The sequence below is a fragment of the Canis aureus genome, chromosome 1 (genome assembly GCF_053574225.1).
Source record: "Canis aureus isolate CA01 chromosome 1, VMU_Caureus_v.1.0, whole genome shotgun sequence".
Lineage (NCBI taxonomy): Eukaryota > Metazoa > Chordata > Mammalia > Carnivora > Canidae > Canis > Canis aureus.
This window is the reverse complement of record NC_135611.1, coordinates 47,856,496-48,110,121: the sequence shown is the minus strand read 5'-3', so window position 1 is coordinate 48,110,121 and position 253,626 is coordinate 47,856,496. Positions and strand designations below refer to the sequence as shown.

At 45.2% G+C, this 253,626-nt stretch overlaps 2 protein-coding genes, 4 long non-coding RNA genes and 1 pseudogene across 16 annotated transcripts; 3 read left to right on the top strand and 4 right to left on the bottom strand.

Moving 5' to 3' along the window:
• Positions 1-9,796: 9,796 nt before the first annotated feature.
• SYNJ2 (synaptojanin 2) lies at positions 9,797-108,295 on the bottom strand. 3 transcript variants are annotated; one of them, XM_077898377.1, is made up of 27 exons: positions 108,138-108,295; positions 83,716-83,802; positions 73,819-74,089; positions 69,355-69,580; positions 62,140-62,223; positions 55,543-55,604; positions 50,787-50,883; positions 48,102-48,274; positions 46,517-46,598; positions 45,649-45,798; positions 45,408-45,573; positions 37,765-37,956; positions 35,952-36,033; positions 35,085-35,225; positions 33,298-33,490; positions 30,992-31,150; positions 28,936-29,092; positions 27,837-27,954; positions 24,001-24,219; positions 23,803-23,881; positions 23,047-23,215; positions 22,148-22,315; positions 19,416-19,550; positions 17,921-18,033; positions 16,502-16,610; positions 14,884-15,035; positions 9,797-13,349 (listed from the first exon to the last, which is right to left on the bottom strand). In XM_077898377.1, exons 1-27 carry the CDS (start codon positions 108,262-108,264, stop codon positions 12,612-12,614), a joined length of 4,449 nt encoding a protein of 1,482 aa, XP_077754503.1. In that variant the 5' UTR covers positions 108,265-108,295; the 3' UTR covers positions 9,797-12,611. The 3 variants fall into 3 exon arrangements, with proteins under 3 accessions (XP_077754503.1, XP_077754504.1, XP_077754505.1); XM_077898379.1 differs by lacking the exon at positions 9,797-13,349 and adding an exon at positions 13,367-14,432; XM_077898378.1 differs by lacking the exon at positions 19,416-19,550.
• On the top strand, positions 19,194-32,512 carry LOC144314358 (uncharacterized). 2 transcript variants are annotated; one of them, XR_013380197.1, is made up of 3 exons: positions 19,194-19,569; positions 29,710-29,832; positions 31,611-32,512. It is a non-coding gene; the product is annotated as an uncharacterized LOC144314358 (long non-coding RNA). The 2 variants fall into 2 exon arrangements; XR_013380191.1 differs by lacking the exon at positions 19,194-19,569 and adding an exon at positions 19,901-20,822.
• Positions 107,481-110,566, top strand: LOC144314351 (uncharacterized). The gene is made up of 3 exons (XR_013380187.1): positions 107,481-107,737; positions 109,493-109,717; positions 110,392-110,566. It is a non-coding gene; the product is annotated as an uncharacterized LOC144314351 (long non-coding RNA).
• A 22,832-nt stretch (positions 110,567-133,398) lies between these two features.
• SNX9 (sorting nexin 9) lies at positions 133,399-248,005 on the bottom strand. Of its 8 annotated transcripts, none has more exons than XM_077898317.1 (19): positions 247,877-248,005; positions 197,217-197,303; positions 194,058-194,132; positions 192,710-192,835; positions 175,926-176,085; positions 173,430-173,595; positions 171,765-171,915; positions 168,346-168,430; positions 166,138-166,263; positions 165,900-166,017; positions 157,035-157,165; positions 152,866-152,969; positions 151,154-151,257; positions 147,289-147,366; positions 142,087-142,163; positions 140,839-140,928; positions 138,866-138,980; positions 136,794-136,885; positions 133,399-135,019 (listed from the first exon to the last, which is right to left on the bottom strand). In XM_077898317.1, the coding sequence occupies exons 2-19, from the start codon at positions 197,246-197,248 to the stop codon at positions 134,972-134,974; spliced, it is 1,878 nt and encodes a 625-aa protein (XP_077754443.1). In that variant the 5' UTR covers positions 197,249-197,303; positions 247,877-248,005; the 3' UTR covers positions 133,399-134,971. The 8 variants fall into 8 exon arrangements, with proteins under 8 accessions (XP_077754443.1, XP_077754460.1, XP_077754414.1 ...); XM_077898334.1 differs by lacking the exons at positions 175,926-176,085; positions 247,877-248,005 and adding exons at positions 181,078-181,164; positions 246,606-246,740; XM_077898288.1 differs by lacking the exon at positions 247,877-248,005 and adding an exon at positions 246,606-246,740.
• LOC144314328 (uncharacterized) lies at positions 142,556-145,040 on the top strand. The gene is made up of 3 exons (XR_013380130.1): positions 142,556-142,662; positions 144,350-144,543; positions 144,873-145,040. It is a non-coding gene; the product is annotated as an uncharacterized LOC144314328 (long non-coding RNA).
• Positions 154,003-157,026, bottom strand: LOC144314335 (uncharacterized). Its single transcript, XR_013380135.1, has 2 exons — positions 156,782-157,026; positions 154,003-154,776 (listed from the first exon to the last, which is right to left on the bottom strand). It is a non-coding gene; the product is annotated as an uncharacterized LOC144314335 (long non-coding RNA).
• On the bottom strand, positions 211,624-211,742 carry LOC144289051 (5S ribosomal RNA; annotated as a pseudogene).
• Positions 248,006-253,626: the final 5,621 nt, after the last annotated feature.

Here is a 253,626-nt window from a genome sequence, read left to right as displayed (position 1 = left end):
AGAACTAGAAAAAAATTCTAAAATTACCATAAAAGATCCTGACTCGCCAAAGCAATCCCAAAATGAAAAGGCAACTTACTGAATAGGAGATGATAATTGCAGCCATACATCTGATAGGGGTCAATATCCAAAATAACCATACAACTCAACAACAAAACAAACCAATTTTAAAATGGGCAAAGGATCTGAACATTTTTCTAAAGAAGACATACAAATGGACCATAGGCACATGAAAAAATGTTCCAACATAACTAATTATTAGGGAAATGCAAATCAAAATCACAATTAGATTATCACCTCATATCTATAAGAGTGGCTATTATCAAAAAGATGGGGTGCCTGGCTGGCTCAGTCAGAAGAGCATGCAACTCTTGATCTTGGGTTGTGAGTTCAAGCCTTGTGTTGGGTGTAGAGATCACTTTAATAAAGTTAAAAAAAAAAAAAGACAAATAACAGGTGTTGGAGAGGATATGGAAGGAAAGGAACACTTGTACATTGCTGGTAGGATTGTAAATTGGTGCAGCCAGTATGGTAAACAGTATGGAGATTCCTTAAAAACTTAAGAATTGAACTAATGTATGATCCAGCTACTCCACTACTGGGTATTTATCTGAAGAATGAGATAACACTAATTCAAAAAGATATGCGTACCTTTATGTTCACTGCAACCTTACTTACAATAGCCAATATATGGAAACAACCAATATCCAGTGACAGATGAATGGATAGAGAAGATGTGTACACACAAACACATATATATACACACTGGAATACTTCTTGGCCATAAAAAAGAATGAAATCTTGCCATTGTGAAAACATGAATAGACCTAGTGGGTATTAGACTAAGTGAAATGAGTGAGGAGAAGAAAGACAAATACTTTGTGATTTCATTTGTATGTGAAATATAAAAAAAACAAAATGAAAACAAACTCACATACAGAAAACATTTGGTAGTTTCCAGAGGGGGTTTCTAGAGGGGTGAGTGGATGAAAGGGGTAAATTGTAGGGTGGTTGGATGGTAACTAGACTTTTGGGTGTACCACTTTTTGGTGATTTTATATAAAATAGCTTTATTAGCCATATTTTAGAGATAGGAAAACAAAGCATTAAAGTAATCATAAATCTGGTGCCAAGTCTCAAAACCATTGAGGGCGAAGGTTAAATATGGTTTTGATTTTAAAATCTATGCATATTTGTTGCAATATCTTCATAAAATATTTCACACATCATTAACTTTAAAACTGACAGTCTAGGACTAATAGTCTAGGACTTTCAAGCTGATTTTAGAATTTCTCTTCCTCAATACCTAACTGAAGGGAGAAAATAAGACAGAAAAAAGGGGAAGTAGGAAAAAATACTTCAGCAAACAAAAAAATGAAAGAACTGAAAACCAGTGATTAAGAAAAATAAGTGATACTAAGGAAGAAGGTTAATCAATACAATCTTGAGAATTTTGATGATATTTCTGTATTTTGTGGAAAAAGAGAGGGAACAAGGTGCTAAAGCAAAGTTAAAAAGCCTTGAGCTTGGAAACCTCATCTATCATTGAAGATGTTAAAATACTCAAAAACCAAAATAGGCTATTTTCTGAAGCCCTCATGGAAATAAGGTATAATCACTCTAAATGAAGTAGACCCTAGTATAGTAACAAACCCTCAAAAGAAGGACAAGAGGTGAGATCTTCTAACAAAGATAGTATAGGACTCACCCCAGCTGTGTTGTTAGGGCAACACTTGCCCCTTCTCACCTTCAAATAAAGGAGAGAATGAGTGGTAATGTCAAACATGGATGGCCAAGATAAGGAGGGAGGGTTTTTCAGAAGAGTTCACCCTCCATTTATTAGATCAAATGTATCTAGATGAAGTTTATTATGCCTAAGATGAAAAGAAATTACATGACACTTAAACATAATGAAGCAATACAAGCAAGTATATAAAGATAGCTGAAGGTTCAATTCTAAAAGGAAACATAATCCCTGAACAACAGCAAAAAGTGACATCCAGGGAAAAAAGGTATAGATATGGAAATAAAATGAAAACCAAATCAATGCAATTACAGAAGAGAGACCATGTTATCTTTAACATGGATGAAAGAGAAATGGATGAAAATCCTCTTAATAGAGTGATGGCTTGATGGATGCAGAACCACAATAGATACGGAAGGAAAATAAGACAATTAGAATAGCTAAAAAGGCATTATCCTAACTATAAAAGCAAATTTACATGCCCTACAAGCTTATGATTTACATTGCCAACATAAACTCAGGCAATAGGGACAATAAACACTCAGGCAATAAATAGGGATTTATCTTCTGATAAATCTGCGTATTGTTTAAATTCAGGATTATGAAGAAAAAATGGATGAAAATACTGCACGTTAAACTGCAAACAAATATCCTAAAGACAAAAAAGAAAAAACCCTCATGTTAGAAAACAGCAAGGTTGGAAAGAATTGTGTACTCAAGGACTAAATTGCCCTTGAAATGGTTATAGAGGTAATGGAGCAACATGCTCAAGCCTAAGGAACTCAGGAAATATTGTTAATAAGCTCTTGTAGTTTGATCCTCTTAGTTTAATTTCAAGTAAATTAAGTTTATTACTTACTATACAATGACATATAGTGTGATGTTAAAATATTAATCTGATTGGGATGCCTGGGTGGCTCAGTGGTTGAGCGTCTGCCCTCAGCTCAGGGTGTGATCCCGGAGTGCCAGGATCGAATCCCGCATTGGGCTTCCTGCGTGGAGCCTGTTTCTCCCTTGGTCTCTGTCTGTGCCTCTCTCTGTCTCATGAATAAATAAATAAAATATTTTTAAAAATTAATCTGATATTACTGTACATAGAAAATTTTCTAGAATAATAAATAATGATAATTATTTCTGGATAGATTTTGGGAGAATTTTTAGCTTTTTATATTTTTCTGTAATGCTTAATTTTTATGAGTATTTATTATTTTGATACACAATTCTGAACAAGAGGCTTTATAGAAGTCAAAATTCAAATCATAGCCACTATTATTCAAGTTATTGCAGCATACATAAGCTAGAGTATATCTTAGAAGAACAAAGCTAAATTAAAATATCAGTGAAAAAGTAATCTTAAAAATTAACTATTAACTTCTTCTTTCAGTAATAGGCTAGATAATTTGGAACCAGCTCCCAGTGAGGACAACCAATAAATCTCTATGAAATGTTTTTAACTGATCAAAGTGCTAACAAAAAAATTATTGACAAAAATGTAGGAAAAGGCAAGAAACCAGAGAGGAAACAAGCAGTTGAAACTACTTTTGGTTGAGGCAAGGATGCCACTGGCATATCTGGCAGCCCCTCTGCCCAGGTAATTACAAAAAAGGTTCCTTGTGGCCAGATAATTTTTAAAAGACACCTCTTCCTCCAGCACTTGGCTTGTGACATAGAGCAGGGATTGTATTTCTGATCCCTTTTGCTCTCCTTAACTGGGCATCTTGGTTAAGGAGACCACTCTGTGGTCATTTGTAGAGCCCAAACGAACAACAGAGATTGAGCTGTGGTTTTGACAAATCTGCAAGGCAAAGGTGATAGAAGTCAAAGATTAGGAGTCTGATAATCCAACACATTCATTAAACTGGAACTGCAAAGGGCTATTATATGCAATAAGGGTGACCTGGAAGTAAACATCCTGTGTTCATGAATCTTGAGTGGTCCAGGGAATTGCAAACCTACAATTTGAATCAAGAAATTGGACTGGTATTGTCTGGGAGAAAGGAGAAAGACACATTCACACCAGCCCTTAAATTACTCCTACAAATACTTTTCCAAATGGCATAATCAGTAAGCAAAGATCACTGACATACAAGGAAATAAGATACCACAAATGGGAACAAATAGAAAAATACTCTCTCCAAAAACTTTTGAAATATTGGAATTATCAGCTAGAGCTAATAAAGTAACTATCTTTGGGGCAGCGCGGGTGGCTCAGCGGTTTAGCACTGCCCTTCAGCCCAGGGCCTGATTCTGGAGGCCTGGGATCGAATCCCATGTTGGGCTCTCTGCATGGAGCCTGCTTCTCCCTCTGCCTGTGTCTCTGCCTCTCTCTCTCTCTCATGAATAAGTAAAATCTTAAAAAAATAACTATCCTTGATATTTTTCTTATGAATACAAGGTTGAAATTTTTCTAGAAATAGGAAACTATATAATGTCTTAAATTTTAGAAAGTACCAAAGACAGCCTCTAAAAAGGAAAGCTAAAATTACATTAGATACAACAAAAGAAAATTAGTGAACTGGAAGAGAGGTCAGAAAAATTATCCAGAACTCAGCAGGAACAAAAGATGGAAAATACAGAGAAGCTAAGGATATAGGCAAATTAAAAGATAACAAATTCCATCATAGTTTTGTTAGAGTCCCAGAAAGAAAGGAGAAAAAGAATGTCCCAGAGGCAGTATTTGAAGAGAGAATGGTTGAAAAGTTTCCAGAACTGATGAAGGACCCAACCCAGATTCCAGAAGTTTAACAAATCCAAAGTAGAGCAAATAAAAATAGTCTCATCTATAAACAGCACAAAGAACTGCAGAAAGTCCACGACAAGAGGAAAAAAGTTTAGAGGAATAACATTTAAGATTGCTAAGTCATTAGTCAGTGGAAGCCAGAAAACATTGCAATGGTATTGTCAGTGTGCTGAAAGAAAACCACTCCCACTCTAGAATTATACATTCAGTAAAAGTGATAAGACATTGAACATATTAAGATGAAATGGATATTTCATATATATTAAAACAGTTTACCACCAACAGACTTTCAGTAATGGAAATTTAAAGGATGTACTTCAGATAGAAAAATGATTCAGGCAGACGTGCTAAGATTCAAGAAGAGATGCAGGGTGAGAAAAGAGGCAACTATTTGAGTAAACTAAATAAAAATTGATTGTATAAAACAATAATAATGACCTGAGTGGGTATTAAAGGAGGTAAAATTAAAATACACAGCAACTATATTTGCAATGTTATATATGGAGTTAATGTGTTCCAAAAGTTACTGCCTTATTCAAGAGGAAGGTAAAGTAATAGTTAACATTAGACTTGGAGATTTTAATGGCCCATGTTGTAGTTTTTTAAGATAATTTTTAAAAAAATATTTTATTTATTTATTCATGATAGACATACAGAGAGAGAGGCAGAGACACAGGCAAAGGGAGAAGCAGGCTCCATGCAGGGAGCCCAACGCAGGACTTGATCCCAGGACTCCAGAATCGTGCCCTGGGCCAAAGGCAGGTGCGCTAAACAGCTAAGCCACCCAGGGATCCCCTCATGTTGTAGTTTTTAAGATAACCAATAAAAATAGGATACAATCACATAAATTAGAAGAAAAAAAGGCATGATAAAAATCCAAACAAAGGCATAGAAGGAGAGGAAAAGAAACAAAGAACAGATAGTACACAGAAAAAGTATAGACAACATGGTAAAATTTAAACCCAAATGTAGCAATTATTATGTTAAATGTAAATGGACAGAATATTACAGTTAAAAGATAAATATGTCAGGCTAGCTAAGAAAACAACATTCTATTGTATGCTATTTATAATAGGCCCATCTGAAGCATGAGGGCACAGAGAGGTTCAAAATTTAAAAGATGGAAAAAAGCATGTCATGCAAATACCAAAAGGAAGATGATGTAACTATATCAGGTAAAACATACTTTAGGACGAAAGTTATTAGAGGAAAAAAAGGGCCATTTCATAGTTTAAAAAGATTAAATTCACCAGGAAAATAGTGAATTTTAATTGTATATAAATGTATTTGACCTAAAATTATATAATGCAAAAATGGAGAAAACTACAAGAATAGACACTATGGGAGATATTAACATGGTTCTTAGTACTGATGGAATAAACCAAAAAGCAAGGGGGAGAATATAAGATTTGAACTACATGCTTTCTAGACTTGACCTACGGAAATGTTTAGAGCACAGTCCCTAAGGGATGGAGAATATGAATTCTTTTCAAATTTGACCAAATGGTTGAATGAGCTAGATCTCAAGAAATTAGAAAAATGAACAGCAAAATAAAATTTAAAAAATAGAAGGAATTTAAAAAGACAAATCAGTTAAATAGAAAACAAATAGAGTCTCAAAAAAACTAGGTGATTCATTGAAAAGGCTAATAAATTGACAAATCTCTAGTGAAACCAGTTAAGAGAAAAAGGCACAATTTACCAGTATTAAAATCAAAAGGAGTTATCACTATAATGTAAACACTAAGAGAGGATATTGTGAATACTTTTAGGTCAATATTATTAAATTTTAGATGAAATAAAAAATTCCAAGAAAAATATAACTTACCCAACTTATCCATGATGTAGAGAACTTGTCTGTGAAGTAAGAACTAGTCCTATGACTATTACAGAAACAGAATCAGTGATTTTTTAAAAATCTTCTCATGAAAAAATTATAGACCCAGTTGACTTTACTGGTGAACTCTACCAAAAATTTAAGGAGAAAGTAATTTCAATATTTAATTCTTCCAGTTAATAGATCATAGTCCCCAACTTAAAGGTTAGTGTAACTGATAACAAGAACAACTTAAAGGTTAGTGTAACTGATAACAAGGACAGTACAAAAAAGAGAATCTCAATTACAAACATAGTTGCAAAAGTCCTAGACAAAAATATTGACAATCTAAATTCAGTAATAGTTTAAAAGACAACATGATCTGTCCAAGTTGGATTTCTACCAAGAATGCAAGGTTGTCTGGTATTGGAAAATTGATCAATAAAATTACCATATTAATGAACTAAAAGGGGAAAATCATAATAATTTCTATACATGTTAAACATGTCTGATAAAATTCACCTATTCATGAAAAAGATAAATTTAGTGATCCAAGAAGAGAATTTCCTTAGCCTAATAAAGGTGTCTAAAGAACAAAAAACAATAGACATTATACTTAATGGCAAAAATATTAATTTGAGGAAAATGCCTGTCACCAACTTTTTTTTAACATTGTACTAAATTAAATGTTCTAGTCAACTCCATAAGGCAAGAAAAATGTATACAAGGCAAAGGCATGGAAAAGCGATAAACATAACTTGTTTGCAGAGGATACACTTTTCTACATAGAAAATGCAAAAGAATATACAGAGATCTTATTTTATCAGTTTTAAGACACATTAAAATTATTTTAACATCGCTGTAATTGGACTGCATCTTTCAATAAATGAAGAATCATAATTAAGTTGGAAGCCTGTCTTAGTCTGGGCTGCTGTACCAAAACACCACAGACTGGGGTGGCTTATGAACAATAAACACCTATTTCTCACAGTTCTGGAAGCTGTATGTCCATGATCGTGGTACCAACGTGGGCACATTCTGGTGGAAGTCCTTTTCCCAGCTCATAACTGGCATCTTCATGCTGTGTCCTCACATGTGGAGAGGGCAAGAGGTCTCGGTGAGGTCTCTTTTATAAGAAGTCTGATCATAAATGCAAAGGCTCCTCCCTCATGACCTGAGCCCCTTCCAAAGGCCTCACTTCCTAACACCATCCTAATACTCACCTTCCTAATACCATCTCTGGGGGTTAAGATTGCAACATATGAATTTGGAGGCAGCACAAATATTCAAGCCATAGCACCTTCTTAATAGCATACATATGGCATATCTTATAATGGTATGATACAGTATGGTATATGGATGGTGTAGTAGGCATACCAAAATACAGTAAATAGTTAGAATTTAGAGTTTAACAAGATTTATGCAGTCCATACACAAAAAACTCATATTTAAGTGTACCAACAAAAAATAGCAAATGAATTTAAAGAATTGTAGATATAGTATTAAGGTTATAAAAATGTTATTTAGAGGGGTGCCTGGGTGGCTCAATTAAGTGTCTGTCGGGTCATGATCTCAGGGTCCTGGGATTAAGCCCCGCATTGGGCTACCTGCTTAGCAGGGAGTCTGCTTCTCCCTTTCCTTCTACCTCTCCCCCCTGCTTGTGTGCTCTCTCTCTCTCAGATAAATCTTTTTAAAAAGTGTTATTTAGAGATATATATTGGAAGTATTTACAATAGGAATCAAATGTCACCAAAGCAGAATTCCTCCTTTAAAGTATTTTAAAGGAAAAATATAAAGCAAATACAGTAAAATATTAATTACTATTAAATCTTGGTGATGGACATATGAGGGCTCAAACTATTCTCTTTGATTTCATATATATTTAGAAATAATGTTTAAAACTTTGTGAAATGACAAAATCCTTAAATGAAGAAATATATTATGCTCTTAGATTAAAAAGTCAATATTGTAAAGAGGTCTATTCTATTCCATGCATTCCCATTAAACAATTCCAATAGGGTTTTTTTTTTAATGGAATTGATGAACTGCTTCCAAAATTTACATGCAATTTCAAAGAATCAAGAATAGCCAATATTCTCTTAAGAAAAATAATGAGGTATGAGGACTGTTTTACCAGATACCAAAGTTAAATAGAATGAAGACTTAAGAAAAATTAGTAAGTACTGGCAATGTAGTACTGGCACAGAGACTAACAAGTAATCCAGTGGCACAGAATAGACTGCTCAGGGATAGCAGCTCTGGAACGGCAGGATGAGGACAGGGGTATCTCTCAGAGAGGCATCTATTCAACTAGTCAAAATCAGTAAAGGCAATTATTCAACATGTATAGAGATTGACCAAAAGACTTAAACAAACTGAGAAGCATTAATTCACCAAAACCTGATGAATTTTGGTAAGAATAATGGAAGGTGGGAGGCCGTTGCACTGGAGAACTATGTACCTTATACCCCCTTCCCTAAATCTGCCTTATTAGAAAGACCTGTTCCATTTGGGGTATAGGCAGAATTGATATATCAAATCTCACTCTTGCGCTCTCTCACACACAGTTTTGTACCCTACGACTAAAAAAATTTTTTTATTCTATATTGAACACACTTTAAAAATCAATCCTAAAAAAAAAAAAAAAAAAAAAAAAATCAATCCTGCATTTGACCAACAGAGCAAACCTTAATTTTTAAAAGTAGGTTTATTTTTTTTAAAAAAAGGTTTATCTAGTCCATATTCTCAGGTATAATCCAAAAAATACGATAGTAGTAAACGATTTTTAAATGCCAAATAAACCCTTAACTATTAGAAAATTGGTCTCCCTTGGATGAAGGAGAAAATAAAAGCAAATTAATCTTGAAAGTAATGAGAAAGAGAATATTTTATGCCAAAATACACGGGGCACAGTTAAGGCTATAATCAGGAGAAAATAATGGAATCTAGCACTTTTAATTAAGAAATTAAGAAAAGGGGGAATCCCTGGGTGGCTCAGCGGTTTAGCGCGTGCCTTCGGCTCAGGGTGTGATCCTGGAGTCTCACGTTGGGCTCCCTGCATGGAGCCTGCTTCTCCCTCTGCCTGTGTCTCTGCCTCTCTCTGTGTGTCTCATGAATAAATAAAATCTTAAAAAAAAAAAAAAGGAATTAAAACAAAATTAAAAAGGCGTAAGGTTTAAGTTAATGACAAATATTTTTTAAATCAACAGGAAAAAAAAAATAGGAAGGCTATATAAATCTCATTGTAATTTGAAAGTGCCAATAAAATTGAAATACCCCTTGAGAAAAACTAATTAAAGGAAGCAAGAGCAATGGTTTGTTATTTAACGTTATGTAACTATCCCTCGGCAAGATGATGTTGGCCCTCACTTTTGCCATTTATAAAAAACCCAAAACCCAAACTCAGAGGAATAACTAATAACCACGTTTTATCCAGAATAGAAAGCATGATAGAGAAGGTATTCCAATATTCTTTCATATCCAGAAAGAAACCAAATTAAAAAAAAAGACAAAATATTTAATAGGCATTTTTTTACAATTGCAGTACAAATTATCACTTCAAATAAACATCACAGGGTTTTAATTGCTAGTCAGCCAATAAATAATTTTTGTAGCTTTCTGATAAAATTATTATAAAGCAAACATTTTTAATGCATTACTTTGCTTGTACTTCTACATCTGGAGAATTCCATCGTGTCTTGAAATTCAACAACTTTTAACTTTTACAGGAATTGCTTGAGCAGATGTCCTAATTTCAGTCATTTATTGGAACAAATTTTTTAAAATAGGCAAGAAGTCGGAGATTTTGTTGTTAAAGGGAATATAATTGGGGTCCTAGAGACAACGTTGAATTGTAAAGCTGTGTGCCTCAAATTCTCCACAGTGAACTGTATGTCCTGTCTTACAGAATGGTAATGAAAGAAATTGCAAGGCCTATAGGGTGGGGGTCTGGGGAGGGGGGGCACACAGAAAAACCAAAAATAAAAAACCCACAGAATGGAATCCCCAGTATGGCAGCTGCTCATTGTCCAGAATATTTAACCAACTCTGCTGCTAACCTAGGAAACTTGCCAACTCAGTAAAGCTCTGATCAAGAAATTAAATAAGGCAATTTCAATCGGCTTTTTAAAGAGTATATTGGTGTGTGAAACTTACATATGATCCTCTCAAAATCCAGTCTAGGAGTTTACTAAATATGAACATCCCCACTCAAATATTTGTTCGATTCTTTATCTTAAACTACTTTGAATTCTTATTGTGATCTGCCCTCCGAGGTCAACACAATTCTGTATTAATACTTAATGTCAAAAAAAAATACTTAATGTCAGATTCTTAAGAGCTACCTGTGTGATGAGCACCTTTCTTAATTAAACTTCCATTCACTATCCCATTTGTTGGCTATTTGCATCTAGAACAAAGAAGAAACCTGAAAATTAGGCCTATTTCCAGCTTTGCAAGCAACTGTTGTGTTATACATATCTACTTTCAAATTCACTTCCTTTTTGGTGGGAAAAAGAAGTGACAGAGGAAAGAACATTTGAATTATGAAATCTCTGATTCCATTCCCAATTGAACCCTCAATAGCAATGTGAATCCTGGCAAATTATTTAACTTCTCCAAGCCGTTTACCCATCTTGCATTCTTTCTTCTGCTAACTCTTCAAGAATGATGTTGTTTACTCATGTTTGTTAGAGAGGTAAACAGGATATAAAGTCCTTACTTACAGAAAGGATCCTCATCAGCTAAGGCCATCAACTCCATCTTTTTAAGACTGGTTGACTACATATGTTCATCCCTGTGGGTCACTAATATCTTTTTATCAGTTTTCAAATGAAATGTGATACATGTTGTGGTTTTTTTTGAGTGCCAGATTTTAATAATCTGCAGTATATCTTGACAGTGGCAAGGAGAAATAATTCTGAAATCCCAGAGGTAAAAAGAGAGTGGTATCCTGCCCAGGCAGGATGATGACTGTCACCCTAACCATTAGCATTTAGTGCAGGAATTCTCTGGTCACATTATGGATAATACAGAGTTGCTGCTATATGATTCTATGACACTAAAAACTAAATATGGTATGTGGCAAACTAAGATTTCACCAGTGGATTTCTTGTTGGCAAAAATATAGTATCTGCTTCAAATGGATTCTAGGCCTTACAACATTATTCTTAAAATGTAAAATCACATGGTGACGTCTTTCTAAAGGACCAACGAGGCAAGAAGTGGTGTTGCAAATGTATAGAAAAATGTATAGACAAAAAAATGAACCTAGTAAACAGATAAACAAACTCAAAACTGCTGCCTTGGAATTTCCTATATACAGAGGCAGGTGATACTTTCCATCCTGAGCCAGGCAGACCAGGCTAAATTAAATATTCTTCATAATGTAACAATAAGGACAGTATTACGTGCCAGTAAGAATTTTCACGGTTTGTGCTTATACTCAGTAGGGAATGTAAGGGGAGAAAGAAGCCATGAGGTTTCCTTTAATAGGAAAGAGCCAGTATATAAAAACTGGTTTAACTAGTACACCATGGTTCAAGGCTGCAGCATTTTATGGGGCATGCAGTAGCTAAGATGTGGTGTAGGTAGGAGTCTCTAGCCAGCTTAAGCTCCGGTTAAGCTAAGAGTATATGCTTCAGAACCAAAACAGTGTATGACACCATCTCCCACGTAACCAAGGTTACTATACATGTACATAAATACAAGGGCTCACGGGAATGTACAGTCAAGTCATTTGGTTGATCTGTTTGCTGTTTTCAACTCTGGCTTTGTTTTTTAACCTGGTGTCACAGTAGGCCAGGTACAGCTCTTAATGGTCCCAACCATCTTTCAAGTTTACACATCAACCTTCAGGTGGATCACCAAAAAGTGATACCAAATCTGCAAAATACAAACAAAATTCTAAAAAGAACACCGCATACACACATAAATTGAAAAACCATTTAAAAATCCAACGAGAGAGAGAGAATTTCGTGGACATTATCAGCCAGATTCCCTTTCCCCAAATCCATACCTCGAATCTAAGCAGAGGCTTCTCATGCCCCTGCAAGGAAATGGAAATGCACGAGCCTGGAATAAAACATATCGTGGTGACTGAATGATCATCTATTGACTAAGAGACACCATGTCTGTAAACTACACAAGAGTGACAGAAGTACAGATTTTTTTTCAGTGTGCCTTTAAACAGAGGTCTCTTTCCATGGAGAGGGAGCGGGGTGAGGCTTGGGGCTTCTCCCCAAGAAGGTTGAGAGATGCCTGAGGGCAGAAGGCACACGTTCTGCACGAGAGTGGCTTTCCAAGCATCCCCCTCATGTTTTTGCCAGTGGGTCAAACACCTGCAGCACGGTCCTCTTGTCCTTGTCACTGACTGCCATCCAGCCAGTGAAATCTTTCTGTCCGTGCTCCAGGGGCAGCTCCGAGGCCGGCGAGGCAGCAACTTGCAGTGGGTGCAGTGGGGCCGTGTGTGCTCTTTCCAGGCCCTGAGCCCCCGAGTCCAGTGGGTCAGAGCTCTTGGAAAGCCAGGTATTCTTCAAAAGGCTAGGGTGATGGAGAAGGCTCCAGAAGGGATCCTGATAGTCACCCAGAAGGGAGGCTGCCTCTGCCTGGGTCTCCCTGGGGCCCTCAGTTTCGGGGCTTGTGGCAGAGGAAGCACTGAGGCTGGCAAGTGGCGGCACAAGTGCACCCTGGTCGGGCAGGTGTGCAGGGGGCCAGTCGCTGCTTGGGGTGCTGCAGGTGAGGGCCTGGAGGAGCTGGCTGTTGCTCTGCAGCACCTGCAGGTGGAAGGCTGCGGGTGCCGATTTCTTCCTCCTCCTCGGGGGGGCCTGGGGTGCGGGAGGTGGCACCTCCAGGGGGGGCGGCAGGGCGGCTCCTGCCATGGGAGGGGCCTCTTCTGGTGCGGGCTTCCTCTCGGCACCCTTCCCAGGCTGAAGTGTCCTCGGTTTGGGAACAGGAGGGGTTGCTAGAGGAGGGGCGTCAAGGCTGGTCTCTGGGGGCCCGATCGTGAAATGGACCGTCTGCTGCCCAAACTGTCCTTCTGGTGACTCCGGCTAGGGAAAGGCAGGACAGAGAGCCTAAGTCAATCAGAAGCTGGCACTGGGGTGGGGGAGCGGGAGTCAGCACCCAGACAGTGTCAGCAGGGTAGCAGAGATGGGTCAAAGCTGACATCCAGCAAATTCGAGAGTTGAGAATATCTGGGGTGCGAGAGGGTGAGCAGGAAGGAGAGGGCACAGGAGGGACACCCGTCTATCAAGTACCAGTAGGTCCAATGAAATAGGAGCAGAAACTTTAAAATCAGGGCCACACAGCGAATTTTCTGAAACAAGTCTTTTCTTTGTTACCTTAGGAAATGCAGTTATGCTCTCCCTTTATTAAAAGTGAACCTCTGAAAACCATCTTCTCGGAGGCCACAGCTTGGAAAATACAGTGTGTACCATGCCGGGAGGGGGGAACTTATGTTGTTGGGGCATGAAGCTAATTGAATCCCTGATGGATCAGCGTGCTCCTTAAATCGTTGATATTTGAAATTATTAGACGGCAAATTTCACCCAGGAATGTCACCTCCTTGGTTCCGACCCAACACTATCAACAAAACCACCACGCGGTGCAAAAGGGAGCTTTTGTACTGAGGGAACCATTAGTATCTTAAAGCATCAGCATCTCAGCATTTCCTCGGGTTCTTTGGAAAACAAACTGCAGAAACCATCCCTTCTCCACCAGCCTTTCACCGAAACTCTTGTGCGGTGGCTGGGAAAATAAATCAATTTCTGCCCAGCTTTTAGAAGAAAAGATGGAGCAGGCACAGGGAAAAGGAGGAGGAAAGGGGTCTGCTTTGCAAGGAGGCGTGGCAGACGGACAGACGCGAGTCTGCCCCCCAAGTGGGGCAGGGGATGCAGAAAACACAGAGCAAGCGCCAAAGCCACACCGCACACTTCCTACGGCTGGGAAACGGCAGTCACTGCAGGGCCAGCCAAGCCATTACCGATGGTCCCATTACGAGAACACCGAGATCAAACGGAAGATCCAGATGTCTCTATAGGTGCCAGTCTTTGGGCTGCTACTGTCCTGACAAACTCATGTCTTTGAAGCAGCAAGCAAGGCTGAGAAGCTTGAGAGGGAGAGCAAAAAACAATCTGCAAGAAAAGTGGCAAGAGAAGCTGTCGAAACCCCAGCATCGGAGGAGGCCGCACCAGAGCTTGTCCACACCACGGTGCATCTACACGGCTAATCTGGGAACTGGTGGTTGTTTTTCCAGCGCACGTGAAATTCTGCACGCGGGCAAACGTGCACATGACACGGAGTTTCGCAGATGGGGAATTCCGGAGCACTTGGAGGAGAGCCTCCCACAGTGACTCCTCTTGGGGGCTCGGATAGAACATTTAGGAAGCGTGATACCTCCAAAGCTGTTTCATCGCAAGGAGAAACCCCCGTTTTTTCTGCTCAGCTAGAGCCAAAGACGCGGCGGGGATGTGGAGGAGGAAGCGGTGGCCAAGCAGCTTCCTCCAGGATGGGGCCGGGTCTGCGCCTCCTCTAGCCAGACACGGGAGCACCTCGGGAGGAAGAGGTTCTGCTGCAGCTTCTTACCTTGCCCGTCCTCCGCAAGGTTGGCTTCTTGATGGCAGGAACTCTGGGTGCAGGCCGACGGGGCAGCAGCGGGGCCGCCCCCGCAGGGGGCTCTGGTTTGGAAGGCCCTTGGTCCCTCAGGGCCGGGGCGTTTAGGGCTTCGCCTGGGGTGCCTGAAACACACAGCGGTACGGCTGAAGCGGGCAGGACAGGGCAATCCGCTGCATGAACTCATCTTTACACAGTCTACACGCTAAGGAGTAACGTGCTAAGGCAATGGATTTCCTTTTTTTCTAAAAAAAAAAACCCCAACCTTCTGAGTGCTGTCAAGACCAACCAGCTAGGTTTAGCCCCCAGCATCTCATGTTCACTTTCTCAACAGGGATGTTCTTCATGGGGGATTGGTGAGGCCCAGACATCATATGCAAAGTTTTATGTCTGTGCATTTCTCTGGCGAGGTTATCTGAAATTTCTCAAAATCTCAGCTAAGGGGGCGCTCAAGGGTTGAGTGTCCGCCTTTGGCTCAGGGTGTGATCCCAGAGTTCTGGGTTCGAGTTCCACACTAGGCTCCTCGCGGGGAGCCTGCTTCTCCCTCTATGTCTCTGCCTCTCTTTATCTCTCATGAATAAATAAAATCGTATAAAAAAAGATTCTCTCCCACCCTCTCCCCCACCACTCTCTCTATAAATAATAAATAAATAAGTGGAATTATATAATATATAACCTTTTGTGTTTATCTTCTTTTACTCAGCATATTATCAAAGTTCACTTGTGATAAAGCATATATAGGAGTAGTTCTTTTTTATGGCTGAATAATATTCTGTTTTATGATTACACTACATTGTATCCTTCTATCAGCTGGTGGTCACGTGGGTGGTTTCAGCCACACAATTTTATTTTTTTAAATAAAAACAGAAACCACTCACGATAGTGTTATCCTACAACAGTGTTTCCTGACCTCTTAATTCATGCCCTCCTTCAAAGTTACTTGGGATTCCAAGTAAGTTATATATCTTGCCTAAAAGCAAATAGACAGCAAGTGATTGGCTACGGTGTTTCAGAGGGCATGATCTCTTCTCTCCAAAAGAGATACTTGTACAAAATCAATACAAAAAAATCCCCTCAAAAATATTAGCACCAGCAATTTTGAATGTGATTATGATTAATATGATTAACATGGGTAAAGTGAAATAACAGCACCAAAAAATTAACAGGTAGTATGGTGAGGAAGACGTCCCTGCCTGACAGTAAAGAATTTATACTTGCTGCTGATTTCAAAAGTAGCTTTTGTGCCTAAAATAGGGAGGTGTCCCAAATTACCTCTTTTTATGGAGCTGGCAAAATGAGTTAGTGCCTGGAGCATTATTATCCTTTTCTAAAATTCATTTTTGTTTATTTCCATCTCTCCCTTAAAGCACTTCTTGGTAATCTTGGGGCTACTTCTATATACTTACTGAATTTTAAATATGTAATTTCAAATGGACAATAACATATTAGTGGAAGTTTATAAAGTGTTGCTAAAGGGTGTTTCCACTTTAATACTGCCTGCAGGGGAGAAAAAGTTACTTTCATTGGAGGCCCCTTCTAGTAGGAAGATGCATAGAAAAGACCAGAAGGGAAGTCCCAGCAGAACGCTCACCTCCTCTGGCTTCTAGGAGACATCGGATGGCTGCTTCTGCCTCCTGGGCATTGGTAGTTTTGATCTGCTTGACATTATAGGGTTTACTTATCCCCATCCTGGCTTTGGGCTTCAGCACAGAATCAAGAAGAAAGGCATTATTAACACAGGCAGGAAAACAGGCTCACCTGGTGCGCTCCCTGCCTACTGATCAGCTTGCAAGCCTGAGGTGCACGGCGCTCCTTCAGACGGCAGTTAAACACAAACTCCAACACAGAGCGCATCCCTCAAGCATCCTTTCCCCAGAAGCACGCTCATAGCAAGAAGACGAATGCAATAATTCAGAGCTGACAAGCCTCCTCTCCCAAACTGGGTGGTTACAGGTCTTTGTAAAGTGGATAAATCACTATCTATTTCATTAATCAGGCAAAAGCAGAAAGCCTCATCAGAAGCCACTTTTCCCACAGCTCAACAGTTACTAAAACACCTTCCACTTTTTTCTCAAATGTGCTTTTTCTACCTCTTCATCTTTCTACCTCTGAACCCAAACCTTGGGGTTGCCGATGACCTGCCATCAACCACTGAGGCCTGGTCATCCCTTCTCCTGCTGTCACGCATGACATCTGCCCTAGCCTCCTGGGATGGTTTGCCTCCACCCAGCACCCCGGCTTCACCTCCCTCACCTCCATTCCACCAAGCACCACCTCCCGTCTTCCTCAGCGGCTCATTGCCATCCTCTGGAACTTTCTACTTCTACAAGCCTCCCTGACTGTGGTTATTACTACTGTTCCACAACCGTGCTAAATTATTTAGGGCCTGTTACCCCTCTTCTTTTTAGCCTCTTCTTTCAAGACGACTGATCTGAATTTTTCCTACTTTGCCTTTTATTGAGCACTGCTCTGCACACCAAGGTCAAAGGTGCGCATCAGAAAGAAGCAGATGAGTCTGGAAACCAGCAGTCCCACCCTGCAGGGACACATGGGATTTTTCACCAAATAGGATTTTCTAACACTCTGTACAACTATGTAGAAACTCTCTAAGACCTGCTCCTGAGTTCTGGGTTTGAGACAGAGCTGGCAGGTAGGCAGGCAGAGGGTAAAGAGATGTAAGTCTATGTGTTTGCTGAGAAGAGGCAATCCCAGGGATCCCTGGGTGGCTCAGCGGTTTGGTGCCTGTCTTGGGCCCAGGGCGTGATCCTGGAGATCCTGGAGTCCCAGGATCGAGTCCCGTGTTGGGCTCCCTGCATGGAGCCTGCTTCTCCCTCTGCCTGTGTCTCTGCCTCTCTCTCTCTCTCTCATGAATAAATAAATAAAATCTTTAAAAAAAAAAAAAGTGGCAATCCCACACAATCTTAGGGGCTGAAGATGAACCATGGGGCAGATCCTTTGGGTTTGAAATGCCGGCCCATTTTGCTTTGAGGCCGAACTCAGAAGAACTCACTGCTTCCTGAGGTGCTCCTGGCAGAAGCTTTGCCGTCTGCAAAATCGAGTACTGCCCATGGGTGCCGGAGGAGATGGACACGTCCGAAGCCGACTTTTTCACCATTAAACCAGCTGGGAAAACCAACAAGGGCAGAGTCTCAATCTCAGCGAAGTCACCGGCTGCTTTGAGGCCAATTCCCAGCCAGCCAAGAGCCAGGCCAACCACAGATGCATTTAGGGGCTCAGCCCGTGCATGGCAGGTGGGCATTCACAGGGTTGATATTAAATTTCTCTTTTGATTCTCAAACAGTTTGTGCCTATTCTCTGGGAAGGATTATTTGCATGCAAACTTTAATCTAACAGCCTGGGGGGGTTTAAATCTGATACAAAAATCAATTTATTTTTAAGTGGTTTAAAATACACTACTGTTATTAGGAGCCAATTTTAAAAGTGGTTTGTAGGCAAAATCTAAAAAATCCCAAAGCAGGGAAATAAGTGATATTAAATTATACTTATAGTCATTAAGAAATCATATTTTAGAACATTTAGGGCACTTGGGCAGCGCAGTTGGTTAACTGTTTGACTCTTGGTTTCAGCTCAGATCGTGATCTCAGGGTCATGAGATCGAGCCCCACATTGGCTTTGCGTTCAATGAGGAGTCTGCTTGGGACTTTCTCTCCCTGCCCCTTCCCCCACTTGCATGTATTCTCTTTCTCTCTCAAAATAAATAAACTTAGGGCAGCCCGGTTGCTCAGCTGTTTAGCGCCGCCTTCAGCCCAGGGCATGATTCTGGAGACCTGGGATCGAGTCCCATTGTTGGGCTCCTGCATGGAGCCTGCTTCTCCCTCTGCCTGTGTCTCTGCCTCTTTCTCTGTGTTTGTCATGAATAAATAAATAAAATCTTTTAAAAAAAATCTAAAAAATAAAGGAATATTTAATGACACAGACATTAGATGAAAGACAAATGACCAAAGAATCTGGATACCAGTTTTGTAAAAACTAAATAGCCATGTGTAGCTACAGATGTATGCAATTAGAAAAAGGCTAGAAGTCTCGTGGTTAACAATTGTTATTTGTAGACAGTCAAGTGAATTTAAACATCTCATTTTCTATATTTATCTGTTTTTGCAAATTTCCACAATATGACGTAAAATTTACTTTTTATTTACTTATCATTTTGTTCTCTGGGTGTTAACTCAGAAAAGCAAAGAATATGCTTAAAAAGTCACGTGCTTCCAGCCTGCCAACAATTGCTCTTGGGACGTAAGCCAAGAGGAGCCCAACTGGGAAGTAAAGCCTGAGGGAAAGATCTCTGTGTCTGACTGCACTTTTAGGGTGGAGGGAGGAGTGAACAGAAGAGGTAAAACAGAAAGTACTAGACTCTCTATGAGATCAACACAAAAAGGAGCCTGAGGAGGGGAAGGCGGGGGACCCAGAGGCGGGTGTCGAGTGGCAGGAAATGGGTGGTTATTCCCAGCAGGCACGGTGGCAAGCCCAAAGCAGCAAAGTCTTACTTGGAGGGGGGGGTCTCTGCGGTGGGTGAGGTGGCCGAGGCCTAGTGGGAACCGACAAAGACCTGCTTGGAGAACGGTGCCGGAAATCCCCAACTGCTTCCAGCTCCTGCTTTAGCTCCACCAGGTCAGCGTCATCTGGAGGACATGGTGGAAGGTGAGTGACGTGGGAGGCGGGCCTCAGATTCGGGTCTGCGCGGAGCTGACCATGCAGGGGGGCTCCCCGCGGGGCAGGGCCCCCCTCTCTGCGGGCATGGGAGGGTGGGCGGGCGGGGGCACCCAATGCCTGCTTGGAACATGAGATGAACTGTGGACCAGCCTTCTGGTCCTGACATGAGAGAGAGAGAAATTTTTCCAAGTGTAGGGGTACTTCCTTCTGAAATAATGAAGGAGACTCACACAGAGGAGTAGAGGAGACAGCTGAAGACCAGAGTACCCCAGTTTTAATTCCTCACTCTACAACAAGACAGCTGGGGTGCCTGGGTGACTCAGTAGTTGAGTGTCTGCCTTTGGCTCATGATCCTGGGGTCAAGACCCGCATCGAGCTCTCCACAGGGAGCCTGCCTTCCTCTGCCTACATCTCTGCCTCTCTCTGTGTGTCTCTCATGAATAAATAAGTAAAATCTTATAAAACAAACAAACAAACAAACAAACAGGACAGATGTTTTGGAAGCTTAGGATATTCTCTGCCTCTGCCAGCAGGGTTGCCTGCCATCCAGTGGCAAGCTCCTAGTATGGAGCGTCCTTGCTCATCCATCAAGCCCCAAGTACCAAAACCCACTGCCTCTTGACTTGTCCTGCAAATACCTTCTAAGGCTAAGAGGGGGCGTGAGGAGGTGACTGCTTTGATTTATTACCTAAGTTCAGGAAAATTTCAGATCTTCTCTCTCCCACTGCAACACAGCCTGACTCATTTTATTTTGGCTCAGACACTCCACCCCTCACATTTCCAACAGCTCAAGCCCATGTATTTTGGAGCTAGGAAGAGGCAGGCTTCTCCTTCTAATGGGAATGCCTGAACCCCCATAGCATCATGGACATGACTTCTTGACATTCACCATCAAGCACCCTCATGCTGCTCTACTAGTTTTTCATTCAGAGAGGCCTTTGAGCACATGTGTGCACTCTGCTTGGGAGGATTCCTGAATGATGGCCATTCCTGCAGAAAAGGACTGCCTGCTGTCTGAAAAGCGTGTCCCTTCAGCCACTCCTACTCCAGGGCAGGAGCCCTTTGGATGTGCAGGGCACAGAACCACCTGGATGCATGGATGAAGACTGCTGCTTCCCGGTAGCAGTCCCCAAACTCAGCCATGCATCTCAGTCCTCCAAGGAGCTTCGTGACCTGCCAGTTTCCAGGATCCCAGTCCACCCCTGCCAAATCCACATCTCTATGATGGGGCTCAGCAACCTGTAAGTTTAAAAGCTCCCGCTGGCTCAATGTAGTCAGCCTACTAACCACCTTTGGGACCACTGTACAGTCAAAGGGGCTTAGAGGTGCCTGCACCTCTCCCAGTATATTACCTTCCCTGGGAAGCATCTCAATTCACTTTCACCATGTTCTGTGTTCTCAGCCACAGCTCAAAGGGTCCTGACATACTCTAAGCTCCTGAACCTGCTGAGCACAGCTTTCTTCCAGTGGGGGAGGGGGGACACAGTGGCCAGCAGCTGGAAGGCACTTGTGGCTGGAGCAGTCTGAGGCTAGAGCAGGCACTACCCTACTTTCCAGCCTATGAAATGCCAGCAGGTTTTAAAACTTATTCAGAAGGGCCATTATACCATATAACCTATGACTTTGGAGTTCAATCTGCAAGCCTTTCAGTCCCTCTTTGCTCAATCTCAAATGATAGAATGATGCTAATGTATGTTAATGTACAATAATGTGTTATATGAATGTAACCATACACCAGCACTCAAGACCTGATGGATACTTAGATACCTGATAGACTTAGAGGGTGCACTAAGTGAAATAAATCAGACATAGAAAGACAAGTATGATTTCATTTACATGTGGAATCTAAAAACAAAACAAACAATAGCCAAAAAAAACCCCAAAACAAACAAACAAACAAACCATTAAACCCAGAAACACATACAGAGAACTGGTGGTTGACTGGGAAGTGGGAGTGGAGGAAATAGGTGAAGGAGATTAAGAGATACAAACTTCCAGTTATAAAACAAAACAGTCACAGGGAAGAAAAAGATAGCATAGAGAATACAGCAATATTTTTTTCAACATTATAAGGTGACAGATGATAACCACACGTACTGCGTAATATATAGAATTATTGGTTTGCTAAGTTGTATACCTGAAACCAATATAACATTGTATGCTAACTATACTTCAAAAAAAAATAATTATGTCTCTCATGGGATTGAAAGAGAAACATTTTGGAGAGGAAAAACAGAATTAGAACTGTAAAACCAGTTCAGAGCGGTGGCCATTTAAACATACAGAGGAAATAGGAATTACTATAGATCTTGTGTGCTATAGGGGTACCAGTGGTTAAAAAAAAAAGAAAAAGAAAGAGAAAAAGAAAAAGAAAAAAGCACTACAGAAAATTGGTGTGGTGGTAGCTGGATCCAGGCCCAAAACCCAGTTTCCACCCACTTGCTATGACTTGTTGTTTTAGCTCTAGGGTGGGCACTTGATTCGTGGTATCACGTAATGTCCTGATGTTGAGAGAAAGAATCAACTCGATGCCAGAGGCTTTTTAGAAAAGGAAGGGCCAAGCTACCTTTGTACGTCGGGTGCTGCTTCTTTTTAGTGAGTGCAGGTGACTTGCTGGCAGACACCGCAGCCGTGGAGGCTTCAGAAAGGTTGTCCGCCCCCATCTCACCATCTGAGACCACAGACTGATTTAGCTCATCCACCAAATAGTCTTCGTCATCTTCGAGAATATCCCCTAGGGGAAGGAAATGTCATAGCACATCATCAGGATACATAGCAGAGCCTTTCAGCAGTGGGTCTGTTTCTTTCTTTCTTTCTTCTTCTTTTTTTTTTTTCCTTAAGATTTTATTTATTTATTTATGAGGGGGCAGGGCAGAGACACAGGCAGAGGGAGAAGCAGGCTCCCCTCAGGGAACCCGATGTGGGACTCAATCCCAGGTCTCCAGGATCACGCCCCGGGCTGAAGGCAGCTCTAAACCGCTGAGCCTCCTGGGCTGCCCAGTGGGTCTGTTTCAACATCTGGGCTTGCGGCTCAGCATCAGGATGTCTGCGGCACAGCTTTCTGCAGCCCAGAGGCGCCCACGTGTCAACAGATACAGGATCCCAATTCCACTCACACCTGAGACACGGGACTGTGCCCACAGCCCAGACATCCTCAAAAACCCTGTTCTCACTATCATGTCAGATGGCTCCAGGTCTTATTTACCCCTTCATGCCTTTGGCTCAGGGCATGATCCCAGGATCCTGGGATCAAGTCCCATATTGGCTTCCTAGAGGGAGCCTGTTTCTCCCTCTGCATGTCTCTGCCTCTCTGTCTGTGTCTCTCACAAACAAACAAATAAATAAAATCTTAAAAAAAGAAAAAAGAAAGAAAGAAAAAAAAGAAAATTTCATGCTGGTTGTCAGAACGTCTTGCCTGCTGACCTCGCCACAATGACCAAGAAGTCCTGGAGAAGAACTACTCACCCTCTGACTCATAGTCCAAAGTTGTGAAGTCAAAGTTTTCCTCCAGCAAACAGGAATTGGCAGTGGGAGACATGGAAGCCATGCTATCCCGCTTTCGGATGATCTCCTCTTGCAAACCTTTTAGCCAGTCCTTGGTCTTTGGTCTGATCTTCACTGCTCTGCCTTTTACCTGTGAGGAAGAGTGGCCATCTGAGGATGAATGCAGACATCAGAACCGCTCCCTTCGCTTTCAAAGGGCATCTTGCTCAAACTCATGCATGAGAAGCAGGCCAATCTTCATGTTTTGCTAAGAAAAGTTGAGAATCTAGACCTCAGGCAAGATCATGATAGCTCACCATTCAGTCAAAATAAAAGTTGAATTATCACTTCCAGCTTTTCATCCCATGTGAGTGTAAAACCAGGATATTATCAAAATGGGAAATATCTGTATCCATATTTCAAAATAAACCGTCTAAAGAAAATGATTGCAGTGCTCTCCCACCTGCAGATGTGAGCCAAGATGGACCCAGTGACTCAGTGGGATCTGCCCTCTAAAACTTGCTCTTCCTCCTAAATTCTGCAAGTGGCCAGGGAGACATTAGATATACTAATATCCTCAATGAGGACACCAGAAATAGACACCAGAAGGAAGAGTGCTAGCGCCTGCCCTCCTGTGGAGTCCACACTTTAAGGGACAGGTGAAGAGATGCCTTGACCATGTAAAAGCCCAAGGAAACAAGCAGCCCCCCACTCCATGAGTGACCAAGCATGACTCACCTTCATACCGTCCACGTCCAGGACGCTGAGAGCCGAGTGACTGTCTGCAAAAGTCACCAGCATTTGCCCTTGGTTGATCCTGGAATAAATGAGATATGCCAAGTCAACATCAAGAGCAGCCCGGTGGCTCTCACAGGTCCTGGCCAGAATACACACGACATGCTCCCAGAACCCTATGCCAGCCGGGGCACTAGTTACCTGACAAGAACAATGGTCCCATAATTGCCCAAGGTCTGCATGAGTTCTGTGCGTACATCCTCAGGAAACTCATTTTTCTCTTCTAAAGTTGGCGACTGGAGGTTGACTACAACAGTGGCATCGAGGGGGCCCTGGAAAGAGGACACTTCCTGGAACACCCTCTCTCGAGCACCCACATCGACTTCTTGAACTTCCACCTCCACGATCGCCAGCACGGGTCTGCATTAGACATGAAGGGAAGATGGGTGATGGTTAACTGGCTGAGTAGGTCCTGACCCCCAGAGTCCACTGGCAAGAGTGAACAACAATGACCCATGGTGTGGCCCTGGCCCAGCACCTGCAGCCCGGCTGTCCTGTCCTAGGATTTCCGACTCTGTCTTTGCCCAGCCTTAGCACTGTCTTGGCATTCTTACCTAAAGGATGATTTAGAGAAAACAGTGCCCTGTTAGCGGAGATTTTTTCTTATGTGGTACTTGCCAAGATTGCTGAGGATGGAGAGAAGTGTGAATTCTCCCTCTGCTAGGGGAACAAGCTTTTTGGACGGCTATTTGGCAACTGGTGTTAAGAATCTCAAGATGGGGACGCCTAGGTGGCTCAGTGGTTGAGTGTCTGCCTTTGGCTGAGGGTGTGATCCTGGGGTCCTGGAATCAAGTCCCTCTAGCTGGGCTCTTCCCAGGGAGCCTGCTTCTCCCTCTGCCTGTGTCTCTGCCTCTCACTCTGTGTCTTTCAAAAAAAAAAAAAAGAATCTCAAAGATGTCCATCTCCTTTGACCTACTAATTTCAATTCCAGGTCTTTGTTCTAAGAAAATGATGAGAGATTCAGACAAAGATTTATACACAAGGATGATTATTACAGCACTGTTGCTGAAAGGGGAAAGGGGAAACAATCTATCTGCCCCATACATGAGAGGTTACGGTGTAGCCATATTATCATATATTATACAACTAATAAGAACAATGTTGGAGAACTCTAGTTGACATACCCAGGAAAACAGGCCAGCAGGAAATAATGCAATCGTTATTGCAAGTGTGATATAGAGATGGGTTTACTTTCTTTACAAAAATTTAGGAAATCCTCTATTATGAAGATTCTGTAATCTCATCAAAGACATTTATAAGACAGTATTAAGTGGAAACAGAACAGAACACAAAACAGTAGGTCATAGGATGGTGACCTTTAAAAACAGGGAACACTGTGAAAATGGGGAGATGTGAGTGATAACCGATATTATCCTACCACAAATTTGTATCGCCATTGTTAGATTTTTGGTTTTTTGCGTTTAGAAGGAAAAAGAAGACTGAGGGAAATCTGACACAGGGATGTGCACCAAGTGAGTAGTTGTAAAAGCTGGTAGGAAACCTTTTGGGAGAAGCCGCACGTGCTATACAGGAAGCATCGCTGAGGAAAGCAGGTGCACACGGGCAGCACCCCCAGTGATGATGCAAACAGGCTACTGATACTCAGAACAACTGCATGGATCTGTAGAGAATGAGGCTGGCAGGAAAAACCCAGTCCCCGAGTTCTGATGCCATTTATGTAACATGCTTGGAATGACGAAATGATGGGAAGGGAGAAAAAGCAGCGGCAGACAGGTTAGGGACCAGGGGAAATGAGCAGGGCTATGAAAGGCGCCAGGAGGCATCCCTGTGGTGAAGGAGATGTTCTGTATCTTGACAGTGACATTGTCGCTATCCTGGTCATGGCCCTGTGCTACAGAAGGACAGGATCTCCTCACTGCGGGGCCTGGGAAAAGGGACCTGGGCTCTCTGTATTATTCCTTATAATCAGATGTCAATCTCTGATTACCTCCACATAAAAAGTTTAATTTAAAGATATGAATGTAGTAAGTAAAAAGGCAATGTAAGTCTGCATAGTATAATCCTAATGTTTTTATACGCATTTATATATAATGCATAGCTGCACATGAAGGTTACCATTTTGGTATAAGATCTTTTAACGTGCATGGAAAATACAGAAGACATGTAACAGACCATTGCAGCCACTGTCTCAGAAGGTGAACTATGGAGGGTTTGTTTGCATACATAGGTTTTCCCTGTCAATGACTGAGGTGCTTTGTTTTTTAATCAGAAAAATCCATTAATGTCTAAGATGCACCTCAAACCAGTGTGTCCAGATCCGTACCTCCCAGCAATCCAGTTGAGTGAAGGCTACTCTGTCCTTCTGGTTGCTCAGGCCAAACTCTGGGGTCTTCCTGAAATCCTCCCCGCCCCATCCTCCTAAAATCCATTCTCTCTCTCTCTCTCTCTCTCTCTCTCTCTCACACACACACACACACACACACACATACATACACCATCCAATCCCTCAGACAATTCTGTAGGCTCCACTTGCAAAATCTATCCAGAACCCACCACAGGGACACATGACCACCTGGTCCAAGGCTGGCACTGATTCTTCCCTTGCTTACCACACCAGCTTCTTCCCTGGCCCAGTGGGATAGACTCTCTTTGGCTGATTCTGTCAACACCTCATCAGATAATGCCACTCCTCAGCCCTAGTAAAACCCAATGTGTTCTTGTGGCCTGCAGGGTTCTTCCAGATGGTCTGTACTTCTTGCCCATTTCCTATGACTTCCTCTACTCTTTCTACTCCACTTCTGTTCTCTCAATTCCTGAATGTTCACTGCCTCCCTCCTCACCCTGGAATGCTCTCCCCCTGATGCCCCTCTGGCTCAACTCACTTCTTTCAGGTCATCATATCGTAAAGGCTTTCCTTGAACACTGGGTATTAAAAGAGCACCAACCCCTTGTCTGACTCTTATTACTATTTTTTTTCACATTTGTTTATTGTCTGTCTGTCCTTACTAGACAATTCCATGAGAATGTGGTCTTGTCTGTTTTGTTCACTGTTAATCTTCAGTGAACAGTATACAAGAACAGGGCTAGTATACAACACCCTTCAGTGTATATTTGTTAAGTGAACTGCTTCTTAAAGACACTCACTGAATTAGCAAACCTGAAAATCCTATAACTGGAGATTTCCCAAGGTTGGTTTCTAGGTATGTGTTTGCAACACAGCTTTCTCAAGAATTTAGGATATCTAAAGATTTAGACCTACTGGCTGACCAGCTATTCATCAACTCTCTCTCCTAATTTCTTTCCTTGTAGAAGTCGAAACTGACAGGCTAGTTTTAGGAGCAGCCATGGGAAGATCAAACCCTTCCTATTTCCATCCGAAAATGCCATTTTCTCTGTCTCTTTAAAGTTGTTCTAGAAGACCAATCTCTCTGTGGCTGGTGCCAGTGCACATTGAGCTGACCAACGCTTTTGCTGTGTTCTGTTGTTAACGCAAGATATGCAAGGCCAAACTAATAGCTCAGAGCATTTAAGAACTCAGAATCCAACACCCGAAAACCCTATGGCATTTGTAATAATAAAATATTAGGAAAAAATGTCACCAGTAGGTGAATGGGTAAATTCCATGGATATATTTAGTGTAATACTGGACAGCAATTACAAGAGAACGAGCCAGGTCTGTAATATCGACATGACTGTGTTTCAAAGATATTAAATAACAAAAAAGCAAGTTGCCCAATGACATCATTTATAGGAATTTAAATGACAAAATAGTATAGGGTGCATCTTTGAAGTTTTCATGAATGATGTCATTTTTTTTTAGTACAAAATACTAACACTGATTCATTCTTGGTGGTGGGGACACAGCTATTGGTCATGCTATTCTTGGTTCTTTACTATATTTCACACGTGTGCACACATGCATTCCGAGGGGGACAACACATCTGTTCTCTGTGGGGAGCAGCAGACGCTGCTCACCCCGGCACAGGAGAATGTGCCTGACGCAGTGAAGACCATACCTGTGATCAGATGCTTGTAGTTCTGCTCGGCCGTAATATTTGAGCACACCAGGAGACCAGCAATGTCTGACTGTGTTGTCAGCATCTACATCGTTGTCTAGAAGGTTGAGTTCTTCAGCTACTCACAGGGATTCCGATCAAGAGACCCACATACAACACAAACTGGTATCAACATATGGGAATGCGGACCGAGGAAGCTGTACAACAGGGATCTCGGACACAGACCACCACCTGTCTCACCCTCGTCTGCTCTAACCTGCTGGGCCGGAAACCATGTGGAGTTGGCCTGGGGTAGATAATCTATGTAGATTATCCAGTGATGCCTGTGGCCTTCCCAGTGGACAAACCAAGTGGGAAAGCAGACATCGTGGCTGTGGGGTTCCCATCCCAGGGGTACAGGGACACAGGAAGTCTGTACCTTTTATGTAGGCAAAGCCGAGGCTGAGGCCATCACTGTATCCTGGCCTCTCGGTGCCCCAGGGATGCCCACAGATGTCCAAAGACTGATCTGAATGACGTGATTCCCTGGCTTTGAAATCTCTGCAGCCATCTTGCCAGGAAAGCAGAGCTGCTTTATGTCTAGGTGTTCTGACTCAACTGTCCTTCCTAATTGGCCATCACAAATAATTCAAAATGTACTTGACCACTAACTGAGGAAAAAGCTCTTCTTTCCTGTGTTTGGCTCCTGTTCAATTCCGAATTGGGAGCCTGGAGCAGGTAAGAGTTTGGTGGAAGCAAACAGGAGGGATAAAGTGCCATGTGTGGGCAAGGGGAGACATACTGGACCAGAAGAGCCGTGGCCTCTCTCCTTGTTGTCCACCCAGAACAGAAGGCAGATGGGGTGGTGTTGCGGGGGGTGGCGTTGCGGGGGGTGGCAGCCGTGATGCAGGGGCGGGGAGAGCCAGAGGGGAGCTCCCCAAAGCACAACTTCCAAACCATAGGGGCCAACAGATGGAATGACTTTTCTATCGTTTGGGGTCATCAAGAAAGTTGTTATTTATACCACAAAGAGTGCTGTGCTGAATGAATGTGCAGACTTCCCCTCTACGCTATCGATCACGCCCTCCACCAGCTCTGAATGTGCACACATCTCACGCACCTGTTCTGTCAAAAGAGTGCCTCTTCCTCCACCACAGGACCCGGTCTGTCCAGGCGGGGGTGCGACATTTGTCACTTGTGTCGTAGGCAGCAGAGCCAACGTCATACTTGTAGGTAGGTCCAAAATTAATAGCGCCTTCGTGAAAGTCTTTAAAAATCTATTAGGAGAAAAGACCAAGACCAACTTGGTTCTAGATTCTGTACATAGTATGCAAAACAACAAAAAATAAGGAAGCACATTCCCAAGTGCCCCATTCCTAAAGACACAAAATCGACATTATAGTTGCAAATATGTCTCAAAGTGAACATGTGTATGCTATTTAATTAGCAAGAGAGGGATGATTATTGATTCCACTGACTGACGCACCACCCTGGGAACTCCCACCCACCTTGGGGACCCGATGCCCAACTGTCCCCTTGTCAGTGCCCCAGAGACAGTGGAAGGCACAAGGCAAGTATCACAGGGGCCCCTCCACTCAGCCCCAGACCTAGTACATGCCTGGGTAAGCCTAAAAGGCCCTTGTTGGTATTTGCTAACTAAATGAATTGAGTAAATAGAAGCGCAGGGGGACGCCTGGGTGGCTCAGCAGTTTAGTGTCTGCCTCTGGCTCAGGGCGTGATCCTGGAGTCCTGGGATCGAGTCCCAAATCAGGCTCACTGCATGGAGCCTGCTTCTCCCTCTGCCTATGTCTCTGCCTTTCTCTGGGTCTCTCAGGAATAAATAAAATCTTTAAAAATAGAAGCGCAGGACCGAAATGGAACTGTTTCTGGTTAGCTCTAGATCCAGCCCTGGTGCTGTGAGAAGACCCTGGAACAGACACCTAATTCTCTCCATGCATCTGTGGAAGGATGTAGACAACACTGGTTGGAGGAAGAAAGAAAAACCTATTCTAGCAAGGTATGCTGTGGTTACTTTTCCATCCGGCCACCCCTCAGCGATGTCGTGGCAGGGCTGAGTGGGAGGTGAACAGAACATCTCAAAGAATGTGTGAATCTGGCTGTAGGAGAGACCTTAACTCTCCTAGCTCCACGCACTGAACCAGCCACATTTTCAAAAGGTAAATGGAGTGCAGGTGCTATGAAGCTAACAGGCACTGAAAAGCGCAAACAGTATTAGGTGGAGAACATAAGCTTCGGGTCATCTGGAAGCTGACCAGTGTGACTGTGAAGAACTGAGGGCAGACCCCATCCTGAATCTTTCCTATTATGTCATGGTCTAAGGAGTCACTAAAAAACTGCACATGGTGGGATGCCAGGCAGGCTCAGTCAGTTGAGCGTCCAACTCATGGTCTCAGCTCAGGTGATGATCTCAGGGTAGTGAGATCAATCTGGCATCGGGCTCCACACTTAGTGGGGATCTGCTTGAGATTTTCTCCCTCTCCCTCTGCCCCTGCCCCCACTCATTCTCTATCTTAAAAAAAAAAAAAAAAGAATCTTAAAAAAAATTGCACATGGGTCATGTAGTGGATAAAATATGAGCTCTATAGTTTGACAGTCTTGGATGGCATGATGGCTCTGTGTACTCACTGTGTGACCTTGGACTCATCTGACCTGGGCCTAAGTTCTTTTGTTTATTGAATGGGTGTAATACCTAATTTGTAGGATGGTCTTGAGGATTATCCACCCAAATTGGTACATAAAGTATATTCAGTATTGTTATAATTTGTTAGTGTGCTTACCAATGAGAAACCGAGATCTCACCAAAATAGAGTACTTTGAGTGTCACTCGGTGGTTGACATTGTGAAGTCCGAAGGAGGAAGAGACAGCAAACCCACCCTCCAACTGCAGAGCACAGATTCTGGTGTTGGCAGGGAGTCTTCTGCTGCCATCACCTCCTACGCTGGCTTTTGTGCTCACCAGCTTTCCACAGAGTGACTGACAACCATTCCCACCAGGAGCACACCTGCCCTGAATGCAGCCCGTTGGAGGGGGACCAGGATGTGTGTGTGAACACACGCTCACGTTTCTCTGACTTCAATGCCTGAGTCTACTGAATGTTTCGATGTTATTCCAGAGTGGAAAAGCTGTTGAGACCTATCATAAGAGCACAACTTACTTTTCCACTTGATTTCTGTAGCTGTAGCTGATCAAACTCCAGAAGTTTCTTCCAGTCTTGGCGTTTGACAAAATAGAAGACTTCTTCATAAGTGAGATCAATGCGGTAGTTGAAATCGCCACACCAAAACACGTAATCATGAGAAAAAATGTTTCTTCCCTGTTAAAGAAAATCACAGTCGTTCCAGCTCATCTTGCAAAGAAGGTGGGCAAGGGGAGGAAAACTCACCCTGCAGATGATACATTTCTTAGAATGTTATTTAAAAAATGACTTCCAGTAGAGCACCTCATCTCTCAATCCCATATACCCAGTGCGGGGCTTTTATGTGGCTTACTTCATTTTAAATGATGGTATTTTTTAGTGGTTTGGAGAAAGCTCATATCTAACTGGGAAGCATGACCCCCTTCTTCACTGCGGCCCAGCTCTGTGATCGGGCTGTGCTCCTGCTTTTATCAGGTCTACATCCAAAGAAGAGTTGCCCAAACATTCTGTGTTATGAGGATCAGGCTTAAGAAAATAAGTTAAAATGCTCAGAATGTGCAACTTTGCAAAATGTCATGGATTTTATCCATTTTCATCGTGTGACCTGTCCTATTCTTCCCTCCTCTGCCCTGTCTAGCCCACCCTGAGCCAGCAGTCCCCCAGCACAGCCCTGGAGAGCGTGGGATCCTTGCCCGCCCTTCCCTGCCGTGAATCACAAGGACAATGACAGCAGCCACAGCATATCACCCCTATCATCCACCTACGTGTGCTGGGCTCTGTTCTGGGGGCACACTGCCCTCACAGCAGTCCTGCGAAGCATGCACTATTGGCTCTCCTTTGGATTAAAAAAGTTCAAAAAAACTTGCTAAAGTTATCACTAGCGCATAATAAGTGCAACATTTGAACTCAGGTCAACCTAAGTCCGAAATCTGTTTCTTTTTCCTTGTGTGGCATTTCCACTCTCTGTAACCCATAACAGTAATCTAGACAGAATATTAAAATGATCACAAGCAAATAAATGAGTGTGCAGAGCACTGTTGGCCAGTAGAACTTTCTGCAGTGATAGAAATGTCCTCCATCCGCACTGTCCAGAACAGGAGCCGCCAGCCAGAAGCAGCCACATGCAGCCACTGAGTGACCATCAAAAAACATGGCCAGTGTAACCAAGGAACTCTTTGTTTTATTTCATTTTAATTAATTAAAATTTAAGTACCTGCTTGTGGCTAGCGGCTAGTCTACCAAAGAGCACAGGTGTAGAGTATTAACCTATAGGTATCCTTGATATTTCTGTTGGGGGGAAAAAAAACTATGTTAAAAGCTCTTTGAATATTTTGAATGTGTCCAAAGTTGTTTACTATTTCAAGATAGCACTTTAAGTGAGAAGGGCTGGACTTTTTTTTTTTTTTAAACTAAATAGACACACAAAGAAAATAAGCATAATGTCCCATGAAGTCTAGAAGACTTCACGTTGTAAATTTCCCAACTCTACTTGTTTCTTCTTTAATTCAAGAAATAAAAACTAGAGCAAAGATTACAGCACTTCTTATTGAGAATGAAAGAGTTTTTGCCTTGAGTACTGGTGCAGCCCAGAAAACAGGAGGTCAGTTTTACGGGATCTATCTGGCCTCACACGGAGGACATGACCCAGCCAACTGTTACAGACAATGTGGCAAAAAGAGTTGGCCGCCCCTAACTGCAGGGAGACAGGTGGTTCGCAGCAGGCTGACGGTGTGCAGGTGACATCTCTGCACAGGAATGAATGACAACATCTGAATCTGAATCTGGAAAGACGCCCCGCTGGCTTTGGGATGGAAACCCCCGCCGCCAGTAGAGGGCAGCCTGGCGCGCGTTGTCGGCAATCTGGAGCCCAGGTGGGAGGATCCAGGGCTCCTTGGTCCTGAAGACACAGGTTTCAAAATCCAGCTTCCTTATCTGAGCTGCAACAGAAGGTATGTATGAAGATCATGAATCTTAGGAAAAGCGAGTCTAGTATCGTGTGGGCTCAGAGGTTCTTCACCAGCATGGATGTACCATGAACAGTGAATGAGAAAATCAGAAAATGCACAAAAAAGCAAAGAAACTGTAGGATGCAGAGGGACATTCAGGAAATGTGCAGACGTGGGGCACTGGACCCTCCAGGGCTGGACCCCCTGGGCTCACCTCTACTGTTCCATCCCACGGTGCTTCCCCTGCCCCGGAGCCGAGCCCCCAGGACAGGAACCCTCCCGCAGCCGCACCCCCCGATGTTGGCCTGAGCTGGGAGCTAGCACCCGTATCCCCGTCATGCTCCAGGCCACCGGCCACCAACGCCACACTGCTCTCACCATCGGGAAACTCAGCTTCTGGGTGATCTCCCGGTAGTCTTCATTCCTCTCCTTCACCTGCGACTGGCCGGCCGTCAGGTGGCTGCACACGAAGCAGAAGCTGGAACTGTGGAACTGAAAGCGGATGCCCACGGCGCCCTTGTTGCCCGCCTTTCCTCCCATGCCTGTCTTCACTGTGTCGATGGCCACGTCCCTGGAACACACAGCGAGCATGTGCGGTGGCTGCTCTGTGGCTCGGAAGGAAAAGCAAGAACCGGCTCTGCTGCAGACGAGAGCTGGGCAGCAGCGCCAGGCTTGCAGCTTGGAATCCGTTCAATCACATCGGTGGCCGGGCCACACGGCGACCACATGGCCGTCACTCCAGACCTCTGTCTTCTCGCTGTTGGCAGCTGCCTTGCGGTGGGCCTGGAGGACCCTCTCCGCAGTCCCCACCCTCAAGAGCCCTGCACTCACAAAGGCACCCAGGAAGCTCTCACCTCCACCCTGGGTCCTTTCCATGTCCATGTCCTTGGGGCCCCTGACCCAGCTCGGACTTCACCATCCCCTGTCCTACCCTCTTGCGGCTTTCCTGCTAAGCACACATGGTGCCATCAGGTAATCAATATGTGTTAAGAACAGGAAACACCCCGGATGAGTGCTAGGCTGTGTAGGCAGTTTCCGAACACACTCCTGCTCAAATGGGAATGCCCACTTACACTGCACACAGGTGAGCGTGCAGGTCCCTGGACCACAGACTGAGGCACTCAGACCCACACCTGCTCCCTGGGCCTGTCAGTCGGCAGACAAGGTGATGGGGTAACTGGTTGAGAGGCTAAGGCTGGGGGAGAGGCTGGGGACCTTGGGTGGCATCTGGGAAATCTGGAGTTCCCCAGCATCACTCCCTCTCTCATGGTTCATCTCTAACCTTTGCCCTGACCTTACCTTTCCTGACTTTGACCCACTCACTTTGGACACTGCCCAAGGGCCAGAATAAACACTCAGGGGGACACGGACTTAGAGATTTTCTGAAAGTCCTAGAAGAGGACAGTCATGCTGTCCAAGTGCTGCCATGGGCACGCCTCTCATCCTCTACATATTCAGAGGCGTTCAACCCGGAGCGGGGAAAGGCTCAGCCTGGCATGGGCAGTGAGCTCAGCCTGACGTGGGAGGAAATTCTACGGATTTGAGTGAAACCAGGTAGCAGCAGGAGGTTATGAGTCATTAAGGGAAAAGGTTAAGTTCTTCCCAAACCTTAAAACACACACATGCACACACGTGTGCACACATGCATGTGCCTGCACACACACGTGCATACACTTTACCAAGAGGACGCCCATTTGCTGAGTGTTCCCTTTCTGACAGTCACAAAGCTGTCACTTTAAGACATTACAACGGGGTGACAGTGGTAGAGACTTTCTGCCCACACATCTTATTTAGAACTCTTTTAAAAAGAGACAAAAGAACTGGCATTTCCCGATGAGTTAACTCAGCTCTTGGTCAGAGGTTTCCTGTCTAAAACTTCAACCAGGAATCCCTTTCCTTGCACAAAACTGAGCTTGGGAGGACAACAATCACTCCCTCTGAAAGGGTTCGGCTTCCTGGCCTGCAAGGTTCCCACTGTGGCTTTTTAACTACCAGACAATATTCTATTCAGCCTGTTTTTTCCTCAGGGGGTTGCTACATTTATCTCGAATAATGGCAAGTCCCGATTCCTGTTGCAGGAGGGGAGGAGGAGGAGGAAGTCTGAACAAAACACCAAGACGAAAGACCCCGTGTCCCCCAGATGTTCATAAACTAAATGTTCTTACCTGATGAATGGGACATGGTATGGACGTACAAAGATATACAGACAGACGCCCACCAGCTGTGCCGAAGTCAAGAGAATGTACCTATGGGAGCGTGAGATGGCCTTCTGGAGCTGCTCACCCCACATCTTCCTGTTGGTGGTACTGGAAGAGAAGAGAAAGAAATGATGCCTTCCAGTCTGCTGGACATGGGCTCTCCCACCAACAGACTCCTTCAGCCTTTATTCTTTTTGTAGAGCTAGTATCCCACTGTCCCCACTCCCATGTTACTGCCATGCCTTAACTTCTGCAGTGGACTATCTGTGTATTTCTGGTTGTGTCACACACATCACAGCACATACCTCACTCCCCCGTCACCTAAAACCCAACACAGCACCTTGCTCATCAAGAGCTGCATAGATCAGGTTTTATTATTTGTTCAGAAGGTTCCTTGAAATTAAACTAGGAAAGAAGTCCAGTTGACCCTATACAAAATGTTAATGCAGCAGTTTTCTTTTCCTTTGGATCTGGTGGAGAGAAGAGAAGCCCATTCCCCAGGAAACAGTGAATCAGCACCCCTCCAGCCTGGCCCTCAGCACACACCCTCCAGGTGTGCACACGCCAGCTCACAGCCTCCTCCCTACATGGCCAAGGACACACCTGCCCTTCCCTCTGTTTCCTTAATTTGCAAAGAGGAAGTGGAGGTGTATGTCGGGGGGGGGGGGGGGTGCTGGAGAGCAATCTGCAGTGCCTACACATCGAGGGTCATAGGGTAGTGCATGCAGAAGCAGGACGGACCCAGAGTCCTGCTCCTAGTGAGGCACCTGGCTTGGAAAAACTTTGGGCGAATTTCAGGGTGTGGTCCTGCACCCCTCATGCCCAGACACTCACCTGGCATTGACGATATTCCCTGCGCTCAGTTCCACCATCTCTTCAAACCCCACGGCAAATATGTCAGCTGGGCTGTCCTCATCTAGGACAAGGCAGGAGTTGAAGGACATCAGATCCCACAAGGCCTGTGTTAGTGGACGCGTGGGGCGCCTCGTGTGCCTCTCTGAGCCCAGGTGCACTCGTCCCGATGACTGAGTGAAGCTCCCTACAGATCCCCACCTCCCCTCACCTCCCACTGTGCATGGCCCTGCCCTGTCTCCATCCCGGGGCACCTTACCGACCTCTCCCCAAATCTCTGTTCCTTTGTCTGCAGATGGGACAGTAACCGTCATCTCACAAGGATGTTGTAAAGCACCCATCAGGTGACATGTGTGAAGTGCCCGCCCCACCCGGCAGGTAGTTAGGGCACTGCCCTGTGGGTCCCTCTGGGTGACCCACAGGTGCATCAGACCCAGCCTTAACCCGTTAATGACTGCCTGAGGTGTCCTGTCCCAGGGGACTGCTGTCCTGGACGGTGGCTGGAGGTGAGAACACCCTGCCCGGCTCAAGGTGGTTATTGCTGTTCCCCGGTGGCTGCTGAGGCCTGCTGCAGAAACGTGTTTTATGGGAAGCACAGCAAGCTGAGGGGCTGCCCGTCCCCTCTCTGTGTCCCCTCTAACAGGGAATCAGAGGGGTTAATAGGATCCCTACAGCCACTGGCTGCCTCTCTCCAGTGGCCCCCGTCCTGCCACTCAGCCCTTGAGCTGTGGAAAGGGAGACCCTGCCCTCCCTGAGGCTGTGGGGAAAGGCCTGGCGTCTACTTCCTTTCCTGCTGGCCTCACAGGGCAGCCTGGCACTTCGAGCTTAAATGGCTTCAAGTCTCTCTTCTTTGTTTCAAGAAAAAAAATACCTGTTCCTCCAAACTGCTGGCAAGAGTCGCCACAATCCCTCCTTCCCTCTGAACCTGGCAAGTTCCCCGTGGGGCTGCAGGGCCGCCATCCCAATAAAATCCCCAGCAAAGTGGCAGCCAGCTTGCTGTCACCACCCACCCATCCCTGCAGGCACAGGAAGATGGGGGGGCCCTCAGCGCGTCCAGGGCCTTTCCCCGGTGGGCATTCTGGTCACCACCCACACAAGAATCCCAGGAACCCCACACTGTGGACCCGAGCCACCCTGTACCTCAAGGCAACGGCGGGGGGTGCGGGTGCCCGTGACAGTACGGGGCACAGACCCGAGCGTGGCTCCCTTGCACGATCCCAGGTCGCTGGAGGAAGCCAGCCCGCCCACAAATGCCAACTGAAGAGAAGCCTTTATTCCTCAAACCCTGCATCCTGAGGCCAGTATCACCTCACGTGACAGAAGACAGTGAAGTGCCAAGTTTGGAATCACTTGGTTCTTAAGGGGCACGCAAATTCTTTTGTGACTATGTGACGCAGATGAGCAGACGGAGGCGTCTGGGGAGAAGGCTGGGACAGGGAAGGCTGGACAGGTGTCCTCGGCCCGGCCCCACTTCCCACAGTAACGCAGCCCTGAGCACATCCTCCTCCTCAATGACAGAGCCCTTCTGAAGAGCCAAACCCAAACTGCAAAATCTCTCTCTGTGGCAAGAGAGACCTCCCCGCTCCGGTGACCCTTCCAAACATCTGGAAAAGAGAAGGCGCCAAGTAATTTGCCAGGTGTGTTCTGGAAACAGAGACCACAGCCCTTTCCAAACTTTCTGAGGGCTGAGGGCACCACATGCCGCATCTCAAGGAGTCGTGGGCTGCGGGAAAGGTCAGCCCGGGGCAGGGGGGTCTCGGTGGAATCTGTTTCAGGGTCAAGCCGCAGCGCTCACCCTGGGATCCCGGGAGGCCCGAGCGCGTGGGGGAGTCGAGGAGCCAGTCGGCCAGCTCGGCCGTCCCCAGGAGGTTGCTCCGGAACTGCTTGCCTCCGTTCACGTTCCACGTCCCCGTGGCAATTCGGATCCGCCTGAAATTTGTGAATTCCGACTGGCGCTCAGCCATGGCCCTCAGGATCCTGGGAGTCACTGTGTAGAGGCAGGAGAGGGCATGCTTGTCTACACCGCACAACCACACGCATCCTCCCCAGACTCGGAAGGGGCTCCCTGTCGGGGAGAGGGCTGCAGCCCCTACGGGCAGGGGCTGGGTTTGCTCCCCGCGAGGGTGGGGAGAGGCCAGAGCCCCAGAACCAGTAGACTTCCCTGGGGCATTTGTGCCACGAAGCCCCGAAAACACAGGACCACACGTTCACTCTCGACGTCCTTTACCCAGACACCACAGGGAGTCTCTGCTTGGCACGACCTCCACCACCCAGTGGGGCTGTCAGCAAGGGGACGCCACAACCCACCCCACTCTGAACACTGGTACCTAAAACTTGAAATGTTTTAGGGTAAGTGGCTCAGTTAGTTAAGTATCTGCCTTCAGCTCAGGTCATGATCCCAGGGTCCTGAGATCGAGCTCCATGTCGGGATCCCTGCCTGGCAGAGAGTCTGCTTCTCCCTCTGCCTCCCCCTGCTCGTGTTCTTGCGCGCTCTCTCTCTCTCTCTCTCTCTCAAATAAATAAAATCTTAAAAAAAAAAAAAACACTTTTAAATGTCTTACACCATCTTGGCCTTTTTCACCCTCCATCCCTCATGAGATACTTTGTTTGCATTACCCTGGACTCAAGCCTTTAAAAAAAAAAAAATCATTGCTCTGAATCATGTCCATCCTCTGGATATCCGAAATACATTCCATTTTTTTAAATGAGTGACTTACCTCAAATCTATGTCATGCCTACCTATCTACTTAATAAGATCCTGTGCTACTCAGATCCTCTCTTCAGCTTTGACCAAGCTGGCCTGATTTCCAGGTCGACGCAAATAATCACCTTGGTGAAGTGAAGCCAAGCGAAAGTCTTTATGGAGGAATGAAAACAGCAAAGGGGCTGTGAAACCATTTTAAGCATGGGCAAGTTAATTTTTCAAAAAGTTCTAAAACTTATACGGTCTTATAAGGAAAAATGCTGGGTTCCCCCTTCTTCTCTACTAGCTCTATAACATTTATAGAGTCTAGGGGATAAGAAGCCATTAAAATTCCCTCAAAGAAACCTGTAGCTCATTTACAGGTAGAAGTTAAAAAACAAAAAACAAAACAAGAAACCAAAAAGAAAAAACCCACCAAAAAACCACCCTCCCCCCAAATTCTAAAAACCATGAACTCCTAGATATAGAGAAGGTGTTGAGGGGGTTGGGGGAGAGAAAGATGAAGGGAGTCAAAAGGTATAGTTATAAAGTCAGGAAGTCCTGGGGATGTAATGTACAGCAGAACCACCATAGTTGATAATACTGGGTCACCCATTCCAAAGCTGCTAAGAGAGTAGATCTTAAAGGATCTCATCATATGAAAAAAATCTTTTGTAACTATGTGTGGTGATGGATATTAACGAGACTTACTGTGATCATTTCACAACGTACACAAGTATCGAATCATGATGTTGAACACATGAAAGTAATACAATGCCACACGTCAACTATATATCAACTAACAACCCCAAACCTCTAGCTATTGACAGAAGCATGGCAATCTTGCCCCGAGAGCAGGAGGTGTCCTGATCCCCGGAGACAATCATTTCTTCTCCTTCTTCCAGTTCAGTAGGGTCCTGGGACCATAACAAACAGGGGGCCACTCTCACGGGAGACTCCCTGGGACAAATGATACCTGGCGATGGGACCAAGAGCCCACTGGGGCTGAGACTGTACACGGATGCCTGCAGTGCCTTCTTGACTTTCTCCCTCCCCTTGGAAATATGTAAGAGTGGGCTCCCATTCAAGGCCAGAAAGCACGGGCCCCCAAGAAACAGTGATGGCTAGTACTGTATACTTATTTTGTATATTCTTTTGCCTCAATCATGCCAGGATCAGGTTATCATTCAACTAGACTCCGTGCCTATAACCCAAAGCCCTACCAGAATTACTCAAACCAGCCAATTCTAAGCTGTTTACCCTGTCCTGCCTTTCCGGAGGAAACCCCACTGAAGAAAATCCCAATAAACTCCTGTGTGGCATGCCCTCCATGTCTAGGAGCTGCAAGTCTAATAAAGAAATTGTTAAACTAAGGTAAAATTGGTAGATAACGTTTTATGTCTCCGGTGTAAAACATTACAATTCTACATCCGTACACCTACAAAATGATCACCACCCAAAGTCTGGTTACCATCTATCACCACATATTCGACAGCCTTCACCCACACCAACCTGCTCTGGTAAACACGGATCTGTTTTCATCTGGAAGTTTGCTTTTGTTTTGTTTTAGATTCCAAGAGCTAAGTCACGTGGTATCTGTCTTTCTCCACTTGACTCATTTCACTTGGCATAATACTTTCAAGGTCCATCCACGTGGTTGCAAATGGCAGGACTTCATTCCTTTTTGTGGTCAAGTAGTATTCCTCTGTGCGAGTATGTGTGTGTGCATGTGTGTGTGTACATGTCACATCACATCTTCTTTATCCACCTACTGATGGGCACTTGGCTTATTCCATATCTTGGTTTTGCAAATAATGCTGCAATTGGGGCACCTGGGTGGCTCAGTCAGTTGGGCAGCTGCCTTTGGTTCAGGTCATAATCCCAGGGTGGTGGGATCGAGCCCCATGTCGGGCCCCCTGCTTTCGGGGAAGCTGCTTCTCCCTCTCCCACTCGTCCTGCTTGTGCTGTCAAATAAATAAAATCTTAGAAAAAAAATAATGCTGCAATAAACATAAGGGTATGTATAATTTTTTGAATCAATGTTTTTACATTCTCCAGATAAATCCCCCAAAGTGGAAGAGTGGTATCATATGGTAGTTCTATTCTTAATTCTCTGAGAATCTCCATACTGCTTTCCATAGTGGCTGTGCCAATTCATATTCCTAGGAACAGCACATGACGACTCGCTTATCTTCATAACTCTCTCCAATGCTCGTTGCCTTTTTGGCCAGTGTGAGGTTATATCTTATTTTGGTTTTGATTTGCATTCCCTAGTAATTAATGATGTTGAACATCTTCTCATGTGCCCATTGACCATATGTCTTCTTTGAGATCTGCCCATTCAGATCCTCTGGCCACCTTTTATCAGGTTGCTTGATTTTTTTGTTGTTACTGGTGAGTTGTAGGAGTTCTTTACATATTTTGGATATTACCTCTTATCCAATATAGGATTCAGAAAAATCCGTTCTCATTTAGTAGGCTGCTTTTTATTTTTATTTTTCTGGTGGGGGGGGCGGTGAGGCAGGGAGAGAGGCAGAGGGAGAGAGAGAGAATCTAAAGCAGACTCCTGATCTTGATGCAGAGCTTGATCTCACAACCCCAAGATCATGACATGAGCCAAAACCAAGAGTTGGATGCTTAACTGACTGACCCATCCAGGTACCCCCTGCCTTTTGAGTTTTTTTTCTTTTTTTTTAAGAGTTTATTTATTTGAGAGAGAGAGAGAGAGAGAGCATGTGTGCACAGGCAGGGGGAGCAGCAGAGGCAGAAGGAGGAGCAGGCTCCTCACTAGCAGAGAGCCCAATGCAGGGCTTGATCCCAGGACGGGGATCTTGACCTGAGCCGAAGGCAGTCACCCAATCGACTGAGCCACCACCAGGCACCACTGCCTTCTTGTTTTGATGATGATTCCTTTTGCTGTCCAGAAGTTACTCAGTTTGATGTAATCCAATCTATTTGTGCTTCAGTTTCCTTTGCCTTTGGAGTCAGATTCAAAAAAATATTGCTAACACCAATGTTGGGGGAGCTTACTACTTGGGTTTTCTTCTAGGAACTGTATGGTTTCAGGTCTTACATTCGAGTCTTTCATCCATTTTGAGTTGACTTTTGTGCATCGTGTAAGACAGTGGTCTAGTTTCACTCTTTTGCATGTAGCTGTTCAGTTTTCCCAACATCATTTATTGAAGGGACTGTCCGTTTGCCATTGTATGTTCTTAGCATCTTTGTCATAAATTTGCAGTCCATATATGCATGGGTTTAAATCTGGGCTCTCAATTCTGTTCATTGTTCTGTGTGACTGTTTTTATACCAATACAATACTGTTTTACTATAATTTTACAGTTTAGTTTGAAATCAGAGAGCTGGATACCTCCACCTTTGTTCTTTTTTCTCAAGATTGCCTTGGCTAGGGCAGCCCGGGTGGCTCAGCGGTTTAGTGCTGCCTTCAGCCCAGGGTGTGATCCTGGAAACCCGGGATCGAGTCCCATGTCAGGCTCCCTGCATGGAGCCTGCTTCTCCCTCTGCTTGTGTCTCTGACTCTCTGTGTCTCTCATGAATAAATAAATAAAATCTTTAATAAAAAAAATTGCCTTGGCTATTTGGGATCTTTCGTGATTTCACACAAATTTTAGAATTCTTTGTTCTAATTCTGTGAAAAATGCCAGTGGAATTTTGATAGGGATTGTACTGAATCTGTACATTGCTTCGGATAGTATGCACATTTTAACTATATTAATACTTCCAATCCATGAGCACAGAATATCTATTTATTTGCCTGTTTTTCAGTTTTGTTCATCACTGTCTTACAGTTTTCAGAATATAAGTCTTTCATCTCCTTGGTTAAATTTATTCCTGGATATTTTATTCTTCTTGATGCAACTGTAAATGGAATTGTTTTCTTAATTTTCAGTCTGATAATTTGTTACTAATGTATAGAGACATCAGATTCCTATATGTTGATTTTGTATCCTGTTACTTTACTAAATTCATTTATTAGTTCTAACGGTTTTTGGGTGGTCCTTTGGGTTTTCTATATATAGTATGCCATTTGCAAACAGTGGCAGTTTTATTCTTCCTAACTTGGGTGACTTTTTTCTTGCCTAATTGCTGTGGGTTGGACTTCTAATATATGTTGAATGAAAGGGGCAAGACTAGGCATCCTTGTCTTATTCCTGATCTTAGATGAAAAGCTGAAAGCCTTTCACCATTGAGTATGATGTTACCTGTGGGGTTGTCGTCTATAACCTTCATTATGTTTAGGTAAATTTCCTCCATATCCACTTTGTTGAGAGTTTTTATCAGGAATGGATGTTGAATTTTGTCAAATGCTTTTTCTTTATATATTCTTTTTTAAAAAGGATTTTTATTTATTTGAGAGTGCGTGTGAGAGCATGAGTCGGGGAAGGGAGTGGCAAAGTGAGGAAGAGAAGCAGACTCCCTGTCAAGCAGGGAGCCCAACTCAGGGCTCGATCCCAGGACCCTGAGATCATAACCTGAGCCAAAGGCAGATGTTTAACTGACTGAGCCACCCAGGTGCCCAGATCAACAGGATTCTTATCCTTCATTTTGTTAATGTGGTGTATCAGCTGATTGATTTGTGGATGTTGAACCATTCTTGCATCACTGGAATAAATCCTTCCTGATCATGGTAAAAACAATCCTTTTGATGTGTTGTTGAATTTGGTTTGCATATTTTATTGTAGATTTGTGTGTCAGTGTTCATCAGTGATCCTGGCCTACAATTTTGTTGTGGGTTCATGACATCCTAGTCTGGTTTTGGTATCAGGATAATGATGGCCTCATAAAATGAGTTTGGAAGTATTCCCTCCTTTTCAATTTTTTTAAAGAGCTGAGAAGGTCAGGTATTAAAACTTTTTTGCATGTTTGGTAGAATTCACCAGTGATGCTTTCAGGTCAAGGGACTTATGTGTATTAGGAGGGTTTTTGTTGTTTGTTTTGGTTTTAATTTTCAGCTATTCCATTTTATTTTTCAAAATATCTCTGCCCAACAGGGGACTTGAACTCACAACCCCAAGATCAAGAGTTGCACGTTCAACCAACTGAGACAGTCAGGTGCCCCTTGGGAGGTTTTTTATTTTTAATACAACCTCATTACTAACAATCGGTCTATCTAGATTTTGTATTTCTTCATGATTCTGTCTTGGAAGAATGGCATTTATCCATCTCTTCTAGGTTGTCCAATTTGTTGGCATAGAATTATGTGTGAAGTCTCCTGTGATCCTTTGTATTTCTGTGGTGTCAGCTATGAATCTCCTCTTTCATTTCTGATTAGTCACTTCTTTTTCTTGGTTAGTCTAGCTATAGTTTAATCAATTTTATCTTTTCAAAGAACCAATTCTTGTAGATCTTTTCTACTGTTTTTAAATCTCTATTTCATTTATTTCCCCTCTGGTCTTTATTACTTCCTTCCTTCTAGTGACTTTGGGCTTCATTTTTTTTTTTTTTCTAGTTCCTTTAGTTGTAAAGTTAGATTACTTGAGATTTCTCTTGCTTCCTTGAGGTAGGCCTGTATTGCTGTGCTCTTTCCTCATAGAAGTGCTTTTGCTGCATCCCAAAGATTCTGGTATATTGTATTTCTGTTGTTTGACTCTAGGTATTTTTTAAATTTCTCCCTTGCTTCTCTGATCACCCATCACCGGTTGTTCAGTAGCATGTTGTTTAATCTCTACATTTTTGTGGGGTTTTTTTCCAGTTTTCTTGTAATTGATTTCTAGTTTCATACCATTGTGGTCAGAGAAGATGCTTGACAGGATTTCAATCTTCTTGAAATTATTAAGATTTGTCTTGTGGCCTAACATATGACCCATCCTAGAGAATGTTCCATGTGTACTTGAGAGGAATGTGTATTCTGTTGGCTGGGGGGTGGAATGTTCTGCTTATGTCTGTTAAATCCATCTGGTCTAATATGTTGTTTAAGGCCAATGTCTCCTTACTCATTTTCTGTCTGGATGATTTATCCATCAATATAAGTGGGATCTTAAAGGCCCCTACTATTGTTGTATTGCTGTAAATCTCTCCCTTTAGACGTTAACATTTAAATATCATAGTGCTCATATGTTGGGTGTGTATATATATATTTACACTTTATGTCACCTTGTTTAATGGACCCCTTTATCATTATGTAATGCCCTTCTTTGTCTCTTAATAGTCTTTGTTTTAGAGTCTCTTTTTGTCTGTTAGGAATATAGCTACAAACATCTTTTTCCAACCTTTCACTTTTGGTCTGTATTTTTTTTTTTTTTTTTTTTTTTGAGAAAGAGAGAGAGAGAGAGCAGGGGTGGGAGAGGAAGAGAAAGAATCTTAAGCAGGCTCCATACGGAGTTTGGAGCCTGATGCCCAATGCAGGGCTCTATCTCATGACCCTGAGGTCATGACCTGAGTCAAAGTCAAGAGACAGACACTTAACTGAGCCACCCAGATGCCTCTGTATGTTCTTACTTCTGAAGAACAAACTTTGTTTTTTCCTGAGCTTCCTCTTGTGGCTGCAAATGACTGACCATTTCATAAAAGAATACAAATCACAGCTGTAGGCTGCTTCTCAAGTGGTCAAGCTCAAGACACAGGCCAGAAGTGCAGGGCATGGAAGCTCAGCTCAGGGGAGTGTCTGCTACCTGCCTTTTGGGACTACCTGAGGAGGAGCAGGAAGGGCTATCTAGCACACCCACCACTCCCACCCACTCCTTCTGGGGGCAGGGCAGCTGGACACCTCCATGCAAGTGGAGTGGGAGCCCCCTTACCCAGCAGGGCTGTGTTGTCCAGAAGCATCCTTCCTTTGTCTGCAGACTCCTCAGTGTAGACATCCCCAACCAGCAGCAGCTTGATGGCCTCTTGCTTCACTCCATCAAAGAAGTTGGACTGGATAGTGCGAGACACGGACCGGGCCCCATCCTTCAGCTTACCCACCTGCCACAAGCCAGACCATAGGTGGTATGAGGGATTCATGCAGGCCCTCCCTCTCTCCCTGTGGCCTGCCCCTACCTTGGCCTTCCCTTCTAGGGCCCGGCTGCCTGTGAACATCTTGCTCAGGCTGTGTCCATTCAGAGACCACATGGCTTTAAAGGATTCCACAAAGCGGTCAGCGATGGGCTTTGAATTCAGGCCGAGGCTCTCGAGCTGTAGATGAAGGACCTGGATAAGAAATATGGGACAGATGTCACTGTCTTCTCACATGGAAGCTCCCATCACCCATAGCTGGTTCGGGGGGAATGTCACCAGGCATCATTCTGGTGGGTTCCTTATTTGGCAGGCTGTGGCTCATTCTGTGCCTCTCCAAGAATCCTTATAGCAAAGAATGGGGCTTCCTACCACAACTCACCCAACCTGATCATTCTATCAGCCCTCCTCTGCCCCCCTTACTCCTAACCTCCTCTATCCCCCACCCCTGAGCACCAGAGGGATGGAGAGCAATCAGGGATACCCAGCAGGCAGTGGTGACTCCATGCCTTCCCCCCAGTGGTGAGCAGGAGAGGTGAACCAGGTACTGGGCCAGCAGGCCACTAGACAGACTGAGATCTCCCTCCCAGGCTTCAGATTCAGCCTCATCTCAGCCAGCTTCACACTGCCCTTGCCCAACTGGATATCCACAGCAATCATTACACAGAACCACTGTTATTCAAGGTGGCACCTGGCAGCTTTGGGCCACCACGTCTGGGATGCATTCCTCAAAGAGTGCCTAAAAATGGGGCAAAGGCCAGCCAGGAAAACCTCGCTCTTAGCTTCCCAGCACATCTCTGCCCCACATTCCCACTGTTAGAAAGTTAGCCCAGTGAGGTCACCCTCATCTTGCCAATGGAGGCATGGGATATAACCCAGGTGGCCCAAGGGGCCTCACACAACAGGGACAGACCTCGAGTGCTATGAAGCTCTGCACTGTGTTGGTTCGGTCCAGGCAATCAAGACAGTTCATCCGCAAAGTGCCTTTCTGAAAACTTTGAAAAACAAGAAATGCAAATGGTTACAAATTGTAGTTGAAGGACCAAGGGCCATAGCACAATGGCCTACATATGACTGGAGGCCTCCAAGAAAACTGGTGCCCACACTCACCTATTCTGGTAGCCCACCAGAAGCCCCAGAACACACCCCAAGGGACCCCAGCACTGCTGGCGTGGCACATACACTCTTGGCCACCTGCACGCCTAGGTTGTTATAACAGATGCCAATTCTCACTATTTGCTACAGTTATATCCTAAAAAGTTACCATGAACAATCAATGAATTGAGAGGCACCTGGATGGCTCAGTTGGTTAAGCATCGACTCTTGATTTTAGCTCAGGTCATGATCTCAGGGTTATGAGATTGAGCCTCGCATCAGGGTCTGTGCTCAGTGGGGATTCTGCATGCGAGTCTCTCCCTCTGTCCCTCCTCCTGCTCTCTCCACCCCATAAAATAAATAAATAAATCTTAAAAAGAAAAAAAAAAAACAATTAGTGAATCGAACCATTAGCAGATTAGCCAATGCCAAACTACTGCTCCCAGGGGAAATCCAGGGTTAGGTTCCTGCAAGCCTCTGCTCTCACACATCTTCATCAACCACTCAACATACAACCTTGTTTTATGTGTGTTTCTGTTTAAAGGCACTTTAATATAGTTTGTTGACTTATTAACACTGGATTCCTAGCCAACTGCACTATAGCTAACATACCCAAGCAAAGCTTCTCTATCATAGGTATTTCCCCATCTGACACATCACAGCCACTTTGTGCTTGGGAACACCTTACAGCTCTTTGCACTACAGTTGGGGAGAATTTTAAACAGCGAAATCACCAATAAAATGCACAAAAATGTGACCATGTGGCACTACACAGACCATAAAAAGGATGCTTTATAGTAGAAGAGCTGAAACCAAAAGGCAGAGCGTCGCCTTGTTCTCCCTCAGCTGGGAATGTGGCGTACTGAGACACTCGAAATTTTCACAGTTCTGAGCATGTCTGTGAATGACTATGAATGGGCTGTAAGTATTGATTTGGGGGTTACACATAAACGTTAGCAATGGACAAATGTGCAAATACAGAATCTGTGAATGCAGAGGATTGACTGCATTGTGATTTGAGGAAGGTAGGCTTCCTTTTTTTTGCTCAGCTCTGAGCAGGAAAATCTATACCCCATGCCCTCCTGGCAATGGGGCTGATGTTAGATGTTCCTCTTCACTCTCATGGGCTTTCATCAGTTTGAACAATGAATTCTATGGCCACCATAGCTCCATGTTTTAACCGAGTCCCTTTATTTATAATTTATTTTGCCAGAAAACCAGGTTTTGCCACCTACTCACAAAATTCAAAAGCACATTCTGAAGGTGGGGAGGGGAAGAAGGCTGGAACCTGGGGTCCCCCCCATCCCTGAGCCTGTGGTCCAGGAAACTGCACTTGTTGGGAGGACCCCTGGCTGCTCCGCCAGTCACCCAGCAGGAGGACGAGGACGCAGGTGGAGACTCACCGTGGACTTACATTCTCGCCCTTGGTGAACACGTCAAAGTCATCCCAGTGGAGCTTCAACTGGGGCCTCAACAAATTCTCCAATTTCTCTAGCTTCCCACCTTTGGCCAGCTGATGGAAGTCAAAGTTTATCATAGGTGTGTCGCCGGCGTGGCAAGAAGCCCAGAGCAATTTCTGAAAGTGGAAAGGGAGAGAGTGGCAGGGGAGCGAGGGACCACAAGCCTCGCAGGCTGGAATCTGTGAGGCTACCCCAGGCACTCGCTAGAGCCCACAGTTTATTTTAAGGCATGTGGTGGACCAAGCTGTTTATCAGTCCCGACCCTGAAAGGGAAAAACAAAGACTTGCGGATGAGGCTGCAAAGAGCATCTTGCCTGCAGCAGGGCAAAGGGCCTCCCTGGGCAAAGGACAGCCGGAGGTTCAGCCCCCTGGCTCACAGCCCTGAATGGACATCCCCCCACTGCAGGGCCCTTGGGAGGGCACTCATGAGGGGAGGACCACGCTATCCTGTAGGCACGCAAGTGCCCTGGGCCCATCAGGGACAGCACAGCCCAGCAGGCTGTGGAGCTCATAATCCAGCTCCCTGTTGCCCAGGTAACCAGTCCCATCCTGACAAGTGCAAGCCCCAGGGGGGGTGTGCTCAGTGGTGCCCAATTCTTGCATCAAGGTCCCTGTGAGGGGGGAGTGCCAGAGGCATGGTCCCATGAGACTTTAGGATGGGGTGACAAATGGTCAGGGTCGGTGGGCCCAGGCTAGTACAGGACCCAGAGGGGAGGCAAGGCCAGAGATGGGGATGCATAATAGGTGGACCCCAGGCAGCTCAGTGTTCCTGACAGAGGCTTTGCCTTCCTCCCACGTGAGGAACCTCCCAGGCAACAACTCAGCTTTCTTGAGAGCCCTGTGGTAGATGAACCAGCTGCCTCCCCAGAGCACCGGGGCTCAGACCCGCCCCACCCTGGACCCTCCTGTGTAGCTTCAGCTTAGACTTGTCCAGAGAGTCTGATGACCTTGAAAGATTAGAAGGGCTTCAGAAAAAAAAAAAAAAAAAAAAAAAAAAAAGAAGGGCTTCAGGCCTTCTGGTCCCTCCAACTCAAAGTGCCCAGCGCTGTACCCAGAATGCCAGGCAGAGCGTGGCTCTGACCATCAGGAAGGTCTCGCTATGAAAAAAAAGTCAGCTGAACTGACCTGTGTACTTCTTGGTGACTTTACATTTTCGAGTGAGCACCTTGTCCCACTGTGGCCTGATGATTGCAGGCTGGCTGCTGGTGCCCGGACTTCAGGGCTGACAGAACCGCAGTTCGGTGTGGCACCGGCAGGTCTCCTCCAGTGGCATTCCCCTCCCCTCTCCTACCTGCCCCCCCCCCCCCGCCACCTGGGCCACAGGACCACTGCTGCCTCCTACCCCACGAGTGACAAAAGAGCCCATCATCAAGGGGGCACTTCCTCCAGATGATGGGGACCTGAGGGGATCCCCTCTCCATAACTCAAGACATCAAGGGAAAAGAGATTCTGTTCTTTTTTTTTTTCCTTAAAATAAGCTGTCAATGTTGCTGCCAAGATGGTTGGGTGGGGAGATACTCAGCAAGCTGTTGCCAACAGCAACAAACCAAACAGGAAAAGCAGGTCTGGCCAAATGAAATTGGCCACCAGGAAGTCTGCTCTGAGCACATGGCTTTTCTGAGCAGAGGGAAAGGAGCACCCACTGGGTTCAGCTCCTACCAGCCAGAGGTCAGGAGTTAGGAAGGCAGCAAACGCTGCTTCCCATGAGGTGAAGTCTGGTTTCACTCTCCCCATAAGGGGCTTCTGTGACCTTGGAACAACCAGAGGGCTTTTCTTCACTTCCCATGGGAGACATGGGCCACTAGGATAGGAGTGTGGTCATCGCCCACAGCTCATTCTGGAGCTTTTTTCACCTAGTGGACTGAATATCCTTGGGACTCTGGGAACAGGGAGAGGCCCTGGGCAAGGTGGGGCGAGGTAGGTGGAGCCGTTCCTTCTACCTGTTCCTTCCCTGTTCAGGCCCCCCTGCTCCCACCCCTGAAAGTACCCAGAGGAGCCGGGCAAAGGAAGCAGCTTTCAGGGACAGCCCAGAAGGGGACAGAAGATTTGAAGGTTAAAGTTATTAGCAGGAGGAAATCATGTAAGATTCCTTGCTTTAACTCCACCAGGAGCTCTGAACAACAGCTCCATGCCAGGTGCCCTGCAGGTGTTTGGGTGAGCTTGCCAGGAGGCCCTGGCCTGCAGCAGAGCCAGACCAAGGAAGGAAGGGGGAGCTCAGGCTCCCAGAGCAGTGAGGGGCAGCAGGGCGAAGCCCACATGTGTGCAAGGTGGTGGTGATGGGGGTGCGTGCGTGCACGTGTGTCCAAGAGAATGGGAAAGAGGCCTGGCTAACCTGAGCCCTCAAAGCCCCAGTGGGAGCCCCGGAGGAAATGCAGCCGGAGATGGGAGATGCTTTGTTTTGACTTTGAGCAAATTCCTAAACCATCAGTTCATAAAAATTAAATTTCATAGATCAGGAGTCCAAATCACCTCATGCTACAGAGCTGGTGGGAAAAAAAGAAGCCTCCCCAAACATGGGGAGAGCACTGCTGTCCAGTCCAGCACAGAAGCCTGCCTCTGAGCGGGGCCCTCACCTCCCTCACCCACCACCCCACCACCCCGGGCGCCAAGAAGCAGCACGGCGTTTACCTTGAAGGCTCTGTTGAGCACCTCCTCTCCGCCTCTGCTCCCCAGCAGGTTTACGACCACTTGCTTCCCATACTGCTCCTTCAGAAGCACCATGTGTCTGCAGTGGAACAGGGCAGCACCGTGAGCCCAGGTCACCAGGACACAGGCTGACAGCCCCACTGTCGAGGGGACGGGGTGCAAGAGGCACCTGTTTGGCACTAGAGGGTTGGGAGGCGCTGTTTCCCAGGACCCAAAATGGGGAATTGCGGGGATGAGCAGAGAACCAGTCTCTCCTTGCCATCAACCCCACTGTCAGGGTACAAGCATGTCAACAGCCTGCTTGCATGCAAGACAGGCCAAGAATAACTCACAGCATCTCAGACTTCTACGGAGGCATAACATCAGAGGAAGGATATGCCGAACTTTCTGTCAAGTACCACTATTAAATCTAGAACAGCTAACTCAGCCTTTTATTAACCGAACCCTAGAAGTAAGACGTGCACATTTCTGAACTTAATCTCTCATTTCACTTAGTACCTTCCTTCTCTAAGCTAGAAAAGCTGGTAGGAGGTCTGTTAACCTCCACGTCTAACTTTTATCTAAGTGCTATATTTTATTACGTGTAACCCAAACAAGAAGGCACAGTAAAATTTCAGGCTTTAGGAAAATAGCCCTAGATCAGAGATTTTTAAAAATACATTTGTTGTGGGGCACCTGGGTGGCTCATTTGGTTTTGGCTCAGGTTACTGTCTCAGGGTTGTGAAATCAAGCCCCACACGGGACTCTGTGCTGAGCACCAGAGTCTGCTGAAGAGTCTTTCCCCTCCTTCTGCTCCTCCCCCTGTGCGCACTCGCTCTCAAATGAAAAATTTTTTAAAAATACAGAAGTTGAAATATTATGGAGAGACTAATATTTATGCCTTAGCACTAGCTTTTGAAAAGTTAACCTTACAATCTTAATAGGAGGAATGCTTAAATATAATTTTAAAAAACACAGGGAAAAGACCATGCAAAAAGCAGATGAAAACCATATTTTCATCGTGCAATGTTTATAGAAAAGATAGAAAAAAAAGACTAGAAGATGGTGTGCCACTATATTAAAAGTGGTGGAATTTTTTTTTTTAAGATTTTATTATTTATTTATTCATGAGAGACACACACAGAGAAAGAGGCAGAGACACAGGCAGAGGGAGAAGCAGGCTCCGTGCAGGGAGCCCGATGTGGGACTTGATCCCTGGATCCCAGGATCACGCCCTGGGCTGAAGGCAGGTGCTAAACCGCTGAGCCATCCAGGGATTCCCAAAAGTGGTGGAATTTTATGTGACTTAAAATTTGTTGTACAAATGTACAAAAGTACATTTTTGTACTTTCCAAATTTCTAGGATGACAGGTTTCTTTACACAAAATGTTAAGTTAATTAGAACCAATTTTAGCCCAATAAAGGAAAGGTTATTCTCTCACCAACTGTGATCGGGGGTAGTTTGTTTAGGCCTCTGCTGACTTGTTAAGGGTGGGCTCCTGTCTCTACTTGGCATAATTTTCTAGGGATGCTCCTGACAGCCCCACCCTCCCTGAGGTGTCCCCACCCTGGGAAGAGGTAGGGCTCCATCAGATCCATGCAATCTGGGTGAAGGTATGAGAAGAAATGGAGTGTGCATGACTCAACCCCTCTGGGCTCTTCTGCGTCTGCCCCGAGAGGTGTGTCCTGGCCAGAGGTCAAATGCATGGAGCCAAAGGGCAGGCTCTGCTTTGGTGGCAAGTTTGAGCTTCCCAGCTCTGTTAGCCACTGAACGAGCATCTGTGATCTGGGAGTGAAATGCGAGGAAGCCACTGTGGCCCACATGCAGGCCCCCTCCCACAATGCAGCTTATCAGAAATAAGGCTGATGTGTGACCCCGCCAATGCTGCACCTGTTGTCTCAACTGGTTCCAAACCCAGAGGTGGAAGAGAAACAGTATCGCTCATCATACCAGCCCCAAGCATCTTAGATCAAATTATTCCTCCCTTCTGAGCTATTCCTTTATCTGTACCACAAAGCTAATCCTCCTCCTGGAAAAGATGGTTTTGAAGACTAAACAAGACAAATAAAAGTGACAGCTTAGTGCCTGGCACGTGGGAGCTGGTTTTCCTTTCCTCTTTTTAAAAAAAAAAATTTGTAAGAGATGTATTTATTTGAGAGGGGGGGAGGGAGAGAGAGAGGGAGACAGAGAGAGACAGACAGAGAGAGAGAATGCACATGTGCGAGAGCACAAGCACACAAAGATAGAGGGAGAAGCAGACTCCCTGTTGAGCAGGAAGCCTGATGCAGGACTCCATCCCAGAACTCTGGGATTATGACCTGAGCCGAAGGCAGATGTTCCACCCATTGAGCCACTCAGGTGCCCTCCTTTCCTTCCTTTTAATTTTAAAATAATACACCTATTAGCAATACACTACAACTCACCTCAGGGCTCCCAGGGGGAGCACTGGAGCCCACATGGAGGCCAGTGAGACTCAGCCCGGCCTCCCTGCTCTGGGCACCCAGGGTCCTTCCCCTGCCTGCCCACCTGGGGACTGTTGTGTGGAGCTCCTTGGAGAACTAGGGGACTTTTCAGGATACCGGGAGTCAGGTACGCAGGGCACAACTGAGTGGCCAGCAGGGAAACACACTCTGGTGTCTGCCCTGGGACTGCAGATGGCAAGTAGCTCCACACAGAGAGGGAAGAAGGAGCAGGGGCCCAGCATCCTGCATAGGTGAGACCCCGGCACCGCTTCCATAAAGGGTTAATACCTCCATTCAAACTCTACCAGGGAAATGAGATCCTCCTCAGGCCAGCACAGCCAAAGGGCTGCTCAATGTACCCCCCCTTCCCCCAGACAGGAGGTGCCCAAGTGGTAACAGTGAACAACCCACGGAACAGTACAGCATTGGTCACAGGTATTCCGTGTGTACTCAAACAACCCAGGTTTTGTGGGGTGGGTTAGGGGGGATGGTTAAGGGATTGACTCTGGACTAAACACATCAAAGACTGGAGAAACTCCGGATCCCTGGGTGGCGCAGCGGTTTGGCGCCTGCCTTTGGCCCAGGGCGCGATCCTGGAGACCCGGGATCGAATCCCACGTCGGGCTCCCGGTGCATGGAGCCTGCTTCTCCCTCTGCCTGTGTCTCTGCCTCTCTCTCTCTCTGTAACTATCATAAATAAATAAAAATAAAAATAAATAAAATCTTAAAAAAAAAAAAAAAGACTGGAGAAACTCCTGAGAGCCCCATGATATGCCAGAGATGGGGGGCACCCCTCTGGGGGCCTGCAGCCCTGCTTCTCAGGATCCCCAGTGCCCCCTGCGATGGGTCTGCTGGACAATCATGTGCCCTTGCTCCTACATGTCACTGAAATGAGTGCATCGGAGCATCACCCAACATGTAGCCAGGCAGCTCCTACCCTGGGCCTGTGAGGGCACATGGATCTCAGCTGCCTCCCAGCTAGGCTGCTTGAGGAAGGGAGCGTGCAGGGAGCCACGTTTCCAGTGGCAGCGGCCTGTCAACGGGCTCATGGTCTTGAACACTCCTGTGAGAAAAGAGAGGGCTCATCCTCAGTGCACACACCACGCACTAACAGGATTTAAAAATGTTTAAGTTAGCGTAAACATGCCAAAAAATATATATATATATATACACATGTATATATATTTTATATGTATATACATATATTTTAAAAGCTCATCAACACAAGGCCTTTGAAACAAGCCCAGGAGGCATGTCCTTTCCCTTCTACTTGTGGTCAGCTGGGGAGGAATCTGTTTTCAATTTCCTAGGAATATGTAATGCAGATCAGCATCTCCAAAAGACGAATCCATCTACACAACACGCAGGACACACTAACAGCATTCTGAAAACAGGGAAGAGCATTTTTATCTGCACATTACACTTCTCTCCAGAGTGACAGCCCACTAGTCATCATGAGCTCATTAGCGGTCACGGTCGGGCTGCTGTCACCAGTCTGTGGTAAACAACAACGATGCATGCAGATTTAACGTCCAAATCAAGCTTCGGGTAGAATGATTAATACACTTAAAAAAGAATCACTCTTGGAATTTTGACAACATTCACTAATTTTTAAAATTAGTATTTAGATTAAAAATCCAAATATTTTAAGAGGCAATTAACTATTTCAAATACAAGTTACTGTTTAGGTCAGTGATGGATTTTAAAAAAGTTCTGTAACAGGAAATGTGTAATGGTCAGTCTGTGGTTCAAAAAATGAACTCCAAAAAAAAAAAAACAAACAAAAACAAAACAAAACAAAACAAAATGAACTACAGATCTGCCAAATGGTTTTCTAGAATGACACATAAAAAACTAATAGTCAAATCTTTAGTAGCGGGAATTGGAAAGACAACAGCACTTTTACTTCTCACTTTATACCTTTCTATACTATGACTTTTTAAGTATGGGAATGTATTACTTTTAAAAGAAAAACAAGCACCCAGAAATATCCTATGATTTAGGTTATCCCTTGTTAACTAGGACAAATGGATAAAGCTTTATTAAAAAAGGAAGTGGTAAGATAAAATAATTGCCAAGGGCTACCTCAGTCTTCATGAATTTTCAGGAAAATCTGAGAGCCACTAAAAATCCCATTTTGTAAACTCCCCTCCTCTTGCCCAAAGAACCAAACTAAAAGGCAGACACACGTCCAGGGGTTGGGGCCTTCCCGCTGTCCCCTGTGGTGCCATCTCATGGCGGGGTGGGGGGAAGACTCTCCAAAAGGATGACAGGCTTAGGACGCAGACAACCCTACCTGTCAAAAGCAGGGGCATTGGCTTCTAGGCCTCTGTTGAGTCTCAGATGATGAGAGCCAACCTAAAGAGAAAAAACACTAGTGATTCCCCTTGCTCTGTGAACCCAGGAAGTCCTTCCCCGACCCCCTCGCTGCCATCCAGGCTGCACGCAGCAGCCTCTCACCCCTTGTCTGGCTGTGCTGCAGCTGGTCCTAACTGCAGCATGGACCCGGCGCTGGATGGAATCCTTCCAAAGGCAGAAGAGGAATCTCAGGATCAGCCCATGAGGCCCACGTCAGATCTGCAGACCTTTCCACAGTGCAGAGGGGAAGGTAAGCCAACCAGGAGAGAGACACCACGTCCCAACCTCCTCTGCAAGTCTGGGGACCTCGACCACCCCTAAAATCTGAGTTACCGCTACCTGCAAACTAATTTGCCTTGTGATTTATAATTACCTATTTAACACTGAAAGTTTAAAAAACAAACTTAATGCAGCATATTGTTATTGCGGCCAGCTTGAAAAGGCTCTCTCTGAACAAACCTGTGAACACTGATCTATAAAGCACAGTATTGCCTTATAGTCTGATGAATAAAATAGGAATTCATAAACCTATACAGATGGCCGAGTGGATGAGTGGACAGATGAGCAGAGAGGTGGGCAGGTGGATGGGGGAGGAGAGAGGGCTCTTCCTTAGAATACCAACTGATAAATGTGGAGAGAGTGGTGGGAAAAATCACCATTTTACAACCATCACAGCAAAGAATGGTTCAGCAAAAATCACCTGTTAATAGTAAATATTAAGAGAGAGTTTGATGAGGAACAGGACACTAGCATGGTCTGAGTCTGCTCATAGATGCTTATTATTTGAAAAGGAAGACCTATTCACGATGAGTGAAGAAATGGAGTAGCATTGTGCCCGAGCGATGGAAATCAACCTCACTGATGAGGGGGCACATGGACACCGTGGGCTTCCAGTTGGGACGCTCTGACAAGGATGTGGTGGTGTCAGGGATCCACACCCTGAACCTGATCATAATGAAACACCTGGAAACCCCCACATGGCACCTTCAATTTAAAGAAAGTCTGCCTTCTCCAAAAATGTCAGTGTCCGAGGGACAGGGGCAGAGGAACTGTTCCAGATCAAAGGAGACTAGAGACATGACAATGAAGTGCAGGACAGGGTCCTGGCCTGGACCCCTGACCGAAGGGGTAAAGGCACCATGGTGGACACTATGGGGACAGTTGATAAAACTGAAATGTGGCCTGCAGGTCAGTTTAGAGGACTGTATCACTGTTACACCTGCTGAACATGTACCCATCCTGTGCTGATACATGAGAACAGGTTTGCTTTCAGGAAGAACGTGCTGACGTATTAAGTTAAGGAGATGTGATGTATGCAACCTACGGTCCGGTGGTTCGGGAAATAGCAGATGGCAGGTGTGTAGTCAGCAAGAGGTTAATTACCATTGAGTGAATCTGGGGACAGGACACATGGGAGCTCTATCTACTGTTCCTACAACTTTTCTGTAGGTCTGGAATTATGATAGAAAGTTTTTTGGAGTATAATGTTCAGCTTTGCTGGTTATTGAGTATAATGGTGGTGTCATTAGACTCATCTGTACCATCGGATGCTCACTGTTGAGTATGGACCAAGTGCTATTTCTAAGTCTCCTCACCACAGGTAATACATCTGTTCATCTTCATACATGAGGGAAGAGCCACTCTAGATCACTGGCTCCTCAGCAACAGATTTAGAAATCACTAGGATTAGGCATGTCTGTTGAAATGATTCTACAAATAAAGCCCCAAGTCCCTTTTGGTCCTAAGAAACCTTGGGCGTTCTTAGAAGAGCCTCAACCACTCGCTTACATTTTGCTGCTGTGTTTATTCTGTGCTCCTTTTCCCAGCAGCATCAATACCTGGCTGAAGAAATGTGATCCTTAATTCCTAAAACATGCACAGCCCAAGCTCTGAGAAGACTGCTCTATTCTGCACCCCAACGCCAGTCAGCTCCTGTCTTCTGGTCCTAGAAGGCAGGTGCTGGTGGAAAGCGAGCCCATGTTCCTCTGAGCCCCCATTGGTGAGATCCCTGGGGGCTGAAGCCCAAGAGAAGGGGCTGCTTGCTGTGCGTGAGTTTGTCCATCGGGGCAAGAAATCTTCCCTGGATAAACTGCAGCTGTTTTCAGAATCCTTCCCAGGGGAAGGCAGTAATGGGAGAGCAGAAGAACAACGGTTCAGGGCTCAGAAGCCTGGTGTTTAGTTGTGACGGGTTCCGTTACTGGACATGTCTGCCTCTCCCCAAATCATAACCCAAAGGTTCTTCTATAAACAGGAAGAAGTTGCAGGCACAGATGACTGGATGCTGTGATTTCATTGGGATAGCATGTGATCTGGGTATCAGGTGTTTTATAAGCTACCTGGTGCAGCTGTTTTGGGGTGCCCCCTCCCTTTAGCAGCTCCTGGAGTAAAACATGAAGTCTCTAGTGTAATGTATGAGGCTCGTCTCGATCTGGCCCTTGCCGGCCTTTCTGGTCTGATGTGTGGCCATGGCCCCCATGCCTTGAGCTGTGAGCAGCAAGCCTTTCAGCTCCTTGGACATGCTATGATCGCAGAGGCCACCACACCTGCCTGTGTGGTCCCCTCTGCAGGGCTGCCTTCCTCATCTGGGCAATGCGGCCCCCATCCCACCTGCGTTGGTTCAGACACCCACCCCCCTCAGTTGCTCCAGGGATCTCGGCCTCCTCTTTCATGGGTGCTCCTCACACCACACCTCCTCCTCGAGGCCGGGGGTAGGACCTAAAGTGCCCCCAGGTGCCCACAGATACTCAGTGAGTGGCTGTGGGATGAACAAATGGCCTGCTCTGAGGGCGGGGTGACAGGACACCTGGGAGCCTGGTCCTTGTGTCGTCTTGATAGAGACATAATGTGGGCACAGTCCCCACTTCGCACATGGGAGGTGGGGGGAAGCCCTTACTCTGCTCTCCAGGTGCAAAGAGCCATGCTCTCCCAACACAACCTCGACGTGATCATTCACTTTACTAATATTAACAGCTACCACTTGTGTGCTCTCTGGGTTCTGGATACTGTGCTGAATTCTACTATGTGCAGTGACAACTAATCCTCTCCGTAACCCCAGGAGGTCTACTGTCAACCCCACTTACAGAAGAGTAAACTAAGGCTCAGCAAAGATGGGAATGTCTCAGGGTTCTTTTTTTCTCTTTGAGATAAGAATCTTTTTCTAAGATAAGAACTTGTTGAAAGACTATGGTCCCTATTTCGGGAGCCAGAACTTGAACTGGGACCAGATCTTATAACTGCAAAGTTTACGCTCTGAACCACAGGATAAGCTACTTTGCGACCTTGGTTCTTTTGGTGATGGTTGCCTGTAAACACAGGAGCTGCGTGTGAGCACCAAAGAGTTGGGGCCCCATAGTGCGTGTGCAACTCTATCCTGAATTCAGTTCGTTTGCAATAAAAGTATCTTTCCCTCACCCCAACCTCTTATTTTTGAAACTGTTGTGCTACAAGCCATCTCACATCCTTTAGGGGACAAAAAAGAAAAGTACAGCCACACAAATGAGCACATACAGTGCCGTGTACCCAAGAGTCTAGTAAACAGGGTGTGACAGGGCGGAGGCGAACAAACGTAGGCAAGGTGGGAACAGCAGAGACGAATCTACTTTGCATCCTCCTCCAGCTGCTGATGTCATATGAAGCTTCAAAACAGAGACCTAATTCACTTTTGCAAGACATGTCCCTATGCGTATGTTACAGGGGAGGAAGATTCTGAAGTGACAGGGGAGCAAAATCTTCAACGGGCTAAGAGTACATAAAAAATATACCCCCTAACTAACCATACCAGGAGAACAATTAGCTTTAAGGGTAAAATTCCAGGGTGGCTATTTATAAACCACAAGCCTATTTACATGGTAAAGATGAAATTGCTAAAGGTACATGGTTGCTAGGAATGGCATCAGGATCCGGGCATTTGTAAGGAAGGCACCAGTTTTCACCGCTGTGAAAATGTGCAAACAAATCACCACCCCAAGTCCTCTCTGCCTGACCCCACCCCAACACTCTATCCCTGGCAGGGCTCATCAGTTCCCAGGGAGAGCCCTGGAGGGTGCATCACAGCAACTTAAAATGCAAGCTATCTGTCCAAAAATCTTTGCATTTTTCATCCAGCCTAAGTAAAGAAGGAGGGGAGAAAGTTCTTAATGGAGAAGAACAAGTAGAATCAATCCTCAGGCTTGCCATTGATAGATCATCACTGAAAGCTGTCCTCCTGGTCCCCTGTGAAGATGACCTAATCTCTCTTTGATGGTGGATGGTTGGAGAGGACAAACATGGGTATCAGACCCAAAGGTTAGCAAATCCTTAATAAGATTAATGAACTCTAAAGCATTTTGAAACTTATTTTGAAGAAACCACGGAAGCTCCGGAGAAGCACAAGTGTCATGAATCTAAAAGGTGCCAGAGCTGCCAAGAAGCGAGCCACTCAGGCCCCACTGAGACTGCCGGTATCAGGGTGAGGAACAGCTGTTCATGGCAAGGTCAGGCTGCATCAAGGGAGTCGAGCCAGGGACCAAAATTCAAGAGGGGAATGACATATCAGTTTTGCAGTTTTGCTTTGTTTGGGGAAAAGGGAGACCAGAACCTGGAGAGTTCTAGAAATGGAATAGAAGATGCCAAAGAGCTGGAAGGCCTTGGACAAGACACAATGGAGAGAGTGAGAATCTCCTCAAAAGTCTGGGGAATCAGACTCACTGTGGAGCATCCCCCACAACGCCCTGCAGACAGGCAGCAGCATGCGAGGCAAGGAGCAGCCCACTGCTAATCGCAGCCATCCCAAGTCCTGGCCTCAGGGTCAGCGTCAGAGGTCAGTAGGATCCAGAACTGGATGCAGGGGCGAAGGGGATGAGTTTCCAAAGCTCCTTCCCGAATTCCAAAACTATCGCGACCTTACCCAATTTCTGGATTTTTTAAAACCTTCACAGGAAACATAACATGGTCTCCTGCTTCCTTTTTAACCCCCACCTCATTTGAGGTTTGCTGTTTATTCTTCTAAATACAGAGCTCCAGAAGTTTCAGAAGGAAAACTGCAACTCTAAAGGAAATCCAGTTTCAAAACCCTTTTAGAATGTCCCAAATGGGCAAACCTATAGAGACCCAAAGTAGAAGAACAGTTGCTTGGGCCTCAGGGAGAGCTGTGAGGGAACGGGGAGGGGTGATGGCCAACGGGGATGGGGTTCTTAGATGTGGTGAGTCCTCTAAAATTATACCATGGTGATGGTCACATGACTCTGTAAATGCACTAGAAACCAGCAAATTGTATGCTTTAAATGGGTGCAGTTTATGGTATGTAAGTTGTATCACAACAAAGCCATTAAAAAAAAAATAAAAATAAACAAAATTTTTTTGGGATGAGCTCCAGAGTCATCTTCCTCATCCTGCTCATCCTCAGGACAGCTCTCTGTGCCACCACTTCATGCCACCAGCCATCCTCATACATCTTACTTGTTCCTTTCCGATGGGAAGACTGAATGCTAAGAAAGCTTCTCCCTCCACCGGAAGTCAGACCCCACACGAGACTCTCCTGCCTCCTCCTCACTCCAAGAGCTGATGCAGTTCCTCACCGAGGCTGTCAACTGCACAGTGACAGCCACATGGACAAACTGCCTTTTCCTGACTGACACGGGGTCAAGTCAAGGGCCAGGGAAAGACCCAGTGGTGTCAAACACCCCGAAGAACCTGGCAGATGGGCAGATGGCTCTGAGCCTCTTGAGGTACCGCTGACACCCCAACTGCTGTCACACAGAGTCCTCGGTAAGAGGAGCCGAAACACAGAGGCCCGGGCAGAGAGGTCTTCTGAGCCCACAGATGATCAACCGCTCAGGCCAGACAGGAAGATCTGGGGTCGATGCTGAGGAACCTCAGACCCGCTCGACCCATGACCTCTGGGGAAGGAACTCACGAACGAGGTAGGGCACCGTTCCACTGATGACAAATGTGTTCTTGGAACGTGGCACCACACCCTGAACTCTCCCCGAGACAGAAGGCCGCATACTCTGGCACTGACCAGAGCCCTGTTTTAGACCGCAAGGTGTATTTTTAGAACGCATGGGAAAGTTCCGTGCAATTCTCACGTGGCCCCCAAACAGGCACCTCGGAACATCGGACCCGCTGCACGGCCACTGGGGCCTGGAAACCTTTCAAAGCCCCGTAGGACACTCATAGCTTTCAAAAAACACCTTTGGCCATGTTCTCAAATATACCAAACTTGGGGGGGGGGGGGAGCAGCTAATGAAATTAATTCAACTCCATTACATTAAGTGGCTCGCTTATCAGCAAAGACCTTCCTTCCCACTTGGCCTGCATCAACAGCAAGCCCAGGATCAGAAAATTGCATAGATGTATACGTTTCTGTATAAAACCCCATGCACATGCACACGCGCGCACACACACACACACACAGGTGTGTATACTTTGGAGAGCTCAGCTCAGCTTCACCTGGCCTGAGGAGCAAGCCTGGAAACCAAAGGAAATGCAGTTAGAAGACACTACCCAGAGTTGTTCAGAAGAGAAAGGCAAGTGACTTACTTTTTTCATCACTTACCTGAAGCCCTGGCTGCTCCCAAAACAGCGGAACGGAGCCTCTGATCTGGACAAAAGAGGACACTCCATCATCCATGTAAATCGTCTGCACCACAAGGGAACAGAAAGGGAAAGTATTCCTCAATGAGACTGAATGTTCTGGGGCCGGGTAATGGGATCCGGCCGCCTGAGACCCGACACCGGCCAGAATGAAGGGCAGACAGCGGCCTTCTGCGCGCCCCGCTCCCCTGGCCGGCGTGGCCTCCTGTCGCCTGACCCACAGGCCAGCCCCGTGTGCTCACGGGCATGCTGGCGGCTGACCAGCCTCGGCCGAGTCTGGAGCGGGCCCCAGGCCTCCCGGGGATGTGCCACCACTTGCCACCAATAAACACAGCCTTACCCAGCTCCCCGGAAAGCCTGGCAATGCCTCCCCGCACCCCATTTCAGGAACAGAAGCAAATGTGCTCTGGAGTTGAACTAAGACTTTCCTTAGAGCCCGCTATTTTCACCTGGTCAACTAGGTAAGGAGCAGAGCGCCCCTGGAAAAGGATGGGTGAAATGAATAAGCTACTGCCAAAGGACCGAGGTGGCCCCGCTCATCACTGACACCGTATGGATGACACAAGTCAAGACACAAGCAACTGGTAGTTGCTCCTGGCCCATGTTCTCCAACCTGCCACGAAGTCAACACACACAGCACAGCTTCCACATGCTTCCAGGATGGGAGCACCGGCCTGGAAGCAGAGCATACTTACCCGCTGAAGAACGGAGCTCTGTCCCCACTGCACACAAGGTTACTTCAGAGCGAACCAGCTCATCTGCCTGCAGATGCCCCGCCCCACCCCACCCCCCAACACTGTAGTGCAAGAGAGTGTTAAGGGGACAAAAGTCCTGAGACTTTTGCAGTCCTGAGCATCACAGGGGGAGGCTGTGGCAATTATCAGATGCACTGCCCTTTATCTGAGTAATTCTACTCTGGCCTGGCAGGGCCAACCTGGGCAACGCTGCTGATCCTTTCCATTTCTTACCAGCCTGCTCCCTTACAGGGTAGCTTTCCATGCGGCTAGATCACGCTCAGATCACACATGCATTAGTAATTCTGCGGCAGAGGACCTGAGTGTCAGACCCACAGCTCCCTGGGACAGCAGGAATTATGGGAGCCTGGTAGCTCTTGTAGTTGAGCTGAACTCCTCTCTGGGAAAAGCACTGGATTAGGAATTTGTCTGTTTCCAGATATGGACTACCAGCAAATTTGCTACCCCTATTTTCTACTGGAAAAAACAAAGAAACAAAAACAGAAGAAAGCAGATTGCTTAAACCAATGGAGGCATCACTCACTGCCTACAGTGAGATTAAGAGCATACAGGTCCAGGGGCACCCGGATGGTTCAATTGGTTAAGTGTCTGCCTTGGCCTCGGGTCATGATCTCAAGGTCCTGGGATCAAGCCCCGCATCAGGCTCCTTGCTCAGCAGGGAGCCTGCTTCTCCCTCTGCTTATGCTATCTCTCTGCCTCTGTCAATAAATAGATAAAATCTTAAGAGAGAGAGAGAGAGAGAGAGAGAGAGAGAGAATGAATACAGGTTCAGATTACTGAGAAAGAAACCAATTTAGCTAACATTTCTCTATAAGGACAGCCCTAACAGTGCCAGGACCTGATTTAAGCCATGAAACTATTACCCTTCACTTTAATACGTGCTAAACAAGCTATTTCCAGCATTAGATCACACTCCTCTTGAGTCGTTAACTTGGCATAGACAGAACCAGCTTGAGAAAACACCCACCCAGCCACCCACCCTCCAGACCCCACCCCAGAACAGGAAGAAATGAGGCTTCTGAAGTTCTCCTGGCATGAAGATATTCCAGTTGTGTCCCATTCACCATCAGGACCACCTTCTTCATTGCCATAGTAACAAGACAAGGCTGACCAATCACCAGTGGTGGATTTGGGGTGCTTTCCTTTCTGAGCTAAAGAACATAGGTTTTAATACTGCTGACAGGCTTGATGCCTCATCTCATAGATGTGATTTTCACAGAGGGCCTCTAGATCCCAGGGGGAGGAGAGGAGGGTGCAATAGGAAAGTCGGTCAGCACATGCACTCTGAGACACCTGCCGGCTCCCACATGCCCTGTAGGGTGACCCTAGACGCATTCTTTAGCCACTTCTGGCCTCAGTTTCCCTCTCTCGACAGAGTTACTGTCACCTGGTCCCAGGGAGGAGTAAATGAGTAATGAGGGAATGTGATCCAGGGCAGTGGCTCATTGCTCTGCAGGCCAGGAGAGCACTGCCCAGGAGTGCGGATGAGACCCCTGCAGAGGACTGATGGACCAGGCAGGGGGCAGAGCACAGAGGGGGTGGGGTGGGGTGGTGGTGGTGAGCAGGGCTTAGGCTGTGGGGAGCAGAATGAAGGCACACAAGTGGTGGTAGGGAGTCGACCACAGCTGAGCAGTGGCCAGGGCCACACCAGGCCAGGCCCAGGACACCTGGTCTTGGCAATTCTGAGTGACCCTTTGATGGAGTGGTAGGAGCAGAAACCCAACAATCCTCAAGAGAAAGGAAGCAACCTTGCAGATGCTCCTTTATCTGAAAGGCTTTTGCTCAACTTCCATTTCCAGGTGAGATATTTGCAAACCAGTGCTCTCCAAGTTTGCTGCATTCTTTGGAGGACACAGTCATCCCAACCTTCCTGGATTAATCAGTGGCCTTATCTTCAAAAGCCAAATATTTTTCATCTGTTTTTTTTCTTTAGTAGACCAAAGGGACTTTCTTGGTTTTGTTTTTCTGCATGGTGAGTCACAGCTGCCGAGCAATCCCACCAGGTATGACTCACAGCAGAGCCGAAAGGACTCCCGGTTTCTTCCCAGGAAGACTTAGATGTGGTCCACACCTGTATGCATGCATGTGCCATACACACACACACAAAATACCACCCAAACAGGCACTCACACACCACACAAGTGCACACACCTGTGCATGCACACAATGACCCCCCCCCCCCCGACACACACACTTATACACTACACATGCACACGCATGCTTTGGAGAAGAAAGCTGGTTCATTCCTCTTAGGAAAAATGTTAAAGCAAGGCAGAGTGGGTGGTGCTGAAAGCACCTCCCTCTTCTGGCTCCCTGAGCATTTAGTTTAAGAGAGGCCCTGCCTCGGGGGCCAGTCTGCTCTCTGGCTAGTCCCACCATTTGCAAAGGAGCAGAGTGTGGCAATTCATCAGCCACCTTCGTGCATGTAGTGAAGGATTTCCACTCCCACGTGGCCACAGGCTTGGGTCTGAAGAGCCTCGCTTGCGTGGCAGGGGCATAGGCCAGATGTGACCTATGGGCAACCGCCAAGAGGAGCCAAGCAGACCCAGCTGAGGCTCCTTCCTGCCGCCGCTCAACACTAATTGCTGCCAAGACGCTGCCTGCCCCTCCCTGGTGAGGGGCCCGTGTTTCAAAGCCTGCCACTTTCTTTAAATGTCAGGTCACAGAGCAGGCAACAGCATGCTACCTGAAAGAACCAGCCCCACTGTGCCTACTGTATCACTCGGATTCAAAGGCCCGGAGATGCAATGTTTAATCTGCCATCACCATGAGCAAAGACACCACGACCGTGGGGAGGTGCACCGTACCCTGTAACACTGTCCTGACCCAGGCCAGACAGTCTCTGTCCCACAGATGCAAGGCAGCAGGATGTGCCTGGCTTTCCAGAACCCTATCAGATCACCGCAGGCCCTAATGGGCCAACTTCAACAGGGTTACAGCAGCTTGCCCCAATGGTACCTATGTGCTCCCCTTCCCAAGCTGCCCCTGAGCTGAGCAGATGCCTGCAGGCTGAACAGCCTTCCCAGGCGCCAAAACCCAGAAGTCCCTTCACCAGCAGGTCGTGGTGGGGCCGGGGTTGGTGGGAGAAGGCATAGCTGTGCTTGGCAGGAACACTGGTTAAGGATATATTCCACTTAGGAAAAGATTGTGTTAAAATAAACAACTGAGAGCAACCTAAGCATTTCTATTGCTAAAAGGGCTGTAAACAAAACATTCCATGATTGCAGAGGCAGACAGCAAATGGCTCTCTTGTACAAGTGAGAGCAACACGAGTGTCTTGCTTCTCCGGGGGAGCAGCTGCTTTCCTTTGGCCATGGCTGCTCATCCTGCCTCTGAAAAGGGGATGACACTCCTACGGTAGACACTGCCTGGAGCTGGCTTCAGGAAGCGGCTGACCCCCATCAGGGCTGTGCTGGCTCCCCAGGGGATTGTCAGGGTGTCCTGGGCAGGATGCTCTCCTAGGGAGGCGTACACAGGCACTGCTCCCATCAACAGCATCTGTGCCTTCCTCTCCCTCCCTGGCTTCCCCGCCTGGCACTGGTTGCGTCTGCCACCCTGCCTTCACTTACTCTGTGGGCTTTCCCAGCTCTCTGCAGGCAGGACCCCTGCCGCTGAGCACGACTATGGGAAGCACGCCCAGGATCCTGAAGCTGCCTGTCCTGCTCCTGCTGCTTCCCTGACTGGGCAGGCTGACACCCAAACCCAGCCAAGGGGCTCCAAGTTGGCTCTCTTGTTGCCAACGAGAACACAGCGGGAGTGGGCTCTGGGAACTGACTCCTCCCCACCTGGTGGGGGCCTTCCTCGCCACCACCCCCCCTCCTGGCCCCCACACCGTGGTGGTCACAGTCTGAGGGTTCCCCGAAGGCATGGATAACCCCGGGAGAGCATGCAGGGCTATTAGGAGTAGCCCCACAAAGAACTGCTTTGGGTGCAAGGCCACCATGCCCCCTCCCCACCCCTCACTCTGTTACATGTCCCATAAACACAAAATTGCTACGGGCTCCAGTAGCCCTGTGTTGGTCACAGCTGCCTGTCATCTCTGGGCGGACAGCAGACAGGGCGCCCGGCTGCCTGCCTGCTCATCTGCTGCTTCTGGAGCAAGGCTGGGTTAAGGGTTTCATCAGGAAATCCTCTGATCCAGAGGCCAGAGAGGAAAAGGGAGAGAAAACATGAACTAGGAGGACCATACAGGCTTCGTGAACCAAGAAACCGCTCCCCAGGCCTGAGAAGGGAGGCAGGTAAAGGCTATTTAAGTAGCACAGGCTGTAGGCTCTGGGAGCCAGAGGGCAGGCCAGTGGTGTCTCTAAGGCCTTGCTGGGCTGGCCACGGGGCAACAAGGTCTCTGTCCCAGAGGCCAAGCAACTGGGCACGTGGGACAAATGCCAGTCACCAGGCACACACACAGATGAAATAATCAGAGCAAAGTCCCCAGCCTTCATCTGTAGAAAAATGGGAAAAGGGCAGTATCAGGATTTTTCATAAAGCTAAATGTACTGCATTTAAAGCACTGTCCTTCAACACTGAATGATGTCTCTATCAGAGGGTTCAACTGTGTGTCCCAAGAAAGATATGCTGACGTCCTAATCCCCAGCACCTCGGAGTGTGACCTTATTTGGAGACAGTCACAGCAGACCCGGTTAAGATGGGACATACTGGAGAGGGTGGGTCTCCTGTCAAAGAGGAGAGGACACCTCACCTCACCACGTGAAGGTGAGGCAGAGATGGGAGGGCTGCAACAGGGTAGGGGTGGTGGCCAGAACTGGAAAGGGCAGGAAGGATCCTTCTCTAGAGGCTCAGAGGGAGCATGGTCCTGCCAACACCCAGATTTCAGACCTTCGGCCTCCAGCACCATAAGACAATAAACTCTAGTTATTTTAAGCCCCCGTCGGTGGCACTTTGTTCTAGCAGCCTATGATTTCAGCGTTAAACTGCCCAATCACTCAGGAACTACAGTGATAGGCAGGGCAGATGCTTTTCTGATGACTTGGTAAGATACAACAGACAAAACCCCAATTAAAAAAAAAATGGTTGAAACTCAAAATTCTGAGGAACACCGAACAAGAAGAGCAAATAAGGGACTATCTGCCCGAGGGCCGGATGGAGAGCGAGGCAGGGGCCAAACTCCAGGGCTGCCAATGAAAACCTCTTCAATCTGATTCAGTTAGCAGGTTCAGGGGGCTGAGTATTTTGATTTGCACCAATATGCTTTGCACCTCTGGCCCCCAGTTCCTGGCACAAGACTCAGCCCATGGCAGGCGATACACAATAAAGATCTGTTGAATGCACTGATTCAAAGGCTCAGAACACAAGGCTAAGCATTCGGATGGGCAGTGGTAATGCTGGCGGGCCATGCGAACAAAAGAAAGTACTTTTCATCGTGCGGACATGAGCAAGAAAAAAAAGAAACTGTCTTCCATCTAGGGGCCACATTTTCTCTGACATTTTTCACCAGATATTATTTATATCCAGGAGTGCGGACAGAATGAATAGAAGTCCTAGGCAAGAAGCTGCCCCTGCTGCTCCTCTCAAAGCTCCTGTTTCAAAGTGCTCCCTCTCAGCATCTGACTCCAAGAGGACCTTCTCACCTTAAGCCCAAGCAGGTGGCAGCCCACACATAGAAAGCAGGTGCTCAAATCTGTGCTGAATTAAACTGGCTCAAGTCCTGGTAGAAAACACCTCTCACAGCTGCAGGAAGGAGAGGATGCAAAGCCACTTCGCCACTAAATAAACACAGGCTGTTTGCAGGCTGACACCCACAGCCACGCTGCACCTGTGCCTTTCATGGGGCTTGCCTTTCTTATAATTTATTTCGCCTGTTAGTCTCCAAGGTGGCATTATCCTACAGATTTGCAACCTGGAGAGGAAAAAACCAGTGTAAGACAGCATTTCTGGAAATGAGAACAGAATTTAGGGGGAAAAAAATCAATGAGAGATTAAGCAGATGGTTATTTTCATGGAAGCCGAAAGCAAGTACCGCCTAACACGCAGACTTTGCAACTCCCAGGTGCTAGGACAGGCTTCGGTTGATTTAGAATGAAAAATTGTTTCTCCTCTCATCCTTGTTTTATTGATCTACTTTTTGTCTTAAGAAGATTTTCCAACCCTGCTGGTTCATCCATTGCCTGTGCTCTCAAACAACTGCCACCCTTTATGATCCTGGCAAAAGTCCTGCTTCCATTTAGCTGTCAGTGTTGCCCCAGCAAATGTGAATCAAGAAAGATACCCCAGGCAAACTGAAGGCCACATTTGCAGGCAGAGCCCCAGTGACTCACTGTTTTCCAAGCAGAAGAAGGAGCCACGATCACCAGAAACAACCTCTAATACGCCTAGGCCTCTTCTGCCCCAAACAGAAATGCACCATACACGGTGGCCGTGTCCCCTCGGAACCACGGGGTGCCACCGACCCCCGCCTGGGCACTGACCTGCTCAGTCTCCACGAAGTTGGACACGTGGCCATCGTCGTTCACGCCGCGGGTGTGGAAGCGAGCGCCGGCGCGCTCGCAGCTGATGCGGGAGATGAGGCAGGCCTTGGCCTGTTTGTGCGAGGCATACACGGTGCGGATGGACACCACGCCGCAGATGACCTTCAGCAGCCAGTCGCAGCAGCTCACCTGGTGCTGCCTCAGGGGAGCGTGCAGCAGCTGGTTCCTGCAAAATAGAGCCCCACGGCGACAGGGTCACTGCACGTCCTCCAGGAACCCCTGGGCCCGAGCACGTGGAGCGGGGCAGGGGCACCCCGCCCAGGATGGGGTGAAGGCGCCCCTGGTGGACACAGGGCTCCGGGCACGGGGCCAGGGGGGTTCAAACGTGCTTCTGAGACACATACGCACCCGCCCCCCACACCCGGCAAGCAGCAGTGGGGAAGGGGTCCTTTCCAAAACCACTGCAGGCGTCAGAATCAGCGAATGGAAGCCCTACGAGGAGGGCGAGCCAACCACCACCTTCCAGGGAACGTCGGAGGGGCCTCCCTTTAGACTCCTGGCCTTCACATCTTAAAACCAGAAATCCTATCAGTAAAAAATTTAATCACAGGTTTTGTAATTGAATAATAAATGATAAAAATGATCATGAAATATATGCATGCTTATTTAAAAGGGTACATATCCCATGAGGTACAGCCTATCCCAAGTAGGAAGCAATCCAATATAAAAAAGGATGAGACAAGGGGCACCTGGGTGGCTCAATCCGTTATCTGGGGGGTCCTGGGATCCAGCCTTGTGCTGGGCTCCCTGCTCAGTGGGGAATCTGCTTCTCCCTCTGTCTGCCCCTCTCCCCTGCTTGTGGATGCTCTATCTCTCTCAAATAAATAAAATATTTTTTTCAAAAAGGATGAGATGAGCCTGGGTGGCTCAGTGGTTGAGTGTCTGACTTCAGCTCAGGGCGTAATCCCGGGTCCAGGGATTAAGTCCCACATCGGGCTCTGCAAGGAGCCTGCTTTTCCCTCTGCCTCTCGTGAATTAATAAATTCTTTAAAAAAAAAAAAAAAGGATGAGATAAAAATAAGAGCAACAAAAGTTCCAGTCTATTGTCCCCATATCCAGTGGGTTGTCCTGAGGCTCTGGGAATCCCTGGAGTCCATGAGGAGGATAAAAGCCAGCATTTATCAAGTGCACCGGCACCATTCTAAGTGCTTTGGGATGGATTAACTCACCAGAGCCTCCAAAGGCCCTCTGTGAAAGGTATTACCATTCAGCCATCTTAAAGAAACTGAGGCACAGAGAAGTGCAGGACTTGCCCAAGGTCTCGGAGCCAATAAGCCTCAGCGAGGAGCTGGGAGCCTGAGCTCTTCATTGGCCCTGCCAGCCGCAGGCCTGCGTCCTCTCTCAGTGAAGGTCCCACAGGTACAGCCGCACCTGTGCTGGCCACCACCTTCTCCGGCTCCCTCTCAGCTTCCCCAACACCCACTCGACCTTATTCAGCCCAAGCTGCCACTCTGGGAAGTGAGGCCTCAGAGGGGTGCCGGGACCCCGGACACTACAGGCCCAGCTCCACTCAGGAGCTCAGGGGACCCAAGCAGCAGTCGCTTCCTAGGCCTCTCCAACATGCCCAGGGAGGCAGGAACCTTCCCAGAAGGCTCTCTCCCACAGGGTATTAAGCAAATCTAGATCACAATGCCCTATTTGTTTAAAAAAGGCAGCACTGTTGCTGCCCTAGAGCCTTCCTTAGAGATAGCAGCCTTCTCTCATTTCTTCAGGAGTGCTCTGGGAGCCCTGATGTCTCAGGTGGCTTCTTCAAGCAGCAAGGCTCCCAGGGCCTCAGGCCAGCTGCCCCCACTGTGAGCATGACCACCTGTACCTGGTCACTGGGTGCTGAGAGATCCCACCGCTCCGGGAGCAGCCACGTGAGGCCCCCTCCCGAGCTCTCCTAGCCGCTGTGCTTGTCTGCCTGAAAAATGATGATCACGGAGCCCTGCTTTACAAGAATGCATTTTCCTCTTCTGAATCACTCTCTAAAATTCAGAGGATGAACCAGCTTTAGTAACAAACTAAATCTGCATATGGTATCAAGGCAAAGCCTCTGGAATATTCCAGCCTTCCAGCCACACGGCTGAGGCCACGGTCAGTCAGCAGGGGTCAGGCAAAGGAGATTTTTGCCAAACTGTCAACGCTGTATCCCTGTTTGTAGCCACACTGGCCTGACGCTCTGTAGGAGGACAGCTCTTCTCCCCAGAGGAAGAGACCCAGATCTATAAAGGAAAACCACTTTGAGTTTCCTCCCAGGCCTTCATTATACCGGGAAGCAATTATCCGTGGGGTCAATTACCAGCCTAGAAAAACAACTTCACACCACCGCGCACTCTCCCTCATTCACCAGCTGCATCCAGTGCTGACCCCATCTGACTCCACAAGTGGGCCCAGACCTGGCACACAGCACCCCAAATGGTGGGTTTAGGCGATCAAGCCCATGACCACTTGGTCGGGGCTGACTCAGCTGTGGTCAATTCCCTGGGCGCTGCCCAAACACCACGCCCTGGAGTGTGGTGTGGCCCGGAGGCCTTGGCACACCCCCCCACCCCCACCCAAGAGCTGCTGCTTCTTCTCAGCTCGAGTTACAGTCTGGTGGCCACTCAGGGCTTCCCCCTTCCCAAGCCCCTCTCAGCCTCCACCCTGTGAACCTGCATCCTTACTGCTGTTCTCTGTGGGGCTCACGTCTCCAGCCACCGAACTGGCCCGAGGAGGCCCGACAAGAGCAGTCACAATGGTGCCGGGGCCATCCAGTTCCCCAGGTCCCCACTATGGTCCTCCGATGTTGCCCAGGAATGGTACAGCTTCGGAGACCTCTCGCCTCTCCTTGCCTGACAGTCCCTGTTGGAAGTGGCTCTGCGGCCTTCGCACAAATAGCCCTCATAACCCCCAGCCCTTGCATTCAGTCCCTGAATCCAGCTGACTTCAGGAACATCTGCACTCGCTGGTCCCTGCAAAAGGAATCCGTGATTCACAGAAGCACCATCCTCTGGACCTGTTCCTCTGAGAGTGGGCCTCAAACCAGCAGGACAGGAGCCACCATCATCATCTCGCTGGAAATGCTGAGTCTGACCCCCTACCTCCCGGCCCCTCAGACCTGCTGAATCAGAATCTGCATTTTAACAAGATCAGCAGGAGAGTCGCAGGTGTTTTCAAGTTTAAGTACAATACTGCCCAAAACACGCAACAAAACCAGCCGGCCCAAGAGGATTGGGGGGGCGGTTGCCGAGGCACAGCGCAGGATATGGTGAAGCCTCTCTCTCCAAACAGAAGTCAGGCAGGGGTGGGGGGCCCGAAGCATCAAGAAAAAAAACATTTATCCAGTGAAGGAGCCCTATGACTTTCTGTGTTTGGGCAAGGGGAGGGAGGCAGCCGCAAATAAAGGATGTAAATAAGCCTCACTGGCCCTTTCTTAGGGCTGGAGAACCGGGGTGGCTGCAAAGAGCCAGCATTGCAATTCTAAGAACATCCAGTAGATGAGGCATATTGGAGCAATTTCTACAGCACGATTTTCATCACACTGGCTTCTGACTCACTTCTCACATGTCTCCTGGCAAATCCGAGGGGAACAGCAATTGACAACATAGGCCTGGCACTGGTCTGTGTAAATCACTGCGCCACCCCTCCCCACCACGACTTGCCAGGGTCGTGAGCCTCAGGGTCCAGAAAGGGCAATAGATAATTTACATATTTAATTCAGTCATCCACACCTAGCTACATCCATGATGGAGCACTCGAATAAACCCTAAACATAACAGAAATCCAGGCACCTCTGTCTGGGCTTTAGGACATGTCTTATCACATGACTGCACATCACTTTGGCAGGCTGACTCAGTTTCCTTATTTGTTGGAGGAGCTGGTTTGGCTTGGTGATTAACAGTGTGGGATCTGGAGCCAAAATGCCTGGGTTCGAGTTCCTTCACTTGTTCAAGCCTCAGTTTCCTTATCTGTAAAATGGGCATAACAAACAGACCCTCCCTTATGGGTTACTATGAGGATTCTGAGTTATTACCTACAGGAAACGTAGAACATGAGCACCTTATAAGCATCAGTGGTAAATGTTTGTGCACCAGAGGGTAACCAGGATTGCTGAGAGGACCACAGAAGCACTGGGCACGGCCAGGTACTTAGGAAGCACCTGGCGGATGTTGGCTCTTATGCTCTCTACTTACGGAGAGTTTCTTTTCTAAATCTACAGTAGACCTATTTGAACCCCTTCCCTGGGCTCAGGAGTGGGGATGGGGCTTTCATATTTTTCTCACTGTGCTGAGAACGATTGGGCTCTCAGAGGTAGCCCAGGATCCTAGGGATGATGTAAAGCGGAGAGCAAGGACACAGGTGCCAATCAGAGCCTACCCTCCACATGACCCAAGGGGGATGGAGGTGGGGGACAGGGGGCAAGAGACGACCCCGGGCCCTCACCAAAAGAAGGAGCTCCCCCATTCGTAGCTGTCATGGCCCTGCTTCTGCGCCCGGACGGTGAGGTCGAAGCTAGACCCATCATTGGGCCACGAGAAGTAGAAGACACCCGAGTTGAGGATTTTCCTCAAGGCTACGAGGCGGTCCTCCTCCTTGGCCTCCTCCTGTAGAGGGTAGAAGTCGGTGGCGGTGATCTTGTAGATTTCAGCCTCTGGAATTCTGCCCACGGATGTGCAGCCTGTCACCAGAACCAGGAAGCTTAGGGAGGCACCGCCTGGAAGGGAAACAGGAGGGCTTAGGACCACATCGGGCCGGCGGTAGAGCAGGCCACAGCCGCACAGGGGACCGGCGCCCACGTTTCCACTGCAACCACATGGCTGTGTTTGCTCCCTCGCACCCCAGGAATCTCTGTCACCTGAGCCTAAAGCCAGGTGCCTGGTTCTCGGAAGGTGGCCTCTGACCACCACCACCACCACCTGGGAGCCCACTGGAAATGTGAATTTCTGGTCCCATCCAGACCGCTGGACCAGGAGCCAGCCACCTGGGCTTTCACAAGCACCCAGATCATTCTGCTGCCCACTAGCCAGAGGATCACTGGCCTGGAACCTTGCGGGCCCCATGGCCTCTCCTTCAATCTGCTACCCCAAAGCCTCACAAGTGCGCCCTCTCCACAAATCCTCAGGCAGCACCTGGCTCAGGGCCCCTGGGTGGGGTCAGTCCTCCAAGCTCAGTCACTGGAGTCGCCTCTCAAAGTTGCCTGATGGAGGACCTCCCTCTCTGCATGTGTCCTCCCACAATCCCACCTCCCCCAGGACTGAAAGGGGAACTTCCCCCAGGGCCGACCACCCGATTCCTCCCCACCCCTGGTCCAGCAGCTCTCACGGGCTGTCCTCTGCGGCATCTCAAATGTGCCACATGCCCTCGCACCCCTGGGCCTTTGCCCACGATGTTGTCTCTGCCTGGGATGCCCCACCACCATCTGCCCATCAATGCCTTCCCCACTCGCCTGCCCTGCCTCCAGCCTCCAGCCTCCAACAGAGTCACGAGCCTGCCCGGGGTTCATCAGGACCACCGCAGCTCAGTCCCTCCTCTCCAGGAGACTTCCTCTCCACCCTTGGGGAGCATTCCCTGTTCTCCCAAGACATTGTTATGTACCCTCCTACATGCCAATAGCATCCCTGTTAGCCCTCACATATGCAAAGCTAACAACCTCCTTCCCATCTGTGTCCCCAGTAGATTGGGGGTTCCTTAGGGGCAGGACTCTGGTTCACTGTTAAATCCCAGCACCGCACATGGCAAACGTTTGATGAATACATCCCACATAAGCCAGCAAGAGGGCAGCTCAAGCCTCCCCACTTCCTGTGAAAGGGTTACCCATACTGATGCTCACCTGATTGCCAGGAGAACGAGACACCCCTCTCCGGGGACCCCACCAAACCTTCTGTTCTGCACGCCCCACTGCACAGCAGGCCCCTGGCACACAAAGGTGCTAATAAACACACACCAGTGAGTCACGGGTACATGGCAAGGCTCTGCTCTGGGGACACCAGGGACGATGCCCCCCTCTATTTCAGGAGAGGGCCCGAGATGTAACTTGGGTGACCAACTGGCCTTCAGGGCCTGGCATGGTTCTGGTCTAGAGGAGATTCTTCTCACCCTGCTGAGGTTTAAAGGACCTGTTCCCAGCAAGATCTACTCCAAATAGTCAGAAGTCACTATCTGGAGCCATGGTGGTCAATGTTTTAGATCTCTGGACATTCTGATAAAAGACCCTTAAGGCCCACAGCTCATTGTGTGGCCCCCACTCCCTTCTCACGCTTTATAGAAAGAAGAGTGCTGCTCAGGGCCAGGCAGGACACATCTGGGTTTTTTTTTTTAAGATGCCTTCATCTGATAACTAGGTCACCACTCCTACCATGTTTGCTGGGGGGACCTACAGGGTGACCATGCTCGCTCATACCCACCTCCCCAGGCAGCTTATCAGGAAACTACTTTAAAGCCACATAAGGATAAGGCAGTTATGCTGTGGACAGTGATAGGTATCGGGGGCTGGATTTTGTAAGGATAAGTATCATTTTTGGAAGACAGGTGAGGTTTGTGTGGGCTTGACATCCTCGAATTATAGCCTCACAAATACAATTATTCCCATAGCCTGTGCTAGAATCAATGCCCAGGCATCCCATCTGCCTCTTTTGATGTGCTCAGTGCAGGGAAAGCAGAGTTCAAGAACATTCAGAGGTGGGCAGCCCCAGTGGCCTAGTGGTTTAGCACCGCCTTCAACCCGGGGTGTGATCCTGGAGACCCGGGATCGAGTCCTATGTCAGGTTCCCTGCATGGAGCCTGCTTCTCCCTCTGCCTGTGTCTCTGCCTCTCTCTCTCTCTCTCTCTCTCTCTGTGTGTGTGTGTGTGTGTCTGTCATGAATAAATTAATTAATTAAAAACAAAAACAAAAAAAAGAAGAGTCAGAGGCATGGCCAGGGGACAGTCCCTGTGGTCCAGGCTGGGAGCCCAAGAATGGATTCTGTAGAGAGTGGGTTCAAGGAGAGGCATGGAAAACTATGTCTCTCTACCCAAGCTGTGGAGTGGATTTCTAGCACCACTTCCTCAACAGCTTCTGCGTGGGGGGACCGAGTCCCTGGCAAGAGTCTCAGTGGCGTTGAAGACAGTAGGCATTTCCTGTGCAGGGCAGTGGCCTAGGGTTGGTTCAGATAGGTGGCTGCAGCAGGCATGAAAAGGCTCTTACACTAAATGGGAATTCAAGCTCCCGAGTCCTGGGATGAGGGGGGCTCAGGAGAGGGCACAGGTGAATTAACAACAACAACAAAAAAGCCACTGTAGGAGCACATGGAAACCCAGCAGATTAATGACAGTGGATTTTCAGGGCAGTGCTTACCAGGCACCAGGCACTGTTCTATGAACTTCGTCTCAGCAACCCCATGGAGGTAGGGCCACTTTTAGCCCCATTTTACAGAGAGGCAGATGGAGGCACAGAGAGGTTAAGAAGCCTACCCAAGGTGACACAGAAGGGGAACTGGAATTTGAAGCCCCTTCTGGGCTCTACCACCTGGGCAAGTTACTCAGGCCAAGTCTGCTTCCAGAGCTGGTGCTCTGGCCCATATCCTTGCTGATGGAGCACCAATGTGCCTAACGATGCTCCCATCTTACACACAAGGGAATGTCCCCCAGGGGAGCCGAATCGTCTGCCCAAGTGTACGGCTAGTCTCTGTTGGACCCACAATGCACACGTGGATCCCACTCCCCAACTCCATCGGGCCCCAAGGTCTGGCGGTCTCCAATCTCGTGGACCTAACTGTCTCACTAGGGGTGTGCGTGGCTAACGCACCACTCACTCCTTTGGAAACTGACACAAGTTCTCTCAATAGTTTAAATGGTTGTGAATAATATATTTTCCAGCACATACCAAATGTTGACGTGTAAAAATGAAAGTGTTATAGGCCTCTTTACCATCACCCAGTGGAATCTAGGCTCTGGTTTGGTAAAGGAACGCACAAACAAGTTCTTCACTAACAGATGGGATTGTCCTTGCATTTCCATCCCACATCCACCCAGGATTTCATCCTAATGTCACATATTTCATGCTTCTGCGTCTCATATTGATCACATTGTGTGGCAGTTTGATCCTAGTGCTCAAAGTGTTTAAAAGACTTTGGCTTGAGTTATCACTGCAATGATTTTTAGTACAAAATCAGTCGAACGATGTAAACAAAATGCTTTGCTAAATCGTGCTTTAACATAAAAAATAAAGATTTGTTGGGAAGGTGGATGGGACCTCCGGTTCATCAAAGAATAAATATCATTTATTAACGGAATGAAACCAGCTTCTATACCACTTTAAGTTCTGTTTTTCATTTTTGTAGATGGGAACACTAAGAAACCATGTTCACATGAAGACATCGATGGCAAAGAAAGGGCTTCAATATAGAAATGTTGTCTATACACTCTTCAAAGTCCTTCTGAGCTACTTGATTAAAAAAAAAAAAATCACAGGGGTGCTTGGGTGTCTCAGGGGTTGAGTGTCTGCCTTTGGCCCAGGGTGTGATCCCAGGGTCCCAGGAGGGAGTCCCACATCTGGCTCCCCGCAGGAAGCCTGCTTCTCCCTCTATGTCTCTGCCTCTCTCTGTGTGTTTCTCAGGAATAAATAACATCTCAAAAAAGAATCACAAAATCTATCCATACAGTTATTATTAATGCTGTCAGCTGACAGCCCACTGAAATTCTCCCTCAGTTTTGTAGAAAGCAAACGACTGGCTAGCACCCGACTAGTAAATCGACGGTCACCCAGTCACTGAGTGACCTGCTTCCTCGGCAGCGCCGACAACAATTGTGGGAACTGGACCTTTGTTTGGCATCTGTAGGCATTTGCCTCCCAGAGCCACACACCATGGTGCAATTCTGGGGGGAGAAGGTAAGATGGAAGATGGGTGGCTGGGGAAGGGACAGAGGAGGATGAGAAGCAGGCCCCTCAGCACAGGGATGTTCTTAGACCAAAGAGGGGAGGACCTAGAAACTGCCTTAGCACTGACCACGTCTGAGTGCCGTGGAAGTCTCTTGGCCCCAGAGGAACTGTGCTAGGCAGCGGGCCCTCCAGGAGGGGGACCTGGCCCCACTCAGCTGGCGTGTGGCTCCCTGTCACCCCAGTGTTGGCACAACTCTACCTACCCAATCTTGTCTAGAACCCTCGGATGTGCTCCATGTACTAGGTTTTAAGGAAAGGGCCCTGGTTCCAGCCAAGCACCAGACTATTGCTATTAGTGTTGGTGGTGGTAGTAGGGAGTCCATGCCCCCTGGCCTACCTGTCAGTATGGTGTTGGCCTGCGATCCCAGCAGAAAAGGTGTCTCTAGGGAATAACGGAGCTGGTGGGACTCATCTGCCACAGGTGTATGAGATGTCCCCTTGGGTGCCCACCTTGCACACAGGACCTAGACTTTAGGGTCAGTTTTCTCCAAGCCAAGAAGTACACCAGGCCTGGGGGGAGGCAGGGCAGGGGGAAAGTCTCAGAAGTCATTAGTCGAGGCTGAGTCCAGGGGCGTGAAATCAGTAAGGATCTTATAGCAAGGGAAAGACAAAACTCAAACTTGCTTTTTGGCTTCAGAAGGTGAGGCTCTGGACTCAGCACGCCTCCACCAGGCTGTGGGGCCTCTGGCCAGTCTCCTACCCTCTCTGGGCCTTGGAGAATGAAGCACTAGATGGCTTCTATGTCCCTTCCAGCCCAGAGGATCTCTGGTTCCAGAGCTCTGGCCAAAGATAGAGCACACGTGGGTCAGAGGTTGCTGGCTGCAGTCAGGTGAGGTGACAGGGAGGGCAAGCAATGGGTCACAGGCCAAAAAGACACACCAGAGCCAGAAGGGCTGACATACATGGGGACGTAGACACCCCTCCAGAGGGCAGGAGGCTCACGGTCCAGACAACTCCTGCAGTCTGAGCAAGCAGGGCAGAGGAATGGAAGTCAGCCACGCCAAAGTGTATGGATTAGTGGGGACAGGGTTTCAGTTTGGGAAGATGAAAAAAGTTCTAGAGACAGACGGAGGTGATGGGTGTACAACAATGTGAATGTCCTTAATGCCACCAAACTGTCCACTCTAAACTGGTTAAAATGGTAAATTTTGTCTTCTCTATATTCCCTCCCATACACAAAAACCTCAGAGACCTTGAGTCAATTTAGAAATTCTCTCCCTCCAGAGGGCTGCCTTCAAAACCCAACTCCAAGGCACAGCTGCCCCAAACCCCCTGACCCCTGCAGTAACGGGGTCCATGTCTTATCTAGCTGTGACCATTGTCATCTGGCTGGGAAGGGCTGGGGCTGGAATCACGATGAGTCATGCGTAGACACAATGCCGTTTGTGCAGGGACAATGCTGGGTGTGTTCTCACTGCTGAGCCTCTTTCTTTCCCTGCGTTGGCATTTCTTTGTTTGCTCAGCCTTGGAGTTTGCTCCCTGGCCAGGTCTGTGCCAATCTCAGCCCTGTGGTACCTACAGACCACTGTGTCTACCCTGTTTGGACCGGACACCCTCATACTTTGAAGCTGTAGACAAAGGACTTAGGAGCTCTAGGCTTTCCCACTCACGGAGTGGAGGGTCCTCAAGACTTCCCCCCACCAACAAACTCAGAACTCTAAACACCCTGCATTCACATGGCATAGCTTCAAGGATCTCTTTCACCCTCCCTTTCTAGAACATGAAAGTGGTGTCGGCATCGGTGTGCTGGCAGCCGGCACCAGCTCATGCGAGCCAGTGGTGCACATCTTTCCCCAACTCCGCACTCAGCCTGAAATCCGCCCCGGGTGGGTCAGCTACCCCACAGAAACTGGCAAACATGACACATTAGGGCTTTTTTTTCCCCCAGAGAGCTGGATGTCAAATATTTACCAGCACACTACTGGATTTAGGTAATAAATTATTCTAGGAATGATGAAGGCCACATCATTTCAAGACTCTCTAGAGAACACTGCATACTCGGAATCTCAAGACAGAAGACTATCAAATTTCCCACTACAGAGGCTTTTCATTTTCATCTCATTTTCCCACCCAGAAGGGAGCCCTCCACTGGCCTGTGCGGATGAACCATTCACCGGGAGTCAGCAACCTGACTTCCACCCCACACCTACTTCTCCCAGAGAAACCCCTCTGCAGGCCAGGCCCCTCCCACTTAGTACCCATGTTCAGACCATGTTTATTCTCCCCTACAAATCTCTTAAGAGTTATGTAATATAGTAATGAGGCAGTTTTCCTGGTTTTGCAGGTGGGAATACGGCCCTAGAGAAATTACGAAGTATAGATGGGGAGTCTATTATGAAGCTGGAACTAGAATCTACAAGGGCCGTCCCGTACAGCTTTACAGCCTGTGCACTACATAACTCCAGAAGGCACAATCCATTGCAGACCTCACTGTATTCCTCCCTTGAGGCTCTGAAGCAGGAAGGCCATGAGAGCTTAGGTTAAAAGGGAGTTAAATCCCTATAATCATTGGGATACATTCTTTCTACTGCTACACTCTCACTTTCTGTGCTTTGTATTCTGTATGCATCAGGAAACCAGACTCCCCAGCTAATTGTGGGGGCTCCACCCCCTTCTTGCTGGCATTTCAGGGAGGAAGGAGGGACTTATGGTCTCCATGAAAACCTAGGAACCTGGGATAAAACTTGTATGCAATTTTTGTTCACATTTCTTAATTTCTAACACTAAAAAAAAAAAAAAGCTGTCTTCACTTAGGTAGGTTGAAATTGAACAATGTGCCCCACGTTATAAGTCTGAGGGGCAGTCTCTTTCTTTGTACAGAGATCTTCAGCCTAAAAAAAGTCAAAGGGGATGCCCATCCCTAACTCGGGCTGCCTATCTTGGTGGCAACCCCCAATTGGGATTTCACTCTGCACTGCCCAACAGCCCTACACCGAGGAGAGGAAAACATGATAGTTCTGGGTTAGGGACTTGGAGCAGGAAAAGAAAATAAAGTTAAAGCCAAGCACTTCATCATGCAGCTGAAGGGGATTTGAGAAACTCCATGATAAGGCCCAATCCTTCCATCCTTCAGATACCCTAGGCCCTTTCAGGAATGCATTGAAGACAGGCCAAATAATCCTGACATTCCAAAACTCAGAAGTCATCCTTACCCCCCTCGGAGAGCTTTGGCAGCCCACCCTGGAAGAGCAACTCTGACAGGCAGGGCTGGGGGCACTCAGAGGACATGAGACACAGTGGCTGGGGACCTGAGGATCCTCAATGCTAGGAGCATGGCCCTGTGTGCAAACTCACTCCTTAGGGAAGGGGCAGGGGGGTGGCATAGAAGAGAGCAGGGCCTTGCCTGGGGCAGCTCTAGCTGTGGTTACCTCTCTCCACATCCTGCCCTGGGACGATTCCGCAGAAGCTTGCCCTGACCCTGGGCCAAACACCCCACAGACACGCTGGCCCACTCTGACAATATTTCTCAGGGGGGCTGCTGCCCTTCCCTGTTAAGAGCAACTCCCCATGGCTGATCTCAGATCATAGTCCAGGAAGAAAACATTTTCCTCTGGGATGACGGAAAGGTACTGCTCTTCCTATCCTTGGAAGCTCAAACTTTTCTGCCCCTTTTCAAGACAGAACAGCCTGGTGGTTGAAAACAACCCCAGGTGCCAGAAGGCACAAGTTTAAAACCCAGGTCACCACTTGAGAACTCCCTGACCTTGGCTGAGTTCTGGCCCTGTGCTAAATCCAGGCCCTGGTCACATGCAAAATGCATCAATGATTTATGTCGGAGAAAAACACTGCCAGTTATAACTGTAAGATGTCAACAACTGTAACATATCCTACCAGCCAAGATGCTACAATGTAAAAAAAAAATTATATATATATATCAATCAATCGCAGAATAGACCAAATATAGCACTTAAGGTAAAGCAGGACAATAACAGGCACCTGCTTTTCACTTTGGGAGAACGGAGTTAATACATCAAAACAGGGTCTGGCACAGAGGAGGCGGTATGGAAGGTTAGCTGGCATCCTCACATCATCGTCTGGAAACATGGGCCACAGGAATTTTTCATAACCTCATTAAAATCACGGTGGGGAAAGTCCTACAGCAAATCCCTGGCAGGCAGCACATTTTTCAGGGAAAAAGCAAGCATATGGAGGCGGCTCGATCTGGGTTTGAATCCTAGCTACTCTTCTCACCGGAGGCGATTACTTTGATTCTCTGAGCCTGTTTTCGTTACTATCAACAGTGGGCAAGACACAATATCCTATTGGCTTATCTTTAGGATTAAATACGTTAATGTATACCTAGCCCCGGGCACAAAACAGACATGAACAGATGCATCTTGTCATGTGGGTACTGAGTGCTTTTCCTACACACTAGTTGGAAACGATCCGTGGAATCATCACAGATCAGGAGACACCATCCCGCGAAAGAGAAGACCCAGAAAAGTAGTGCCGAACACCAGTATTCTGTTGGCTTAACAAATCGTGTCTGTGAACACGGCTGGTGTGGGAGACGAGGAGCCCTACCACGCTCGGCCCGGGAACAGCTGTGTGCTGATCTGGTCAGCTCACAGCCATTCTCACTTTGAGAAGCCAGACAGCGGATGAGGGATGTCACCTGCTCTGGCCCCCAATGTCCCTGGACACACTGGGTGGGGCCAACCCACATGAGGTGGCTGAGACAGGAGGGGAATGGTGGTGCAGCCCACAAGCGCCCCAAGGCTCCGGTGAGGTCCGGGGCGCAGAGGGGACAAGGCAAGGGGCCCCGCCAGAAGGCTGCGACCCCCAATAGCAGCCCAGCCGACAGCTCAGCCCCGAGGGTCCCATATTAGCAAGGACACCTGCTTGTTCCTGTGAGTTCTCAGCCTTTTCAAAGTCAGACTATGTGGCCCCTTTTCTGCATGCACTTTCCCTTCCTCTCGCTCACACCCCATCCTCAGTGTCCGACAGCAGGTGCTCGGGGGCTCTTCTCTCCTTGCCAATGTGCCCTGTCCCGGCTCTTCTCCCAAGCCACCCAGTGAGTCCGGGAGCTTCTGACCTCCCGCATCCATCCCTTCTAGAGCACGGATCCCTTGTAAACAACAAACAGCCCCCTGGGCGGCCCCTCCCAGACCTGACTTTGGAAAAACTCAGGTCCTGGAGGGCAAATAATGCAGGTGAGTTTCCTTTGCACACATTCTCCTCCTCCACCAGCACAGACAGGTGAGAACCAAGCTGCGTTCATTCACCTTGACCTCCTCCCTGGCATGGAGGAGCAGGCTCAGCCAAATAAAGGAACATTTTAAAAGATCAGGACAGCTAAAATAAAACGCCTAAATCCAGCAGTCTTTCCAAATGAACACAAGAGAAGCTCTGCCCAGCGCCCTGAAAGTCTAGCATCAGACGTTCTGACAGCTGCTGTTTTGCCGGAACGGGTGGGTACTCACCAGATCTCAACCTGAGCTCCCCCAAGCAGCCGTAAGCATCCGTGAGCTTCCCATACTGGCCCTTAATGACCTCCTTCTCTTCCGGAGCTGGGGGAGAAACACATCACAGACAACATCAGCCTGGGGCTCCTGTTGAGTTCATTCACGCAGCCTTCCAATCTGGCTCCCCACCCACTCGAAAAAGAAAACGCAGAGACAAAAGCTCGGCCTCGAGTAACGTGTGTGGAGGTTTTATGATCAGCGAATCACCAGGCTGCAGAGATTTAGACCTTCCCACAAAAAGCTTGCTCTCTGGAAGCGCCCACAGCTCCCTGGGGGCTGGGGAGAGTGAGGAGAGTCCCCAGCTAGGCTGCCGGGAGGTGCTGGGGTTCCAGCCAGGAGCAGGTGCCGCAGGCCCAGCCCCGTCTACAGGCTCTGAAACAGGAGTGAGTCATCGCTGTCCAATGGGGTGGACCTTCCTTCCTAAATATTGTTCAGTGGGGGCTCGGCCCGCAAGTGCCCACCTGCCTGCAGGGACCTGCTGATGCACAGGGGAGGCTGCACAGAAGACCCACGTGCCGCTGGTACCCCGGCCTGGGCCCAAGGCGGCTCCCCGCAAGCTGCAGGAGCAGAGCCCCTGAGGTCTTCAGCATTCACCACCAGTGCCCAGGATAAGACACAGCCTTGGGTGGAAGCAAAAGAAGATAGCAGACCCGACAGACGGAAAGATCATTCGGAGCTGGGAGCCCTTGACCTGCAAGGACACCAGAGACCCATCTGGCATGGAGGGTGGCAGGGCCCTTGGGTCCTTCCTCTGATGAATGTTTCTATATTCAGAGAATGAAATATCAATCCAATATCAACTCAAATAAGGGGCCAGCAGACACCATTAGGGAGGCTTACTAGGTAAGCAGTCACTCTGCCTTTGAATTACTGTGATAGATGGGCTCTTAACCTGGGGTGACAGAGGGAGGCCCAGCAGACACGGCCACTCCACGGGAGAGGGTTTGGGGGAATTGGTATGACCTCTGCAACTGTGCGCAAATTTCTGGATGTATTTTTTTTATGGGGCTGAGAGCCGCTGTTTTGCTCAGAATCGCAAAGGAGTTAGTGACGCTGAAGAGGTTAACAACCAGTTTACTAAGTCACATTCCCCACCCCTCCCCCATACTCAGAGGAATTGTTTGGATTGATTAGAATTTGTTAGGGGGGCCAGGGGGCATAACCTAAAGCTAATTATGAGCAGGACTGGGGGGACAGTCCCACCTACTCCCTCACCCGGGTTCAGAGAAGGGGCAGCCGCAGGGCGCCTGAGTCACCAGTCTTCTGCTGCCGCTGCTGTGGTGACAAATGACCAGACCCACTGGCTCAAAACAACACACATCCGTGCACTGACAACTGTGCAGGTCAGAAGTCTCTGAAATGGGTTTTACTAGGTTAAAATCAGTGTTGGCAGGATTGCATTCCTCTGGAAGCTCTAGGAAAGAACCTGTTTCCTGGCACTCCCCAGCATCTCCAGCCCGTCTGCATCCCTGGGCTCCTGGCCGCTGCCCATCCTCTTCAAAGCTGGCGATGGCCTCACTCTGGCCTCTGCTCCCACCTTTCCTTCTCATTCTCTCTTTCTCTCCTGCTTCCTTCCTCTCTCTTTTTTAAAAAGATTTTTATTTATTTGAGAGATAGAGCAAGAGAGAGCAGACAGGGGCAGGCAGAGGGAGAGGCTCCCCACTGAGCCCAACATGGGGCTCAATCCCAAGGCCCTGGGATCATGACCTGAGCTGCAAGCAGATGCTTAAACAACTGAACCACCCAGGCACCCACCTGCCCTCCCTCTTTTAAAGGCCCCTGTGAGTACCCTGGGCCCACCCAGGTAACCCAGGACAATCTCCACATCTCAAGCCCCTTCACTAAATCAAATCTGCAAAGTCCCTTTTGCCATACAAGGTAACAGTCACAGGGACTACGGATGACGATGCTGATATCTAAGGGCCTCCAGGTGGCTCTAACCCATTTCTCGGAGGCCATAGGCCTCCGGCTCCCACACTGATGATGGGTGAGGGGGACGAGGCAGCTTCTCCATTCCCTGCATCTGCGCCTGGCTGTGCAATGAACACCACCCTCTGCCCAGAGGTGATGGCAAGTTCACTGCCGAGGGCCAGACACTGTGTCCTGTGCCTACAGAGTCCTCTGGAAATGGGCCTGCTCGCTGCTCTAGGACAGGTAAATCCTGTGAAATCCTAACCCTGCAGGCCACAGGCTGTCCAGACTGGGGTCTCCTGCACACAGGTGCTGTAGGCAGGGCCAGGATCCTGGCCCTTATCTCAAGACACACATTGATAAAGCAAGAGAATAATTTTGACACACAAAAAATGTATATGTCAGCCCTCGGAGCTTTACAAAGCCTTCACACAGAATCCTGAAGCCTTAGTATCACCCGGTTCTCATTTTGTTAACCAGCAACAAGGAGGCCTTTGTATATTCATTTACCTCTGCAAATCATCCTGAGAAAATAAAATAAAACATCCAGGAAACTGCTCACTGAAGTGCTGTGGTCAAGTTCACACTCCAGGGGTGGGAACGTGCCCACGGGGAGAAGCTGTGGCAACAGAACTGGCCGCTTGCCCTGCTGGATCGCAGGTGACAAGTGCATGCATCACAGCCCCTGTCACCAGGAACGTTTAGCCAATACAAGTAACAAAGACTCTTAACCTCTTATTCAGCAGACAAACCAACACACCTCAGGGCCACCAGGTCCCCTTTCTGCCGGACTTTGCACCTGGGAACTCGCAGTAAGCCTCCACCTCACTGGCCTCAAACAACACGTGACCATCTCATAGGGCCGAGGGCCAGAGGGCTGAAGCAGGTGTGGGCAGGGCCCGTCCCTCGGAAGGCTCTAGGGAAGGAGCCCGCCCGGCCTCCTCCTGCTTCTGGCTCTCAGCTCGGTGCTCCTCCTGCCTCCCTCCAATTCCCACCCCCATCTTCTCCTGGCCTTTGTGTGCATGTCCCTGTGTCTTGTCCCCTTCTTAAAAGGACACTTGGCATATTGGATCTGGGATTCATCATATGATGTCATCTCGTGTCACTGAATTACATCTGCAATGACTATCTCCAAATTCGGAGATACTGCAAATTAGGACTTTGACATATCTTTTCTCGGGGACACATGTGAACCCGTAACACTTGGTCACTTTTTCATGTGGTGAGCCAGTCTTTTTAAAGCCTAGACTCGCTGGCAAGCTGTCTCTCCTAGAAGCTGATTTTCTCTTTTCCATGCACTTCTCTCCAATGCTCCCTCTGACCCTCAGTGTATAAGGGGGAACGGAACGTTCTGCTCCCATAATGCAGCCCCCCACCCCACTGCCTTCTCTGCCCCACCCCCAGAGCTCCCAGTGGCCTGGCCTTTCAGGCGGTCTGTTCCAAAATCACCCGACATCCCTGCTAGTCCCAAACAACTGTATTCCCTCAGTTAGGTTTGAAGGAAGAAGAAATCCATTCTGCTCTTCAAAAGGGAGCCACAGATGGAATGTCTACAATAGCAACAGGCAGGTAATGAATGAATGAAGCTGCTAGAGGGGGCCCCAGGGGACCAGAGGACGCATACCCCCTCTAATGGGTGCAGATGGTCAGTCCCATGCCAACCCGGTGCCAGCGAGCCTCTCGTTTTTTGAGAGAAATAGGACACTCCTGATTTTTCAGTGTTGGCAACCAATCCAAGTTTATTTTAAGCATCGTGTGGGCTGAACACACACCTCTGCAGACTGCATTTGGCCTGCCCATTTGCAACTTCTGTCCTCCCTTACTTAATGTTTCGAAAATAGACTATTATTGTCTTTCACACTTTTGTTGCATTTCCTGTAGGTTTCTCCATGTTAGAGTGCCTTTCCTTCCCCTCCCACTGGCCACAAATTTCCAGCCTTTAAGGAAAGTCCCCTCATGTACTTTCCACCCTCTTCTTCATTCACCCCTTGGCCCCTGGGACTCAGCCATGCAGCTAGAGACAGCGTCGTGAGAGCCTGCCATGGCTGGCACTGTCCTAGACACAAATACAGCAGTGAACCAAATAGACAAAAACCCCTGCAGAGCAGAGCTGGCCAAGGCAGGCGTTTGGCAGTGGCAAAGAAGGAACGTGTGTCATGAATGGATGTGAGATGACAGTGGAGGCCAACCTGGGAGGGAGTGGGAGCCAGGAAGAGTGGCACGGCCAAGGCATATCCACAAAGGCAGAGTAGTGGGGCCTACTCGGTGCAAGCTTCCTGCCAAGAGGAACAGACAAGCTCAATAAGCACAATACAGACAGTGATAGGAGCTAAGGAGAAAAAGTGAGCATGGAAGGAGGCGTAAAGTGTGTGGGTTGTGTGTGTAGGTGTGTGTGCGCGCACATGTGTGAAATTTTACATACTATAATCTGAGAAGACCTCGCTGCAGGGGCGACTTTTGAAAGCAGGCAGGAAAGAAATGACAAGGATGGCTGAGTGATGGTGGGGAGGCCACTACAGGCCCAGGAGATCATGTGTAAAGGTCCTGCGGCAGAAGCATTCCTGACTATCCAAGGACCAACAAGAAGCTCCGAGGTTGACAGAGGAAACAGCATAAAGGACACATTGTAAAGACCTTTGTAGGTCATAGAAAGACCTGGGGTTTCACTCTGAGTGACAGGGAGCCGTTGCAGGGTTTGGAGGTTGCTCTAGCTGCTCTGTTGAGAACAGATCCTAGAGGGGCAGGGGGGAAAGCAAGGAGACCCCCGCAACGATCAAGGCAAGAGATGCTAGCTTAGACCAGGGTGGTAGCAATGGAGGTGTTGAGAAACAGTCAAAGTCTGGACACACACATACACACAGATATACACATACACAATTTTTTACTATGGATATTTCCAAAGAAAAATGGAGTACTGGAGCAATGCTGTGGACCCACCCACACTACCATGTACCGACCACCACCCTAGCTATCAGCTCTCATACCCCTCACCACTCTCCTATACCTCCCATCAGTGGGTCTCATAATGTGGATTGCAGACAATACGCATCAACCAGCCTTAGAAATACAACTGATCGGGCCCACCACAGCCCTACAGAGTCAGAAACTCTGGCCATGAGACACAAAAATCTGTTTTAATGAGTCCTCCACGTGAAAATCATTGCCCTAGATTACTGTGAGTAAATCCCAAACTTCCTAGCATTTCATCTATAAATAATTCAGTAAGAATCTCTGAAAGATAAGGCCTCCTTTAAAAAATGTAACCACGATACCATTATCACATCTGAAAAAACTTAGCCATATTCCTTAACATCGCCAGATATCTGCATATATTTTGAAGCTCAAATCAAAAGGGTTTGTGGACAGATTTGATGTGGGATATGAGAGAAAGACAAGGTCCAAGGATGAAGCCAAGTTTTTCTCCTGGATAATGGGAAGGCTGGAGCAGCCGTCACTGGGATGGAGGAGCCTGGAGGCCACACTGAGAGCTCAGGTCAGACCGATGAGCCTGCTGTGCCCCCAGGTGTCCCAGTACAGACATCGAGGGCAGAGCTGTGCCAGCCTGGAGTCCTGCAAGGAAGTCCAGCTGAGCTGAAGACACAAACGGGGGCCTCCCGCAAACAGAAGGTACTCAAAATCTGGAGAATGGAAGGGATCACCTGGGAAGAGAGTGGCAGAAACAGTGTGTTCAAAAGTCAAGGAGAATGAAATATCCAAAGAGATGTAAGGAAAACCAGAAATGTGTGGTGTCCTGGAGGTCGGAGAAGAAAGCGTTTGAAGGAGGCAGGCGTGGTCAGCAAGTTCGGATGCTGCTCTATGTTCCATCACATGAGGACAGAGTGTCCTTCCAGTTCAGCACTGGTGGCCAGAAAAGAGCAGTGTCAGGGGAGTTCAGAGACAAGAAGCTGAATGGAGAGAGAGGAACAGAGACTGTGTAGAGACAATTCTTTGAGGAACCCTGTGTGTGTGTGTGTGTACATGAGCATACATGTGGATATGTGTGTGTATGCATGTGCATGTGTGTATATGTCCGTGTATATGTGCATATGTATATATTATGTGCACGTGCATGTATATGCATGTATATGTCTGTGCATGTATGCACGTGTGTGCACATGCATATATGTGTGCGTGTGTACATGTGTATGTGTGTGCATGTGTATATATGTCTGTATGTGTGCATGTGTGTATATATCTGCACATGTGCATTTGTGTATATATCTGTGCATGTGTGTATACATGCATGTATGTATATATCGATATATGTGTGTGCATACATGTATGTGTGCAATGCATGTGTGGTACGTATGTGTATATGTGCATCTGTGTATGCCTGTGTATGTGTGTTTGTGTGTATATATGTATATGTGTGTGCGTGTATGTGTGTATACATGCATGTGTATATACACATGTGCATGTGCACCCACACGCATTTGCTGTGGAAATGCTCTGGGACAGTAAAATCCAATGTCGTAGGAGAGGGGGAGCTGCTGCAGCAATGCCCCAGAGCAGGTCAGTGGAATCCGATCTCTAAGTGGGGACCACCCTCAGAAACAGTCCATCCATGCTTAATAAAAGACAAGGGAGCAGACACCAGCCAGATGGCGGGGGGCGGGGGGGGGGTGGAGAGGCAGCCACCATGGCACAGGTAGTGTGGACATCCCCTCCCAAATGTTTTCATGCTTCAGTGCAGGGAGAGGCAAGTCCAGCAAAGAGTGAGGAGGAGAAGGAGGAAGAGGAGGAAGAGGAGAGCGGCAGAGCTGAGAAGTGGGAAGATGCAGATAGCCCATTGGGACAGTCACTGCAGGACCCACCTGGAATCAGGGATCATGAAGCAGCAATGACATCTACCAGCATGACAATGGGTCTCTGGAAATTTCCAGCTACACAGAGGCCGGTTCAGGAGAGGAGAGGATCTCACTTCGGTATCAGCAAGGGAGGGACGAGGGAGCACAGGGGGAGGTGCAAGCAGAGGTAGTGGCTGGGACCCACATAGCCAAAGGAGAGGCATGGGGGACACTGTGGGACCGTGGAAAGGTGGCAGGGTCAGGGACACAGTCCTAGCAGAGTCAAAGAGCACCCAACTGGGGAACCAAGGGCTGTGTTGAAAAGGTGGGGGTAGTGGGTGTTTGACACAGATAGTGGGGGGACCAGAGCACGGCCGGGGGAGAGTGGCCAAAGCAGGGTGGAGGACACACCTGTTGAGGGGAGGTCAGGGAGTCCAAAGCCAAGGGCTGCAGCAGGATCACCATGACGGCTGAAGGTACCAAGAACGAGAGCAAGCTTAGCATCAGAGAGACTGGTGGCAAATGAGGTAAAATCACCAGGGAGCCAGATAATCCCAACACAGAGCAATGGGTGACAGTCTTCCTGGTGTGTGCGGGCAAAGGGTTAACAGAACCTGCAAGAGAACTGACCTTAAGTTAGCATTCTAGCCCTGTTTCTGTGGTAACCTGATAAAAGTTATCTAAGTTACTAGACAGTATGGCTTATGATTAAAAATAGTCCTGACTGGTAGAAGGCATCCAGGCTGACAGGAACCACGGGTGACCTATAATAACTATGACAGGGCCATGTGGACTTTCTGGGAATGAATGGGCCTGTCCTTTGAGGGGACCCTGGAAGCTGGGGCTGGTGTGCTCTATTCTTAAAACCCAGGCCACGCAGGCCATGTTCCTGGTCTGCAGACAGCCAGTCCAGATCAATAAGCAAACTAACCACACACGTTTCTTTCTCTCATAATATATTCCACAATAACACTCCATAAGGAAATTCGAGTGAAGCCCAGCCCACAAGTCACAGAAACAAGTAGGTCAATTTAACAATGCTGACAGTCCAAGACGGAGGTACCATTTGTGGCTGCTGCATTCTTGTGCATGATTTTAAACCATCTTCTAGTATTTCAGGGTCTCAAGAGGACAGCATCATCCAGATCAAGGTCAGTGTCTCCTTCAGGAGTTCAATTCAGACTGGCTTACGCTGTTCCTTCCAGGGTTACCAGTTTAGAGCTAAAGCAGCTCTTCAGAAAGACAATGGGTTTTCTCGGGTGGGGCGGATGAGGCTTAGGAGGGTTGCTAAGCAAAGTGCAAATCAAAACATCAGTCTGTAACCGAAGCTTGAGAGCTATGATGAGAGCCAACTGGGCAGACGCAAGGCAGCCCCAATAAGAAACTTTCCTGTACTCCCCACTGCTGCTCTCTCTCACCAAAAAAGTCCAGGCCATGCAAAAGAGCCAGTGGGGGGAGGGCGGCGAGGTGGGCCCCCGAAAACACATGACCTAAGCAAATGCGCTGCCTCCCACCAAGGCCGTGTTAGCCTGCGCAAACCAACCCGAGAAAATAAAAGGGAAATTTATCATCTCCCGCAGCCACAGCTGGAAAAACATCTGTGAGGCAGGGGTGGGCCCCTCCACGCTCCCCTCCCTGCCCCGAGGTCCGCGGTGGCTGCAACCAGGCCCGAGGAGGAGGCGGGCTCCTCAGACAGGAGGGCTGGAGTGCAGGCCTGTACGCAGCCTTCAGAGCTGAGTCCTTTGTCTACACTGAGCATGCTTCGGACAGAGCCTGGGGACAGGGGCCGTAAGGCCGGTGGGTGGCTCCCTACAGCACCCAGCAGCACAGGGAGGGCCAGGCAGCCCTCCCCCCACCAGGGAGCCAGGGGGAAGCGGAAGATACCTGTTTCTCTGAAAATGTGTGTGTGTTCACTGTACACGTGGGGGCGGATCCCATAGACCAGATCCCTGGGGGCAGTGTTGACAGCCTAACCGCAGATCTCATTCCTGGGCCTTCCATCTCTCCCCGCCACCCCAGGCTCTCCTCCTGGACCAAGTCCTGATGCGTCACCTCCTCATACAACAAGCTCTGCAGTTTGCTTCCTACGAGTAACAAATTAGGTCCGCCGGCCCGGGCCTGGGGCTGGAGGTTGTAGTACAACTACTTTTCCAGTATCCTCTCTGACTGACAACCCAAACCAGCTCCTCAGTACATCCTCTCTCCTCCTCCCCCAATTATCGGTCCATCTGAACAGCCCCTCCCAGCCCGGCTACTACCCTGCCTCACAGCCTCCTCCCTTGCAGAGAAGCCTCACTTCCACACACACGTGTGTGTGCAGACCCACAGGCACCCTTTTAGAAGCCATGTAGTGTGATGCATATATAACTTCTTATGCTACATGAGTGCCAGTGGGGGCTGGAAGGAAGGGGAAAGTCACACCCTTTCCTGCTACAACATCATCACTCATCAGAGATTCCAGGTGCACACTCCGTGTAGGGTGCAGCTCTGAGCACCCAGGAGAACTGCAGCCAGGCGGGACCATGGGGGGGGGGGGCGGGGAGCGTCGTCTAGGGAAGGAGGTGTGATCACCTGGGGGTGTTTCTGGACAGGGGACACACCTTAGCGGGATCCGGCGAGGTGGAAGTCATGGGGACCTGGATGGAGGGCATCAGAGGAGCTGTGAGCACCAAAGCCTGGCTGAAGCGCATCCGGAAGGATGGAGGGTGGGAGGAGGGGGAGCAGCCACAGCACACGTGGACAGAGAAAGGAGGTGAGGGGTTGGGGCAGGGACGATACACCACTGTCTGCTGGTTTAATGGTGGAATCACCCAGCTAGGAAGGAAAGGGGGAAAGAGGGGCCTATTTTGTCCTCCCCAACCCTGGCCTTTCTGAATGGGATGCCATACCTTCCGCCTGCCCTAACCTCTGGCGATGGTGGCCCCCTCCGACTCTCTGCCCTTCCTGGTCCTGCCACAGCTGTGGGGCATGCCCCAGGCACCTGAGCTCTGCCCTGATGTTCCCAGCACACTGAGCCTGGCTTGAACCCCAGCAGGTGTGTCCCCGAGAGGACAAGTCAAATCTGGGCTTATCTGGAAGCCTGTGCGGCTTACCTGGAGCCAGTGCACAAGAGCAGTAAATGTCTCCTCCGAGAGGGGTCAAGGCCTAAGGGGAGAGACAGGCGGGAGGCACAGCTACAGGGCCAGGGGGGAGGGGTGACACTGGGTGGCATGCAGTGTCTGTCCCGGGGCCTCCAAGCCTGAATCACAGGAGGGAGATGGCAAGAAAAATAGGAGAGAGTACCAGCGCTCATCCGTCCAGCACTGTGTACGGCCCGAAGCAGAGGGGCAGTGCTGGCTCCGTGGCTTCGGCCATTCGCATCTTTCGAGAATGACTTAGATATTCTTTGTCATCTTTTCTGGTGAACTATTTGTCCTTCTTTGTCATCTACAGGCACTCTTTTATACCCAATGATTATCAGTCTTTGACCCTTTTATATGTTGCAAGTGGTTATACACAGCTTCTTGCCAGGCTGTTGCTTGTTTTTAAACTACCTTTATGGTGTCTTCTGATATCCTGGAGTTTTAAATATTTATGTAGTCCAATCTGTCAGCCTGACACAGAGTGAAGCCTGGGCAGGAAGTCCTAGGGTACTGTTAATGCTCTGTTTCCAGATCTCACCCTGATCATGTGGGTGTGTTCACTTTGTGAAAATTCATGGAGCTGTACATTTAGGATTTGTTCATTTTTCTATGTATGTTATACTTCCATAAAAAAATATTTCTTCAATCTGTCAGGTTTCTTTATCTTTCTGACTTCTGAGTTTTATGCTTTGTTTAGAAAGGCCTTCTATACCATAAATCTGTGAATGCTGCTCCTTTGTGTTTTTCTAAGACTTTAAAAGTTGGGGCTCTTTATGTTTAACCTTAAAGGCCTTTGTAATTTGCTTTAATGTATGATATAATATACGGCTCTAACTTAATTAGCATCCTCATGGGCTTAACAAAACCTAGGAATCCCATAAAGATTCCTATGTTACTAGATAACATTGCTTATGGTAAAAATGATATTTGTTGGCCAATTGCTCCTGGACAGGGAAGAACCATAGATGAATTATACATGCTGGTGAGGACACCAGGCTCGGGGCTTGGGTGAAGTCTGGAATCTGTACTTCTAGGGGTTTTATAAGAGATACTGGCTCTAACAGGCACAAGGCTTTAAGCTAGGGGAGAAGCTAGTTACCAGATGGATGGCTACGCAAGCAGTCACCTGCAAGAACCCCTGGACTCGCTCCTCTGGACAGGGACAGCCCCCGCTGTGCCATGGGCGAGCCAGGTTTCCTCCTCTCAGACTAGACAATTCAAGAGGAACCGCATCTGAATATCTGGCTGAATAAAGGAAGAGCCCCACCGTGCACAGCACTGGTCAATTGTACCAACACCATTTGTTGAATATCCACATTTTCCCTGGCTGAATAAATCGTCAGCACTATAATAAACTAAATCAATCCATTTACATAAGTCTGTTCTGAGCCCTCTCTTCTAATTTATTGATTTTTGTATACCATTGTTTTTTTTTAATTTTTTTTTTTATGTATTTATGATAGTCAGAAAGAGAGAGAGAGAGGCAGAGACATAGGCAGAGGGAGAAGCAGGCTCCATGCACCGGGAGCCTGACGTGGGACTTGATCCCGGGTCTCCAGGATCACGCCCTGGGCCAAAGGCAGGTGCTAAACCGCTGCGCCACCCAGGGATCCCCCATTCTGGTTTTTTAAAAAGATTTTATTTATTTGACAGAGAGAGTACAAGCAGAGGGAGCAAAGGAGGCTCGATGTGGGGCTCGATCCCAGGACCCAGAGACCATGACCTGAGCCGAAGGCAGCCGATTCACCGACTGCCCCCCAGGCGCTCTCCTATTATACCATTCTTATGGCTTTACTATCTGGTAGATCAAGTTTGTTTTCACTAATCTTTTTCAAAATCTTGGCTATTTTTGCCATTCTTTCATCATTCCACAGGGTTTCTGGAGCTGCTCCTCACACCAGACAGGGCTGGGAAGACAGTGCTATCACAAACTGGGGTGCTTAAAATAACCATGGTTATGCTCTCACAGTTCTGGAGGCCAAAAGTCCAAACTCAGGTGTTGGCAGGGCCATGCTCCCTTGGAAGGCTCCAGAGAAGGATCCTTCCTTGGCTTTTCCAGCATCTGGGGGTCCCTGGGGGTCCTTGGCTGGTGGCCACATCACTCTAATCTCTGCACGATCATCCTCTACCTGTTTCTGTGTCTTCTCTTTTTATAAGGACACTAATCCTACTAGATCAAGGGCCCACCCTACTCTGATATGACTTCACCTTAGTTTACAACTTAATTATGGCTGCAAAGGCCTGATTTCCATATAAGGTCACATTCAGTTATCATGGTATCATGGATTAGGACTTGGACACCGCTTTTGGGGGGACACAACGCAACCTGTAACATCCTCCCATAAAGCCTGCACTCTGACGGTGAGCAACGTTACATAGTACACAGGCAAGCCAATAAAGAAGGTGCTTTTGGTAATAAGTGCTATGAAGACAGGAAAGCTGGTGGTGGAACAGAGGCAATGGGGGTGTGGGGAGTGTGGATGCCATTGGCTAGTTCAACTAAGGTGGCCAGGAAAGTGTCACCCAAATCATCAAGATAGCCCCGAATGAGGAGGACATGGCCAGGCAGAGGTCTGTGGGGCGGGGGATGGGGGGCAGGATGGCAGGCAGGAGACACAACAAGTACAAAGACGCTGGGGTAGGGGGTGCATGGGTGGCTCAGGTTAAGTATCTGCCGTGGACTTTGGTCATGATCCTGGGGTCCTAGGATCGCACCCTGCATTGGGCTCCCTGTTCCTAGGGGAGTCAGCTTCCACCTCTCCCTCTGCCACTCCCCCTGCTTATGCTCTCTCTCTGTCTCTCTCTCTGACAAATAAATAAAATCTTAAAAAAAAAAAGATGTGGAGACAGAAGCCAGTCAGGGCTGGTCAGATGCAGTAAGCTCAGGAAGTGGTGAGAGAGGAAAAGGAGCCAGGGCAGAGGCCATAAGCGGTGCAGGCTTGAGCAGGTCCCTGCATGGGATCTGGGGAAGCCCTGGGAGTGGTGGCCGTGACACCTGTTAGGTGGCGGCTGCCAGTCCAAGTGAAAGAGGGCATGGTTGGTCTAGCACCATACTTGTGCAGTGGAGGGGGACTGGTGGCATCCAGACATACGTGGAGGCAGAGAGATCTGGACTTGCTGGAGGACTGGGTGGACTGGCGGAAGACAGTGGGACCAGGATGACTCACACGTTTTGTGTCTCAAGCCTCTGCCACACCCACATGGGGCTGCCATTTAGTTTAAGTGTGGGGGAGTCCAGATATACCTGAGTCAGCCCATTATGTTTTATGTTGAACTCTTACTGGAATTTAATCGGATTTTACTCATAGGTACTTGCATTTACAGATTAATTGGAGAAGAACATCTTTACAATGTCAGTGTTCCTATCAAAGAATACAGGATACCTTTCCAATTATTTGGTGCTTTAGTAATGTTTTATAGCTTTCTTCTTTTAGGCCTGACATATTTTATTATGTTTATTCTCAGAAACTGTTGTCACTGGGAGTGGAATCTTTTTTTTTTCTTATGTGATCCTCTAGTTTCTAGTTTCTTGACTCATGATAGTGTATGGGAAAGCCATCAGTTTTTATCTGCTGAGCTTGAAAAGCAGCCAGCTTATTAATTCACTAAACCTCCACATACCTACCATTCAATTCCAAGAGTTACCAACATATTCCCAGTCTCATCTCACCTATTCCCTCCCCATCTATCTGCCTCGCACAGTACTACTAAACAAATCTCAGATATGGTATCATTTCACTGACACATATTTCAGGATCTGTTTCCTGGATCTTCTAAGTGCACAATCTTATCATCCATCCAAAACACTTAAGGGTGCACAGGAGGGGAGCTCACAGGCCGTAAAACTGAGGCCCGTCCTACAGAGCCCAGGAGAAAGCTGGTGAGCAAGCTGGTGAGCAAACTAAAATCACAAAGTTCAACCCCTAAAACTCACAGAATCTAAAACTCACAGGATTCTTACAGGATCACTTCCCTCGTCTTCCATCTGGGTCTACCTTCTCCCTTAAGACAAAATTCTAATAAGCTCTCGGCGACCCAAACATCCTAACAGCAAAACGGAACCAGAAACCTAAGGTCTCAGAGGGTGCTGAAGTCACCCACACCTGACACCCCCCCAGGTCTGGAGCCATTTGTCCGCAGGCAGCAGCATTTCATTATAATTTTTCCCTTTGTGTATGTGATGCGCCACTTTGTTGCAGGGCTAGGCTGCAAATACCAGTTCCACAGATGGATTACAAATGTATCACTGCCATACAAGTTAGAAAAAGGCCTTTACTGGTCTGTTTTCTCCAAGGCAGCCTAGAACCCAGGCAGCCTAGAACCCACAAGGTGCCTTTCTGTGAATTAGAAGAAAAAGTGCTCCCTCTAGACTGATCAGCTTGGAAAGCAGGGGAGGTGGTGGAGGAAACGGCGCAGTACCAGTACCAGCTCTTTTTCCAGGTGGTCCTCAGCTCCTCCTCTCCTGATCCACAGGCCCCCTCCTCTCTGGGTACATGCTCCTCCCCTCCAGGCCCCAGGGCTCCTCCCCTCCTGAGCCACAGGCCCCTCCTCTCTGGGTGCATGGCTCCTCCCCTCTCCATTCTTGGAGGTCTGGGTAAAAAATAAGCAGATACCACTATGATTGATGGACCTTATCACAAAGGCTTGGCTCAGGCCTGGGCTGGTGGCAAGTTACTTCTAGCCCAAGTTTTCCAATATTCCTTTCTTTATCTGCACCCTTTATGTAAAAACAAGCCCATTACTGAAGCAGGCCATGGCAAGAGTGTCACAGTTCTGTTGGGCCACAGCACATGGACTGCCACCACATTGGACTGCATTCTATCACTCCTTCTGCCAGCAGGATCCATGTCGTCTCCACCTGACCTCTGTTTTGCTTAATTGAGAAGCAAGAGCTGCAGAAAACTGTCTCCTTTGCTTAGAGTTTTCCCCAACATACAGAATTTATCAGCCATGTATAAGATTCGAAGTGAAGCTAAGTTCACACAAGAGTCAGAAAGCAACTGAAACAAGACCACACATTGCCAGACACACAAACTCCTCCCTCCAGAGTAGATCGTTAAAAGCAAAGTTATGTTTATGGTGAAAGGATCTTCGGAATGTTAATCGATGCTAATAAGAACCAACTAAAGGAGCTAATACTTTAGCACATTTTGTATTTTAATAAATACCTTACTTTGTGTCCCTGATTTAAGCTAAATTGTTAATGCGTTTTTAAAATTTTTCTGCTGGTTATAGGGGCAGATTCAAGGAGAGATAATCTCATGCCTTTTAATTAATTCATAAGTCTCTAATAAAAAAAATGTATAGCATTAGATTCTTAGCTCAGACTTAGTTCTGAACCATCCTACATTTTACCTTGCTAGATCATTTCTCCCAAGATTCAAATTTCTGGGTAGTTTATTATTTTAGCTAGGTATGTAAAGTAAGGGTGTTGCTTATTTGCTTATGCTTAGCGCTTAAATTTTTTTTTTTTTTTTTTTTTTAGAGGCACATAGAATTCCAGAGAAGGGGATCCCTGGTGGCTCAGCAGTTTAGCACCTGCCTTTGGCCCAGGGCATGATCCTGGAGTCCCGGGATCGAGTCCCACATCGGGCTCCCTGAATGGAGCCTGCTTCTCCCTCTGCCTGTCTCTCTTTCTTTCTCTCTCTCTCTGTCTCTGTCTCTCATTAATGAATAAATAAAATCTTTTCTTAAAAAAAAGGTAACACATGTAAAGTACTCAATGCCGATATGTGTATACAGCAAATGCCCAATAACCAGACCTATCACCACCCATTATTATTAAAAAAAAAAAAAAAAAAAGAATTCCAGAGAAGGAATTGTCATTTGTTTGTTTTCAGATGCAGACCCTGAGGCCTGGAGGGGTTAACTCAATCCCATCAGATAAGGGCTAGGATAAGGAGCCAGGGCTAGAATTCAGGTCTTCTCTATCACCAGGCTATAGAGGAAACAGGTGAAGGATTTAGTGGAGGTCTCACTGGAACATTCTAGGGTGAGACCTGAAGAAAGGGAAGCAATTTGCTTTTTCTGAGTAGAGATTACCACCATCAATCAATAATAAATCAATACAAGTTGAATACAAAAAGGCAGCTGGCCAGGAGAGATAAGAAACTACATCAGGGACGCTCAGGTGGCTCAGTGGTTGAGCATGTGCCTTCCACCCAGGGAATGATCCCGGGTCTGGGGACTGGGTTCCCCATTAGACTCCCTGCGAGGAGCATGCTTTTCCCTCTGTGTCTCCGCCTCTCTCTCTCTCTGTCTCTCATGAATAAATCTTAAAAGAAAGGAAGAAACTGTACATCATGCCTCACTAAAATCTGGCCATTTCCCTAGATTTTGATGGGTGACTAGACCATCCAGTTTTAGGGTGGGTCTGGGTCTGAGCATTGCTGTGACCACCCTGCCCTCTCCCCACCCCACCCCCCAAATCCCACATCAATTTCAAAACTAGGAGTGCTTTTGGTGGCCCAGGATCTGCGTTGTGAGACCTCACACTGCTCTAAAGGACAAAGGAAAGTCCCTTTTCATTTCTTATCACCTGCTTTGCCCCAAGTATCGCTGCAGACTGCGCCAAGGAGCAAAAGTGGCAGGGGATGAGGCTTGTTCCTGGGTAGGGGGTGAATACAGCACAGCAGCTGTGGTCAGGCTGGACAGGGGCCCCAGGAAGTCAGGGAGGCTGGGCTCCATTAGGCCTGGCCTTGGAGAAGGCAGGGCGGGGAGAGTGGGCGGTGGCGGGCAGAAATGCAGAAGATTCAGGAACAGAATTAAGTAGGAGCTCCCATGGTATTACAGGAGGCTCCCCGGGAGAGTCCCTGATCCTCAAAAACTGCCATAAAATTAAACTCAGACTTTTTGTATTCGTACTTTGGAACTGCTCCCAAGAACTGGGTCATCAGAAGGAGCTGCCTGTCCTCCTTAGCTGATGTGCTCAAAGTGAATCCTCCCGCCCGGAGTCATTTTCCCAGCCAGGAAGCTTCACAAGCATATGGCAAGGCTCCAGCATGATGTGCCGTGAGTGCAGACTGCCACTCCCGCAGGACCTGGCCAGATGTGTCCAGCTTTCCTGGACAGGCCCTTTGTTAAGCATCCGGGCCACGAAAGATGCACAGTGCCCACCTTGGGTGCAAAACACAGTTCTGTCCGCCCAGCTGGCAGTCTCTGCCGCACCCCCCCCCCCCGCCCCTGGGCTGCCCTCCAGACGGAGCAAACCTACTAGAATAGGGGGATACATTCACTCACGTGGGCATTCTTCCCACTCACAACTAACTAAGGAGATCTTTGGGAAGATGCCAGTCCAACATGTTATCTATTTTACATACCTCACATTCAGAAGCATGTTCTTGGGGAGCCTGGTGGCTCATTGCTGCCTCTATGCTAAGAAACTTTCCTCAGAGTCTTGAGTCCTAATCAGGCTCTGTTCTAGGTGCTGGGGACATCCCCATGGAAGGCTATTACCCATCGTAAGCCGCAGCTCTACTGGAACGCAGGACCCAAGGCCACACATTTCTCTCGAAGATGTCCCTTTGCGATAGCACACTCACTGCTCAGAAAGTGGGCAAGTGCTCCCCCGAGCCTGAATGCTCCTGTTGACGCAGCATCAGATGAAAATCTAGTCCCCACAAGGATGTTCTACTGATTCTTACACTCACCAGCACCCCAATCTTCACTGACAACACGTGTTTTGAAGCTCAAAATAAGCACAGAGATAATAGGACACCATGAGTCTTTTCCATACACACGTTGAACTTTTTTCTTCTTAAAATATTTTTTTATTTATTTGAAAGAGAGAGAGAGAGAGCATGAGCAGGGCGGAGGGGCAGAAGGAGAGGCAGAAGCAGACTCTGCGCTGAGCAGGGAGCCCAATGCGGGGTTCGATCCCAGGACCCCGAGACCATGACCTGAGCCAAAGGGCAGACACTTAACCAACTGAGCCACCCAGGAGCCCCTGAATTTTCTTTTTTTCTAGGGATGAGATTTTACTAAACATACTGTTCTCTAGAGCCTCTGGGCCTTGTTCAAATCATGGTTCCACCACTAACTAGAGGTATAACCTCACATAAGGTCTTATGCTTATCTGTGCCTTGCTTTCTCCAAGTGTAAAATGGAGTCACAATTAGTGCCTGCCTTCGTGTGAGGATTAAATAAATCCATACATGGAAAGCACTGAGAACAGCGCCTGGTTCATGGCAAGTGCTCTGTAAATGTTAGCCATTTTTTCCTATAAATGTTAGCTATAATTACCAAGTTGGACCAAGGTTTAGTCAGCTAAAACTTCAAAGCAGTTTGCAATGAACATCCTTACAGCAAAATGAGATCATGATATATGAATATATCCTGAAATAAATTTCTATTCATTTAATACTGGATTAAGGACACGCATATTTCTTTAAAAAAAAAGATTTATTTATTTAAGAGAGAGAGCATGCATGTGTGCACAAGCATGGGAGGGAGGGGCAGAGGGAGAGAATCTTAAGCAGATTCCCTGCTGAGCACAGAGCCCTACTCAGGGCTCAATCTCAGGACCCATGAGATCATGACCTGAGCTGAAACCCAGAGTCTGACACTTAATCAACTGAGCCACCCAGGCGCTCCCAAGGACATGCATATTCTTAAGGTTTTCAGTAAACTGTCCTCAAGAATGACTTACATGTACATAGAAGTATGCAAAGCCTCCTTCCAGCATTCCTTGGACACAATTAGAAAGTGTTCATAACTGGGCTGTTCTGCATTGGCCTGAAGGTGGACCCTGGCCTGCTCACTGAGAGCCCCTCCTCTACCACTGTCCAGATGAATCTACCAGTGTGTGGATGACACTTACCAGTGCCTGGATGAGTCTACCAGTGTGTGCACAACATCCACCAGTGTGTGGAAACCAGAAGCATTGTCCATTGCAAATGCAGCCTGGAAATGCTAGCACAGCTCTTGGTCAAGTGCAGACACCTTCACAAAATGGATCTGATTTTCTCCTTGGGGTGGGCTGGCCAGCACACCACCAGCCCTGCCTGAAAATGCTTAGGGACCGCCCCCCCCCGCATCTAATTTCAAAGTCTGAGCCTGGGGCAGTTTCCTAGGGCATTAAGGACACTTCAAGTGGGGGAAAAACCAACAACAACAACAAATATTCTGCATCTCAGATGGATTGGCTGACCCAGTCTAGCAACAGATGCTGAGCAGCCACAAATCACAAAGTGGGACCTGGTCCCCAAGGAACACCCCAGAGGTGAGACCCATACTTACATAGATGCCCTGAACAGCTGTCAGAGTTCTGTTTAACAAAATACATTCTACCTTCTTAGCTTAATGAGTTCACCCCTGTTGCTAACTGGAAGATCAGGTCCAGAATGTGGCCAGCAAGGGCACCTGCCCTTAGCCTGGACCCCTTCTCTTTCCACTGACACCATGACACCACCCGCCTCCCCACCCCCTACCTCTGGGCTTCATACCACTCTGCCAGAGGCCTCATGTACATACCTGAGGACACCCCAGCCAATGTGTCATGTGTCCAGATCCACCCGTACTGTGCAACCCTGCCACACCCCCTTCCCTGGGACCTTGAGTGGATACCGGCACTGCAGTCTGTCACAGACCCTGGGAAGAGACATGAGCAGGATGGAAGCAGTCTGGGCATCACTTGGGTGGAAGATTCCAGGGTCCTCTGTACCCGGGGCAGGGTCCAGAGGGGGAGTGCAAATGGTGGGTGAACATGGCCCCTTGGCCTGACTCATTTCAGCGAGGGGCACAGGGCAAGCTGCACTTTTGCCATGGTCTAGGGGAAGTGCCACCAAAGGGCTCAGACTGTCTCCTTGTGAACCCATCACTGCCATCCCAAGACGGAGACATCCTGCTCTTCCAGCTGATGGTTTACTCTTCCCTGTGATCACTTTGTTTTTAAAAATGTATCCTGGCCTGAGGGGACACCTGCATGGCACAGTTGGTTAAGTGGCGACTCTTGGTTTCCACTCAGGTCATGATCTCAGGATTGTGGGATTAGGCTCCGTGCTCAGGGGGGGAGCCTGTTTCTCTCCCTCTGCCCCTGCCCTCCTCAAAAATAAGTAAGTAAATCTTTAAAAAAAAAAAAATGTATCTTGGCCAGAATCTCAAAATCAATTCACACCACCATCTCTGTTTGTTGGTCCCATCTCAATCCGTCAAGTAAACTTTGAACTTCTACACATACACACAAATGCAAGTCCGGGGGGATTAGGGAGGAAGCCAGGCCAAGTAGATTAAAATCTTGCTTGCACTGAACCAACTAAATTTTAGGAGATTCATTCTTTGCAAAAAAATACAGGGACAAGTGACACAGAATTGAAATATATTGACAGAAATAAATGCTGAGTGACAGGTACAGAGGATTCATTTTTCCTTTTACTTTTGTACCTTTGAAAATGTTCACAAAGGTTAAGGAAAAAGTTTTCGAGCCACATGGCCCCAAAAGGGAGCCTGGCAAGATACGAAATCACATTCCCACTGGCAAGTTACACAAATGACAGGTAGAAGTACACGCTAACCCAGTTTGTGTTTTTGTAAATATGCTGAGCACACCTAGAAGTAGGAAGAAGGACCCGGGCAGGAGCTGTGGAGGCCAACATGTGGGGGCTGCCCAAGTATCCCAAGTCAGGCGCCCTGAACCCTCACCTGGCCCTACCTCTCCTGTAGTCTTCACCCAGGAGAGCTGATAACATGGCACATGGCCACTCACTGATTCTCTCGGGTGCTCTTAAGCAGGTCAAACTTTAAGGCGCTGACCAAATAGTCCTAGGCCACAAGGCCAGGGAGAGTGAGCAAGGCAATAGTTCAGCAGAAGCCTTGCCTGGCTCCGTGGCCATTTCACCAATTCAAATGAAGCAGGATATCGTGGCCTCTATCTAAACACAGCAGCTGGGAAACCCAGGGCTGGTGTTTACACAGAAACTTTCCCCCCAGAAGCTCAATGTAATTGAAGGACACTCACTAATTAACTTAATTAAGTCTCCCAGGCCTTCCCACCCCCACCCCCACCGCTCCTGCTCCCTGTTCACCAGCAAGCATGGGGTGGGGGGTGGGGGCAGGCAGAGTTGCTCTCGCTCAAAAACACTTGTCCAAACACGGGGGCACTCACGGGCCACCCTCCCTGGGGGCTGTTTGGAGAACACTGAACTTTGGAGTATCCCAGCTCGTCCCGAAATTGGAATCCCCGGACAATCAGCACGCTTGCCTCCACTGGGTGTCCACACTACGTCTACACAAGACAACAGGGAAAGACAAGTACTTTTTGCCCAGATGTGCAGAGAAGAGCACACCTGCACCCTAGCTGTGGACTGCGGACCACGTGCTACGGTGTTTCACCTGTACCCGAGAAGCGTCCTACTGTGAATCAGGTCACCGCAAGAACGTAATCCAAACTTTTGTGATTGGTGCCAACCGTTTGAGTTTTCTGCTTCCAAATTCCTGCTCCCGCTGATGGACACTGAAGATAGACTCTCAACCTAATTCTTTGAGAGGCAGGAGCTCAGAAGTATTCCCTCCGCAAGCTGCCCGCTAGCAGGCCCGACGTGGAAGACTGCGGCAGGGTCACCGTGGAAGGAACAGAAGGACGGCGCCCAGCCACAGGCCAACAGAGGGTCCTCAGCTTTTCCTAAACTCACAGCCCCATTCGAGCTCCTGACTATCTCTGACCACTGCCCGAAAACACTGAAGCAATTGTGAGTTCCTATCTCCCCGTGGCGAGAGGCCTTTTCAAATATGGGTCCTAATGGGGTAAAGTGGGCCTCGACCAGCGGTGCTTCCACCGGGCTGCGGGACCCCCTGGCTCTCCCTGCCGCTCCCCAGAGAAGCAGCAGCGTGCATCTACCGCTCAGCAGGACAGAACTGAGTTATCCTCACTGGCTGGGGAGAAACCACCACCCACACAGTAATAAACCGTCCACTTAAGTCTCCCTGGCCTTTCCCTCCTCCCCAGGGTGACCCATCACAGGAAACCACAGCTCCAGTGAGAGGAAGCTGCCCCCAACCTTGAACTTCATGGAAAGAGTGAACAGTCAGGATTCCAACGCCAGCTCCCCCAGATGCACTGTCCCAGGCAAAAGTTGACCTTGAAACCTTCTGGGGAAAATATGAAAGTATGCTTTTCCTCGTCAAGGAAGGGAAAGCCAAAATGCTAGCCCTCTGAAACACAGATGGGAATTTCAGTTCAGAACTATTCTATCAAATTGTGGCATGTTTTGGATACTTGAGAAGTCTGAAAGGACAACCTTCTAGTCACAGGAAGCTTTTATAATCCTCCTTGGACCAGTAATATCAACAAGTGCTACAGCTGCCTTTTAAAAATAGTTTCACTTAACTTAAGAAAAACTGACTTTAAAAATTAAGTATTCAGGGGATCCCTGGATGGCTCAGTGGTTTAGTGCCTGCCTTCGGCCCAGGGCTTGATCCTGGAATCCCGGGATCAAGTCCCGCGTCCGGCTCTCTGCAGGGAGCCCGCTTCTCTCTCTGCCTATGTCTCTGCCTCTCTCTCTGTGTCTCTCATGAATAAATAAATAAAATCTTAAAAAAAAAAACTAAGTATTCAGCCCAAGTTCTATTGAAAAAAATGAATGCTCCATTAAGTGACAAATGTGGGCCGCACATGAGCTGAAATGTGCCAATTCCTTTCATTACCACCTCTGTGTTAGCATCCAGTGTACTGTAATCACCAAAGTAATATACACGCATCACAGCCCAAACTTAGTTTCCAAATGGAAAGTTGGCATTATATTATTTTCATTAATCATTTCAAAGTCTTCACTTCTGAAAAAAATAAAGACTTCTTCTCCAAGTGGTTTCCAAGGAACTCTTACATGTGCCTGAACCTTCCTTAACATTCCTCTACTCCAAGTGATGGACGTTTCAATCTTTTTGATGAAGTAGTATTTTTGTACCACGGAATGAATCTCTCGGCTCTGATAAATGTGGTATGAAGTAGACATCTAAAATGGAATGGAAACCTCTGTGGTTTTCTTTCAAGACCTTAGCAAATGACCAAACTTGGATTTTTTGGGACAGAGCACAAACTGGAATAATCTGATAATAATTTAATCAACGACTGAATGCACACTATGGTACTGACAATATTGGAGACATTGTTTCTGTAACCAAGCAACGGAAAACAAGCCTGATAACTCTGTGGGAATGAAATGATTAGGGAAATTGAAATAGAAGAGATGATTCTTCCAAGATGTATATCCCAGCTGAAGAATCCATGCATAAAGATGCAGAGGGGTGGGGAGACCAGAAACATTTATAAAGTGTTGTGGGAATGAGTACATTGGTCATCCAGAACCTACGGACAGTGACCTTCCTTGAATTATTTGTTTAGGACTAGCAAAGTAGGTGGTACAGCTGGACACCAGCTGGAAGCCTATCCTCCAGGATTCAAATTTAAAGTTATTTTTTTTAATTTTTATTTATTTATGATAGTCACAGAGAGAGAGAGAGAGAGAGAGGCAGAGACATAGGCAGAGGGAGAAGCAGGCTCCATGCACCGGGAGCCTGACGTGGGACTTGATCCTGGGTCTCCAGGATCATGCCCTGGGCCAAAGGCAGGCGCCAAACCGCTGCGCCACCCAGGGATCCCCAAATTTAAAGTTCTAATAATCCTATTTGATTTTGCTCACTTCGGCTTTTCCCCATGAAATTAGCCACAAAACAAGGGATGGGGTGGTTGGAGATACCAGAAAGCCATGCATTTTATGACATTATAAAAACAGCCACATGGTCAGTTAAGCGCCTGGTTCTTGGTTTCAGCTCAGGTCATGATCTTAGGATGTGAGATCAAGCACTGCTACCCGGGCTCACCCTCATCGGGGAGTGTCCTTGAGATTCTCTCTCTCTCCCCCTCTCTCTGCCCCTCCTCTCTCTGTCTCTCTCAAATAAATACATCTTTAAAAACAGCCACAGAGGATTCAGGTAACGATGTGTCACCTTGGGGCAAGCCAGTTTCATAGCCTCTTCAAGGCCTCAGTTTACTCATCTATAATATGAGGACAAGAGGAACTCCTGCAGAACCGTGAAAGTTAAATGAGATCATCGCTCAAGTCCCTGGCTCGAGGCCAGTCTCAAGACTTCCTGTAGCTCAGACGTGAAACAGACTGGCTTGGCATCTAACTTCAGATACAGGCAGCGCAGAGGTAGAGTCACCAGGTAGGACATCTGCAAAGTGCACGACTGATGCTTCTCAGCAAGCACATGCTTGCATGAGGTCTCTCGGGGTCTCTGTTCCCGGGCTGGTGCACCCCATCCCCTCCGGGAGAGAAGCTGCCCAACACAAAGCAACGGGCAATCACCGGCTTCATCAACAGGTGCCACCGAAAGCGAGCGCCAGGCTCGGGGCGGGCGGCTCCTAAGGCGATCCCCTGGGATCCTGGTGGCCCCGTAAGGCGTCCCGGCGGCCGTGAACGCACACAGCAGGCGGCGCGGGCGGGACAGGCGCTCCCGCGGCCCGGCCTCCGCTCCCGAACCCGCCGCCCCGCGCGCCGCTCTCCGCGGGGAAGGGAGGCGCCCCCGCCCCGCCCCGCCCCGCCCCGCGCCGGGTCGCACTCACCGAGCGTGGCCACCGTGCCGGCCTCGAAGAGCAGGCATTCCCCGCGGCCGCGCGCCTCCAGCAGGACGCTGCCGGGCCCCGGGCCGTCCAGCCGCCCGAGCAGCCGCAGCCCTTTGCTCAGCGCCATGGGCGCCGGGGCGCGCAGCCCGCCTCCGTCCCGCCTCCGCCCCGCGCTCCCGCAGGCGCCGGCCGGGACTTTCACTTTGCGCCGGGCTCCCGGCGCCGGGAGGCCCCGCCCCGCCCCGCCCCGAGGCCCCGCCCCCGCCCCGAGGCCCCGCCCCTCCCCCCGCCGGGCCGCCCGGGCAGGTGAGGGTGCGCCGCCGCCTCCGCGCCCCGCGCTCCCCCCAGCTGCCGGGCGGGCCTGGCGTCGGCCCCCGCGCCCCCGGGGCTCCCCTCCCCTCCCCTCCCCTCCCCTCCCCTCCCCTCCGCTCGGCCCCGGGCGCCCAGGGCAAGTGCCCCCGGCGGAGGGCGGCAGCCGCGGAGGAGGATCCCGCGCGTTCCGGGGCGCAGGGGGCGGCGGGCGCCCCGCGGAGCCTGACCCCCTGCGGGGCGCCGCGGCCTTGCTCGGGCAGCCCGGGCGCGGCGCTGCGGGGCGGCCGCCTGCGCTCCCGGCCCGGCCCCGCTCCAGCTCCCGCGCTGCGCCGCCCCGGGCCGGCTGCCGGGCTGCGAGCCTCAGCTGCCCTGCGGGGGACGCGGGGTGACCTCGCAGAAGGGGCTCCGCGGGCGCCCGGCGGCGAGTGCAGTGTTCCATAAATGTTGCCTTTTACTAGCTTCCTATACGGGAGGCTACTGGGCTCCACACTCGGGAGAACTGGGGGCGGGGGGGGGTCAAAGGCGTGTTGTCTCGGAGAGAACTGAGACCACGACCCCTAGGCGTGCCCCTTATGTGACCTTGACTCCTCACCTGGCAGATGGTGGCTGTACCTGTCCCACCCGCTCACGCTTACCGGATGGGTGCTGAGTCAGAGGTCAGGGCTGAAAGCGAAGGAAGTAACCGGCAGGGAAGCCGAGGTGTGGGTCGGTGCAGAGCCAGGGGTCTCCTCCCTCTCCCTGCAGCTGCCTTTCGGCCTCCACCTGACAGTCCCTCCCCCAGTCTGTGGGGTATGTCCTTGGCTTCAGGGCAGACCCTGCAATCAGCCCTATGGGCCCCAGCACACATCCCTGCATCGCGCATAGGAGTATGCTGCCCATACAGGATGACCTCGCAGCTAGGTCAAGCCGGGCAGGGCCCCTCTTGGCACTAGGTTCTAGCCAGATGCCAGGTCTCATCTGCAGGGGTGGGGAGAAGGGAGAGGGCTTGCCCAGGTTAGCTCCTTGGGTGGGTTTGGAGGCTTCCTTTCCTTCTCCTCCAACAGGTATGTATGGACAGCCCCAGAGAGCTCCATCAGGGCGTTTCCATCAGGCTCCCAAACCAACCCGGCTCCTCTCACCCCATGTTGAGAAGACTGTGGGTCAGGCTGTTTGTCTCTGGGGCACATTCCAGAAGGAGCAGAGCCTCCCATGCCAAGCGGGACTCTGTGGTGCCCTTGCAGACATTCAAGAATGACCAGATATTCAATCCTCTGTGGACAACCTCCCAGGTGATGATTTGGGGAATAAAGTAATGTAAATAACTGGCAGAGATTCAAATCATTCCTCAGCCTTCTGTCCTACTGCTCGCAAATTCAGTTATGAAGTGGTGGATATCCCAGGTATGACGCTCACAAGCTGTCCAGTTTCTTTCTCTGTGAAATGGAGATATTACCCTCATGAGGACAGTGCACCCATGACATGACACGACGGAGCCTTTGACCCACTTTTCCTTTCCTTTGCAACTTGAAGCTCACTTCTTCCAGGAAGCCACCTGGAATGATGAGGTCCCAGGAAATAGCGTTTATTATGTGTACTCAGATTCACAGATGTACATTTCAGCTCTCACTTGCTCATATGTTGCTTGAAAAGGGTTTTTATATTTCTTTCTCTCTCTTTTTTTTTAAAGATTTTATTTATTTATTCATGAGAGACACATACACACAGAGAGGCAGAGACATAGGCAGAGGGAGAAGCAGGCTCCCTTCAGGGAGGCCAAGTGGGACTTGATCCCATGACTCCGAGATCATGCCCTGGGCCAAAGGGCTTAACCACTGGGCCACCCAGGTGCCCAGGTTTTTATATTTCTTTTCTCTTAGCTCTGTTTCACAAATTAGGGATAAGATCTCAGGAAGCATCTAGTCTTTTTAAATGTTAACTGTCTCCCCCTTTGTGCCTTCTCTAGCATCCCATAATTTGAAGCTCCACATAGTGGTATGCTGCTCATATTGTAGAAATGTACCTGCAGTGAAGACCAGCAGTTGAGCTTTACAGCTTATAGAATCTAAGATGCAATCAACTGGAAGATGAACCACTATTTTATGTACCACTGAGAAAGAAAAAAATGCTGCCTGCTAAACTGTGTTGGCTATGCCCTGATTTCAGCAACGGTATGGTGTGTATTTCAGACTCAGTGAACTAAAGTAGCTGCTCCCCTATCTCTGACAAGTGGCTGAAGGAGCCAAGAGCCGCTGGGTTTTCAGGTCACTGCTCTCTGGTTTAGAGAGAACGTTCAACATGGGTGGTGGATGAAGTGCAGCCTTCCATGCACACTGCCTTGATGAGCCACGGGTCACCTGGGCACTGCTACATCTTGCAGACGGAAGACATAACAGAGCTTGAGACATTCAGGAGAAAAGCTCTGCTCTGCTACCTAACCTGGGAAGACAAGAGGACCCATCTGAGTGGGGAGAGTCTAGGCATACTCTGCTCCTGAGATCTAGCGCACCTGGAAGGCCCATGATTGGAAGGGGAGGAGGTGAGCAAGGGATGAAAAGCCACCTCCGACAGCCTCCGGAGTGGAGTAGTCCACCGTAGGAAATTCATCCAGGCTGTGCTGCCGGGAGGCAGGCAGGACCTGGGGAGCCTGGAGCCCAGCCGGCTATCAAAGCAGAGGTGGGGGAGAGCTTTGAAAGACATGAAAGGCTGAGTCTCGTGCCTGATTGCATGAGAAGTGAAAAGGAGTCAGAAAAGAGCCCAGTGGTTAGAGGAGGGGACAGAGGGGCACCACTGAGAGATAGGAGAACTAGGGGAGCAGGCTGGGGGGTGTAGTTGGGGTTGAGCTGAGTTTATGACCAGGAGGGTTGCCCGATGGAAAATTCCAGAAATGAACAGTGGAGGCTGTGAGGAGGCTGTGTCTGTAGCCGAGTGGAGACAGGGTGTCTGAGCCTGGCAGGGGCAGGAGAAAAGACCAGAAAGAAGTAGCCTGAGAGATTAGAGAAGCCCTGGGAAGCAGGGAGTAATCAGTGGTTTGAAAAAAAAAAAAAAAAAAAAACCCAGAAGGGTCTGTATGAATGGGAATTCAGGAGCATTTGGGTGGCTCATTTGGTTTAGCATCTGAGTTTTTTTAAAAAAATTTATTTATTTATTTGGGAGAGAGTGCAAGTGTGCAAGAACAGGGTGCGGGGAGGTATCAGAGGGAGAGAAGCAGATGCCCTGCTGAGTAGGGAGCCCAACATAGGGTGATCCCAGAACCCCGAGGTCATGACCTGAGCCCAAGGCAGACACTTAATGGACTGAGCCTCCCAGGCGCCCTGAGCATCTAACTCTTGATCTCGAGGTCATTAGTTCAAGCCCCACTAGACAAGCCCCATTAGTTCAAGCCCCACTAGACCCATTAGACAAGCCCCACTAGGAGCCTACTTAAAATTTAAAAAAAAAAATTCAAGAATGAGGACTCAGTAGAAAACTGGGTTTGGTGACCTTTGAGTGGTTAGTTTTGTTAGGGGGTGGGGCAAAAAGTCGGCTTGGAAATAATTAAGGAAGAAATGCAGGCAGTGAGGATAGTCTGCTAGTTCTAGAAGCCCAGCTGCGGGAAACACAGATGTGATGCAGGCAGAGGGGACAGTAGAGGCTTTCTAAGATAAGCACATGTCAGGGGGGTGGGCAGCAAAGACGGGGGGCGGGCAGGTAAAGACCCTGGTAGAAAGGGTGTGTCCCCTCTAGAGAGGAGAAGGAAGGCCCCCAGCACAGGTGGCAGGGTGGGCACTTTGGAGGGGGAGATAGGATGGCGTGAGGGTGGGTCAAGAAGGAGGGTAGGAGGCCTGGCCCAGGCTGAACCCCCCAATAAGCAGAAAAAAGGAGTGGGAACGGGAACTGAGGAAAGTGGGAAAGGCCTAGAACACTTGCTGTGGCGTAGTTCTTTGCCCAAGGAGGAGAAGGCGTCTCTGTCAGCAATGTCTTAGAAATATGGCCAGGGTCTGACCACTGTCGGCCTCCCCATCAATTCAGGCCTGGTTCTCCGTGACACGGCCTCTGAGCTGGGAATCTGCGAGCCGGAGGCGTCCTGGGGGCTCTGAGGCCTGGGCCAAGGAAGGGAGAATGAAGCTGAGCTGCCCCACAGGCCCCACTGGGCCCTCGGGACCTCCAGAGAGGGTAGGCCGTGTCCCAGGCTCTGTCCCCGAGGCGGTGCCACCTTGGGCCAGGCACGCCACCCCAGCCCGGGGAGCTGCCCCCTCTGCCGCCTCACCCCTGCCCCTCCTGGCCCACGAGCGTGAGCCTGGCCCCCAGCAGCGGCCACGCTCCCACAAGCGCCTGTTGGCCCAGGACCCGGGACGCTGTGATCCCTCCCGGGCCACCTGCTCGGGGTCTGTTTTGTTCAGCCAACACACATAACCTGGCTCTCCCCGCTCCTCCTCATAGGCGCCAGGCGCCCCCGCTCAGGTCTTCGCCCTTGGAATGCCGCACCCCTGCGTATCCCCGTGGCTGGTTCTCTCCCTCTTTCAGATCTGCTAACTAATTGTCCTCTTACTGGGGCCTTCTGGAGCCTCCTACCTAAATTTCCTCCACCCAGCTAACCCCCTGCTGTGGGCTGAATTGTGTCACCCCAAATTCACATTCAGCATGTCCCTGTGTTAGAGATAGGGCCTTTAAAGAGGTGACGAGGCTAACATGAGGCCACGTGGGTGGGTGGGCCCAAGTCCAATCTGCCCGTGTCCCCATAAGAAGAGGCCATCGGGACACAGACACACACACAGGGCAGAGCATGTGAAGCCACGGGGAGACGATGGCGTCTGCAGACCCATGGAAAAAGGCCTTCGGAGACCCAAACTTGCCAACCCCGTGATCTCTGACTTCCAGCCTCAGGAACTGTGAGAAATAAGCTTCTGCTGTTTAAGCTTGAAGTCTGTGGGACTTTGGTCGGGTGGCTGAGTGGACGAATGCGCTCTCTGTCTTATATCTTCTTCCCTGCACGCAATTTCTCCTTAGCACACATCAGTCTCGAACATAAGAAATCGTTTATTTCTTTCCTGATTTATCCTGCCTGTCACCCTCCTCCCCCGATGTTATAAGCCCTGAGCAGGGATGCTTCTGTTTCGCCTGATTTGTTCCTGGCACATCCCCAGGCCTAGAACCGTGCCTGATTCATAGTGAGATCCAGAGGAGCCAGTCCGGTGAATAAATGAATCCTCGTAGGGAGGGCGGAGGATTCACAACTTCTGTGGTTGTCCATCACAGTGGTTCTTACCTGGCTCAGGCCTCCAGTGAACAAATATTTTCTGATCCTACTGTGGACCCAGGATTGTTCTAGATGCTGGGGAAAAAAAACCACACACCAAACAGAGAAAAGCTCCTGCCACAGAGGGGACATCCAGCAAACAAAATGCATAACTAGCTAGGAGGGGACAGTGCTGTGGAGGACGGGAGAGTGCTGGGGCGGTGGGGGGACAGTTTGAAACGAGGGAGGGCCTCACTGAGAAGTGACATCAGAGTTAGGAAATGAAGTAATTGAGGCAGTGAGCCCCTTGGGTCTCAGGGAAGGGCATTCCTGGTATCAGGCACAGCCAGTGCAAATCCCCGAGGAGGGAGCACCTAGACAGAAGGAAGTGGAGTGGCCCTGGGCCACGGTGACACTGGCTTTTGCTCTGAGAGTTGGGAGCAGAGCAGTGACATACACGCTCAGATGCTGTCTTCAGCAGACCGTCTCAACTACTGAGCTGAAACCTGAGTGCAGGGCAGAGGGAGGGACAGCAGGGAGCCCAGAGGGAGGCCATAGCTCTTGGTGCCACAAGGACGATGGGGGCGATCAAGAGAAACTGTCCCGTTCTGTGTAGGCTTTTGAAGGGTGAGCCAATGGGTTTTGCTGTTAGAGCAGATCAGAATATGAGAAAAAGGAGTTTGGACAATCCCAGACTTTTGGCCAGAGCTACTGGCAGGATGGCATTGCCATCAGATGGAGGCAGCTGAGGGAGGAGCAGGTGGCTGAGTCATGTGAGTTTGGGGTGCGTGTTACAAATCCAGGTGGAAGTATCGTGTAGGCGGTGGTTACGCAAGCCTGTAGTCCATGGGCGAGGTCTGGGCGGAGACATAAACACGCAGGCTACCAGCATCCCAGTGGCGTTGAAAGCCTGGGGCCTGGACGAGTTGGCCAAGGGCGGGGTGCTGGCCTGCACCCAGGGCGTGTTGACCTGTGGCTCTGAGTAAGTGGAGGCCCGTGAGATAGGAGGACACCCAGCAGTTACAGGGCCTTGGGGTCCCGGGGAAGGAAGCGTCTCAAGGAGCAGTTGGCAAAGGCTGCAGCGGGTCCAGGAAGATGAAGACTGGTCCTTGGGGTCCAGCCGGGTGCAGGTCACGGCCGCCCCGGTGGGAGCAGTTGCAGAAGGTGGTGGGCATACCGTGGTACTTCTTTACAGCTCGTTTCTTCTTGCTTCACCTCTGTTGGCCTGAGGATCCAGTCGTTGACCTCTGCTGACTAAAAGCACAAAGTAAACTTGGAAGCAGTGACTCTGAACACCCTTAGCTTCCCTGGCGAAACACCCCAGGCTCTGTGACGGCTCCTCGTGCCTCCTGGTCTCCATCACTCCCACCACACTCTTTGCTTTCTTGGGCCGTCTTCCAGTGTCCCCACTTCGGGAAGCCTGGTGAGCATGCCAGACACACTTCTCTGATGAGGCTCTGACTCGCGTGGAGCATAATTAAGGGGATGATACATACAGTTTCCTGGGTTCCCTTGAGTTTCATGTACCTTTGTGCTTTCCTTAAAAGGGATTCATAAATCTACAACTAATTGTGACTTAAATGTTAGACCTGAGTAAGAGTTTTCATCTAAATACATTCACAAATGGGAAAATATCCTGGTGCCAGACCACATGCCCCTTTCTGGGGTTTAGAAATCTATGATCACCATAAGTATACTGGCAAAGCAAGCCAACCCAGCAGCAAATAATGTATTTGTTGAGTCTCCATGTGCATGACTGGCTGGCTTTCAAAGACTTCTAGCTCTAACCTTTTTTTTTTTTTTTTTTTTTTTTTTGGAGAAGGAGAGGGAGAATCTTGAGCAGGCTCCATACCTAGCCCCTAACATGGGGCTCGATCTCACAACCCTGAGATCATGTCCTGAATTCAAATCAAGAGTCGGACACTTAACTGACTAAGCCATCCAAGTGTCCCTAGCCCAACTCTTGAATAAAACGTCAAAGTTTTTCAAGGTACTTTCTTATATACAATATTCCATTAGATATTAACAACACAGTGAACATTTAAGACAAAACCCCAATATTCTCAACTCATGAATGAGCTCATTCGTTTATTCATGCAGACTCAACCTGCCAGGAGCTTGTGTAGTAGCCCTTCCCTCCCTTAAATCTGAATCCTTCACATTGCTGGAATCACACACAAATAATGTCTACATGATGTGACTGATGTGCCCCTAAAACCTCCTTTAATATAGGTTTCCTTCTGGGGCGCCTGGGTGGCTGTCATTTGAACGTCTGACTCTTGGTTTCAGCTCAGGTCATGATCTCAGAGTCATGGGATCAAGCCCCACATTGAGGTCCATGCTCAGCGGGGAGTCTGCTTGAAGATTTCTCTCCCTCTTCCTTTGCCTCTGCCTTTTTTCTCTTTCCCTCTCTAAAAAAATAGATAATTATATATATTAATTATATATATATTTCCCTTCAATTTCTTTTCTCCCCCATTGCAATTTTATTTGTTGAAAAAACCGGGATGCATGCCCAGCAGTCCTCCACAGACTGGACTCTGCTGAGTGTGGTGCCTGTGGCATCATTCAGCAGGTTGCTTTGCCCTTTGTATCATCTGTAGCCCGTGGTAGATAGAGATGCTCAGCAGATTTTGTCCCGTGGGTGTGGTGTGTGCTTCCCGTCAGGAAGCCTGTGTCTGGTTGCTCCTCCCTGATGCAACAACCACTGACCATCAACGCTGTAATCCTGGCCAGCCTTATATCCTCTTCTCTCATTCCTTCTTCATTGGTGCCAAAATTCTTCTATAAATGGAAATTTTCCATCCACTCTATGTTACCCAGTGGGCACAGAAACAAAACAGGCAGATAGCATTCTTTTCCTTTACTTGCTAGTGTTCAAAATAATGACCGTGATTTGGTCCATTAACATCCTCCCGTGGTGACCAATTAGTTTGTTTTTCCACTTTCATCGCTCTGTCCATTGTGGTTTTATCCTGATTGATGCTCAGGTAGTTCCCTCCTTGGCCAGCTTCTTGGTGACCCCTCAGAGGGCTCTGACCACACTGTCTCCCTGTGCTTTCCCACTGTCCCGCTGGCCCCGCCGAGCTGGGGCCGCGTCTGTACTGTTACTGGTGGGCACCCGACGCCTGGTGTTCCAGGTCCTCACTGAGTGAAGGAACGAAGGATGCAGGAACACCTGCTAGGAGCTGGCTGGGACGTTGAGCCTCTCGAGTAGACACGGGGCAGCTGGCAGCTCAGAGGATGCATGCCCAGGGCCCAGAATCGAAATACTGTTGCACAAGGTACTGATAACTTGGGAGAAACCTGTCGAGCAGTTACAGTGATCGGAGCAGTAGGAGCGTGGTTCTGTATTCGCTGCCGGAGGCAGCCTGCAGCCCAGAACTGGGCTGCCCCTCAGACTGAGCTGGCACTCACTAGCTGAATTCCTGTCTGCCTCCCTGCTGTGGCTCAGGGCAGAGACCCCTGTGCATGGGGCCTCCTGGCTGCCACCTCCACCCCCACCCTGCTGGGGTGAGGAAGAGCCTGATGGGACCTGAGGCTGGTGGCTCAGCTCCCTGGGAGAGCTGGCCTGGCTCCACTGGCCTTTACACTGTGGCCTGGGTGTCAGGCAGGCTGAATAGGGGGGGTGGCTGGAAGTTCATCATTATTTCTGTGAAAAAGGAATGGGAGACACGGTATCTATCTATCGACACACACCTGCATGCCCAGGACCGTGCTCACGACCTGAGGTCGTGGTAACTGGGTACAGGCTTTCTTTGCTTTTCTCCTAGTGCACCCTACACGGCAGGACCTCCAGACTGTGGGGCCTTGGAGGACTGCAGCAGAGCCAGCCGACACCGTTAAACCTCCCCCAGCCAGTGAAACACCGGGACACCTGCACCCCGATGTTTCTAGCAGCAATGTCCACAATAGCCAAACTGTGGAAGGAGCCTCGGTGTCCATCGAAAGATGAATGGATAAAGAAGATGTGGTTTATGTATAGAATGGAATATTACTCAGCCATTAGAAACGACAAATACCCACCATTTGCTTTGACGTGGATGGAACTGGAGGGTATTATGCTGAGTGAAGTAAGTCAATCGGAGAAGGACAAACATTATATGGTCTCATTCATTTGGGGAATATAAAAAATAGTGAAAGGGAATAAAGGGGAAAGGAGAAAAAATTAGTGTGAAATATTAGAAAGAGAGACAGAACATGAGAGACTCCTAACTCTGGGAAACGAACGAGGGGTGGTGGAAGGGGAGATGGGCGGGGGGTGGGGGTGACTGGGTGACGGGCACTGAGGGGAGCACTTGATGGGATGAGCACTGGGTGTTATGCTATATGTTGGCAATTTGAACTCCAATAAAATATAACTTAAAAAAAAAAAAAACCCTCCCCCAGTCGAGTGAGCCTGGCAGGCGGTGAGCTCAGCACCGCCTTTTAAAAGCCCCAGGTGCCCCAGTGATTCAGAGGCTCTCACATCTATTTGTGCTGCGCCTGCCCTCTCTGTCCCCAGGTCCTGGGTGTCCTCCTTCCCTCCAGGTCTCCTACTGAAAGTCCACAGTACCTGCTGCTCTTTAGATGGGGTGAAACAGAGCCTGCTTGTGTGGGCACCTGTGGGTTCTGAGGACCAGGGCAACTTTCTTCAGTTCTGTGGCCAAGACCAAGCTTCACACACAGGCATACCAGCTGCCAGTTGGGCTGCGGGCCTGAATCCAGCATCACAGCTGGGAAAACAACCCAAAGCGCACCTGTCCCAGGCTGGGGTGTAGGGCCTTTCGGATGCCAAGGATGGCTAGGGTTGGCTTGTGCACCATTCGCTTCCAAGTTCACGCCCAGTTGGCGGGATGACTGTCTGGACCAGATTCTAGCCATCCAGTCATTGTCAGCTCACGTAGCTCTGACAGCAAAGGTCTTTCTCCTGCACTGCATCTGTACCGGCCCGAGAGCCGATTACAGCTGGGGGGTGTGGGGGAGAGTAGGGAGGAAGGGAGGAGGGCACTTGAACACCACCTCCCCACGTTCTGGCTCAAGTGGAAGCCCAGGCCTCTGGACTGTGCTCCCACCTCAGCGGATGGGCAGGCCTAGTTTCCACTCTATCCTTGACCTTCCTCTGAAATACCTCCTTTCTGAGTGGGTTCCAGGATCCATAGATAGAAAAAAGTGCCCTGAGTTGTTTTATAACAAGGCCTGTACATCATCACTCCAGAGAGCAGGGAAAAAGGTTACAGGGGATAAGTTTTAGTTCAATGTTCAAAAGATTTTTCTAGCCATCAGGGGTTAAAAAAAAAAAAAAAAAAGAGAGAGAAAAGTCTACCTTGTGTTGAAGTAAGCTCCCCATCTCTGGAGGAATGCAGGTGGAGGCTGGGTAATGACCCCTCCTGTGGGTGTGTGAGAAAGGAAACACTTTCTTTATGTTTGTATTTTTCTGCCTGTTTGAAAAAAATTTCAAAATATAAATTTGTTATGGAATTAAAAATAAAAGGTAGATTTAAAAGAAAATATAAATTGTATAAATAGGATATGCATCTACAACTATGCTATTTTTCTATATGTTTAAAATTATGGAAATATAAATTCTTTTTTTGAGATTTATTTATTAGAGAGAGAGAGAGAGAGAGGGCACGAGGAGGAGGAGGGGCAGAAGGAGAGGGAGAAGCAGACTCCCTGCCGAGTGGGAAGCCTGACTAGGGGCTGGGTTCCAGGACCCTGAGATCATGATTTGAGCCAAAACCAAGAGTCAGACACTTACCCAACTGAGCCACACAGGCGCCCCTCAAAATATAAATTCTTAAAACATTTGCTCTTAAATTTTGCTTCATCATACAGTTAGTTTTGAAAAGTATAGGAAATTTTGGATCATTTCATGGTCATTCCTTTTTGCAATTCGTTAAATCTTCCAGTAATAACATATGCAGCCGGTGTGTCAGGGGTACTTTGGAAGGTTTTGGCGGAAGCAACAGAAAACTCAACTCTAAAAGTCTTAAATGAAAAAAAAAAAAAAAAGAAAAAAAAAAGTCTTAAATGAGCCAGGACTCTCAAGGGACGTCATCTAGAGCCAGGCCAGCAGCTCTCAGCTCTTTCTATACCATAATTCTTAGTGAGGTAGAGAAGCTGAAGCGACTCCATGTTAGGAAGACCCCATCTCTACTGTTTCCCTGCAAGTCCCTATAGACTACTCATGTTCTTTATTTCTGATGAAAAACCAGAGAAGCTATGTTCCCACTCTAACGGGGAAGCAAGAGAATTAATCATTCTCCGAGTTTTTGTCCTAGGCTCCCAACACCAATCACATCTAAGAAAAGCCGGATCCCAAACATGTTCTAGAACATTAATTTTGAACAAACCTCAGCCTACACTGGCATCAACACCCCCTACCTTCAGTGATTTATAAAATAACACCCTATTATTTAGTCACTCACCTTTAATCAGACCCTATCCTGGATTCCTGAAGAAATATGTATCCTAGACCCCTTTTCCAATATAAACCCATAGCCCCCAAATGACAGGAACTCATTTTCCTATCCTTTCCAAGTCTCCCAGACACCCCACCTGCTATTCTCTACCTGTCACTTATGCTATTCAATAAACTCCGCTTTTACTTTTTTAGCTCGTATTTGATTCCTATCCTGCACAAAGCCAAGGACCCTCTTTGCTGGTTCTGGTGAGCCCTCTCTGGGTCCTCAGACCCAACCTATCTTTATCATTAGGATTTTGGCCTGTTGTCCTCATGATCATGAAATGGCTGCTTCGGCTCTAGCCATCACATGGATATTCAAGGTAGAACAAAAAGAGGAATCCAAATCAGCTCTTTCTCTTTTATAAGAAAAAGGCAAACGCCTTTCTCCAGAACCCACCAACAAATTTCCACTTAAGTTTCATTGGCCAGAACTGTGTCACATGGCATATGCTGCAATGGGGACTTTTCCTGTCTGTTTGGTTGAGATGGACAAGAGAAAAAAGGAAATGGGAATGAATGGGTTTGGGTTTGGCTGGCCAGTAGTGTCTCAAGTCTCGAGAACAGCTAGCATCTGATGATCAGTCTTGTTGTTATTTTGGCATAAGGCTTAATGCTGCCTTAGGAACAGTTATGTTATTTTAATTTTTTCCATATGTCATTTCTTTTCTCCTAAGGCAATTATGCAGTGGAAAGGACAGGAATGATTTCTGATTTGCTACAAGACACTGAAGCTCTGATAGAACTTGCTATTAGACACTGGCTCTCTGGATTTCTCACCCTGTGTTGTTGTTGTTTTTTTTTTTTTTCTGTTAGGTATACTGCCTCTGATTTCATATTTTCTCTTTGAGAGAACTTATTTTTCTACTGTGCTGCTGATGAATTCAGCAGGCTGGAGTGTTTGTCCTCATTTGCTGAGTAAGGCCCCGATCACTGGTATTTTCAGCATAGCTCTAGAAGCAGGAAGGCCACCTTGTCCCCGTACCCACAGACATGTTTCTACAGGGAGCATGGACGACAAGGCTGACCGCAACTGAATAAACACGACAGCCTTTCTCAGATCAAGCCACATGACTGTTTTAACCACAAAACTCAATGTGAATCCATGAAAGATGTAACCAAAATAAGAACTAAGAAAGGATCTGTTAGTTCAGTGAGCAAGAGAAAGTAAAAGGGAGCTGTGACCCCAGGTCACTTGGCTCCTATCCCTCTAAGGTCCTTATTTCTAGAGTTTCCTAAAGGATTCCTTTTTAGAAGAGGTATTCTGTTTGCTTCTCAATAAAGACATGGCTTTTTCTTTTTCTTTTTCTTTTTTTAAATATTTATTTATTTATTTGTTTTAGAGAGAGCACGAGTAGGAGGGGCAGAAGGAGAGAGAATCCTCAAGCAGACCCCTGGCTGAGCGCAGAGCCCGATGCAGGCCTTGATCCCACGACCCTGAGATCATGACCTGAGCCAAAACCAAGAGTCAGATGCTCAACCGATTGAGCCCCCCGTGTGTCCCAAGAGCTATAAACATGCCCCCAGAGTTTGTGCTTCGAAGCACATTTATGTTAGAGATCAGTGGCGGCTCCCCCTCTGGCTCCCCCCAAGCCTCCAGACCAGCAATGTCTGCAGGCTCAGAGCTGTTTCCAAGCTCCACTTGCTTCCTGCCTTTCACCCCCACCCCTACCCCCTGCTCGACACCGGGGCTGATCCTACAAGCCAGGGGGGCAGGGGGTTGGCTTTTGGTTTTTTTCCATTCTCTTTCCTGCCCTCTGCCACCACCTTCTCCCTCCTTCCCAAAGCCCTTCCTCTGAAAGCCTCACACCCTGCTGGCAGCCACACAGGGCAGTGGACTCTGAAAGGACGTACGTTCCTACAGCAGAAGGACCCTCTCCTTTCTCCTCGAGGCTCAGCTACTTCTTGCTCCCCTCCCCGGGCCGCAGGGTGACAGCAGATCTTTGACCACTGACCACAGAGGTTCTGAGGGTCAGGGGCCCCTGGTGCTTTCCATGCCAGCTGCACCAGCCACACCAGCCGCACTGACTCAAATTCTGGGTCAGACAGGTGATGGGGGAACCGGCTGGAAGCTTCGAGGGCCACGTGGCAACGCCCTCCCGTCCACGTGTGAGATGATCCCTCCGTCCCTCTTCGTGGCATCCCTTCAGTCCCTGGGTCATAAGGAAAGGGTAAGAGAACCTTGGAAGCAGTCGCAGGCCTGAGACCAGGACATGGCACATGACTTGTGGGCCGGTCTGGATAGATGAGGAAATCGACTTTGTCTTTAAAGCAGTAGCTCTGACTCCTTCACTGAGTCACCCCGTACCTTTAAGGAGATGATGAAAAGTACAAGCCTCTTTCCCCAGAAAAATGGAAAACATGTGCATGGATAATATCCCTACAGTCACATGTGATTCTGAAAGAGGATCTTGGCTGCCTCCCTTTTGACCTCAAACTTTCTAGTTGGGTTCTTCTTTCCAGCTGGTCTCTCAGCTAAAGCAGAAGACCCTGTCTGTGGGCAAAGCCTCCCCTGGTGGGAACCGAAACTCAAGCAACGAGGCCACCCCGAGCCAGCAGGACCCCCCACGATTGGCTCCACAACGAGGATGGACTTGACCCCCATGGCCCACCTGCTCATGCCCGCGCACCTTCGCTCCACATTTTCTTTATATGAACCTGGACGTACCTTCAGCACTTTGGAGACTGTCTTTGAGATGCAGGTCTGCTGTCTTCCCAGCATTGGGCTCCCTGAAACAAATCCCTCTCTGGTTCCACCCCCACTTGTTTCTCTGCCTTTGGGGTTCGTCTGCGGCGAGTGGCTGAACCTGGTCTGTCTGGGGGCCCCGGAACCGGGTGTCCTTGCACCCCTGTGCCCCGGCTATAGTTCATTGATCCAACCCCCAGTATTACATGGACCACAAGGCCAAAAAGTCCTATTCTAGAAGCAAGTTAGGAAAAGCTGCTAACACAAGTATCTCTAAAAAGGTGGAGGGGAAGTAAATCTTAACTACAAAGAAATTTCCAAGGCACTAGAAAATGCAGTTAATATTACCCAAAGAAGAGGATCAAGAGCGGAGTGCTCGTCCAGAAAAACTTTAATTCCCCGAGGAGGGGGGCGGGGGAGCAACACTTCTGCGGGTGGAGGTATATGCCTACGGTTTGTAGGAATCCGGTTTCCTTTCTGTTTAGATGAGTGGCGAGAGGAGAACAAGCCCCTCTGAACGACGATGGATCCGTCTGTCTGGAGTCATCTGAACACTTCAGCAGAAGGAACTCAATCTCACAGAAGTGACTTCTTTGCTTTTGTAAGTTTTTGTTCTGTTTTGCTTCTTCCCACTCTTTATCTTTAGGTAGGTTGAGAGTTTTCCAAACGGTACATTTTCAAACATGCCTGCTTCCTTAAAGCCATCACATCTCTAGACCCCTGTTCCGGGGAGGGCGACCCCCCACTCCTGCTTGGTAAGGAGCGACTGCATTGGCCGGGGGGACGCGGCTTGGCTCGTGCTACACAGGACACAACTCCAATCTCAGGGGCTCCACGTGGCAGGGGTTATTTCTCGCTCATGAAAATTCGCGGGGGGGTGCGGGGGGGGTGGGCAGCAGCTCCCCAAGCCGCCTCCCCTCCGTGTGTTGGCTCCGTGTTCCCAGCCGCTTGCACCCTTCAGCTCCTTGATGCCAGCACCTCCTCCGTTCGTCCCCGTGGGCCGCAGGGAAGAGCCGGGGGGACACCAACCAGCAAACCCGTGCTTCCACCTGCAAGTGCACACGTGGCTCTTTGGCCACAGCAACGCACGTCGGGGGGGCCTGGTTTTCCGGAGATGGGGAAGCGTGGTGCATCAGCGGGCCCGGAGGGAGGGGGGAGCCCCCACGTAGTAAACTACGCAACTGCCTCCTGCAGGTGTTGTCCACCGTCCACCACGGGCTTCGCAGGCCTAACACAGCGTGGGTCAGAGTTTGGGAGAGGAGGAGCGGTAGCTCTGTGGCTTTGCAGGGGAGGCTACAGCAGGTCGAGGCCTTCAAAGCTGCGGCCCCGCCCCAGGAGGGGAAATACAGGATCTAGGCGGATTCCACAGGAATCCTGGACTTGCTGCCAGCCTCCTTAGCCACGTTTTCAGGGGTGGTTCCGGGCCCCTGAAACGAAGGGCTAAGAGGGAAGTGGGGAGTTTGCCGAAGAGAGCGAGCAAAAAGGATACACCGTTTAAAACTGCACCCGGCTCAGCAGTTGAGAGTCTGCCTTTGGCTCAGGTCATGATCCCGAGGTCCTGGGATAGAGTCCCACGTCGGGCTCCCTGCAGGAGGCCTCCTTCTCCCTCTGCCTGTGTCTCTGCCTCTCTCTGTGTGTCTCTCATGAATAAAGAAATAAAATATTAAAAATAAATAAATAAATAAATAAAATAATTTAAAAAAATGTGCCTCACTGAAGCGTTAGTGCAACTTTTTGGGGTTTTGTTCAACTTTATGCTTTTAAGTGGTTTCACAGAGTCTCCTGGAACCCGCTCCAAAGCAAAATACAGTTTGGGGGATGTGCGTGCCAAGTACTCTCCATGACCCTGGCCTTCGATTTTGAAAATAAACAATACGCTTTCTACTTTTAGCAACGACGGTGGGAGTACTAGAGGGCAGTTACCCCTCCTTTGATGAGGAGAAAAATGGATAGAATATATGAAAAATGGCTTCAGACATGAGACAGCAGGTGGTGTAGGACTTTGATCCCCAGAGATGAGAAAAAGTGGAGCCGAGCCCCACATGAGCCCCAGATCACTGCCTGCATGCAGATGCCAGGCCCAGGAGGGGAGAGGGACCAAGGTGAGGTTTGTGGTCTTGCCAAGTTGAGGGGGCCAGGATGGGAAGGGCAGGTGAGGAGGAGGAGTCTCTGGAGATGGGGGTGCAGGGACAGTGGGGGCCACCAGCAAGCGAGCCCCAGGGGTGTGTCCCCTAAAAAAAGACAAGACTGGCTGTGCTGAGTGGTGGCCTGCACTCACATGAGGACACTGTGCGACGATCGTGCCCCAGTCCCCAGAGCTCAGGAGCCCAGGCAGCTCCCAGAAGCTGCACAGGAAGGGAAGGAGGCCGGATGGTCACTGGCCAGACTGTGAGACGTCGGAACACAGGCATCGGCCGGGAGGTGGGAGGCCTGGCCTGGGGGAGGGGGTCAGGCTGGTCCCACAAACCCCTTCTCCTCTCAGTAGGCCCAGGGAGCCGCGACAAGTGCAAACCCGGGCCTGCCGGGTGCCCACTACTGCCAAAGGAAGGCCAGATTGTCAGCCCAGAGCCCGGGCCGCTTGTCACAGTCCCTGCCACACGCCTGTCAGGTCTCTATGTGTCACGAGCACACTGCGACGGCACACACACTAGCTGATCTCCCCACGGTGTCAGCTTTCTGCCACCATACAGCGAGGGTAACATGATTGTAGAGGGGGCTCGGGATTCCAGACCCAGTGACACTTCACCATGTGCTTGACTCGGCTTCTTACATGGTGCATGAAGCAGCGCACAGGGTGAGTCACACCACAAACAAGATCACACGGGGAATGGGGGCGCCTGGGGGGCTCAGACGGTTGGGCATCTGCCTTCAGCTCAGGATCCCGGAGTCCTGGGATTGAGCCCCCACTGCGGGGCTCCCTGCTCAGAGGGGAGCCTGCTTCTCCCTCTGCTGGTGTTCTTTTTTTAAAAAATTTTATTTATTTACTAATGAGAGATACAGAGAGAGAGAGAGGCAGAGGGAGAGGCAGAAGGAGAAGCAGGCTCCATGCAGGGAGTCCGACGTGGGACTCGATCCCAGGTCTCCAGGATCACGCCCTGGACTGAAGGCAGGCGCCAAACTGCTGAGCCACCAGGCGTCCCTGCTGGTGTTCTGTCTTTGTCTCCCCCTCTCTCTCAAATAAATAAATACAATCTTAAAAAAAAAAGAAAAAGATAACACAGAGGGTAGGAAGTTAATGAACCAAACTCGAAGTCAGGCTGTGGGCCTGTGGTTGAGTCGAGGCCCCTGCTGTCTGCGTCAGCTGGTGGCACTTACTGTTTACTATGTTCAAGCCCTGAAGGATCTCAGTTCTGTTCCCAGGTCAATCAGGCAAAGCCTTCCAGGGCAGCTGCCTTTTTTAAGTGGTCAGTGCCTGAAGAGTCTGGCAGCTGCAACCTCCCCCACCCTTTTTTTTTTTAAAAGGGATTGACTCAGTCTTGGGTCTGGGCAGAGCTCCTCTCCTTCCACCTGTTATCAGTTCTGGGGCATCGTCAGCTGGCGCTGGTCCCTGTGACATCTGGGAGCTGCAGGCCCTTTGCTTCACCCAAGACCCCACCTGACGTGAATGACCCCATCCTGCTTTCGACAGGATCCAGCCTTCCCCCTGTCCTGTCAGCGGCCCTCTGTGCCAAGGTCTAGGCAAATCTGTAATCCTAATAGCCGACATTTATTAAATGAAGTGGCAAACTGAATTCAGCCTGGGCCTGTTTCCTTATCTGTGTGGGAAGGAACTGGTAAGCAGGGTAAGCAGCACAGAGCTGCCTTTTTTTTTTATTATTAAAGATTTTATTCATTCATTCACGAGAGACAGACAGAGACAGAGACAGAGACACAGGCAAAGGGAGAAGCAGGCTCCACGCAGGGAGCCCGATGCAGGACTCGATCCCGGGTCTCCAGGATCACACCCTGGGCTGAAGGCGGCGCTAAACCGCTGAGCCACCCGGGCCGCCCTGCCCTAACTTTTCTATTAACCACCCTTTCTTTCCCATCTTCACTGGAAAATTATTTATATTCTAATGGCTAAGAAACAAAATAGAAAATCACTATTAATATCTGACTGCCAAAAACACACGGGTGGCAATCAGAATGGAGGCAATTAAAAAAATAACCTCAAGTAGGCAAACCAGGAGTGAGATGCGGGTGTGCATGCCCATTCACCCCAGAAGAAGGAGCAGGTGTGGGGGGGCCATCCGGCTGGGGAGCCTTGGCCCCCAGCTCCGGGACAGAATGGCCTCACTCTGGGTCTGCCACAGGCTTCAGATTAGCTTTCCAGCCAGAGTATATCACATGATACTGGATTTAATGTCCAGATAATAAGCTCAAAGAGTCTCAGCCAATTTGGACTCCCCTGGGAGACCACGCTGTTGAGGCTGTGGCTGGGAAGGCGCAGGGGTTCCAGGGCGTGCATGGGAACCTCCACAAACCTTGGGGAGAACCGGTCTCCCTTCGTGTAACTCAACTGACACCAACTCTGGGAAGTAGGTTCTGGAGCTCCACCGTCCTTTGTGAAGGGCCTGGGTGTGCCAAGACAAAGGGAATCGGGGAACGCTCTCCAGATGTGGAAGGGGCTGCAGAGGCCTGGGCAGAGGGGTGCTACTCCTGGCCTTTGGTGCCCATTGGGTGAAAAGAGGCCAATGACTCTTCTAGAACAGAGGCATGACTCACCTTGTTACTACTTGTGGAGTCCATTCATGCTTGATGACCGCCTTGAGATCGAGAAGATTTGGAGCAGAAAGAGGGTGTCCGGACATTCACCCTGGATGGCATCTGCTCGCAAGCTCCCCTTTGTCTCCTGCCCGGTGAGGTGTGCCTGGAGCAGCAGGTGCAACCGGCAGCCAGGTCCTGCTCTGGAATCGGCGGGGCTGACAGGCGAAGAAGGCAGAGGCTCTTGGACGCACCCGCGCTGCCCTGAAGCCCTGCACTGTGTCCCAGAGGGGCTGTCCAAGTCCCGGGGGGGCTGTACCAGAGAGGGGTTGCCCCCAGCCGAAGCTGGGAGGCCGTGGGCCTCGGGCCCCCTCCCTGCTCTTCTGCACGTGACTCTCGGAGGATCCCGGCGCTGGGAAGGGCTTTGGGACACGTCTGCTCCCGTCCTGGCGCTCCACGGAGGAGGGGACCAAGAGCGGAGGGTGTGCAAGACTCGTTCAAGGTGATTCTCCGGGCTCCGACTCACAATTCAGATTTCTTTACGGGAGCGCGCGTTTCTCCAGGGGAAGGACTGTCTCCGCGCGTCTGCGGGTTCCTCCGTGCCAGGGTGAAGCGAACAGCACGCGCCGAGGCCCGCGCTTGCAGAGCGAGTGGGTGTCCGGCACCCTGTTGGGGCTAACGAGCATCCGGGGAGCAGAGGGCGTGGGAAATGGAAGCGTTCTGAGAGCTTAAACACTTGGATTTATGATACAAGCTCATTGTTTACAAAAGCTCAGAGAAGGGGCAGCCCGGGTGGCGCAGCGGTTTAGCGCCGCCTTCAGCCCAGGGCCTGATCCTGGAGTCCCGGGATCGAGTCCCACGTCGGGCTCCCTGCATGGAGCCTGCTTCTCCCTCTGCCTGTGTCTCTGCCTCTCTCTCTCTCATGAATAAATAAATAAAATCTTAAAAAAAAAAAAGAAACCTCAGAGAAATAGTTTTACGATAAAGGTTGATCATCATCATACCCCCAAAGAACCACTAGAGAAACTCACCGTTAGCCTGGGTTTTGCTTCCTAGTCCACGTGCCGTGGTTTTAGCCTTAGCACATCTCCTGTCGCCTCTGTTCCCCCACTACCCTGGGCTCCTTTAGATCCTACTGATGATGGCCTTCATCCTATCCTCGGCCATATACATTTATTGAGCACCTTCTGTGTGTACCTGAAACCATCTATTGGTCCCCAGGCAAAAAGCAATTGTCTGTTAACTTTATGGTTTTTAAAAGATTTATTAGAAAGAGAGCAAGTGAGTATGTGAGGCAGGGAGGCAGAGAGAGAGACAGAGAGAGAGAGAGAGAGAGAGAGTGTCTTCAAGCAGATTTCCCCCTGAGTGCGGAGCCTGATACAGGGCTCGATCCCACAGCCCATAAGCTCATGACCTGAGCTGAACCTGAGAGTTGGACACTTGACCAACTGAACCACCCAGGCGCCCCTTGTCTGTTTGCCTTAAAGTAGGGTTTCTCAGTTTGGGTACTATGGACATTCTGGGTGGATATATATATATATAATTTTATTGTGACAGCTCTTCTTTGCATTGGAGGATGTTCGACAGCATCTCTGACGTCTACTCCCCAGAGGACAGGAACAGCCTCGGTAAATGTGTTGTGGAGGCACCGTTACCTCGGGCTGAGAACCTCCGCAGGACAGCTGATGGGGCTGCGTCCCGACCGCGAGAGGCCTCTGTGTCCGCCGCCAGATGCTGTGACGTCACTTTATGCCCAGAGGAGAAGTGCCTGACTCTGGCCTGCTGGTAAAACCAACATTGCTTTCAGTAAGTCCGTGGCTTTTCTCCAGAATTAGTGACTCACCACCAACCCCACTTCCCGGCCTCCCTGACTCTGCTGCAGGTGCTCCCTCTGCAGGGCAGCTCCCAGCGGCGAGGGTGAGCCCGTGGCAGGTCTTCGGCCTTTCATAGAACATTACCGCACGGCTTAAAGCAGCTGGTCTCGCCTCGCCCAGGTTCCTGGATTCAAGTCCCACACCCTACCTGTCTCTCTCTTCCCGCCCACGGAGCCCTGCAAATCCGACAGACCATTGCTTCCTTGAATTTTTTTTTTTTTTTTGCCTAAGATCATGTACTTCCATCTCCAGACCTTTGAACGTACTGTTGACTAAAGTCATTCTTCTCCCTTCTCCCCAGAGCTTTCGTGGTCCTCAAAGTGGTTCATTGCTGTTCTTTGAACTGCCAACGGCACTCACATATTCCTGTGTGGTGTGGCGACGACAGGTGACAATCCTGTATTACATATTTGAAAGTTGCTGACAGTAGATCTGAAAACTTCTCACCTGGCACACACCAAGAGAGAACGACGTGAGGTGATGGTATGTTCCCGAATATAGTCATGTATCAGGCCACCACACTGCACGCTTGAATTCGTATGGTACAAGTCAGTTGTATCTCAATAAATTTTTGGGGAAAAAAAAACCTTTCTGCTCGGCTAAGACTTCAACTTGTTCTCCTGTTCTTTGATACAGTTTCCTAGTGGAGTGTCAAAGACTATTCCGCATCCTTTTACGGTCTATGCTGATGTATGTATTTTTTGGTGGCTTTATTCATTTTCTTATTCTTTTGTTTTGAAATTTTTAAAAAATATTCTTAAAAATTTATTTATGAGAGAGAGAGAGAGGGAGAGGCAGAGACACAGGCAGAGGGAGAAGCAGGCTTCATGCCGGGAGCCCAACATGGGACTCGATCCCGGAACCCCAGGATCAGGCCCTGGGCCAAAGGCCGGTGCCAAACTGCTAAGCCGCCCAGGGATCCCCTTAAAAATGTTTTCTTACAAAAGTAACAGCTGGGTCTGGGATTGATTTTGTTCTGTTTATGAGCAAATGAGTTAGTGTTACTGTGTCGTGGATGCCGGCAGGAGGCTTAGGTGAGGCGGACAACAGGCTTTATTATGCATGGTGCTGCTGCAGCAGCATGAGCTCTGGCTTCTTCCTGCCTTGCAAGGGGGGGCGGGGGCGGCGGCCTGGAGGAGCCCGAGGGATGCAAGCACATGCCATGAGCTGTATTACAGGAGAGGAGCCTGGAGCTTTCAGAGCAAGCAGGAGCAAGCCTGCTTTTCTTCCGTGAAGGTGTCAGGTCATCCATCAAGGATGCTTGCTGGAAACAGCCCCGAGAAATGGCCCGGGTCAAAAGAAGTCTCCAGGCTCTGCGTTCTTGGCACAGCTGGCCAAGCTGGGCGGAGTGCAAGAGACCCATGGGAAAATGCCCTCCTTATCAAAGGAAATAAAATTCTCCTTACTTCCTCGGAGAAAAGGATTTTAAATCAAACAGCTTGAAAAAATTAAGGCACACACCTAGGAGCATATTGTTTATTTGGGGCTGTCTTGGCTTGTTCCGGGCCTGATGTGTATTTGTTTTGAAGTGTGTCATGCGGCACCTGGTCAACCCCCCTGCTCTATCTGCTCCCAGCGGGGAGGGCTAGGGTCCTCCACCTGCTGTATGAGTCAGGTGTGCGCAGACCGTCTCCCTACACCTGAGGCAGTAGGAGACCCACTGGCCATTGGGGACCGACACTCATTACTGAAGCTGATCTTTGTTTTTGTTTTTGTTTTTTTTTTTTTTTTTAAAGATTTTATTCATAGAAACACAGAGAGAGAATGAGAGGCAGAGACACAGGCAGAGGGAGAAGCAGGCTCCATGCAGGGAGCCCGATGTGGGACTCCATCCAGGGTCTCCAGGATCACGCCCTGGGTTGCAGGCGGCGCTAAACCGCTGCGCCACCGGGGCTGCCCTGAAGCTGATCTTTGTGAGTAAAGGCTTCCATCCAGTGCCTGAGTCATGTCTTCCTTGGCAACTGTGAATCCTCCAGGGGGCTGGCGTCCTGGGACTGCCATTCCTGGTGGTAGGCAACCAGGGTCTCTTGCTCACTGATCTATCCTTGCGCCGTGCTTTTACCTCTCCTCTCCAAATACTGATTCTTACAAGGTCAAGATCTGTAAATATTATAAATTATTCTATACCTATAGCTCTTCTGGGATAGCCAAAGGTTGATGCAAATAAAAAAAAGTCAACATATAAGAACCACACAATGTGTTTGAATCCACAGAGAAATCTACACGAGGTCATTAAAATTTTGCCACTTGAAGGAGAATCTTCCAAGTATCAACATTCAATGGATAATCATTTTTCACTTTCAAATTCCTTTCACTTTTCCTGGCTTGCAGTCAGCTACCATTTTTCTGAATACCTCATGTCATCTTTTTTCCTTGGATTCTTTTTTCATTTTCCTGGCCCCTTCCTCACACCAATTAAATCAGAATGTATGGAAGGTATCATCAACTTGACTAGGCCACAGGATGCACAGATACTTGGTGTGGGGCCCAGAATAAGAGAAGCTTCACAACAGGTCCAGGCTGCTGTGCAAGCTGCTCTGCTCTCAGGCAGGGGCCATAGGTTCCAGCACATTCAATGGCACCTGAAATGTCACAGCAGACAGGGATCCCGTCTGGAGCCTTTGGCAGGGCCCTAGAGGTGAGGAATAAAGCAGGCTCTTAGGATTCTGGAGCAAAGCCTTGCCACCCCCCCTCCAGATAACTACTCTCCTTGTGAGAAACAGCTCTTGGCCTTAGTGAAGCCTAAATGCTTACCCGTGGGCCCCCAAGTTAGGTGGTGACACCCGAGCTGCCCATTGTGAACTGGGTATTATCTGGCCCATCAGGCCATGAAGTTGGGCACACATGGCAGCACTCCACCATCAAACGGAAGTGGTACATATATGATCAGGCCCGAGCAGGCCCTATGGGCACAAAGAAGTTACCCAAATGCCCACGGTCCCCACTACTGCTACACCATCTTCTCTCTCTCTCGTAGCCTGACCTGTGGCTGCGTGGAGAGTTCTCAAAGATCAGCTGACAGAGGGAGAGAAGACTCGGGCCCGGTTTATAGATGGTTCTGCAAGGTCTTCAGACACCACCTGAAGCAGACAGCCCCAGCACCACAGCCCCTCCCCAGGAATCCCTAAAGGACACGGTGAAGGGAAATCCTCCCAGTGGGCAGAACATCGAGCAGTGCACCAGGCTGTTCACTTCGCTTGGGAAGAGAAATGGCCTCGGGGGTGATGATCTATCCATTCTTGGGCTGTGGCCACGGTTTGGCTGGATGGTCAGATACCTGAAAGCAACTGGACCATTGGTGACAGAGAAATCTGGGGAAGTGGAATGTGGATAGACCCGTCCTCAAAAAAGTGAAGATATTTGTGTCCCATAAATGCCCACCAAAGGGTGACCTCGGCAGAAGAGGATTTTAATAATCAAGTGGATAGGATGATTCATTCTGTGGAGACCAGTCAGTCTCTCTCTCCAGCCTCCCCAGTCACATCCCAGTGGGCTCATGAACAAAGTGCCATGGTGGCAGGGATGGAGGTTATGCGTGGGCTCAGCAACATACACTCCACTCACCAAGGCTGACCTGGCCACGGCCACTGCTGAGTGCCCAATAAAAGGATTTCAACCGTCCTACTTTCTCCTTTTGTTTGAATACCAGTGTGTATATAAAGCTAGTATCTGATTTCTTTCCTCTCTTTTCTTGTAACATAAGATTTTTACACCATAGAATTAAGTTATAGGATATGGAAAAGAGCAAACATCACTTAAGGAACACACACACACACACACACACACACACACACACACCCCATCGGTTGCTTCTCTACGGATCCCTTATACACTTGGCATCGGCATCAGTATCTGTTTCTTACAGCTCGCTCTCTGGTGATTATGACATGTTTCCAGGACTGGGGACTCTGACTCAGGAAATTCAATTATTAATTTATATCAGGAGAATTAGGTATTGGGGAAAAATTCATTACTTAGACCATTTTCAGGAGCTGGAAACAAGAGGCAATTATCCAAGAAAGAAAAGAGGAAAGGAAAGAAAAAAAAATCACACAAACACCAAAAAGTGTTTTGAAAAAGTGCTTTCAGAATTTACTGTACAGTTTTTTAACAATTTATTTATATGTTGGCTTCTACATGCTCTTACATTTGTGTAAAACATTTATACATATTCTTTACAATTTGTACATATATTAAATGGCTGTATCATAAACATTGTTCTATGAGATTTTATAAAAGAAAAATCAAGTAGGGAAAATTACTTATAAAACGTCAACAAAACCCGTGATATTAAAGAACAAGAAATTCTCATATTCATGTTCGTCTGATTTCCTCTTCTACTTATTTTTTGGTTTCATTGTGTGGGCCCAAACTTTCCATTTTCTATACTATAATTGGTAGGTCAGGAAAATGAAAGCAGTGGGTACTGTTGTAAGGCAACTGTGGACGGACACGCTCGCCAGCAGGCAAGATAGCGCGTGTTCAGATGGAAAGCGGACAGTCTGTGAAGATGGTGTCTGGCTTTTTGCCATTTACTGGAGTCCTAGTGGTCAGGACAACTCTGACGTTTAGGGTGCAGTCACGAGGAACATCACTCCGTACTTCTTGAACATAAAAGCTCTAGGGATCACTGTGCATTATTCAGGTTGTCACCCTTATATCAGTCCCTAAACTTTTCCATTTGGTGGGACGGAGAGGTCTACTGAGCTGGGTTTTTCATCTTTTCAGATAATAGCCCTGGCCCGCTGGTCTCCCTTCTGAAGCGAGGGGCAAATTACGCTCTCACACCCATTTCTCATCACGTCTGACTGGATAGACTGAGACTCCCCTTCGAGGTGAGAGCTGCGGGGAGCACATTTGTCCCGGGGACCACTCCTTCCCGAGCACCAGGGTCAGCCCAGCCCTGGGAGCAGAGTCAGAGCCCTACTTCTCCAGTATATTCCTTCTGGCCAGAACTAAGCCCGGGAAGGGGGTGCCAAGGAGCAAGCCCTCTGCACAGAAGGGGACGCTCAGCAATGTTCCTGGGGGAAGGGAGACAGTGACTGTGAGCCGCTGCCGGTGAGGAGCGGACCCAGGAGCCCCTCTCTTGGCTTCCTCTCTCCTGGAAACGTAAGCACTGGAGTCATAAGTATGTCCGTGAAAGGCATGTAGATTTTCCTAAGTAGACAGGTGTCCCACAGGACTGAAAAGAGTTATAAAAATATACAAACATATATATTTTTTATCCCGGCATATTTCATATTTTTAAGAAAGCAATTAGTAATCATCTGACATTGGGTAAGAACCAGAAGATCACGGATGATGTAAAAATCACAATTTTATGTAAAATACCAGTGGGGGAAACCCCTAATTTTCCATTCAAAATTCTGATAACTTTAAGTACTTTCCAAAAATAGAGACAATTTCCATTGTTTTAAATAAGGGATGTGGAAATGAACCAGAGACAACTGTCCCTAAGTAACCGATGTGTTCATTTAGGTTTGTTAATAAAATAGATGCAGTTTTTTGCAACTCTGTTTCTTTTTGGTTTTCGTTCGTTCTTTCCTTTTTGTTTTTGCAGAAGAGGGGGAAAAAGATTAAATTGCATTGCCCAAAGTCAGAAAGAAGCACTTCGGAGTTCTCGTCATTTTCTGTTCTGGTCTACATGACTGGGAAGCGGCCGAGGGCCTGCCTCAGCTTTTCTGCAATCTGGTGAAGAAACAAAAACAATCCTGAGACACCACTCCTGCCAGGATTTCATGATCGTCTACTGCTTCCATCTCTTGCAAGTTAGACATGGCAAACATTTCAGATGCTTTTAACTGGGCTGTGTTTCTAGACTCTTCCAGTACCAACCAGCTGGGGGGAACCCCCCCCCCCCCCCGCCGACCAAGCCCCAGCTGGTGCTGCCAGGGGCCATGGCCCCAGCTTGCAGGAAGCTCCCCCTCTTTCTAGCCCCTGCCTCGCTGAGCAGCAGTATTTCCAGACTAGGCACTTCTTCCTCAGTGAGTGAGGGGGTGTGGGTTTCAGGCTTGCCTAGATTCCCCCTGTCTTCTTGGGTACCCGTGGACCCCCAAGCATGCCTCCTGGATCCCACCTGCTGCTAGTATGTGCTGTGTACACCGTTCCAAAGCCAGGGCTCTACTGCGGCTGCAGCAATGTACCCGTGCCTTCCCCAGGGAACCACATGTTCTCCTAGGACACAGAGGCTGTGGCTGTTCATGGAGCCTAAGTATCTGGAGTTAAGTGCTTAGTACATAACAGGGGCTCAAGAAATGCTTGCTCCATGAACAAGTATGCAAATTTTAGTATTTAAGGGTTACTTTCTCATAAAACTGTTACCTCTAACAGGAACTGATTAAATGCATGGTTTTCTATTTTGAGTCACAATGTCATCGATGATTAAACCTCACTGGGCTGGAGATTATCTAACAAATCAACATTGTCAGAATTTTAAGAGGTGCCCTTCAATGATCTTTCCATGTAAAACAAATGCAATCTGCGACCCTAATACATGAGGGGCAACAATAGAGTGGCGCCAGTTCATACAGAGAGAGCCCAGGAACCGCACGCTACAAGGCTAAGAATGCTGAAGGGAATTCTTTCTGGGAACTCAGCTCCAAAACCAGCTGCTCCTGACCCACAAGTCACACAACATAACAAGCACACTAATCGCAGCTCCCTTTTAAGAATTTGCTGTCGGAGACACACATTTTCTGCACTGTCTTGCCAAAAGATGACACAGGCACGGATGTGAGTTTGGGGCTTGCCTACCATCACCCTGAACGTACGTGAGAGATTATCATGAAAATAGTGGAACACTCCGCGAGAAACTCGGCAGCCACCACATGGTCGATCATACAGAGCTTGCCTTCAGAGGTCTGAGTTTCCGCTTGTGTGCTACATCTTTGTTGTCTGTACACTCTGGTAAGCAACCACATTACTAGGCAGGGTATAAAAGTTTACATTTTCGGGACCATGTCCTAAATGAAGATATTTGAGGTTCCTTTCTCTCATTTTCTTTCTAAAGTTCCTTTGATGCACAATGAAACCTCATTCACGAAGCCTGCCTGTGGTGCCAGGCTCCATCCCCAGCTGAGAGCCCGCAGAGCCAGGGGCCTCCTGTCATTCACTGTCCCCAGGCAGAGAGAGGATGTGGGGGTAGGGAACCTCCTGGGAAGAGCTCCTAGGGACCTCACAACCAGCTTCCAGTGCCCCTTCTTCCTAAAGAGAAACCTTTTTTAACCCAAGGTGATTCAAAAAGGAAAAGGCAGATATAATTAAAAGGGATTAAAGAAAAAAAAATCCTGCCTAATAACCAACCTTTTGTTTATTACTCAGGATTAAAATTACAAACAGATTAACTTTATATGGTCAAGGTTAAGTGATCATGGATTCTCCCGTGTGTGTGTGTGTGTGTGTGTGTGTGTGCACGCGCGCACGCACACATGTGTAAAAGGCCCAGGAGGGGTGGCCAACTTACTGTTTCATAGAACTGCACTTGTTGCTCCAGGTACAGGCGGATGACACTGTTGTAGTCATAGATCCGGTTGCTATGGAAGTGATTCATCTCAGCTACAACCAAAACCAAGATATCAATCAGTACCCGTGAACTGCAGCAGACAACACTGGGGGTTCTGGGTTGTGATGAGTCATCAACTGGTTTAGTCTCGCTGGCTTCGGGGCGCCAGTTCTTGACAAATCACTTTATTTATTTATTTATTTTTTTGACAAATCACTTTATAAAGAGGCTAGAAAAATAACCTGAACTGTCATGGCCAACAATACTTTCCAGTAGAGGGGCAATTTTTTGTTGACTTGCCTATCAGATACTCTGAAACCCAGTGCACACAATCCCTCATGTGTGCACATGGTTCTCACAGCGCCAATGGAGCAGCAGGTCGGCGTGGTGGTTACCCTCTGCAGACGCCTGCAGTTCGGAGTGGCATCTGTAGGCAGGACCCGGCAAGGCACCTGGCAGGCCCTGCCCTGTTCCTTCTTGCACAGCAGCTGCCTGGGCAGGTGTCTCAGGAGCCTGAGAAAGGTTGTACGGATGGCTGGGCACAGGGGGAGACCCTCTTCTGTATGGAGCTTCACTGCCCTGGGCAGTAGGGCTCCCAGAACCCAACCTCTTACCAGGTGAGCGGATCTTCAACTCTGCTGAATGTACTGACTCCAGATGACTCCCTTATGGAATTTGTCTCTCAGTACCCTACCCCACCCCATACCAACTCTGGCCTCATCACACCTCCACCTGCCTCTTCCCTGATTCTGCGCACCTAGAGAGCCAGCTGCAGGCATAAATTCCTACAGAGAGGGCACCATCCTAAGTTTTATGTTATCTGAAGTTGTATAAAGTTTCTCATTTATCTGTTTGGATAACTTCAAACACAGGTTCGAAGCCAAATCCCCCATTTCAAACCCTTCAGAAGCCAGATCTTCATTCAAGGAAGCCTTCCGGACATTCTGTGTCCCGCTCACTACCTAGTCCTGAGGGCTATTCCCTGGAAAAGCCTGCAAACGAGCACCAGGTCTTGTTCAGGCTCGGAACTCTTGGATCACAGAAGCAGCAGTTTTCTGTGTGGGCTTTCCAATTACCGTCTGGCCTCTCCCACCTCTCTCAGCAGTGTACCCCCCGCCTCCCACCATCAATGTTTTAATGGTTTCTTAATGTCTACATCAAGTCTAGGCTCTTCTGTCTGGCTCTCCAGGCCCTCCACTATTACCAGCACCTATTCTCCAACAGCCTATAAGGAGATCTTACTCCTGAAAGCTGATGATAAAATCTTGTACCATTATTTTGTATGGTTTTGTTCAAACTAGAGCATCCTTCTCCTTTCTCCTTTGCCCAAGCCTGCTGTCGTCCATCAAGACAGGGAAAATCTGTTCACTGCTCCTGTGTGCTGGAAAGCACTCAGATATGTAAAAATTAATTAATATCTTTTTACTAACATTTTGAACTTTTTTTGAAAAAGCATGTCCAAACTCCCTTTACATTCTGTGCTCCTGGGGGACAGAGGCTATAAACTGTTAAAAGCTGAACTTTGGAATCTAACACAGCATGATGATAGGCTAATATTAAGAGTTTTAAAAGGATCTTAACTGTCTATAAGAAATAATAAAAATGCACAGGCTCAAGCAGACTGTCATTCATAGTTATGTCAAAGAAATGGGTTCATTTTCATTAACACTGGAATCCTGCAAACAACAGGCTTAGGAGGATACTTATTCTTTTTTTTTTTTTTTTTTTTTTAATTCATTTATTCACGAAAGACACACAGAGAGAGGCAAGGACATAGGCAGAGGGAGAAGCAGGCTCCACGCAGGGAGCCCGATGTGGGACCCGATCCTGCTACTCCAGAATCACACCCTGGCCCGAAGGCAGACGCTCAACTGCTGAGCCACCCAGGCTGCCCTTAGGAGGATACTTTAAATCAGCTCTCACTTGCTTAGCTGTGGTTCACATTTAGATTTCTCTCTAGCTAGGAAAATAGCAACCTCCCTGGGGAGGAAAAAAAAATATCTCTGCTAGCTGTGCACAAACCTCTGTCTTACCTTGCAACGCATAAGACATAGTGCCAACCCGCTTCACCATGTTCTGTTTGTCCTGGGGGGTGATTTTACTAGTTGCAACCAGTTTATCACTTTCTTTCACTTTTTCTATTGCTCCCTGTGAAATACGAATGCAACAGTGTCAATAAAACAGTGCTCAAAGGATTAGTCATTAATTTAAAATGTAACAATGCCGACATATTCTATGACTGGCTACTGAATAAAAAAATCTCCCCACAAAATAAGAACATAGGAAAGCACCTAAGTATAACTTCCTGCAAGTCACTTGGAAGCAAAAAGGTTGCTATTCTTAAAAAACAGAACTAAGCTAAATCGGACAGTTTTAGGCTACAACAGAAGGAAAACCAAACAGCAATCTATTTCTGTAATCTCTGTGAGCCTGTGCCAGGACAAGAGTAGCACATGAGACAGAAACAGGCACCGGAGTTTAGAAAGTGGATGAGGGGCAGCCCCGTGTGTGTGTCGGGGCCCTCTTTGTCTCTATCGGTGGGGGCATGCTGTCTGTGGGTGCCTGGGCGTGTGAATTGTCAGCTTTGCTCCAGGTCTGTAAGGAGCACTGCATCAATTCCAAGTTGATACTCAGAAGTCGTGGTAAAAGCTGCCAAACGTTTCCCACTCCAGGATCATCACAGTGCTCATTAGAGCTGCCTGGGAAGAAAAATTTTCTACTCGTGCATAAATCAGGCTCCATGCCCAAAACTCTAACTGCTGGCATAAATCCCTACAACAAGCTAACTCTTCTGAGATGTTTTTTTAACTAAGACTTTTAGTTTTATTATGTTTATTTTACTCCCTATCCCTCTCCACCCCCGCCAGTTTTGTTGATGTGATTCACAGACAGCAAGGTAGGAGTTGAAGGTGTACGACAGTACAACATAACCATCTGAGGTCTGTCTTTACTGCAGGACGATGACCACAGTAACAGTTAACATCCATCACCTCACAGAGTTACAAGTTTGTTTTTCCCCTTGTGACGAGAACATTTAAGATCTACTCCCCTAGCAATTGCATTTCTGGGTACATATCTGAAGAAGGGGAAACCACTATCTCAGAGAGATCACTGCATTCCTATCATTACCCACAACAGCCACAATACCGAAACACCCCCCAAGTGTCCACTTGGTAAAGAGAATGTTCTGAGTTTCATATTAAATTATCTGAAGTTGCACAAAGCTTCCTATTTGCCCATACTACCCCTTCCTGAGGCTTGTATTATTGAGCTGAATGCTAAAATGGCCACATGTCAGAATTGTTAGGGTCACAGACCAGCCCTTGGCAGAGATTTTCCTAATAAATTCAAGTATATTACAACATCCCAGAGTACTATAGTTGATAAAATGCCCCTATTCTGAAATAATGAGTTGGAAACAGAAAAACTAACCAGAATCAAAAAGTGAGGACATCCCAAAACATGTCAAAATTCAGTTCAAAAAATACCTTTATGGTGGGACTTCTATAGTTTCCTTATTAGCACAAAAATATAAAATCGACGTTGACCATTTAAGTTTTAATTAGGAACCCTTCGTCAGGCCCAGGGACAGAATATCTTACTTCATCTTGACGGGGAAGGAAGGGTCTTTAGTGACTTGCCCAAGCAGCTTACAGAGGTCTCACTAGTAAGGGAAGCAGTATTCCTAATCTTGTTTTGAATTTCAAATAGCATGATTATTTTGTTTGATACCTGACCTAAGTATAGGCAGAAAGGAGTATTTTTCACATTTTTGTTCCCTCAAAATAGTCTGTCTATAGAATCAAAGAAACAATAACCCATAGCCTATATGTGTTATGGGACCTCACTAACTGAACACCACAGGCAGCTCCGGCCGATTTCAGAAAGCTCTTCCTTACTTGGGGCCAAGCTGACCGACAGGGCCCTCGCAGGTGGCCATGCAGGTGGCCCTGCGTAGCAGCCCTAGGTCACCCGTGTCATCTGTGCACTTCTGTGCTTAAGTTACCTTGTGGGCGCCGATAATATCAGGGAAGCAGCCAAGGAAGCCTTTATATTCATGATTACATTCCATGAGGAAATGAAGATCTTTCTTTGGCTAAAACAAGACACAGGGTGGTTATTCCTGGCAGAGAAATCCAGACCATCAAGGCCAAGAAAACAGTTGCCCAGAGGACTTGCATGAGCCAAGCCCCTGGGGTACTAGTTACCATACCAAGGGCTATGCAATCAGCCTAGTTTTCCTGCAAGAAAACAGGCCCCAAGACTACTACATTCTCAATTGTAGATTGGAGAGAAAATCATAAAACATCAGATCGTTTTTAGGCTGGCTGATAAAAATTAGTTATTTTGAGGCGGCTTCAAATATAATACTATTAGGGGGGAAAACTGGTTAATATTACTCATACACAAGCAAAGAAGATGTAGTAACTTAATGTTTAAATTTTGGCAGAGAATGTAAATTATTACTAAAGATCTGGTAACTATCTTAAGTGGCAACTTAAAATATTTCAATTTTTCTGAATTATAATTTTAATAGCTATGTTATGCATTTCTACAACCTAATCTTTTTCTTTTCTTTTCTTTTTTTTCAACCTAATCTTTTTCTATAAGGAGCAGTAGTCAATGACTAACACGAAGGGGTGTGCAACGGGTGTATGTGCACAAATACGTATTTCAATAAGTTGTCTGAAAAACTTTTAATTTAGGGATTTGAGACACAAATGTCAACACAGATGTCTATTCCCCTTAAGGGAATTTGTTATTGGTTATCTGTCAAAAGAACTGGAATCAGGACTACTGAAGGCCTCAGTAAAAGCCATGTGACTCTATCAAAGACCTTCTCCCTGCTAAATCCCCCACTGGTGCCTTCTCCTTTGTGGCTGCTGAATGCTGAGAACCTTACAGAGTAGGCTCTACTACCACCGTTTACCAGGTGGGTAAAGCAGCCTCAGACAAGCTAAGAGTCTAAATGGTGATATGAACGGTGTTCCTGATAGAACATTCCAACTCCTGATGGCTGAGGATGGATCCAGCCATTGACACTGGAAGATACTCATTTAGATTTCTCGATGATAAATGTATCCATCACTTTAGCTTAACCAAAGAAACACTATTACCATATACAATTAACAAAAGATACAGAGGAACATAAGAGGAGAGTTGTTGGCAAAGTTTGTTTTAAAATAGGTTGAAAGAACATGTGGATTGGACAGCAGCTGCTGTGCCCTGGAGCTACATGGGTCTCTGTGGATACCTGCTCTGCCACAAGACCAGCAATTTCTTCGTAAGTCTTTCCTGCTTCGGTGATGGCAGCGTTGAGATCCGTTTCGCCTGGAAATCATTACAGCTACATCAGTGGTCATATGTACTTTCCCTTCGCATACTTTACTTAAAAATCTTATTATAGAAAACACTATACTTTTCAAAACTAGAGGATAGGGTAACAAGTTCCCATCTACCCATCCCCTGGCTTCCCAGTGAACAACTCATGGCCAGTCTTTCTGCAGCACCCATACTGTCCGCCCCTAAAGTCCCCCTTTCACTGGCCATGTAACAATGCACCCATAAATTTGACCTCAAAGATAAGCACACTTTAAGTTCTTTTTTGTTTTGATTTAAGATTTCACCTTTTTGAGAGAGAGAGCGCGTGAGAGGGAATGAGCATGAGCAGGGAGTGGGCAGAGAAGCAGATTCCCTGTTGAGCAGGGACTCTGGGGTCATGACCTGAACTGAATGAAGGCAGTTGCTTAACTGACTGAGCCACCCAGCTGCCCCAAGATAAGCATTCTTTAAAAAGCAAGGACAATATCAACACAACACTGGAGACAAGGTAACTGCTCCTGATAATCCAGTAAGTGGACAGCTCTCTGGAGTCTGGAATCAAGCTCGCTGCTTTCAGGACTCAGAGAAAGTCCACATCATAGAGAGCTGAAGTGTTTCTTTAGTCTTTAGGTTCTTTCTCCTCCCTTTTTTCTTGCCAATTTCTTTTCGGGGGTATTGAAGAAACTAGGTGCCTTGGTACCCACAGTCTGGGTTTTGCTGTGTCTGTGGTGATAATGCAGTCCTCTGTTTCCTGTACTATCTAAATCTCTCATTTTAGGAAAGGTTTGCAAAGTGTTGCTATTCTACTTCTATCACTCCTTCTTGATCTGAAGCATTTCTATTTTTTTAAAAAAGATTTTACTTATTTATTTATTTATTTATTTGACAGAGAATGAGCACAGCAGAGGTAATAACAGAGGGAGCGGGAGAAGTAGGCTCTCTGCTGAGCAGGGAGCCTGACACAGGGTTTGATCCCAGGATTCTGGGATCATGACTTGAGTTGAAGGCAGATGTTTAACTAACTGAGCCACCCAGGCACCCTGAAGCACTTCTATAAAGAGAAACTTCCCTTTATTGACTATCTGATTACCCTGAGGTATTGGAAGATAAAAAGCAGATTAAATGCTTCTTTCTCTCTACTGTTTTTTCAGAATAATAAGCTGATCCTCTAACCATCCCCCTAAAGGTAACAGATTAACTTTTTAAAAAAGTATCATCGCAAATCTCGATTTAAACATATTTGATATGCTTCATTGCACAGAAAGAATTATTTTCACTAATGCTTTAATTTTCTCTTTACTGGCTGTGGGAGGCTTTTCACATCAGCATCTGAGTTCTGTTAGGAGCCTGGTTCATCTGGGTGGAACAGTGTCTAGCAATGCCCCTGTGGGTGGCGCTAGAGGTGCTTCTCGTTACTGGATTGGATATTTCTAGGCCTTTTCAATGAACAGAGCAAGGCAAATTGTATTTTTTTAAAGAGGAAAACCATGAGCTCATATCAGTATTTCCAATTCAAATTTAGGACTTCAGGATTTTTCATGTATTTTAAAACTTGATTTTTATCCTTATCTCTTTCATTTAAAAAACTTAGTTCCTAACAATGGTAATATATTACGTATTTGCTTTACTCTACAAATATGTAAGATAGTTTTAGAAGTTATAGAATAACAATATTAACATTTTACTGCTATCTATATGATTACTGAAAACAAAAAAGATTTTTGAAGTCTTTTAGACTTTAAGGCATCTACTACAAGGGATGCATAATCAAAATACAATGTTTGATGGTGACGTGAAATAATTCTCTGCGTAGTTATGCCTTCATCTTGATGTATCAAGTGATTTATTTTGCTTTTTAGAGATTTTTTTTACGTTTTGATTTAAATTTACTTTCTAATAATAAATGTAAAATAACAAACATAAATGTAAAACATTCCCATGATTCCAAAGTAAAATCTATAAAACAAGATAAAACCACAGGTGTAGCTTCTATACCCATTCTTCTTCTCCGCTACAGAAAACAATCTAAATATTTTTGTCAATTATATTTCCATGATAATCCATAAGAACAGGAAGTGCTTCATGGATCTGTGTGAAGGCCATGCTAACAGTCCCTGTGTTGTTCCAGTATGAGTTTATGTACTCACAGAGGGAACATGGAGGGTTATAGTTAACATAATCTGAGATATTCTTAGGAACTGGAATCATCCAAATTATTGCAAGATCAAAGAGGGCAGCACTGCTCCAAGACACCAGTACGTCCAAGCAAAGGAAGATGTGGTAAGACACAGTATGCAACTCTATATACTTTCATCTGCCCTGAAACGTGGAGAGCTAGTCCGTGGGGACTCCAACAGTTCTTTGAAAACAAGATCTCTAGCTGAGTGAAGTAAGTCAGTCGGAGAAGGACAAACATTATATGTTCTCATTCATTTGGGGAATATAAATAATAGTGAAAGGGAATATAAGGGAAGGGAGAAGAAATGTGTGGGAAATATCAGAAAGGGAGACAAAACATAAAGACTCCTAACTCTGGGAAACAAACTAGGGGTGGTAGAAGAGGAGGAGGGCGGGGGGTGGGAGTGAATGGGTGACGGGCACTGGGGGTTATTCTGTATGTTGGTAAATTGAACACCAATAAAAAATAAATTAAAAAAAATAAAAAAATAAAAACACATAAAAACAAAACAAAACAAAAACTTTTTTTCCTCTTCACAGAATGGACTATGGGGAGCAGGATGAAGCAAGGACTTTTGAACACCAAGAACTAACTTTATGTAATAAGATTAGAGACTTTTAAGTATAAAGGTCAACAGGCCACATTCCAGTTACTTCAATGAGAACCAACCATAATAAAATAAAGTCTACTTTTTTTGATTAAAAAAAAAAAAAAGAAAGAAAACAAGATCTCTAGTAAGTTGAATGGTATTCCACACAAAACTTATTACACGGAGTGCTTTTAATACTTGACAAAGTGTCATTTGCAATATGAATATTTGATGATGCACTGAATGATGGTTTTAAGCAGGGAAAACATTAGGAAAACAAGCAGCACTTCTGTGAGGCGTGGTGTAGAGGGGGATCACAACGGGTGGGTGCTGTGGAGAAGGCAGGGCCTTAAGGGTCATCTTATACTCCATCTCCCCTCCAGGAGGGTCTCACCCTGCTGGGCATCCCCCTAAGCTCCCCACAGCCCCTCCATCCCACCTTTCTGCCTGGTTGCTTGGGGACAAAATCATACAGATATATAACTCTGGAGAGAAGCTGATCATTTTGAAGGTATGCAGATTCTCCTGAAATTTACAGGATGAGAAATATATGGAAAGATTTATGTACAGTGTGAAGCTACTAAAGAATGTCTTTAGGAACCATTTCCCAGATCACCAACTGCCCTGATCCCTTTTCAAGCCTTTGGTTCAATTATCTGCACCCTCTAAGAATACCACATTTAGTGAAGAGTGATTTGTCCCTCCTAACATTCAACTAGGAGAACAAATGAATTGCAGTTCACAAATTCTGTGGTCTAGTTCTGAATGATTTTTAAGTTTCATATCTGACTTCAATGAATGAAGTCCTCAAGTCTGGGTCCATGCTACTGGGAGGATCATGGTTGGGCTTAAAAATCTAATCTTGGAACAGTTCCATTTCTAGTTAGGATGGGGACAAGGGCAAAGCTCTTGCTCTCAATGTAGTAATACCAAAAAAACTAAAATGTCATACTTCTTACAGTCACTGAAGCACTGTGGGAATGTGGAAATCCAAATGAAGTCAGTGCAGAAAGGGCTGAGCCTTGCACCCTGGGCAAGTTGCTGAGGCTGGAGGCATGCTGGGTGGGAAAAGGTGCCTCCCTCAGGGAGAAGAATTTTGCTGGGATGGGAGGCACCGCTGCTTTTACCAGATGCACGTAAGCTGGTGTGAGGGACCGGAACCAGGGGGAGCCCCATATGCAGAGCTAGTTCTCTCACAGGGGTTTTGAGTACTAAGAGGGATGGCGGGAATTGAGGACAGGGCTGGAGGACAGAGAGCTCTCAAGGGGGGCTTAAGGAAGGCCCAGATTCAGGTGAGCTCTGACCTGTAAGGACACGTTCAGGGTCCAGCATCTTCAGAACAAAAGCTCTCATCCCGTCAAGATGAGAGTGCTCTTAGAGTCCTGCCAGCACCTCAGCAATGGATGTGGCCCTAGACTTGGCCCCTCCATTAATCCTGTGTGGCACCCTGGCTGGGAGGCTTATCTTTTCAGTTCTATGTCCCTCATCTTGAAAATGAGGGCGCCAGATTAACTAATCCTCAAAACTCCCATCCGATCTAAAAGTTGGGATTATAAGACGATTCAGTCAGGACAAAAAGAAATATTCCTATATGGGAGCTCCACATCTTACATTCTGGTGAGAGACTGATTTCTTGATCCTGAAAATACTCAGACTCTGACGTCCACAGACCTATTTCCCCTAGGTATCAGAATAACCACTATGGCCAAATTACCGGTTCTCCCACTTCTGTAAGTGACTGGACACACTCAAACTTAGTAAGTGCCACTCACCTGACAAATGCTTTCACTGCCTACCTGGCTCCACAGAGCAAACTAAACAAAAGTAAACCAAAATGTAAAGGAAAACAGCCAGCTTGTTCTCACAAGTGCTGTCAATGTACAAGTGCAATGAATTCAAGATTCGACAAGTCAGATATACAGTATGGAATATGCTGAAAATCATGATAGGTCATGGAGAGACATAGGGCAACGTGGATTTGTTACTTAGTCAAAACATTTCCTACAAATGGCCTCGATGAATTATGGCCTTTGTAACAGGAAGACTTGACTTCTGAGTTTGGCAGAGAGACGAAAGCAAGGGCACAGGGTTACTTACCATAGCTGCCTGTTCTAGCAAAACAGAGGAGCAGTGTCTGAGCACCAAGAAGCTAGCAAGAAAATACAGAGTATAACCATCCTCTCTGCTTTTCTCGCAAGTAGTAAGGTGGGGTTGCAGAAGTCCTGAGTGGAACAGTCTAGCCAATCTAAGTACCAGTGACAAGGGTCCTTAGCTGAAGAGTTTCTGTTTGCATGCAAGAGCCTGAATGGGGTGGCTGCTTTGCACAAGACACCAGCGGCCCAAAGGGTAAATAAATACAGACGTACCTTGATAACCACTGGAACTAAACACTGTTGCTAAACTCTGCAAGGCTTTTCCTATCTTCTGATATTCCTTGGGTAATGCTGAAAGGGAAAAAGGAATACATTGTTAACTAGTCCTCTGAGCAAACAGAAATGGGATCCGACTATTTCCTAAAAGTAATTACTTTTATCATAAAAGAAATCTGAAGTTATTCAAGATATTCTATATTCTTTAATAAAATTATTGGCTTTTTAAAATGAAATTTTTTTCAATAAAAATTTTGTACTAATTAATTGTTCAATTAGTAGCAGGTGCTATTATTATGAGTTACCACCCCAGCTGACATCTTTGTCCATGGAATGAAACAGAAGTGACTGGGAATTTGTCCAGAAGATGGTTTCTAGTTGACAGTGTGCTTGCATGTACCCCATCCTATCTAATCACCACAACAACCATCTCTGTTCCATGGGTTAGGAAAATAAGGCTCAGAGAAGTGAACTGACTTGTCCAGGGTCATATGACTAATAAAATGGTGGATGGGCCACTTGTGATTCCAAATACCTTGCTTTCTCCACTGTTATGTATGCATGAATGATTATTTGCAAAACAAAACAAGGTGGAAGGCAACAAGGTGTGGAGAAAAATATGGCAGAAGGACTCAAGAGGACCAGGGAGGAAGGATTTTGGCTTTCTCATCTGCATAATATGATTAATGAAGCAATCTCTGAGGGTCCTTCTAGTGATACAATTCTAGCATTCAAGGGTCACTCTGGAGAACTTTCTAGATAAGAGTCTGTATCTTAGGTTATTTTCTTTGCATCTGTAAATAGTTCCCTTAGACACATCTATTGCTTTTCAGAAGAAAGCCTTATTTACACTTGAAGACTTAGTACAGTATTAAAGAAGAAAAATTCAAATGTTTCTTTAAAAAAGTCTAGTTCAGAGAAATCTGAAATATGGTCTATATGCTGCAATAATCATGGAACACAAATTCAAACTATATTAGCTTAATTTTAATAACTTGCTTAACTTTTATAACTATATATGAAGTTAAAGACATTTGCCATGTGCTTGACCGCACTATGTGCTAGATTTCTCACTTCAGAGATTAGGAATTTTAAGAAACTCTATTTTGAGAGAAAAGGAGAAAGAAGATCCTAACATCAAATCTTAAACCAAGTGCTTCAAACTCCTCCACCTCTCAAAAAGGGAGCAGCCCTAAACCAATATCTTCTATTTCATAAATTTGACCTGGTAGGTTACATGGGACATGAAGGTGACTAGATGTTAGACATAAAAGGATTTAACTTTTTTTTTTTTTTTTAAATCTTAAGTAGCCTCCATGCCCAATATGGAGCCCAATTCAGGGCTCAAACCCAAAACCCTAAGACCAGGGCCCCAACTAAGACCAGGAGTTGGACGTTCAACTAACTGAGCCACCCAGGTGCCCTAAGGACTGAAAGAAATCCTAAACCCAGATTTTTGCAAGATCCTTAAAATTTTGATTGTAAGATTTGTACTCAAAATATTTCTAAAAAATAGGGAATAGCTTTAAAAGAATATACAGAGTTAAAGGATTTGCTATTCTTACGGCCTCATAAGAGCTTACAGCTGAAATTAATTATTTTACAATGAAACCACTATTTGAGAGAAGCATCACTCCCCTTTATGTTTGTAACACCCTGTGACCAAAGGCAGCCAGTCAGTTTGTTTTCTAATGATGCATTTGTATACGTGGCCATTTCGGGCTTAATTAGTGCTATATTTGGGATACACCATATTTCTTTGCCATGAGAAAGGAGCAACTGCTATTACTCCCAGTGTCTGCCCCTCGAGCACGAACAGCTGGCAAACTGCTACAAGTGCCTTTTGTCGATATAAAATATTACATGAGTGGTACAGGGTCATTCACTGTGAACAGGGCCTTTTTTTCTCTGCAAAGGGCCAGACAGTAAATATTTCAAGCTTTGGGAAGCCACGGGTTTCTGTGGAAAGTACTTGAGTCTACCACTGTAACAGGAAAGTAGCCACGGACAGTACGAACATAAACGGGCAGGGCTGTGTTCCACTTTTACAAAAATAGGCAGCAGGCCGGATTTGGCCTCCAGGGCACAGCCTGCCAACTCCTGATAAGGCTTGGATTTCAGGTCTGGATTTGAGAGATCTCACTGTTGCTATTAACTTGGCTATGCTATCTTAATAATTCACCCACAAGTCATTCCACATTCAGTTTCTTATGCATTAAAATTATTTTTTGACTTCTAAGTGAGGGGAAAAAATAAAATTTGAAGAAAAACATCACTTGTTAAAAAATGTTCACAAAACAAATCATGAAATTCCTTCCTATGCTGCACATCAGTTTAAAAGTGGGTATGTATTATTTTTATAATTCAAAGCAGAAGCCATTTTTATTAAGAGAAAAACAAAACAAAACTGAATATAACTGAATATAACAAAACTGAATATAAGTACTCTTGTAGGGTGTATAAGGTGAAGGCCAGAAAATTCATAGATACCAGCCTTATGGCCAGCCTACTAGCCTCAGTACTAGGTTAGGGTACTCAGTCAGGGACTTGCTGCACTGCTTTCTCTAGGATTATAACATGCACAATCCCTAACTAGGGCACAGTTTTCCCTCTGAGACTCGGAAGGCTGGGCTGGCAATAAGGGCAGGATGGGTGGGCAGGGGAGGAAACTTCTGAACACTGATGGCCCTCAAAGACCGTGTGAATGCTGTGCAGCGGTGACCTGGCCTCTGAAGCCCACAGAGCGTCAGAGGTGGGGGGACAGCTACCAGGTGTCATCCCCACAGCCGACAGTGACTGTTTCTAGCCTGGGCTACGTGACACAAGGGCTGCATGGTGCCAGGGAATACAGGAAAACACAGTTCTGGAGAATGATAGTGTAGACACAAAGGGAAGGGGTATGTGTGGTGGGTGGATAAGAAGTCCCTGATGACAGGGAAAGAAGAGGCAGAAAGCCACAGCTAGCAGTGCCACCTCTCCTCACACTACTCTTGGTCTATCCCAGCTCATGTTTTCCACAGCCAACTATCCTGGTCTTTCTAAAAGTTAGGGCTGTAGCAAGTACAGATGGCCCCTGACTTAACAATTTATCAACTTTATGGTGGTGCCACAGCAATAGGCATTCAATAGAAACTGTCCTTGGAATTTTGAATTTGGATCTTGTCCCCAGGTGCAGGTCTGCGGGGGGACTGTCTCTGTGATGCTGGGCAGCTAGCAACCACGGGGATAAGTGACCCACAGGCTGACAACCAGTTTGTACCTGTACAGCCATTCTGTTTCTCACTTTCAGTACAGTAGGAGATATTCCACACTGTACTATAAAATGGGCTTTGTGGGAGATGGTTTTGTCCAACTGCGGGCTGATGTCAGCATCCTGAATGTGTTTGGCATAGGCCAGGTTAAGCTGTGAGGTTTGGCAAGTGAGGTGTAGTGAATGTATTTTCAACTCAGGATATTTTCTATTTAGGATGGGCTAATAGGGATGCGACCCCATTGTAAGTTGACGAAGATTTCGTATATAACACCTTACCAAATGGATAAAGATGAGAACATGAAATCATGAGATAAAAAATAACAAGCCCTCTCTAAAGACACGGAAATGATGAACTGTCCATAGATTATAAACCCCAAATAACTAGAAAGCATTTAAGGGAACATGGTGTCTTGTGAGAGCTCCTGAACTGGCTTTGTTGGAGTCAAATTTCTGCTAAGTAGGGCTGATGAGTGAGGTTCACCAAAGGGCTCTAGATATGATATTACTGGAGTTCACTAGACTGACAGTTCCTCAGGGTGGTAAAGGTCAGAGCACTAAGCCTGTACTGCCACCCATGAAAGCCCAGAGCTGCCGTGAGGATGGACTTACGCCCTGTGCACCGCTTCCAGTGCTCCTGCCCCACGGTCAGCAGCTCCTTCACGCCGTCGTCCATGGCTTTGGTGAATTTACCAACAGCTTCGCACTTCTGTTCTCTGTGGGGCCAAAACACAAGAAGGCATGTCCTTGACTTTGCTACCAAATGGTCCAACAGTGTGACATGCAGGAGGAGAAAAATCAACATGGTCAGGTGAGACTCACGCTAAACATAATCACGGGTATTTGTTTTCTTGCATTGTAATAGTTGCTCTCACCAGGCTTGATTCAGATTTTTATTTCATTTTATTTTAAGATTTTATTTATTTATTTGACAGAGAAGAACACACAAGCAGGGACAGCAGCAAGGAGAGGGAGAGGGAGAAGCAGGCTCCCCATGGGGCAGGGAGCCCGATATAGGGCTCCATCCCAGGATCCTGGGATCATGACCTGAGCCGAATACAGGTACTTAATGGACTGAGTCTGCCAGGTGCCCCTTCTTTAGAAATCTGAATCAAGGGGTACCTCGGTGGTTCAGCTGATTAAGTATCTGCCTTTGGTTTAGGTCTTGATCCCAAATCTCTTGTTTCAGGGAGTCTGCTTGTCCTTCCCCCTCTGCCCCTCCCTTCTGGTTATGTTTGCTCTCTTTCAAATAAATAAATAAAATCTTAAAAAAAACAACAGAATTTTAAAGAATTAAAAATTTGCCATTTAAATGTTTAACTCTGCTTCCCTTCCTCCTTCAATTCCCTGTGAATTTTAACTAAAATTATTCTGAAGTAAACAAAATCATGATTTCTTGAATATCTGAGTGGAATTCTATCAGTGGAGGTACCCAGTGGTTCTTCATTCATTTTAACAAGTACTTTAACAAATCAGAGAAGGTAACATAGATACACAACCAGGTAAGTGATTCTGAACATCTTTGGCTGAGGATGTAAAAAGTACCAACTTGAAAACTCACCCCAATAATCATGTTAAATGGAAAAAAAAAAAAACCCTCCAGATCATAAGACAATGCATAGCATGAGGTCCTTTTTGTAACAATTTTTCCCTGAGCTATATCTGTGCAGGTGATGTTTCAGAAGACTATATAGACCTAGGCCAACATATTAGCATTGATTTTTTTCTCTTTGGGTAGTTACAAGATTGTGTGTTGTTTTTTTTTTTTGTTTTTTTCTTGTCTCTACGTTTGGTAACACATAAGTGATAATTCTATAAGAAAAAAACTTAAAATCCCCATGATTTCTTGTTGGCCTTTAAATAGAAAAGGAACTACTTGATTTTCAACCAAGCCTACATTTAAAAAAAATTACATAATTAAAAAAACAAATTAAAAAATAGCACAAAAATGCAGGCTAGAGATTCCCTTCCTTCAAGGCAATAATCAGAGATTTCTGCTTTGTTGAATATTACATGGGTGTGCTCTATGCCATTTTCTTTTATCATTCTTTATTAGAAATGATTAGAAACCACTGTACCAGATAGGAAATCACTGACTTGAAGGTAAAAAGGAAGCCGACTTCCACCTGATGTTATGGCTAGAAAGAGAGCGCTCTCCTGCACAAGTGAGGCTCTCCTGAACACCTGACCACGGCCCCCACACCTTCATGCGGTCTAGCTCAACACCCTGCACCTCTGCTGAGGTCGGTGACACCAGCCAAGGCCTGTCAGCACAGAAGGTGGACACAGGTTGGGAAAAAGGGAAGTGTGACAATATCTCTTACATTTCTAGTAGGTCCAAGTCAGGTGCTTCTGGTTCCATGGTGGAAAATATCATAACTCCCACCAGCTCATCTTTCTCGGCCTTTCTCTTCCCACTTTTCCATTCCTGCAAATAAGAACATCATAATGTTACAGGGGGGAGCAGTGTCAAAATAGGTTTCAAAATTCCCTAATGCAACTGGCTCAGTGATGGACTATGTTTAATTTTTGGCAGCAGCTCCCGTGCTGTTGCCCTTGGCACCGTGGGATGTCTCTACATCCCAAATGTAATTTCGGTGCACGAACAGTGCCAACACACAGAGGGGTCCCTGGGAGCCCGAGGCCCTCAGAGTAAGGTGGTTCCATCACTGCCCCTTCCCCATGTACAGCAACGTAACACAGTGAACATAAGCACCCTTAGGAATCCTGACCAAGAGAAAGAAGCCAGCATTCCAGAAGCCCCCATGTGTCCCATCCCAACCGCCCCCCCCCACCCCCTGTTCACTCCCAGAACAAGTAACACATTATCCTTTCCTTAGTGGTTCCTGGTTCCTCACTTTCCTTTCAAGTCTTACCATCTAAGCACAAGTCCCTCATCAGGGGGTCTACTAGTTTTTTGAACCAAAAAGACCATGTATATACGTATGCTTTTGTGTCTGGCTTCCTGTGCTAAGCCTGTGCTTACGAGCTACATCCACAGTGTTATCAGAGCTGCCGTGCATCGATTCCATTGTGGCACAATGTTCCACTGTATGATTACTCCCCAGTTTATTTCTTCATCCTCCCACTGGCAGCCACCCCAGGCCCCCCAGGTGATGAGTAAAGCTGCTATGTACACATATCCTGTACACGTGGGCACCTACGGGTCAGGTACACCCCTAGGGTGGAAAATGTTCAAATTTAGCAGGTAATGCCAGATGGCTTTCCAAACTGGTCTTACCCATTTCCACACCCACTGGCAGTGTGTAAAGAAAGCTCCTCAGTCCAACAAGAGCTTCGTTTGGTCAGTCTTTCTAATTATAGTCATTTGAGGACGTGAGCACTTGTATTCACTGTAGTTTTAATTGGCATTTGCTTGATGACTAATGAGGTTAAGCACTGTCCTACACATTTGTGGATTACTGAGGTACTTCCTTTTGTGAAGTACCTTACCAAATCTCTTTTTCTACTGGGTTATCTTTCTTACGGATTTCTATGGGTTTTCATATATTCCAAAATGCAGCCCTTTGTTGGTTATATATGTTCAGATCTTTAGCTTGTTTTTCACTTTTAGAGGCTTCTTTTGATACAGAGCAGTTCTTAATGATAATATAGTCTAATTTATCAGCTTCTTCCTGTGTGATTAATCATTTTTGTGTCCTATTTCAGAAATCCTTTCCTACCTTGGGGGTATGAAGATATTCCCTTATGTTACCTTCTTAGAAGCTTTACTGTGTTGCCTTTCACATTAGATTTGCAAATCGCCGGAGCTGATTTTTTTAAAAAGATTTTATTTATTTATTTCAGAGAATGAGAGAGAGAGAGAGAGAGAGAGAGAGAGAGAGAGAGAGAGAAAGGGAGTGTGCATGAGCAGGGGGCAGAGCAGAGAGAGAGGGAGAAGCAGATTCCCTGCTCAGGACAGAGCCAGAGCTAGGGCTTGATCCCAGGACCCTGATATTATGACCTAAGCAGAAGGCAGATGCTTTACTGAACCACCCAGGTGCCCCATGGAGCTGATTAAAACAACAACAACAACAACAAAAACTTTACACAATGGAAACTTTCAAATACATACAGAAGTACAGAGAAAAGTCTAAGCCCCGCTCAGACTCAGTTGTAACAGGTATCAACATTTTGCAGTCTTGGTTTTTCTATTCTCCTCCTTTCTACTTCTATTTTCTTCTTGCTGATTTTATTGGAAGTCTCAAACATAGTGTCATTTCACCTATAAATATCTTTAATAGATAAAGCTGTGTTTTAAAAACATAACCACAATTCCAGTGTCAAATCTAATGAAATCAATAGTAGACTGCTATGAGTGGTAACCAGACTTCATTTTTCCCCAATGACACCACCAAACTGACTCAACATCATTCACTGGAAAGACTGTCCTATTCCCACTGTACTTAGCACCATCTTTGCCATAAATCAAGTGTCCACTCTGTTCTGTTCTACTGGTCTGTTTGTCTCTCCTTATGCCAATATCATGCTTTTAAAATTATTTTAGCTTTGTAACGAGTCTCAATATCCAATAAAGCCCTCTTCCCACTTCCTTCATTTTTAAGAGCACCTTGGCTTTCTTAGTGCTCTGACTTTCCACATGGATATAGCATCTTTTCTGTTCCTCAATCCATGAAACAGTATTGGAACACTTAGCTGGGTTTTTCTTTTATTTCTGTCAAAAATGTTTCATAGTTTTTTATGTAGAGTTTTTGGGTACATTATCTTGTACTTATTCCCAGATATATTTTTATGCTATTGTGATAGTTTTTTATAGACTTTCATTCTGTGTTTACTGCTGGTATGTAAATATGTGAAGTCATATATCCAGCTATCTTACTAACCACTTATTTCTAGTAATTTTTCTGTAGGTCTTCTATGTCCATCCATCTACACAAGCTACTGCTGGCCAAAGAATCATAGCGTTTAGTGATTATCTAGTTTTTTTTTTTTGGATTATCTAGTTTTACACTGTCATTTAGCAGGTGAGGAAACTGTGGCCAAGACCACAGAAGGGGCTAGAAGCAGAGCCCAGGCACCCTGAATCCAAGTTCTTTCTTTTTCCTATTATATCAAATCCATCCAAAGTTCCCAGTGTCTAGATTTATTATTATTTTTAATTACAATACTCTGTATAAAACACAACTTTTAGAAGTGCTTTCTAAATCAAATCTTTGTAAAATCAGGACTTTTGTTAAAGTCCTGTGGGTAACAGTAAGGCGACAAACTTGGGAGGGTATGCCTTATAGTTTTTGTGTCTAAAGAGTAACAAAACTGATGGACAGAACTCACTCGAAGAACCCAGTGGTTACAGGGCATATTGTGAATGAACCACTACATCTCACCAGAGAAATAAGAGTTTTCCAGGGCAGCTTGTAGGGCTAGACCTGCGATCTCTACAAAAATTGTTGAAGCACCTCCATGTTTTCTAGCTCCTGGCCTGGTTACATGTAACACATTGAAATGAATGAGCCTGCCAATTCTAGAAATAAGCAGTAACTGAGAATAAGGCCCAAATATTTATACTAAGTTAAGTGTATGCCTATGTCTGTAAACACATACAGTGCCTGATTATTTATGTTTATTATAAATGTGTTCACATTAACAAGGGGAAAGTACTATAAAGCAGTTTAGCGAGTAAATCTCTGAAAGTTCTAACAAAGTATGTAATATTCTAGCATTTAAATAAACTTGAAAATAAGTCATGACTTTTTTCTAGGATTGTAATGTATTTCATATCTGCTGTTGGCATCTGAGCTGACTCATGCTTTTATTCTCTGCATTGTTTTCTAAGATATGTAATATTTGTTATAAGAGAAAGATGGAGAAAACATCTTTTTACAGAATAAAAAGATACAATATAGAGTAAAAGCTTACTGAGAGAGAGAAAACTGTTTCCAAAGCAGGACAATAATGAGATGTCAGACAGCCAATGTTTTCTTGATTCTCAACAAAGAACACATGGCCACTGGCAGAATGACTATCCATGGGGACAAAGAGAGACTGGCATTCATTACTGTGGACTTGGGATTGCAGTTCTGGAAAAATGACTTGGTTTTGAGAAGGATGGTCTACCTCTGAATCTACTTTTCTTTTCATAACATTATCACACTGCAAGGTCAAAACGGAATCTTAAGAACTCATTCACTCTACTTCCCTGACTTCATGAGACTAAAATACTCTGCACTGTTTGGGGCCTTTCCTATCTTTAAAAGCATCTTGGGGAAAAACATTCCTCACCTTATCATATCCTTCACCTCCTGCCCACTCTGGGCCACTCTATTCCAAGTTTATGGAAGACCATTCTGGCAAGCAGTTCTTCCACAGAGCAGGACTAATTTCCTCTGGTTAGGATCTAGGGTTCTGCCCCTCGTGGTCTTTGGAGGGAATAAGAAATAGCTAACCAACATCCTATTAACTTTCAGACATAAAATTGATGCAAACGTAATAATTCTCAATATGACCTGAGACTATCACAATTAAAAGGTCCTACCTTTTCATCTCGGAAATTTAGAAATTGCTGGAAAAGCTCACTTTCTGAGATTACTGGGTGACGACACATCCTGGTCATCCACGCCTGGAGTCTCTCCATGCGCATTTTGATAAATTCTTCTTCAAAGCGACCTGCAAGGTGCACAACAAGAGTGACTTAAGATGCGGTGTAAAATGAGAATTGTCGTCACCACAAACGAAGATGTTTGTCTCAGCAGGTACTTGGGAGAAAGTCATTCAGTAAAAGGTAAAAGACCATGGCAGTTTTTCACTAACTTACAAACAAGCTGCAACACAGCAAATGCTTCAGAGAACCATGGGAAAGATACGACAGATGTTTTAGTTTACAACGATTCTGATTGAACAAGCTAATAAACTTTTTAATTGTGACAAGAAAAATCACAGCTACAAAATGCGATTTTCCTCAAGGATCCCTAAGCTCTCAAAAAATTTAAAAGCAAATCTTATCTGGGTATGAACAACTTTCTCTGTCTGATAAACTAAGACTATGCCAGTTCTGTGTGACCGTATGAAGCCCTATGGGCAAGAAAGGGGAAAGAAAATACAATTTAATGTCTTACAAAGTGCATAACATTTCTCTATTTATAAAAACGTGTCCAAACATTTTTAATTAAATCTCAAAAACACAAACAAATTGACTATTTTTGAAAAGTAATTCAGGACGGTGGTTTTTATTCCATCTGGTTTTAAAAATTAAAGCCAAAAATAGAAAAAGCAATTTTTCCATGAATGCAGTAGTAAAAGCTACTATCTCAGAACTTATGACCATTCTAAAACATAGCTTAATGAGTGATATTTCTATTTTAAGAGCAGAAATTCAGCTTAACAAATCTGACATACCAAACATCAAATGAACACTGAACATTTTTATAAGCTTACCAAATAAAACCACTAGTAGTTAAAAGGCTTCTGGAGATGAAAGTTCCAGCTACAGTTGAGTGAGGCAATCAGCTATTCCCATCCCCCCAAAATAATTATAAAACTGGACAGAACCCACCAAAAATAAGTGCTCTGGAAATCAACCAAAGGCACACAGCCATCTGAGAAGTGTTTATACTTGCAAAACTGCTAAACTTTATGCAAGAACCATGGAAATCTGCAGTGTTCTGTTTGGCATGAGGCTGCTCCCATCTCCTCCCACTGCCCCTGTGCCTCCCCACCCTCTCCTCGGCTGACATGGAAGCTCTACCAGTGTAGAACAGGCTGTGAAGACTGGCTGCTTCAGGTTCCCTGGTGAGGTGGAAGGCTGGCTTGACCTGGAGTGGTGGGACATGCCCATGCTTGGTGGTGGCGGCAGTGACAATCCAGAGGCTGGTCAAGATAAAGTGCCAGTGGTTCCACTAGCCAAGGTTGCATGGTTGGGTCAAGCATATTCCAGGCTGAAGCTGTGTGCAGAAACAGTGGAGGCCAGAGGGGATCCAAGCCAGGCACACACACCTGGCCAGCTCTGAGGTTGCACACACTTGTAAAGGAGACACAAAAAGGCCCACAAAAAAGCAAAAAGCCAGGGTAGCCAACTTGAAAATTATCTGAGCTTTGAATGCAGTCCCCTCTCCACACGAAGATCCATCAGCACAGGACAGAAGCCTAACTGGCTTGAGGCAGGCTTCCCACTAATCTACACAGACGCAAGGGTGAACCCCAGGAAGCCAAAGTTAAAAGAGGAAAAATCAGAATCAAGATTGCTAAAATTTATTCCCTAAAATGTTCAGTTTTCAACAAAAAATCAAGAGAGATACAGAGAAATTGCAGGGTATGACCCATACCAACAAAAAAGTAGTCAACAGAAACTATCTCTAAGTGTATCTGGATGTTGAATTTAGCAGACAAAGCAGCTTCTAGAAATATACTCAAATAACTAAAGGAAGCTATATTTTAAAATGTAAAGGCAAATATGACACGGAATTAAAACAAAGATTCTCAAGAACTTATAAAATATTAAAATGAAAAATTTGGAGTTGAGAATAACTGAAATTAAAAATTCACTCTAAGGGTTCAAATGCAGATTCAAGATGGCAGAAGAATCCATGAATCTGAAAACAGATGAACAGAAGTGATCTAATATGAAGAATAGAGAGAAAAAACTGGAAGCATCATGAATGGGTCTCAGAAAATAAAGCATACCAATACACTGGTAATGAGAGTCCCCAGAGGAGAAGGGAGAAAGAAGAAGAAAAAATATTTGAAGAAATAATAGAGGAAAGTTTCTCAAATTTGATGGAAACCTATAATCTGATTTCCAGAAGCTCACCCTGGATAAGATAAATATGAAGATATCCACACCAAGATACAGCAGAATTAAACTGCTGAAAGACAGAAATGAAATCTTGACAGCAGCAAGTGAAAAATGCCTCATTTTGTGTGGTGGTGGTGGTGGTAGTGGTATGTGCGCGTGTGTATGTAATCAGTGGAATAGATGGACTAGTCATCTGACAACAATGGAGGTCAGGAGCAATGGAAAGACATATTCACCATGCTGAAAGGAAAACTGTCAGCCATGAATTCTACAACCAGCACACCTATCCTTCAAAAATCAAAATAAAGACATTCCCATACAAACAAAGATGAGCAAACATTATATATATATATATATATATATATATATATATATATATATAGCAAATCTGTATTACATAAACAACAAACCTGTATTACAGAAATATTAGAGGAAGTCCCTTGTGCTAAAAAAAATACTACCTCAGGCTAAAAGGAAATTACCCAAATTCACAGAGAGAAATGAAGAGCACTACAAATATGTGGGTTAACATAAAATATGTATTTTTTCCAACTTCTTCTCTTAAGAGATATGACTGTAGAAAGCAATAATTATTATACCATATTGTTGGGTTTATAACAGATATAGATATAAAATATGACAGTACATAAACAGAGAGAGGGAACCAGAGCTATACTGGAGAAAAGTTTCTATCAATTTTACTAGAATTGAGTATTCATATGAAGTATGCTGTGATATTACAGAAAGATGCATACTGAGGCAACTGCTAAGAATATAATTTTTAAAATTTAGAGGAATGGGCAGCCCTGGTGGCGCAGTGGTTTAGAGCCACCTGCAGCCCGGGGTGTGATCCTGGAGACCCGGGATCGAGTCCCACGTCGGGCTCCCTGCAAGGAGCCTGCTTCTCCCTCTGCCTGTGTCTCTGCCTCTCTCTCTATCATGAATAAATAAATAAAATCTTTAAAAAAATAAAATTTAGAGGAAAAATGAGAGGAATTAAAACAGCACATTAGAAAATATTTCACACAAAAGAAAGGCAGTAAGGGAGGAAGAGATCAATAGTCAAACAATGTCAAAATGGCAAATGTAAATCTGAGTCAATAATGATTAAATATGAATGGTCCAAAAACTCTAATCAAAATGCAGAGGTTGCCAGATGTGATAAAAAAAAAAAAAGCAATCTCCAATAATGTTGTCAACAGGAGATACAGATTCAAAGACAGCAACAGACTGAAGTAAAAGATGGTAAAAGATAGGTCTTGCAAACAGCAACCATAAGAGAACTGGGGTGACTATATTAACATCAGACAAAATAGATTTTAGGGACACCTAGGTGGCTCAGTGATTAAGCGTCTGCCTTTGGCTCAGGGCGGGATCCTGGCATCCCGGGATTGAGTCCTGCATCGGGCTCCCTGCATGGAGCCCGCTTCTCTCTATGTCTCTGCCTCTCTCTGTGTCTCTCTCATGAAAAAATAAATAAAATCTTAAAAAAAAAACCAAAACAAAATAGATTTTAGCACAGGAATTTTACTAGACACAAAAGGACACATTTCATAATTATAAAAGAGTCACAACATCAGGGAGATATAACAATTACTAACTGTATGTATACCAATCACAGTCCCAGCATGATTAGTTCTAAATATCTACAAATTGAGTCAAATTTATTTGGAAAGGCAAAAGAAAAATAGTCCAAAGTTATTATGAAAAAGAACCAAATTGGAGAATTTATACTATGCGATTTAAAGATTTACTATAAAGTTACACTAATCAAGATAGTGGGGTGTCGGCATAAGGATGGACACACAAATCAATAGAACAAAATATAGACCAGAAATAAAACCACACAAATATGTTCAATTGATTTTTGACAAGATGTAAAGGAAATTCAACAGAAAAAGAACACTTTTCAACAGACAGTGAACTACTTGTTCCCAGGTGCATAACATAAACTTCTGCCTTATTACAGTCACATCTTATACAAACACTAACTTGAAATTCATCTAAAACTACAAAACTTTCTGGAGAAAATATTACTGTGAACTTGGGTTAGGTAATGAGGTTTTCATCATGATGTCTAAAACACAATCCATGAAAGAAACAATTGGTAATTTGAACTTCATGAGAAGCTTCTGTTATGAGAAAGACACTGTTGAGAGAAAGACAAGCCATGCTCAGGACAAATTATTTGCAAATCACCTTATTTGACAGAGGACTTGTTTCCAGAATATAAAGATTTCTCAAAACAACCTAATAAGAAATGGGCAAAAGATTTAAACAAACTCTTCGGGATCCCTGGGTGGCGCAGCGGTTTAGCGCCTGCCTTTGGCCCAGGGCGCGATCCTGGAGACCCAGGATCAAATCCCACATCGGGCTCCCAGTGCATGGAGCCTGCTTCTCCCTCTGCCTATGTCTCTGCCTCTCTCTCTCTCTCTGACTATCATAAATAAATAAAAATTAAAAAAAAAAATAAACAAACTCTTCACCAAAGAAAATATATGGAAGGGAAATGAGCACAGGCAAAGATGCTCAATACGGGAAATGCAAGTTAAAACTATGATGAGGTACCACTACATATTTAGTAGACATGTTAAAATAGAGGAAAATTGACACTATCCAAAGTGGAAGTAGGGATGTGGAGCCCCTGGTACCAGCCTCATCCTCTGCTGGTGGGATCCAGCTGCTTTGGAACAGTTTGGCAATTTCTTAAACATGAAACATACACCCGCCAAATGATCTAGTCATTCCACCCTTAGGTATTCATTCACCAAAGAGAAATGATAACTTACACTCGTATAAAAACTTTTATGTAAATGTTTCTAGCAGCTTGATTTATAAATGTCCCAGACTGGAAACCCAAACGTCTTTCAAGGAGTGAATGGATAAACAAAACGCATACTGTCGAGTGAGAAAAGCCAGAATCAGAGAACTACACACTGTATGCTTCCGTTTTTATGGCGAGGAGGGGAGGCGGGGGATAGGACAGACCAGTTCTCAGTTTCAGTGATCCATTCTACCTTTTTTTTTTTTTTTTAGTTTCTATTTTATTTATATCTGCTCTATATTACTTCTTTTTTCTGCTGGTTTTGTGCTTTGTTTGCTCTTCTTTTTCTAGTCCTTTAGGCATAAGGTTAGGTTGTTTGAGATTTTTCTTGCTTCCTGAGGCATGTCTAAATGCTTCCATTTATAACGATATTCTGGAAAAGGTAAAAATATGGAGACAACACATCAGTGTTGTCATGGGTTAGAACTAGGGGCTGGGGTTGAATATAAAAGGGCAGCTCAAGGGAATTTGGGGAAGTGATGGGACGCCTTGCCTTGTCCCTTGAACATAGTTGTGGTTATAAGACTGCAGTGGTAGTTGTCAAAATTCTTAAAACTATACACCAAAAGGAGTGAATTTACTGTACAGAGGTTTACAAATAAAATTTTAAAAGTGCAGCCATGGCCTTTCCTTTAGAAGTTACAAGTACAAATAAGCACAAATTTCTTTTAAAGGGAAGAGCATTACAGATCCACGTAGCAAAAACTCCTTACCTAAGAGGTGTCACTTGAACAGCATGATGGGTCTGGACACTTCCTATATAATAAAACACTTCAAATTTTGCACTTATTAGGAGTACAGATTAAGTGCTACAGAAGCTTAAACTATGAAGAAACAAAGTCTGAGCCCTAGGAAAGAAGTTGACCCACCTCCTGGGCAAAAAAAGACCCAGTAAGTCAGCATCAACCTGGCTTACACTGAATTCTCTATTAGGAGAAAGTGAGTTATACGAAGAGTTTATAACGTACTCATTGACTGAAATTAACTAATTATTAGTGATTCTTATTCCTCCTGAAATATTTTCTGACATTGCTGGTTTATTCTGAACTCTGACTTTAGATGTTATTTTGTACAGGTCAGGATTTTCCTACCAGGTTCCAGAGAACTAGAAAGAAGGTTAGGGGAGAGAGATTTCTAATTCCCCACTTTCAACGAATCTTAGGTTTTCACCAAGGATGGGAGAGTACCAGTCTGGCACCCAGGAATAAAACCAGATTCATCCAATACTATTTCACAATGAAGAAGATCTATCAACAAATAAAAAGCACTTGCTGTAAGTTTCTCAGAGATTGATTATCAAGTCCACAGAAATACCATGACATCATCTACTTGGCATTCCTGTTTCTTTTCTCCAGGATGTAAGTGAGAGGCGAGTTTATATAATAATGATCTTGTGGGGACCACAGGCAGGAGGCAAACGAGAGAGAGGAGAAATAAAGTGGCTTCTGTGCTTTTCGGTTTCCTCGGCACATATCCCAGTCAGTGAATCAAAGCTCAACTTTCTTCAGACCGAGCGGCTGTTGCTTTCTTGCTTTTCTAGGACATCCCCCTGGCTTCGGGCCTGCACTTTAAAAAACCAAACCTTGGTATGGGGGTGGAGAACTGTGACTCCATGATGCTTTAAAACAGCACTGAGTTATCTAGATTCAGAACGAACAATGTATTAAAGTCTAAAAGATAGGAGGAATCCCTACAGCCCCAAAATAGCTCATGAGTCTGTTTATTTAGCTACTACAAAGCACCTGTTGTGCTAATCAAGTTGATAAAGGATAGTATAAAATTCAGGAAACAGACTGAAAATTGAAAGCAAGGAGAAAGGCAGAACCAAACTTTTCATGGACATAAATTTGTAAAAGGAAAGCCGTGATTTCAAACAATAAGGATGACCAAGAGGAGCAACAGTGACTATCTGAGCTGGGCCCAGAACTGGGGGCCTGAGGACACCTCTGGGTGGAAGGGAGCAGCAATCCATCTACACCACCTGGCTGCCCTTCTGTGGCCTTCACTCAGCTGCTCTGGCTCTGCCCAGATGATGGCCACAACACATGATCCATCTGGCAACACAGCCTCACTCTCCACTCTCCTATGCACAATTTGAAATTTTTGAAAAGTTTTCAAAAAAAAAAAAAAAGTCACAATCAAAACAACGTCTTTAAAAAGCAAAACTCCATCTCCTCAAAAAACTTCAGAGAAGCCTAAGCGTACAACAAAGTAAAGCACAAAGTAAAGTTCTAAGGAGAAAAATAACTTTCTTATCCTAGGGTAACTCATTCCAGCTAAGGACTAGTTGATGAACATCTTGTGAGTTTAACAGAGCAAGCTCTGGAATGAGATTCCAATTCCTGAGCCAGCGGTGTTGAGCAGAGCCTGCTGGACGGCTCTGATGGGAGGCAGTGCATGAGCCGTGACATCTGGTTGGCAGGGACACCCGTGCCCCGCCTCCCCAAACTGAAAGCATCTGGAGCTGGCTCTGCCATCTGGCCGCCGAAATCCCCACCCTCTCTAAACTACCTGCATCTTACTCTTGCTGAGCGAGGACTAAGCCCTCTCCATCTTCCCTGACCCCCAGGAAAGAAGCCTTCCTTCATGCATTCCACACCTCCTCCAACTGAGTTCAGGTCAGCCTTTTGAGGTCTTGAGGCCTCTGTAGTGCTGACCTCTGTAAGCCTTATTCTCATCTTTGATTCTTTCCTTTCTATACTTAATAGTTTCACTTAGTTGCAAATGTTCTAGCTACATATTAAAACTCTTTCTAATCTTCAGTAAAGCTCAGCTTCTTTACACACTTTTATTCCAAGACAAACATACTGAGTTCTGAGTACTGATATTCCAGGCTCTATACTAGGCTAAAGATGTAAAACAACAAAACAGTGACAGTTCTCAAAGTAGACAGAAACAAATACTCTCTGACTGCATATTTACAAATGGCTTTGGTAGCACTGTGAATTATCTACCAGAAAATCATTTGAGGCACGGGGAGCAGGGGAAATAGGACACCCTAAATAAATGGAACAGGGTAATAATGATAAACAAAAACACTGAAATATTAATAGTCACCAAAATAATTGAGTGGAGAACTTGGCAACATCTTAAGTTAATACTTAGAGGCTCTGTGGCTTCTGATGCTTCCACGAAAACAACATGGCTAGACTGCATGACATGTTTACATCATTTGGATCATACATTTTTATTTCCATTCCAGGCTATCTGGATCATTTCTATTTTTTCAGGTGTCACTTTTCACATTTAAAAAATTCACACATTTCTTTTATAGGCAATCAAGTAGCAACAAGGACACAATGAGTTCGCTAGAACTTAAGATACATATACAAGAACTCTGATAGAAAATTTTATGAAGCACTCTCATTAGGTGTTTAGGTAACTTCCAAATACATGTACAGTATATATAGATTTATAGTATTTAGCCACTGTTTCTAAACTCAAACATTTTGTTCTTCTAGAAGATGGAAAATGTCACTACTGAGTCACATGAGGAAAGATGCTCTATCCACTGTCTTGTTTTTTTTTTTTTTTTTTTAATTTTTATTTATTTATGATAGTCACACACACACACACACACACAGAGAGAGAGAGAGAGAGAGAGAGAGAGAGGCAGAGACACAGGCAGAGGGAGAAGCAGGCTCCATGCACCGGGAGCCCGACGTGGGATTCGATCCTGGGTCTCCAGGATCGCGCCCTGGGCCAAAGGCAGGCGCCAAACCTCTGCGCCACCCAGGGATCCCCCTGTCTTGTTATTTGTTATCCTGAGTGTCACGTGCACTCACCTGTGACTTGCTTATCTGGAAGAGAAGGGATTGGAATGGCTGACCCAAACTTAACCAGGAGACGTTCATATAACCAGTCAAAGTGCTTATACCTGTGGTTTACGGATCGATTAGTGTTCTACAAGACAAGGGAAGGAGAAGAAAACATTACCAATGCCAACTATGGACAATGAAGAAAAAAGCAAATTTTAGCTAGGAATGCAAGCACAAATCTATTTTTGATAATTTAGATACTTACCGTAGGTGTTAACTGATATTCAATGTAGCTCTTCAGACCGTACATTTTGGAGCCTTTCCTGGGATCTGCTACCACACAGTCAAATGTAGAGGTAGGATAAACCCACATTGGGCCATAATCTCCAACCTACATAATGTTTCAGGAAGAGTTAATTTTGTCACATGGAAAAACAGTCAATATATTTGATATAAATTGTCAAATGATTTTCTTTTTAGGACTACAAGTCCCTTTGGAGGGTCATTCTTTCTCTTTTCTGTTAAGTTCTATAAATGCTCTCTATTCCTGATAAGGTTATATTTAAAGACTCACCTGCTAGGGCAAATCCTTCTGCTCCCCACATGGTCATCTCAGGTCATGGAGAAGAGAGGTCTATCTCCCTCCCCTCCAGGGGAGGCAGGATAGAACACAATTTTCCTCTCTCTAGTCCAGGTGTCTTAGTTATATGTGATGAAGGCCAAGTTTTTAAAAATTTCCAATCTCTCACAGACTAGTAGTTTTGTGGAATATAAAGTTACACACCTGGATGTCCTGACAATGTCAAATTTCCCTCCAACTTTCTCAATGCTTACTTTCATTCTCTGCATATTCAGTCCTAATTCTTTTTAAAGGTAGAAAGAAGAAAAAGTGGGGGTAGGGTACAGGGGTTCAGAGGTTATGAGGTCGGGAAGGTGACCAGGACCCAAACAATCTTACGAGGGGACTAGAGAGATCTTGACAATAAGCTACTATGAGGCCTCAAGAGGGAGCCCAGATCCAGAAAACGCTGAAAGCTGTAGAACAGGAGACTCTGACGAACTTTCCTCAGCGACTGGGACCGAGAGGCAATTCTGATCAAGTAGGGCCCAAGATCCAGGGGATTGCATTTTATTAGTGGGCAGGGTTACTGTGCCTTAAGAGTAAAGAACCATGGATCTGCTTTCTCTTGGCTTTCCGAAGACTCGAAGGCATTATCCTTCGGCTTCCCTTTCCATGCGAGGAACATGCATAGGCAGGCTGGCCTACAGGGTACATGGGCCTGGGGCCACCTAAAACTTACAGAAAAACTCTGATGTTGAGGTACTTTAGTTCCAACACTATCGTGCTTGTGATAAAGTCCCTTTTGAGGGCTCTTAGTCCTGTGGAGTTTTAAATTTAGTGAAAAGAATAATACATGTTCAGTAATTTACAAAAAAAAAAAATCTGAAGAAAAAATTTAAACATTAAAAATTTAATTAAAAAATTAAAAATTAAAATAATCTTTAGTCACTTAAGATAATTACCCCAAATTCACTTTGAGGGAAAAAGGATGAAAAGGGGCTCTTGGTCACAACACTTTTTTCTGGAGCTTCTAGGATTTCAAGCTTTTCAAAGATGTAGGAACAAGTAATAATAATTAAAAAAAATTCCAGTATCGTTTATGCATTTTATCAAGTTTCCCAGGACCTAGAGATGATAGAATAAGATGAGATGTTTCTCCAGCCTTGTTTGGGTTCATGGTGATTACGTTCAAGACTCTCCGGCAACCCCAACCCCATCCTACAGTTACAGGGTTAAGTCAATAGAGTCAAAAGATAGCCAGAGTTCTCTTTTCCAGAATTTCATCTGGAAATATAGCACTAGACAGTGCTTAGGACAGAACATCTATCAGCAATTGACATTTGGGTGAAACCAGAAAGCCCATGACATGTAATAATCAAGTTATTCTAAGAGAGAGATTCTTAATGGTGTCACTAATTCCTAGCTTTTACTTGCTAGCACCTTATTGTGACCTGACAGCTGGTTTATTGGAAGACAGACTAATTATTACCAAGGCAGTAAAAAGGGCATCTTTTGATAATATGCATGTACTTTGCCAGGGCAGAAACTAAATATTTGAATTGGGTTTATTAGCTAAATATACAGAGTTGGTAGAAAGACAGCATGTAAAAGATACTTCAAGACACCCTAGAGAAGAAAGATTATTAAAAGAATATACACTATAGGTGTGGTTAGTTCAGTTACTAATAATCTTAAAGGTAAAAATAAAAAATATCTACATATAATGGCTGGCATTAATTAATGCTAATTATCTTTAGCATTCTTACAATACTAATATATATTGTCAGTTATGTGGAACATTAAATCTGTTAAAAAATACCCTCCAGAAGACTAATAACCCTCTTAACTTTAAGGTATTATAAAAGAGCTTAATTAGAAACAAAGCAAGCAAACAAAAATGAGCTAACTTACAATGATAGGAATTTTCTCTTTGGGTTTTGCTAGTTGCTTGGCCAACAAATACTGTTCCATTCCAGGTTTTGCAAATCCAGGAAACCTAGTCATGAAGACAAATGTCGTGAGTCTTAGGTCTTTCCTCATAGAATTCTACAACTCTTGTCCTCATAGACTGAAATACAACAGTTTTAACCTTGTTCTGCCTTTCAGATGTACCAGGAGTAGGAAACTGGTAAATGAAACCTAATGTAATCAGATTGTTCAATGGCCAATTAGTCATTTAATTAGGCTTAATCTGGTAAGAGAACAGTTTGACTCCAGAAGGTGTGATATTTATGGGTACTCTATTTGCTTAACTGGATCTAAAACACTCTATCACCCTACAAAGAGTGAAGGGCAGCCTAGAAAATTGTCCCCCAGGGCACAGGAGGACAAAGTAGCAAGCATAGCCATTTGAGTTGAATACATGGGGCAGTGGCCACACGCCAACATTTCTGTATCCAAATTAAAGCTGCCTTTCAACATAATCCCTCTAGGAGGCCACAATTATTCCAAAAAAGCTGTCACCATTCATAAGCACTTGTGCCATTTCCTTTTAGAGTCATCTTCAGAACTGGTTTATGAGACACAAAAGAAAACGGGTCTCCTTAGTAAAGAGACCCCAAACATTCTAAAATTGGGAGAAAAGCTGGAATATACATACAGTGGTCCAACGCAGTATTTTGGACAAGTAGGGCAAGATTAATTTGGGTTTTAGAAGTGCTTTTAATAAATGGAAAAAAAAAAAGACTCTCAGGAAGCAAAATACCTATACTAGGGAAAGAAATATTAATTCTACAAAAAAACAGCTACACTACTTCTATTTCATTGATATAGCAAACTAAAGACCAATGTGATGGTTTCAGGGGCCCCTCCTTCATCCTCAAATGACTTACCTCTATCCTCTTTCCTCTAGACAATCTTTAAACACAGCTCATACAAGAGAGAACAAAGAGGGGTCTGGGAGCTGGATGGTCTTGGATTTGAATGCCAACTCCAACAATTAATAGCTATGTGACCTTTAGAGCTCTAGTCTCCTTGTGTGAGGAATGGGACCAATATGACCTGCCTTTTAAGATAATAAGCGAATTAAATGAATAAGGGAATTAAATGAAAGAGTTATATAAAGAGCCTAGTATATATACTCATAAATTAAAGTTATTTCTAATTATGTTATCATCTCTTTGAAAGTATTCCCTACAGCCTCAGGTACAGCTCTCTCTGTGCTTCTTCAACATTCTGAGAATACTTATGTATATAATGTATCATGCTTAATCACCATGATCCATTTACACATTACAGCAGACTAGAAGTACCTTAGAGAAAGTATTTGTATTTCCAGGACCTAGCCGAGTTATGGGAATACACTAAATGCTCAACGGACTAATCTGGAACAGTTATTAAAGAGTCTATACTTTTGCTAGAAACTACAGATGGAAAAATTGGGGAATTACAGAGAGTGACAATTCCTTGACTAAACTGTAAGCTTCTGAGAGCAGAGGTTCCATCTCATACCTCCTTCAGTATTCTCAGGGATCACAGCAAAACTCTAGGGCTGACTCATTTAATACCAAACGGCTGTGCAATTTGTTAATTCTTTGAGTATTATCAGGATGGATTCTTATAATGCTAAATACACTTAAATTTCTAATCTCCTTCTCTAGTGTAAGGTTTATGTTCCATGACTGGAATATAGCTGTCATATAAAATGGATTAACTGCTGAAAAACATTAATACCTTAAATAATTTTTATGACTGTTATGAGTGAGTCATTTATATATTAGTCTAGTTAAATAACACACACACACACACACACACACACACACACACAGGATTTTAAGTAGCTCTCAGCATGAGAGGCAGGGGGGTGGGGGCACATCTCAGAGGTTCCGGGTCAAATTAAGACTCCTTTGATTTGGTTTCAGCCCGAACTGAAGTTTTTGGGCAGACAGAATTTTAAATTAAAGCCAGCCTTCACTTCACTTCAGAGATAAGGAAACTGAGGTTCGAAAGGGTTACCCAACTTGCCCAAGATCATACAGCAGACGAGAGAGCAGTGGGGCCCCAGAGAGGAGGAGAAAGCAGGGTCAGGAGCCTGGGCAGGAGGCAAAGCCCTGCCTCACTCGCCAGGAACTCCTGGCCACACACGTGTTGCAGAGTCAGTGCTTCTTCACTGTCCAAATGGGACTGAGAGATACTTTAGAGTCAAACAGGTTTAAACGCTCTTATACTTCAGTTTACACAGCACCCTACTTTACATCACTGCAGACCACACTGAATACTTCACGTTCCACTGTAAGAACTAGGATACAGTCAATATGAGTGACTAATTGTATCATGCATGCAGCTAAGCCTGAAAATACATAATGGAAGAAAGTGATAAGTAGGGATAATATGTGGCTAAAAGACAACTCATTGTAATCACCTGAGGCTATTTAAATATACTAAGGGGGAACTGGGATGATTCAAACTTATATAGGTAGATCTAGATCCAGACTCTGACATCTAGATATACAGCAAACCTTATGTTTGCAACTTTTTCCAGACATATTAACATTCTTTTCTGTCTGCTTTGAATCATGGACTTGGAACACGGAGAAAAAGTGGCAGTAAGTTTAGAAAAACTTTATGAAACACACTGCTGTAAGGAGAGCATCTGAAGATACTTAGGGAAGTCATCAATTCTAGCTCCTTCTAGCTACCCTGGGGTGAACTACAGGCTCATCCAGGACCCTCCCCTGGAGAATCCCAAAGTGCTACATCCACTTTCACCCCTTCTCACATACTTTCCTGTGGGGATTCTACCTTACAAGTCTTGTTCCAAACTCTTCTTATCGTTTTAATCTAAGAGAAATCTAGGTGAAATCAAGTCTTAAAACATACCAGGCAGAGTAGCTGAGAGACTGAGTGATTGATCGGGATCCTGACTCGATCACTTTATCATCTGTGTGAGCTTGGACACTTAACCCCTCTGGGCTTCTGTTTTTCCCACAGTGGAATAGAGATTCTATGCACCACAGAGGGATACGAGGGTCACATGACAGCACATAGAAACCACTCTGCATGATGCCTGGCACACAGTGAGTGATCGACAAACAGTAAAACATTTAAAGGAGGGTTATTATTATTAATGTTATTTTTAGCTTTCCTGTGACATCAACAAGACCTCAACATGTTAAGGTAAAAACAGTATTTGGCAGATCATTAAACAAAACAAGTATTTCACCTTAAAATGATAAAAAAAATTCTTTAAATAAGCTTCTAAAGCTAAGATCCAAAGAGAAATGATCAAATGACACCCCAAACTTCAGAGATCCCAGAGAAGAGGAAGCCTCCTCGGACCTCCTGTCTGTTTCGGCATGGAGTTTGCACTCCCCAATGCTCCTTGAACCTACTTGTTGAGCGGCAGCTTCATGGAGGAGGAGCCGGCACGGCTGTTGCCCCGCTGAGCACCCCCTGCTTCTGCTGACTCTGAATCCTTGAAGTAAGGAGCAGCCGACTTGGGGTCGTCCCAGTCTTCGTCCCACTCGTCGTCATCACCAGTTGCTAGGGGTGCGCACAGAAGATCACCAGTGAATAAAAATGGAATAAACATTGAATCACTTAATTTTCTGACAGTAGCTACTGACTGCGTTAGTCAATTAAGAGAGGAGAAAAGGTGTAGCACAGGATTATAAGGCAGATGTGCAGTGTAGGCTCTCTAGTGGGTTCCAGAGCTCCAACTGCGGATTCTGCCTTTTAGTGCAAAAGACAAGTCAGAAACAATGAGGCTGTCAAAGTAACTTCAGGGAGGTGTGGACTAGGAGCAGCTCTGTGGTGGGTCCAAAGGGCAACGCCTGAACACGGATACCTCTCACTTTATAAACCTGCAAATAAACAGATCCAACACCCTTTCAATCATGAACACTGGGAAGGAAGGATGGGGGACATAAAGATCCTTGAAAAGGAATTAACACTGATGACAATGCCGGTAAGGGAAGGACAAGGGTGTGCAGAAGGAAGGGGAAGAGAAGAAATGAGATGGGGGAGTCAGCAGCGCCTGCAGCCTCCTACTCTAACTGTGGTCTCTGGGGGGCACACTGTTGCCAGCCTTCCCTGCCACTTCCTTCTCCCACTGTCTGGGCCTTTGTCTCCCTCCTGAATGGGTCCCATGTCCTCTTGCTATCAGGCCCTGGGGTCTCTGCCCTAGGGGTGCCAAGAGAAGCGGAGAGACAAATGCCAAAATGAAAATGAAAAACAGAATGTACTGGAAGGATAAGGGCTGAGCTAGTACAGAACTAGAGGTCAGCTGGTGGGTCATAGCCCTTCCGCTAACTCATGGCTCCTGGGCTACAAGAGGACCCTGCACCCTTCACATCTCCTCCATACAGGTTCCCTGTCACCAGCACATTCAATTTTCTGCGTGATGTGCTCATACACAGGTCATAAAAAAAGTGAGAGGCAGATCTCTTTTTAATTTCAGACCAGACATAAATACCCTTTTGCTTAATTCTTGAACTGTTTCCCTTCTACAGATTCCTTTTGCCTCTGTACTTCTATTAAAGCCAGGTAGTGAGGGAAAAGATAAAACCATTAAGTCAGAGGTCATAAACCAGCAGGTGATAAGTCATACTCGATCTGTATATACATTTTTTTGGCCCAAGGTTTTAAAACAAATGTGTGTCAGCTAAGACTCTGGAGTGGGAAGATGACATAAAAACGGAGATTTCTAGTCTCCAGTACTGTGGAGACCAGGAAGATTAATGGGGGTCTCCCACAATGGCATCAACCTGCTGGCAGCAGGAGGGTGACCCCTTCTGTCTCCCGCAGCCACTGGGCCGCCTGTTCTGCCTCACGCACCTGGCCCCTGTAAGCGTTTGTGACTCTACGATGGATGATGGAAGCTGTGACTAGAGATTATAATTAACAACTACCCACTTCTGAGTCCAGAAATCTAGGTTTGCTATTAGTGAATAAGAGTACCTGAGAGCGCACCTTTGATTAAATTCTATTTTTAACTCGGACGCCTTCCCTAGTCACTCTAAGGGTGGGCTGATCACCAGCAGAGCCCCCTTCCTCACCTGGTCCTTGGTAGGCCTGGGGGTGACCAAAGGCGGTGTCCCAGTTATTGGAGGTGTTTCTTTGCGCTGCGGCCCCCTCTGGCTTGGCTCCCCACCCATCAGTGCTGTCCCAGTTTCCAGATGTGGAAGCATTCCAGGCTGACCAGGGGTCATTGCTGCTGCTGACCTATTGTTAGGGTTAAAAAAAAGGAGAAAGATTATTTGTGACTTCTTAAAAGCATTACTCAATTCAGTAAGAATCATGTAACAATCAAATACAATAGGGGTGCTGGAAAAACGAACATAAGTTCAAAACAATTTTAAATTCAAATAATAAATTTTACATTTAAATAGATAAGGAAAGCACAAAAAGCAGCAAAAACCTGATTTGTTGTTGTTGTTGTTGTTAACCTTTGGCACTATTTGCTGAGGAACCCGACAACCAGTAACAAAGGAACAATTACACGCGGCTGCTCTACTCCCTCTTTCTCCTTCCATCACTCCCAGCAACTACTTTTCTGAATCTATATCCATTCCTGCAGACGTTTTTATCCTCCACTGGGTATGTACACATTCATAAATAACTTTTATGTTCTTAAAACTGACCTACACAACATTACATGGGACTTCTCTCTTTTCAAGCTGTCTTGTTTTCAGTTAGACCATGTTTTTGAGATTATACATGCTGATGAGGGTCTGTTGGATTCACTTTAACTGTTTTGGAGTAAATCCATTGTATTTTTGACTAGGTTTTTATTTTTATACGAAAAGTAATACCTTCCCAGTTTAAAAAAAAAAAAAAAACTCGAGCAAAACAAAAGGATATGCACTTCAAAAAAATATGTCTACCACTTAGGCTGCCATTCTCTCCACACAACGACCTCTAAGGAATTCCCTATATATACTTAATCAAACATCCCACCCACAGAGATCTTTTTTGCTTTTAAACATCTAAGTGGACCCAAATTATACTTTGCACTGGGCACTGGTATTTGTTTTTTTTTTCATGTAATGGTCTGACACATTCTCCGTGGTCCATCAGCACATACAGGTGATGTGGCTCTTCCCTGTGGCCCCATGTCATCTGCTGTGTTTAACTTCCACAGTCTAACAAGCATATGCTGATGCTCATGTATTCTGCTTTCAGCATTTTGCTACCATAAATAATGCCGCAATGCACCTCCTCATACACCATCCCCCATGTGTCCAATACATTTATGTGAAATTCCCAGAAGAGAAATTGGTGGGGTAATGAGAATGTGCTTCTTCAGTGGATAGATTTTGTCAAATTGCTTTCCAAAGAGATTGTATAGTTGCATCTCTGATTTGTCTGGAATTTCCTTCAGTGGAAGAAATAATAATATGGGAATCTGACTTAATTTTTTTTTGTAGTCAGTCTGTTGGCTTAGCATCATTTAATGAAAAAAAATATCCATCTTTTCCCCCCACTGAGTTGAAATGTCACCTTAATCATATACTGGACTTGGGCCTACTTCTTGACTCTTTCTTGTATCCTAGGAATCCGTTTGTACAAATACCAAGTGACCTGGGAGCCTACTACACAGAATACCATTAGCACTTTAGCATAAATCTTTTATTGGTTTATTTTCACACATGAAATTTAGCGTCAGCTTATTATTTTAAAAGTGAAACAATCTAAATTTTTGCACCAGAATGTCAAATTTTGAAAAATGTGTCAATTTTCTCTTGTATCACTTAAACTTACAGATAAATTCAGAGGAAACAAAATAGTGCCTCAAAAACAAAAAAAAATAATAATTTCAATATTGAATCCATTTGTCTAAGATCCTGGAATAGCAAATTTACCCTTTATTTGAGTCTCCTTTCTCACATTAAAAAAATTTGATGTTAAAAAAAAAAAAGTAGAGAAAGAGAGGGGGATTTGCAAGAAAGTTACCCACGCTAATAAGCCTCATGTTCTAGAATGCTATCATGGTGGGACTTTTTAAAATTCTTCACTGACAGATGGGGGGACAACTGCCTGCAGCACACCAGGAGCATAAAAAACAGAGTGTATGTTTCACACGTGGAAGTATGATTCCATTCAATCACTTATACCTTCCAAGACAAAAAGTGAAGTTTCTAGTGATTTTGTTCTAAGTCCAATATGAACAGCAGGCGGACATTTCATCCATATGCCTGTGAATTTCCTGAATCTACAGCTGACATGGTGATACTCACAAGCCCCTCTGGCGGATACTGTCAATGACGGCAGTCATGTTAAGGGCCTGACAATCACATTTCATTTAAGAGAATCCCTTCCTCCCGTGGGTTTCGTTAAGGGAGGAAGTTATACTCAGCTACACACACACACACACACACACACACACACACACACACACACACACACAGTCTGTGCCCTCCAAACTCTAAACTATGAGGTTTTATTTTCAGAATAAGTACTTCCATAAGTACAGAAATTCTGGACAGTAAGAGGACAATAAATACAGACATTCATTTGTCCAGTATGTCCATCAAGTCCTGAGTAGGCCTCACCATGAAATGATAGGCACAGTCAGAGGCAAGGCTTCTGGTCAGGCTGCCAGGCTGAAATTCTGGTTCTACGTCTTGCCAGCCGGGACACCTCAGGCTAGAATTCGCCACCAGGCAGCCTGCCTCAGATTCAGAAAGGCCAATTGGAGTTATAGGATGTAAACTGAAAAGGAACAAAGGGTTATAAAGTACAAGAGGAAGACTGAAGCTCAGCACTGCCTGATGTTAAGGCTATCATGTCAGCAAAGAAAGATTTTCATCAACATCAAGGAAACCATCAGATGTGAACTATTCAGAGCAAGTGTTTTTTTTTTTTTATTATTTTTTATTTACGATAGTCATACAGAGAGAGAGAGAGGCAGAGACACAGGCAGAGGGAGAAGCAGGCTCCATGCACCGGGAGCCTGATGTGGGGACTCGATCCCGGGTCTCCAGGATCGCGCCCTGGGCCAAAGGCAGGCGCTAAACCGCTGCGCCACCCAGGGATCCCCGAGCAAGTATTTTTAAAAGGAAAAAAAAGTTCTTTTGAAAACTATTGTGTTTAAATGAAAACATTAATTTGAAAAGATATAGGTACCCCTGTGTTTCTTGTGGCTTTTTTTTTTTTTTTTTACCATAGCCAAGATATGGAAGCAGCCACGTGTCCATCCATAGATGAATATAGACACACACACACAGAGGAGTATTACTCAGCCATCAAAAAGGATGATTTTTTTTTTCCATCTGAAGAACACGGATGATGCTGGAAGGTATTATGCTAAGTGTTAAGTGAAACAGTCAGAGAAACACAAGTATCTTATGATTTCATACATGTACAGAATTAAAGAAAAAAAACAACAACGAACAAAGAGAAAGAAAGACAACCGAGAAAAGACTCTTAAGTACAAAGAACAAACTAGTGGTTGCCAGACAGGAGGTGGGCAGGGGATTGGTGATCTATGAAGGGGATCAAGAGGATACTTATCAAGATGAACAGTAAGAAATGTACAGAATTGTGGTATCATTAGATCTGAAATTAAAATAACACTTTCTGCTAATTATACTTAAATTTAAAAATAAGTCAATGAAATTTACAAAAAAATTAATTATGGTAAAAATAAACGAACTACTTTGTTTATAAATTGCTTGTAGTAATAAGTATATTATTTGGTCACCTATATGATCTCAGCCTCTGCCTAGGTTATGAAATACTTAGAGGCAAATCTAGTAACTATGTGCTGCTTTCTCTGTTGTTTTTTTCCTGGGACATTCCCTCTATCTTGCTTCAAGGTGACTCCTGCTGATGCATCTTTCTTTCTTTTCTTTTCTTTCTTTCTTCTCTTTCTTTTCTTTTCTTTCTTTCTTTCTTTCTTTCTTTCTTTCTTTCTTTCTTTCTTTCTTTCATTTTATTTATTTATGAGAGAGAGAGAGAGAGAGAGAGAGAGAGAGGCAGAGACACAGGCAGAGGGAGAAGCAGGCTTCCTGCAAGGAGCCCGATGTGGAACTCAATCCTGGATCCTGGGATCACGCCCTAAACTGAAGGCAGATGCTCAACTGCTGAGGCAACCAGGCGTGTCCATTGGACATGTCTCCACTTTGATCACAGACTTCTCACTGTTGCTCAGATGGTCTTCACTGACTTCCAGGGCCCCACCTCTAAGATCAATTACTAGTAGCGTCTAGTATCAGTTACTAGTAGCTCATACTGCCTGCGTCATTCTTTCTCCAAACGACCTTCCTATGAGTTGGCCTCTGACTTCTCAGTTTTCAATCCCCAATATCCCCTCTGGGGCGCCTGGCACAAACATTTTCTGGGTGCCAGATCCTTCTAAGTCCAACCCCTTCTCTAACATCCTGGCTACAATGACCTGGTTTAATGACCCTGTGGCCTCCACCTTCTTTGCCCTCAACCCAATAACCCTCATGTCCCCCCAACTGCAGGCATTTGGCCAAACAATTGGTTCTTCTCCTGAGCTAAGGCTTTAAACCCAGAGTGGCCTCTTCTCTCCTTTCTTCAGGCTTTCCTTTCTCTCGTCTCCTGCCAGGTCCTCATCCTCTTCCTTGTCCATCTTTCATGGTACCAAACATACCCTGACTTTTTTTTTTAATATGTTGTTCTTGATCATTTGTATCAAATACTTACTATTCTCTGTCAACCATGTGATTAAGAACCTGGTGGAATAAATTCTGAACTCCTCAGTCCACGAGTCAAGACCGAACTTATCTTTCCATCATACTCCCATTCTCATTCCTCACCACTGATCCTCACTACACTTCAATCTTCACCCTCTCAAACTTTCCTGTATCTTTGCCTTTGCTCACGCTATACTCTATCTGCATGCAAAGCCTTCTTCCTCAGTTTCTCAAATGTTGTCAAAGTCCTGCCCTACTCAGGGCCTGGCCTCAGAGCCTGCTGGCCTCACATTCTCCCAAAGTCAGTCTCCTACTGGAGTTACTTTGTATCAGATGCTCACTTCCACTAGTAACTTATGTCTTATTTTAAAAACACTTCCCCCAAAAGATTCTCAAAATGCTTTACATAAAGTGGCAAGGACTCACTTTTTTTTTATTTAAAGTGGTTAATATGATATTCTTCTTCTTTTTTTAAGGCTTTTGTGACTGGCTTTGTTGTTATTATTTTAAGTAGACTCCACATCCAGCGAAGAGCCCAATGTGGGGCTTGAACTTATGACCCTGAGATCAAGATCCAACCTGAGATCAAGAGTCGGATACTTAACTGACTGAGCCACCCAGGCACCCTGGATTTTTTTTTTTAAATGATGTTCTTGATGATTTGTAGGAAATATGTATTATTCTTGACAGACACATTTTTTTCACAAAGAAGGAAATCAGATTTTCCTTATGTTCAGTGACTTGTGTCTTTTCTAGAAAAATAACCTGCTGTGGTTGATCACAAATGAATCATTTTCAACACGTGACACTACCATTCTCTTAAAATGGCAATGACTTACAAGGTATAAAGGCCTTATCAGCATAGTGTAGAAAAGCTGGAAGAATCAGACAGACATAGATGGATAGAGGATGGACAGATGTGTGACAAAGCAAGAACAGTAAAATGTTAATGGTAAAATCTAGAAGGCGAGTACATGATTATTCACTAGGAAATGAATTTAACTTCTCGATGCTTCAAATTTTTATTTTATTTTATTTTATTTATGATAGGCACACAGTGAGAGAGAGGGAGAGGCAGAGACACAGGCAGAGGGAGAAGCAGGCTCCATGCACCGGGAGCCTGATGTGGGATTCGATCCCAGGTCTCCAGGATCGTGCCCTGGGCCAAAGGCAGGTGCTAAACCGCTGCGCCACCCAGGGATCCCTATGCTTCAAATTTTAACAAAATGTTGGAAAACCCAACAATCTGTTCATACACTCATTCTGTCTTCTGAACTCCATTACAGTGTATGCAGGGGACACAGAGAAGCACTGTGTCCATCAGGGTCACCAGCATTTCCTGTTGCCTATGAACATTGGGGCCTGGCATGTAGTCAATTCTTAGTAAATTATTTGTTGTATAACACACTCCCAAAGCATGTTTGTTTGAATCTCTATCATGAATGTATATTAATCTGCCTTGCACCGAACTGGCTGATATGTCTGATGCTCTCCCAGCCCCCATGCCGACTAAATTAAATGCTCCTTATGGCCAAGAGCAACACTTTCTGCTGACCTAGCATTCTAAATTTAAGGGCTATCCTATCCTAACCTCATACGGCAAATAGAGAAATTCATTTATACTGGCCTTATGTCACAGGACATTTAAATTATCCACTAAAAGGATTTATAACATAAGGTAGCTGTAGAGCCAGAAGGGCCACAGAATGGAGCCAGAGTGGCCATGCAGGGGTAGGCAGTGATGGGCATTCATGAGATGATCACCAGAGGAAAGCTGTGCATCTTCCAAATATATAATATGGAGTAAGAAGGGGCCAGGATAAGAATACCAGTCCACTGGGTGAATTTTCAATCCCCTAATGAAACTGTAGGATTTGACTTGCTATTTCACGTGGGCACAGTGGTTAAGAGGTTAAGAGGTTAAGAGGCTCTTAGAGCTGTCTAGGTTTGAATCCTGGCTTTATCACATACTAGCTACATGACCTTGGGCAACTTACTTCACCTTTCTTTCTTTTTATAAGTTTCCACACTTATAAAATAGATATAATAACGTAACTTCCTCATAGCAGCTTTATAAGGATTAAATGATATAATGCATATAAAGCACTTAAAACAAAACATGGCCTGACCCATAGTTTGCATTCAGTAGAGTAGTGGTTCATTACATGGTGGTTCATCATTACATGGTGGTTCACCTAGAATATAAGGGAAAGAATGAACACTAGCAGTTCTTTGAGTAAATCCCCATGTAAATAGCTCACCTATTAGTTTACACTTTAGGGGAAAAGATCAGAAGCTATTATTTCCCATGGTTTCAACACTAGATCACGTTAATAAAGAAACTTAATCAAAGAGGTGATAACAGCCACTTGAGATGTTTTCTATTTTAGCCAATGATCTGTTTCCTTCAGAAACATGAAAGAAAGAGGAAGAAGACAAATGGCTCACCATAAAGTTCAACAGCAACTCTTAATTCTTGGGGCACTCGGCAGCACAAACATTTTCCGGGTGCTAGATGCTAGATCCTTCAAAGCCCAACCCCTCCTGGCTACAATGATGGTTTAATGAGCCTGTGGCCTCCAACTTTGCCTTCAAACCCAAAATCCTTGTGCCCCCACCAACCACAGGCATTTTGCCAAACAACCCATTCTGCTCCTGAGCTGAGGCTTCAAACCCAGAGCAAACCTCTTCTCTCCCTTTCTTCAGGCTTTCCTTCCTCTCTCCTCTTGCCAGGTCTTCATTCTCTTCCTCTCCCGCCCTTATGGTACTGAACAGCTCCTGACTGTCAACCACATGAGTAAGAACCCATCATTAGCTCTTGAGGCCCATGGAATCATCCTCAATCAAGTCTCAGTGACAAGTTCTGCTAGGAGCAAATCCCGGCTGCTCTTCTAAATCCTACCTATTCTACCTGTAGGTCTCCATGCCCCAAGAAGGCCTTCAGGGAGATATTTCACCTGAAACAGTCACCTCACTTGTGGAAAAAGTTACTCTGAGGGGTTTCAAACATTTATTTCCTCTTGCATTCAGGTTTGAATTTTACCTTATTTATGGTGGGAGAAGGAGAAGGTGAAGAAGGTGGTGACTGGCTGAGACTTTCAATACAACCAATCTGAGCCAAAATATCCACCTTAAAACAAAAAGGGTGCTCAGTAAGTGGAAGAAAAAAAAAAAAAGAGCATACCATAGCTTTTAACTAGAAACAGCAAATTCATGGCAGGGCTAGGTTCACTAGAACATTCTTGCATGCTGTTCATTCAGAAACACTGCATGCAAAAGCAAAGCCCCAACTGTATAGGAGTGGCTTATCATCAATGCACATTCTAGAGCCTGCTGTGGTCACATCACCGTATCACGGAAGCACTAAAAATAATCATAAGCAGCGCAGGAGGGATAGAACAAATTTCATGCAAGTCATATAGTCAGTGAAAGAGACTCCAGAGGAAACACAAAGCCAAGCTTTTGAAAATATTAAGATGTTGAACCAGTGTTTTCAATAGCACCTGGTTGACACAAAGGAACCACGGTGTCACAGTGAAACCTAGCAAGCCCAGGCGAGGGCACAGGATAGCCAGCCAGGCCACGCACACAGCAGCAAAGGTCTCTGGTGTGTGCTCCTGAGGTTCTCACTGGCTCAGTATGCAGCATCGTTGTGAGAACAGGTAACGGATACATTCCCATGAAGATAATCAGTGGCCAAAATGGCATCGCTGTCAAGGACAGCTATGGGCAGCCCCCCTGGTGGCTCAGCGGTTTAGTGCCACCTTCAGCCCAGGGCATGATCTTGGAGACCCGGGATCGAGTCCCACGTTGGGCTCCCTCCATGGAGCCTGCTTCTCCCTCTGCCTGTGTCTCTGCCCCTCTCTCTCTGTGTGTGTCTCTCATGAATAAATAAAAAATATATATAAAAAAAAAGGGCGGCTATGGAGCCGAGTTTCCAGGCTTCAAGTCTCAGTCCACAACTACCCAGTAGGGAAGTCATTACTAGAAAGTTCACATGGTGTTTTGAGAATGCACTTTTCAGATACAACTCTCTCATTAAGTAAGCTGGTGGTATTATTTCCATTTCATACATGTAAATAAACTTGACTTTGGAAAATTAATATACAAAGCAGACCATCAAGATGATTCAGTTTTCCACTTACACTAAAACTATTTTAAAAAGACAACAACAGTAGACAAAACATATGAAACCGTTTCCCAGTCACTGGACACCAGGCAACAAAGGACCTGCTCCTGCCTAGAGAGACTCTCCAGGTCATGGATCAGGGATGAGGAACCCGTACAAAGACCAGTGGTTCCTGTAAATGAAGGAGACAGAAAGGGGAGCCCAGGGCAGAGTGCCAAAGGGGAGAGAGCTGCACAGAGAGCCCTCTGCAGATGTGCAGAGAGGCCCCCAAGTCTTGGGCTCATCCTAGTCAGCGTACCACACGAAAGGATTAAGTATCTCTCTTGCACAGTGTGATTCTTACCAGCCAGAAGAGAAAACCTCCTGAGTCACAGGGCATCAGGTACAGTACTAAAAAGGGCTTTGCCTCAGTAGAGAGGCAAAAATACCCCCAAACGTTGCTCTGGTCCCACTTGAAAAAGCTTAAAAATAATGTGAGAGGATTAAACTATTTCTACATAACTTAACCGTGTGCCAGAACAAGACCCCCAAATATTTATGGGAATACAAAAATACCCAACATATAACAAGGTAAAAATCACCAGGTCTGCCCTCCAATAAAAAAGTCACCAGGCCAAAAAAAAAAAAAAAAAAAAAAAAAAAAATTCACCAGGCACAAAAAGCAGCAGAAAAATATGAGCCATAACGAGAAAAATCAATCAAAACTGACCCAGTAATGACACAGATTAACAGAATCGGCAATAATATTTAAGAGCAAAAAAGCTTCCAGATATTGAGAGAGAGGAAACACTTTGAATGGGCTTCCAAGGGATGATAATTTCAAGCATAAAAAAGAAAAACCCACATTGGAGGGAACACACTGGATCAATGGAAACCTGTAGGTTCACAACAGTAACAAAAAAAACAAAGACAGGAAAACTCATTTGTTGCCACCTGAGGCAGCTGTTAGAGCAACTTCTTACCTGGGAAACTGATAGCTTAAGGGAAAGAATCAGACATCTATACCTAATTCCAGTAGAAACTGTTTTCCAAGGTAGTAAGTGCTCCAACTAGTAAAGGAAAAGTGCTATTGTACAGAAGGAAGTCACCTCAGCTAATGTGGAAGAAATAGCCTTACTGATTCAGGCAATGATTATCAACTGGTGGTAAACCGTTAGGTGAATGGTTAATACACCGAATTAACACCAGGCAGATTACCTTCTGGTCATGAGCAAAGAGAACTAGACAGTGGAAGCACAAGACTGTCATAAACCTGACCTGTGACCTGAGGTCATTCTGATCAGTACCAGTGGGCTGACCAGACATGTCTTCTGATGTCAACTCTATGGTATATTCTTGCCCCAAATGTTCACTCTGAATTCTCTGAGCCTTTAGGTGCAACTCCCAGCTTACAGGAAGCACAGAGAATAGAGGAACAATGTGGATGATACCAAAGGGACAATCTGACAAATCCATGAGATGGGAATCCTACAGGGAAACTGGCTGTGTCAGAGTAAAAAAGAAAGCAGACACGTGACATGTGAAGGACCATGATGGATGTAACCAGACATAACAGTTGGTCCTATGCTAAACTCCAGTTCATAAAAAGGCTGTGGAGGACATTATGGGGTCTGCTGGAAAATTAAAATTGGTCTGGATATTATGTAAGATGAAAATTTAGTGAAAAGGATCGTCAATGTTTAAAAGGTTATAAATGGTATGTATCATCTGTGCCTCGTATTGGTATACACGTGGATAACCATGTTCACGTGGGAAAAATAAGGTATATGCCAAGTGTAAACAGCAGTGCATGTTTGGGATGTGATGTTTTTCTTTTTGCTAGCCTGACGTTTCTAATATTCTATAGTGTGTATGTACTGCTTCTATAATAATAAAGGGTTCTTAAAAATTATTTTTAAAGAAAATAAAAACACTAGTCCACAAAAATGACGGGTTCTGGTTTTGTTTTTGTTGCTTCTTATATGACATCCTTAGGGGACCTGGGCCAGTAAGAAGCAAACTCCTACTTCTGACAACAGGGCAAGGGCTTATTTGGATAACAGTGGTGAAATCTACTCATTCACTGGTCTCCCAGTAAGCAGACAAGACGTGGTCTGAGAAGGACAACTTTCACTGCACACATTAGAACAGCAGCCACACATGAGCTACTGGGACAAGATGTGGAGAAGGGTAATAAGTCCACTACTGTTTCTCTGTGTGTTCTCCTAATCTAGGCCGGACATTGAGGGTGACTGAGGTCTGAGAATGAAAAAGATAACACATATTTCATTAAGGTTGCTTTCTGTTTGGCTTTCTACCAAACCAGCAAACAAAAGTCCAAAGGATATCTGGTGGCTCAAAGAAACCAATGAGTGGTCACGGCTCCAGCTGCCCACCTGGTTTCCTTAGAGGAGATGCTCAAATCAATATAAGTCATGAAGACCACTTGGTCTGATACGTGTGCCAGGTAAGAGAAGTCCTGAATTTTGGGCTCACAACTATACTGTTACCTTGGAGGAGAGGCCGTGGAAGCATTTGAGGGTTCCCCTTGTGACCACATAAGGGAGTCTTGCTGTGCCTCTGGCACATGTTCATACATTCCGTTTGTTGTCAGCAGGCTAATCCTGCTGTGGCCTCTCATTCCACTACATCCTCATACATGGTCTCCTGCTTGGAAGCAAAGATGGAAGGAAGGAATTTTGTAACTAGAAACTTCTAGGGCAAGACTTTGTCCTGGGATATGCAATAGGAATGAAAATAAAGTTGCTTGCTCTGTGAAGGCTGAGGCTATTTATGTTTTTTTTTTTATTCTTTTGTTTTGACAACTCATCTGCATAACTGAGGTACCAAAGTTTTTATTTGATATTTCTCCTGCATCAGACATGTAATGACAGTGTGCCAATTGTATTAGGGAGTAGGAACAGAAGGCAAATACTGTGATGCCCAAGAATAGTTCAACAGTTTCTGACAAAGATTGAATGCTTTCTCCCAAAAGGGCCTACAGAGGGTATAAAATTCTCTTATGTAAAGAGCCTAACCATTTCTGCTCAGAATGTAGAAGAATTTGTAAAATTTTCAGTTTTGTTCCTTATAGATCTTTGGCTCATAGGGCATTATCTAATTATAATTTATCAAATTCAGATGAACCTCTACTAATTTCACAAAACCACTGGTCAGAATAGAAAACCTGTACATATTTTTAAAAATGAGGTTAGATCACCAGAACCAACTAAACTCTTTGTACTGACTGGAAATTACCCAAAAAGTTTAACCGGTTTAACAAACCTTTGTTAATTCAAATTCTGAACCCTCAGATGTCAACTCCAGGTATTTATTTTTTAAATACAAAAAATTAAAACTTATTTTATTAATTTGTCTTAAGAAATGGGAAATATTTGTATAAGTTTGGAGAGTTTACTTATTTTGTTAGCACAAAGTCTTAAAATAGGTAGCTTTATGTTCCAAACAGGATGATGCTACAAGTAGCTTCCAGATGGATCTAATTAAGGTCCATGAGAGATGGGCAGACGGACACTTCTAATGATGGGTTGTGTTATAAACAATGCTGGCTGGCCCTTCATCAAAGCAATGTTAAGGTAAAAAACAAAACAAAACAAACCCTTCGCTTTTGTCATTTGTTTCCTGTTAGATGGAAACAAACAACAATCACAAACCACCCTCAACAATGAATGTCACGGCATGTACTTTTGGAAAGGCTCCCTAAATGCATAAAGCTGTCTTATACAAAGCAAGGATCTGTAATTAAAAAAAAAAAAAAAAAAAAAAAAAGCATGGAAAGTTAGTATCACTGGCCTGATGCAGTTCTGGAGAAAAATGTCAGCAGATCCTTTAAACAGACGTCTACGTCTACAACCTTCCTTACAAAGTCCTATAACCCATTAAAAGGGATTCATGTGGGGGTGGGGAGGCAGAGAGAACCTTTCCAATAGGATTATGTAAGGAGGAAATCTCAATAAGCAATTATGAGAAGTCTATGGCATTACAGATCTTATTTGAGATAATGAAATAATAAGCAAACTTAATACCCATGTGGAACAATCTTCTGCTGATTTATTTTTAAGTGAGTTACAAAATGGCCTTAAGATGGCCTAAAAATGGACTTTTTGAGAAATGAGAAAGCAAAACGTAGTTCTAACATAAAATTACTATTGCTTTCCTTATCCCTTAACCAATTAAAAATCCTTCACAACAAATATTACATTGAAAAATCTCTGAAAAAATGTCATTTCCCTAAATACCCACTTAACTTTGAGCATTTATTTAATATCTAAACGGTTAAAAAATAATTAACAATCCCAGAGGATTTCCTGTAAAGGAATGAACTATTTCTGATTGGGTAAACCAGCAAGTGGTAGAATGATGTGTTACGATGGCTCCTAGTCCTACAGCCAATGTTAAGAACAGCACAACCTCCCTTGACAAGAATTTAGGTTGAAATCAGACAATCTCATAACATTTTCCACTGTAAAATACCTTTTGCTATATTTATGAAAGAACACAACAAATCATTCCAACATGTGTAGAACACTCTATTATGGTGCAAGGCTTCCTATAGGTTATGGGAATAGAAAAAATAAGACAAAATCTCTGCTTTTCACCAAGCTTGCAAGTTTACAAATAAATAATGTGTGATACGAGTCACAAATAGCACTAAGGGAATTGAGAGATGGAAAGGGGAGAAGGAAAGATGATGGCTTCGTAAGAGGCATGATATTTGAGCTGAATCTTGGGGGCTGGGCAGACCTGAAAGACAGAACGAGTCATTCTACCATTCTGGGAGGAGACAGCAAAAGACAAAGAGAAGGGCGCTAGCACAGGGCATATCTGGAGAAGAGCCAGTCTGGCTGGAGCCTGATACTTAGGGAAGGATAAGGGAAGGATGGGGCCATGCTAGGGAGTCAGACAAATACAACTGAGGCTGGAAAATTATCTACCTGCATCTCAAGTGCGGATGAATTCATTACACAAGGTCCCTACTGTGCACTGTCTAGTATCTGGCTGATTACTGACAGGATAGTGACCACTTGCTCATAGATGTCTCTCTCTCTCAACATGTAGAATTGGGCACTTGGTTCAGGAGGCAATGGGAGAGCCCTGAGAGCTTCTCAAGCAAAGAACTGACATACTTAGTGTCTTATTTTAGAGGCAGTGATACAAGACACTAAAATGAACAATTAGGGATGCCTGGGTGGCTCAGTCGGTTAAACATTCACCTTTGACTCCAGTCATGATCTCAGGGTCCTGGGATCGATCCCCAGGTAGGGCTCCCTGCTCAGCGGGGAGCCTGCTTTTCCCTCTCCCTCTGTCCTGGCTTGTGCTCCTGCTTTCTCTCTCTCGCTCGCTCACTCTTTCTCAAATAAATATTTAAAAAATAAAAAAATAAAACGAACAATTATTAAGTCCCCTCTGAGTACCAAGTATTGCTCTACACACTTTAGAACTATTTCTCCACTTACTCATTCCTACCATTCTACAAGATTTCCCAGATGAGGCCCCGGAGGAACAGGAGCCAGGGCGCTGACCCCAGTCTCACAAAAGTGAGAGTCCTGAGATGAAAAGTGAGTTTTCCTGCCCTTTCCTACCAGAAAGATGCAGGCCACTCCCGTCCATAGCCATCTCGGTGAGGGTCTCAGGATGGAATGAAAGGAGGGCAGTTAAGAACATGTCTGAGGAGAGATGAAGATGTGGAAGAGTGAGGAGGAGAAGCCAGTTCCTTGGGGAGATGATGAGTGATGGGCTCAGGCTATGTCAACAGTCCAGGAGGGAGCGGCAGAGATGGCCAGCAAGGAGCACACTGAAGAGAACATTCAAGACTGGAGAGACATCTCCATGGCAGCAGAGGACAGAGAGAGGCTGGAAGGAACAGGATAAGGCAGCCACAACATCCCCCGGAGCAGGGGAGAGGGGAGATGATGATGAGGAGGATTTATGAACTGTCCACCCGTTGCTGACTGCACTTCCAACCGGGGGTCCTCACCCAAATTCCAGAGGCCAAGGCGCACAGCTCAGACAGTGGAGCTGGTGTGTCACACGCAGGGCTGATTGCCGGGCTCAGGTGCCACCTGTGACAGATGGCAGTGTCCTGCTCTGGGAGTCAGCATGAGGGGGGCAGGTGCGAAGAGCCAGGGACCCAGAGGACAGAGACTCCAGAGCCCTGGGATGCAGTGCCACAGACAAACAAGCAAGCCATCTCTCGTAGGTAGGGAGATCTATGTTGCTAGCATCTAACGAGGATAGAAAAACAAATCTCTCGAGTCCAAAACCTTAAGGTGAAACATCTAGGTTCACAGAACCTTTGATTAATGTGTAATCCACAGAGGCTGCCATCCAAGAGGTTTATAAAGATCCACAGTGAGGAAAAAAAAAAAGCCACAGTGAGGAGCTTTCCAGAATTGAGGCAATGTTGTTAATTTAAACACTGATAACTGGGTAAAAATCCAGACTAGGGCAACTATCCACATGCATCTTTGAATGATGGCTGGTGGCACTGGCACCAGTGTGAGACACTACTGAAGCTATAAAATACTAGATAAATAATAATGAAACTAATGTTCATCAACCACTAAAATCTATTCTTCTTTTCTAAAAACATTACAATAGTGTCTCATGCAACTTTGAATCTGTGTAAGAGTAAGAAAACAGTGAGAATTGGATTCATTTCTGGGTTATCCTTCAATAAATGCGCTACAATCTACATCTGTGGTGGGTGGGTATCTAAGCACAGGAAAGCTAGTATCAGCCATATTGTGTGCCTTCAAAAACAATCAGATGTCCACGTCTATACATCTGCATTTACACTCATGCTTCTGCAAGGAGCACTGCTTCCCCCTGTGTGGCTGCCCTTTGGTTCGCCTGGCCAGGCCCCTCCTGCTGGACACGTGTGTCCCAGCCTCCTGCTGTTGGAACCGTGTATGGTGAAGCTCCTGCCATGTGGCTGTGTTCCAAGAGGAGCTCCGCAAGTAAACTGCTAGGTCAGAGTGTATGAGTTTTAAATATTAATACATGCTATCAAACTGCCTTCCAAGTGCTTCATCAATTTATCCTTCCACCAGCTTTGCAGCAGGATGCTTATCTGAACATGCCTTTCCTCACACTTGGTATTAAAACATTTAAATTCTCTGACCATTTAGTAGTAGACTCTAAAAATAAGTATTTTCCTATGTTTATTAGCTATTTGCCCTTCTTTTCCAATAAAAAAATCTGTTCCCACCCTTTGCCCATTTTTTTCTCCTGAGCTATTCACCCTTTTCTACAGATTTGCAAGAGTTCTTCATGTATTCGCTTAACCAGCCGATATCTGTGGCGTGTGGGAAATAGTTTTCCTAGTTCAATATTACTTCTTTACTTAAACGTATCAATCCTTTCCTTAATGGCTGTTAGACTCTGTATTGTCTTCCATATTCTAAGGTTAGGGAAAAAAAAAGTTGTCCATATTCTCTCCAAGTACCTGAAAAAAACTCCAGCTTTACTATTTTCCAACTTAAGCTTATCAACACATTTAAAGAATAACGTGTTATATTCCCTCGACATTACATTTCTAGTCTTCTACCATAGCCAAGCGACTGGACCATGTTCTACAGATTAAGGGCTCCCCCACGTACTAGTAAAGGGAGAAAAAGGTCACAACAGATCACTGTAATAAATGCACCCTGATCTCTCCTCTACTCCAGTAACTACACTTAACCTCTGTGGCTGCTAAATAGGAAGCCAGAACCAGAAGGTACCTCAAGCAACCCGAAATTAGGAGTTCTAAGAAAAACAAGAGGAGGTGCTATTTTACATATTAAATTATAAATGTATGATGAACTAATTACTCTGAAATGTACCATAGATTAAAAATACAAAGTCAAGGGAGGCTCAGATAAATTGAAGAATAAGTTCAAAATGAGTTATCCAAGGAGATCTGCAGATGGAAGTAACTTTTAGAGAGAGTTTTTTTTAAAAAGATAGGATTTAGAGAAAAGATACCACAGTCGGAAAGTTGATAACCCATAGCTGAATGTGAGGCTTCACCCTGCCAATGTGGGAAGAAAGCCAAATTTAAAATAATTGGTGCCGAGGAGAGCAAATGCATACTAGCTCTAAGTGAGTGGCGTGCAGAGTGGAATGGGGGGTGCGCCCTGCATGGACCAGGGAGAGGGCAGAGCCAGCTCCTCTGACATACCTGCCTTCCAAATAAAATTGCTCTCAGGGAGAGAGCACACTGCCAGGGTAATTAGAAAATCCCTAAAAGAGGCATATCCCTGGAAAAAACAAGTATTTTTTGTTGACATTCAGAAAATGAGCAAATGAGTAAACCTAACAGCAAAATTTTTAAAAGCTACCAATTAATAATGTTAGCTTGGTTTCTTATTCATGACATTTTTCATGATGTTTATATTATCAGCATTTTGGCCTATTTAAATTATTCTCCTATCCCAGATAACTGAAAGCATAGATGACTATTATAACTTGTTTTTACTTGAGAAGGGGGTACCTGGGTGGTGCCACTGAGCATCTAACTCTTGATTTTGGCTCAGGTCATGATCTCAGGGTTGTGGGATCAAGCCCTGTGTCCAGCTCCAAGCTGGGCCTGGAGCCTGCTTAGGATTCTCTCTCTCTCTCCCTTCTCTCTGCCCCTCCCCAACTACTCTCTCTAAAAAAAAAATTCTTTTATTTGACTTAAATTAAATCCAAATGCTCAGTTAATTATGGCCATGCTTTCTATATTTTGTTACTTCTAGTTTCAGTTCACTTTTTCTTTGCTTTCAAAGGATTTGGTTAGATTTACTGTTAGAATGGATTAGTAAAATCCACCTTCAAAAAGTTAGTTTTATTTTCTTCTAAATAACCTGGAAGAAAAAATTTCAACTTATGCTACTCAGTTCCTACTGCTACATTTAAATACCAAGGAAGCTACTTCATAACAAGACTTAGGCCTGATCCTGCATTTTGGTCAGAGTGCTTCCATTTATCCTGAGACAGTGGCTGAAGTAGGTCTCTGAATTAAAATCAGATGAATATTCTCCATCTTTTGCTTCCTTCATTTACTCTACAATCATCTCGGCATCATTCCCTTTTATTAAAATGTTGTCTTTTACTCAATGCAAACACTGATGTTTTTGTTTAACTCCGTGAACTCAGCTGGGTTGGCTTTGCACCCAGAGGACATCTGACAATATCTGCAGATAATTCTGGTTGTTACACCTTAGGGCAACTAGATGTTACTGGCATGTAGTGAGCAGAGGCCAGGAGTGCCGCTAAACTGTGTAACACAAAGCTCAGGCCCCGGCCATCAACAGTGCTCATGCTGAGAATTCCTAGTAAAACTTCAAGTAAGGCTTGACTACTATTTCTTCACATTTTATCTTGAATAATCTTTAACTGACCAATGTTCTCAAGTAGTCTAGAGTAACAAAATATTGGAAAATGTTCAACTATGGTGACTACCTTGCCTCTGAATTTTAAATATTTGGGCCAAACTAATTTGTAATTCAGGATGTCCACCAAAAGCTATTTAAAAATGTATAAAATTGGGTGCCTGGGTGGCTCACATCTGATAAAGTGTGTGACTTCAGCACAGATCGTGATCTCGGGGTCTTGAGATCAGGCCCCTGAGTCAGGGCTCCCTGCTTAGTGGTCAGTTTGCTTCTCCCTCTCCCTCTGCTCCTCCTCTCACTCCTACTTGCTCTCTCAAATAAATAAGTAAAATCTTTACCAAATAAATAAAAATGAATAAAATCTGCAGTTAACATATGGCAATAGCACTTCAATAAATTCTCTTGGAAGGTTAAGATATAGGCATTCTGTAAGCAAATAATTACTAAGCAAATAATTACTGATATGACTATCAGGCTTCACATAATTTAAAACCTTCTACATAAAGAATATCAAGAAACACCCTCTGAAGTCCATTTGTTTCTAAAGATGTAGGAAACGGTAACATTTTGATCTCCATCTTTTGACTTTTGTTGCCACTCACCCACAGTAATCATTTAACGATAACTGAACTAGGCAGAGTCACCTAAGGCAGTTAAACTCATTAAAATTACTATGGAATTTCAGTGTATTTTTCTCAAATCACCCCATGGTTGTAAGTTTCCTAGAGGTAATACAATAGTGCTGAGTGCTGGATTTGCATCCACTTCCACTTGCACTGCATCTGCAAGATGAGGGGGCTCCCTCTCTGAGAGTGTAGGAAATGTGCTAAGGTCAGAGAAATCCTTTTTGGTTTCAGCTGGAGCTCTGACACTCACTGGAGCTCTAACACTCACCGCCTCAGCATGGGACCCTGCTTTTCTTTCTCCGCTAGGGAGAATGTTTGCATCTTAAAGGGTCTGTGTTTTTAGAAGCAGTTCTCAATGAACACTCTAAAGACAGTCTTTAGCCAGCCTCAGAGGCAAGTTCTTTGTTAATGCCCAACAGAATGCCACACAGACATCTAATAGGTACTTTGTTTATGCTTTCAGGGAATGGCAACTACTAGGATGCATCAGGAGCTTTCACAAATGTGCTGCTCTGCTCTAAGTACAGCCAGTCATTTCCAGCCAGATGATGGAAGACTTACCTGGTTGTTACTGTTGGCAGCTGACGAATTGGCTTGAGCTGTACTTGCTGACAGAGAATCAAGGAAGGCTTGGTCAGCCACTGAATTTCCACAAGAAAATGGGTCTTTTCCATCATTGGGCAAAATCTGAATATCAGAAAGAACCACAGTTATTTTCATAGATTAGGGGTATTTCAGAGTTATAGTCTCTAAAGGCAAGCCAAAATTGTCAGCTATTATGAAGGGGTTATATTCTTAAAAGGTAAGTGAGCTCTTGAACACCTATGTTAATGGTTCCTTTTCAGAACTATGCAGAGTTCTAAAAATGCAATTAATGCCAGCACGAACTTAAATCCTCAGATTTTTCTCCATCTTGCCCATTTTTAGGATCCTGGCTGCACTGTGCACAGAGGTAAAACACAACATAAACCTAAGACAGGTGGACTGAGTCCAGGGGCCTGTAAACACTCTGGAACCACATGGATGAGACTGGGGTACATGCACAGATTTCTGAGAAGGGCCACAGATTCACCAGATTCTCCAGAGGGTCCAAAACTCCCCACCCCAACTCTCCATCAGGAATAACAGGTAGACAGCCAGCCTTCCATTCTGCAGGTGGCACCCAGGTAAAAATCCTCCCAGGACATTATTCCTTCCTGCTGGAGGGAAACCACAGGCACTTTGTTCTTGATCTCGCTCCCAGTTTACTCACAGGGCACCAGGCAACCTGGGTTTGGTGGGTCACCTGAGAAGAGAGGCAACCGACCAAGTACCCAGGACTCGAGTTTGAGTGACCTACAGACAACCAGTAGAGGGCGGCAGGAGGTTGATGGGGCGGGGTTCCAGCTGAGTGGGTATGTCCCAGGCAGAAGGGAAAGGGACTGGATCCCTAACTTTGACATTTATGAGAACACAGCTTAAAGGAGGCAGCAGCTCCCAGGAGCTCATCCAAGACCCTCCATCTACAGGAATCGGACAAAGAGCTGAGAAATAGGTACTAAACCAGCACAGACAGAGCAGAGCTACTTAAAACTTTCAATTTTGTGAATGAACTCTATAATATAAACAGTGTAGACAGTAGTGATTATACAATATAAACAAAGGTAAAATAGGGACATTTATTCGGATTAATTAAAAGTTGTTCTTCCTAGAAGGAACTTAATCCAAATATCTGGAATCACTCTTTGGAGCCTGGTTGCATCTACAGGTAACATTTCTTTGTTGCATTTTTCACATTTTATATAATTAGCAGATATTACTTTTACAGTGGAAATTCTTTTATTAAAAATAAAGTTGCTACTTTCCATAATCCATAAAAAGATGTTTGACAGAGACCAGGTTTAATTGCTTTATGACAGTAAGTTCTTACTTCAACATAGTCTGTGGGAACAAGTCCACGTTCTCCTTTGCTGTTTCTTCCTTCCAGCCATCCTCCACCAACATCCTAATAAAGTTTAAAAAGAGAGAGAGAGAAAAAAGATTATAGTTGGAATTTCCTGCAGAAGTTTTGCTTTGTTATACATGAAAAAATAATTAATGTTAAGCCCTTTATTCCCACAGAGTTAGCACTGTTCAAAGTTATAAATTATTTTTTAAAAGATTTATCTGAGAGAAAGCTTGCACATGTGCACACACTCACATGTGCGTTAGTTGGAGTAGGGGCAGGAGGAGGGAAACAGAATCCCAAACAGACACCCCACCAAACTCAGAGCCTGACCGTAGGGCTAGATTTCACAGTCTTGAAGACCATGACCTGAGCTGAAACCAACAGTTGGATACTTAACTGACTACTAAGCCACCCAGGTACCCCCAAAGTTATAAACTCTTAAGGCTTCTCTTTACTCCAGAAAATGATATAATATAAAAACAAGAAAAATCAAACAAATGATCAAAGACTGAAAAGTAGTCCATTTAAAGGATTGGAGTCCTATCCGTGTGTAATTCCCTTCTATTCACTGGTCGGGGGCAGATGACAAAAATGGTTTGTAGCTCCGACTGTCAAGAAGTGGAATGACACCTCTACTTCTGGAATCTCTGTTGTCTTTTGTGACCTCTGTGGTCAAGAGAATGAGGTGAGGTAGAAAAAAATATGGAATGTTTTTTTTTCTCAGAGTCTAGCCTCAGGAGGCTTTGCACACTTTTTCCAAAAGAGCTGCTGTGTGAACAATTTGGCTTGCTAGATGATGACAGAGAGAGGGCCCAATCTCCTGTACACCCCAACCAAAGCCAGTAAACCTTTATCAGTGGACTCGCTGGACACCTGAATGACCATGTGTTAAAGCACTCCACCCCCAGCTGCCCACCAGGTGACTGCAGACCCATGCGGGAGCTCAACCTGGAGGTCCCTAGGCAAAACAACAAATGGTTGTTTGCTTAAGCCACTAAGCTTTGGGATTACCTGGTATCTAGGAAAAGCTAACTGACACATGGTTCCTTTGTTCTTCTGGATAAGTGATATTAAACTAAATTGTAAAATATTCTATACCAGAATTTCTACTTTTCAATCTATTATCTCCACAAAATCCTACTTTTTTACCTGAAGAGTTGTCTTAAGTTCATAAATCATTTCTCAATTAGTTAATATCTGAGTGTAGGTAACACTTTTTTCTTTGAAAACTTTATTTATTTAGCACACATGCAAGAGGGGCAGAGGGAGAGGAAGAGAGAATCTCACACAGTGCCGAGCCCAAATGGGGTTTCATCCCATGACCCTGAGATCATGACCTGAGCTGAAACCAAGAGTCAGATGCTTAACTGTCTGTGCCACCCAGGTGCCCAATAACACATTCTTTTTTAAAAATCACTTTAAACCACAACTCTGTCCATTTTTGACATGACAGCAACTTAAAATACTGTTTTACCAAGAAATGAAAATTATTTCATTAAAAAAAATCAGATAAAGAATCTTTAATCTCTCCTATGATTAAAAATAGAACCTAAGTACTTATATACACTTGGCATATTATCTAAAACTACATATATTTTTCCTACCCAGTAATTCTTTTTTTTTGTATGTAAAACATATAAAACAGGTTTTGAAAATACTATCAACATCAAGAAACCTCCATCCTCTTGGTCATTCCTGGGTCTCTGTGCTCCCCCAGCCCTCTGTCCCTCTGACCTAGGGGAACGCCTGCATCTCCTCCTTCCCTTCCCAGCACATCTCCAGCTGACCTGGCAACCTTCCTCACATGCTAGTCTTGGAGGTATCCAGAGAGACGACCTATCTCCAGCTCTCACCTCCAGCTCAACATTTCCATTTTAAACTGATGCAAAGCTACAGGAAAGGGTTAATTATTTACTGTTCTTCAAGCTCAACATATCTAACAATAAACTCACTTAATCTTTCCAAAGAAGTTTTTCTTCCTGACTCACATACTTTAATAAATCCACCATTCTCTCAAGTCAAAGGTCAAACGTCGCAGGGATCCTTATCTCTTCTTTCTCCAAGAGTACCTAATCTGGCACCAAGTCCTCTGGGTCTGACTTGGCAAAGCCTCCTGTGGAGAGCTTTCTTTTCAATTCCTATTGCTATTACCTAAGCTACATTCCCAGGTTCCAGCCATACCAGTTCACTCAATACACCTATGCTAGATTAATTTCCTGGAAATGTACATCTCACCACTTCATTTGCCTAACAACAACATCAAAAATAAAACCCTTAAATGAACCCACTACTTACAAATGAAGTCCAAAGTCTACAGCCTGGCCCATGGGTTCTGTCTGATTTGGCTCAAAAAGCCAGTTTTCTGAGCCTGTCTGCTACTGGTATATATGTGCCCTGGACCCCTGGGACCCTTGTTTACATGTAGAGTTCCCAGAAGAGAGAAAAAGCAGAGGCTCAGAGACCCAACAGATGTGGTTTTGGATCTTTGCTTACAAACAGAATGATCCTGGTCAAGTTGCTTATCTTCTACGTCTTATTACCTTCATCGGTAAAACACAGATTAAAAGTCCCTAGCTCAGGACACCTGGGTGGCTCAGAGGTTGAGCTTCTGCCTTCAGCTCAGGGCGTGATCCTGGAGTTCCAGGATTGAGTCCCACATTGGGCTCCCTGCATGAAGCCTACTTCTCCCTCTGCCTGTGTCTCTGACTCTGTGTGTCTCTCATGAATAAATAAATAAAATCTTAAAAAAAAAAAAGTCCCTAGCTCATAGAGTTCATGGAGAAAACACATCAAAAATACATGTGTAGTACTCAGCCAAACACCTGGCTCATAGGCTGTTAATCAGCCACAGCTGTGACTTCCAGAAACCATACTTCCAAATCTCTACACTTGTGCTCTGTCTGGGATCTGTATGGGACATCTCTTTCCATTTCTGCCTGATGGAACCCCATACAACTACCTTTAGGGGACTGAGCTTTTATTCAATGTTTATAAAATAGAGTCTTACTTCACCATCAATACTTTATAAACAACAGGGAAGAAATTCCTGTGGGTTTGAATGATCAACTTAATAAAAAAATAAAATTGAAAATATAAGTCCTTAAGAGCAAATCAGATTTAAAAATCTACTCATTCTCTTACCGGATTTGTAATTGTGATGATTTCTCCTTCATTAACCGTCAGTTCATTATTTCCAGGCTCAGCAGCAAAGTCATACATAACCCGAGCCTGTTGGGAATAGCAACAGAGGAAGTTACAAATGTAAACTTCACAGTAAAAAACCAAACAATCTTTATCATACACTTTGTAAACATGCTGGTATGAACAAACACTCATGACTGTGGCTGTGGTTTTTTGAAATAAAGGAAGACATATTACCAAAATGATTCATCAGCCCTATTGTGAGGAAGAGGACACCAATGGTGAGGGCCCCTGCTCTGTTTTGGAAACAGGGAAGGTTTCTCATAGCTGCCTACACTGCTTTCAGGGACCAGCCCCCAAAATGTTCTCAAAACACACCCTTTTCATCAAGGGGGGGGAGTGTACCTTTTTTTTTTTTTTTAAAGATTTATTTATTTGAGAAAAAGAGAGAGAACGTGCATGAGTACATACTGGAGCAAGTGATGGGGCCAGGGGCAGAGGGAGAGAGAATCTCACGCAGATTCCGCACTGAGTATGCAGCTCAACACAGGGCCCAGTCTCAAACTCTGAGCTCACCACCTGAACCCAAACCAAGAGTCAGACATCCTACCTACTGTATCACCTAAGTACCCCAATACCCTTTCTTTAAGGAAGTAAGAAGTGGAAATGGAGATATCATTCATTCTGGGCACACTCAATCTCAGGGACTGAAGGAACATACAGACACACACATGTACACTCATTTAAGATGCATACATGCTCAAATTATTCCCTGGCAGTGAAAACTCTTGCTATTCTTTATCTAGAGCCACTGGGATGAATTTTAATAATGTGGTACCCCTAGCCAACTAAACTCAGAACTTAAGATCTGGGTAGCGAGATATACTTACATTCTTCTCCTAGAATATTTCCCCCTATACGGAAGCCTACACAGGGTTGTGTATACTGGTCAGGTAACCTAACAGCTGGGATTTTCAAACTTTTCCTGCAACAAAATCTTAATTTCATGGCAAACAGACTTAAGCTGTTCTAGCTGACGGGAGGTGGGGCTGCTCCTTCAGCCTCTTCCTCAAGAGGTTCCTAAAGGTGTCAACCCAGAAACATGGATTCTAGGAAAACCGCTATGCATTTATTCCAAGATGATCACTGTTGTAAACAATAGATATATATATTTTTATAGTATTTAATATATTTTTAATCCATTTCAAATTCTAAATTATCGTCTTTCATGGACCATCTCATAAAAGAAGGTCCATCTCATATACTGGAGATAACATGTACCTAGGAAACCGATGAGTTACTTTAAAAGTAACTGTTCTAAGTGGCAAGTTCAAGTATATGTACAGAGCTAGTCAAATAGGACTAACAGAACTGCACTCATTTAACAAGATACTTGCTGAACACCCACCATATGGTCAGAACTGCGCTAGGCCCTTCTGCTTGCCAGCGTGCTCCCCCACACTTGCTTAATGATGCCTGAAATACTCAGAACAAGGATAAAGGATTCACATCTACTGGTAAAAGGTTAAAAAAAAAAAAAACCCTCCAAATACTATTTTGACATACGTCAGAAGAAATAAAATGGACTGGGGGGATGAATATGCAACAAAGTTGGTAGAGTAATATGTTATTTACAGAATCTAGATGATAGGTGGATGGTGTTCAATGGAAAATGATTTTGATTTTTCTATTTTTATATATTTGAGATTTTTTTCATAACAAAATGTTAGAAAGAAACAAATGGTTAGTCACAAAACTGGCATCAGCTCCTGGACTTCCATCCAGAGGCTGGGCAGGGGGTATAGGGAGCAGGTTGCAGGCACTGAGAAGTCTGAACGGAGTCATTACATGGGACAACAAGACCGTGTTGATGGCTCTTTCTCATACTGCTGCAAAAGCAGTTAGAATTCTGCTGGTCATGTTGTGGGGTATTTTTTTTAAAAAACCGCATCACCCCAATCTCAATTTCTCATGCAACGAGGGCAGATACAGATAAATGCATGAGGAGGGTCCCTGGGCCAAGCACAGGCTTGGGCTTCCTGGGATACACAAATGAGCCGGATGAGCAACCTGCTGTTTGGTTCTTGTTCCTTAAGGATCCTGCTTAACATTTTTTTTTTTAATGCAGCTAAATCTAGCTAATCCCCACTACAGAATACCAAAGACTATTCTTGTGTACCAAATGTCCAACTTGATGAAACAAGTCAAAAACTAATAATGGAAACTCCCTTACACATTTAAATATTATGGAACTTTAAGCCATGGAAAAATGTATATAAACACTGTAGGTTTATGTAAACACTGATTTAAGCCTTAAAAAAACAAAATAAAACCCAGAGATGCTTCTTAAAAATTAGAATTGAGAGAAATTTTAGAGAACGAAAAGAATGAAAAAAGCACATCCCCAAATGAGCAAGAACGTGTCAACAGAAAACAAAGTTGAGCAGTTACTTTTCCCAAGCTTAGGTAGCCTAGAGGCCCCTAGAATGTAAACCTTTGGGGCACTGCCTCCCTTCACCTGCTTTTCCTGTTCCCATCCTTGTATCTGGCTTCCATCTGACTGCTCCTCTCCTCCACCAACAGGATTCCAAGATGCTGGCCCCCACCCCGACTGCCCGTCAGTCCCACTATGCTTCAGTCCCACTATGGCCTTCGAGAAGAGGTCCATTTTCTGACTGCTTTTCCCAGTGTTGGCTACACTTTAAGAAATGACTCAAGTATTTTCAGGAGCTAAACCTCTACTCGGTTCCTGGGCAGATGATGTGATACTGTATGTCGAACACATATGTCAACAACAATTAGTTTCTCCAATGGCAATACCAAAAAGTATTACAGATGAAGGTGAGGGGATAGTAGACTGCAATCTTAAACATCAGTTCCATTACCTAGCTGCAAATAAAAATAAACATTAGCGGATCCAAAGCTCCAGACGTTCCAGGCACAGGAATGCGAAATGTGCCACCACACACCTGGTATGTGCATAATCCATCATCCTTAACACATTATTTCCTTTTGAGAGAAGAGAGAGAGGTATAAAAGTATTCATACTTTCTGGCTATGTTGTAAACATCTGTTATGTTGTCTGCTCCATGTCCCTTCCTTCTGGAAACTTCCTGCTTGACTCCATGCCACTGGTAAGCATATAAACCAAATAGGGATAAGGAGAACTCTTTCCCAGAAATTGATACAGATTCTGGCGAGCATGGGTCTTTTTCTCTGAAAATGCTGTCAAAGGCTAACCAGCTGAGGTAGGAGAAAGTCCATCTTTGGTGGAGTGTAATGGCAAAGAGAAAGAATGTTCTGAGGTGATCACTTGAAGGACAAGCCTGAGGCTACGTCTCCTGCTGTCAGACAAAGAGCCAACATCTCATTTCCACAGGTGCCTAAGCTAATGTGAGTTCAGATCCTGTTGCACAACGAAGACAGTTCAAGTCGATACAATCCAATAATCCCAAACCAAAGATTTATTAAGACATTCTAAATAAAGACAAGCACTGGATATAATAAGTACACTACTGCATTTCCTATTTTGCAAAAAGAAAACACTAGAACCTAAAATGAACAAGAGAATTAAACAGTTCAAAATGCAAAAAAACAAAACAAAACAAAACCAACCAACCAACCAACCAACCAAGCAAAAAAGTTCATGTGGGGATCAGGATGCAGGAGACAAGTCCCCATTCTTAAGCATCTGCTTCTCTGGTTTGCATAAATCACAATTAACTGTTGGGAAAAGCTCTAAATCTTCGGTAGTGTAGCTCTCTCATTTTAAAAACAGAGACACTCAAATAGAAACTAAAATTAAAATTTCAAAGTACAGACAGATCCTTTATAACATGGTCCTTGAGAACCGATGTTGTGCATGTAAGTGGTATTTCTATATGACTAGTTCACCTTTTTAAATGCTAAGCTTGTGTTTTTTAAAAAAGATTTTCTTATTCACTTGAGAGGGTGAGCAGTGGGGAGGGGCAGAGGGAGAGGAAGGAGCAGGCTCCCTCATGAGCAGGGAAGCCCAGGGCCCTGGGGTCATGACCTGACCAGAAGGCAGATGCTTCACTGACTGAGCCACCCAGGCACCCCTCAAACGTTGAGCTTATTTTACTTAAGCACGCTCATTTGACTTTTTGTGAAATCATATAGTTAATGCCTCCTAGATCTCGCTTTTACATAACCATCAAGATCATAAGAAGAAAAAGAACTTCCTTTAATAGACTGAGAGCATTATTATGCCCTAAATACATGCAGATGTATTTGTCCTTATTCTAAATGATTATGACTTAAGTGCTTTTCAGTTTCTATTAATATATGATTTCAGGGACGTCTGCATGGCTTAGTGGTTGAGCATCTGCCGTTAGCTCAGGGAGTGATCCTGGAGTTGTGGGATCGAGTCCAACATCGGGCTCCCTGCATGGAGCCTGCATCTCCCTCTGCCTGTGCCTCTGCCTCTCTCTCTCTCTGTCTCTCATGAATAAATAAAATCTTTTTAAAAAAATCTATGATTTCAATTAAATCCTGATCTGTGCTTGTGCAGTTGTTATATTGCATCAAACAGCGAGTATTAAATTATCCCTGTAAAATTTTATCTTGTTAGATTTAGTCATGCTCCAACCTACTAAGTTTTCTGGATTCTGAAGCCATCATCTAACTATACCCAACCACAGCTCATCCTTCCCTGTCGAGAGTCATCAGAAAGCTCGTTACATACGCTTTCCATGGCTTCACCTGTGTCATTACGAAAGCTGTTAACATATGGCAGGGCTGAGGTCCCAGTCAGCCACAGATACTAAGAAACTCTTTCCCAGATGACATGGATAGATTATCACGTTTTGGGTTTGTTGCTCTAAGGTGGACCATGTTAGTATTTGGATTATTTTAAACTGAAGGCAATCGAGACCCTGCAGCTCAGAGGAAACTTCTGCCCTTCTCTAAGGTACAAAAAGAATCCACGCTGGGGTCTTTCCCAGAATAAGGCTCGCTCGCTGAGATAAATTTTATCTGAGTGACGCATCTGTACAGCAGGGCAACCATCTAATTACAAGATATCTTTTCACTGCCCTGAGAAGTGCATTCCTTTCCTGTCAAATCCCGGACCCTGCCCCCTTCTCCTTCGTTCAGAAGGACATACTTGAAGGAGGACTTCATCCACCTGCATTTTGACCTCCAACTTTTTGATTCAGTTCTTCTGTCCAGCTTCTCTCTTAATTCAGGCAAAAGACCCTGTGAGCGAAGTATCTGTGATGAGCACGAAAACTACCCCCTGAAGCAATCATGTCTGCCCTGAGCCAGGGAGACCCCACACACCTGAGCCCAACAGGTGTACCCACCTGCACGTATTGCCCCGCATTTTCCTCATATAAACTGGGAAGTACCTCCAGCACTCTGTGGAGACCATCTGAGATGCTAGTGTGGGCTATTTCCCAGTGGGGGTCTCAATGAAATGAATTCATTTGTTTTACTACTGCTCCTTTCTCTGCCTGTGGATTTGTCAGCGGTGGATGGGGAGACCCCCCACCACCCAGCTAAATATATGCCTCACTTTGCCCATCTTTGAAATTTACATGTCTGTGTGGATTCCCTGTATGTATGCTGTTAAATTTGGGATTTTCTCCTCTTAATCTGTCTCATGTTAATTTGATTCTTAGTCCGGCTAGAAGGACAGGAATGTCCTTAGAAAGGGACAGGAATTCTTGCTTGCAGACAGTTGGCATAGTTGGCAGGATCCTGTAACTCATTGGCCACTACTTGCCCGGACAGTACTGCAGCTGAGAGATCCTGGAACGTCTGACAAGTAGCCACAGAAGGAGAGATTTCTTACCATGTCAGTCTCCCAGAATCTCTACCTGCAGAGTCGATGGAGCGAGACTGGTGAGAGGTCTTTTCTTACTTTCTACATCTACATTAGGAGAAAATGTTTGTATAACTAGTTCCTTGGGCTTAGTGACTCCTTGGTTAAATTTGGTTACTGACCCATTTCCTCCCAGAGATGGTCTTTATTCTCCTTTGTGTCTTTTACATTGTTTGTTATCCTTGTTGCTAAGGGACATCTTGGAAGCCAAAGCCACAAAATTGGTGGGTCCGGGTCAAGTGCTTAAAAGCTGCTAGAGCATTCTCCACCCCAAGAAGACTGTCGTGATAGGATAAGTTGGTCACAGAACAGGGTAGATTGACCCTAGATCACTTGCCAAAATCAAGTAAACTGTACAATGAAGTACACTCCACTCTAAAACAATACACAGTCCCCAATCCCATAGCACATCCCTCTTAGATACTAGTATGGCTCCAGGAGGCCCAAGGCTTACAGAAAGCTGTTAGACTTTCCCTCTCATCGTGTTCTATGTCCTAAGAGCTCGGCTTATGACTAATGAGAATATGCTCTTTGGTCTCCACCATCCAGAGGGTACACCTTGGTGGTCGGCTGAACAGATGAGGATCTGAGGCTCTCCATCCAGCTATGCCAGCTCTCAGGGGGTGTCTATCATGAGAGGTTTCAGTCCATAGGAACTTTTGTCATCTCAACCTTCATTGCTTGATCAGTGCTACAAAGTTACATCCCAGAAGCACCTGCCTGGTGTTACAGATTAGTAAGCCTGTGACTGGAGACATCTCACATTCTCTTGTTATCAAAACTAGAGACAGCATTTTCACTGCACCATCCTTACTGCCTGTGCCCTTTGCTTTCTTAGCCTAATTTTGGGAGTAAACTTTTGAATCATGGGGTCTGTGTCATCTATGCCCTTTTCTGGAAGCCTCTTTCATCTTTGGTTAAGGCACTAAAAGGCTTATTGGTTTGAATTGCTATTAATAGATCCTACTCACCAATGGCCAGATAATGGTTCCTTTAAATTGGTTATTTAAAAAAAAAAAAGAAAAAGAAAGAAAGAAATGAAAGAAATTGAAAGAAAGAAAGAAAGAAAAGAAAAGAAAAGAAAAGAAAAGAAAAGAAGAAAAGAAAAGAGCTCTCAATTGTCTTATTAGTGTAATGGCTAGCCTCAGGGACTCCCCTGACAAGACAAAAGAACAGAAATTAGCCTTAAGACTTAAAAACCAATGTCCACATACAAAGTAAATTCCCCTTAAAATCCAGACTCACCTGCCTGTTTTAACTTCCCTCTCCCTGCAAGATTTACAGAGTTCATTCTGGCCTAATCTCTAGGTTTTAAGTAGCTGGGATGCTCATGTAAAAGCTGAAAGCCAGAATATAAATCTAACAAAAGCAACTGAGACTGGCAATAAGGCTGGCACAGCTCCTACTCTCCAGGGCTCTGGGATCAGGCTCTGCCCGCTTTGGGCATTCCTGCAGCTGTATCCTAGACTACCCCACTGCCAAAGAATTCACATTCTCTGGACAGCACAGATCTTTTAAACTATAAAATCCTTTTACCCTACCCCATTTAGAGAGTAATTAGATTATTTGACTATATTCATAACTTTGGCTTCACTAAGCAAATAGATGACCAAAATTTCTCCTAGGCCCTTAGTCAAGTGATCTGCAAAAGGCCAATGTTCAGAGACTAAAGCCAAGGGTTAATTTTGTACCCAGAAAAAAAAAAAAAAGGCTTTGTTAAAATGCTTTATGCATATTTTACAAAGTCATAAATCTCTTGGTTCCCATCTTAGTTAAAATTCTCCCTGATATAAAGAAGCAAATTTAGTTAAAAATATGGGCCAGTGGCGCCTGGGTTGCCCAGTGGGTGAAATGTCTGCCTTTGGCTCAAGTCATGATCCCAGAGTCCTGGGACCATCAGGCTCCTTGCTCAGTGGGGAGTCTGTTTCTCCCTCTCCCTCTGCTCCCCTGCTTGTGCTCTCTTTCTCTGTCAAATACATAAATAAAATGTTAAAAAAAAATAAGAACATGGACCAATCCTTTGATATTCAGGCTGTAATCCAGGCCTTTGGGGAATTAGGAACACCTGTCTTTCTTTTACAAACCCCTAAAACCCAAACTGCAACTCTAGAAACAGGTTAAAGCTCACCAATCTCCAAGCTTCACCTATTCCTCTCACAAGGCTCGTACATATTATAAAGATCAGAATACTGGAACAAAATTGTTCTGCACCTAATAGAAACAAAATTAAGGTTTTGTTTGTATCTTGTCTGTGTATTATTTGGTGTGTCCATGTATATTGTAAATGTGAGATATTTTCTCTAATTCTGGATGATACTACTAAAATTAATTTGTAAAAGAGCTTTAGTTAAAGGCAAGCACTTGTAAGGCCAGGCCATTCTAAAACTCAGAAACTAACCCAAATGTTTTTCAAGTTCAAGTGATCTGGGACAATATTCAGTATTAAAACTAACTTAAGGTTGCTGGTTTAATTAAAGCAGACGTGTATTTAGAGTTATCAGCATTAAACATAAAACGTTTATTCTGCTTGTGTTTACTAAAAGTCAAGTAAGTTCATGATATCTCCGTTGCAAAATCTGCCAGAGCAAAAAACCAGAGTAACGGCTGATTTTGTCTGATGCCTCATCAAGTTTTATGGATAGTCTGGGCAAAACTGTTAAGAACAAGTAAATTAAACAGAGGTAAATAAAAACGGTTTGTAGGTAAACTTTTAAATACCTTCCAAAATCTTTCATAACCTAAAATTTTAAAGTCTTGCTAAGTTAAATGATGAGTTCATTGATTATCTAGATCATTTCCAGTAAGATAAAATAAGGAAACATAATCATACTTTGTGTTTTACTGAAAGTAAATGGGGGGGGGGGAACCACATTCATATAAAATATAAATCTGCCAATCTAAAGAATTCTGGTGTGACAGTTCACAATTGCTTACTACTTAGTTTCCACTAGAAATTAAGGTTTCTAAGCATTAAGAATTCTAACAAATGTAATTAAGACCGCTGGAAACAACAAGGGAAACAAGTTGATAGGTGAGGAAAATGAGACGTGCTTTTGATAAGAAAAAGTATGAGGAATGAAAATACCTATTGTTGGGGAAAAAGAAAATAATTTTGTCTTCAAGTGGGGCTGGTTATTTAAACAGGGAAAATTTAGGACAAAATCTGAATGTAAAAAAGAACCTTGTAGGGCAGCCCCGGTGGCGCAGCGGTTTAGCGTCGCCTGCAGCCTGGGGTGTGATCCTGGAGACCCGGGATCGGGTCCCGCATCAGGCTTCCTGTATGGAGCTTTCCCCTCTGCCTATGTCTCTGCCTCTCATGAATAAATAAATAAAATCTTTAAAAAAAAAACATTAAAAAAGAACCTTGTAGAAGATTTATGGAGAAACAATCTTTGGAAAGGAACTATGTGTGGTCGCCACTGGCTGAGATGAGGATAAATTTAAATAAGTAAATGAGTTTTAATATCAAAAGTACCCCAGTACAACATTTTTGGCCTTTTCTTTGTTAAAACTACAAACTTGAACTACTTGTCTTGAACTTGAACTACTGGTCTGTTCTCCCTAAGAAACTGTAAACAAAAGTTTTTCTTTACCTTTTAAGTTATCTACGTAAGAAATAATTATTCTATTTGCCAAAATAATTTCCTATGTTTATCAGCTCTTTGATTGCTTATGAAACCTGAGTCTTAAAACGAAAAGAGTTAAATTTTGCTCAGAACTTTGTAACCTCTATTTGCCTTTGAAATCTTATATTGTCATTGTGGTTAAATGGATAATTAAATATTGTTTCATAATGACATCATTCTATTTAATCAAATGCTCAAACCTTTTGATATTTCTGACATACATCCCAAAATCAATTTTTTAAAAAAGACTTTATTTATTTGAGAGAGACAGAGAGAAAGCACACATACAAGCAGGGGGAGCAGCCAAGGGAGAGGGAAAAGCAGGATCTCCACTGAACAGGGAGCCTAACATGGGACTCGATCCCAGGACTCTGGGATCATGACCTGAGCGGAAGGCAGATGCTTAACGCAAGCGGCCCCCAAAATCAATTTCTTTCTTTTTTTTTTTTTCTTCAAAAATCAATTTCTAAAGTAAAATCTTTTGACCACAATCTGAGGTGTTCCCAAGGGCCTGCAGAACATTTCAAAGATTTCTTTTTGAGAAAGTAAGGTAATTAGGCTTATTTGGTATGTTAAATTACATGTGAAGCATTGTCAAATAAATGATATTCCCATTATACTTATATAGATATGTTATTAAAATTAAGTGTTCTAAAAATTATATGAGACCCCTAGAAATCTGATGTCCTGGTATGTTATTATCCTAAAGTGTATGTCACAAAAATAACTAAATTTCCTTTGTCAATTGCACTGTCATGAACTCTAGTCAGACTTCAATCATGGCCATTTTAAAGTTTATCATCATTTACAGACAGTTATACTTTTACTCAGATGCCTTCAGAGAAGTTTCCACAAATGTGCTGCATCTTCAATGAGACTCATGAAAAAAAAAAAAAAAAACTGAGTAGCGGCATCTGGAAGCCTTCAGGTTATAAAACTGAACTAGATAAAAACTCTAAAACTAGTAGAAGAACTGGATTCAAGAATTAGTAATGCAGAACTGAGTAAGTTGAGGAAGATAATTACATTTTATGACTTTTTGTTTAACATTGCTGACTTTTTAAAAATGTTTCCCAGATTTAAAAAAAAATTTTTGCTCTAAGGTTGACTTACTGCAATTTGATAAAATACACTTTTTTTGGGACAAATTGAAACATTTCTTTTCTAAACCCTATTGGAGCCCTCCAGAATTCAGAAACTCTTAGTGAGTCTTCCTATATGTGCATGGCAATCTTTTTTTTGGCATAAGTTCAGTATGAATCTGTTCTCCTAATGACAGGATGCCACTGGAAACATTGGTTGTATCACCACATGACTGGAATGCCATATTTGAGAGAGACATGCATAGCCTCAGATGTGACGAGACAGCTTTAGGGAACTAACAAGTTTATGGAGCCAATAAAACTCCCTTAGAAATGTCAGCCTGGCACCTTGCTTACAGAGTTCCCAGCAGCCTGGCTATCATAGGTCTAACTTTAAGAATCCCCCTGTATCACCACTACCTGAAATGAGTTTGTCCAAACTGACCTGCTGTTATCAGGACTAAGACACTGGTTCACTGAGATAAAGCAACCTACCAGCTCAACACACAGCTTGAACTCAGGACCCTGAGATCAAGACCTGAGCTGAGATCAAGAGTCTGATCTGAGCCACCCAGGCGCCCCTCAGCTCAACTTTTAACATGTGAAACTCCCAGGCTGAGGGCTCAAGAGAAACTTCTGCCCCTCCATTAACTACACAGAAGAATCCACGTTGGGGGTCTTTCACCAAATAAGGCTTACTCGCTGAGATAACCCATCTGTATGGCAGGGCAACCATCTAATTACGTGATATCACTCTTCTCACTGCCTTGGAAAGTGCATTCCTTTCCTCTGGAGTCCCAGACCGCCATCCCCTTCTCCTTAGTTCAGAATGACACATACACTTCATTTTGCCTGTCATTGGAATTTTCACGTCTGTGTGGATTACCCAGACATATGCTATTAAATTTGACTTTTTCCAGTTAATCTGTCTCACGTCGCTTTGATTTGTAGTCCAGCTAGAAGGACCCTTTAAGGGACACGAACTCCTGCTCCCCTACAAAAGAAGTAGTCTGGGGCACCCAGGTGACAGAGTCAGTTGAACATCAGACTCTTGATTTCGGCTCAGGTTATGATCTAAGAGTCATGGAATGGAGCCCCACGTCAGGCTCAGTAGGGAGTTTGCTAGAAGGTTCTCTCCCACTGACCCTCCCCTTCAGCTTAAGCAAGCACACACACGTTCTCTCTCAAATCTTTAAAAATGAAAAAAAAAGAATTGGTTTCCTTAAATGTTCACAAGTAATGTGCTTAATATCTATTCAAGAATATAGTCAAGATGATAAAGTTCTGTTAAGGTTTTAATTTTAATAGTTGTTCTAGTAAAAGATCTTTTCCCAAAACAAGAAATTTCTACAAAGAACTAGTAGCAGCCATCAAGAACCACTGAAAACTTTTCTTATGCAAAAATTTCAGAAATAAAATCGGTGAAATTGATATGTTCAAGTGTTTTTTCCTAAAATGGGTTTGTATCCATTTTCCTGAAATATGATGCACTTAAGAGGAATTTTGTAACTAGTAATCAATTATATGAGCAATTTGAAAATTTCCAAGATATATTTAGGATAATCTTAAATCTGAGTGTAACAGAGGGCAATTATACAATCACAAGAGGAACAGAAAAGAAGTTCTGAATAGCCATCATAAATAAATCACATTGTACCATCCATTTCCACATTCCCCCTCCCTGTATTCCACGCATGGAGAATAGTTGTGGAAAGCACTGAGGACCAAGGAAATCCTCAGAACCAAACCAAACCATGCTGCTAGAGATTGGGATGATTTTAAGAGACTTTCTACCCAAACTCACCCGGATCAAAGCTTATTTATGTATTGTATATAAGAACAATCAGACAAAGGTGTTTTAATAGTTATTTGCTTAGGTGGCATCAAACTGGTCATATCATATATAACATCACTATGACCAAGTAATATGCCAAAACACACACTTCTGACACCCACATGTGACAGCCTGTTCTGCCCACTGCTTCATAATGGCACATACATACGAAAAGTTAACTGGATTTTTTATTTTTAAGGCTATATCAAAATGACTGCATTATACTGAACACTTTGATGTAGTTGCTTTAAATTGGGGCCAGTTTTTCTTTCTGTAAAGGGCAGGATACTAAACACTTTAAGTTTTGCAAGTCTTACAATCGGTCTCTGCTGTACTTTAAAGCTACCATACACGGTATGCAAATGACTGTGGCTGCATTCCAATAAAACTTTATTTACAAAAAACACATGGCAGGCTGGATCTTGCTCATGGGCCACAATTTGCTAATCCCTATAACATGGCTGGGAACAAAGTTATTTTTAAAAAATCAATATACATTGCACGACTTATAAAGGAAAGAATCTTTGTAATTCTTTTCACAAATAATTACTCTTTCTAATATAGAGAGCTTCTAGAACTTAAGAAAAAAGATCAGCAACCCAGAAAAATGGGCAGAGGAACAAATAGTTCATAGGAAAATATAAATGGTACTTAAATATATGAAAAAAAAAAGCCTGATTTTACATAAAGAAAGAAAAATTAATTTGGGAGAGGTTGCCAGATTTCCATTAGGAGCTGTATCATTTAAACTACCACCAGCAAAATACGTATATATGAGAGTAATGGTTCTCTGTATCTTCACAGACAGAATAAATTACCCAGCTTTTGAATTTTCTGCCAATTGGGAAAGAGAAAAATGCTATCTCAATATAGTTTTAAAGATAAATGGACTCTGACTCAGAATCTCATTTTGGGACTCCACTCTCAAGATGCACCTCTTTGTACCAGGGTATTTACAACAGCACAATCTGCCATGTCAAAGGACTGTACACAACCCTGGTGTCTGGTCATAAGGAACTGGCTGAATGAACCATGGTCTGTCACAAGAGTGTAGACCAAGCTTCAGAAGGGATATAGAATAGCTACTTCTTTCCTACGCAGGATATTTATATTTGCCAGTATTTCCACCAAAAAGCACTAGAAAAATCAATTATTTTAAAATTGGTTACCTATAGAGATGGGAGAGTAGGAGTGGATTTCTTTTCACATCATTTCCACGTTAACTGTGTACATGTCCCGCCTGCCCTAGAATTCTCCATTAAAATAAGAGGAGAGAAAGACCATTTACAGTAATAGCAAAAAATAGAAACCTATTTGGAAAAAGCTTTACAGTGTTCCTGAAAGACACTGAAAATTGGAAAAGCTACAGAGTGTGGCAGATTATTTGCCAAAGTGGCCACAAGAAATCCTCCTCTCTCTATATGGATATCACCTTTGCAATGTGACTTTGCCACTCTTCCCAATAAGAAGTGAAGGCTACTTTCCTACTACCTCTTGGTTCTGGTCTTGTTCATGCACTCGTCTTGGCCAACACAGTAACATCAAATGTGACAGAAGGAAAGGCATGAAAGGCACTTGCACATCGAGCCTTGCTCTGTCTTGTTACCAGGCTCGCCTCTGTGCCCACTGAGCCAGCCAGGGTTGGCCTCTGCAGACGAGGCCATTGCACCCCAGCCAGCCAAGCTGTACACTGTGAGAGTCCAGCATTGTGGGCAGGCCACTCAAAGCTTATCCAGCCTCAGCTGGGCTTTCTAGATCACAGGAACCACCCACAGCCTACCCACGGAACTAAAGAAAAATTCTTTGTTGTTTTAAGTTACTGAGTTTGGGGGTACTTTCTTATGCAACAGAAACTTAATTTATACAAAGAACCTTCCCATGTTTTTAGATGGGAAGCCCCAGGATCATTAAGATAGCATCTCTGTTTACCGTTTTTTTTTTTTTTTAATTTTTATTTATTTATGATAGTCACACACGGGGGGGGGGGGGGGGGGGCAGACACACAGGCAGAGGGAGAAGCAGACTCCATGCACCGGGAGCCTGACGTGGTCTCCCATCCAAGTACTAACCAGGCCCGACCCTGCTTAGCTTCCGAGATCAGACGAGATCGGGCGCGTTCAGGGTGGTATGGCCGTAGACGCCTGACGTGGGATTCAATCCCGGGTCTCCAGGATCGTGCCCTGGGCCAAAGGCAGGCGCCAAACCGCTGCGCCACCCAGGGATCCCTGTTTACCGGTTTTAATAAAAATCTGAACAGTTTTTTTTTTTTTTTTCCTGAAACAGAACAAACTGATCCTAAAATTTGTTTTGGCCATATAAATACACAAGAATAGCAGAAAAAAAAAAGTTTTTTTCACAGAAAGACAAGCAGAGACTAGAATAAGTAGAAAGTTCACAACGAGTCCCAAAGACACATACAGTAGCAGGATGCAACAAAGTAGTATGACCGGCATTATATTGTTTTACAATAAACGAGCAGATCTCTAGGGAAAAAAAAAACAAAGTGAATCACCACCTCATGCCTTACACCAATATAAATTCCAGGTTGGAACAAAGATTTACATGAAAAGAAGGAAAGCAGGAAGGTAGAGAGGGAGGGAAGGAAGAAGGAAGGAAGGAAAGGAAGGGGTAAGGGAGGGAGGGATCACAGAGCTAGTACCCAGATTACAATCGTCAAATCGCATTTTTCATCAAATGGCATCAGATTTACTAAAAAAAGGCTGATTTCAGGTTTCAAAGAAAAAAAAAACAACAAACACACAAGAACAAAACCCACACACAGTATACAAAGATGGGCCAGGGAATCTTTTCCTTCAGATATTAAGACACTAGCAAAACCTGCTATGACCCTATCAAAAAGACACAGGCTCCAACTTGCAGAGGACCTTGCTGTCCAAAGAAGGGACAATATAAGCGTCAATAAGGACAAGGATTACAGTAGCCCGAAACATCAAATTTATTTAAATCTGTGAGTTAAAAATGATAAAAATAATTGGTCACTATTATAGGATACTAGGGAACCAATGCATTTTGAAAACCAGTAAATATAGGTAAAACAAAGCAGGCATTTATCCTGCCCCTCCTTTACAAATTGTAGCACTAACTAATCAAGTAATAGATAAGTGTCTGTTTATAAAAATATTCTAGGTAATACAAAATGGTGCAATCACTATGGAGATCAATATGGGTTTTCTTAAAATATTTAAAAAATAGAACTACCATATGACCCAATAATTCTGAGTATTAATCCAAAAGAACTGAAATCTGGATCTCAAGAGATACTGGCAGTCCCATACTTACTGTAGCATTATTCATAATAGACAAGGTATGGAAACAACCTAAATGTCCTTTGACAGATGAATGGGTAAGGAAAATGTGGTATATACATACATATATGATAGAGTATTATTCAGCTTTAAAAAAAAGAAAATCTGCAACATGCATAAATGTGGATGAACCTTGAAGACAGTTTATAAATGAAATAGATGAAAAAGGAATAATAGAACTAGAACATCATTTTCAATCCCTAATAATTTAATGCATCTAAGCATAGTACCTCCAAAAGCCAGAAACCATTTGCCTTCTGACGGAATGCAATGCCAATTACGAAAAATACTTGAAAAGATAAAAGAGATTGCATCTTATGGCCACTTTAGATCCTCATACCAATTTATAGGAAAGATAAAGGAATATATTAAATTATGCAATGAGTATGTGATAAGAAAACCCAGATGTGGGACACCTGGGTGGCTCAGCAGTTGAGTCTGCCTTCAGCTCAGGTCATGATCCTGGGGTCTTGGGATCGAGTCCTGCATCAGGCTCCCTGTGAGGAGCCTGCTTCTCCCTCTGCCTAAGTCTCTTCCACTCTCTATGTCTATCTCATGAGAAGAAAAGAAAGAAAAGAAAAGAAAAGAAAAGAAAAGAAAAGAAAAGAAAAGAAAAGAAAAGAAAAGAAAAGGAAGAAAAGAAAAGAAAAGGAAGAAAAAGAAGAAAAAGGAAAAGAAGGAAAAGGAAAAGAAGGAAAAGAAAGAAAGAAAAAGAAAGAAAGAAAAGAAAGAAAAAAAAAAGAAAAGAAAAGAAAAGAAAAGAAAAGAAAAGAAAAGAAAAGCCCAGATCTAGTAAATTATAGAATCCATTTTCTCTAACAAATCTCAAAGACAGAAACAAGCCTGTTGGGGGAGGGAGTAGAATAGGAGAACCCATAAACTAGGAGATTTAGGAAATTGATCCCAACTGCAATATACGTCGACTTTATTTAGATTCTGAGTCCAACAGAATGCAAAAAAGGTTATAATATGAAAACTGAAAATCTGAATATTTAAGAGTTATGTGATACTTAAAAGTATTCAATTTTTAGGTATCAAAATGGTATTGAGGTTATAATTTTATTTATTTATTTTTAATAAATCATCTCTTTAAGGTTTACTGATGAGAGAGAGAGAGAGCTAGCGCAAGCACACAGGCACAGGGTTGGGGAGGGGGGCAGTGGACAGAAGGAAAGAAACCTGAGCAGACTCCTCTCTCAGCAGGAGCCAGATGCAGGACTCAATCTCACGACCCTGAGATCACCACCCCACCTGAAACCAAGAGTCTGAGGCTCAACTGACTATGCCACCCAGGCACCCCTGTGGTTATATTTTTAAAGGACTACCCATATTTAGAAACATACACAAAAATATTTACTGATGAAGAATTGCATTTCTTCAGAAATAATGCAAGAGCAGAGGAATGGGATGGGGTCTGGACCAAATGAGTCAACGGTTGTTGAAGCTGGGTAATGGGCATTTAGGCTTCGTTATACTATTGTTTTGGAAATGTTTGACATTCCATAAGAGAAAAGGCTTTTTGGGAAACTATAAAAGGTACCAAAGGAAATCTTAGGAAAATTAAAAAAAATAATCCTGCAGTAGAAGAGGACTTCAAATGTGAAACAGAATCTTAATATTCTTAAAAGGGAGGGAGAGTGAAATTTCTCTTCACCCAAATAAAACATACCTGCTTTGCCTGGCAAAAGCCAATATAAATAAGATAAAAATAAATGACAAATGAGTAAAAAAAACACTTGCAATTCATATCACAGACTAAAGGTTAGTTCCCCTACTCTACAGAGTTAACTACAAATCAGTTAAAGGGGGAAAAAAAAAGATGGTTCTAAAAATTGTAAAACATAACTTCTAAAACTAAACAAATATTTTTTCACCTATCAGCATAGCAAGGAAACAAAAATGAAACTCATAACATCATGTTGATGAAGACGTAGGTTCAGGGAAATAGGTTATTCCTATAGTGCAGATGAAGTGAGAGGCAATTCTGGTAATGTCTGTCAGAATTACACACACATCCTCTCTTACTCAGAAATTCCACTTCTAGGAATTCATCCCCTAGAAATACTCACATGTTTGCAAAGTGACGCGCATCAAAGGGTATTCACTGCAGCACTGTTTTGTAGGGACTGGTACAAAATAGAGTGTCCGCAGGAAGCAGAGCACCATGCTCCAGCAAAAAAGAATGAGGGTTTGCTCATTTTTCAGAAGTGCAATTATCTCTAATGAATGCGTTAAGAAAATAAAGCAAAGTATACCTTTTGTGCAGAAAAGGGGGGAAATGCCTCTGCTTGTATGTACATAGAATATCTCTGTAAGGACAGTAAAAAAAACCAGTAACATAGCCCCAAGGAGAGAAGCCAGCTGGCTGGGGGAGGGGACAGATAAGAGAAGAATTTCCAGAATCATCCCCTTTGCACCATTTTAGTGTTGTTGTTTTAACTAATATAAATGTACCCCTGGTCAACAAAATTAAAAATTGAAATCATGGTTTTGTACCTCCACCCAGGAAGCTCAGAACCTGTTGAAAATACCACAATCTATTGGGGAATGCTTCCTTGGTTGTAACAAAACACAAAATGCTCCAAAGTGCAAGAGGACTGGGAGGCCAACAGAATCTGTACTAAAGGCTACATCTTTCTGGAGCTCTCATTCTGAGTACTGTCACTTTCATTGCACAAAAATATATATGTAATACATTTTACAACAACAAAAGCAACACAATTATGTTTAGAGAAGGAAAAGTTTAAAAATGTTCTCCCCCCCCCCCCGCCCCCTTGCAAAGGGCACAAAACTCTAACAGAGTTGAAAGTAGCCTTCAAACATCATGCATTTGCCACACATATTTGCACACACAGAACCAATTAGAAACACCACGGTACCTATGCTCTTCTACGCTTCATGTTTTATTTAATCTTAGGATTGTTGCTATCTGCACATCTACCTTGTTCTCTAACACAGCTGCAAGGTTACTAACCCACTTTGCAACTTCTAAGGCAAAGCCCAAGACAACTTAGCTGTGGTTAGGAAGGTAACTTTACCCCCACCCTAAATTAAAATACTTTTATTGTTTTTTCCTGATTATAAAAGGACACATGTAACTAAAAGGGGGCAGAAAGTTGAAAAGCAAACAGTACCCCAAATTCTAAAGACAACAGTTGAAAACTTACATACTCTATTAACAAGGTCTGCCTGCCACCACCACCCCTGCCCCCCTGCCAACCCAGCACTGGGTGTTGATAATGGTTTTCACCCCCACCTCCCCAACACACACACACACACACACACACACACACACACACACACACACAAGGGAAAGGAAATGTAATCGTTGTCAACATGGTGACGATGAGCTGACTTTGGAGCCAGACCACGCAGGGTCAACTCTCTACTTTACCATTTCAACAGCTTTCTAAACTTGGCCAAATTCCTTCAAGACTGTCTCAAATTCCTCCAGAATAAGATAAGGATAACAGCATGTGCCTTGTGACACAAGTGATAAATGAAGTCATTAATGCGAAATGCTTAGAACAGTGACTGGCACAAAGGGCCCAGTAAATGTCAGTTATCACGACCTCTGGGTCACTTGAACATTATATATACATTCCGTGTTGGGCTAAAAGTTGTAGCATAACTGTCCTCTTTCCAGCCTACCAAGAGGTCTGAACTAGCCTTGGGGTTCAAGACAAAGAACTGAGTACTGGGTTACTTATTCCCTCAGAAGGTGTTTCTGTAATCTGTTATTTCACCAGGTCTCCTGAGAACCAGCCCCACCTCCCAGCAGAGTCTAAGATCCCCTGCCCCCCACCCCTGTGTATATGTAGTATTGTGTGCAGGTGGGAAATGACAGCAGAGTGGAGGATAATCTGCAGGGAGTCCCTCAACCCCAATCTTTTGTAAAAATAATAGGATAATGAAAATTCAATAAGAAAACCAAGTCTAAGATAAACTGGCAAAAATCAAAAGTTGATCTGTAAATAATAACTTGATAAAAAAAATACAATTGGGAGGACATTCCCAATAGCAACAAAACCAAACCACAAAGCCCAAGAGATAACCATGGGCATGATGAACCTTAGTGAAGAAAGGCACATCAATAAATCATATCACATTCCTGAGAACAAAGGGATAACCATAAAGATGTCAGTCTATATACTGCAGTTTCACCCAAAATCTCAAGGGGATATTTTGGGAGAAAGTACAAATAAACTCATCCCAAACATATTGCAACCACTGAAAAAAGGGCACCTGAAACATACTATGACTTCAGAAATACAGAATGACAATACCTTATTTTTAGCACTTCAAAGCCACAAACAAAAAAGGACCGTGTTAAAATCTTTCAACATTTCATCTAGCTCTTTAATACAAACTCAGCATAGTTTCTAAAATGGCACAAAGTACCTTGAAATATTTATTTTCCCCATGACAGTGAAAACTTTGTTCAGATTAAACTGTCCTGTAAGATAAATTCTTGTTTCAGCCATTAGCCCCTTTCAGTTAGTGCTAATAATCATGGTGGGCAAGTACTACTTAGTCTTTACTACACTGATTACTTTGTACTGAGAACTCCAACACTCCCACTTGGGGGGGAAAATACATGATCTCATGAAAGTTAAGAGAAATAGTCATCACAAAGGAATCTGTCAAAATATTGTATTACATTCAGTGCCTTAAATTCCTCACGTGAACTGAAATTTCCCCTAAATCTGTATTTCTTAAATACAAAGATTCCCAGAGCTCATTTGTGCACTGGGGAAAGGTATAGGAAAGAGGATCTGAGCCATCATGCAGTCCACTGTTATCTGGCGACCTTGCAGATAAACTGTGAAACACCAAGTATGTGCAGGATGACAAAAATGAATGTGTGCCCTAGAACTCCAGTATCATTGTCTTGGTATAACCTGAATCCACTGAGGGCCTTGGAAGGATTAAACTATTAAAAGTGAAATTAAAGAGACTACAGTACAGACCAAATAAAACAGAGAAGATAAAGACTAGTACATTAAGTCACACACCAAATTTCAGTAGTTAAAATAACAAGATCAGAATCATAGTAGAAGGCCACAGTGGAGGAACTGGTACTAGATTTTCCCTCTTACCACATACAGCAAAAATAAAAAATAAAAAAAAAATACTGGACAAAACACGTGAAACAACCGTTTCCAGATCTTGAGCAAAAGGGCAGAACAGGACAGTGAACTCCAAGAGAAGGGAAGCAGATGAAGTGAACCCCAGGATGGCCCCAACCTTCTGCCTGGAGGCACCTTCAGAACCAACCACTAAGAGAAGAATCCAAGCAGAGAGCCCCACGCAGAAAGCACAGGTCCTGCTAAGGTGAAGAGACAGTGAGCCTAGAACTCCAGGAGGCTCAGCAACAGAGGACAGACTCTCAGAAAGCAGCTACCCAAAGAAAAAGCTCCAGATATCTGCACCAAGGTCTCCTTGAGCCTGCTGATGGATACTAAGATGCACACAATAGGGTAAAACTCTTTAAGACAAAGCAGACAACAATTACAGGGGAGCTCAGAAAATGCTGAGGTCAGGCAGGGCTGGAGTTGTGACAAGCCAGAGTGGAGAAGCTTCACTGAATACATCCAAAGCATTCATGGTAGCAACCCCAACAGGGCTGGGGTTGGGCTAAAAGCACCCTAGGATAAGATTACTGTGGACACTCCTCTTGCCCCCTCAAAACTTAGAATAAGTCTTGAAAAAACTGGACTGATTCACAAGTAATTTAAGTGCCCACCAAAGACACCTTAACAACCTTTAAAGGGAGAACACAAAATCCAGACACTCAGCAACATGCCAACACAATGTCCACTATCCAATAAAAAAAATTAATAAAAAAAAATTAATAGACAAGCCAAGAAAGAGAAAAATGTGACCCAGGACAAAAACATCCATCACTACAAACCACCAGGAAATGACAGACATAATAAAATTGGCAGACACTTTAGAACAGCTACTATAAATATGTTCAAGGACTTAAAGGAACATATGATGATGATGAGAAAAATGGATGTTATATAAAAAAAAGATTCCAATGGAATGACCAGAGCTGTAAAATGCAATTTCTGAAATTAAAAAGTTTACCAGATGGGCTCAATGGAAAATCAGACACTTCAGGAGAAAGGATCAGTGAACCTAAAGAAACAGCAACAGAAAGAAAAGAGGCTGACACAGGGGCAGGGCCTTTGTCTAACACAGGTGTGTTGGAATCCCAGAGGGGCAGGGAGGTAGTACAGAAATTTCTGAAGTAGTCATGGCAAGAATTTTCCAACCTGATGAAACCCACCAATTCAAGAACCCTTAGAATAACACCCCACATACACACACTAAAAAACCACACACACACAAAACAAATACACAAAGAGACGTCATAATCAAGTCGCTGAACACCAGCCATAAGAGAAAAGTCCTGAAAGCAAACCACAGGGGGAAAAAAAGAGATACATGACATACAAAGAAACAGCAACTGAAGACCAGAAACAACACAGACCAGAAACAACAGGAGTCAACATCCAAGTGCTAAAAAGTAACAAAGACCATCAACCTAGGATTCTGTACACAGCAAAATATCCTTCAGAGATTATTGGTAAAATAAAGACATTTTCAGCCAAACAAAAGCCAAGAGCAACCAACAAACTGACACTACGAAAAATATTAAGGGAAGCTCTTTCATCAAAGGAGAATGACACAGAACGGAAACCTGAATACACACACACAGACCATAAACAAATGTCATATAAAAAATTCTCATTGTTTATTTTCCCTAAAAGAAAATGATTTTTAAAAGATGACTTTTATTTTATTATTATTATTTTTAAATATTTTGTTTATTTATTCATGAGAGACACAGAGAGAGAGAGGCAGAGACATAGGCAGAGGGAGAAGCAGGCTCCTTGCAGAGAGCCTGATGTGAGACTTGATCCCAGATCCTGGGATCACGCCCTGAGCCGAAGGCAGATGCTCAACTGCTGAGCCACCCAGGTGTGCTGACTTTTTTTTTGTTTTAAGATTTATTTATTCATTTGAGAAAGAGAGGCAGCGAGTCGGGGAGGGGGGGGCGGGGGGGGGGAATCCTCAGACTCCTGCTGAGTGCAGAGCCTCAAGCAGCTCAATCCCATGACCCCATGACCCATGAAACCAAGAGCTGGATGCTTAACTGACTGAGCCACCCAGACACTCCTGAAGCTGACTGGCTTTTAAACCAAGAACGGCAGCAGTGTATTGTGGGGTTTATAATACCAAGAAAGCAGACATACCAGACAGACAGACAGAGAACAGGAGGGAGATCTGGACGGGACCCCCCCGCCCCAGGGGGCAGAGTCAGAGTGTGTTAAGGCACAGGTGCATACTGTGATCCTGAAAGCAATCGGGAAGAAAGAAAAAAAATGAGAAAAAGAAACATATATGAATAAATAGCTAATATGCCAGTGATAAAGGTGAAAAGGAATACTATCAAAAATCTAAATAAAAGAAAAAGAAAAAACTTAAACCAAAGACAGGTGCAGCAAATGAAGAAAGAGCAGGAGGTTACACCTGAGCCAAATCGAATCAATAATCACTTTAAATGTCAGTAGTCTAAATGCCTCGATGGTGAGAGACTGTCTCTTGATGACACAGTGAGACCACGATAATAAGTAGTCTGTAAGGAGAGTGTCAGGAGGAAAGGAGACAATGGGCTGAAGAGCCGGAGAACAAAGCTGCCAGCGGAGGGCCAGGGTGCTGAGGGCCGAGCTCCTATTGGGATGCAGGCTGGGGGGACAGACGGCCCGCTGGCTGGGAGACCGTGTCACATACACGTCTGGTGCCATCACATTCAGGGGCCCCGTGCATCTGGGTCACTGGATGTGCATGGAAGCAGGGTCGGAGTCATCCCCAAACAGCAACACTAGACAGGGAAGGTGAGCAGTGAGGAGGGAAGGAGGCCATCAGGGCCCCTTTTTGCTGAAGATAATTGGTCCCAGGAAAAAGGCCAATTTGACAAAAGCTAACTTCAAAAGGTGACAAAGATGTCCTAATATAGGGGGCAAATTTCAGCTTCACAGAAGCTGGAAGAGTGGGGTCCTGGGTCTACCCTCCCACCTTCCACAACTCAGACACCGAACAAAATATGTGAAACAACAGTTTTCAGGCCATGGCCAACAGGCGACCCGGGACAGTGCTCCCGGAGAGGCCACAGGGACTGTGGCCACAGGGCGGGCGGGAAGGAAGCCCAAGCGAAGCCTGTCATCTCTCTGCACGGAGGACCCAGAGACAGGACTGGGGGAGGGCGGATGGCAAAGAGGGGGCAGGAAACAGCTGCGCGGGGGCTGTGTTCTGGAGATCTGCAGAGGGGCCCTTCCTCTGCGTCTCCAACTGAGGACGGGTCAGCATGTGCATGCAAGGAAACCGCCCAGCCATGCAGGAAGAACCACATATGCAGCAGGCAGAACCATCTCCAGAGTTCACAGAGGGCAGGAAATAGCTAGGGTTCACCCCAGCCCTAGTGGAAAAAGCTGGTGATAAAGGACATTGGATAATTGTTCAGACAGGTAGCCCCTTAGTGGCAGGGAGAGCACAGCCCAACAGGCTGATCTCATCTCATCCTGCAGGACTTAGAACAAGCATCAGAAGGGTCAAACTGTTTCCAATAACTTAATCGCATTCCAGAAAACAGCTCAAGAAAGTTTTGAAAAATATACAATTATCTAGCACTCACAAAGGTAAAAGTCACCAAATCTGGCAACCGATCAAAAATTATCAGGCGGGAAACCAGACTGCAACGAAGAGAGGAAATCAATGAAAACTGACCCAGAATGTCAATTAGTTCCATCATCTGTGACAAGGTTAACATTAAACATTAAATCATTAAATCATTGTAACTGATAAACATTAAAAATTAAACACTGATACAGCAAATATTCATAAGAGCCAAAAGGTAGACGCTACTCAAGTGTCTGTTAACAGATGAATAAACTACCATGGAGTATTATACAGACATAGAAAGGAATGACAGTCTGACACGCTAAGACACAGATTCACCAGGTGAATTCACCAGGTGTTCATTGGAACCTCATGCCAAGTGAGGGAAGCCGGATACCAAAGGGCGAATACTGCAGGACTCTACCTCAATGAGGCATCTCTAATAGGCAAATTCATAGAGACAGAAAACAGAACAGGGGCTCCCAGGGGCTGGGAGGGGAGATGCTGGATTACTGTTTAATCACAATGCAGAGTTCCCACTAGGGATGGTGGAAAAGCTCTGGAAATTGGTGATGGTTACATCAACCATGGTGAATGTACTGAGGCCACTTGAATCATACACTTAAAAATGGTTAAAATGCTAAGTTTTACGTACATTTTCCACAATTTTGAAGACTATAGAAATAAAAAGGTACAATTATGGGGGGGGAGGGAATGAATGGCACTCTAACTGCACTTTTCTTCCTTCTACGGATAAGCCTTCTGTAGCTGACAGCTGGTGCTAAAACACATTCACAGCGGAGCTGGCCAGCAGCACACTGTGGCTTGAAAAGTCAGAGAAACAAAGATGTGCTCTCAAAGAGGTCGCCAGGAGCCGTAAAGCAAACTAAAATACTTTCAGTACAGCCACCAAACACTGTAAAGCAGATGTGATAAGCTTCACCATCAATGTTTGCTTTAGGGCATCCTTGGGGGTTACTTGTAAGTACCTGGCCTGGGCTCCAACTTCAAAAGACAAAAGACAAAGAAAGAAAGGAAGAATTTAGGAGATGCCAGGAGGAAACACCCCTGGGGGTTGCTTAGGGGCACAATCCATTGAGGGTCAACTTGAAGTCTTGATTTCAGCTCAAGTTCTGGGATCCCTTTGTTGGGTTCTATACTCAGTGGGGAGCCTGCTTAGGGTTCTCTTTCTCTCTCTCTCCCTGCCCCTCCCCCTGCTCAAATAAATAAAATCAAATCTTAAAAAAAAGAAAGAAACTCCCTTGCAGAGCTACAGTGATCATCTATAGCTGATCCCCCCAGCCACAGTGGGGCAACACTCCCCAAATTCCACTTCCTAGCCACTCTGGGACTTTTCAACCTCTCCTGTCTCCCTCCATCAGCATCTAAACACTCATGTCTATCACATCTTGAAAAAGGAAAAAAATCCTCACTCAACTTCAAGGATTCCTTTGACCAAGGTTTCTCTTAATCTAAGAAATCAAAATTTTAAGAAAAGCAGTCTGCATTCACAGTGTCTGCTTCACCTGCTCCTCCCCCTCCAACTCTCAGGAGTCGAACTTTGCCAGCTGGCACCCCTGGCACCGCTCCAGCCCAGGACACCAGCAACCTTCACACAGCTAACCTGTGGCACCCTCCCCTCTCTCCTGGCCTCTAGGCCACACTTGACTCTGTTGTCTACTCTTCCTTCCTGAAACATCTTCCTTCCTCTGGCTTCAGGCATGTGCCCGCTACTTCCTCCCTTTCTGTGGTCTGTCCTCTGTTGGGCTCCCTTTGGAGACAGGCTCCCTGTAAATGTTCATGCTCCCCCAGGGGCCTTGTGCTCTCCCTACCTTGTACCCTATACCCACCGTGACAGCTTCATCTGCCATCCATATACTGATGAACCCCAAATCTGTATAGACCTTCCCTCTTTACCTAAGTCCCTTTCATCTCTCAGGTCCCAGCTTTGATTCCACTTAGGGGGAGCCCCCTAAGGCCTCTAAGATCTGCTATGCACCCCTCCTCTGCAGACTGTCCCTGGGCCCACACCATACCTCCCCTTTCACTGTATTTCCATCCCACTATTTGTGCTTGTTAACTTTCCTGCCTTCTCTACTACACTGTAAGTTCCTTTTGTTTTGTTAAGCATAGCACCTGACAGCAGTCACTCAAATATAGGTTAGATGGATGAATTATTAATTCATTCATCACATAGCACAGACGTTTAGATGTTTGAGCTAATGAGTTCTCTGCCATTTCCAAATAAATCCAATTGCCCTATTTCAGTGACGAAATCACAGAAGGTGCACTTTTCTTGAGACAAAAAACTTCATTAGCCCTGGTTTACAGCCTCAGCTATAGAACCAAAACCTGATAGTTTAGCAGGCAATCATAAAATTCTTGAGTTTATAAACTAAACATTACCTTGCAAAATGTCAATGTTTATTCCAAATGCTTCTTAATTACACTTTTCTAAAACTCTACCATAGTTTTGGAGAAGAATTTCCCCCCCAATATCCTAGTTTTTTCTGCTTAACGCCATCAGAGGCAATTCTCCTGGGATGCAGTGGAATCGCTGAAGTTGATGCTGGCCACCAGATGGAAGCCAGATGATGGATATGATTCATTTGGTCATCCAATGTAACAGGCAGTCACTACTGCCAGGCCCTGCTCCAGGGAGATTCAGTGGTGAAAAGCACAACATCATGTCTACCTCCCCTCAGAGTGTGTTAGTGGGAAGACAGCCACTCAACACACAGGGCAATACAGCTGGTGCTAAGTACAACAAAAGAAATTAGGTGATAAGATCGAATAAGGGGCCAGTGGAGGGCTACTTTAAGATGTGTGGGGAAGGTCACTTTGAGAACTCAGGAATGAGGGAGCTAGCTTGTGAGGAACAAGGATGGAGGAGGAGCCAAGACTAAGTATGGCAGGCAAGAACAGCAAGTGTAACGGCCCCTGTGAGTTTCTAGGTCATGCTAAGGGTAAATAAACCAGAGGTCAAATAATACAAAGGCACATTTACAAAAGAATTTTTAAAATCAACACCTTATTTTTAGCATGACTTCCCTGATGTTTCTATGCAAAACACACACAAAAAAAACACACTTGTATATATAACCTAACCTATGAATAAAATATACTGAAAAGTAGATTATAGGAATCAAGCACTACTAAAATCAGAACAGAAGATGTAGGATATATCACATCAGCTCCCCTGCTCCTTCTGGGGCCCAAGGTAGAAATTATTAATCTCTCAGCAGAGTTTGTGTGTGGCCTCTGCCCTGCTCAACAATGTCCTCCTGGCAGCTCCTGCTTGCCCTCTCTCTGTCCTAAAGGCTCAATCATCAAAATGGATGAAATTTTTTAAAAATTTATTTTTCACGGTCTTTTTTTTTTTTTTTTTAATTTTTTATTTATTTATGATAGTCACACAGAGAGAGAGAGAGAGAGGCAGAGACATAGGCAGAGGGAGAAGCAGGCTCCATGCACCGGGAGCCCGACGTGGGATTCGATCCCGGCTCTCCAGGATCGCGCCCTGGGCCAAAGGCAGGCGCTAAACCACTGCGCCACCCAGGGATCCCTTTCACGGTCTTTCTTTTGTAAGTATTACATACTTTCCTGGTTTCACAAAGATTACCCTGAAAATACAACTCATTAAAAAAAAAAAAGTCTTCTCTTAATGCCTCGGGATCCTCGTCATAACCATGATTATTGTATAAAGTAAAGGACACTGAATACTTAAGTTTCTAGGCCTCAGCTTTCAAATATGAAAAATGACAGGGTTAGACTAGATGACCTGCAAGTCCCTTTGGGCCTATTTAAAGAACTTAAGTTAAATATTTCACATTGGCAGGTTCTCTTGCATCAACTGCCTGAGGGTCACCCTGTAAGAAGCAACAACCTTTCCTCTTGCTCTCTGCCATCTGCTTGGCAGCCACAAAACAGCAACCATGCATAAGTGCATCTCCATCCCTGCTGGCCAGGCTGGGGTCCAGATCGGCAGTGCCTGATGGGAGCTCTGTTGCCTGAACACGGCATCCAGCACAATGGCCAGATGCCAAGTGACAAGACCACTTGGGAAGGAGAGGAGTCCTTCAACACAGTCTTCAGTGAGATGGGTGTTGTCAAGCATGTGCCCAGTGTCTGCAGACCTGGAACCGATAGTCATTGATGAAGTTTGCAGTGGCACCCACTGCCAGCTCTTCCACTCTGAGCAGCTCGTCACAGGCAAGGAAGATGCTGTCAATAACTATGCCCAAGTGCACTACACACTGGCAAGGAGATCACTGACCTTGTCTTGGGCCGAATTCAGACTGGCCAACCAGTGCACAGGGTTCCAGGGCTTCTTGGTTGTCCACAGCTTTGGAGGGAGAACTGGTTCTGGGTTCACCTCTGCTGATGGAAGGTTTCTCTGTCGATTATGGCAAGAAGTCCAAGCTAGAGTTCTCCATTTACCCAAACTTCCTTAGTTTCCACAGCTGTACTTGAGCCCTATGACTCCATCTTCACTAACTACACCATCCTGGAGCACTCTGATTGTGCCTTCATGGTAGAACACGAGGCCATATGACATGTCGTAGAAATCTCAATACTGAATGCCCAGCCTACACTAACCTGAACAGGTTGAAAGGTCAAATGCTGTCCTCCATCACTGCTTCCCTCAGAGTTGATGGGGCTCTGAATTCCAGACCAACCTGGTACCCTATCCCTGTATCGACTTCCCTCTGGCCACATATGCCTCTGTCATCTCTGCAGAGAAAGCCTACCACGAACAGCTTTCTGTAGCAGAGATCACCAATGCATGCTCTGAGCCAGGCAACAAGAGGGGGAAATAGGACTGTTGCCATGGCAAATACAGGCCTGCTGCCTGTTGTACTGTGGTAGTGTGGTTCCCAAAGATGTCAATGCTGTCACTGTCATCATCAAGACCAGCATACCATCTAGTTTGTGGACTAGCTCACTGCCTTCAAAGGTGGCATTAATTACCTGCCTCCCACTATAGTACCTGGTGGAAATGTAGCCAAAGTACAGCAAGTTGTGTGTATGTTGAGTGACACCACAGCCAATGCTGAGGCTGGGGCTCACCTGGACAAGTTTGACCTGATGTATACCACGCATACCTTTGATCCCTGGTATGTGGGTGAGGGCATGGAGGAAAGAGAGTTTTCTGAGGCCTGTGAGAACATGGCTGCCCTTGAGAAAGATTATGAGAAGGCTGGTATGGATTCTGCTAAAGGGGAGGGTGAAGAAGGAGAGGAATACTAATCTCTGATCTGTGCTCTGAAGTTAATGCGTATGTAGCAGTATATATTCTCACATACAATTACTGACTTATGCTTTAAAATACAACACTTTGTTACAGACCCAAGCTGCCCATTTCTCTGATGGGTTTGATTAAAGTATCACCCCTGTCTTAAATGAAAGAAAAAAAAAAAACCCCAAAACTTTCAAGTATTTCAAGAACACTACTATACTTAAGTGAAATATACAGATCTTTAAAATTAAACTACTCAAAATGATGCTTCTCCTTCAACATCAATACACACACAACTGGGTTACATGAGGGATACAGGTGTCTGCTTTTAAACTGCTACTTGGATGAAGAGCAGTACTCTTAACCATGACTTATTTTTACCAGTGGTTCCTCTTTAGGACAATTTCTCTTCTAGATTCGTACAGCTAACATAAAACCACAAAACTAGAGCTGGTTTTATTGTACCGCAGTGTAAGGTAGTAAAATGAGACTGTCAAAGTTAGCAAAATAAAACATAATGCAAAGAGCTAACAAAGGTTCTTAAGCCAAAAACAGAAGAATGGATCATACAGGGTCAAATGAAGAGATTTAGACTAAACAGCAACCAACGAGGAACCTTCCACCAGGCTGGAAATATACCTCTGACCAGATTTCTGCCAGGTCCCTCTTCTACCAGGTGGTCCTTTCTGCCAATTGATAAAATGACCAAGAGGGAAAAGCAAGTGGATGAGGAAAAGTATAACTGGACTGAGGCACTTCGCACATGGCCTTAATTTTCAAAACAGCCCCATGGTAGCAATGGACTCAGCTTTGCAGGAGAAACAGCAGTTCACACCAATTTCACACACTAAGTACCTGGCCTTGAGGTCAAGCGACCAGCAAGTGGAAGAGGTGGCACTTAACCCGGTTTTCTGCCCTGCAGCTTCTGTGGCATCGGAGCCCCTGGGCTGATCTTTCTGCCACAGCTTCCCTCACAGCCATCTCCACACACTGCTGGGAAGCTCCCTTTGCAAAACTGGCATCATTCGCACATCAAGAACTTCTAATGATACCCCCTCACCTAAGATCATCTTCAAATTCATTCCTTGGCAGTCAAGATTCTCCATAATCTAAAAATCTAGGCCTCTCTCCCATTCCATAATACCAAGCCCTCTTGGGCCCCCATGACTCACTTTCAACCCAGTAAGACACCATCAGGATCAACGACATTCATGCCCTCCTTTTCTCCCTTTACTGGACACCTTCCTCCCATTTTCTTAAGGTTTTCATCCCTCCCTCTGGTGAGTCAGGTAAGGTAATCCCTTGTCTACCCAAGGGACAAATCTAGCCTAGGCCAGGGTTTCCCAGTAGTGATGCAATTTGTATTTGAACAAGGGGAGGATGATGGTTCATGTTCTATGAGACTTTCCTGCACATCAGAAGTTTAACATGCCTGCATAATTACAGATGAGGAACCCTAGCCCAGAGTGATTAATCAGCCTATGGTCAAAAAGCAGGAAAGTGGGGAAGCCAGGATCTCAACCCTGGGCTGTCTCATGGCAAAGCCTGGCCTTCCCACACCCCCAAGGGGCTCCTGGCTCCCACTCAAAACATCACCTACTGAGTATATACTACTCATCACTCCACAAGGATATGAAAAGGAGCAAGGAACAGTCATTGTTTCCCAAAGCTAATGGGACAGAGATACAGTGTGATCAAGAGAATGCACTACAAATAAGACAGCAGCAACAGTGGGCAGGGAGGGAGGTGCTGGCAGGGAGGCCACCGGGCAGAAGAAGCAGCGGGGTGTTCCGAGTTTCAGGGAGGTGGTCTGTATCTTTCATTTTCCTATTGAATATGGTCTTGTGCAGCCAACTGTTGTTTGTTTTTTACAACACCAAAACCATGACGGCCTCAAGGACAGAGACTATGTTTGACTCTACTTCTTTTATACCTTCTAGGGTAAACGTAGTTACTTAAGTTGCAGACTCTAGTGAGCACAGAACACCAGCTAACCTGCAATGCCAAGAAAGATTATGTCCCATCACCACTATGAGAATATGTTTTCTTCACTGGATTACATCCACCCTTACTTCTAGGATAGAAGGAAAGATGAGTGCAGAAATTGTAACTATCAAGTTCCCCATACTTGTAAGATCTTTATTTTATTTTAAAGATTTTATTTATTTATTCATGAAAAACAGAGAGACAGAGAGGTAGAGACACAGGCCGAGGGAGAAGCAGGCTCCATGCAGGGAGCCCGACGTGGAACTCAACCCCAGGTCTCCAGGATCATGCCCTGGGCCGAAGGCAGCGCTAAACTGCTGAGTTACCCAGGCTACCCAAGATCTCTAAATTTAAAGAGCTATACTGTTCTTGTTTGTAAAATAGGAAAAACTGATACCACATTACTTTAGTACACTACATTTTGTTGCTTTTTAGAGACATGCCTAAAACCCATTTTCAATGAAAATGTCAGAGAAGTGCTTCTGATCATTGTTTAAATCATGATACAGCCCTAACTGGGATACTGATTTACTCAAGGCAGCTGGTCAACATACGAAAGTGAGGAACAAATGCTGACTTCATCAAGTCCCATCAAGTCTCCTCAAAGTCTCCGGGGCCATGAGAACCACAGTCCAAGGGAGCAATCTCAAGTAAGCAACCACAAATGTCAACAATGTGACTCATGAATAGCAGAGCATCAGGCTGCCTATACCCCCTATGATCACCTTACCAGATTCACCCACACACTCCTTATAGAACATGCAGCATGTTGAACTCTTGCATTCAGGGCGCTACTCCCTCAAACCCATGCAATGTGGTTCTGAACCCCATTTATGTAGTTGTACTTACAGCTGTAGCTGAGCAACCGAATTATTACTATCTTTCACACAAGTCTGTGAAAAAGGAGTGATTGTTCTAGGAAAGTTAGTTGAATGTTTGGAGGAACGTTGATAAAAATTTGTTTAAAAGTTTACTATTAAATAGAGATGAGGCAACAGTTAAGACAAATAGGAAATTGTAATTTTTTAAAATCTAGAATTCTGTATTTACAGTCCTTTGAAATGATTTTTAAATTCTTTAAGCTCTTTAGAAGAAATTAAAAAAGGAAATCATAAGCAATGCATTCTGAGATTATATAAGATGGATCGCTTAGAACTCCAATCAGACCTTGGCTTTCTATCACAGGATTGGTAAATAAATGTCTATTTATGTGTTCTTCTGATTATATAATCCCATTTTCCCCTAATCCTCAGCATCCACCCATTGCTGGCACCACCTAAACTGTACAAAAGGGTTTTAGAAGGGCCTTGTCTGCTGAGGATTCTGTTAAGAAAGGTAAGAGGAAAGTAACACACATACCTATTCTAAAATCTGTGATATGTTAGTAGTAGACACACTACCAATGGCCAAATTTGTTTTAAACTAACACTGGCAGATTCACACAAATACCAATCATAATCATTTAAACCATCACCTAGGCATCTCGCTAAACTAGATGACACAATCCTTATCTTCATGCATATCAAACCATATAAATACAGCAAATTATTAATTTGGGAAAATGTGTACAACTCTACATCTACGAGCCTACCATCAGACTGAGTATTTCAAGATATTAAGGATTTATTCTCAATTTTTAAGTACAATAGGAATAATTGTTTTGTTTTTAAAAAGTCTTATTTGGGGAGATACATACTGAAAATTTTTTTTAAAGATTTTATTTTAAAAAGAGAGAGAGAACATGAGCAGGGGGAGCAGCAGAGCGAGAGGGACAGACTCCATGCTGAGCACAGAGCCCAACATGGGGCTCAATGCCATGACCCTGAAATCATGACCTGAGCTAAAATCAAGAGTCAGATGCTTAACTGACTGGGTCACCCAGGCGCCCCTGCAATTTGCTTCAAAAAAATGAAGGGGAAAATGAACGAGGAAGTTTGGAGGAAAGAAAACTGACCAGGAGTTGGTAGCTGTTGAGGCTGGTAATGGGTACATACTGGGCGGTGGTCGGGTCACTATTCTATGGTATTCTTCATACTATTCTTCTTTTGTCTATGTTTGCAATTTTTATAAATCAAATTAAAATAAAAATATTGAATCATGCCAAACTGCTTAGAGGGTATCTTTAAAACTCACACACATGGAGTTTTAAAGCACAAATAATATGAAATTTCACTTATTTCATACCCCCTTCCCCCCCACAAGAAAAATCACTCATGGAACCAGGAAAAGAATAATGATTCATTGAATCTCAAAATCCTAAGCCAGGATGGTGCCATTTCTTCTAAGCTTGTGAGAACATTCTGACCTAATTCTTGGTGTTCCTGTTGCTTTCTTATACCACTGTTCTCAAAATTGCTGAAGCTTCAGAAAGTTTACTGCTTTAGCAAGCAGTGATTCCTGTTAGAGGAAGAATGTAGTTGGTTGTAATTGGTTATAAATATGCTCATATCTGTTTAAAATCTGTCAGTCTGGAAATATTTCACTTATTGTCTGGGTGAACACCAGTTAAATCAGTAAGGTGATGATGACCACCAAACCAACTATCTTCTACTCCAAATAAGTAAGTGGCCTGATAGGTATATGTATTTGCTTTCTGTCCATTAGAATCTAAAATTCAGTGTGCTCAAGATTTTTAAAAGTTCATTTACAAACTATTTTCAGCTGACTTGACTGAGATAGCTTCGTACATAAAAGGATAATTTATCTATTTCTTTATTTCTAGTTCCAGTATAGTCAACATATGGTTATTAGTTTCAGGTGTACAATACAGTGACTCAACAATTCTATACATTACTCAGTGCTCATCACGACCAGTATGCTCTTAAAATATAAATTATTTTTTCTTTATTTTCTAGATTTCATTTATTTATTCACGAGAGACACACAGAGAGAGGCAAAGACACAGGCAGAGGGAGAAGCAGGCTCCCCATAGGGAGCTCGATGCAAGACTTGATCCAAAGACCCCGGGATCACAACCTGAGCCAAAGGCAGACGCTAAACTGCTGACCCACCCAGGCATCCCTAAATATTTTTTTAAAGGATAATCTATGAATCCTTTTATAGCTCTTTCACTGATTGGCTTAAACATTGCACAGAATTTTCCTAGTGTGACTTTAATTAGACACAATCAATTAAGTCTCAAGAAGAGATAAAATAAGACTTAAGTCCAGTACAAAAGCGAACAGAGCATTAACTCCCCACAGCTAGCTTTGGCCAATAAAGGCAAGCTCAATTCCTTAAAAAAAAGAGACAGAAAAAGAAAAAAGCCAGTGGTTTTAGCTCTGTTGAAAAGGAGCCAGTGGTTTGGCATCTCACTCGGAATGAATGTCACAGACCTCATGGTCACCCAGGTGGCCCCAGACCTGGCAGGCTGGCCCCCTATTACCCACTCCCACCCCCTCCACTCCAGCCCTCCCACCCCCACACCCCACCCCACCTGCAAGCTGCTCAGGTGGGGAACAATGCTCTGACGCTCAGGCCTCAGGGATCCAAGTGGCAGGCTCCCTCCCTTCCTTCAGGTCTTTCCTGGAGGGTCACTTGCCCAGCGAGGCTTCACTGGCCACCCCGGCTAACGCCGGGTGTGCACATGCACACTCACAGACAACTTCTCTTCCCAGTTATAGCTTCCTTCTTACCGACCTCATTTACTGCAATCTCCTCTGCTAGAAAGCAAGGGTCATGAGAGCGGGGATTTGTAATCATTTCCTTCAATGTTGTATTCCTAACGCTCCAACAGTTTCTGGCCTGTAGAAGGTGCTCAACAACGTACTGAAGGAACAAGGTGACAGGGTGATCCACCCCCGCCATCTGAAAACTCAGTCCGACGGCTCTGCTCAACATACGTAGTGCTAGGACAGCACTGCCAGGCACCCTGAGGTCTGAATCACACTTCTGTCCTCTACGCCTCCAACATCTGGCCGCCGATAGAACATCTATCGCATTTTGATGTATGAAAGGTAGTTTACCAAAATTAACAGGGCACACCAGGATCATGGCAAAAGAAGCAAACTCACATTGTCAGACACCCAATTTGGGAAATATATCTAAAGTTTTGGATAAATCTGAAGCAGACAGAAAGGTTGATCCCCTCCACAAGAGTAACATGAAAGTAGAAAAATCTGTTTCAGCTCCCAGACTCTAGATCTTGGGGCCTAACAGATCGTAGTTTATAGTCTATTTTTGTAATAACACGAATAACACCACTCCACCATAACTACCATCCCTGGCTATACGCCAGATGCTTGGTAAGCCCTTTGCATGAATTTTTACTAATTCTTGAAATTATTTGGTAGAGACAGTATTTTTGAAATGTAATTTTTTTCATCCTCAGGGTTTTCGTTTGCCTCATCTTTACGCCTACCTGCCCAACCCAAACCAGCAGTGCCCACTGCCCTGGGAGAGGGACAGGCCATGGCAAAACATGAGAGCCTTTCCAGCTACAGGCTCCAAAGACCCTCAGAATAGAGGGACCTCTAGGCCTACACAGAAAACACACCCGTGAGAAATACCGCACAGGAGAGACAAGACAGGGCCTCTGTTTCCCCCACTGCCACCTCCACTCCCAACTCCTGGGACAGAGACAGTGGAGACGTACAGAACACATCCTGAGGTGAGGGTGAGCCCTGGGGAGAGCACGCCCCACAGTGCTAGAGCCCCAGTGAAGTGGCACATCGACTGGAGGGGAAAAGGCAGCTATTTATTGCATTAGGACAGAAAGTATCTGAGCTTTGCAGAGATTTGTGTCCCACTAGAGTATGACAACAGCAAAATGGTTCCCATTCCCTGGGGCACAGCAAGGAAGGATGGAGAGAGCTGCTTCACTGGGGGAGCAGACTCTAAGAGCAAGCGACACCTCGATGCTGCTGCAGAGAGGTCAATGGAGGGCAAGACAACATGGGGTCCCAGAGGCCATGATGTTATGAAGGGATCTCCATCCTCAAACCATACCTAAGCCTAGGCAAGACAACGAGATCCACGAACTCACATATTTGAGTTCCACATCGCCAGTAGCATGGGGCCATAATTTGTTGTAAATTATTAATGGAAAATACAGTTCTGTTTTTTCCCCACTTGGACTGTGGAATTCACACTTGAGTTCATATTACCACTTGCATTTTACAGATGAGGAACCTGAAGCATTAGGTAACTTTCCAAAGTAACACAGCTGGATTTGATTGGGATCTGAGCCCAGACTCTCAATCTCTATGCTATACCACCACCATTGCACTGAAACACATAAACTTCATAATCATCAAACTTCAAATCATCATAAAACTGATTTGTTCATTGCACCTCTAATAGAAAACCCAACAAAATCTCTCTCCTAAGTATAAGCTTAAAGTATAGCAAATACTAGTAAGGGAAATGGGCTTTTATGCAATAGCTACCTTGAATCATAGAGGGATCCCAATAACCTCAAAATTTTTTTTACAATTTTTTGAGAGAAAGAGAGCCCACGTGCACACACATGCAAGGTGGGGGAGGTGCAGAGGGAGAAGCAGGCTCCCTGAATAGGCTCCCCGCTGATATCATGACCTGAGCCGAAGGCAGATACTTAACAAACTGAGCCACCCAGGCACCCCTCAAAATTAATTCATACAAATATATATTACCCACAAACAACTATAACTATACAAAAGTACAATTCATTGGGAAATAATGTCAAAAAAGTACCATGAAGTCATTAACATTTTTAAATGTATCCATATTTTATTAGTAATACAACTGACATATACTTTTAAAACAGTGATGCAAATGTGAAGAAGACACACAGTCTGTGACAATGTTCGATCCCCTGAAGGTTCACCAGCTGCGAATCCCTAATCTTGAATAAACTGGAGGTGTTACAAACCAGACATATAAAACATCCCAAATGTTTTAACTGAATTGCTAACCTGGAAAATCTGTTTTAACCATTGTGAGACTATGTCCATGACCACAGGGTTTTAGAAAGACCCATGCCAGACTATCTGCATGGTATGTGTTGTTCACAGATTCCTAAGCGTGGCTTAGTGTGAGCAGTCTCAGATAAAATTTTAGATCACAACCAGGGAGACTTGAAATGTCTGCTTCTGTGAAATGTACTTTCTGTCCTGTCAGGGCAGTCACTAATAAAGGACTCTTAAATAGAGACCTCAAACTGAATGTGTCCTCATTTATCTAACACTGCTGTTCCCTGATGTCAAGTACAGAAACCATCCTCCTCTGCATTATGACTAATGTATGTCAGAGTTTTTAACGCTTTTATTTTTACATAAACTTTTTAAATTACGGTCTCTCTACTGACAAATTGATTTTTACCCTTAAGTTTCCACTGAACGTGAATGTTAAGAAAATAGAGGGTCTCATTTCAACTCCAGGTACGGTGGTGGCATAACTGTACCTGGCACACTCTTCTACAGCAGCAACTGTAACATTTAAAGACATTGAAGTGTTTCCCCCATTAGACTGTAAATTCCTTGAGAGTAGAAAAATATATATGCATTGTGCACTTATAGTATTTATAAGTTCTGGATAAAGACTGATGAATGAAAAAAAAAAACTCACGCATTTGATTTCTGGTGGCATACTCAACATTTCCCACACATATCCCTTGGTATTTATTTATGTATAGTGATATTATAATGTTAACCACAGATAGTGAAAATTAAATGTATTCCTTCCATAACCAACAGTATTTACTGTTAATGGATCCGACAAAAAGACTTTGAATGGTGTAAATGCCAACAGATTTTAAAGTATCTGTCTGCACCATTCTTATTTAGACACGTGTTAATTCTCAGGGATTATAGAGGTAAATTATGGGAACACAGACAGGCTCTCAATCACAAAGCTCTCTTCCAAAGCACACCTAGGCCTTCATGTGCCGGTCGGAGACCAATCAATTTACTTATTCAACCGCAGACTTTTGTAGTTCAGGGATTACACTCATCCTTTTCTCTAGCTTTAATAAATACTTTACCAAAATTTGACCTCGTTAAGGCTTCTAAGGGGGCGGCAGAGGAAGGATGGATAGTTCCTCAATGGAAAATAGGATCGTTGAATCTGATGCAATTCAAAAATCACCAACATTAATAGGCACACACTACAAAAATAAAATTTTTTAAAAACTGGATTTATACAAATATCATAGATTATCTGAATTATGAGATAATTAAAACACGATAATTTTACATAGTAATCCCCCCTAGTAAATGAAAAGCTGTTATCATTACCCAACCACGTTAGGAACGGGCTACCCAAAGCGAACAGATGTAGGCTGATTACTGTGAACTCTAATGATACAACTGTCTGGCCAGTTTCTGGCTAAGCTAAAAGCAACAAGAAAAGTTAATAACCAGCCACAGCCACCCCTTCACCATCATCAGAAACTCATTTGCATACAACACAAATGACCCACCAATCTGACACTGAAAAGTTACTGAAAACCACAAGTCGACAAGAAACCAGCCTTTACTGGAGAATACTAATCTTTTGATTTTTAGCATCACCTGTACCCAATTAGAAGATTCCCTGAAACAAGAAACCATACTCACTGCTCACGGGCATGCTGGTGTGGTCCACTCACTTTAGAGCCCACAGATTTTTGGGATGAACCAAGAACAGAACTCAGGTTCTGATTCTTCTTTTTCCATCTCACGCAAGAATGGTTCTCAAAGTGTGGTCCCAAACCAGCAGCACCGGTGGTGTCACCTGGGAACCCGTAGAAATTCAAGTTCGGGGCCCCACCTCCTGAATCAGAAACTGTGGTCCAGCAATTTGTGATTAACATGCTCTGGGGCCGGAGGGGGCGAGGGCGGGGGCAGCAGCTAGCTACGTTACCACGACTCAACCAATAATGCCTAAAACCTCAGAAACATGATCACAGCTCATATAATATCCACGCACATTAGTGAGAGTCCAATGTCTCCCTTAGAAAGAAGCTTGTTATCAATGCCACAATCTTTCTTGACAGTAGAGATGGCTAATGAGTCCGAGAAGGGGGGGGGGGGGGGGAGTCTTAGGAAAAATATTTTTATTTCAGAGAACTACCTGTTACTTTCATAATAAAACTACAGAAACGGGCATTTGGGTGGCTCAGTGGTTGAGTGTCTGCCTTTGGCTCACATGTGATCCCGGGGTCTTGGGATGGAGTCCCACATCAGGCTCCCTGCAGGGAGCCTGCCTCTCTCTCTCTCTCTCTCTCTCATGAATAAATAAAATCTTAAAAAAAAAAAAAAAAAAAAGACCCTACAGAAACAGAATGAAATTTTTTACTTATCAAAAAGGGGAATGTTTTTAAAAATTACACATATAGCAGTCAATACTAGAAGTAGTTTAAATATCAGAATTTTAAAACACAATGTCCATATTCTTTGGTATCATCTTAGCTTTAAATGATTAAGACAAATCAACATAATGTAACTACAGATCTCAGTAATCTAGAAGCTACTGAGTTTTCTAGGTGTGGGAGGGAGGTGGTTTGAGGACAGTGAAAGGGCTTTACTTGTTGGGCAGGACAATCACAAGACAAAGCCTGACACATCAACAGAAAGGCTATAAAATCTTAAATTCAACTCTCGACTCTAAAACCTTAGGAAGGTGGGAAATGTTAGGAAGTGATGAAAACCCAGTCCTGCCCTTCGAAGGCTAGTGGCTCTGCTTTCTTCAAGCTCCTGAGGGAAAGGGTACAGTCAGTCAGGCAGGGTAAAATTACAAAAGTACTTATAAAGCAGCAATTTTTAAGAACTTCAGGTTCAGTGCTGGTTTTCAGTAAGTTTTTAGTGATTTTTAAAATTAAGAAACTTACTTTCTCTCCTTTGGAAGAAGAAAATACGGTACTTAAGGAAGTAAAATAAAATTTTAAGTTTCCATTTGCAATCCTGCATGCATTAGAATTTTTCCGGGGATCCCTGGGTGGTGCAGTGGTTTGGCGCCTGCCTTTGGCCCAGGGTATGATCCTGGAGACCCGGGATCGAATCCCACGTCGGACTCCCGGTGCATGGAGCCTGCTTCTCCCTCTGCCTGTGTCTCTGCCTCTCTCTCTCTCTATCATAAATAAATAAAAATTAAAAAAAAAAAAAAAAGAATTTTTCCATTAAAGTGCCACTTACTAGTTATAGCACTAATTTAAAACACTTTTTTTTTTTAATCTTAGCATAATTCAAAGCAAATTAACAGAAGGTAGGTATGTTTGGGAATCTGCTTTCAGGGCTTGGTTAAATGACAACTAGCTTTTAAATGGGGAAAAAAATGAACTTGTTTTCTTCCTCATTACAAAAGCTACAAATCTTTATCACTCCAAATCATGAGAATTCAAAACAGGCTAAAAGATGAAAACGAAGTTCCTGAGTGCAACCACCATGAGAAAGGCAAATAATATTAACACACATTACCTACATTTTCAAGCCGTCTTCGTGAATTTGCGTTAGAAAATACATTTAAACTGATATTTAAGTGGTACATTTCAAACAGCACGTTAATTTTTGACTGTCAAGTCTCTTAGGCAAGGATCTAGAGCTTATCATCCTCCCTTCCTGCACAGAGGCTCCTGAAGGATCTGCTGAACTGGGTAACTTGGATCCTACAAGACAGAGTCTGGTCTATGCAGACTGTCGAAGTGCGTTATAGAAGTATCTTAAAAGTGACTGATGTGGGGGATGCCTGGGTGGCTCAGCGGTTGAGCATCTGTCTGCCTTCAGCCCAGGGCATGATTCCGGGGTCCTAGGATCTAGTCCTGCATCAGGCTCCCCGCAGGCAACCTGCTTCTCCCTCTGCCTGTGTCTCTGCCTCTCTGTGTGTCTCCTGAATAAAATCTTTTTTAAAAAAATGATTGATGTAACAGAATAAAGGTAAAAGTTCATTCACTGAATTACAGAAAAACACAGACCTTTTAAGATTCAGCACCTTAGAAAGCCTCACGGGTTGAGAAGCTGCACCGGGAGGCCCCACTGTGCTGGGCAGAAACCCTGCACTCCAGGACCTACAGCTCTGGTAAGTGCTGTTGAGGCCTGGGGTTGGGGTGAGGCCTTCCGTGCTGACGTCCCAAGTGGAGGGAGCACCAGGCACTGAGCTCACCTGTTGTTCAAATGAAGGAGTCTGTGAATGATGATGGGTAACAGCTCCCAGGCTAATAATGGTGCCTCTTTCACCCTCCTTAACCCACCACCTAAAGTTTCCAAGTCTCTTTGACGTAAAGAACCACCACTAACAGGTGATTCTGCCTCCTGCCTGCAGGTAATGATGCTCCATTTTCAAAGACTACAAATAGCTCAGTAGAACTGAGTCATATGGAATAACATCCTCAAGCACTGTGTTTACAATATCTAAAAATGAGTAAGTAGGGCTAAATCCATCATGTGCTTTTTTAATAGTCAACAAAGGGGGGGGGGGGAACCTTAGCTGGAAAGTGAAATATGCCCACAGTCTGTTATTTTGATCACTTGACTTAAGGTTTGGTTTCCACTAAAATGCTTCACTACTCTGCTTTTTCACCTTTTTCCCTCCAAAGAAGAGACTGGTGCTATGTGTGCACATATTCCCCTCCTCCACTTTATAGTCTGTTACAAAGAATGCTATGACTCGGGAAGGGGGGGGCGGTGCCTGGATGACTCAGTCTGGTAATCCATCAGACTCTTGATTTCGGCTCAGGGTCTGCACTCAGTGGGGAGTCGGCTTGAGGATCCCTCTTCCTCTGTCCCTCCTCCTACTTGTGCTTGCTCTAAAATAAACAAAACTTTAAAAAAAAAAAAAAAAAAAAAAAAAGCTCCGACTTGAATTTTGTCCCAGGACACATGGCAGTCCCAAGTTCCATCCTGGGACTTCATGATCCTGGGCCTAAGGCAGGCACTTAACCGCTGAGCCACCCATCATGATGATGAAAATCTATTATTCAAAAGTGGGCAGGAAGGACACTTGTTTTATCATCGACCCTAAGCAGAAGAATAAGGGTGATCTCCCCTGACATCTGAAGTCTGTATTTCTGGTACCAGTATGGCTGGAAGGACAACTGAACCAGGAATTCAAGTTAAAGTGGCCACAAGAATGTAGTGTCCCCAGGAGACCCAGCACAAGCAAAGACGAATTCTCGCTGGAAGACTGTAACTTCAATCTGGGTATCAAAATTCCCTCAGCTGAAGTTCCAAGGAAAATGAGCAACTCACAGGAAACACACACACACAACACACAAGAAAACAAGGCACCATGAGTAAGTGAGCAGAAACAGATGGCTGAATTAGACTTCACATACCAGAACAGACACAAACTAGAAATGTTTAATATGCTTAACAGAAGCTTAAACATATGAGCAAAGGATGAGACTATAAAGAATGACCAAGCAGATTTGAAAGAGAACCAAATATAATTTCTAAAAACAGAACTGAAATGAAAGTAGTGGATAAAAGAGCAGTTGTGGCCCGAAGAAAGCAAGAGTTGTGAACTGAAGGTAAGAACCCAGGGAATTATCCAGAATGTAGCACAAACAGAAAGAACGTGGCAGGTTTGGAGAAGTGAGAGGTCTGCTGGGCCTTTTCATGCTAATTAGAGTTCCAGAAAAAGAATAGGGAAAAGGCAGGTTCAGGAAACAATCATTTCTGGGAATTCTCTATAACTGCACTCCCTCCCAAGGCAGCCACTAGCCACGTGTGGCTATTTAAAATTTAGGGCACCTAGGTGGCTCAGGGGTTGAGCATCTGCCTTTGGCTCAGGCTCCTGTCATGATCCAGGGGTCCTAGGATCCAGTCCCGCATCAGGCTCCCCACAGGGAGCCTGCTTCTCCCTCTCTTTCTCTCTCTCTCTCTCTCTCTCTCTGTCTCATGAATAAATAGAATCTTTAAAAAATAAATAATAAATAATAAAATAAAACTTAAAACACAGTTCCTCAGTCCCACTAACCACATTCAAATTCTCATTAGCCACATGTGGCAGGCAGCTGCGAGCAGGACTGCACAGATGTAGAACATTTCCGAGATCACAGAAAGTTCCACTAATGCACTATTCTAGAACCACTGAAATTCTCATCCTTGGACCCAACAAAGTTCAAGCTGTGCCCACACATGGGCACGCTGAGATAAAACTGCAAGGGAGGAATGCTCCCCAGGAGGTCTCAGAAAAGGGCGGAGAGAGGAGTCAGGCCATCCTCAAGGAACAGCATGAGATCGCTAATTTGTTAGGAGTAACTCCAAGAGCCCACAGAGGTCAGGGGAACATACCTTCTAACCCACCTAGAACACTGTCAACCTCGAAACCTATCTTTCAAGCATGAGGCAAAATACATTTTTACACACAAGAGATTTACCAACATCAAATCTTCTCCAATAGAAACTCCACAAAGAATTCATTTTAAGTAGAAGGAAAATTATCTGGAAGGAGGAGGACTAAAACGTAAACAGAAATAGCAAAAATATGATAAAATTTTGGTTAAATCTAAATAAGCATAGCTAAATAAAAAATAGAATGTCTCATTTTTGGTGGAAAAGAATTACAATACTGGGCAGTAACCAACTATACTGGAGGACATGACTGGAGTTGAATATTTTTAAGATTTTATTACTTTATTCATGATAGGCACAGAGAGGGAGGCAGAGACATAGGCAGAGAGAGAAACAGGCTCCCTCTGGGGAGCCTGAGTCAGGACTTGATCCCAGGACCCTGGCATCAAGACCTGAGCTGAAGGCAGAGGCTCAACCACAGAGCCACCCAGGTGGCCTTTTTGTAATTTAATTCAGGAGGGGGGTAATGATAGTAACTTCGGACTTTAACTTAGAAATGGTAACATACATGCTTATGATAACCACTGGAAAAAACTGACATATAGGACAAACCGTCCAAAAAGTTGAGGTGGGGAGGGGATGGATGAAATAAGAGGAAGAGTGGGGAGAAAAAAAAAAAAAAAAAAACTTCTGTTGGTCCATAAGATGGGAGCCAGAAATCCAAACACAACAGTAAACACAAATAATAACAGACAAAACTCCCTAGCCACAAAGACCACTAGACTAGATAAAAAGGGTAAAATTGTGCTATAGGATTTTATATATATGCCAGGCAAATATTTACCAAAAGAAAGCCAGTGAAACGACGTTAACATCAGACAAAATAGTCCTTAGGACAAAACACACTGGAGATCAAGAGGGTCCCTTCATACTGGTAAAAAGTTCGATGCACCTGGAAGAGGATACTAATTCTAAACTTAGAGTAATTTTTTAAAAACACCATTTTAACATCTCCATCAAGTAGACAAAAGATCAGCTAGATACAGTAGACCAAGTGTAGTCTGTAAGGATACAGATGTGAACACATAATTAATGAATTCAATCTAAGAGACAAACATAGAACACACACATTGATTAGGGGATGAACATATTCTTTTTATGAACAGGTGGCACATTTATGCAAGCAGACTACAGGAGAGGTACAAAGTTAGCCTCAACAAATTTTCAGGTACAGTATGTTTATCAATCAGATTCCCTGGTCACAATGCAATTAAGTTAGAAATCATTAACAAAAAGATAAATAGGAACACCCTATACTTTTGGAAATCAAAAGCACTTCTAACAACCATGGGTTAAAGTCTCAGAAGTATGAGGTTTGTCCCAAGTAACCTGAAAACATAAGAACCAATTTCTCATTAGTAAAATTGAATTAGATTTTTTTTAAAAAATTGCTAATACCCAAAGTGTAGATGTGTGTTTTTCACTGTGCATGTATACTTAAAAAGGAAAAGTTTCCTAAAACACACAATTAAAAGAATTGGACAGTTTACAGTTGGAGAAAGACTTTTCCCTGAACTCACTAGAATATCTTTTGTACTTTCAAACTGGACAGCAAGGAACCCAGGCAAGAAAATCCAACGTTCGTTTGTGCAATAGGTTTATCAAGAGCCTCACCTATGCCAGTCACAGAGGATTCAAAGATGAGCAGACACAGTCCCAGTGTCCGGGGGCTGAGAGCATCCTATGACACAGCCACTGGAAGCAAAACATGTAAAATAGCGGCCCAGACATACAATGTGACCCTGTAACAGAGGTCTGGGGGATCAGGAAAAGCTTTCGGGAAGAAGGGATGCTTTGAACTGAAAAATAATGTGTTAAAACAAAGGCGTGTGGGAAGGGGGGGTATCTGGAGGGAAGAGGTCAGAGAAGAGCATTCCAGAAAAGAACAGAACAATACAGGTGAAGTTAAAAAGGTTTCGGTGGGCAAAGTAAAACTATCATTTTCAGATGGTCAATATAAAAACACAGTGCAGGGCAGCCCTGGTGGCCCAGGGTTAAGCCCTGCCTTTGGCCCGGGTTGTGATTCTGGAGACATGGGATCAAGTCCCACATAGGGCTCCCTGCATGGAGCCTGCTTCTCCCTCTGCCTCTGTCTCTGCCTCTGTGTGTGTGTGTCTGTCATAAATAAATATTAAAAAAAAAAAAAACAGTGCAGTAGAAAACTTTGCAAAAAATTTATGCTTTCTCAACTACTCCTTTCTCAATAAGAAAGTGGCTGACCTTTCTACTAGAGAATTTTTGGGGGCTATACAAATGCTGTCCAGATATTCTATTTATTAAGACATTTAAAAATTATGTGTATACAAAACTGAATAGTTAGCATTTCCTATACTGTTTTAAGAAACAATCAAATCCAACGTTAATCCTTAAGGCTCTATTAGATAGAGTCTTTCTTTCACTCAAATAAAGAGGTTTTTGTTCAGAAGAGATAACAAAATATGCTTTCTACTGCTCTCACTAATGTAGATCATGGAATAGTCCTGAGCAGGTCACTCATTTCCTACCAGTATTTTCAACACTCCACGCCCCCTTAATTCAACCAAGCACTACCACAAATAGCTTACTTTAGATACTGGAGACAGAAAGTAAAAACAAAAACAAAAAACACACATCCAGGACCCCCAGAATCTTGTTAAAATGATTACTCCCAAAAGTGACTACGTAAGCACAAAAGGAACAAAATTAGTTACCAAAGGTTAACTCTGACATGGAAATTACAGCTACGTTATATAGGTATGGATTAACTTTCACTATTTTCACGCTTCTTTCGATATATGTGAGCCAAAAAAAAAAAAAAATTTATTTCCCAGGGCTTAATAAGTAAACTTAATTTACTCTTAAATCCACCAAAGGATTATGACAAAACACAACCTTCTGAGGTTTCTAGTAGAAGCCAAGACTTTACAGACATACTAGCCCTTCACCGCATTTGTCAAGAGAGATAAGATTGGAGTCAGAATAACGTACCTACTTAAAAACTGAATTCTGCATCCTCCTTAGTGATTAGAAACAAAGACAATAATCCCTTTAAAATGTGCAGTTATTGATTAACTTTCTCTGGCAGTGGAGAATGGCCCCAATTAAAGTTTTTCTTCTAAAAGTTCATTTCTTTCTATTGTGAGCATAGCAGATTTTTTCTTAATCACAACCATTCAAAGATAACTGCATCTCCGAAAAAAACACCTGAGAGCACTATGCAAGAAAATTAGATCTGAAGAGAATGAAGCCATTCTCTGCAAATTCAAAGGGAAACTCAACAATCACCCTACACAGCCAGACACTGTTATATTTTTCATCACTTGAGGCTTGCAGCAAGAGCCTGAGCGCCACAGAAGTCTTAAATTTCATAAAAAGTTAGAAGTCGGTACTGAGTAGCATTCTCACCACCTACTCAATTAAAGAGAGGAAAGGAAAAACCCCAAACTGCTCTGATGTCAGCAAAGGCAGGGGAGGGGTTTCGGAGGGGGGGTGGTGAAGGAAAACTTTCCTCCCTGATAACAATGAAAAAACTGAGGCTGATTTGACACACAGATCATGGGAAAAGAGGGAAAAAACCGGAGAACGGAATTAGGGTCCTCCTTTAGCAAGTGCTTCTTTGCTCTCCCTTTCTTAAATTGGAAGTGGCTCCACATCATGTAAACATGGAGATGAACACCACATGGAACGGTGATCAGAAAGGAGAAAGACTCGGAACCCTGTTGAGAACCCTGTTGAGTCGGCCTCCAGAGAAGTGCAGGTAATAAGGCAGGAAGTGCTTACACAGCATGGTTTGCTGAGGACACATGCAATTCTGGTTTAGTACAAGGAGTGCTCTCCTTTTCAACTTTACAGAAAAACTAAGTTCAGTTTTAACTACAGAATCAAGTTTTCATGAGGTATACCCGTGCTAGCTGCTAACCTGGGTCCCACTGAAAAGGAGGATACAGGTAACACGCATCAGCAGATCAGAGGGCAAAATACCACAGACGCTGACCACCGCTGAACACACATCTACCACAAACCGCTTTTAAGGTTGTAAGATGAGTGCAAGATAGGACGCATAATTGGTCATTTCTGGAATGTTTGGTAACAAAGCTCAAAAATCAAATTTCCTTAGAAATCCTTGGCTTCAGTCTTGTTTTTAAAAAGATCGACACAAAATCATGCGTGTTACAAAGGTACCAAGTCCTACGACATCTAGTAAACCAAGGAAGAGCCCAGTTGTTGTTGATGTAGTAACGAGCAAGTAATTACTTCAGTTAACAGCAGACAACAGGTTCCCTGGAGGGAGAGCTCCATTTCTAAAAATAATAATAATAATAATTAATAATAAATAAACACTGCACCTAGGCAGATTCAGAGCACAAATTGTAACAGAACTGAAATGACATCAGACAATCTGGCCTTTTTTTAAAATTTATTTTTTGTTGGTGTTCAATTTGCCAACATAGAGAATAACACCCTGCGCTCATCCCATCAAGTGAATCTGGCCTTTCAAAGGGATTTCAAATTTTGTATCCTCTCCTAAATTTTCCTCGAACCTCACACGAACACACAACAGCAGCAGCTTAAGGTTTTCAGCAACCCCAAAGCAGCTCAGACATGAAGATGGAAGAGGGTGCTGATGCTCTATCAAGGTGGCATCACAGAAACTATTTGCAAAAGTGGAGCCATTCCCTACACCACATCCCTAGGTCTATGCAGGAGGGGTCTCCTGCCAGGAGGCCTCCGCGGTCGTGACTCCCCAGGGACTGTTCTGCACGAAGGACTGAAGCAGGCGGCGCGGGGGTGGGGGTGGGGTGGGGTGGGGGGGTGGCCCCGGCACGCTCAGGTAGCAAAGGGTGACTGCCAAGGCCACCACCAGGACCCTGAACTAAGCAAACCGCCGCTGCTGGCCGGTGACCGAGCTCCAGCCAAGGTTCCACCGCGGAAATTCGGGCCTGGGCCTTTTTGCGAGCGAACTCGTTACTGAAAGCACAGTCATTTCCCTCTTTGCATTTCATTCACGCTGGAAATACACCAAACTGAAAAGGTAGCAAAACAAAAGAGGGGGGGAAAGAAGAAGAAGAAGAAGAAGAAAAAAGAAAAAAAACAAGAAAAATGAAGGAAGTGGAGGCGCGGGGTGGTCGCCCGTTCTCCCTCCTCCCTCGGCAGGGGCACCGGCTCGCGGGCGGCCTCCGAAATGCCCAGCCGCCCCCGGCGCGGCTCGGGGCGCCCCAAGGCCGGCCAGCGCGCCTGGGCTCCCAGCCTCCCGGGGCGCGGGCGGCTCCCCCCTCACGGCGAGCCCGGGCCGCGGGAACTTTCCGTCGCTCCGGCCCGGCCGCAGCCCACGCTCAGCCGCAAACTTTGCAGACGGCGCGGCGGCCGTGCGGGGTCCCGCCGCGAGCCCCCGGCGCCCCAGCCCCGCGTGACCGGCTGGCGGGCCCCGCCGCCGCCGCCGCCGCCGCCGCCCGGCCCCGACCCTCCGCGACCCGCCCCGACCCTCCCCGCGGGCCCGAGCGGCCGGCCGGCCGGGCCTGCGCCGCGCGCCCCTCACCTTGGTGGCCATGGCGGGCGGCTCCTCTCGGGCGCCGCGGCTGCCGGCCTGAGGCGGGAGGGCGGGCGAGGGCGGCGGCGAGGGCGGCGGCGGCTACGGCTGGGCCCCGGCGGCGGCGGCGGCGGCGGCGGCGGCTCCGCCTCGGCCGCGAGTCTCGGCGCTCGGCGACTCCGGCCGCCGCCCGCTCCTCCAGTTCCTGAAACTCCCCGGCTGCGCGGCCCCCGCCCCTGCCGGCCGAGCCTCCCATTGACCGCGGCGTGCGCGGCGCGGCGCGGCCGGCGGAAGCGCGCCCGGTGCCCTGGGCCGGCCCGGCCTCCTCGCCCACTTTCCGCCCCCGCCCCGAGCCGCCGCCGCCGCCGCCACGGCCGCCGCCGCCACAGCCGCAGCCACCGCCGCCACCGCCGCCGCCGCCGCCGCGCGCCCTTTGTTCCGGGCGGGGGTCGGCGCCCGCCCCGCGTGGCCGCCCGCGGGAAGACTTGGCGGGGTGTGAGGACCCGCTGGGGGCCCCGGGGGAGCGGCCGCCCGGGTCTGTGGGCCGCGGGGCGCCGCGGGCCGTCCGGGGCCGCGCCCCCTTGCCGGGGGTCTCTGGCGGGGGTGGGGGGTGCGCTCAGCCCAGGGAAACGAAGTGCTAAATCTACAGGAGGGACGGAGGGGAATAATGGCTTCCCGGGGAGGGCAAGATGGAGTCACTCCTGTCAGGTAGTGAGCTTGTGAGGAAAGCGGCCGAGGGCCCTGCGGCTGAGACCAGCTGTCCCCTGCGCCGGCACCGTCCTCAGTGCGGCCCCAGACCCTGCAAGACCAAGACCCGGGGGCCGGTGTCACCAGCCGCAGAAGAGGCCCGCAGAGGCCCACAGCCGCCTGAAGCCCTGAGACTCTCCAGGCGCCGACCCTGTCGGAAGGGCCGCTGCCCCCAGGCTCTGCCTGCTGGGTCTCTGCACAGAAAGAGATCCTCAAAAAAAAAAAAAAAAAAAAAAAAAAAAAAGGAAGGAAGGAAGGAAGGAAGGAAAGAAAAAAGAAAGAAAGAAAGAAAGAAAGAAAAAAAGAAAAGAAAAGAAAAGAAGAAAAGAAAAGAAAAAAGAAAGAAAAAAAGAAAAGAAAAGAAAAAAAGAAAAAAGAAAGAAAAAAAGAAAAGAAAAGAAAAAAAAGAAAAGAATCCTCCAGGGCTGGACCAGAACAAGCAGTGAGCATGGAGGGCTGACCCTGACCAGGCCGAGCCCTCCTCTCAGCTGTGCCCAGGGACCGGCTTGGCCTTTGGTTCCTTAACTTCTCACCTTCATGGATTCTTCTTTGCTGTGTGACTTTGTATTAGTATCTTGTCTTGTGTGATGTGTGTGAAGCCCGGTGACATGCGTAGTGAAAAGTGAAAGGTCATTGAGCTTGGAATCCTGAACCTGCTTTACGACGATGTTAACCTTGTTTGATGATTGAATAAAGCTGACGCTGTGGAAAGACACAACTTGTGTACGGGCCTTAAGAGGGTGCTGGCAAGAGTTGACTTAGTCGGCAGGATTCCACGTCACTGACTCACTACATGCTTTTAGAGAATTTGGAAGAATTGGGAAAAAAAAAAAAGGCTCCTTGAGTGTTGCTGGGATTGACTACAGCAGAATTAAAAACAATGAGTTGGGGGATAAATGTGTGTGAATATAGGCTTTCCGGGTGTCTTGCTTGGGGTGAGATCCTAAGGTATTGGCACAGGCAGGTGAAATGGAGACCAGCTCTGTGCAGGGAGTAGTTGGCAGTGGAAGCTTGTCTGGCTTACTCCTCTGCAAGCCAGGCATGAGGTAGAACTAGCTAAAGCCGAAACTCAGGGAGACCACCTCAGAAAGGAACTCGGAAGCTTAGGGAAAATTAAGCCATTCAGGAGCACTGTAAAAATGCATGTCAGTGGGGGCCAAAACAAATCCTTTGTTTTGAAGAACAAAAATTGTGTAAAAACCTATATACAGGGGATCCCTGGGTGGCTCAGCAGTTTGATGCCTGCCTTCGGCCCTGGGTGTGATCCTGGAGTCCCGGGATGGAGTCCCACATCAGGCTCCCTGCATAGAGCCTGCTTCTCCTCTGTCTGTGTCTCTGCCTCTTTCTCTCTCTCTGTGTCTCCCATGAGTAAATAAATAAAATCTTAAAAAAAAATACTTATATGCATATCCCAGGTATAAGTGGAAACTAGAACTCTACATAATTAAATTGTATATAACAGCTGCTAGAATATAAGAAAGGAAGAAAAATGTGGGCATTAGGTAAATACCTCAAAATGATAGTGGAAAGGCCCAGAGGTCAGGCATCATACATTGTGTAGAAGACCTGTGGTACCCCCATGGAACTAGAAGTCAGAAGAGGCTCACAACTAGGATGTAATTATGGATCTGAAGGATCCTTAACATGTAAAACTGTTAGTAGCCCCAGCTCCCCCTGCAGAGGGTCCCATCTTACCAATGAAAACAATGCAGCTAGACCAGGACAAATATAAGGCCAAGGAGCTAGCTAACAGAATAATAAGGAAGGCCAAACTGATGAATAATTTGAGTTTAAAGGACAAACCACTCTTGGGACCACAGGATCCCCACGTTGGGACGCAGGAGACTATGGTAACTCCATGGTAAGGGGATGATTCTCAAAGCAGACCTATTATTACAAGGAAAAGAGTGGCAGATTATAATCACAGGCAAAGGCAGCCCATAGAAGTAGCAGAAGATAGTGAATGTGTTCACACTGAACTTTAGAAGATTAGGACAGATTCCTGTCAAAAACATATATGATGTAGACTGGTTGCTCTTTGCGTGGGATAGTGGAGCAAACACAATAGCATTACTGGGTACAGAGATACATCAGGTATCTTCTTTACCTGGAAACTCCTCATTAAACTGTTCAATTATGGAAATACATAGAAAGGACACATACGAACATAAGCATTATCCATATGGTTCACAGAAAGAAGTCTCAGGGTTATTTGGTGGGAAAGAAAAAGAACGTTGCAGGGACGCCTGGGTGGCTCAGCAGTTTGGCAGCTGCCTTTGGTTCAGGTTGTGATCCCAGGATCCGGAATCGAGTCCTGTATCGGACTCCCTGTGGGGAGCCTGCTTCTCCCTCTGCCTATGTCTCTGCCTCTCTCTCTCTCTCTCATGAATAAATGAATAAAATCTTTTAAAAATAAATAAATAAATAAATAATCTTCAAAAAGAAAAAAAGTTGCAGGGATGCATCATGTGTAAACAAATGATAGACAAACGTGGGTACACTGCACCAATAGACACATATAAACCCAGTATATTTAATTTTATAATATAGATAGATTTTATAGGACTTCTATTTTTTTTCTCATTAAACTTTTGTTTTCATAGGACTTCTAAATCATAGTTATCAACAGAAGCATGCCACTGCCATGGTATACAGATGTATAGCATTGGATATAGCTATGGCTGCATCTAGGTCCCCAGCCCGCCCAAACATGAGAGCTCTAGAATCATGCTCAGTTCACTTTGGAGCACCAATGACAGTAGAAAGCAAGCAGGGAACTGATTTTATAGCCAGCTCAGTTAAAAAGCCCTGTGATCTGTGGAACTTAGAATGGAATTATCATCAAGCCTCTAACCCTACAGCTGCTGGGTATCTAGAAAGATTTAATGGATTATTAAAAAGAGAATTACCGTTGGTAGCAAGACAAGGGAGTTTTCAACAGAGCCTCAACGTGGCTTGCTTTGTGCTAAGTCAGAGACAGATTAGAAAAAGGTAGTCCTCATGAGATCTTAAACACTTCTGCCCCAGAATATAGGAAAAAGGGAGATACCAGTAGACCTATCCGAACTTCCACGTAAGGTAGCAACAAAACTTAAGGACAATTCTGTCTCATTGCAAGATATTGTTGCTCACACACATGGAAACACCTATTGGACTTCACGGGCCAAAGGACAGCTACAACGTAAGAAAATCGCAAACTTTTCCCCTATGGGCATACATTACGAATAATCAAAGGAGGAGGTGGGGTGCCTGGGTGGCTCAGTCCATTAAGCGTCTGATTCCTGACTTTGGCTCAGGTCATGATATTGGAGTCCTGAGATCAAGCCCACATCAGGCTCCTTGCTGGGCATGAAGCCTGCTTAAGATTCTCTCTCTCCCTCTCCCTCTGCCCCTCCCCCTGCTCGTGTTCTAAAAAAAGGAATAATTGGAGAAAAATTGCATTCGAGCTAGGATCATACTATGCCCATGGCGTTATACTTTGGCTAATAATCAGCACACTCATATGGACATTATATTATGTAAGCCTACTAGGCGCATGTGTAAAATACAGCATTCGTCATAGATTAGAAAACTACCATATACTGCATCCAATCTGTGTGGCCCTGCTCACTTGTACAGTAGCCACTTGTCCGTTTGTCATTATGAGACAAGTGATACACATGCCCACCAATTGCATTATCAATTAAGATACAAATATGCAGTGTTGACCTAATTTCCTAGCATTGAGGCTGCTAGGGAAAATATTTTTTTAAAGATTTTATTTATTTATTCATGATAGATACAGAGAGAGAGAGAGAGAGAGAGAGGCAGAGACACACGCAGAGGGAAAAGCAGGCTCCATGCAGGAAGCCCAACGTGGGACTCGATCCCGGATCTCCAGGATCACGCCCTGAGCTGAAGGCGGCGCCAAACCGCTGAGCCACCCAAAATATTTCCAATAATTACCAATATTGTTCTGATTTTTGGTCTTACTGACTAACTGGATACTTCACCTAGTGCCACCACAGAAATTACCATAGTGGTAACAGGACCTAACTATAGTGCAGAAACCTAGTTAACTATATTGCCTAATTAACGAAGCTCTAAAAGAATAAGATTTTCCACATTAGGATCAAGAAGGAGATGCAGCAAATACTGGACTGTACCATACCAGACTCCCCAGAATTTCCTGACAGTGATCTAGACTTGGCACAAATAACTTAGGAAGACAATCCAGAAAGACACTGCATTTGAAGCAGCCTGGGAAGATCTCTTGGAAGACATATCAAATGATGACGCCTGGCCACAGCAGGTACTTGCGGATTGGTTTGAGTGCCAAGATGTGCTGAATCCCATGCTAATTTTAATGACTGTTTCTTGACTGACCCAGCAGTAGCATTAGGAGTTTTACAAGGATTAGTGGAGATCACAAACATAGGTCACTTAGTTGATATTTGTTGGCTTTTAACATAACTATTGTCAACATATACAGGGGCTGATTAATCAAAGAGATAATAGAGGACATTATTCTAGGCTGGTAACATACCCACATGTACCACATGATTGCCAAGATTTGGTGGCCAGTTTTGTGTATCTGAATCATAAATACCGCCACTATCCCTACGGGCAACAGGAGATACCAATTATATTTTAGCTCCTGAACACAACATAACCTTCCCTACACCACAAAACCAGCCCACACCAAAACTCAGTTTTTCAAATCGTGCCCCAACCACACCTGAACTGTCTGAACACATACCAGGCTATATTTTGTACAATAACATCTCCCTTTTTTTGGAGCTAATTACATACATGCTTAACCCTATAGAGCTCAAAAAGCAACTTTAAGACCCTTTTGCACTTATTGTAATGATATTAAGCTTTGCTGACAAAATTTTTACTCTAGTTTATAAACTGTATGCCTTTATACATAAAGTATGTCACACACTAGATGACTGCAGGCAAAACATGATAAAGTGTGAAAGGCCAGAATTATGCTCATTCAATGAAAACTTTAATAATATCTCAAACCAATATGTTGCTCATATTACAGACAAGAAAATTTTAAGACATGGAATTAACCACATCCATTGACTTTAAAAACATTTGTACCGTCCTACATAGTCTGACCACAGACATGTATGTACATAGAGCCATACACTGCAGGATATCCAGATATTATCTGTATGAACCTTATTAGACACTCATACAAATCCTTCGCAACAAATGGTATGAATTTCAGTACCAACTGGGTATGGAACAAGAGGAAGTAGATGATAGGGCTGCTAGCATTTCTGTTACTAAACCCTTGTCATACCACAAAGTTCCAATGCCAACTGGGTACCCAAAGGATTACAACATCATATCCACAAACAAGAACATTACACATTATGACTATTATTTAATAGATTTCCCGAACTTTCCATTTTTTGGCAATTTTTGCATAAGACATAAATATTCACAATGTAATAATACATCCACATGGTACTTGGTATGCCAAGGCTTCATCAATCTACGTTACACCTAAAGGATTTTATACAAGAAGAAATGGAACATTTGCACCCACAGAATTAGATTGGAAATTAAAAATAGAACCAACCTTGCTCATACAGCCAGATCACCACTTCACACATCAAGCTAGACCTATTTTACATGTACCCAAAACCCCACATTATTATATGGAACAATTATGCCATAATCAGACATTCATGTGCCTGAGAGGCTTTAAAAGTAATTTTAACCCACACCCACGCAGGGACAATGCTACAAGACCAAGGTTCTTAAAACCAGTTCTTGTCTGCTTTTAACTGGACTTTCCAGTGGCACACACAAAGGAATATTTTTACACAGAATATTCAGGGAACCTAAACTACCAATTTGGAACAATTCAGACTTTAAAATATTGGTCTACAGGGTGCAGGCATTACCCTGATGGACAAGTAAATCACTCTAGATCAGGACCTATAAGCTCAAATTCAGCTATTGACACTATTTGCATACCAAATCATAATGGAAAGGAATCACAAATCTTGAACAACACCGTGATCCGGCAACTCCCACTTAATTGTACAGCTGAATTTATGTTACACTTCAATAACACAGGATACAGTATGCAATGAAATGGTGGCACAAACAACGGTTACACACGGAAGCCACATAACACCTCCAGCAGTGAATATATCCCCATGGAAAATATCATTATGGCGCCATATCATCATGGAAGTGACATCTCTTCCAGTGGTAACACTCTTGAACATCATCCAGGCTTATCAAAATTCAGATGCAATATTACATGGTAGTGTAA

Excerpts from the sequence above, each read along its gene's own strand:
- SNX9 (XM_077898317.1), bottom strand. The coding sequence starts at position 197,248 with ATGAAGGAGAAATCATCACAATTACAAATCCG. Across the intron at positions 147,367-151,153 it reads CTGGAAGCGGTGCACAGGGC|CATTACCCAAGGAATATCAG; the intron begins GTAAGTCCATCC and ends TTTCCCTTTCAG. Across the intron at positions 142,164-147,288 it reads TAGTTCCAGTGGTTATCAAG|GCGAAACGGATCTCAACGCT; the intron begins GTACGTCTGTAT and ends AATGATTTCCAG.
- SYNJ2 (XM_077898377.1), bottom strand. The coding sequence starts at position 108,264 with ATGGCGCTGAGCAAAGGGCTGCGGCTGCTCGGGCGGCTGGACGGCCCG. Across the intron at positions 31,151-33,297 it reads AGAAGCTGAGTTTCCCGATG|GGAAGAAACATTTTTTCTCA; the intron begins GTGAGAGCAGTG and ends TTTCTTTAACAG. Across the intron at positions 18,034-19,415 it reads GCAGAGACCCCCCCCTCCAA|CTGGTTTAATGGTGAAAAAG; the intron begins GTAAGACTTTGC and ends TGGTTTTCCCAG.